A 284,190-nucleotide genomic window follows, 5' to 3' on the forward strand; every position below is an offset into this window, starting at 1 on the left:
AGTGCATTGGTTTCTCTGATATAGCACTTTTCATATTGCTGTAATGTATGTCAAGAAGAACATATTAATTCTCAAAAACGCTGACCTTCTTGTATTACTTTTCTCTTGTGTCCTTACAAATTACAGTTACCTATTCTAATTTTTTTAGGTTCAAACAATTTGACAAACTTTTGAATTTTACATTATGCCATTGAACTTTTTTTCGTTTTTTGGTTAAAATATCAATGAATGACTTATAAATCAAGTTTTCTAAAAAAGTATTTTGTACAAAGAAGCTATACATAATTGGAAAAGTCTCATGTTGAAGACAGATGTCGCTTCTTTTACTAGATTGCTACTCTTAATGTTTTAAATGATATCATAATTCCTCAAAAGACATAAAAGTTCTTTGCCATCAATTTTTGTTTCTTCCACATTCAACTTCATTGTAACCAATGCATCTTATGTGAATTTTTAATCACCTGGAATTGAAAAACGTATGGATTTTGTCAGATGATGCAGTACTATATTTAATGTTTCATGCATGTCATCATAAGCTTTTCTTGAGCAAATATTTCAAGGTAGGAGCATAATTTGGCACATTGAACAAAGTAGTGTTTATATTGATTTTGATGTACTAACCTGCTTACTATAACAAACAATTCATTTACAGAAACACCAGATGGCATTTATAAAACTTTTAGCATAAAGCAAACCTTGTTTTTTCACACACCATCATCATGATTGTCCATAATCTGTCAAATTGTCCAGGCTAGCTGTTCAAGACACGTATTTTTTATTATACGACATGTACCAAAGAAATCATTAATTAATGATTTCTATGTTAAAGTTGTATTTCTACTCAAATCGTTTTATACTTATGTTTATAAAAATAATTCAAAGTCAAAACATTTCTCGTGAATTTTACTGAAAATGGAAAATAGTAAATAAAAAAAACGCAAATTCATTTCCTATAAAGCTAAATATTTAAATCGATGTAAGTATTTTAACTGTATTTTCTTTATACTTTTAATTAAAATGCACTCAACCAAACTGGAAATAAGATCTTATCTCGCATTTTTTTATCAAATTATTTTTAGCGCAAAACAGAATTTTTCTTCAAATTTGTATTACGTGGCATTAACTCGCCTTACAGATATATTCTTAAACCGTACCCAATCAGCTATAATTTTATTAAATGGCGAAATTTTCAACTTGGACGGTTTTGCTTAAGTTGCTCCTACAGCCTTTTTAACTTGTAGCTAATTTCTTTTCAGTAAGGTATTTATTAAATTTCTTGCTGTTGTAGTAGTTTTATATCTCGGTGTTCTTTGATACGTTTTGCTTCTCGTTCTTTATTCTTTTCTACTCTATTAGTTTTTTTTGTATCTAGCTAGAAATGTAGATAATTGATTCATGTTACTTAACAATGATATGTACTTCTATGTTTCACCTTTCTTCCATTTTCAGATTGACCACAGCGTTTTTTCATTTTCTTTTCTCAATATTGAACCCATGCAATTAAATTCATGTTGCTAGATCGCTTTAGTTTGTTTCTTTACCGTCTCTATTTTCCTCAAATCAATGTTTGAAATCAGCTCTGCTGTTTTGTCTTATTAGCACATTATTTGTTCGATATTTTGTCATCTAATTTTGACATGAATTTGTTGCTCACTAGTATTGATGATTGGTCGAAGTTTTAATGAAAGCGCTCTTTACTATATTCAATAACGGTTCAATATAAAAAAGAGTATAGAAAATTAAAGTTAGCTACCTTTCATATATTATGCCCCATTAGCAAGGTTTTAATATCTCCCATATATTACGTCTTGTTTAAGGTCGTCCCACATTTGACTGATGCTTATCTAACGCTTCTTAACATTTATTTTTTCGGTTTTTCATCATGCAAAGAAGCATTAAAAGATAACAGGTATAATATGCCTAACACATATTTTATTAGGAATCTGTGTTCATTACATGGTTGAAAGAGTTATGTCTTCCTTGTTATTTTTCCACGCTCATTAAGCTTATTTTCACGCCCACACTTTTTTTGTCGTGGTTGGTAAACATGAGACAAAAGAACATAGTTAAGCTTTGTGTAACTGGCTTTAGATAAATGACTCGACAGACGTTGATTTTATCGATTTTCATTTTTTCATTAGAAAAAATAATTATTTAACTAAAAAACATAATGAATTATCGCAATAGTCCTTAGAGCACATTTGACATTCGATTACACGCTAATTTGACTTATCAATATAGCGCTGTAGAAAATTCATGAGCACGAAGGAACATTCTAGAGCACTAGTCCACATTCATGCAATAATATTTATTTATGCCTCATAACAATCTGAAATGTAAAAGGAACATAAATGTGCATTCAATGATATCAAAGGAAGGATAATTTAAATTTTTTTAGATTAAGCAGACGTTCAAACGAACATGCAAAAAATTTGCACGAAAGAAACTTTTCGCAACAGAAATAGTCTGTTTCAGTAACCCTTTCGCCACTGCAACACCGCACTTCTTATTTTATTTGACTGTCTGCTTTCTCTTAATGATCTTTCCTTTTATATTATTGAAGGCACGTGAATGGTTCTTGAATAATTCCGATTGCTACGTGTTTAAATAAATGCTATTGATTTCTGGAATGTTTCTTCATGTTAATGAATATTGAATATTCTACAGCACTATTGATTAGTCAGTGTAATTGAATGTCAAATGTACTTTAATAATGAGCAAATGTTTTTACTAAATCTTAGGTATTTGGGAAAGGATGTGTGTATTAGTAAGGATAAAAATAGAAACTTATGGTTTGAAAATAGCGATAACTGATATCATTTTGGACTTATTTGTTTAAGTTAGGCTTGTGTTCTCTTATATGTATAGGGTTTGATCTTTAAGTTTTACAATGAATGGAGAGTTAGATTTTTATTCCGAACAGATTGAGGCACTAAAGGCACCCTTGACAAGCCAATGCTTTTACGTAAACTTAACTACTTTCACATGTTTGTAGATGTAGATCGTGTAGGTTGGTATAGTCCTGAGAAGGACTGTTCTTGTTGTTGTTGACTGACGTTTCGACAACCTTAGCACATTAGCAGTAGTCATCGTCAGAGTCAAATGAGGAGTAAACGTCAGGTTAGCCGTATCGTTATCTGGTTATACGTCATTGTATTGTGTGCACAGAAAATGTGTGGGTGTTAATTGTGTATTGTCATTTTGGATTAGTGTGAAGTGTAATGTTTTTAGTTGATCGTTTGTATTGTGAACAAGTCGTTTGTAAGGTGCCGCTAATTGCTGTGATCTGTTCACGGGGTTTGTTCCAATGGGTTTGTTTCTAATGTAAGCCGTTGTTTATAGTCAGAACTGTAAGTAATGCATTTTGCCGAGTCCCAGTCAATGTTGTGCTTTATGAATCAGTGATGTTCGGCAATGTGATTTGTTTTGTCTTGTTTCTTTGTAGCTCGTTTATGTTCAGTAAGCCTTATGTTTAAGTTCATGCCAGTTTCTCCGATATAGGAGGCGTGGCAATCGGAGCAGTTTAGTTTGTAAACTGCACCTTGTCTTTCGTTTGGTTGTTCTTTGTTCTTTATGTTCGTTAGTCATTGTCGCAACGTTATTATTGGTTTATGTGCAATACGTATGTTGTATGGTCGTACCGGACGCTCTACACAACAAAAACAACTATCTCAAACGTGTTTTTGACAAAAACAACTACAACTCTTACTTCATCAAACGCAACACTTACAAACTCAACGAACCCAACAAAACGAATAACTCAGTGACAACAGCAACGATACGTCATGTACAACAGCAAACAATACTCAAAGAAATGTTGCCAAATTTACAAACAACACACTCGTTGGTTGTTATAGGCTCAGATATTTTCCAACTTAGTTGATGCCATAGCGTTAATGGCTCATGCACACAATAAAATATCATTGGCGCGGAAAGAGCAGACCAAACCTGCAACTAAACAGGAATATGCAGCTATGTGTGCACTCGAGGACCAAGCAGACAGCAAATGTGTGTTTAAATGTGCAGACAGCGTGTTTATGATTCAAATTAAAACAGCAAGGAAGCAGTAGCTCAAAACTGCGCCATTTTCAAATACTTAGTCGATTAAACATTAAACAATTTAGACGTCGTGCATTTGGGCTAAACGCTACCCACTACCTAATTTTTTTCTAATATTTTTACAAAAATGTGTTTCTTAGATGCTTCATATACCAACAATGGAAAATGGTCCAAAGATCGCCAGACGATTTTACAAGGAATTTACTGATATTCAGGTAGGTGCTGCATGAATAATGTATTCATTCAACCCATATTTCGATCCTAGTTTCTATGTTGTAAAATGCATACTCCATACTGTCCATTAATGAATCAAACATTTACATTTTTTTGAATCATGACTTAAAGACTAAAATGAGTTTACTGTTTCTAAGTTGTTCTTCATTTCTTTCAGTATGGAAAAGTTTCCAGTCCATGGGCATATGTTGTAAATGATTCATCTGATGAGAGCGAAAATTTACATGCTATGAATCTAAACTAGTTGTTGTTTCTGGTTCATGGAAACCTTTTTCGTCATATGGACACTAAGAAGCTAAATATAACCCATTTGTAGAAAACCTCAATAATAAATACTTGTTTGACAGAAAGAATTTATGCTCGTTACCTTTATTTGCTAAAATAAATTTTTCCTAAAATAATTATGGCTAGTTGTAGAAAAGTCGGCTCGTGTTTTATTTTCCTATACAATGCAACTATTGCTTTCTTCATATACAAATAATTTTGTATATGAAACAGAGACTTTGTCGTTGTGACAAACTTAAAGATGGATTTCAAAATAGCAAATAACATGGTGAATGGTGATAATAACAATGTAATAGTTCTTAAAAGAACTGTTTTAACCAGAACACTAACCAAACAACTCAAAGGAACCGTTATTTACAGCTAGAAAGAGACACTATGCATTTCTGCAGACTACTCGTCAGGTGTCAACGTCTGCTAAATGAGAACCTCCAAATCATGCTATATTTAGAATGTTACAAGTGGTCAATGTTATCCCTATTTTTAGAGATGACACTTAAAACAGAGACAGATTAAAGACGTAATCGTTTTGTCGGCAAAGGACAGGATTAGTCAATTTAATTAATACCGTCTCCATGACGCGTAGCTGGAATGACGAGCGACATTTTTTAATAATTTGAAAGTTTTCATCAGAATAAGCATTGGCACAGCGAGTGTTGCTTAAAAGATGTTTTCCAATCGCTGAATCACGTAAAAATGCATAGTGTCTCTTTCTAGCTGTAAATAACGGTTCCTTTGAATTGTTGGGTTAGTGTTCTGGTTAAAACAGTTCTTTTAAGAACTATTACATTGTTATTATCACCATTCACCATGGAATTTGCTATTTTGAAATCCAGTTTTGTATATATTTGTATACGAACTGTGTACAAACTAAACAAACTTGTATAGAACTATGTATTTTTTTTAAGTAAGTTTTACCTCTCTATTACTTCTCCAAAGTTGATGTAAGTCGCAGCTAAAATTATTCATAAATTTTTTTTCCTGTAACAAGTTTAACAAGCAATAGCCGAATATCTTTGTAGCTGACTAGAGTATTCAATTAGAAAGCAACATGCGCTAGACTTATACAAAATTAAATAAATTTGTGATAATTTCGGAGTTTCATTAGCTTTTGACTATATTTTCGCAATTAAGTTTTTTTTATGCTTTTAATAATCGATATCACTTGTCTCCGCCAATTCGTAAAAACAACCAGTAGTTATCAAAGTACTTAATTGCTTGTTTTAAACAAGCAATCTTATCTTAGGCTTTGTCTTAGTGAATAGTGTTCAGTATAATGTCGAACGATTAATCACAAGTTAAGTTTAACAATCCTGCGTTAAATAAAGTTTTTAAGAGCATATTTTTTAGTTTTTTATGTAGAACCTATCATGCTAGAATAAACAATGTATTTAACGTAAGAAAATTATAATTTTAACTTAAGTTATTCTAAAAAAGCACTTTAAGAAACAAACGTGATAAATAAATAATGATTTTGAAGACGAGTCAACGTTCCGCAAGATGATGTGTATAAAGAAATGCTTAAAAATTTTCGTAACAATTTTTTGGTGGTTTGAATTTTTTGTCAGATTGAATGCTTCTATTTTTGTCTTTAAGTGGCTCAAATAAAATGAACCTAAGTGCCTTTCTAGCTTAATTTATGTATTAAAAAGTGACATACGCAATAAGTTAGCTACTTAAGAGAAACAGATGTGTCAAATTTATACATAATTTATTAAATTTACTATAACTTTGTTGTCTCATTAGATATTGGCGTTATTTTAGTAATGAAAGTTATTTCACTTTAATATTTTATATAATTCGACGCCTTCTTTACATAAACAACGTGTTGTTATGACAATTTATATTTACTAGTTTATGATGTCCATTGGATAAGAAATGTTTTTTATTTTGCAACGTTAAATGCAAACGCAAAATTGTTTCCTCCCTATGATTCATTTGTTAAAATCCACTTATCAGCAAAAACTTTTTTCTAAAACATTAGAACAAGGTTTAATGTTTAATGTATCCGTGAAGAAAACCTTTTAATTTTTTCAAATCATCTTTTTGTTATGTCGGTTGTAAGTTGCGTTTCAATGGAACTGCTAGATTCCGATTCTAGCAGAATTATAATATCATCGAAGATATTTGGTACCTATATCTTCTATTGACAAGTGCCGTGCATGGCGTCACAAAAGTAAGTTAATCAAGACTTTTTGAACGACAGGCAACTTCCATTATAAGAAGCAATTTTACCAAATTTACACAGCGAAAAATATGGAACAAATGAATCAACCTAAAAAAATTCCACTGATAGGTTAGAAATATTATCTAAATTCAACATCACAAATAAAATGTTTTTGCCGTTCATTTCTCTGTCACATGTTTGATCACTGTGTAAAGTAAATATGAGAGCATATCTTAACAAATAGCACTCGCCTTTGGCTCATGTTTTGAGCACTTCACTTAACTCTCGCTTAGCTTCCTTGTGTTTGGAAAAGGCAGTCCAAAAATAAAAACCGTTTAGTAAAGGTTAATTCTTCTTTATAATTATGCTTTTCTTTTAAAATAATTTCACTTGAGTATACTTTTTCAAAATTAATTCAAGCACGGAAGAAAAATTTTTCATAAAATTTGTTGTCTTTTATAGGCTCAAATAAGATTAACCTAAATGCCTTTCTAGCTTTATTTATGTATTAAAAAGTGACATACGCAAAAAGTTAGTTACTTAAGAGAAACAGATGTGTTTGATTTAGAATTAGTTTTATTAAATTTTTTTGTCTCATTAGCTTTTGACGTCATTTTAGTAATGAGAGTTATTTCACTTTAATATTTAATATAATTTGACGCCTTGTATACGAAAACAACGCGCTTTTATGACACTTTAAATTTACTAGTTTATGATGTCCCCTGGATGAGAAATGTTTCTTATTTTGCAACTTGAAATGGAAACTCAAAAATTGTTTCCTCCCTTTGATTCATTTGTTGAAATCCACCTATCAGCAAAAACTTTTTTCTGAAATATTAGTACAAGGTGTAATGTTTAATGTAACCGTGAAGAAAACGTTTTAACTTGTTCAAACCATTTTTTTGTTATGTCGGTTGTAAGTTGCCTCTAAATGGACCCTGTCCATCTTTGCAAAAATCTTATTCTAGCAGAATTATCATATCATCGAAGGTATTTGGTATATATATCTTCTATTGACAAGTGCCTTGCATGACGTCACAAAAGTATGTCAATCAAGACTTTTCGAACGATAGGCAACTGCTATTATAAGAAGCAATTTTGCCATGCATTTTGCAATTTTCAAACATTTCAATGCTGCATTTACTGAGATTTAGCCTTTGTAATTAAGACAGTGCATTTGTTTATTTCCGTACTAATTTCAAAATAATCTATGCAAAGCAGTCTAATGCTATTTTTACGGCATAAATAAGAGTGACTGGCATATATTTTAGAATACGCTAAAAGTTAAATAACTTAGTTGGGAACTCTTTAAAAATCTATAAAAGATTGAAACGAGAAAATTTTAATCTTATGCATTGGAATGTTAAAGAATATGAGATAACACGGTTGATTGATCTGAAAATCAGTCAAAAACTTGGCCATATTCTTCAATAGATGCATTCATATTTTGGAAATAAGGTACAAACAATGTTTCAGCTGTTCAATCAAATTTAATTATTTACAAAAAATTCTTTAAAAGGGTATAAGTATATGCATGCATAAACTATGTATCATTTTCATTGAAGCCACATTTAAATTACAAACGTAAAGTCGTACTATATTATTGATCTTTAAGTATGCTTTCTTCTCTGTCACTGCATTTTCAGATTACTACATATATAATCACAATTGCTTTTGAAGTATACTGTGATATTACTGAAAAATCCATGTTGCGTTTGCTGGAAAAAGGTTAGTTTGTGTAAAGTTTGATAGATGAATTTGAAGTCATAATTTTTAAATTTAGCATTAAATTTTAAAATTCGCAGCTCTTTTTCTTATACTTTAATACAACTTTCATGTACATGGTTGGAGTTGAAAGCAAAAAAGATATTTTCAATCCCGTAAACATCACGAGTCTCGATAAATTTACCGAAGTGCATCTTATCATCTAATTTATAACTATCTTAAGTTTTGTTTTTAAAAGTTTTTTTACTTCATCATTATTTTAGAGACATGTCCATTAAGGGAAAATGTTTTGTTTGAAGCATTTTTCTCATCGGCAGATTCATGTGCATTGAAATGTTTACAAGAGCCGTTCTGTGTTGGTTTTAACTTTTGTGAAGACATAGCGATAAGGGACGTAACTTGTCAATTAACCCACACACGTCCACTGAACTATGAACATTGTACAGATAACAAGTGGAGTTTCTATGAATTGTTAAATCCACAAAGAAAGGTACGAAGGAAAAACATACCAACGGTTTAAATTACTTTTATATACAGAGCTACTTATTTTAATTAATTGCCCATTTTACTCTTAAAGATACCATACAACAAAGAAAAATTGTGCGAAAATGGCGGAATAACGACTGTTGACTTGAGAGACGGACCTGGTTCTGATCCTTATAGATGTCAATGTTCTTTTGGCTTTACGGGGGAAAATTGTATGCAAAAACTATGTAAGTTTGTTAAAAATTTGGATGCAGCACAATTTGTTAAGATATTTGCAGCAGTTTTCCTTCCCCAAACAGTTTTCACTTTCTTTTCAAAACATGACGAGAACAGTTAACTTCACACGTTATAACTGAAATTTTATACAATTTAAACGACGCTATAATATGTACATTAGAACAGCTGATAAAGTGCATAATTGACACGCTCGGAGACATGCTCTGATTGGGAACTTCATCTCTTCACCCTGAATTTGGAAAAATGTGCTAATTTTTGTGAGAAAAATTAATTGAAAAGTCGTCCAAAATCTAAATGTACGTTTTTTATTGCTGTGGGACGCCAGCACTATTGTATCTACAAATGACTTTACGCCAGTTATTGGAATTGTAGATGCCGAAAAGAGTTACTGTATGAAATAAATTTGTGTTCTAATGCTTCAATTAACTATAAATATTTTTTTTATGGGAAAAAAACTTTGCAATTTGCATTTGCTTTGTCAATACTAAATAGTCCGTTTAAAGCCTTAAGCCCAATTGCTTTGTTCCAAATAAAGTTCCAAGCCTGTCTCTTCATACGGAAGTTCAAGTAGTTATTCATGAGTATACAACAGTAGGCAATTATTAAGACGTTTTCGAGAATGACGACTTGTTCGTATTGAAAAAGCTACCATAGCCATATTTTATTGATAAGTCAGTTGGGTCATCTGTAAAAATCGTAAAAAAAGTTGATACTGAGCTCGAGAAACAGTACTTTAATCGTTCAATTTATTTGTTGATTTTGATGTCAATTTGTTGCTCGCTACTATCGATGATTGATTGCACCATTTTGTCAAATTTTAATTAAAAAAGTTCTTTAACATATAAAACTCAGCATTTTGTATTCATAAAATTTTTATTTGCAAAACATAGTCATAGTTCATGTGTTATGTGTCCATAACAACATCTTTTCATCTTCCTTATTTAGCAATGTTGTTTATCAACTGATCTGATAAATTACGTACTATTTGAGTTCACCCCATACCTAATTGATTTATGTCTAACTCTTCTTAAACTTTATTTTTCAGATTTTTCATCATGCAAAGAAGCAGTAAAAGATGGCAGGTATAGTATGCCTAAAACGTAGCTAATTTCCATAAACTATAAAGGGGGAATCAGTAGTCCTTATTTGGTTAAAAACGTTACGTCTACCAAACATAGAATAGTTAAAAGTAATTTACAGCAGTAAAAGAGGTGCATTTTTCTGCCAAAATTTTAAGAAATAAAATTAATGTGTAAATGTGAGCAGATCGATTAAAACTTTTGTAAAGATTCATCATGTTTTATATAATACGATTGTTTGCTCTAGTTAAAAAAAGAAAACCAATAAAATAATTGTTTGTAAAATCATTAGTAAACAGTTAAACAATAAAACTGCAAACAAGAGTTAGTTGTCGAAAGTTAGTTTCACATAGACTATCAGACATAAACCTAGGAACATCGATAATTTATAATGTTCAAAACAAAAAGCAAAAAATCTCAAAAACTGTCATTTTTTCTATACGCTTACTTCGCGGGTAATTGAGACAAGAAAACATAAATAAGCATTGTGTAAGTAGTTGTAGACTTAACAGTCAATAATTTCATTGGTTTCTACTTTTATTGGAGCAAATTAATTACCTAAAAATCCTGGTAAAAATCGCAATAGTCTTGAGCCATTCCCATGCATTCTTTGTTACTTTTTTGTAAAATAAATACCTTTTAAATAAAAAAAACTAGAGGTTATAAAGAAATTTTTGTTATAGAAGACATTTTTACTTTTTTGTAAGAACACGTTATTTAAAATACAGAGTTTGCGATTTCTAATAGAAGCTAATACGCTACTTTAAATGTTTTCCATAATTTTGAAATAAAAAACTCTCAATTATTAAATTCTCTCGAGATTTTTTATTCTTTAACAAAAAATATTTTAGAAAAGTTGTTCTGCTAACGTTTCTTGTGATCAACTATTATATTGATAAATTATAACAACAAAATTAAGTTAGAAAATTGTTTTCCTTGTAAACAAATGCAAAAGTTCAAAAGATGGTGTGTACTTGATAAAGACGGACACTTCACTTGGCTACAGCAAAGTTTTCTGTCAAAAAAAGATATTGGGTTGTTCTTGAGAAGGCTGGACGCTAGTGATGAAAATTGATGGGAATCAGGTATGATATAAACCTAGCCACGTTGCACTCATAAGCGTAATTTTTTAAAGACGTTTAAATTTTATATTTAGATTTGATGTTTGTATAAGAACATAAGTTTCTACTTAAACAAGGTTTCAACTAAATTACAACAATCTGTATTGACGTTTTGTGTATATCATTACGACTTATGCACGTGACTTAATGGAAACTTGATTCAAAGATTGAAAATAACAATTGCAATAAGATTATAATTGTGTTTTATAGCAAAATATCGCATTGCTCACTGCTCACTGTAGTTTTTCCAATGCAAAATGCCAGTGTCTGACTTTTTTAAGAATCTAAAATTCTCAGTTCTTTATTTTTGAAAAACTGATTTAAATGACTTTAACTTAAAGCGTTTATAACATTTCCCAAGTCAGATGATGCTTGGGAAAAGTTATCATTTGACAAATTTTGTGTTTGATATTTTATCGCAACTTTCTTTCACATCATGACACAACCAAGTCAAAAACCTTTTTTTAAAAACAAGTTTAGGAGAATTAAAGCAGCCTTTATTCATATTAAAAGGAAAGTGAGTTTAAACTCAAGTAATATGTTGTGCTTATTTTATTTTTTTTATGTCCAAGTTCAAGCCAAAATTCATGTCTAGAATGAATGAGAGGTGGTTACAAAATTTTCTCATAATTTCGAACATTTTTTGTTTTTCATACTCTTTGAATGAATAGAACATATTATTTAGAAAAATTTGTCTGTTTTCGAAGATTGAATCACTAAAAACTATGACCGATAGAGACTGTGCTAGTGTATTTATCACATCGGCAAGCACGTAAAGATGCATGTAGTTATGTGTGATTGACTAGTAGAACTGTTAACACTTTAGGTTTATTTTTTTGAATTTTTGTAAAATTACTTCCTTTTACGTCCTCGACATAAACGTAAAATTCCAATGAGTGAAGAGTTTAGTGTGGAAGGAAAGGCAGTAAATGTCATTATCACCACAATGTTATTTCCGCCTGTGTTCACATTGAAACATTATAGGCCGTGATCTGTGCCTCAAAAATATGCTTTAAAAATGAGTTTCGTTGGACACCTCAAGGAAGGTCGCAAAATTTTCAAAATAGATAGAAAGTCACTTGCTGTTTGGTATTCTTTTTATTGTCACTTCTAAAAAGCTGCAGTTTTTTAGTATTTCGCGGTTGAATTTCAAAATTCCTCGCTCCTTCAATTTTGAATGTCGCCATTTTTTTGGTGCGGAACTCTTTGATTTAACTGCCGTTGTCATGGTGAGGCAAATTTATTAACGGGCGCCATCTTGAAAGGTGGCAAAAAAGCGATATTCTTAATAAAGTCCAAGTAAAATGTAAGTTTTAAATGAAGAATTCTGTCGAAAATTTTGGGAGCAAACCTAAACTGTCACCTTTGCACTTATGTATCAACATAGGAGAAGCCTGTTTTAGACCTAAATCTTGTCAGTTTTAAGAACTCATGGTTAAATCGTGCGCAACTTCACTTTTCGAAGGATAGCAACGCATCTTTCCATAAATTTTTCCTTAAACACTAAAGCTTGGTAAGAAATTGATCATTACCACTAAAGAATTTTTTGTTAATAAGCTTTTAAAGAGGCACATCATTATGCATAGGCCTAAGATTAATGTAAAAATTGTAGAACAAACATTTAGCAGCTTACAGCTATGTTACAGATTCCATAAAGTACATGCTTTTCTGATTAACCTGCTTTAAGTGATGCAAGAGCAAAAATAAACTTTTAAAAGTATTGCTATCAGGCTATTAGACTCACTAAACACAAGGATTACTTTGATTCAATGTTTTGACCACTCTTTCTACAAGGTCACTCCACATAGGATAAGTGAAGTCCATTACATACCAATGTCCCAAAACCATCTTTAGTTGCTGTTTCCATGCATTGATTATATAAAGAATGACTTTCAGATATTCTTTATTTTACATCAACATTATAAACTTTTATCAAAGGACACAGAGTAAATTAGTTTGTATAGATCAAAATCATAACTACATTTCTTGTTGAGAAATATATATACAGGATCACTTTTTCAATCAATGTGCCAGAACTCTTTCACTCTCCTTTTCATGGTATGACAAAGACAACTTTTATCTATGAAAGTCCTCGCTAATCAAATTTACAATAAAACAAGTTTCAACCCAAGCAAAAAACCCCAGCTTTCTGGCTTCTGAAATGGCTCACTGAAAATATTCTTTCTTGAACTGTAAAACATGATCTTGAGCATAAAGCCTTAACTGAAGATTAACAATCATTACAACCTATGAAAGAGATTGCTGAAAAATACAAAAGTTTACCACTTCTGACATATTGTAAACAAATAGTAACTAAGTTTGTTCTAAGAATCATATAATGTTGAGTTCTAGCTTGCTGTTTTGAGATTTTATGCTTCTTAACTGAGATTTTTAACTTCTTTTTGCAAAATACCTCTCAGTTGTATACAGAATGCAATAAGAATGACTTTAGCAATATTTACACTAACTCTTGATTAGCAATGGAAGTTTATGGAACTTACATTTTTGTACCAAGCCGCGCTTTGGCCTTTCTGTTTACAACCACAAATGGATATTACTCCTCCGGATGAAAATGGGTGGCAAACGAGTGACGGGAAACTGCAAGTCTGAAATCGTATGGATGACCATTCCCCTAGCGCCGAATTCCCTACTTGATAACGTTCATTGTGGTTGTAAGACTGGCTGCAACCTGGCTGTAACTCCCAACGTTGTTTATGTAACAAAGCAGGAGTGAAGTACACAGATGTATGGTCGTGTACTGCATGCACGAATGTAGATATTGATGACGACAATGATGTTGAGGAAGGAAGAGGAGTTTTTAGATGATGACATTGACGACGAATTCGAGACAGACCTTTAAAAAAAGCGCGCCTTGTCTTGCACAATACGATTATAACTTTCAAAATATTATCTTCGCAACAATTGCTAAAATCCAACCTAATGAACGAGTGAAATATGTATTTCTTTCAGACATTTTATTTATGTTGCCAGTATTATCGTGCGGAATAGCTCTCTATTAGGTCTGGCACTAACACACAAAATATAAATAACATGAAGTTTCCTAGGGAAAATGGCAGATTTCGAAATTGTAATGAGCTACAAATTTTAAAATTTTAATGTAATATAGCAATAAAACTGCAGCTTTTTGGAGATGACAAGAAGTAAAACTGCGTTAAGAATGTAAAAGTCGTTCTGTCTTGAATTTTTCACGACCTTCCTTGAGAATTTTATCAGCTTCAATTTTCAGGCTAAATCGTTGTACGAAATTATTGCTGATGGAAAATACCGCCAAACAAATGTGAACCGAAACAAATGGATGTCATTGATTAAAGACAGTGTTCTTCAACAAAACTGCAATAAAGCGGGTTTCAACGCAAAGGCAGAAATAGGCTTACATGCTAGTATAAGGATTGGTATCCTGGGAAATAATGACAATAATTGTCATTCATCCGATTCTTTCATTGGGTTTGGTGGTCCATTCAACGGTATTTACTGCGGGCGAAAACCTCAAATAAACAGCTGCGGGAACTCAGCTTATTGCACAGGAAAGCCGATAATAGAGCTTAAATCAATGGGATACGTTTTTGTTTCTTAATTACAATAGTGGTAATAGCAACCATACTTGTTCTTGTTTCAGGCTATATATATTTTTAATTTGATTTATGCAGAACTGGCTGTAGATTTACTTTCTTTTTAAAGTAAGCTTTGCGAACTATATTCAACCATGTTTGTTTGAGTAATATTTAGCAAATTTTTTCAAAACTTATTAGAAAATCATTTTTTCAAAGGTTTCATTTGATTATTCTATAATGAGCATAAAATATACGTATTAAACACAACAAAATTCACAACGCTTACTGAAAATCCTTCACTATCCAGTGAAGCTAAACTACAACTATACTAACCCATTAACCCTTGACATTAATGGGTTAGTATAGCGTTTTCCAGTCAAGGGAGAGATCCCCAAGTGTTCCGATATTCTGGTGTGTAATTAGCTCAATATATATCTACATTCTTGTTAACTTTCTAATTAGTCTAATGATGTGATAAGTAAAGACGAAACGTCACTGTTTTAATAAATTTAATAAAACCAAATTGTTTATGACTATGTTTAAAATTTGCTGGGCTCTAATATTTATATTGAGAATCCTTTTCCCGCCTGGCAATTCAATGGCAGGCGGGAAAAGCATTTATTTTCAAAAGACGAAATCAACCTTCTAAACGACCTTAAGAATAACAATAGCTCAGAATAGATAACCTAACAGAAGGGCCACTTAGCGAAAAATGCGGTCCTAAATTTTAATGCGCATGCGCCACTTCCGCCATGTTGGCAGCAAGATAAACTTGCTACACTAAATAAGGGTAGCAATGTACAACTCAAAAATCTTGGCGTTATTACTTGAAAAGTTGAAATATTCATCCTGAGACGACCAAATCAAAGCTGTGGTTAATAAAGGCAATCAAGACCTACCCTCAGCATCGCGCTGAAATGGGAACATACAATCAACATATTTTTCTGCTTTTTCATGTACAACCAATGTGTACAATTCAATCGAGACCTGTATGAGAAATGCTGTGCCGTGGCCGTGTGGTCAAGGTTATTCGTATTTATTTATTTTTAGAGAACGGAAGCTTAGAAGCGCTTAACAACGTCTTTAATCAGAAACAAGAAGAGCAATGTGAAATTTATCAACGGACGGGCTACACTAAAAAAGATATTTCGTATGACATTGGATTTGGTGCTTTAGAATTCAGACAAATTTAGTCATATCCCGAACACTCGATAAATGTTCATTGAGAAATTGCAAACTTGTGCAATTGTATTTAATGCCAATGCCATATTGTGTTGGGAAAATTCTTATATTGTATGATTGTAGCTAACTTCCAGATGCTCTTTACTATATGTTCCTTATATTTGTCATGTTTTAGATAATTTAAAGTATTGATTCCGTTATAAGGAAATAAAATTGTCCTCTTGCTTCTATTAATATATATATATATTGTTATTTTCGTTACATCGCTGTCGCTGCATTAATTTTCAGATTAATTTTTAAGTTAAATATGCTACACAAATATTCAGCCACGCCGTTGCTGCATCGATTTGCACATATTCATCAATTGGAGCATTACCACCATCAGCATTGGGTACAGCTGAGTTGCTTTTCAAATTTGATTCGCTTTTCGATTGCGTCAATAGTTCCACACTGAAATCAGCAAAAGAACAAAGAAGTGCAATAAGCAACAGCAATATTCACATTGCTTTTCTCAAAGAAGCAATGTCCTTTATCCAGGGAATCAAAGTGGTAAAAGATGGTAAAAACATCACAGGCAGAATCAAATCACTGAAGGGATGGCTTATAGCTATGAAGGCCATTATCTGTCTCTGGACCTATCTTCATGCCTCACATAATTTTGCATTCTTGCTTACCAGAAGATTAAACACAGATGCTCTAGAGAATTTTTTTGGAACAATACGCCAGCAAGGAGGTAATTCTGACAATCCCACGCCAATAAAATTTATCATAGCTTTTCGAAAGGTTTTTTTAGTTCACTTTTGACTACTTCCAAAGGAAACTGTTCTAAAGATATGGACACTCTGCTAACACAATTTTCAAAAAAAAAAGCCCAAACCATTTAGTATGCCACTTACCCATGCAAAAGCTCCAAGTAACTCACTGTTGATTGGTGAAAATGACTACAGAGAACAAAATATTAGCAACAATTTATTGCTCAAAAATGCTGCTGCCTATGTTTCAGGATATTTGCTAAGCAAAGCTTTCAAAATCCACAGCTGTCTCCAATGTAAGAACGTTTTGACTTCAAATAACATAAACAATGATCGTAATTTGCTTTGCTATTTCAAGGCATATAAAGAACTCAACTTTGGTGGGCTGACTGCTCCTTCATCGTGCTATTTAAATTACATTATGCAACTTGAAGACACCTTCGTGGATTGCTTCCAGTCACAACCAAAAATCTGAATGTTGGAAAGAGCATCTTGAAGAGTCTTAACATGATACCAGTGCCATTCCGTACATGTTCACAGTTTCCACTGTAATATTTGGTCAAACTTTTTTTAAGAATGCGAATTTATTACGGCATCAAATTTGCAAATCGCGAGTTTTCTCTTCTAATAAAAGATCGCGAAAGTACATTAAAGTCAAGCATTTGTAACATTCTACAAACTTAATACAAGGAAAATTCCATATAGAAAGTTGATGATTCTTTTCATTGTAACTCGCAATACAAGCATAATCATGATTGAATGTTGGCAAGATGGCAAAAGCATCAGACCACAATAATAAATTTTGACTCTAAAACGTGTATTCTAACGATGAGTCCATTATTTGCGCAAAAGATGAAAAATAAACGAATTTTTTCAAAATAGGTCGATTGGAGAAGAAAATTTATAAAAAATCAGCGTAATGTTAGAAAAACATTAAAGTTGTAATACAATCCTAGTACGCCATCTTGGATTATTCTTGGATTATAAGATGTTGTCGCGAATGTGATGCGTCAGCAACCTATGTCTACTAAATCTAAGATCATCATTAATGCGTTATCCAGTATTATTTACATATCAATGCGTATAACTTGTATATACGTCAGAAATCTAAATCTAATATATCTATGGTTAGATTGACAATTTTATTGATCGTGGGCTTAGATGTATCAGTCAACAGTGATTTTCCACAGAAGGGCCACCCAAGTGTGCACCGCATCCTCATGGATGCCAATATTCCAGTAGGATATTTGAACATTTTCAATTGTTTCCAACCTCAGGAAAAACATGATATCACCTCTTTGTCATAAGGTCGATAATATTTCAATATAAGAAATAACGCCATGTCATTTCTTATATTGTTACAGTCTATATGTTACGTTTTTCCATATAGTATGTTATGTTTTGCTGTAATTAACATTTCTAAGAGTACTCTTCCTACAATGCTCCTTCTGTACTTAAAAGTTTGGAGAATACATTTCGAATCTTCTTGCAAGTCTCTCGTAGTATTTCCTTCCCCATTCCCTTTCGAAATCAGATTCCTCGTCCTAAACGAAAGACGCAGGTAGTTATTTTTACATATCTTCAGCAACATCAAAAACAGCTCCCACTACTATATACCACATGAGCCAACGAGCTTCCAAACTGTATAAGTGCTTCATCGATACTTTTTTACAACATATCTTCAGTAGACTTGGTGTTATTCATGGATTCCAGTTTACTGGAATCTAGTCCTCGCTATAGCTATTATCTTTGTCATTAGGCATGGATTCATTTGTGTTTTCACTGGTCCATGATACTTTATCCAAACTCTCGAGCGTACGCTACGTGCTTCAACTACGTTCAATTTCATCAAGATATCTTCATTCTGGCGTGGTCGTTCCTCCTCTGTTATGCATGATTTTGTTTCACTTCTGGAAGTTTCATTTTCAAGTATTTCTTCTACTTAATCGACAAATTATAATATCTGTCATAAATATTAGATCATTGTTTATGCACAAAGTATGCAGATAAAAAATTATGGAGAAAAATGAAATATCTCTATCATTCTAAGGGATATTCTCTCAATAGAGTGGCGTAACAAAGTGTTGATGAGTTTGATATGCATTTGTCAAAACAAGTTTAAGAAGACAACAAGCGTGGCAAAAATATATGATTGAGAATTGCTAAGCGCATATACAAGCACCAATTTCAGAGCTCGTTCCGCCACAAATTAATTGAGAATTAATCTGAGCGTATGCCTAGCAAACTCTACCAACTCTTCGAGTTCATGTTCATCTTAACGACTAACTGTATGTACCAGTACCGATTATCGAGGATTAGCTCACTCAGTCACAAATTTTCAGATAAATCTTCTGCGCATGCGCAATCGACTTGACCAGCTGCCCAAGCACATGGTCATGGCAACGACCGACTGTATCCAAATTCCATTAACTAGTATCGATTTTGAAGTAAATAGCATGCTTAGTAACAAATTAATAAAGAAATTATCTGCAATGCGCTAGCGCATGCGCAGTCCACTCGACAAACTTTTTTTAGACATGGCACAGCCATATGTACCCGCACTACATTTGTGGCAATTGGCTCAATTAGTCGCAAAGTGTCAAGGAAATCATCTGGGCATGCTCAGTAGTGACTTTAATAATACCACAACTATCGTAAGGCTTTGAACTTATGTATATAAATATAAAGCTAAATATATGTATAGTATATGTCAACTAGCAGTGGAAGCTGGGTGCGATATGTGTGCAGTGGCTTAGGGGTCCAGACGTTTCGGGTCGCGACCGCATTCTCCCTGCGTACCCCGAGCAAACCCTATCGCAGGTGTTCTCGGGCTCTTATGGGCGGAAGCTTGCTATTGACATCCCCAAGTTGGATAGCGTGGAAGGGGCCGAAATCTCCTACCGAAACGTTAACATGCAGCGTTCTAGTGCCTTACGCTTAAAAGAATATCAGGAATCATGGACCGAAAACGGGTTTTTTTTTCTTTTGAGTTTTATCTAGTATGAAGACACAAGACGAGCAGTTTTAATTCAAATATATAAGGACAACAGAAGGCCATAGTGTGCAAATTGAACGATGGTGAGGAGAATTTCGACAAGGAATAACTTTTTGTCTATTTGTGACGATCAATATGTCCATTCATTTGATATGTTCTGTTCAAGAACGTTTTATAACGAGTAGCTAAGTTTCTTGGTTTACAATTTTGATGAAATTGAAATCACTTCTTACATTGTTTACGACGATTTGTTTGTTTTTGGTTTGCGAGAATATTCAGCTTTCCCATTTTTTGACGCATTAATCGACGAAATAATTTATAGTAATTATCGATAAAAAAAATTGAATTGTTATACTATAGCTCCATTTCTGAGCAATAGATCAATGACATCACATTTGGTCGTTTATTAGATTCTACTTTTTTATGCCATATGTGTAGTGAAAAATTCTTATTTTCTCTCAATAGTACGAGCGATAGCTGATTTTAAACAAATAACAAAGACACAATTTTAAAAACTATTATCGCAACTGTTCTCACGAACATAATAGTGAAGCCCATATACATGTATAATCATACAATAAAACTATACAGACAAGTATGATTATAGAAATGAAGGGAATCTTGCGTTAAAACTTCATGGGCATGCAGTTTGTGCTATGAAAAAGTTAAAAAATCCACATTCCTTTTGTATCAAAGTTTTATTTGAAAAATGAGTTAACAAAATAACTGAAATAACAGTTTCTAACTACAACAACAACTTTTTTTATAAAATCATTACTTGCTTATTTACCTCGTGGTTGGCATAGAGCTTCAACCTACACAAACAGAGATAATGAAACATTTACTTTTACTTAATGATAAAAAAAGAATTAGTTTTGTGATTCTTACAACTCCACATTTTACAGCATTTAAAACTGTCAATGTCCTTTAGCCAATTCCCAGAATCTCGTCTTAACCCAGTGACGTAGTAGCCATCTTTTTTACACACTGTCCATCCTTTTTTGTTGAAATCATTTTTGATATTTTCATGGTAACAATCACCATACTTGTCGGGATGATTGATTGGTTTGCAACATTTTCCCTCTTCCAGGTTGTGTAAGTTTTGTCCGTTAGTGCGATAGAGACCATTTAGAAAATATCCATTCGAACAAACACTCCATCCTTTTCTGAAATACATTTTTAAGGAAATAAGTTTGTATCTTTATTTTTTTTGAGGATTGAATGACACACAGAGGACTGTATTTACTATTTTTTTGTCGTTTTTTGTTGTTGTTCAGCATTTAGAGTTAAACAGCTTATCCTGCTTATTTTTCCATATTATTTATACATTTATGTATACAGTCTTAAATAAGTCAATTTAATTACGTAAATCTTCATTAGAAAAGTGTTGCTACACAAGTTAAAATGTAGCTAGCTACGAGCACATGGAAAACCAATAGACAAAAGATCGTAAGAAAAGAATTTTTTACTAAATTAAAGGACAACTTTCAAGACATTGCTCCTTGATTTTAATTGAAAAGCTGCTTAAGTTGCCACGCTTAGAGACTAAGAATGATTCAATTCGTGTAGTAAAAAATTAATGCCCAACATAAAGTTTTGATTATAGCCCTAAGTTGGGCATTCATTTTTGTTACACGAATTCGATTTCCGCTCGGCAAGTCATCATTTTAAATCATAGTCCAAGTAATGTATCCAAATTTCTTACGTTTCCTTCATTTTCTCAGTACCAAGAACTGAGAAAATTAACCAACAGACAATTAATACCAGTAAAAAGATTGATTCTGGGGGAAAATACTAACTTGTTGAAAGAGTCCCACCAGTTAGCATTTTGGCAAGTACTTTTCTGTCCAATATATATTGGACTAGATTTGCAGCATTTGGCTTCTTCAAGACGGTAAAGTCCATCATAGTTGGCACTCAATGCGCTGCGATAAAAGCCAGTGATAAACTGGTTTGTGGTGTCACAAGTTGACCATCCTTGTTTGTTGAAAGATACCCACCAATTTGCATTTACGCAGCCTGGTTTAACGTTGGCTAAAATGAATAACGTAATTTATATTTAAAAATAAAGGAACAGAGCAATAATTAATTAAAGAAGTTTTTATTGTGACTAAAAATAAAATTCTTGAAGAAACATTATTACTTGACAATATTCATTCGTTGCATACAGAATGGAGGTAAAAAATAGTCATATATTATGCGATTATGTGCATAAGTAGCTTTGAAGTGGTTTTGAGCGTCATTAAACTAGGGCCGTTGCCAAGTGATCATAACTGGGGGAAGGGGGGGGGGTTGAATATTAAATTGCAGAGTGGAAACATCGTAATATGCCGATATATTGAAAAGACAAGTACATCAAAAAACTCATTTTCATTTCGTTTTATTGCTTAACTTATTTCAGGAGACATGATTGTTCTAAAAAACGCAATAAAAGCCATAGCTAATTTTACTAATTTTCTATAAAAACTGAATAAACGACAATATGCAATGGAACGGCGAATATAATTTCGGGTAACACTGATTATGTTAAAGTTAAAAACTTTATTTTTTGTAATTTTAATTGACAGCAATATATTGAAAACAACACCATATATCGTGATTTTTTTACAAAAAAGGCATGCAAGTATTCGAAAACGTTTATATATTGAAATCACACAAAATGTTTTAATAAAATTAAAACAACGAAATTATGATTTTCAATTGTTGCATAAGTCACTGAGCATGGAAATAGTAAACTGATTTTCATTAATTGTGAATTTTAAGTGTGTGGCTATGTATAAAGGACTTGCTCACCAAAATTAGGCTTAAATGAAACGAAGGTTCGTTTTATTAAAGATTTCTCTTTTAATTTATTTTTTATCGTACTGAACTTTTGAAGCCAATAACGGTTGATTTTCTAAAACATATGTGTTGTTTCTTAATTGTAAAGTTCCTTATACAACAGAAATTTTTTATGCGTAATCATAAAACTCTGAATAACTATTTGTATAATTGCAGTTTTTTGATATATTTTCGTTCTAAAATATGATAAGTAGCTATAAAGACGATAGGACTTTGTCTTAACCTGATTAAAAAAGAATTAGTTTTTATGATTCTTACCACTCCACATTTTACAGCATTTAAAACTGTCGATGTCCTTTAGCCAATTCCCAGAATCTCGTCTTAACCCAGTGACGTAGTAGCCATCTTTTTTACACACTGTCCATCCTTTTTTGTTGAAATCATTTTTGATATTTTCATGGTAACAATCACCATACTTGTCGGGATGATTGACTGGTTTGCAACATTTTCCCTCTTCGAGGTTGTGTAAGTTTTGTCCGTTTGTGCGATAGAGACCATTTAGAAAATATCCATTCGAACAAACATTCCATCCTTTTCTGAAATACATTTTAAGGAAATAAGTTTGTATCTTTATTTTTTTTGAGGACTGAATGACACACAGAGGACTGCATTTACTATTTCTTTGTCGTTTTTTGTTGTTGTTCAGCATTTAGAGTTAAACAGCTTATCCTGCTTATTTTTCCATATTATTTATACATTTATGTATACAGTCTTAAATAAGTCAATTTAATTACGTAAATCTTCATTAGAAAAGTGTTGCTACACAAGTTAAATGTAGCTAGCTACGAGCACATGGAAAACCAACAGACAAAAGATCGTAAGAAAAGAATTTTTCACTAAATTAAAGGACAACTTTCAAGACATTGCTCCTTGATTTTAATTGAAAAGCTGTTTAAGTTGCCACGTTTAGAGACTAAGAATGATTCAGTTCGTGTAATAAAAATTAATGCCCAACATAAAGTTTTGATTAGAGCCCTAAGTTGGGCATTCATTTTTATTACACGAATTCGACTTCCGCTCGGCAAGTCTCTCGCTGCTATTAAGAATGATTCGGCTATCGGTTGCTACTAATACGATCAGTGTTCATAATTAGGTAACAAAAGCAATAAAGTACAAAACTTGATAAAAATCAAAATTGAATGTGAAAATAGTAAGCACTATCCTGGATCAACCTTTGAAAAAAAACCTGTAAATACTGGTACGCACTTTTTTACGTTAAACTAAACAATCACAAAAGTTCATCATTTTAAATCATAGTCCAAGTAATGTATCCAAACTTCTTACGCTTCCTTCATTTTCTCAGTACCAAGAACTGAGAAAATTAACCAACAGACAATTAATAACAGTAAAAAGATTGATTCTGGGGGAAAATACTAACTTGTTGAAAGAGTCCCACCAGTTAGCATTTTGGCAAGTACTTTTCTGTCCAATATATATTGGACTAGATTTGCAGCATTTGGCTTCTTCAAGACGGTAAAGTCCATCATAGTTGGCACTCAATGCGCTGCGATAAAAGCCAGTGATAAACTGGTTTGTGGTGTCACAAGTTGACCATCCTTGTTTGTTGAAAGATACCCACCAATTTGCATTTACGCAGCCTGGTTTAACGTTGGCTAAAATGAATAACGTAATTTATATTTAAAAATAAAGGAACAGAGCAATAATTAATTAAAGAAGTTTTTATTGTGACTAAAAATAAAATTCTTGAAGAAACATTATTATTTGACAATATTCATTCGTTGCATACAGAATGGAGGTAAAAAATAGTCATATATTATGCGATTATGTGCATAAGTAGCTTTGAAGTGGTTTTGAGCGTCATTAAACTAGGGCCGTTGCCAAGTGATCATAACTGGGGGAAGGGGGGGGGGTTGAATATTAAATTGCAGAGTGGAAACATCGTAATATGCCGATATATTGAAAAGACAAGTACATCAAAAAACTCATTTTCATTTCGTTTTATTGCTTAACTTATTTCAGGAGACATGATTGTTCTAAAAAACGCAATAAAAGCCATAGCTAATTTTACTAATTTTCTATAAAACTGAATAAACGACAATATGCAATGGAACAGCGAATATAATTTCGGGTAACACTGATTATGTTAAAGTTAAAAACTTTATTTTTTGTAATTTTAATTGACAGCAATATATTGAAAACAACACCATATATCGTGATTTTTTTACAAAAAAGGCATGCAAGTATTCGAAAACGTTTATATATTGAAATCACACAAAATGTTTTAATAAAATTAAAACAACGAAATTATGATTTTCAATTGTTGCATAAGTCACTGAGCATGGAAATAATAAACTGATTTTCATTAATTGTGAATTTTAAGTGTGTGGCTATGTATAAAGGACTTGCTCACCAAAATTAGGCTTAAATGAAACGAAGGTTCGTTTTATTAAAGATTTCTCTTTTAATTTATTTTTTATCGTACTGAACTTTTGAAGCCAATAACGGTTGATTTTCTAAAACATATGTGTTGTTTCTTAATTGTAAAGTTCCTTATACAACAGAAATTTTTTATGCTTAATCATGAAACTCTGAATAACTATTTGTATAATTGCAGTTTTTTGATATATTTTCGTTCTAAAATATGATAAGTAGCTATAAAGGCGATAGGACTTTGTCTTAACCTGATTAAAAAAGAATTAGTTTTTGTGATTCTTACCACTCCACATTTTACAGCATTTAAAACTGTCAATGTCCTTTAGCCAATTCCCAGAATCTCGTCTTAACCCAGTGACGTAGTAGCCATCTTTTTTACACACTGTCCATCCTTTTTTGTTGAAATCATTTTTGATATTTTCATGGTAACAATCACCATACTTGTCGGGATGATTGACTGGTTTGCAACATTTTCCCTCTTCGAGGTTGTGTAAGTTTTGTCCGTTTGTGCGATAGAGACCATTTAGAAAATATCCATTCGAACAAACATTCCATCCTTTTCTGAAATACATTTTTAAGGAAATAAGTTTGTATCTTTATTTTTTTTGAGGACTGAATGACACACAGAGGACTGCATTTACTATTTCTTTGTCGTTTTTTGTTGTTGTTCAGCATTTAGAGTTAAACAGCTTATCCTGCTTATTTTTCCATATTATTTATACATTTATGTATACAGTCTTAAATAAGTCAATTTAATTACGTAAATCTTCATTAGAAAAGTGTTGCTACACAAGTTAAAATGTAGCTAGCTACGAGCACATGGAAAACCAACAGACAAAAGATCGTAAGAAAAAAATTTTTCACTAAATTAAAGGACAACTTTCAAGACATTGCTCCTTGATTTTAATTGAAAAGCTGTTTAAGTTGCCACGTTTAGAGACTAAGAATGATTCAGTTCGTGTAATAAAAATTAATGCCCAACATAAAGTTTTGATTAGAGCCCTAAGTTGGGCATTCATTTTTATTACACGAATTCGATTTCCGCTCGGCAAGTCTCTCGCTGCTCTTAAGAATGATTCGGCTATCGGTTGCTACTAAAGTACAAAACTTGATAAAAATCAAAATTGAATGTGAAAATAGTAAGCACTATCCTGGATCAACCTTTGAAAAAAAACCTGTAAATACTGGTACGCACTTTTTTACGTTAAACTAAACAATCACAAAAGTTCATCATTTTAAATCATAGTCCTAGTAATGTATCCAAACTTCTTACGTTTCCTTCATTTTCTCAGTACCAAGAACTGAGAAAATTAACCAACAGACAATTAATACCAGTAAAAAGATTGATTCTGGGGGAAAATACTAACTTGTTGAAAGAGTCCCACCAGTTAGCATTTTGGCAAGTACTTTTCTGTCCAATATATATTGGACTAGATTTGCAGCATTTGGCTTCTTCAAGACGGTAAAGTCCATCATAGTTGGCACTCAATGCGCTGCGATAAAAGCCAGTGATAAACTGGTTTGTGGTGTCACAAGTTGACCATCCTTGTTTGTTGAAAGATACCCACCAATTTGCATTTACGCAGCCTGGTTTAACATTGGCTAAAATGAATAACGTAATTTATATTTAAAAATAAAGGAACAGAGCTATAATTCATTAAAGAAGTTTTTATTGTGACTAAAAATAAAATTCTTGAAGAAACATTATTATTTGACATTATTCATTGGTTGCATACGGAATGACAGACTGGAGGTAAAAAATAATCATATATTATGCGATTATGTGCACTAGTAGCTTTGAATTGGTTTTGAGAGTCATTAAACCAGGGCCGTTGCCAAGTGATCAAAACTGGGAGAGGGGGGGGGGTTGAATATTAAATTTTGCTGAGTGGAAACATCGTAACATGGCAATACATTGAAAAGACAAGTACATCAAAAAACTCATTTTCATTTCGTTTTATTACTTAACTTATTTCAGGAGACATGATTGTTCTAAAAAACGTAATAAAAGCCATAGCTAATTTTCCTAATTTTCTATAAAAACTGAATAAATGAATTATATACCAATTTAAAACCTCCCCATAAAACTCGATTGTATATTTCTATCACGGAAATATGCTATACACAGAACGAAAATCACGATTAAAATAAAACCCAAATACTATTTTTAAGATAATTTTTAAAAAATGATTTTTTGTGTTAGAGTACGTAAATCTATTTGTTAAAGAAGCATTTGCGCATAATGAGCTTTTGTTGAAAAATAACTACATTATACTATTTATGCAGAATAATCTATTAATGATTTACGCAATTGTACATTCATAAAACCAATCAAATGTACTAGTTTTTAGTTTCAAGTGGTATTATAGTTTAAAAGACAGGTTTATTAATTTAAGCCACAGATGATGTGTGTTAGTTACCTGGTGTTACAATGAATCTAAAATATTCAGTTACTTGTTTTTTTATTTCTTAAAAATTATAAATCTTAATATTTACTTGTTTCACAGTCAATTTAAATTTAAACATATTTTGTATAACAGAGAAGTGCAGTGTTACAGTTAGAAAAGAGTAGCTACCTGTGCCGTAGTATTTCTGATGGGAAAAACGTCTTTCGTAGCTACATAGTATATACATGTTACACATTCTTAATTTGCAATGGTAATTTTATATAACTTGGCCATTTCAGCTGTAAAACTAACCAAAGTTTTCGTCAGTATAGTCACAGGAGATTTGTGAAGTCCAATCGAAAAAAGCTGCTGCAATAACTATTCTATTCATAGTAGGCTAACTCAATTCACACGTAAATCGCTAAACTCAAGCTTAAACTAAATTTATGCAAGCTTTAGAATGTATATAAAAAAAGAAATTTGTCTATTTTATATAGTGGAATTATTACTTGCACATATCGTGGGAGGTGTGCTAGCAACCAGCATCAACTAGAATATTCAGCAACAAGTCAAATAAAAGAGACAAAGAATTGTTTGTCTTTCACCAAATATTAACCTTCAAAGCACAATATCAATAAAGGAACTGTGTTGGTATGAAAAAATTTTATTCAGTTTGACCAAGAGATATTTCTCAAAATAGGAAAAACACTTTGTTTTTCAATTTTTGCGCAATACTGGTAGTTAAATGGGAAAAAAAATTTGCTTACTTGATCTTCTCCACCACGCATCAGCAGGTAATGTCTACAAAATTATAATGAATGTCTTATTTTTGCATATAATTGTCTGAGTAGTAATTTAGCAAGACGCGTGCTTAAGATTTTACTCCGACTTCAGACATGACTTATGACAAAAAAATCTAAATTACTCCTGCTAGAAGAATCAAGAATGAAAAGGAAAGTTGCATTCAAGAATGATTGATTGGTGACCATTCAGTCATTCGACCAGGCATGTTTCAATGAGAAAAGAGCCAAACAATATGATTCCAATGCAATCGTACGAAAGCTTTGTCATGTTTTCCACATGACAATAATCACAGCAATAAAAGCTTAAAATTTTATTCTAATTCATCTCTCCTGCACCTTTAAGACGAGCAAACTAGAAGATACTATAGTGCCATAAAATCAAAGTTAGTCGCACTTGTATCGTACTTCGTCAAACAGTTACGGATTACTAACTACGGGACACGTGGACAAAGTTGCGGGCCTTTATGTGGTATCTAATCCTCCAATTGTAATTTTGGTCTCTTGATTGATGACCTTTTCGTTCCTTACACTTCTTTGCTTTTGCATTTTCCTGCCTGTGTTAGCAACTGAACAAGCAAACAACAAAGGAAACGCTAAAAGTCTAAACTGGGAGTGTCGCCATCTTGCAGTTTTCAAAAGCATAAACGATTTAAATTAAGCACATTTACCTAGACCCAAACAGCAAAAACTAAAGAGAAGAAGTATATTATAACTATTTAAAGAAGCCCATGCCTTTAGGCTTATGGTGGCTTGTCCTACTGAGTTCTAATTTCGTCAAACAAAATAAAGTATTTCATCATATCATGATAAAGTCACAAAAAAACTGAACGATACGTAATATTTGCTACATGTGATGCATTATTTATTTAAACTACCATAGTCACTCATGTAAAATATACTGTTGGTGCTTACCATTACGACCAGAACTGCTAACACGATGCATGTACTCAACTTCATCATATTGATTTAATGGAACAATATTTCGTGAGGTTGATGAGTGGCCAAATTGAACAACGAATGAATTGAGCTGTGATAAGATATCGCTGACGTTTTATAGTGACCGTTTAACACCTCACAGTATGCACTGCTCTGCTCTGCTCTTAACCAATCAGAATTAAGACTGTTTCATGTATATTATTATAATGAAAAATTATACACAATTGAATATTATGGGAAATTCATTAACAGAGTTTAATTAAGTTATCTGAAAATGTAGAAGTATATAATATCAATGCAAAGCATTAGCTGTATGTTATTTTACAAATTAGTGACTAATCTTATTTTATTCGAATGTTAGCTTTTGAAGACCATATGCTTTCAAAACATTGTAATAACGTTGGAATGTGTCACAGTTTGCTAATTCTGTATTATAGAATTTGCATAATTGCACAGTTAAAACAACTAACAATATAGCACTCCAGTGTTGTGTCACGTCTTAGCTGTTACCCATGTGACAAATGGCAGCAAGCCAGTCTATTGCAGTTTCAGACAAAGAGGGATGCTAAGATGTCTAACTGCAAACAGCAATTCCTTTATTATGAAGCAATACTGCAAAATTATAAAGTTGCTTCATCCAATATTAAACAGAGGTATCATTTATATGCAAATCTCAAACGGAAATTGTTATTAGAAGGTCATTAATGCTTAGAAAATCCCTAGATAGATATGACCTCAAACCTATTACTAATCTGTATTATGTAATGTGTGTCAGCAGTCTATAGACTAAAAGTGCTATTCCTTTACTGCATGTTGAACTGTGAGGATATTTTGCATCCTAATTGCAAATTTCTTGTAATTATTATTTGTCGTTTGACATCCAGTGTCTTTGATTACTACCACAGCGTCAATCTAAGTTCAACGACTATACATGAAGTTGTTGTGTCAAGATTCCAAAGAAATTTTGACTACAGGCTTCAGTGTAACAGTGTTGAAATATATTTGCTAAGTTCATTTAAGTTTTGCGTTATATAAAGCCAGTAAGTGCACAGTAAAAAGAAATGGGCCATCGAGGGTTAATGATGTAAAAAATACTCTGTTTCACGAGATATAATCAAGAAATTCTTTTATTACCAATTCTAAAAGAAAAAAACTATATTTGTAACGCAGATAAAAAACAATATAAAAACACTTCGCATATTTCATTGGTATATTTTGTAAAACCTACCGCCCTTTTCGTAGTCAAGGTCAGTCAGACGTTGACAATGCCTAGGTCGGGCAAAGGTCGCATGCGCTATACAAACATAATATTTTAATAGAAATGATGAGCAATGATGTGTTGACTTGTTAGTCATTCGGAAAGCTTTGAAAAGAATGGGCTTTAATAATAGCAAACTTACCTTATGTAAAAACACTCAAGCTTGAAGCAAGAGCTTGGGAAGATTGTTTGATAATGAAAGTGGGTTTTTCGAAACTTGCAACTAGGCTTAGCAAAATCAAATTACGATAACATATGTACGTACCTTCTCAGCTGCAAAGATTGATAGAGAACTCTTTCCAACGTTGACTAGAGAAGAGTTTAGTGACATGTTTAAGAATCTTAGACAAAAGCGTGCTGCTATTGCAGTTTGGTCGAAACCTTCTGGCATGGCACGTACGTGATCACTTAATAGATCAACCTCTTTCTAAAAACTGTAAAAAGGAATGGGCCATTTTAGCCCAATGAGGTCGTTTTGGCTTTTGGAATTGCTAGCCGTATTGGCTAACGATGAGGGCTAAAACAGACAAAGGAGCCGCTTCGGCACCATGACGGTTGTTTTTGCTCTACAATTGGTGCCAAAATAGAAATATACGAGTCAATTTGGCACCATGAGGTCGTTTTGGCTTTTGAAATTGCTAGACATAATAGCTAACATTGAGAGCTAAACAGACAAGAGGGGACGTTTTGGCTCCATGGGGGTTGTTTTTGCTCTACAACTGGTGCCAAATTTACGGTGGCCGGTATAGGTCACCAGAAAAATAATTTAAAAAACATAACAAACAATAAGAAAACATCACTCAAAATCATACTACACATTTCAAAATACTCACTACACATTTCAAAATACTCGCTACACATTTCAAAATACTCACTACACATTACAAAACACTCACTACACATTTCAAAATACTCACTACACATATCAAAATACTCACTACACATTTCAAAATACTTACTACACATTTCAAAATTCTCGCCACACATTTCAAAATACTCGCTACACATTTTAAAATACTCGTTACACATTTCAAAATACTCCCTACACATTCGTCCCAGTCTTACCCAGGTCTAGCCTGCCCACGGTCGTCATCAGTTTACATATACGAAATTGACGTGTGGCAGAAAGGTAATATAAATATACGCTTCCGATATTACTAAAAGTTCAGCACGCGTAAGGATATTTTGATACTATTGTGGCGATATGTTGTCTGTGTGGAATTCGGCACATAGACAAACATATCGCCACAATAGCATCAAAATATGCGAACGCGTACATGAACTATTATTAATATTTCTTCCAGGGATTTCTTGGTCTTAGTTAGAAAACACAACATGAGTGGTCAATCTACAGATTGCATGTAATTGTATTTGTATTGGTGATATTCGACAATCATTAGTTTAACTAATGCACTTATTGACGTGACTGGTATTGAAGTTCTAAATTTATTGCTTTTACTCGAAATTACCTAACTTTTCATTCTATTTGGCGTTTCTTGTGCAACAAATTATAGCACTGTGTGTAAATTTCCTCTTTAGTTTCCTTGTTATTTTTGTAACGCATCACACAAGTACGTACGCGACATAGCGAATGCAAATTCATATACTCAAATTTTTGCTATGAAAGTACGGACATGTGTCGAAAGCCACTGCAAATATATTTGCTGGCGATATGTAGATCGTCTACTAATGTTGTTGCCCGACCAAATCCAGCAAAACCCTGGAAGAATTTCTGATTAGAGTTCAGCCAATATTTTCATGCTATTATCCCAATGTCTCATTTTTTTTGTCTTGTGAAATGCGGAATTATATATTTAATATTCTTACTTTATGATGTCATGTCAGTTTCGTAAATGGAAACTAATGATGACCGTGGGCGGCCAAACCAGGGTAAGACTGGGACGAATGTGTAGTGAGTATTTTGAAATGTGTTGTGAGTATTTTGAAATGTGTAGTGAGTATTTTGAAATGTGTAGTATGGCACGCCAAACATAACAAAAGTGTATCGAGAATTCCAACCACTAGTCGAGAATCATAAGCATGTGTTGAGAATCACAAGCATGTGTTGAGAAAATCAACCATACGTCGAGATGTCTGACTGGCAAACTGGACAGCGGTTGAGAAACGTATATGACAAATACTTCGTGTCATCCATATAACATAACATGGTCTTCAGTAAACAATGGCTGAAGAAAATGGCGTTCCGAATAATATTGTAGAAAATATCCTTACAAGACTGGACGAACTCTCTTCGCGCATTTCTCCCCAAGAAACTGGTGAAAGAGAGGTCAGGCGTCTTTTCACTGGAAGAAGAACTTCTTCTTCAACATCACAAACATCGTCTTCCAGGCTTGCAACCGGGAGACAAAATTCAACCTATCCAAATAACAGAAATTTTGTACGGAGGCACAATTTTCAAGGACAACGTCCTTCAAATGTTGGTCGCAGGAAAGCTAAGGAACCTAAAGTCAAAGCGATCGATAACAGGACCTTCATGCGTGACTTGGTACTGCTTGTCGGACCTTCCACAGTTGTTGTCCCACGTCAGGGAGCGCGTCTGTATTTAATGGAGAAAGAGCATGTGATATCAGGATGTAGATTCACTAGAGGAATGAATGCGGCACAAGTAGAGATCACCATAATGGGTGGGTTTGATGGAAAGGTTCCTCCAGGTGTTGATATCGAAATACTGATGTCCATTCATACATCTTTGGTTGCTCCAACTTTGGCAACTGGACAACAGGGCATTGATGGGGCAGGGTAAGACTGGGACGAATGTGTAGTGAGTATTTTGAAATGTGTAGTATTATTTGAGTGATGTTTTCTTATTGTTTGTTATGTTTTCTAAATTATTCTTCTGGTGACCCGTACCGGCCACCGTACAAATTGGTTCGAGAGCAACTTGATGACTTCATCGAATCGGGTGACTCAATACAAACATGGCGGCCAACTATTTCATGACGCACGCGAGTTTCGATTGCTGTTTTCACTATGATAACGGCCGTAGATATCTATGATATTGCAGGAAAAATAATATTCTACTTTCATTCAAAGTATAGATTTTTTGAAAACGACCATTTGCTTTGTTTGTAATGGTTTTGAAAATGATTCAATTGTCGTAGGAGTGAACGGCAGATAACAAAATATGTCAGGTATTGTTTAGTACGAATGTATTTTTTGCATTTTAACAGTTTCAATTGCTTTTGAACAAACTAAATCACATATTATGACAAAGATCTGATATTTTAGTTCTCAAAAAATTTTTGTAAGATTTTTCGTTGTACCCATTTGAGATTATTTAGCTGTTTTTTTTTTCAATATAAAGAGTAAGTGAACTTAGAAGTCTCACATAAATTCAAGATGTACTTAGCTATATATTTTCTAAATGAACAAAAAATATTTCTTTTATATATACACCTTGTTATTTAAGTCTTTGCTCATGAATCTTGTTGTTTGCTGTAACTCAGCTTCAATACTGAATATTGCCCCTGTACTGATTCTGAACAAAGAAAAACACATTGTTACATATGCTTCAATCATTCTGCTCAACAAAAAGCCTATTCTTAGTTCAAAATACTTGAAGTGTAAATCTGCAACCCAAGTTATCATATTTCTCACATTTACAAGAAAATATCCCTTAGGGAACCTTAAGAAATGCACTGTTTTCATTAAAAATGGAATTTATTCTTTGCTTTATGAGGAAGTAATGGCAGTTTTGAGCAATTTGACAGGCAATACTTTACAATATGATGATATTTGCTATGAACATGCACACTTCATATTTTAAATCAGTAAATATTGGTATTAATTGTAATTGTGAATATCACATTTAGGCAAAACATGTGTCTGGTTATGTGAACAGACAGGATTTAGAAAGTGAAGTGGGAGATAGTACTGCAATGATCTTTGTGGGTAAAACTGAATTTCAGGATGTACTGTTCTGTTTACAACATAGGTACGATAATGCTCACAAAACTCTTTTGTGTACAAAATTTCAGCAGCTAAATACACCCTTTCAATTGATGAGTTTAAAACATGGATGGATTTAATGGTTGAAAATGTTGCTCATGGAGCTATATGAAAGTGAAAATATTGAATAAAGCTGGGCATCCATTCGCCACACGTATCAACGAATGCTAGGTATTTGACAAAGGTTGCACGGTAGGAAGCCCCTCTGGTCTTGAGGGTAAAAATTAGCATTGCCTGTATGATTGTTAGTTACTGCAATCTGCAACGGAAACATCATTTACAATACATGGAATATATAGTCACAGTTAAAACCTGTGCTTTTCGCAATAAGTATTTCTTTTTACCTTTGTAGCTAGATCTTTAGACAAACCCAAGCATTCACGACACTTAAGATTTGCAGCGGAGCATATCTTAAAACCTCCTACTTCTTGCCAATCAAGATTATCTCCAGACACATATGCAATGGTACCCCTAAAGTTTCTTGCAAACCCTTTGAATTTTATTGATATTCTTCGTCCTAGATCGAACACACAATAATGTTATTATCTACCAGAGGTGCTAAAAAGCGGTTGGGTTTGGGCAAAGTGGGGCGACTGCAACCTTCCGAATATTTCCCATAGAAATTAGATCTTTATAATATATAACCTGAAAATGTCAGTCTTTTTAAACAACGCGCAATAAATGTAACATTTGCAGGGTGTACCACCCCCCTTCCCAAAAAATAAAAATCCTTCATCCACCATAGAATGCAAAGGGCAGAAACAATGGCTTAACACAAATATGTATAGATAGCACAAAATAGATGAGTATACACTCCTCTATACTTTCAAGTAATGTATGGTAAAATATGGGTATGTGTACATGTTGTCCCCTGTTTATTCATTCCAAAGATTGCCGAAGAAATTGATTGCTTTAATTTTGTAACGTCTTAGCTGTTACCCATGCGACAAATGGCAGCAAGCCAGTCTATTGCAGTTTCAGACAAAGAGGGATGCTAAGATGTCTAACCGCAAACAGCAATTCCTTTGTTGTGAAGCAATACTGCAAAATTATAAAGCTGCTTCATCCAATATTAAGCAGAGGTATCATTTATATGCAAATCTCAAACGGAAACTGTTATTAGAAGGTTATTTTTACAGCTTTCTCGCAGTTTGACATTAATGCTTAGAAAATCCTTAGATAGCTTTGACCTCAAACCTATAACTAATCTGTATTATGTAATGTTCGTCAGCAGTCTATAGACTAAAAGTGCTATTCTTTTACTGCATGTTGAACTGTGAGGATATTTTGCGTCCTAATTGCAAATTTGTTGTAATTATTCTTTGTCATTTGACATCCAGTGTCTTTGATTACTACCACAGCGTCAATCTAAGTTCAACGACTATGCAACAAGTTGTTGTGTCCAGATTCAAAAGAAATTTTGACTACAGGCTTCAGTGTAACAGTGTTGAAATATATTTGTTAAGTTCATTTAAGTTTTACGTTATATAAAGGCAGTAAGTGCACAGTAAAAAGAAATGGGCCATCGAGGGTTAATGATGTAAAAAATACACTGTTTCACGAGATATAATCAAGAAGTTCTTTTATTACCAATTCTAAAAGAAAAAAACTATATTTTTAACGCAGATATAGGAAATAGTTATTTTCCCAAAAATAATACATAAATAAAAACAATATAAAAACACTACGCATATTTCATTGGTATATTTTGTAAAAACTACCGCCCTTTTCGTAGTCAAGGTCAGTCATACGTTGACAATGCCTATGTTTGACAAAGGTCGCATGCGCTATACAAACGTAATATTTTAATAGAAATGATGAGCAATGATGTGTTGACTTGTTAGTCATTCGTAAAGCTTTGACAAAAATCGGCTATAATAATAGCAAACTTACCGTATGTAAAAACACTCAAGCTTGAAGCAAGAGCTTGGGAAGATTGTTTGATAATGAAAGTGGGTTTTTCGCTACAAACTTGCAACTAGGCTTTGCAAAATAAATTACGATAACATATGTACGTACCTTCTCAGCTGCAGAGATTGATGGAGAACTCTTTCAAACATTGACTAGAGAAGAGTTTATAGTGACATGTTTAAGAATATTAGAAAAAAGCGTGCTGCTTTTGCAGATTGGTCGATTGTTAGTTACTGCAATCTGCAACGGAAACATCATTTACAATACATGGAATATATAGTCACAGTTAAAACCTGTGCTTTTCGCAATAAGTATTTCTTTTTACCTTTGTAGCTAGATCTTTAGACAAACCCAAGCATTCACGACACTTAAGATTTGCAGCAGAGCATATCTTAAAACCTCCTACTTCTTGGCAATCAAGATTATCTCCAGACACAAATGCGATGGTACCCCTAAAGTTTCTTGCAAACCCTTTGATTTTTAATTGATATTCTTCGTCCTAGATCCAACACACAATAATGTTATTATCTACCAGAGGTGCTAAAAAGCGGTTGGGTTTGGGCAAAGTGGGGCGACTGCAACCTTCCGAATATTTCTCATAAAAATTAGATCTTTATAATATATAACCTGAAAATGTCAGTCTTTTAAACAACGTGCAATAAATGTAAGTAACAATCGCAGGGTGTCCCCCCACCCTTCCAAAAAAAAAAATAAAAGTCTTTCATCTACCATAGAATGGAAAGGACAGAAACAATGGCTTAACACAAATATGTATAGATAGCACAAAATAGATGAGTATACACTCCTCTATACTTTCAAGTAAAACAGTGGTCTAAAATAGGTACTCAATGTGTACATGAGGGTTGTGCCCTGTTTATTCATTCCAAAGATTGCCGAAGAAGTTGATTGCTTTAATTTTGCAATGACGTCACCGTGCATGCACTTCTCAACTCACACATTGTGGTTAACTTCACATGTGCAGCAGCTACCAACAAAAAATGAGAGACATATGTGTAATCACTGTCCCAGTTCAGGTTTAAAGTTTTTTAGGTACCCCACGTTATACCTTTTCAAGTTCAGAAAGCTCTTCCATGAACGAGCATCACAGAGAATACCATATTTCTTAATAACAGGTCTCCTTGCAATTGAAATCAGTTGTATTGCTTTTAACTGCAACCGATATCATGGTAAAATGTTACCCAATGTGTAGTAAACAAGTCCTATGTCAAATATAGAGAAAACAAGCAAATTAGTTTAGAATATTTTTAAAGTTGACTTGCAATTTGTGTTTTGTGAACATGAACTCATTTGTGCAACACTTTGTGGCAACACTTTGCTGCAACACATCGGACAAAAAGTCAAAATTATAGTAAATTAATTAGGGTGGAAAGGATTAGGTCAGACAATAAATCTGATATAATCTGCAAAGATTAATAAATGCGGCTGATGTAGACATATAAGTACTGTACCTAGTTTATGTTTCCCTGTCTTGCTTCCCAGGGGATTGACAATTTCTACTTCATCATAATATAATATAATTTGAAGAGCAGTCGGATCGATGGAAAACAAGGGATGGCTTTTAAATTCATTGCCATCACAATAATCTGATAAGAGCCCATCTTGTCTTTGGTGTGAATGCAAGACCTAAATAAGTATATATAGATCATTTATATTGTTCAAATAATTTTGTTAAAAATTGAAGCATTGGAGTGCCCAAATGGTGAAAAAGTATTATGAACAAACATAACTTTGGGCAGAAAAGCCAGTCAGCTGGTACATCTAGAACAGCATGCTGTATATGTCACTAGTTTATTTATGTTTAAGTAACCTGATCTAATATGGCTGGATCTTGCAGCATTTGCTCTAGGCTCTTAAGAGGAATTTCGATGACTTCATCTTGTTTTGGGACTGTTCTTCTTCCAACACTTATTCTTTTCTGAACATGGGTGATTCCCAAAACCCTTTGTTTTGGTTCCTTTAGGAAAAACAAAGATTTAAAATGACAATTAAAAAAACTTGAAATAAATTTTCACATGGTAGATAAATGCTTTTATAAACAAAGTATGAATTTCTATCTATAGGTCTAGCTTACTGAAAACTTACAACCACTCTCATAACATACATCTCTAAAAAAGTATCTTGTTGCCATTTGCTTTCCATTCCCAGGAAAGGATTGGTCACGACATTTTCCTCCATGAATACATTTTCCAGCAATTCGCACACGTCTGGCATGTCGTCATTTTCAAGCGATGATGACACACGACATTTCACTAATTCAAAGGAATTTTGGACGATGGAAGTAGTATTTATGACGAGAGTATCTAATGATTTTTGAGATAGTTTATGCATTTCTTTAGTGTCTAACAGAAACCGGGCGTTCATCATCCTGATATTCTCCTCTTTGTGGCATATATCGATGTTTGCATCACCATGATCATCGTCTTGAGTAATGCCATAAACTATTCCTGGCTCATCATTGCGACCTTCATTGTCTTCGCTCATATTTATTTCATGATAAGACCATTTGAAAAGAATTCTCACCAATGAAATTATTCAATATGTTTGCATGCTTTCTGCGCAAATGAGATTTGTAGCCTTCTAAGGTGTAATAAATACTTGCAAAACGTGGTGCCTGACAAATAACGTGAAAGTTATCCTCAAATTCGTGGCACCGTTTTAAATGATTTCGTAACAATGCCAGCGTTGAAAAGCTCGAAAGGCACATTGAGCATGTACCTTCTATTATTCTAAATCTCACTAAGACACTTTATATGGAACGAGCTCAACACATATGCTTTGCACGTGAATCATAGTGCAAGCCAGACGCGCACGCGCAATCGCCGCAATGGTCAATATAGTAACAATTCTTTTACTTACCTGCAACTTGTCATTTCACTTACTTGCTGGTCGTTTTTGTAGTCTAGTCCTAACATTTGCACCGAACTTCTTGCAATGCCTTCATTTATTGATTTAACCAGCTCTGAATTGTCCACGTTATTGAAAAAGAATGGAGTGGAAAACAAAGTCTGTGGAAAACCTGTGCTTTTCGCAATAAGTATTTCTTTTTACCTTTGTAGCTAGATATTTAGACAAACCCAAGCATTCACGACACTTAAGATTTGCGGCAGAGCCAAACTTAAAACCTACTTCTTGGCAACCAAGATTATCTCCAGACACATATGCAATGGTACCCCTAAAGTTTCTTGCAAACCCTTTGATTTTTAATGGATATTCTTTGTCCTAGATCCAACACACAATAATGTCATTATCTACCAAAGGTGCTAAAAAGGAGTTGGGTTGGGGCAAAGTGGGGCGACTGCACCCTTCCGAATATTTCAAATAAAAATTAGATCTTTATAATATATAACCTTAAAATGTCAGTCTTTTTAACAACGTGCAATAAATGTAAGTAACATTTGCAGGGTGTCCCCCCACCCTTCCAAAAAAAAAAAATAAAATAAAAGTCTTTCATCTACCATAGAATGCAAAGGACAGAAACAATGGCTTAACACAAATATGTATAGATAGCACAAAATAGATGAGTATACACTCCTCTATATTTTCAAGTAAAATAGTGGTCTAAAAATAGGTACTCAATGTGTACATGTAGGTATGTGTACATGTTGTTCCCTGTTTATTCATTCCAAAGATTGCCGAAGAAGTTGATTGCTTAATTTTGCAATGACGTCACCGTGCAGGCACTTCTCAACTCAAACATTGTGGTTCACCGCACATGCGCAGCGGCTACCAACAAAAAATGAGATACATATGTGTAATCACTGTCCCAGTTCAGGTTTAAAGTTTTTTAGGTACCGCATGGTATACCTTTTCAAGTTCAGAAAGCTCTTCAATGAATGAACATAACAGAGAATTAATACCATTACATGTTTAATAATATTACTACCAATATTAGAATTAATACCAATACTATATTTGTTAATAACAGGTCTCCTTGCAATTGAAATCAATTGTATAGCTTTTAACTGCAACCGATATCATGGTAAAATGTTACCCAATGTGTAGTAAACAAGTCCTATGTCAAATATAGAGAAAACAAGCAAATTAGTTTAGAATATTTTTAAAGTTGACTTGCAATTTGTGTTTTGTGAACATGAACTCATTTGTGCAACACTTTGTGGCAACACTTTGCTGCAACACATTGGACAAAATGTCAAAATTATAGTAAATTAATTAGGGAGGAAAGGATTAGGTCAGACAATAAATCTGATATAATCTGCAAAGATTAATAAATGTGGCTGATGTAGACCTATAAGTACTTTACCTAGTTTATGTTTCCCTGTCTTGCTTCCCAGGGGATTGACAATTTCTACTTCATCATAATATAATATAATTTGAAGAGCAGTCGGATCGATGGAAAACAAGGGATGGCTTTTGAATTCATTGCCATCACAATAATCTGATAACAGCCCATCTTGTATTTGGTGTGAATGCAAGACCTAAATAAGTATATATAGATCATTTATATTCTTGAAATAAGTTTGTTAAAAAATTGAAGCATTGGAGTGCCCAAATGGTGAAAAAATATTATGAACAAACATAACTTTGTGCAGAAAAGCCAGTCAGCCGCTACATCTAGAACAGCATGCTGTATATGTCACTAGTTTATTTATTTTTAAGTAACCTGATCTAATATGGCTGGATCTTGCAGCATTTGCTCTAGGCTCTTAAGAGGAATTTCGATGACTTCATCTTGTTTTCGGACTGTTCTTCCAACACCAATTCTTTTCTGAACATGGGTGATTCCCAAAACCCTTTGTTTTGGTTCCTTCAGGAAAAACAAAGATTTAAAATGACAAATAAAAAAACTTGAAAGAAATTTTGACATGGCATATAAATGCAAAGTATGAATTTCTATTTATAGGTCTAGTTTACTGAAAACTTACAACCACTCCCATAACATCTCTAAAAAAATATCTTGTTGCCATTTGCTTTCCATTCCCAGGAAAGGATTGGTCACGACATTTTCCTCCATGAATATATTTTCCAGCAATTCGCACACGTCTGGCATGTTGTCATTTTCAAGCAATGATAACAGACGACATTTCACTAATTCAAGGAATTTTGGACGATGGAAGTAGTATTTCTGACGATAGTATCGACTGATTTTTGAGATAGTTTATGCATTTCTTTAGTGTCTAACAGAAACCGGGCGTTCATTCTCCTGATATTCTCCTCTTTGTGGCATATATCGATGTTTGCATCACCATAATCATCGTCTTGAGTAATGCCATAAACTATTCCTGGCTCACCATTGCGATCTTCATTGTCTTCGCTCATATTTATTTCATGATAAGACCATTTGAAAAGAATTCTCATCAATGAAATTATTCAATATATCTGCATGCTTTCCGCGCAAATGAGATTTGTAGCCTTCGAAGGTGTAATAAATACTTGCATAACGTGGTGCCTGACAAATAACGTGAAAGCTATCCTCAAATTCGTGGCACCGTTTTAAATGATTTCGTAACGATGCCAGCGTTGAAAAGCTCGAAAAGCACATTGAGCATGTACAAGCCATTTTTCTAAATCTCACAAAGTCACTTTATATGGAACGAGCTCAACACATGTGCTTTGCACGTGAATCACTGTGCAAGCCAGACGCGCACGCGCAATCGCCGCAATGGTCAATATAGTAAAAATTGTTTTTTAAGTCATTTCACTTACTTGCTAAGTGGGGCGGGTGGCTGAATGGTTAATTGCGTGAGCTGTAAGCCAGAAGGCGCGGGTTCAATCCCGGCTCGTAGCACATTTGGCAATGTGTCTGTAAACCTAGCCCGGTTGACCAAAGCCATGTGAGGGAAATTTGGTGGGGGACAGGTAGCAAGGCTTCACGTGCCGTCCCTGATTTCGACTGATTGCTACAACACGCGCAACAAAACGCGAAAAGATATGATGATGATGATGATGACTTACTTGCTGGTCGTTTTTGTAGTCTAGTCGTAATATTTGCATCGAACTTCTTGCAATGCCTTCAATTATTTATTTAACCAGCTCTGAATTGTCCACGTTATTGAAAAAGAATGGAGTGGAAAATGAAGTCTGTGGAAAACCTATGCTTTTCGCAGTATGTATTTCTTTTTACCTTTGTAGCTAGATCTTTAGACATACCCAAGCATTCACGACACTTAAGATTTGAAGCAGAGCCAATCTTAAAACCTAATACTTCTTGGCAATCAAGATTATCTCCAGACACATGTGCAATGGTACCCCTAAAGTTTCTTTCAAACCCTTTGATTTTTAATTGACATTCTTCGTACTAGATCCAACACACAATAATGTCATTATCTACCAGAGGTGCTAAAAAGCGGTTGGGTTGGGGCAAAGTGGGGCGACTGCACCCTTCCGAATATTTCTCATAAAAATTAGATCTTTATAATATATAACCTGAAAATGTCAGTCTTTTAAACAACGTGCAATAAATGTAAGTAACATTCGAAGGGTGTCCCATCCCCCTTCCCAAAAAATAAAAATCCTTCATCCACCATAGAATGCAAAGGGCAGAAACAATGGCTTAACACATATACGTATAGATAGCACAAAATAGATGAGTATACACTCCTTTATATTTTCAAGTAAAATAGTGGTCTAAAAATAGGTACTCAATGTGTACATGTGGGTACAAATTTCACATCGCATTACGTTTGGTCAGCTCAGTATTTTCATGCAATTTCTGTAAGAGAAAGTGTGTAAGTCTGTCTCGAACAAAGCACTAGCTGTGACTCAATAGCCAAAAATTGGTTCGAATAGTGTAGCAGAATGACGTATTACAGAGATTTTGTTTGAGTTTGTGTGAACGTGGTACGTCATTAATGCAGCTCAACTTTCAGATGTATCACACTGTTCTGTTATATACCATTTTTAGATAAACAAAACGTCTATCAAGCGTTCTCCAGCATTCCCTAGGGCTTTCGTTGTATAGATTTTGTAAATTTACAAAGTTAGAGCATAGAGAAATTACTTAAATCATTTTTTTGTTGTGGAGCATTTAATTTTTTCCTATTGCGAAAATGATTTTATGCTTCGTTGAAACCCGGCTACCTGGGCTCATCCCTTTAGACATTCCAAGCTGTCCTTGTTGACTAGATTACACAACTGCCAATAAATCCAAAACGAATTCTTCAGTTAAGAGTTAGCTTTTTAGGGGACATCCTGTATATCAGAGTGTTCTTATTACACTTTTGTTTAACGAAGAACGGAGGAGTATAAATAAAAAAAAATAAAAGTAATAAAAAGAGAAAGAGAACAGTCGTCTTCAAAAATTTACTTGAATGATAATAGAATAATAATTTTCCTGCATGTTAATAGCCATAATTCAATCCATCATTTGGTTGAATAGCGATCCAAGTCACTTACTTCATATGCGAATCAGCATATCATAACACGATTTTACCTCTGTGGGTACACCTGAATATTCGTCTACATATAATAACGAGTAATATGTTTGTAAATGATGATCGTCCAGGTTAATAAAGTCCTGAGAAGGACTGTTTTTGTTGTTGTTGAATAACGAGTAAATTGGAGCGGAAAATAGATTGCAAAACTTAAAAGGATTTAGGATTGGACATTTAAGCATTACTTCTTTACCCAAGTATATTGAACAATTAAGAATATATCTTGTGAATAAGCACAATAAGCAAATCGTTGTACAATAAGCAACTTTTCAAACATGAAATTTTTGTTCAATAAGAGCTTATGATCAGGGGCGGATCTAGGATTTTTCAAACGTCAGTCCTAAACCGGCAAACGCCGTATGGGGTCCGAGGGCATCCTCCCCTGGAAAATGTTGAAGCCTAGGGTCCCAGAAATGCGATTTCCAGCGTTTGGGAATAGCTTTACAACAAATGTTCAAAGTGAATTAAATCGCAGTTTTTCATTTTTTTTCTTACAAAATATTGAGGACAAACACGCTAAGACCGTTTCGCCCAATGTCAGGGCTCTTCAGCATGCCTAGGAAACACATAGTGCAAAGCAATAATGTGATTCCGGACATGGACAGTCTTTGTTTCAGCAGAAACGGCGCATTACAGCAGCCAGTTATGCTGTAAGACATTTCTGCAGCAACAGCGCATTAACCAGCCAGTTGCACTGTCTTACATTTCTGCAGCAACGGCGCATTAAGCAGCCAGTTGCACTGTCTTACATTTCTGCAGCAACGGCGCATTAACCAGCCAGTTGCAAAGTCAGTAATATTTCTACAATAACGTAGACATAACACATTAAGCAAATTTCAAACGTGTATTACCTTCAGCAAACTTATTGATCACTCTTTCTATGTCAGGAACAATTTCTGGGTGAATTCGCATTAAAGCCAGGCCATTTAAACGTTCCTCTACCATAGTGCTCCTTTCGTAGGTTTTTAGATTCCTCAGTGCTGAAATTGATCTCTCACATTCAAATGAGGTGATTGGTAGTGTACCTAAAATGCGAAGAATAACTTTAATATTTTCAAATCCTGGAAATGTTACATGCTTCAGTGTTTTGACGATGTTTTCTGGCAAAGGCCCATTGTGCGTTTCCCAGTATAAACGCCATTGCCTTAATTCAGCATCTAAACCAAGGGGGTTGGGCAAGTCATCATGTCATCATGATAGAATTTTGCAACACTTTTAAACTGTTCTTTCCAATCAATTCCTTTGTCCGACAGAGTCATCATTTTGACGGGAACGATAGATAATCCGCGGTACACATTAACACTATCCAAGTTAAACCTAGTGCTCAAAGATGTTTGAAGATGGTCTAATAACGGAATAGTGATGGTTAGTTTATAATGTTCTTTGAATGATTGACTGGGGGGATTAGATCGCATAGTTTGTCTTCCAGCAATTCGCTTTTTTGTTTCTTGAACGTTCACCTCTTCAGCAAGTTTTAAAGCCTCTTCATACCAAGTGTTATGATAAAAATTAATGCTTTTCCTCATGTTGGCTACATCATTCTTCAAAGTGGTTATCAAATGAAAACCATCCATGACATCAATAGTTTTTCCCTGCAACAATTGCGTGACTGGAAGAGTAGCATCAAGAATATTTCTAGTAATAACTAGCGCAACAATAAAATGAAATTGAGTAACTATTGAAAGTAACTGGGAAGCATCAGCAGCAAGGGAAGGCTTCACCTCGCCACTTACATTGTTTATCATGTCCTGAAGAGTGTCGATTAAAGGAATAAACAATTGTTGAAACGTGTCAAGACTGTCAACTCGCTCAACCCATCTGGTTTTACAAAGACTTACCAGTTTTGCCTTCTTGGTCTGAACATCTGACTTTTTAACGTGCTCAGCAAAGGGTATGTTGCGTGTCTGTGATATGTTGATAAAATTGGCAGCTTGAGAAACAACAGATAACATGTTATTAATTTCAACGTTAGAAAGAGTATCACAGACAAACAAATTTAGTCGATGACTGTAACAGTGAGTATAAAAAGCTTTAGGATTAGTTCTTAAAATGTGGGCTGCTAAACCATTTATATGCCCAGAAACAGCCCCAGCACCATCATAACCTTGTCCCCTGCAATCCATAATGGGTAAAGCAAATTTCTCTAGAGTTTCTAAAATAAGCTTTGAAAGTTGTTGACCACTCAACCCCCATTTGCAATGCAGGAAACACATGAACTCTTCTTTAACATTCATTGAAGACTCAACAAACCGTAGAATAAGGGACAATTGCTCTTTGTGAGAAGAATCAGGAGCTTCATCTGCAATGATAGAATAATATCTATTTTTTTTTATCTCGTTTATAATATCTTCTGATATTACCTGACCAATACAATTGATGATTTTGTTTTGACTGGTCTTGGAAATATTACTTTTATTCTTGCCACATTTGAGCAAATGATTTTCCAAAGTTTGATCACCAGCTCTAACTCTAAAATTTAAAGATTCAACAAAATTACCAACATTGCCATTGAATAGCAACCGACCTCTGGGTGAAATTGAGCATCATCACGATGACCTCATAATACAATGCCAAGCCTTCCACAAAAAAGAACTGTATCAACAATTTGTTTAAGAATTTTCCTATTTTGCTCAATTTCAAGTTTTATGTTAGTATCTAAGATATTTTTAATCAGTTGAGCTACACCTGACATTTGAGATCGTATATTATTCAAAATTGGAGAAGTAAATGCATGTAGTCCTATTTTTTCCCCCTTACAATTTCCAGCATGTCGCCTAAATGTACCTACAGCATCATTCCAATAACGAAAAGGTGAACGAAATAGCTTCTTATTCTCGAGCATTTACTTGGGAATTGATGTCCAAAAAGAACACATGATAAGCAATAAGCACCATCTTCCTTTGGTGGATAACACAGCCAGGTAAAATCTTTGAGCCATTCATATTTAAAAGACCTTTTATTGTTCTCACTTAAAGGAGGAAAAGTGTAATTTTCATCTGGTTTAAAAACATTTTTAATAAGGAAACAAATATCAGACATTTTCAAACCTTTTGCTCTTTCATAGTAGGTAGCTACATCAAAATTGTGACTAAATTTAGGCTTTACCTGTAAATCTTCAATGGTTTGTTCAGAAACCCTAGTACAAGAAACCTCACTTGTAATGATTTCTGGTTTTTCCATTTTTGAAAAAAACTTACTGATATTCCCAGACTTTTTTTCTGCTTTTGCTTTTTTTGAAGGCACTGGGCATGTTGGACCAGAAATTGTCCTTTTAGTTTTGCTAGGAAAAAAAACTAGAGGAACAAAATGATTAGGTTGGAAACATTGATCTGATTTAACTACCCCTTTATAACAAAACAAAAGATGAATTGCATCGGCTGATTCTTTAACTATCCTTCTTGGACAAACGAGAGAGTTGAATATTGATTTAGGCCGGCTCTCTCCACAATCTGGGTAGTAGGTAAAAATTTTTGTCTCCAGCACAGAAGAAAGAGCTAAAATGCATAGAAACGATGACCACTTTTGGTCATGACAATTCAAAAGGGCCTCCTTTTTGACAAGATCAACACCTACAAAACCAGAATCCAGACAGTCTTGAGATACTGTCAAAGGTAAAATATTCTTTGAGGTGTTGTTGAATTCTTTATGCTGTTCAACAATTGAGGAAAATAAAGGATGTTGGCAGTAAAAAGTAGCATTCAAAAACAGCTCAAGTGATGTTAACTGCCTCAAAATATGCAATAAACTGTTATCACCTGCCAAAAGCAATGACACTGAACTGTAGAGACAGTTGCCAGATACTTCTGATCTAAATTGGATAAAAAAGTCGTGTTCCTATAAGTCATCCAACAAAAATTTAACTAACTGGCCAGGAAATATCTAACAAAGCTACGTAGTTACATGTAGAAGATAATTCAAAGTTCAAATATAAATTCACTATTCGCTGAATTTATGCCAATATTTATAATAAAATTAAAAGCCCAAGCCGTAGATCTTCAGTATACACTGCACAAAATGAAATCTGCTTCATTAAAATTCATACAACAGTCAATAGACAAAAACCACATCTCATAGTCGCATAAATTGATATTAATGGTTGGATACCTTAAGGCCATGCATACATTTCCATTGTCCTCGTGTTGCTTACGCACGATGTTGGGGATGTAAATTTCTGCTGAGAACTCTCTGCTCAATGATGTTTCGCCTTTCAAAAGCAATGATAAGAATTCCGCTCTCGGCATTTTAGTCGCCCCACAATATTCCTCATTCAAACGCAATTTCAATTCATTCAGAGATTTGTCATTCTCTTGCGAAATTGCAGTCTGAACAGCAGCATACATATCAATATTTAACATTGTAGTTTGTAAACGATTTTCCAAATAAATGCAATGAAACAGATTTTACAAACCACGCTAAAGTGAATCACAATGTGATGATCTATCTCGCATTCCAGACACTACGCTTGACTATGTTAGTTCAGTTGGCTATCAGTCGAAATCCGTCAAACCAATCACAATAAAACAAAAATTCAAATGAACCAATTGTAAGATAGCAATTGGACTCCCTTATACGTCCGGCCACCCTTATTATCAGTCGAGACCATTCCAGACTGTCCACTGATCTGGCCATTGACCAATAAAATATGCGTTTTTGGCGTTGATAGACTCCTTTATCCGTCGAACCAGTCAAGCCACCCCGCTTATCAGTCGGTTATTCCCATTGAGTTCTATAATAACTGGAGCGGCTATCTCAAGCGCGGCCTTAGATATCTGGTGACGCCAAAAAAATGGCGGATTTCGTCCGTTGCCGCTGAGATTTACCGAAATTGATCGCTTTTCCGAAAATTTCACAATTTCCCACTCCCTCCTGAGGAAAGAGTGAGGAAAATATATGTGTGTATTTGGGATTCGGCAAGCAATTTTTTGATGAAAATCAAGGTAAAAACCTTAAATTCATAACAACGAGTCAACTGTGGTTGTCAGTTATGTGCTCCTACGAGGATGCATTTATAACTATAGACGAAAGAGCTATATGTCGGCTACACATGTATGAATGCAGATGTGCGTCGTTTTTTTACCAGCGTCAAACTTGTTTGATCGATTAAACTCTTTAGTCTATACAAAAAGTATATCATAGTTCATCTCCACGGTTCACGAGAGAGAAGTTAGCTTATTTGTTATCATTGCTATTTTGCTTTTCATGATGCAATGGGCAATGGCTTTTCGCTACAATTGTTGGATTTTTACTTGTTTCTTTAAAAAAGTAAATATTAAATCTCTGGATATTTACGGATTTTCTGTAATTGAGTTTCATATTAAATTTCAAAAAGACTCAAGTCTGCATAGGTTTGGTAAATGAAAACAAACAATATTGTATAGAAATTACTTTAAGTAACCTTTTTGTGATGTTCTGAAGTGCAACTGCATCAAATACTTGTAAAGTTGTAGCACATTTTGATTTTGTTGTATTGATATATGAATTGGGCAAAATGCAAATAATCATCAAAACACTTATGCTTCCAATGGTGTTTATAATTCATTTGTAGTTTTAATACTTCTACCTTTCTTTTTCACTTTGTTTTGTTTTTCCTATATTTGCAAATAAGTACACAATTTGAATGATTAACACAGTTTTCACCTCTATAATAAATTTCATAAGCAGTTGGTAGTGCATTTTGTTCTCTGAGTATCCACATCTGGTGTTTTGTTCATACAAGAATGATGAAGTGCAAGTAGATATGTCATAGCAAGGCAATATAACCAAATGAATCAAATACCTATTGTGTACTTTTATGCTAGAAGCTTAAAAGCTTTTTAGAAATTATAAAGTTATTTGATTATATTAACCATATATCATCAATCTCATGAAAAGAAATAAGAAGCAAAAAATTTGTAGGAAAGCTTTGAAAAGTGAAAAACTTTTCTTTAAAAAAGTAGCAATAATGCATATGATAAATCTCCATTCTGTACTTTACTAGGTAAATAAGCTCAAACTGTTTCTTAAAGCAAAAACTGTTATAATGAAGAAATATACAGTACAGTAACTTTAAAAGTTTCAGCACTAAATCTTTAATGCCTCAGTGTAGTGCATTACATATTAGTAACATTTATACAACACTCAACTAAAATATTTTGATAAAGATATGACATGATTTAAACATTAAGTTATATAAAACCCAATGGCTTATACAGTTTGATGCTTCACATCTGCATCAAGTCATCAATCTCAGTACAAATGTTTACATAGACACATCCATAGAATTTGACCATGATCAAATTAAATAACTCTGGATAGGGCAGACAATAAATCAATTATCTTTACAGCATTATCATTTTTTTAAGACTCTGTCTGGTCAATAACATCTTCCAGTCATCTTTACTCCTTGGTCTTCCCTGCATGTTGTCAGCAAATAGAACATAACAAGCTCTGCTCCAAATCATGGGTACTCTTGGGGCTGATCATTTCGTTTTGATACTTACTCACAGAGCAAAATGTGTGCAGGGTCTTTTTTGCTTTAGGGAAACTATTTTGCAAATAGATGGGTAAATTTACGACTTCATGCATTAACAAATGACAGAAAAGTATGCAGAATTTTATAAACAAAAACAGGAAAACATCAGTATATTTGGCGTTCAAGTCAGTCTTAAAAAATACGATCTTTAACATGTATTTTTATGGCTTTTCAAGTGCATGTATAATTGCTTTTCAGTTTTCAATCGTTGACGGACTAAAAAACCAAGAAACTATCTCACCTGTGAGAAGCGATATGTTCCTTTTTGTTGAAAACTACGACATCCAACAATTGAACGATTGAAGTGTTGGCATTATAAAAGAAATGCCAAAAAAGATATCGTCACAGAATATGGAACTAACGATATCCATATTCTGTGATATCGTGTTTGTTTTGGAAAAATTCTTTATAATTTACTATAGACACCAGGGGGAGGTGGAGAATATTATTTTTCTGCAAAGCGATCATTTCAGCGGAAATACGTCCGTTGGCCGCCATTTTTTTGGCGACCTCGCCCCAGTAAAGATAGCCGCTCCAGTTATTATAGAACTCAATGGTTATTCCAGGTCAATTAAAATTCAACTGATCTGGTTACCAAGGAGATATTCATTAGATTCGTCATTAGTTTTCAATAATAAATAAAGCTGCATTTTTATCACGAAGTAAATGCGATAATAAAGTAAGAATAATTAATGAATTTTTAAGTAATATGAATAGGTAATTTTTGAATTTCAAACATCAGTCGCGCGACGGATTTGACATACTCTAGATCCGCCCCTGGTCACTTCGTCTAGCAGCTGCAAAGTTACGTACTAAGAAAAAACAAGCACAGAAGATAAGTAAGTGCATTATTACATTGAGAGAAAGACAATGTGTCATTTATGTTTCTGTACTCGTTTCTGTTCATATTCTTAACTCTAAAAATATTAAGATACCATCATACACTACAATTCAAAAAGAGTTATATATAAACTAAAATACCACCTGTTTTTTGGCCACCTCAATGTATTAATTGCATTTTTAATTTGTAGATTTTTTCGAAGTACGTCTTATAGAAGTTTTATGTGGTTAGTTTTTGGACACATGGGAAATAAAAGGTATCCCTTACCGGCATGTGCATATGACAAAATAAGACGGCAGTTCCAACCAGCTGACAATGACGATTTTGTAGGATTTGTGGAAGAGGAAATCTCTTGAAAATTTTCAACTGTTGTATTTAGGGTTTGTGGGATTAACTTCAAATTATAACAAAAACTATATTGATATGTAATATGATTATTTGATTATGTAATATGATTGTTTGATCTTGTTATAATCTCGTTTGTTCTAACTCTGTTGTCACTCTGTTTCATCTAATCTGACTCTCTTGTTTTTGGGACAGTCCTTTATTTTGCTATGTCCTGCCATTAAATTTCTGCAGACAGAACACCTTGGTTTTGCTCTGTTGGCAGATGATTTGCCACCCTTTGCCGCCTTTTCTTGAGTAAGGACTACTGAAACTAAAATTTCATTATACGATAAGTCAATCAAGAAGATATTAATCCAAATGACGAAAGAGTTTGGTGTTACATACACATTGAAGAAAAAAGAAGGATAAGATTAACTTAATTTTAGATTATTATTATGCACCTGGTGTTGTTGGAGGCATATCTTCAACAACAATGGTTTTTCTGGCATTTCTCTTCATCACAGCTATTTCTCTTCTCTCTTTTTCAAGCATGGTGTTCATGGGAGCAGGTGACATCTTATTCAGCTGTTCATAAGCTATCTTAAGACTGCCATTTTGAGATGCTCTCACATATGTCTGGTAGATCTCATCAACATAATCTAACATTATAATGTCATATTTATTGAAATCATTGAAAGAAAAAATTCACTCTTGCTAGAAAAATTTGAACATTTGACATTCATGCCACTATAACATTACTTACCAAAGTTTTGTTTTTCTTTTATATCTCGAACTGTGGCTTCACCCCCTTTAAAGTTTGGATATGATATCTTGATCATTGGTGTGCCATCTTTATTTAATTTTGTTTTGCGGGACAACTTTGCATTAAAGTGAATAGCAGCTAGGATGTGCCTAATATGAGGTAGATGTGTCTTAGAAAATTAGCAAACCACTGACAATCAACATTTGTTGTTTTGACATAATAACTTACCTGCAATATATACCAGAAAATGAATATGCATTCATTTTTGGTGAGAACTGGTTTATGGTTGAGTGGAATCCTTCCAAACAACTAGTTTGCTCCAAAGGAGAAGCTTGCTTAATGCCCTTTACAAAGGACTGGTTAAGCATTGCATCTCTTAGCTTTATGTAAGCTGGAGAATCTAAGTGAATGTAAAAAATAAGCTTTCTCTAAAGTAATAGTGCAGGGGTTTTTTGGAACAAAATGGACAGGTCAATTTAGATGAAGCTGTAAACAATGATATCAACCAACACATACCAGGAAGAATCCGCTTTCTTGGAGTCAGTTCACCATGAGCACATTTATCATACAATGGATCATCTAATCCATCATGCTTGTCAATGACATGACTCAGGAATGACTTGAATTTTGCAAGTATAACCATACCATTTCCTGAATGTGTTGATGTAGCACTCCAATAAAAATGATTAATGCACGGCTTTACCCATTCGGCCAGTTCTTCACAATCTGCCTCTTTTGCAAGTTTGTTCAATACCTTGTGTAACTCTTGTAATAAAAGTATGTGAAAACTGTTTAATACTTTGGGTTGATTCTGTCGATATGCTATATGTGTATTGGATACTGATAGAAACTTGATTTGCATTCATTTAACAACAACTTACTTTTTTTCAAGTGCCATAGGTCAAAATAGTGGGTAATTCTTGGTTGTTTCTCTCTCATGTATTTAGCAATGGTTTGATGCGTGTCTGACACCATTGTGGAAATGTTCAGACCATCATCCAACAAAAAATTCAAACACCTCTGAAAACCTTCGAATTCCATTCCTGTGCTGCTTCCAACCTCATTTCTCTACAATTAAGGAAGAGACACAATTAGCATAACCTTTGAATGATAGTCACATTGCTTGAGGTTGAATTTTAAAATTTGTTTATACCTGGATCAAACTAACATCGATTATTTCAGCTGAAGTACAAGAAAATATTGTATAAGCACCATATTTTGCACTATGACCTATGCTGTCATGTCGTGCGTCACCAGAAATGGTAATTGATTCCAGAGCCTGTAATCTATCAAGAATCTTTCTTTGATAGTCTTTCCAGTGAAGAAAGATTGTCGGAAGCACCATTTTCTTAAGTAAGAATAAGAAATACTATCAAATTCTTCGAACAAAGAACGGTCCAAGTATTTTTAATGCAAAAGAACGTACCACTTGGTGTCTATAGAAAGACTCATTAGATATTGTAGCAAGCCCCATGTGTCGAAACATGTTGATCACTTTGGTGGAAGATCCTCCAGAAACAAGTATGGCAAAACTTAAAAGGAAGTCTCCTGCATTTACTTTTGTGTTTGGCAAAAGTGGCTGACTTTTCCAGATGTTATTCCTTTCATCGCACGCGGGGCTTCCACAGGTTGTTTTGACAACAACTAGTGTACCATCTGTTACCATTTCTGCGAGTGGGTTATCTGCCTTGCAAACATGGCAAAATTTAAACAGTAACATCAACTGCGATTGGAAAACAATGTATTTTTCTTCCTTCCGTATGTTTTCTCTAGGATTCCTAAACGAAGATAGAGTCATACGGGTGCCTTCAAGACATAGAATGATTCACAATTAGATAGCATTTACAAACAAGTCAAATATTTTACCTTCTGCATTCATCTTCTAATTCATCAAATTCCGATCTTCCCGATTCAGCCTCGTCTTCTATTTTAAAATCGTCGCCCGCAACCGTGTCCATTTCAACTTCGCTGTCTTCAGACTCTTCATTTACGTCGTTGCCTGCCGTCATTTCAGATTCAGCTCTGTGCTGAATGACCTCTTCATCATTCAGTATATTGCACTGAACACCTACATAATAATAAACAAATCGAACAAGTTAATTTAAAAAAGTTTCATAAAATTATCATTTAACATAAAATGTCTTCTTTTAATTCTATTGCGTGAGTTTAGCAATACAGCTATAATAACCGGCACCACGGCTGATAAATGCCGGAAATATTATACGGGTTTCCCCTGCAGTGAAAACACGAAACGTGTGCAGTACTTATGTGCCAAACACGATACCTTTAGAACGTTTGGCTTTCACTAATTCATCGTATTTTGCTTTCAGAGCTACATATTTGTTCCATGTTTTCCTTTTCTCTTTCAGTAGGTACGCACAACCAACACAACCATCTGTCTGAGTCAAAGCGCTGTTTGTCTAAAAGAAAAAGTCTTTCTTAAAATGTATGCATAATGTCAGTAGGGGTCAACATATGTTTTGACAGAAAAGCTCACGAATGGCAAGTCAAATTGTAAGATCGCACTATACTAGCAGGAATAAAGGTATATACTATATACTTTGCTGCAAGGAACATCGCTTGGTATCTCTTCATCCACATTTAATTCCATTGGCACGCAGTGTTCGAAATCCTCTGGCTCTTCTTCTGATTCTCCTGGTCGAGACAAACTTGTGGACAATGCTTCCTTTAAAACCTTTCGAAAATGTCAACAAATTTATGTACAAAACAGTGATTCTCAAAATAGGTTCATGTGTATTTTACTGTATTTACCATGTTTTAAAAGCGTGCGTTAATCTCTTGAAATGGAATGAATAAACTTACCCTTCTCTTGGCTCTTGCTGACGGGGGACATTCAGCTGCAATATTATATTTAGGGACTGCCACGACGCCAATCTCATCGGTAGCTAATCTAGGTACTTTAGCCGACAGACCAGAAAACATTTGCGAAAAATCTTCTTTTGCGAAATGTGCTGAGCAAATACTGGAATTAGGTGTTGGATCCCATTTTGCCCGTTTCAACCGTACGAAATCAATCCATTGTTTACGTCTTATTTTGGCTTCTGGCCTTTCATCTCCGGAAAACGGTATGAAATGAAGCGAGACTCCTTTTTTTACATTAGAGACATTAGAGCAACCAGCCACAATACATCTATTTGGCATTTTCTATTTTGCGTGACTTTTTTGGGACGCCAACTACAGTACAAGAACACTTCGACAATATACGCTCTAATGTTTTCGTGGATCAATAGGTCTGACCGGATCCTACTGTGACGTCACTAGAATGATTTGGTACCAATCTCTTATGCGCGGTTTTAGAATTTTTACTTCTCAAAATTCTATGTTCAAATGACTATAATTTCTGCACTAAATTCAGAATCGAAATTCGATTTTCAAATAACGCATGTACGTATACAAAGATTCATATATTTGAGTTTCATTTTTTTGACAGGGGCACTTTAAGATATTTTAAGCAGACAGGATGAGAAAGACATTTGTAGCTTTTATTATCCACCATTGCTTTGACAGCCATGTGTGCTAGGTTTACGTTTAGTAGACTTCATATTGCACTCTGCAGGTGCAATAAAAGTTATAAAACATATTTATATGAAGATGTTATTCTTTTTAATGAATGGCACAGTAAAGAACGATGTGAAGAAGAGAATAAAAACAGAGTGAACATACTTTGGCACTACTTTTTAAACATATGAAGTCGTATTCAAATTTATAGTCATCACATATTCTGGGTCACCAGTGGAAATCATGCTGTTGCAAAGAGCTTGGTAAGCCACATCTGACATGTTTTCTGAAACCAACTTTGCAATCTGTAATTCAGGATCGTGAAACGATTTTTGCAAAATCTGAAAACAAAAATCAAAGATCTTAAATTGTAGTTTACTAAAGTTTATTAAAAGAAATGCGTTATAAGCAAGAGCTATTCTTGTTCAACGAATATACTGATAAAGTAACGCTTTTTTTACAATGTGAACTTAGGTATGCAATATATTTTGCTTTGAAGAAAACACATGGTAAGTAAGATTACTCAAACCTCACGCCATCTATTATAACAAAATAGCATCATAGCGCTCTCTTCATCACCACTTTAAATGGCCAAATTCAAGAAGTTAATCAATTAATGGAAATCATTTGTAATGGCGCGTTGTTGTCCTGTAAGCATTCCAACACATCTTTCTTGTCATGTAAGGCAGCTTCCGGCAGTGCTGTCCGTTTATTTTTAGTCTCCCAGTTTATCATGGAATAATCATTTTCTAGCAATAATTTAACGACTTCGACATTTCAATCCTGTGCTGCGATATGAAGGGTAGTAGATTCCTCCTGGTTCTTAAATATAAACATATAATTTTGTTGACATATTCTTTATTATATGGAAAAACATTTAAAAAAAGTGATGTATTTTTAAGAACAGTCTCTTGTTGTTAACACTTTTCTCTTGTTGTTATTGTATAAAACACTTACTAAATGGTTTTCATTGTTTAAAATTCCTTTTCCAAAGTCTTGGGAATGTTGCTCGAGTTAAGAAAAGCGGTACAAAATACTCGCCTTCGGCTCATGTTTTGCGCACTTCAGTTAACTCTCGCTTAGCTCCCGTGTGTTTGGATAAGGCAGTCGAAAAACAGTAACCGTTTAGTAAAGGTGAATTATTCTTTAGAATTATGATTTTCTTTTAAAATAATTTCACTTGAGTATACTTTTTCAAATTTATTTCAAGCACACAAAAAAATTGTTCATAAAAATTGTTGTCTTTAAGTGGCTTAAATAAGATGAACCAAATGCCTTTTCTAGTTTTATTTATGAATTAAAAAGTGACATACGCAATAAGTTAGCTACTTAAGAGAAACAGATGTGTTGCATTTAGACATAATTTTATTATAATTTTGTTAACTCATTAGCTTTGGCGTCATTTTAGTAATGAGAGTTATTTCACTTTAATATTTAACATAATTCGACGCCTTGTATATGTAAACAGCGTGCTGTTATGACAATTTAAATTTACTAGTTAATGATGTCCATTGGATAAGAAATGTGTTTTATTTTGCAACGTTAAATGCAAACTAAAAAATGTTTCCTCCGTTTGATTCATTATTTAAAATCTACTTATTAGCAAAAACTTTTCTCTGAAATATTAGAACAAGGTGTAATGTTTAACGTATCCGTGAAGAAATCGTGTTAATTTGCTCAAATCATCTTTTTGCTTTGTCGGTTGTAAATTGCCTTTAAATGGACCCTGTCTGTCTTTGCAAAAACTCGGATTCTAGCAGAATTATCATGTCATCCAAGGTATTTGGTATATATATCGTCTATTGACAAGTGCCTTGCATGACGTCACAAAAGTAACTCCATCAAGACTTTTCGAACGATAGGCAACTTCCATTATAAGAAGCAATTTTGCCATGTATTTTGCAATTTTCAAACCTTTCAATGCTGCATTTACTGAGATATAGCCTTTGAAATTAAGGCAATTATTTTGAGTAAAGCAGAAAATTGTTTATTTCCATACTAATTTCAAATTATTCTTTGCAAAGCAGTCTAATGCTATTTTTACGGCATAAAGAAGAGTTCTCCTACAGTGTCATTTTAATGCAAATGAATGAAACATTAGCTATTAAGAGAAAACAAACAATATTTATTCGGTTGTTTATAGCATTGAGTGTTTTACTTATAAATGTTGAATTATTGATGTCCTTTTTTTACATTTTTTGCTTAATGTGAGCACACTATTTTAGCTTAGGTAAATTCACAAAAATTATTTAACAGCATTTTTGAATGACAAGTTGCAATTCAAGTTTAAAATTACGGGTTTAATAAACGTTTTGACAGCATAACTTTTTAAATTAGGAGTAGAGCAGATAACTAAGGGAATATATTTTGCAGTAGACTGTATGATCGAGTAAACAATATCTAACATGAGATAATTATTTCATTACAAAAAAGCACTTAAAGAAAAGATCGTATCAAAAACTAATTTGTTTTTAGTGATTCATTTAGCTAAGCTGTTTTTTTGACTACAATGTTTATGTGAGGCAACATGTTTTTTAAAAACTGTATAAAGATGCTCTTGACAATTTTTTGGTGTTTTGAATCTTTTAGCCAAATCATGTGTTTTAATTTTTGCTTCGATTCTTCACACAAAGGTAAGGCACGTTATGTAGAAAATACTAGCTATAAATAGGGTTTGTCGTAAAATATTGAAAATTTGCATTTAGCAAGACCTAATTCCTTTTTTATCAAAATTATGTTAGAAATATTATTGTGCATTTCTAGATCAGAGACTGCAAGGCAATATATTCAAAAAAATTGATGTGACAAATGAGATGGAATGCATTGTTTCTTGCGCTAAGGAACCATGTTGTCGATCTATAAACCACAGGAGAAAGTTCAGTCAGGGACGTTGGAGTCTTTGTGAAATGTTACATACTGACCTCAATAATAGCAAAGAAAACGATTTGAAACATAATCGATTTTATGATTACATTTTTCTCAATTCCCCTTTCAAGGTAAAAAGAAAACTTAAGTCAATCCAAGAATAAATGTTTTGATAAAACTTTTTTGTCTAGTTATATCAAATACGTATTTTTATACTTAAATGTAAAATATTCAACGATGTTTATTATTTAAACACAAATTCCCTTCTCTTCATTTCAAATGCTAATTTCGTTTGTCTAGGAGTACAACAAAACATGCGAACTTCAATCGTGTAAGTTTAGATGGTTTTTACATAGCTACACAATGTTTTTTTTCATATTTATATAAATATAAAAAAGTTCAATTCATTCTTAGCTTTTAACAAAAGTTATGATTTGCTCTTTCCCAACGCACATGCTGAGAACATGATTCTAATGGATAATATGATGCCTAATATGTCAGAGATAACGTTGGTGTTTTGGATAAAAATGAACTCAAGTCAACGAATGGCCCTGTTTTCTTACGCTATAGAAGATAGTCCTGATGAATTTTTTGTTGGCTTTCAAAAGAATTGGCTTATTATCAGAATGCAGTCCAAGGATATTTTGTAAGGGGGAGTTGTAATAATTTACTTTTTTCTTAGTGAATCCAAAATCTGCTTGAATTGTGTTAGTAAGACTAACTGCAAATATCATATTTCAGGACAACCAAACACAGTTACACCGTTATTGCGAAAGAACTTATTCATTTATTTGCATCATTTATCAATCAACATTCATTTTTATAGTAATAGACATTAGTTTTTAAACAAGCGGGACATTTTTGTTGGTTTAATTATCAAGTAGTTTACAAAGGAGATTTTCGATGCACTTTATTTTGGGAACTTAGTATTTAATGTTAAGTTTAGTTTCGTTTTTCTTATTTTTATCGAATTCTCGGTTTAAAAGAGAGGGTTTTGTTCTAGAAAAACGAATTGACAAATGTAAATTATAAAATTTTTTTTGCTCATCGCTTGAAAAAATTCCAGTTTCTTGATTTATAATCTATCAATATTACGAATTTAGAAAAAATAGCTTGTTTTGATTAAGATGTCTATAACTTGGGAGTTCCATAACATCCAGCTTTTTTATTAATGAAAATCATACTACTTCCCTAACTTACTTCTTTTCGTTACGTTACAGAAAACTCAACATTCCACAAATCAACGACGGTTTTTGGCATCACCTGGCCATCATCATTGGTCACATGGATAAAAAAATTATTGTTGATGGATTTAAAATTTATAACACAACTAAGTTAAATAATTCATTTCCATTATTACATGGTGGTGGTGTTGTTGCTATTGGTCAAAAACTTGAATGTGTGAATGGTGTTTTTGATCCAAATATGTCATTTGTTGGTAAAATAAGTTATTTGAACTTGTGGAACAATGACGTTACACGTGATAAATCCTGTCTTAAGATGCTGATCATTGATGAATGTACCACTGGTCTAAATGAAAATACTTTTGTAATTAAGTGGAATCTTTTGTATCAATTTGCAAGTGGGAATGTTATAAAAGTTCCTTCTTTAGCTAAGTTTGGTAAGTTAAAGTTGCATTTTTACTCTAATCGTTTAATAATTATGTTTATTATAATAATTAAAAGTCAAAACATTTCTCGTGAATTTTACTGAAAATGGCAAATAGTAAATAAAAAAAACGCAAATTCATTTCCTATAAAGCTAAATGTTTAAATAGATCTAGGTATTTTAACTGTATTTTCTTTAGACGTTTAATTAAGATGTACCCAACCAAAGTGGAAATAAGATATTATCTCGCACTTTTTTATCAATTTTTTCTAGTAAAAAACAGAATTTTTCTTCAAATTTGTAATACGTGGTATTAACTCGCCTAACAAACATGTTCTTAAACCGAACCCAGTCAACTATACTTTTTTTAAATGGCAAAATTCACAATTTGGACGGTTTTGCTTAAGTTGCTCCCACAGCCTTTTTAACTTCTAGCTACTGTCTTTTCAGTAAGGTATTTATTAAATTCCTTGCTGTTGTAGCAATTTTATATCTCGGTCTTTTTGATAAGTTTTGCTTCTCGTTCTTTATTCTTTTCTACTCTATTAGTTTTCTCTTGTGTCTAGCTAGAAATGTAGATAATTGTTTCATGTTACTTAACAATGGCAATTACTTCTATGTTTCATTTTTCTTTCATTTTCAGATTGACCACAGCGTTTTTTAATTTTCTTTCCTCAATATTGACTCCATGCAATTAAGTTCATTTTGCTAGATTGCTTTAGTTCGTTTGTTTACCGTCTCTATTTTCCTCATATCAAAGTTTGCAATCAGCTCTGCTGTTTTCTCTTATTAGCACTTTAATTGTCTGATTTTTTTGTCAGCTAATTTTGACATGAATTTGTAGCTCACTAGTATTGAAGATTGGTCGACTTTTTAATTCAAAGCGCTCTTTAGTATATTCAATAACGCTTTAATAGAAAAAGAATTTAGGAAATTAAAGTTAGCTACATTTCCTATTACGTGTTGTTTGTGGTCGTCCCAAATTTGACTGATGCTTATCTAACGCTTCTTAACATTTATTTTTTAGGTTTTTCATCATGCAAAGAAGCATTAAAGGATGACAGGTATAGTATGCCTAATACATAATTTATTAGGAATTCGTGTTCATTATTTTTGTTAAAAAAGTTATGTCCACCTTGTTATTTTTTCCACGCTCATTGAACTCAATTCCACGCCCACGCTTCTTTTTGTCGCGGTTGGTAAACATGAGAGAAAAAACATAGTTGAGCTTTGTCCAACTGCCTTTAGATAAATGACTCGAAGACATTGATTTTATTACTTTTCATTTTTCATTAGATCACATAATTCTTTAACTTAAAAACATAATGAATTATTTCAATAGTCTTTATCTGTGACGGATCTAGAATAAATCAAATAACTCACGCAACTGATGTCTACAATTCAAAAATTAGTCATCAAATTTAATGCTTACAATTCTATTTTGTCATTTGACTAAGTCACTAAAGAGTTACGTGAGATATGCTTGTGCAAACCTAGTGTTTAGTTTCCCACGTTAGTCGTTAGTGTTGATCGCAATATTTTGTAAATGGCGAGAACTTGGCGATAAGGATCAAATTTTACACTATGATCTCAAAGAAACTGACATATTGGACAATAATGAAAGAGATCCAATCAACGAGAAACAAATGCCAAATTTTTTTCAAAACTTAAATTAAGTTTTTTTGAGCATCGCAGAATCCATGAAATAAATGAAGAAATCAATAAACTGTGGTGGTTTATGCAAACAGATGGAAACGGATGAACCAATGAAGAAACGACCGAAAAGCTTAAAACAAACTAAGTTTTAGGACGAAATCGATGTTTATGAGGGAGAAGTCTTGTTGCAAATGACGTACACCCTGGCCAATACGGTCATAGAGGGTGAAAGAAGCATCGAAATTGCTCGAAACGAATAGGACGCTATGCTAACTGAAATCTCGAACGACTTCCATCAGGATAAGGACATAGGTCCGAGCATTAAAACAAGATGTCAAACGTTGAAAGCATTTACAACTGGTAGGTGATGAGTGCATTTTTAATTCACAAAATTACTCAAAACATCATAACCTGGCAATAATCAGTGCCATTTGGTGATAAAATCTTTCACCGACAACGTTAAACTTTGTCCCTTCAAGATATTGAAAAATATTTGGAAAGAGCAAGGACGTACGAGATGGTAAAAATAAACAATTATTGATTATATTAGTTTCTAAAAGCCTCATAAAGTCATAACATCTGATACTTTATCAAGGTGGCTTGAAAAAATTTTGAAAATGGCTGGTATTACTGACTTCACGGGACACAGCACCAGAGCTGCCTCATCATCTTCAGCAAAATGGAGTAATGCTGATATTACTAGAATCTTGCAAGAGGCTGGATGGATAAATGCATTTCATTTCATCAGATTTTATAGTAATTCCCTGCACAGAAAAGACAATTTTGTGCAAGCGTTATTACAGTCTTGTGCACAGGACCATAATGTAGCAAAATATCGTGTTATTGTTATTCATTAAGAGCGGTTTTTCCAAAATAATTGAATTTTTATGGGTTTTAACTATTACGTACGCTCAAGATCTCAATATTTTTAATATCTAATGTGACTGCTTAGTGATGTAGTAGTTAAAAACTAAACAAGGCTTACCTGAAAGTTCAATTTTGATTGTAATTCTTTGAGCAATTGGACAGGGAAACTATAAGGAGTCACCCACCCCAATTAATGCCTGAGAGACTAATTAGGTTTATTTTCTCAACCTATGGGTTTTTCTTATATTGGCATCACTTGCGGCGTTAAAGACTGAACACACGATCTGCGTGCGCATATCTCACGTGACTCCTTAGTGTCCTTCTCCAATAACTCATAGAATTAAAATAAACAATTAAATTAAAAGAACTGCTTGTAAGTTTACCTTTAATATTCAATTTTTTGCAATCATTAAATTCCCAACTTATATTAATTCAAATTTTAATGACGAAATTCTGTTATATCTGAAATCGTACATAAAAATCACCTTGGCAAACAGATCAGTTAATTTTAACATATCTGGAATTATAATTAATGACTGAATGATAAGCGTGTTGGCTCGATTGGTTTGATTGATAATGGGGTTTAAGAACGCTATGTAAGCCTTTTCATTGATAAAGTGCCTGATAGTTGGTGATCTGGAATAATCTCGGCCGATAAACAAGGTGGCTGAACCGATAAGGGAGTGCAATTGCTACTGTGTAATTAGTTAGATTAAATTTTTGTGTTATTATGATTGGCTTTACCAAGTTCAACTGATAGGCAATTGAGATAAAATCTGATCTCTACTAAGCAATTTTTTTGACGATTGTCAAAAATTATGAACTGTCCCTTGTGTTACATCATTTCTAACTTAACACATTCCATAGAGGTGTGTCTGGAGTCTTAGCAAAAAAACTTAAATGTTTTGGAAAAAATTGTATCGCTTTAAAACGATAAAAATTGCATTTTTAAGGCTTTGAAATTCAAAATTTTACACCTTAGGTGATCTTTGACTGATGTTTGAAAAATCATAGATATGTCGAGAATTGTGCCTCCAAATTTGTAGTCCTCGATAAGTCACAATCAATTAAAGTAAACATGCAAAAGTAAGGTTTGCAAAGGTATATGAACTAGAAAAACTATCTAATTAACAAGTACGTTCGTGACTGTATTGTACTATGGACTCCGTCTCGGTCACATACGTTTCACAACTAACTCCCTTCTCTCACTCTTATTCCACTATAACTTCCAATTCTTGACATTCTTACTGATATTTCGTGCATGCTATTTACTTGTGATGAATAATTTCCTTATCAGTTTCTGACAGATCCGCCCCAACTGTTCTTAATCAGTTCCCATTTTATGTTACGTTTTGATAAAATAAACATTTTCTTAAAGCAGTTGCATTTTTGCAACTATTTGTTTTAGGAAAACACATTATCTAAAACGTAAACTTCATGATATTTTAGTAACATAATACATTCTAAAATGTTTTTCATATTTTATTAAACAGATAATAGCTAATTCTCCATCGTTATACTCAATCGAGACTTTTTTATTCTTAAAAGATAATGTTTGAAATAACTTGATGTTTGCTCACGTTTCTTGTCATAAAATATTATATTAATAAATTCTAGCAACAAAATCCAGATTCCAAATTGTTTTGTTTATTTATTTTAAACAAATGTAAAAGTGCAAAAGATGGTGTTTACTTGGTAAAGACAAAAACTTCACTTGGCTACAGCAAAGTTTTCTGTAAAAAAACTATATCTGGTTGTTCTGGAGAAGGTTGGACGCTAGTGATGAAAATTGATGGGAATAAGGTGCAACTAAAATTGTTTAAAGTTTTTCTTCAAAAAATTTAGTAATATAACAACATAAATTTTTGTGTTTAATGAAAAATGAAGGCATTAACAGAATTATAAAAATCTATTTACTTTGCATTAACGAGCATCATTTTTTTTAAAATATTACTTTTTTATCCTTAAATTCAATGTTTTTACCTAAGCTTCATTTCCATTAAATCGTAGAAGTCATTAATATTGGATGACGTTCGTCGTCACCACTCATGCACGGGGATTAATGGAAACTTGATTCGAGGCAATAAATACAACAACTGCACTGCAATAAATATAGACGAAGAGTTTTTTAAAAATAGACATGTTTTGGCATCTCATGATGCCATCTTCAGTAGAAGTGAATAATTACATAAATAATACAAAGTTTATGAAAGAGTAATATGATACAGTGACATAAATATATAGATATGGATAATCTATAACAGTAATAAGGAAATAAGATAAATTAATAGGGAACGTAATATAGACTAAATGTGTTGAATCTAAAAACTTGAACATTGAGGTCAGGGTTAGTTTTGTTGATGTGGAGATCTTCTTTGATTTTACTTATTCTTGAATCTCCCCTAACCCTAAGCACAATGTTCAAGTTTTTAGATCCAACACAATATTTGTTTTGCAACATGCTCCCAAGTTATTTGTCTTATTTCCTTCATATTGTTAAATTTTATCCATATCTATGTATTTTGTCGGTGTATCATATTTAATATTTATCATTTATTTTTTGATGACAAGAAATATTAATGGTTTTAAAATAAATGTTAGAAATGTTAACTAGTAAACAGGATTCTTAATTTACGGCTTAATTTTTTTAAAAATTTTTTAGAAAACATTTGACTTTGACTCATCGCTTTGGAAGAATAAAAATAGTTACAATATTGAAAATGGTAAAACAGGAGTTGATAATTTGGAAACAAAAATTCCTACCTACTGGAGCACAAATATAAACAAGATATGTGTTGGAATGAGATTCAAGGGTGAAACAAATTTTATCAGCATCGATTTTCATGCAAATTCGTTGTACGATGTCATTGCCGATGGAAAATACCATCAAACCAATGTGAGCCGAAACAAATGGATGTCATTGATTACAGACAGTGTTCTTCAACCAAACTGCAATAAAGAGGGTTTCAACGTTTTTGACAAAATAAATTCACACCCCCGTGTAAGGATTGGCATCATAGGAAATAATGAAAAAAATTGTAGGTCAAGCGACTCTTTCATTGGATTTGGCTGTACGTACGAGCGATGCACGCAAAACGCTCAAATAAATAGCTGTGGAAACACGGTTTTCCGCCACAATAAGGAACAATTTAAATCAATGGGATACATTTTTGTTCTCTAATTTAAATAAATGCTTATTTAGACTACACTGCTTTTGTTTAAGTTATAAATATGTGTAATTTGTTTAATGTATTGTTATGCCAACAAGCTTTAGCATTGCTAAATGTACTTTCTTCTTTGTTATCTGCTATATGTATAATTCAATAAACTTTTCTTTGAGTATGTTATACCAGATTTTTACCAACCTTATCATAGAAAGCAGTATTTAAAGGCACTCATTTAATATTTCTATTGTAAGCATACAATATATGTATTAATTACAATTTGTGGGTTAAATATTAGTAATAAAATTCAGGTTAGTTTGTGACTGTAGAAGTTACCCATTAAATTATAAAAAAGGCTCACAAAAGAGTATCCTTTGTAAAATACCTAAAATAAAAAATTCAGCAGAAGAATTTGAATTTTAATTAGAGTAATTTAGCAAGCCGGACTTTTCGTATAAGACATCGCCAAAATTTTTGAGAAGGATATGGGTCTAAGATGCCAAGATGTCATAAACTATTTGTGATTTAGCAGAACTCTTGCAGGACTTCGTCAAAATAAAGAATAACACTACTTTTATCCATTTTAGCATTTTCTAGCCTGCCCGTTTTTTCTATCCATTCAAACTAACTTTTTAATATAAAAAATAAATTGCTGGAAATTTCTCGATCTTCGTTTCGCAGGTCCTTGGGGATCTACACGATGGTGCAGTGCTGTAGAAGTAGGGGGCACTTGGGAGAGGAGCCCCCCCTTATACCTTTGAAATGTGTAACATTTCATTATTTCATAGCTTCAGCTTCGTCAAGAGAGCCCCCTCCATCTGATAAATTTAGTTCTAAAGCAATGGATTTTGTTCTTTTTTGCGCATCTTATAATATTTTTGTAATGAACATCCACACGAACGTTTAACAAAATTTAACAAAGAAAAAACGAAAATACCTTCATTAGAGTCAGCGCAGCTAGAACTTTATGTAAAAAAATCCAATTGACATAAGCAAAATTTAGGCATACAAATTTTTGCAAGTCCCCTGCTAAGTAGCTAACTGTAGTGAGCCTTGTTAAATTGATTGATTATTTTAGCTGGAAGAAAATCATTCATTAAGCATGAGTCACGTTTTTGTTTACTTCATCGTCACAAGATATTTATAGCATACTGCTGTTATAACTAAAATTTTTCTGGCATTTAAAGATACGTATTGAGTGTATCTTTCAAGAAAATCATCCAATATTGCCACATATAGCTGAGCAAATTGTACAACTGAGTCAAACAAACGTTAAAATACTTTGAAATTTTTGAAATTTTAGCCATAAATATTTGACGTAATGTCATAACAAACAAATAGTTTATAACATGTAGAGGAAGATGATTGCCATATATTTTAGAATAGGCAAAAGTTAAATAACTTAGTTGGGAACTTTTTAAAAGTTTGCAAAAGATTGAAACGATAAAAATTTAATCTCGTGCACTGGAATGCTAAAGAACATGAGATCACAACGTTAATTGATGTGAAAATTAGTCAAAAACTTGGCTGTATTCTTGAATAGATACATCCATATTTTAGAAATAAGCTAAAAACATTTTTTCAGTTGTTCAAACAAATTTAATTATTTACAAAAAACTCTTTAAAAGGATATAAGTATATGCATGCATAGACTATGCATCATTGTCATTGAAGCCAAATTTTAATTTACAAAAACAAAGTTGAGCTATATTATTGATCTTTAAATATTTTTTCTTCCCTGTCACTGCATATTCAGGTTACTACATATATAATCACAATTGCTTTTAAAGTATACTGTGGTATTATGAAAAATCCATGTTGCGTTTGCTGAAAAAAAGTTAGTTTGTGTAAAGTTTAATATTGTATTTGAAGTTTCAATTTTAAAATTTATTTTCAAATTTTAAAATTCGCATGTCTTTTTCTTATATTTTAATGCATCTTTCATGTACATGGTTGCAGTTGAAAGCAAGAAAAATAACATCAATCCTGTAAACATCACGAGTCTCGATAAATCTACCGAAGTGCATCGTATCATCTAATTTATAACTATCTTAAATTTTGTTTTCAAAAGTTTTTTTTGTTCACAATTAACTGTAGAGACATGTCCATTAAAGGAAAATGTTTTGTTTGAAAATGTTTTGATTCGAAGATTGAAAACAACAAATGCAATAGGATTGTAATTGTGTTTTATAGCAAAATATCGCATTGCTAACTGCTCACAGTAACGTTTCCAATAATAAATGCAAACGATAGACTTTTTTGAGAATCTAAAACTCTCAATTCTTTATTTTTCAAAAACTGGTTGAAATGACTTTTAACTTTAAGCGTTTAAAACATTTCTAAGGTCAGATGATGCCATGAGGAAATTTGTCATTTGACACATTTTGTGTTCGATATTTTATCGCAATTTTCTTTCACATCATGACACAGCCAAGTCAAAAAACTATTTTTATGAACGAGTTTACGAGAATTAAAACAGCATTTATTCATATTAAAAGGAAAGTGAGTTAAAACATATTTTATGCTTATAGAAAAGTAGCCAAAACTCATGTCTAGAAGTATGGAGTGGTGGTTGCAAAAGCTTCTCATAATTTCGAACATTTTTTGTATTCTTTAATTAAATAGAACATATTATTCAGAAAATTTTGTCTGTTTTCAAAGATTGAGTCACTAAAAACTAGGACCGATATAGTCTGGGCTAGGGTATTTATCACATCGGCAAGCACGTAAAGATGTATGTAGTTATGTGTGATTAACTAGTATAACTACTAACACTTAGGTTTATTAATTTTAATTTTTGTGAAATTACTTCAGTTTACGTTCTCGACATAAACTTAAAAATCCAATGAGTAAAGAGTTTACTGTGGAAGGAGAGACAGTAAGTGTCGCCATCGCCACAATGTGATTTCCGCCTGTGTTAACATTGAAACAGTTACAGAAAGTCGATTTGTCGTTGTATGGCGGAGGTTATAATACCTCAGATCAGTTCATGTCTAATTAACTTATTTTTTTGGAGACAGGAAATACTATTTCAGTTAAAATAAATATTAAAATGTTTAACTTTGAACAGAAATTTTAAGTCGTTATTTAATTTTTACAAATTTTGTTTGGAAACTTTCGACTTTGACTCAGTGCTTTGGAAGAATAAAAGTAGTTACAAGGTTGAAAATGGTAAAACAGGAATGGACAATTTGAATACAATACTTCCTACCTACTGGAGCACAAAAATAAACAAGATATGTGCTGGAATGAGACAAATTGGGAGACAAATGGTGAGACAAATGGTGAGACAAATTTTATCAGCTTTGATTTTCAAGCTAAATCGTTGTACGATGTCATTGCCGATGGAAAATACCGTCAAACCAATGTGAGCCGAAACAAATGGATGTCATTGATTAAAGACAGTGTTCTTCAACAAAACTGTTATAAAGAAGGTTTTAACGCAAAGGATGAAATAAGGTTACATGCTCGTGTAAGGATTGGTATCCTGGGAAATAATCAAAACGATTGTGGGAGAAGTGACTCTTTCATTGGTTTTGGTTGTCCATACAACGGTATTTACTGCGGGCGAATACCTCAAATCAACAGCTGCGGGAACTCAGCTTATTGCAATGGAAAGCTGATAATAGAACTTAAAGCAATGGGATACATTTTTATTTCTTAATTACAATAGTGGTAATAGGAAAAACACTTGTTCTTGTTTCGGGCTATATATATTTGTAATTTGATTTATGTAGAACTAGATGTAGATGTACTTTCTTTTTAAAGTAAGCTTTACGAGCTATATTCAACTATGTTTGTTTGAGTAATGTTTAGCAAATTTTTTCAAAACTTATTAGAAAAGAATTTTTTCAAAGGTTTCATTTGATTTTTCTATAATGAGCATAAATAAATATGCATTAAACACAACAAAATTCACACTGCTTGATGAAAATCCTACACTGTCCCAGAAGCTAAACTACAACGACTTATAAGAAAATTAAGACGGAAGGGTTCAATTGACATTAACCCAAAGGGCTCTCAACCATTCCGTTTTTTTGGCTTACCTAAATTATACATGAAACGTGAAGCAGGACAACTGCGTCTACTACGTCAATGATCCTTTGAAGCGACTTTCTCGGATGTTTCAATAGCAAAAGCAAGGTCAAGTTCTCACTTTAAGGTCAGTTTTGCTTCAGCTAATAATCTCTATTGAATCTTATGGTAATTTGTCCAACAAGCAAGTCAATCTCGCATTCGCGATCCCCTGATTAAAAACTTTAATTCTGCCATTAACATTGAAAAGGTCACACTCAGGTTTTGGCATTGTATGTTGAAATTTAAACGCTGTCTGTGAATGGTTCGCATGGTTTCGGTTGGTAGTTATATCCTGTACCAGTTGCGTCAGCTCTTCGTAACTCTTAGTTTTGAGGACAACGATAGCTACCAAACATTGAATCAACTTATACGTTTTTGCCCCTACGCTAACCAAAGAAATCGATAGGTGTTTGGTTTCGTCTTCCATATCTTTGCCCTGAAAAAGTGATTCTTAAGTTCGACAAAATGTCGCTATTCTTCATTATTGCCATCAAATTCTTCGATTTTCCCAAAAAGTCGTCATACTAAATTTAATCCGTTTTAATTTTGTCGGCCGGTGTGGTCGCCTATTTGGGTTTGAAATTCATCTGATCGAAGTAAAACGTTTTCTTCGTCTTTAATATATGCTTATATAGTTTTATTGATAGCAATCTCGCAAGAACAAATCCAACGCAACAAAACAACATGCATCATGAGTCGTCGTTCACAAGAGATCCGGCAGATGCCATCATACATCACATTATGAAAAATAACTAATCACATTCATTTCATTATTGTTTTTTTTTTATTAGATATTGTTAAGTGCATATTCTAAACGAAATTAACATAAATTTTGAAAGACACTTGCACTATGTCCTTAAGTAATTTGATGCGGCAAGAAGATTAAATTAAAGAATCATGTTTTAAAAGCGAGAAAATAACTGCCAAGTACTTGCCAACAGATAAAAAAGTTGATATCTGTCAAAAAGTAATTACATTGATGACAATTCCAATATACTGTCAATATATAATGTCGACATATATAACGTCAATTTAAAATTTTTGTCACAAATTTACAAGTTGGCTACGCCATTGTATTTCCCATATCATCATAAACTCAGTTACAGGTGACTTAAAGTACTTTGTTTATTGCGAGTGATCTATTTGGTTTTTAAATGAATTTCATTCCGTAAAGAAATCAACCAGGTACATTTTAATGTATTAATACACACCCCATTTCTAAATTAAAGTCTAGTAATGGCCTTGGATTTTTTAAAACCTGTCTTTCTCAATGCCACTCATTGTCTTTATCAATTTGTAATTCATCATTTTAAGTTTATCTCTTATCTTTTTACTTAAGTCTTTGTCATTCTTCATTTTTTTCGTAATTGCCTTATTTACTTTAACTTCCTCTTTCATCCTTTCAAGTTCCTGTTTTAGCATTGTAAGTTCCATTTGCAAGACGTCCTTGCAGAAGCGTGTTGGTGCAATTATGGCTGCGGAGGCCAAAGAAAAATTTCGCGCCGCCTTCACCTTTGAGCTAATGATTTTTGCTGTGCATATCGCAGTATTATTGAGTCTCGATACTTTATGTTAGTTTTTGCATTTTGATTACACTCTAACGATGACTGCTCTACCACTAGAAAATTAAAAATAGGTACGCGAATAGGTAAATGACTAATATTTAATTAATTACATGAGAAATCACTAGAGAAGTCCGACGGTCATTTTTTGTAATGATAACCAAAATATTATAGATCATTTATCAACAAAAATGATAATTTTGTCGCCAAATACAACAAACTAAAAGTCCGTCTCATTAGTTTATTAGCTTGCGCTCTATGGGCGACTGACTTAAACGACGGAAACAAGTCGGGCGTCTGTTTGAGAGACAGGCTTCAGTCAATGACTCAATAGACCTGCTAAGTAGGCTGGCCACTATAACGAGCCACTATAACCTGTATGATATTTTGAAAGGTTTATTCCCACTATTTCCAGTAAAATTTTACGAATTTCCTTCATTTTATACTTTCGAATATTTTCCGTAACGCATCATCATCATGTGGTCGTGTCAATTTGTGAATTGCCGTCCTAGCACCCGGACATCTGGACATTTTTTAGTATAACATTGTGGTTAGCCTGTTAGCAGGCTACTACAAAAAGTATTATTAGGCTTGGATTAATGATAAAATGGAATACCAGTAACGATTCCTGTCTGTGGTAGAAAGCCAAGAAAATTGATTGAAATAGGCAAAAAACTATACATTTTTAGGCCTTGTCACGCCCCCTAAGAAGACATTAATTTGGACAAGTATGTTGTCCACTGTCATTGTAACAATTGACAAGTCAGGTGTTGTGGCCACATAAGAAACATCAACAATGCTCCTCAATTACTTTATTCCTTAATCGATTGTAAAACGACCCCCCTTACAAGGTTTCATTTTGATCTGTCTTCCTTTTCTTTACAGTTAACTTCATTTACTTTATATTATAACTGTGGAAATAACTGTTTGCTTCAATTCATTTTTCTAGGCTAAATTTAAAACTTTGTGACTCATAATTATTTCTGCGCCCCAATAAAATAAACAGCTAGGGGGACTTGCCTCCCCTACCCCCCTGCCCCCTGCCCCTCTGCCCCCTGCTACCACGCCAGTGCGTCATTGTTCTTATGCTTTTTCTAAAACTGTTGAAATGAGGTTAAACCCATAAACATACTTCCAAATCATGTAACAAAAGTTTTGTCTCGACGTTTCAGCCAATCTGCAGCTGGTTTTAAAAAGCAGTTGCTATTCAAATAAGACCACTTTTTAAAGCTGTGCGTCTTTCTTTCTAAATCAATTATAATTGTTGCCTAGAGAAGAGACAACGCTTCACATAAGATTATTACTTATGCCAACACTCTTCACGTTGTCTTTTAGTTTATACAATAGGGTTGTAAATTTAGACTGTTTTTGTTCTCTTTTAATAACTCCTTAAAAAATATATTGAGTTAAGTTATTTCATATTCACATAGCTACTAAAGGGTCAGGTTTGTATCGGGGCTTTTATCCTTTTTTCACAAATACGTTGTGTTGACGTATTTGTCGTCGATATTGAAGGCTATTAATATACTATTTTTACTAACCTCAAACCACCAAATCAAAATGTTTTCATTCAACTACCATCGTTAGACTTGACATCCTATCACTTTAGTAGTTGAAAAACAGTGACCACTGACTTGGTAAAATAAACCTAGAGTTGAAAAGCTTGCACGATTGATTAAGCTATTTTTTTAAATTATTTTTGTGCGTATTAGTTTTTTTGGTAGCGTTAATATCCTTTTTTGCTTTGAAGTGTTGGGCGCTTCTTGGGAGAGCAGCCCCCCTTCTACTATTGAAATGGTAATTTAAAAGGACACTAATGACAAAAACCTGACTATATTTTCATGAAGTACAATCAAAAATATTAAAATTACGTTTTTGATAAGTCGATAATTTTTCTTGTCTTATTGTTTCACATGATCATGCCCGAATCATCCATTTATGCTGTGTAGGTTTCAAACAGAATAATTTAGATTAAAACTTACACGAAGGACTGATTATGGCTGTTTAATATTTTTGAGTTGCTTGGGCGCAAGTAACCAATTGATATTTACTGCAAAAATAATGACTGCTTAAATAAACTCTTTGAATATGTCTAAAAAAGTGAAGCATTCATCTCTGTTGGACTTTTTCATGCCAAAGGCGAAGAAAAGCAAAGAAAAGCAAATAAAACCCTTTTGAAGATTTAAATGAAGACATAGATGTGGAAGCTGAAACTTGTATCTCGCAAAAACCTAACAGCTCCAACAAGCCCATTGAAATAAATTACGAAGTTTTCCACGCTTTAAAAGCTGAAGCCGGAGGAAGAGGCAAGCATATGGCAATGGTTGAAATCAACGACAGCAACATCTCCGAAAAAGAGGCTGAGCTGAGAAGTTTGATAAAAACACACAAGAATCTACGGTAAACAATGTCTTCAATGAATTTCCAAACTCTAGTGAGCATTTAGTTGTCGGGATTTTAGAAACGTTAACAATCTTGGACTGCATGCTAAACTATGAAATTACATGAGTAAAGAATGGATACAATATACTGTTTTTCCACGCAAAACGAAGAGTCTTGAAACCACAGCAGCGCAAAAGTACCTAAGAAAAAAATTTGCCAAGCATGCAAAAAGCAGTGCACACGTAACTGCAACCAATATTCTCAATGAAAAGGAAAAGAGAATTATCCAGATCTCAACTGGCTTATCTGTTGCACAATATCAATCAACAACTGTGAATGCTTAAGAACTGCCTTCTATGTTGCTAAAGAAAACAGAACATACTCAGACTATGAGAATCTGATAAAGCTTTAGCAGAAAAATGGAATAAATCTTGGGGTTACTCTACATTCAAAGTGGTCTTGCAAAGAAATGATTGATACAACTGCCTCAATTATGCGTAAGAATCTTATTAAAGAAATTACCAAAATAACAAAAGGATTCCATTATAATTGACGAAGTTATCTCAAATGCAAAAGAATCCTGCCTGGTCGTGTATGTGAGGTCCATAACAAACGGTTTTGCTGTTAACATTTTTCAAAGTATTGTTGCCAATGAAGAGCCAGGCGGGAAACGGATTCTTAAAATAAATATTAGAGCCCGAAAAATAATTTTAAAAATATTCATAAACAATTTGGTTTTATGAAATTTATTAAAAGAGTGACGTTTTGTTTTTACTCAAGACATCTTCAGACTAGTTAACAAGAATATAGATATATGTTTGTAAATGTAGATTGTCCAGGTTGGTATAGTCCTGAGAAGGACTGTTTTTGTTGTTGTTGACTGACGTTTCGACAACCTTAGCGGTAGTCATCAAATCTGCCGACAAAACAACAAATTTCTACAAGCTAGACAAGCCAGCATATTACGACCTCCTTGATTAAAACATCACAATATCATACAAGAAATCAAATGTCGACACAATAAAAGCCATCCACGCCGAAGACAAAAATGTCACATCACAACTGGGTATATCTGACACTGGAATTCGCCTCAACCTACGACAACATCACAAACGCCAAAAGCAAACAACATAATACACGCCATAAATTTATTTCTCATACACAACCAACAACTCTGGAAAAACCAACAACTCTACATTCGACGTCGCAATGGGCAGCTTCGACGCTGCTGAAAAAGGCGAACTCGTAGGAAGTTACCTCCTTTCTCAACTACAACACGTCACAACAGACATAGGACTTTATCGGGACAACGCATTACACAAAACCCAACACTTCTCAGCAATACGTCAACAGCGAAAGCAACCATCCATCAACCATAAGGAAGAACATACCCGCCACCATTACAATAAAATTTAATATAACTGCATGAATAATTAATCTTCCTTAATATTTTGACTAAATGTAACTGTTATTTAAAAATGGTAATCATTTAGATTTATGTACTTTTATTTTAAATCATTTTCACTTTAATATAACTTTTTCAAATTTGATTTTAGTACATTGATTTGGTTTCATTTCGAAGTTCTAAATTTCAATTTAGCTAGATACACTTTTAAATGTAAAAGTCACATACATGCGGAAAGAGTAAGCATATTTACTGAAACAGATGGGCTCCAGCGAAACAAAATTTATTAAATTTATGATAATTTCGTATTTCATTAACCTTTGACAGCGTTTTAGCAATTAGAACTTTTTACTAAGCTTTGACGTTTACTGCATAAAAAGCATGTTCTCATCAAATTTCTTAACTAATGCTTCCTAAGTTAAAGCGAAACTATTACTATAAGAAAACTGTACTGACAATATGAATTTCCCTTATGATGTACACATGACAAAAAATAGTTTTAAGGCTCGTTCACACCAGCGATCATATTGATAGTAATCGATTTTTTCGGATCCTAAGAAACGGATCATGTGAAAACGTTTAAACTTAGCCTCTGACAGTCGAATAGTCAATCGAAAATATCGGATGAAAGTAGAACTTGCTCTATACTTCATTCATATAATAAGATGAAACGAAGCCGACCAGCTGACTTACATAGATTCAAAAAATACTTGAACACAAGAACAAAAATACAAAAAATGCAGAGATAAATGTACTGCATAACACAAATGGCTGTTTACAAGACTATAAATATTTAAACGAATATAAATATCAACAAAATTATTGGATCGTCTGAACAAGCAACCAAAACTTAAAGCCCAACAAATGGGATCCGACAAATATGATCTCGTGACCGGGATTTATACTTTGCAACAATGAAATTCCGAATGTGGCAAAAAATGTTCTTTTTCATGCTACAATGTATAGCACAGGATTCCGTATTTATATTGGGAAGGTGATTCCTTATTTAAAGCTCTAATAAGAAAAAAATACTACGATTTTGTCACATATCCAGCAACAAAACAAAAAAATATCATATTGCCTTTTAAAGAAAGAAAAAATACCAACTTTAGAGCGGAGCAACTTAATTTTTGAATTTACTTCAGTGTTCAGGCTTTTTTCAATCATACTTAAGTAAAACTAACCACTTTCTTCCATAAAAGAATTAACGTAGCTTCAGGCAAAATCCAACCCCATGCAATCAAAGCGCCATTCATTTTGAACTTGACACATTAAATGACATAAATTCATCACATGAATTTTCTAAATAACAATAAAACTAACTTTATACTGTCTTCATTATAACATCCTAAGGTTTTGCTTTTCTGAATTGATGAGTGTTATATATAGGTTTCAAAAATCTTCAGCTGAACACTACTTTGAAGTCTTCTAAATGCCTTGTATGTTTTCTTCCTAATTCCTTAATCTAAATTTAAATAGTAAACACCTTTCCAATTTATTTCTTTTCATTGCTTAGATCATTTCAAATATAAGTCTTATCTTGAGTTTACAAGATGGTGTTTTTTTGGAGTATGTTTCATGTTATCATGTATTCTATGGATTCATTCTGTAATAAAATGTAAAGAATTTGGGTTGTTTAAACAACTTATTTTGTACGCAGTAAAGTTAAATTTAATCTGATGTAATTTTCCAACAATATTGCAATATTGCAATATTGCAATTACGGAGATAAGGCTGTTTTAATTAAGACAGAGTTTTTTAAGAGAAGCAGAAAATTAGTTACATACCTACTCAAATAATATTATTTTTAAAGTAATACTGCATTTGAACTGCAAAAGTAAGATGTCCTTTTCATTATCATTTTTAAATGAATGAAACAATATATAGAAAAAGCGGACAATTTTTGTTCGTGTGTATGGCTGCGTGCTTCACTTGTACATATTTAATTATTAATGCCCCTATTTACATTTTTAGTTTGTTCGAAACTTGCTTGCTTACATTGACAAAGTCAGATAAATTGTCATATTGTGCGGTTTTTCTGTAAAAATATGAAGCATAATTCAAGTGTAATGTCCCCCTCTTTAAATTTTTGTTAATAGCATAACGTTTTTAGTTGTTGTGTAGAACGGAACACAAGGAGGAGAACATTTTTTATGCAATACCCTGTATAAATAGAGTAAACATCATTAAACATAAGGAAATCATCATTTCATTACAGAAAACTACTTAAAGAAGCAAACGCTATAAAAGCTAATACGTTTATGGTGATTAACTTATAGCTAAGCTGCTTTTACTTTGACGAGAATGTTTATGTAAGACAAAATGTTTTTAAAAAATTCTATAAAGGTGCAGTTGGCAATATTTTTGTGTTTTGAATATTTTCTTCGAATCAGTTGTTTCAACTTTTGCTATGATTCTTCACACAAAGGTAAGGCACATTGTGTAAAAAATAGTATAAATAGATTTGATCGTGAAACATAAAAAATTTTCGTTTACATCCCTAATCTTTTCTTTTATCAAAATTATATTTGACATATTTCGTGTTCACTTTAGGTCGGAGACTGTATACCGATATATATATTAAAATTGTTGTCAAAAGTGAGATTGAATGTATTGCTTCCTGCGTTAAAGAATCATGTTGTCGATCTATTAACCACAGGAGAAAATTAAGTCAAGGACGTTGGAGTCTTTGTGAAATGTTACATAGTGTTCTCAACAACAGCAATGTCATTGATTTAAAACATAATCGATTTTATGATTACATTTTTTTCAACTCCCCATTCAAGGTAAAATTAAATTTTAAGTCAATAGAAGAATAATTTTGTTGGTAAAAATGTTCATTCAGGAATACATTAGTATTATGTCAAAAAAATGTATATCTAGTTATGTAATATCTTAAAATATCTGTTATTTAAACAGAAATTGCTTGTTCTCCATTACAAATATTAATTTTTGTTGTTTAGAAGTACAATAAAACATGCGAAGTCCAATCGTGTAAGTTTAGATGGTTTTTACATACACTGTGGTTTTTTATTTTGATGTAAATATAAGAAATTTTAATTTATCCTTAACACTCAACAAAAATTACGATTTGCTCTTCAAAAATGCACATGTTGAGAACGTGATTCTATTGGATAATGCGATGCCCAATATGTCAGCAATAACGTTGATGTTTTGGATAAAAATAAACTCAAGTCAACGAATGGCGGTGTTTTCTTACGCAATAGAAGATAGTCCCGATGAATTTTTTGTTGGCGATGAAGGAAATTGCCTTGTTGTCATAATGCAGTCCCAGCATATTTTGTAAGAGGAAAATGTTATAGTTTACTTTCTTTCTTAGTAACAACAACTCATTAAAATCGCACATTTAAAATTATATGAGTTGCGTTAGCTTTAAAATAGCTTATATCACGAAATATTTTTTATTTTAGAAGACCTAAACACAATACATTAAACTATTTGCTGTTGTTGCGAATAAACATACTCCTTTATTTGCATGGCTCATTAATGAAAAGTTTGTTGAAATCCACAAAAATGCCATTTTGAACACAACACACACTAATTTTATAGCAAGACATTTCCATTACGTTGATTTGCAATAGTTTCATAGGTGGCCCAAAAGTCCGTTAAAGTTTTTTATTCAATCGACCTGTTTATATAATAAATACATTATTTGATTTATGTACATTGTTTGTCACGCAAGCGATTTCACGTGACTTCCACGTTTGTATGCTTTAAAAGGTCGTATATTTTTAACAAGGTTGGCAACTCTCAACACAAAATTACCGACCATTAACACAAACACTTTCAAAAAACTGCAAATATCACATAAGTACATGGCAAAACGCGTAAACCAAACACATTTTATTAATAAGGAAGTTTTTACAATATTTTTGTAGTTTTCTAACATTCAAATGTATTTCTAAGCATATGAAAAATGTTTTAAGGTTTTGAGGCAAATATTTAGTAAGATCAATGCTGGGGACACTTGTCTAAACATTCGTCATGTTTTTTAAGCTTAAACACATTGCAGATAGGCTACAATTGTGCTCAATTGTTTTCACAGCAATTAAGCCAATCTGCATAGCGTTTAAGCATTCAAAATATGGCAAATATATAGATAGGTGACCAAAGGATAAGTCTTCCTAAGAATTTGCCACAAACCCTTAAAACATTCGCATTTTTTGTATACTTAGAAATAAAATTGAGTATTAAAAAAGTACAAAAATATTGTAAAATTGTTTGTGATTAATGAAATGTATTTGTTTTTCATGTTTTGCCATGTACTTATGAGATATTTACAGTTTGTGAAAGTGTTTGTGTTAAAAGTCGGTATTATCATGTTAAGAGTTGCTAACCTAGTTAAAATATACGACCTTTAAAATCATACAAACCCGGAATTTACGCAAGATCGTGAGCGTGTCAAATATTGCTAATAAAGGAAATTATGTATTTACCATTTACATAAATCAATTAAATAAAAAAAGTTAAACAGATTTCTGGGCCGCATATGGTAGTTTACATATAAAACGTTCGATATGCACTGTTTTGAAACTTAGCTATTCATGATAAGTTGCATGTTTTTCCTTATTGAAATTTGGTCCAAAGTTAGTATAAAAGAGGGGATTTGGTGACAACAGAACACACTGAAAATGTGAAGTGAAAAAAAAGTTTTCGTTCATTGAAAAAATTTCCAGTTTCTTTATTTGTATTCTATTGAAAGAGCATTCAAGAACTCGCAAAAAAACAGCTGTTCTTGATAAAGAAGTCTAGAAGTATGCAGTTACAATATAAAGCTTTTTATTTAATGAAAATCATACTAGTTGCCTTAAACTTCTTTTCACTATATAATAGAAAACTCAACATTTCGGAAATCAACGACGGTATCTGGCATCACCTGGCCATCATAATTGGTCGCACTCATAAAAAAATATTTCTTGATGGAATTACAATTGATAACAAAACTATGGTCAATCATTCATTACCTTTATTACGTGGTGGTGGTGTTGTTGCTATTGGTCAAAAACTTGAATGTGAGAATGGTGTTTTTAATCCAAATTTGTCATTTGTGGGTAAATAAGTTATTTAATCTTGTGGAATCATGACGTTATTTGTGAGTATTCCAGTCCTATTGTGCCGAATAATGATAAATGCACCACTGGTCTAAATAAAAGTACTCTTGTAATCAAGTGGAATCGTGTGTACCAATTTGCAAGTGGAAATATTGTTAAAGTACCCTCATTACGTAAGTTCAGTAAGTTGAATTAGCTTTTTTACTCCAATAATTTTATAATCAAGATAACGTTTTTAAAAACAATTCTAAGTCAAAAAAACTACCTGCATTTTACTAAAATTCATTTTCTTTCAAGTAGTTATGAAATGAAATTTTACCTAATTATTTTTTGGTATGAATTAAAAGTTTAGAATGCGCTGAGTATGATGAGGTTTTAACATTTCTTATAACTCCTATGGATGATATAATATAGGTAGTTAAATGTGCCTTTTTTTTAAAAATTGCTTCGTGATATATGCTTAGTGCCTTGGACTAGTAATTTGAAGTACCTCGTGACGTCAGTGTTGGTTTGGCACTTGTAAACAATGATAACGCAATACAAAATTATACAAATAAAAAAAAATTTTAATAGAGAAAGTTCATTTAAATTTTCGTGCGACAATGTCATTTTAAATGAGATTTCTATCCCAAAAAATCGTTTTTACCCCTTAAAATTTTTACTGGACACTTTTCAAGGTTTACACTATGCAATGATATAAAAATATGAAACCATGAAATTTCGTTTCTTCAACACTTTAAAGCTAAATATTGAAATTAAGACCAAGTCGCAAATTTTTCCGAGAATAAAAAATTACTTGACAGACATTGTAGTTATTGGTTTCCATTTTCTCATTAAAGCAAATAAATTAATTAGCTATAAAACCTAAAAAAAGCATTTTAATAGACTTTATCTGTTTCCATTTTGGGTTACTTTGGAAAAATAATATTTTCTTAAAGCAGTTGCAGTTTTTACAAGAAAAATTTTTGCGTTGGAGAAGAATAGAAATTTTCTGGTTTTAATTATTTTTCATAAAATACATTATTGAAAACGTACAGTTCGTGATATTCTTTTAAAATACTTTCCATATTTTTTTAAATAGAAAATAACTCTACATCATTATATTTACTTGGGATTTTTTTCATTGTTTAAGCAAAATGTTTGAAAAAACTTGATATTTGCTAAGGCTCTTATGATTAACTATCATATCGATAAATTATACATATAAATTTTATATTGTAATTAGTTTTGTTTATTTATTTTAAATATATACAAAAGTTCAAAAGATGGTGTGTACTTAATAAAGACGGATATTTTATTTGGCTACAACAATGTTTTCTGCAAAAAAATCATATCGGGTTATTCTGAAGAAGGTTGGACGCTAGTGATGAAAATTGATGGGAATAAAGTACAACTGAATTTGTTTAAACATTTTCTTCAAAATATTTAGTAGAATAACAAAATAAAGTTTTGTGTTTATAAAAAAACGAATGCAGAATGACAAAAATCTATTTACGTTGCACTAACGAGCATCATTTTTTAACAAACTTAGTTTTTATCTTTAAATTCAATGTTTTTACTTAAGCTTGATTTCCATTAAATCGTAGAAATCATTAATATTGGATGACGTTTGTCGTCACCACTCAAGCACAGGTTTTAATGGAAACTTGATTAGAGGCAATAAATACAACAACTGCACTACAATAAATATAGACGAAGAGTTTTTTAATAATAGACATGTTTTGGGATCTCATGATGCCATATCAGGTATAATTGAATAATTACATAAATAGTAAAAAGTTCATATAAAAGTAATATGATACAGTAACATAAATATATAGATATGGATAAATTATAAGAGTAATAAGGAAAAAAGAAAATTTTATAGGTAGCGTAATATAAACTAAATGTGTTGAATCTAAAAACTTGAACATTGAGGTCAGGGTTAGTTTTGTTGATGCGGAGTGCTTCTTTGATTTATCTCTTTCTTGAATCTGCCCTAACTCTAAGCACAATGTTCAAGTTTTTTGATCCAACACAATATTTGTTTTGCAACATGCTCCCAATTAATTTATCTTATTTCCTTATTATTGTTAAATTTTATCGATATCTATATATTTTTGTCCGTGTATCATGTTTAATATATATCATTTATTTTTTGATGACTGGAAATATTATTGGTTTTAAAATAAATGTTGGAAATGTTAACTGGTATACCAGATTCTTAATTTATGCCTTAATTTTTTAAAATTTTCTTAGGAAACATTTGACTTCGACTCATCGCTTTGGAAGAATAAAAATAGTTATCAGGTTGAAAATGGCAAAACAGGAATGGATGATTTGGAAACAAAACTTCCTACCTACTGGAGCACCAAGATAAACAAAATATGCGTTGGAATGAGATTCGATGGTGAAACAAACTTTATCAGCTTCGATCTTCAAGCTAAATCGTTGTACGATATCATTGCTGGTGGAAAATACCACAAAACCAATGTGAGCCGAAACAAATGGATGTCATTGATTAAAGACAGTGTTCTTCAACCAAACTGCAATAAAGAGGGTTTCAGCGTCGTTGACGAGTTAAATTCACACCCTCGTGTAAGGATAGGCATCATAGGAAATAATGGAAACAATTGTAGGACAAGTGACTCTTTCATTGGGTTTGGCTCTACATACCCGTATTGCAGGCAAAACGCTGAAATAAATAGCTGTGGGAAATCAGCTTACTGCCACAATAAGAATAAAGCGAAACAATTTAAATCAATGGGATACATTTTTGTTTTTAAATTAAAATAATGCTTATGTAAACTACAGTTGCTTTTGTTTAAGTTATAAATATGTGTAATTTGTTTTATGTATTGTTATGCCAACAAGCTTTAGCAGTGCTTAATCTACTTTCTTTTTTGTTATCAGTTATATGTATAATCCAATAACCTTTCCTCTGAATAATATATACCAGACTTTTAACAACCTTATTATAGAAAGCCATTATTTAAAGGCTCTTATTTGGTATTTCTATGTTAAGGAAAAAATATATGTATTAATTACGATTTGTGAGTTGAATATTGGTAATAAAATTCAGTTTCCTTTAATCCAATTTAATGTAATCGTTTGTGACTGTAGAAGTTACCCATTAATCTATAAAAGAAGGCTCACAAGATTAATTGCTTCTAACACAATAAGTTGCACACCTTCAGCTCTCATGCATGTATATATAGATCCCCTGTAAAAACCTAAAATGAAAAATTCAGCAGCATAATTTGATTATTAATTAGAGTAATTTTGCAAGCCAGTCAATACGTATATGACATCATTAAACTTTTGCAAAGGATACGGGTGTAGGATGCCAAGATGGTGTAGAACATTTGTGATTTAACAGAACTCTTGTCGGACTTCGTCAAAATAAAAGATAAAACTAGCTTTATCCACTTCAGCATTTTCTAGCTGGCCCGTTGTTTCTATCCAATCAAACTAACTTCTTAATATCAAAAACAAATTGCTAGGATTTTCTCGATCTTTGCTACACGATTGATGTTAGGTCCAACCCAACCTCTGTTCACCTTAATTCTACTAGCCAAAATGTGGCCTATTATATTGACCGCGCGAGCGTTGTGTTGGGTCTGTTTAATTTCTGAAATAATTTTGTATAGATTGGAATCAGAAATGGCATCGCATTTTTCAGCATCATCAATACCTGCGTAACGTTAAAGGTTATAGATTGTTGGCCGAGATAATCCTAAGCACACAGTCATTTGAGCAACGCTGAATCCCAAATCAAACATCTCCTTGACTCGTACTGGACTTTCGTTAACGTTGGGTTTGCCTTTTCAATAAACTAATTCAAAATAAGCGAAATAAGAAATATAAACAATTTAGCTCGATATTAAATGTAGTTTTACCTTCTTGTGGATATGTCTGTTTCTTTGGCGATATATCTAACATAAATTTCCATTGTGGAACGAGTATAATACAGGATTGAAATTTGCCAATTGCAAAGTAAAATATATAACTACAGTGTAACTTAAATACGAACTAAGTAAACTTTGCTCTAGCTGTCTTAATATATTGTTATTACACTCACCCTATAACATACCTGAAGCAATCGTCATTTCAGTTCTTTTGAAATTTTTTTCTTCCCTCATAGTCCTTTTCCAGTTTAGCAACAGCTCATTATTTTAGAATTGGCACGAACGATATTTATTTTACATTTGGCTCAATACAAGCAGTGGAGTATTTAATTTGCAATAAACAATACATGGCTTGTTTGGAAAAAATCAACGGATTGTTTGCATTTAATACAGAGATGGTTACTAAATAATGAAATTAGAGACATTTTGCATAAAAAGTATTTTTTAAATTTGGCGCCGAATCTTGAGAGTATACAGCCAATCTTGTACATTTTCATGATCACTGATCAAAAACAAGATTTCAACTGCAGTTTTGTCAAGTTAAAACACAGTGCAGTGTATTTATCGAGATACTTTGTACAAAAACATTACGTTAATATCGGCGCCATTTCGTCGTCGTCAATTTTCTGCTGGATAAATACCGCTTCTTTGACTTCATAAATATCTTGATGGCACTATCATACACTGCAAATTCTTCAAAACTTGTCTAGATAATTTTTCTTCGTCTTAAGAAAAAAAATCTAGTAATAAGAAAAACTTCCTTGATTTAAGATTTCACTTCCTAAAAGCAAAAAAAATTATCTTAGCAGGAATACTTATATATTTATCTCGGTGTGATGAGTAATATATCTTGTATTAAAAAAGGATTTCTTATTTATGAGATTATTTAATTAGGATCTTTCCAATAAGACAAAATGCCTAGTTTTAAGGTATTTTTTTATTACATTAGGTCATCTAATTTTGCCAATGAAATATTGAAAACATTGCTCTAAGATTTTATTACTAAAAACAACATAACTTATTTTAGCCAGAAAGTTAAACTTGGTTTAATAAGTGATGTAAGATGCAACAATATATTATTTCTTAAAAATGGCATTATCTTCAGTTTCACAGAAAAAAAAACTTTGACAGAAAAAAATTACACAAAAGTACATACATCAGTCATGACTTGAAACAAAATGCATCCAATTATCATAAGTACCTGTCATTCTGATCAATGGAATCATAATCTCCACTTTTAACGAAGCATTTAAGTTGTTCTTTAAAAAACCTTTCTATTCTCTCGAGAATATCCTTCCACCACCTTTCGATCTTGTTTTGAGTGGAAGGTCCATAAATTATGGCGTCTAAAGCGTTATGCAAATCACTTCGTAGGAAGCAATGAATTGTTTCCATGACACCAGTTTCTATCCCTATGTCTAACCTTATTTTTTGTGGCAAAACTGGACAAAAAAGATAAAACAGACTTTAAAATTTTGATTATATTCTCACTATTTTCATCCAGAAAACCTATGGAACATAAAAAAGTGAGCAATTTAAAATTGAAATTCAAAATATCTTACCCTAGCCTTAAACAGATATATAAAATAGAATAGTCCAATAACCAATGGTTTATTGTTAGTTGTCCAGACTTTCAGAAAGTTAACCCTGCCACTGTATACATCCAGTCCAACATAAATGAACTAAGGAAACATAGATTTCTGATAGCCACAAGGCTTACCATGCCCATCCAAAGACATTGTAGAGTTTGATCCCTGTTATAATTTAATAGAATGAAGGCTCAAATTAGCTGTTTCAAGATGTGGCATTGCTAAGAGGAAATACGTTGCCCATAAAAATTTTGTTGTCCACAATCAATCCCCCCCCCCTCCTTTAAAATTTGAAAATCAACTTGCATGGTGACTTTTTACTACAAACATATTTTACACACACATATTGCAAATTGTTGTGCACAGAAATTTCTTTCTGCTTGTTCCTTACAACACTCATCAAATGGTAGAAACACAATGATGGTTTTTAGAATTAAGCTTAAGATGATGTAAATTTTCATCACAAAAAGCCACATAGTTTTAAAGAAATATTGGGAATATCCTGAAACAAAGCAATTAATATTTTACTTATCAAAGCATAAATAAAATAAGATGGCTGACTTACTCGACTAACAAACGCGTTTGTTGTAGGTGGTCATTTCGGTTTTCCAATTCCACCTCGTGATTGCAGTCCTTCTGGGTAAACTTCTCCCATAACAGCGTAAAGTAAGTCGCATGAAACATTGAGTTCATGCACCTCTCTTAACTTTTGCTGTATTACCCAATAACCTAGAAGAGCGCCAGGACCGTTCAACACCTTTTTGGCAGCTGGTTTAACGTCTTCCAATGCAGTCGTAGTTTTTGTATTTAATATTAAAGTGTTGAAGCCTGCGACTTAAAATGCGAATGCTCCATGCATACATGGGATAATCTGCAGACATATAGTCTAGTATCTCTTTTCGTTTTACATTTCGCTGTACATATACTTTTCAATATCATGTCTCATCTCTTCCTCATTTTCCCAATCAAAGTTACTAATGCATTCCGTCCTATTTATAAAGTATAGAGCCCCACTTCATGTAACATGGAAATATAGGGTTTTTGACGTAAGAATTACAGGGAATTGAGGGCCATGGCCCTCATAGGCTATGGCATTTGATTGATTCATTTTATTTTTCGAAAACTGAACGTATTTGGAAAAAAAGCAAAATTTAAACAAAGGAAAACTGAAACAAAACTATAATTGAGCTGCTAAAAATATTTAATTCAAACTGTGATATAAATCAAGTTTGCTTTGTAAATAAATAGAAATGAAATAATATCAATAATGGAGTGCAAACACTAGAAATTACTATGGCACTCATAGGTCACCATTCTGCACTGATGAATATGTAATTAAGATGCGATTGGAATTTTTTATTTCGTATATTTAAAGCACGAGAACTGAAATCATGCACGTACATTTTGTCTTTATTTAACTATTCTTAACACATGCACGATACTGTGCCTAAATAAGTTGTACTTCACTTATGTTATTGCTTATTATTTGTCATGATGAGATGTAATTGTAAATTCAACTATAACAAAAGCGTACTTTGAAAAACAAATGAAAATTGACATGCCTAACAGGAATCTTTAAATTTAATGTTTTAACTACACATTTTGGAAATTGCATTTTTGAAAAGTCGCATCTACGAACTGCAATATTGTCGCTTCTGTCAAAGCGAATCAGGTATTCTCGGTGCAAATGATTTGTACATTGTTCTTGAATAAATTTTAACGCTATGATTATTTCACATGATTTTGATTGGCGGCGAAATATTTCTTCAATTTTCTCTAAAACTGTGGCCATATGCCCTTATGCTTGATGTAAAAGACGTTTATCGATGCATAAGCAGAAAAATTACATTTTCTTTAAATTACATCGTAAAGCTTATAAAGTTTTTCTGCGTGTAGATTCAGATTACGCAATAATGCAGGGGAAACACTTGTCATCTGATAAGAGTAGCGACTTTTGATTCGCTGGCAATACTGTACTGTTGCCCACCATGCTAAATTTAGCAACAAATAGGCTGCTGACTGTTGCCCAAAAATCGTGTGTGCAGATCTGCGAACTCCTTCCGAAACCTAAATAGATGTTCGATATACACTCGTGCAAACCTCTTGAACTAATTAACCGGTGCAGGTTCTTCCCTACAGCTAACACAAATATATAAATTTTACATGTACTTACAGTCGTATTTTTTTCTTTGTTTGAGTCATTCTGCTGATGTATATCAAAATATATTTAAAATGTCAGAAATATAATTACTGAATCTTTTTGCCGAGCGTATAGTAGCATACAACTTAATATGTAACGATAAGTATGACTGTTGCCAAAGCAGTCAGACTTATATTTCACACGAGAAATTTTCGCAAGGGAAGTCTACATTTAATAATATATAGGTTGCGTGGGGGAATGTCAGGAATAGTGTGCTGCCACGCTCTAATCCATGGCCTTATGGAGCGTTTTATGCTAGCAATATTTTTCAACGTTTCGTTTTAATAAAACATTATCCGACTGAAATGCATGACACATAGCAAGTTGAAAACATACACACTAATTAAATGATATTTACAGAGATATTTAAATTCACTCTATCGTTTGACGGGTTAACCCACAAAGTGTCACCACATTTTTATCATCAAACCTAACACTCTGTAAAATTTCTTATAATTATTAGTTTTCGTGTTTTCAAACTTTATATCTACTTATAAATTATTACTTCATTTCATTCAGTTGATGTCCTCATTCATAAGTTAAAGACGAAACGAAACTATTAATAAAATCTTTTATCCATGGCCTTATTGAAAGCTTTATGTTGGCAATGACATTTATATTTAGAGTTGTTAATGATTTTATTACTCATGCTCTGGAGGGGCACGAGTAAAGGCTTCGGCTTGTGGTGTAGAGAAATCAACTTTTTTCACCCAGAGTGCTTTGCGCTTTCAAAATATGGCAATTACAAGGAATGACAAAATATTAGATTAGATTATTACAATTAGATTGCCGCTGTCCTAATCCAAGCATTTGGGAATGTTGCGCGAATTAAGAAACCGTAAAAATCACTAGCTATCATTTCATGTTTTCCAACACTCTATCATGTTTAACCACATCGTTATAACGCGAAATTGGGTAATCACCAGAGCACGTGTGTACGCCTGAGCAGGCGTCCTGTTTGGTATTATAATGTTAAACATGTATAGCAATTAAATAGAACATCTAGCTGATTAATTAAATGTAGAGGGAGCAAGTTTTGTGCTGACATTTGTCATATGATATAATCTTTTTCTTTCATTTTGCAATATGAAACTTCTAATGATAATTTGCATTTAAGAAACAATCAGCTTGACTTCTTTATCTCGAAATAACACAGTCGATCTTTCAGTTAACAAAGTCTTTTTGTGGTAAAGCACGCAATGTATTTTTTTAGTACCGACGTCTTTTCCTTGTAGATGAAACTTAAATAGCTATATTGCCCAAATCCAGAACGATCCGTTTGAATCAACTTTCACCAAACTATGTATTGAAGCATATCTAAAAAAACATGACATTAAAGGTCTAATTATTTCTTTGTCACAAAAAAAAGTGTACGTCAAAAGTCGCTAATTTTCGAACCAAGCTGCAGTATGATGTTGTAATAAAACTCGCGCTTATCAACTCATTAGTTGTTGTCAAAAGTATGAAATAAGACAGAAATAATTAAAAGCCTCGATTACACATATTTTATAAAACTCATTTCTATCGGAGCAGCATCCAGACTATAGTTTTTAAAGTTAGTCAATTTCTAATTTTTACCACTCTTTAAAGAGTAGGATTGGCTATAAAGCAATTAAACGATTATAAACACTTGAAGACATGAAAATGTGTTATGACAAATTTTTCTCAAAAGAACGAAGAAATCGTGAATTGTGCATTTGTTATAAAGTCAATGTCTTTATTAACAGAATATTTAATATTCATCCTCTATTGACCATGTGGTCATAACTATTTAATAACAGGAACTTGAAAACTTAAGTCGACAACTGTTTTATGAAAATCCATGACAACTAAGAGAGGTAAATTTAAATAGAAATATTTCTATATAACTTATTATGTTATTTCATGATTCTTTACCATAACATTATAGTGGTTTCTAGTAAGTAACCGTTCTCCTTTTGCAACAATTTTCCTCAGTACTGGTTGTTGTCTTTGTATTCTCTATTGTTTACAATTAAAATTTAAGTCTTCTTTACAGTGCATTAATATCGTAACGATCATTAACATTAAGCTATAAGAAATCCTCGAAGCTTACACCGTTTCTTCTCGAAAATAGACTTGTTTTGGGCTGGAAGAATAAAAATATCGTTAATAACACTAGCTAGCATGAAAAAGCTAAAACGAACTTTGCTCTTGTGTTTTTTCCTTCTCTACTACAAGATGTCCAATTGGTGGCAAACAACAGTTGTATGCATAATGTCTATTTCGTAAGAATCATTTAAAATAAATTGTTTTGTAGGGTAATCGTCTAGTATGTAGCTATCAATTGGAATATCTAACTTATTAATTTACAGATGGATTTCAAAATAGCAAATACCATGGTGAATGGTGATAATAACAATGTAATTGTTCTTAAAAGGACTATTTTAACCAGAAAACTAACCCAACAATTCAAAGGAACCGTTAATTACAGCTAGAAAGAGATACTATGCATTTCGGCAGACTACTCGTCAGGTGTCAACGTCTGCTAAATGCAACGTCTCCTTTGGAGGTTCTCGTTTAATAGGTGTTTTAAGAGCTATTACATTGTTATTATCACCATTCACCATGGTATTTGCTATTTTGAAATCCATCTTTAAGATTGTCACCACGACAAAGTCTCTGTTTCATTATTAATTTACATGCATCAAACAATTAACTTGACTTCTTGATCTTTAAATCACACAGTTTACGTATTATATAGCAAGTTAAGTCTCTTTAACAATAAAACACGCGATGTAGTTTTAATACAGCCGTCTTCAGGGCTGTAGCTAGAGCGTTAAATAGAGATAGGTTGTTGTTTGCATTCAAATATTCAGTTCTACACGGCTGATTTCTTTAGCAAGGCAAAACACTTTTGAAAGAAGTCAGTCGGTCACAACTGAGTTACTGAGTACGTCAATTAACAGCCCCTCCCCCCCAATCTTTGTTCCACGTACCGCTCTTTCTCTTAAACGGTTAAATGAATAATAATTGACGAGCTATATTGTTAAAATCCATTACCATCCCCTTCGAAAAAGTGTATCTAAAGAGTTGCAAACTTTTTGGAAGATGATGTTTTTAAAACTCACTCTGATTAAACCATTCACGAAGTCAAAGTTTAAAATAAAACAAATTTAACAACTAAAGCTAAACAACTAAAATTTAACAACTAAAGCTAAACACTAGACTACGCATATGTTATCAAGTGCATTTCTATTGGAGCAGCATGGACCTTTGTTTTTAAAGTTAGTCGATTTGGAATTTTTGATTTTTGTAAATAATGTGGTTAGCTACAAAACAAACGATTAACAGGACTTGCTCGGATGAAAATAAATTAACACAAAATTTTTCTTGAAAGAACGATGTGCTTGTTATTAGCGCATTTATTATTAGGTGAACGACTTCAGTGTAAAAATATTTGATATTCAACCTCCATTGACCAGATGGTGACAATTAATCCACTGACAGTAACTTGAACTCTCAAGTCGATATCCGTTTTATAAAGATGCACGACAACTATAACAAAGCGAGCTATACTTAACAAAAAAAATTTCTTAATAACTTATTATGTTACTACATCAATGCCATGAAAATAGCATGCATATTATAAAACATGTTTCTAGTGAGTAACAATTACCACTTTTTGCCAATTTCCTTCCAAAAACATGATTTATTCTTTCTTCTTTTCAATGCTTGTTGTTGTCGTTGTATTATCTAATGTTTATAGGTAAAATTTAAGTACTACACATAGTGCATTAACATTGTCAACAGCATTTATATTGAGCTAAAATAAATCATCGAAGTTTAGTTACAGTTTGTTTTGTTTACAAATCGACTTTAGCAAAACGAAATTTGTTCTCGTTGTTTTTCTTATTTTATAACAATTGCAAATTGCACTTGTATCTACAATGTACATCTGTATTTTATAAATATAAGTTAAGATGATTTGCTTTGTATTAAAATGTTTTAATATATATCTATCAATTGGAACAACTAGCTGTTATTTAAGTGTAGGGAAAGCAAGTTTTATAAATACATTTGTAGATAAATTATCTTCTCTGAGTTTGTTTTTGCAATACTGAACTTTCAATCATTAACTTGCCTTCATCAAACAATTCACACAAGTTCTTTGTTTCAAAATCATAGTGTTGACTTATTGTGTAACAAAGTCTTTGTGTGGTAAAGCACGCAATTATCTTTTTGGTACAGACCTCTTTCTCTTGCATGGATGACAAATGAGGATCTATTTGACCACATTGATATCAAAATCCATAACGATTCAATTCGATAAACGACTGCAGAAGTATATATTTAAGCATATCTTAATAAATCATAACAGCATACGTCTATTTATTTTTTGCCACGATGTAAAGTGTACTTTCAAAGTTGCAAACGTCTGTGCCAAGCTTCAATATTTTAGGAAACTTGTGCTTAACAAACATTTGTCGAGCGCTTGTCGACTTTATTGACGATTTTTATTTCGTACTGCGCATGTGGTGAAGCGATTTTTTAAGACGATCGTCATAAAGCCCCTCTAGTGGAGATCCACCTTCACGCATATGTTCATAAAAACAACACTTGCTCACAAGAAAATGAGCTAAGACAAAATTTTTCTCGAAAGAACGATGTGCTTGTTATTTGCGCATTTATTATTAGGTGGCAGACTTCAGTGTAAAAATATTTGATATTCATCCTCCATTGACCAGATGGTCGCAATTAATCCATTGGAAGGAACTTGAACTCTCAAGTCGACATCCGTTTTATAAAGATGCACGACAACTAAAAGAGGTATAGCTACTTAACTATAGAAACATTTCTTTAAAACTAATAAATCCTCAAAGCTTACTTACAGATTGTTTTGTAGATAAATTGACTTCTTTTTGACTTGAAAAATATACAAACTTGTCTATGACCATGGTATTCAGGGGCAAAACCAAATTTGTCATCGTAATTTTTCTTTCTTTACAACAAAATGTCCAAATTCTTGCAAGCGGCACATGTATGTACACTGTATATCTGAATTTTGTGAATATCAGTTTGTATAATTTGTTTTGTGTTGTGATTCTTTTGTTATGTATCTATCAATTGAAATACCCATAGCTGTTATTTAAGTGTAGGAAAAGAAAAGTTTATAAACAAATTTGTATATGAATTATCTTCTCTGTGTTTGATATTGCAATATTGAATTTTCACTCATTAGTTTGTATGCTTCAAACAATCAACTTGACTTCTTTGTCTTAAATCATACTGTTGACCTCTTGTGTAACAAACTCTTTGTATTGTAAAGCACGCCTTATTTTTTATTACAGACCTCTTTCTCTTGTGCAGGTGAAAATTGTGGAGATATTTGACCTCGTTCACATCAAAAATCCATAACGCTTCAATTCAATAAACGATCACAGAAGAATGCATTAAATCATATCTTAATAAATCATGACAGCATACGTCTACTTATTTTTTTGTAACGATAGAACGTGTATTTCAAAAGTTGCAAACGTCTGTAACAAACTGCTATATTTTATTAAATTTGTGCTTATCAAACTTTCTTCGAACGCTTCACAATTTTATTGACGATTTTGTTGACGATAGTCGTTATATTATCTGATGTTTATAGGTATAATTTAAATCGTACACGAAGTTCATTAATATTGTAAACAGCATTTACACTGAGCTATAATCAATCTACGAAGTTTAGTTACAGTTTGATTTGTTTATAAATCGACATTAGCAAAACGAAATTTGTTCTCGTTGTTTTTCTTATTTTATAACAATTGCAAATTGCACTTGTATCTTCAATGTACATCTGTATTTTGTACATATCAGTTAAGATGATTTGCTTTGTATTAAAATGGTTTAATATGTATCTATCAATTGGAACACCTAGCTGTTATTTAAGTGTGGGGAAAGCAAGTTTTATAAATACATTTGTACTTAAATGATCTTCTCTGCGTCTGTTTTTGCAATTGTGAACTTTTAATCATTAACTTGCCTGCATCAAACAATTCACCCAAGTTCTTTGTTCCAAAAATCATAGTGTTGACTTCTTGTTCAACAAAGTCTTTGTATGGTAAAGCACGCAATGATCTTTTTGGTACAGACCTCTTTCTCATGTACGGATGACAAATGATGAGCTATTTGATCATATTGATATCAAAATCCATAACGATTCAATTCAATAAACGATATTAAAGCATATCTTAATAAATCATAACAGCATACGTCTATTTATTTTTCGCAACGATGTAAAGTGTACTTTCAAAGTTGCAAACGTCTGTGCCAAGCTTCAATATTTTATTAAACTTGTACTTATCAAACATTCGTCGAGCGCTTCACAATTTTGTTGACGATTTTTATTTTGTACTGCACATGTGGCGTAGCAAATTTTTAAGATGATTGCCTTAAAAATCGTCTAGTGGCTATCGGCATTTTCGCATATGTTTACAAAAGCACCTCTATTAGAACAACATGGATTAACAAACGATAAAAACAGCACTTGCTCACAAGAAAATGAAATGAGACAATTTTTTTGCCAAAGAACGATGGCATCGTTATTTTAGCATTTGTTATTAGTTGAATGACTTCATCTTAAAAATATTTGTTATTCACGCTCTCTTAACTAGATGGTCACGATTAATTGATAAACAGGAATTTCAAATCTTAAATCAACATCCGTTTAATAATAATGCATGACAACTGAGAGAGCTATTCATAACTAGAAACATTTCATAAGTTTGTTTGACAATATAAAAGGGGTTTCTAGCAAGTAACTTTTATCAGTTTGCAACTAACTTCCAACTGAAAACATGGCTTTCTCTCTTTTCTTTTCAATACTGGTTGTCGTCAATGTATTCTCCAATGTTTACAGGTAAGATTGAAATTTTCTACATAACGCATTAATTTTGTAGACTGTATGAAATTGCGTAAAAAGAATGGTCAAAGCTTTCTTATACTATGTTTTGTTGATAAATGAATTTTTTTTGACTGGAAGAATTAACAAGTTTGTTTATGACCATCGTACGCAAGTGTAAAACAAATATTGTCCCCGTATCATTTTCTTCCTATAAAATAAGATGTTCAATTAGTTGCTGGGATACCTAGCTGTTATAAAAGTGTAGGGAAAGCAAGGTTTACAAATACATTTGTATATAAATCATCTTCTCTGCATTTCATTTTGCAATGTTGAACTCGCAATAATTGAATCGCATCCATCAAACAATTCACTCGACTGTTTTGTTTTAAAATCACACAGTTGACGTATTGCTGTAAAAAAAGTCTTTCTATGATAAAGTACGCAATGATCATTTTGTACAGACCTTTGTCTCTTGTATGAATGATAAATTAGGATATGTTTGACCACATTGACTTTAAAATTTTTTTGCAAATTTTTGCGGCAAGCTGCAATGCAATTCTCTTTCAAAACCAAATTATATAGCATTTTTAGAAATATGAAATAACACAAAATTTAATAAGTATAGTGAAAACTAGACGTTACTATCGCAATGCAGGTGCTGCCTTGCACACAAAATGAATGCAAATCAAGATGAAGCAATGTATAATAAAAAGGATTTACTGAAAAGTTATCATAAACATATTTTCATACCTTTAAAGATTATCAAAGAATAAATAGAATTTATAAAGGATTGTTCAAGGGTGTGTGCCATAATATCTTCTTCTTGCGCTTCATTAAGATCAACATTAGTATGAAATAACTGGACAAAATATTGCAAACACTGATTTTACATAGCATGTTGAAGCTTCTCATATTTGTGTCTTCAATCAAAACTCTTTAGTACTACTGGCAGAAATATGCATTCAATTAATGCATCTTTTACAGGCTTGACAACTGCCCAATTTATCCTCCTAGGCAATGTTTAAATCACTGAACTGGTGTGATAAAACTTATAAAACACTCAAATAGAAAACTAGTCAACTTCTGTTTGTATAGAACCGTATATGGACTTTATATAAAATCTCATTGCTTACGTTGATTGTAAAAATACGGTAAATGGTTTGAACCCGGGAGCATCGTAACATGTTTTTGGATGAAGATCGTCCAGGTCTACCGCTAAGGTTGTCGAAACGTCAGTCTACATTAATACCAAGAGTCCTTCTCAGGACTCTACTAACATGGACGATCTTCATCCACAAACATGTTGTAAAAATACGCTTGAACAAGTCAAATTATTTTATGAATAGTCAAACCATACGATATATTTACTTTCAAATTCGTAGCAATCTTCTTAAATCAACCATCGCAAAACTATAGTAAAAAAATGTTTAAAGATGTTTACTGTGCTTTCTCTATCTCGCGAAAACTGGGGAGACCTTTGGGAGAACTTAGGAGACGATCAGTATAAGCCCAAGCCAAAGGTCAAGAATTTGCACCTACTTGAGAGTTTTCGTGCCCACGGGTCTTCAAATCTTTTTGTTTGCCTGGGAAATAAGTGGAAAGTAACTGATTACAGAAGATTAAATGGTCATTTGAAAACTGTTTGCGCCATTTACTTTCTATTTGAAAACTCGTAAATCATATTAATCATATATTAATCATCAAAGTATTTTACGTTTTTAATACGGTCTCAAAGTTTCTCAAAACCTTTTTTCTAATTGTTTGTGAGAACTCTGAACAAAATGAACAAAAGTATCCATACGAGCTTTGAGCCTCTATTTTGAAAAAATTTTACCGTCGTGTTCATAAATAATCAATTTGTTTGCAATATTTTATCATTAAATCAGATTTTTTTTACAGTGCAAGAAGTATAAGAGCTAATGATAACTTAATGCATATGGAGAGAAAAACACGCAGTGTAGTTGGTGTTGGTGAGTTTGAAAAAAATTCTGTCTTTATTTCCACGATTATAAGAAAAGAAAAAATAAGGCTATTTTATATATCTTCCTTTCATTAAAATTAGTGTGTTTTATAGTATTTCCTGAAATCCATTTTAAGTCATTTTTTTAGCATACGTTGTCAAGTCCCTTTCTAGCGATATTACTTATTTGTCTGCTAAGAAGGCATGTAAAGCTGATGGAAAACAATTGTGTCCTTCTTTTGTCATTTGTCGAGATGGTAAATATCCAGTTGGACCAATGAGGTTTGGTGACTCCTGTTAAAGACGCATATAACCAATGGCTTCAAATTGGTAAAAATACTATCCAGCTGTATAGAAATATTGTTACAAACATCCTTGAAAAAAATGAAATATTTAGTAACACTAGGGGGAAGGACTTCTGTTTGAAAGATAACTGGCTTCAACCTTTCTATTTATATCTTTAATAAAGTAAGTATTTGCTTTAAGATTTATTGACTAAAACATTGTTTTTCATCAATGTTTTTTAGGCAATAATGGGCCTCATAAGCCATGCATACTCCATTCTTCATTAGGAAGTCTTCCTTCATGGGGAACTCAAACATCATGATATGCGTTTAAGGGATATGTATACTGCTGTACTCCTCTCTTGTAGATGAAAATGTCAATGCTTATTTTTTATAATAATTTCTTTCATTATACTTTTTTTAGTTGTACCTCATTTTGTGCACTTATATTTACAATAAATTTTAATGTTTTTTCTCTCTTTAAGATATGTTCGTTTCATCTCTTTTGTTCGTAGTTTATTTAAGTTTTTAATATTTACGGAGTTGCGAAATTAATATCTTCTTCAAAATCACAATTGATGTTTTCCACTTTAATATACAATGTCTTCAACCTGCCTTATTTATTTGATTTTAAGTCATAAATATCAATTATGTTAATTTAACACGTCTGTAGATCTCCCAAATATTATGAAGAATATTAAAATTTTCATCATTATAGAAAGCCTATTTCTATACATGATTTTTTGCATTTGTAAATATTATCTGTTTAAAATTTCATTATTCAAGTTCTCTACAAACATTATATTTAACCCACCCAAATTGTACTGCACAATTAGGTAAATGCTTAAAATGCTGCAAAACAGGAGTCACATTTGATTACGAAAACTATCTGGAAATTTTATGTTTCTTTTGCAAGACTCATATTACCTCAGTAGCGGATTACTAATTATGGGACCTGTATGCTAAGACAAAGTCGTGGCCTTTAAGCGATATGTGTTCCTCCCACTAAGTTCAGTTTTCCTTGGCTTTTGCTCTTGGTGTTTGTAACCCCCTACAGTAAATATGGGGTAAAGTTCATTTTAAAGTTCAAAGAAAACTTCAAAAATCAATGACATGGACGGGGAAATGGGAAACCCATGCAATACTTCATGAGTTCTGAGCATTGGCCATTTGAACTGTAGATAGTACGTAAGTTATTTTCCTTCTGCATTCAAATTGCTCCTGTGGGTTTTCATCAGCATTAATGATCTAAGTTATTCCCATTTAGTTGGCCTGGACTATCAAAAACGTCCAAATCCTCATAAAGTCTAGATAAAAAGGGCCTTTCGATAGCTGGGCCTTTAGACTTAAGCCTACTTAGCTTACTGGTTAATCCGCCCCTATTAAATAATTTTCTAAATTTTCACGCCGTCTCAAATTTGCATGTCTATCTCTTAACAGTCAGAGGTGTACTTTCAGGTAAGCAAAGAGTGGAAGTATGTGACTGATCCATTGCGTATCGGTCTTCTGATGTCCACTTTTTAACGTTGCTAGTTTATATTGGTACTCAACGTGTCTATTCATCGCCCATGTCTTCGCTCGTAAAAAAGTTTGAAACTTACATGTTTTTTGCTTATTTGCGAAAAAAATGAATCATTTTCGTCATCTCCACCAAACGGTGGCTCTTCACTGAAATTACATTGACTTATACCATGCGTCGCCGGCAATTTGGTCGCCGAAATTTCTTGATGTAAGCGCTGGTTGTTGACGTTGTTCGATTTTTGTACATTGTGAGATGTTTTTGGCTTTGAGATCCCCTAATTCATTATTTTTGCTCAGAATATAAACCTGTATTAAAGTCCACGAAAGCCCTATGTCACGTTTTGCTAAATGTTACGTTATCCAAGCTGTTTGCTAGCAAGTGCCACACGTCTAATCCTGTTGTATGATGTTTAAACTGCCGTTCTGTATAGGTAGAAAGACACCTCTGCTTTGCCTTATACTAAGCGTTTTAGCCACTGCAAGCCATAGGTCCAAACGTTTTGCCCAAATACGAAACTTGAAATTCTTTTGTCGCGTTTCTCATTTTAAAAACATTTAAAAGACAAGCCGTTATCAAACACCTGCTGGGAAAACAGTTTACAAACACTAAACAATTTACTCGGACGTCCATGTGCACGCTATGGCAGCATTTAGCGCCAGCGATCGCTTACGCTGACAGTCCCTGATTTGTAGTCACACGTTTCTTTCTGCCTTCTACCATACAGAAAAGCTCAAATTAACTCGCTTGCATATTTTTTAGTTTCATCACTGACAATCTCTGACCAAAAATGTGCAGCAAGTGCCCAGAGTTAAACTCAACAGCTTTTTTAAAAGTTTGCCCACTTTAAAAGCATACGGCGTCACAACCTGTCAATCCATGTATGGCTGGAAGAGCCAAACATTTTTTTTCACAAAAGTACAAGTCGCATTAATATTAGCATATTTGTTATATCTTAGACTTTTATCCCAAAGTCATTTGTAAGAGTTTTGAGAAAACTTGAGAAAAACTGATATGCGTATCTTTAAAAATAGCCAGATTTTGTATTGATCATTGTATATAAACCATTTATTGATTTATTTTCATTTGTCAGTTGACTCTTCAGTAATTACAGAGCAATCAGTTGGAAAAATTGCTTGCAGTTTTAAGAAAAAATCCTAAAAAATAAGGCATAGTTAGAAAGTTAGAAAGATGTAAGTATCAATGTTTTATGCAGTGCGGTGTTTGAAATTAAATGAAGATATGATCTTCGCACTTTGCTGGACAATTTAAGCAATCGTCTCAGGACTTTCAGGTGAACGATGCGGTGCCGGTGCAGTGCTCTGACCAACTGAGCTATGAAGTCACAGTGTTGAGCAGGTCAATATTGTTGGGCTCATCGTGAAGGAATGTCGTATGAATGTTTTATGCAGTGCGGTGTTTGAAATTAAATGAAGATATGATCTTCGCACTTTGCTGGACAATTTAAGCAATCGTCTCAGGACCTGAAAAAATTACCGGCACCACAGAGGTCATGGGTTCGAATCCCGTTGAGTCACCTGATTATTTCAGGTCCTGAGACGATTGCTTAAATTGTCCAGCAGAGTGCGAAGATCATATCTTCATTTAATTTCAAACACCGCACTGCATAAAACATTCATACGACATTCCTTTCACGAGGAAACATGAGCCCAACAATATTGACCTGCTCACCACTGTGTGACTTCATAGCTCAGTTGGTCAGAGCACTGCACCGGCACCGCAGAGGTCATGGGTTCGAATCCCGTTGAGTCACCTGATTTTTTCAGGTCTTGAAACGATTGCTTAAATTGTCCAGCAAAGTGCGAAGGTCATATCTTCATTTAAGATGTAAGTATTAGTTTAAAGTGGGCAGAATTGAAATGTCGAAAAAGGTGTTGAACTTACCAAAGTCTGTACAACGGCTAGTTATTAATGGTCAGAGATTATTAGTGGTGAAACTGAAAAAATATGGGCGAGTTTATTCAAACAGTTTTTTATGATAGAAGACAGAAGGAAACATTGATTCAAACTAGAGTTCTGATGTATAAGGAGCGAAAAATATATCAACTATGTGTCTTCTGCCCGCTATCGACTTATATAATAGATATAGTAAAAGGAGCAAACTACCAAACCTACATTTCGCTGCGTTTTTCCGAGATCAACATTGTGATTATACCTTCGGCATGCACAGCAATGGTGCAACAAGCAAAACAAAGTTGTCCCCTCGCGTGGTTTACTGGAGGTCAGCTACCTCCAACGCTTAGCTCCAAACAACGGAGAAAATGCAGCAATGGACGTGAAGGGGATCATGCTAGTGAGGGTGTCAATGCTAAAAGCGAAGTAGAATCATAAGGAAGAGAGGCAAAAGGAGCAAGATACAAAAGCCGGGAGACGTCAAAAACTAGCGCCGACATCAGAAATTTCGATCATAAATTCGCCAGCGAAGCATGGTACGAGTCAATCCAATTTTGATGAAAGCCGCTCTTAGGTTAAGATGAATAATTTTTTTCATTTTTTTTCCCAAAATAAGCAAAAAATCGTGGGAAGATGCAAAATCTTTTACGAGCGAAGACTTGGGTGATAAATGGTTTCCTTGAGCTCCAATATAAATTATGTTAAAAAGTAGACACTAGAAAAGCGATACGCAAAGGATCAGTAACATAACTCCATTCATTGCTTTACTGAAAGTACACGTTCTGACTGTAAAGAATTAGCCAAACAAAATAACTTATCTATTTGTGCTGATAAACTTGCAAGTTCGACGGATTACGGATATACAACTTCGTCATGTGTAAAGCCTGCTTCACAGCTACCTGCATTCAACCTGCGAGCACACCGGTGATTCATTCATCGATGAACTAATGTAGCTGTGAACGTGTCACTACAGATAAGTACAGTCACCGCAAACTTACCACTGGTACTGTCACCGACATACCGGCAAACTTGAATTTTGCTCAAATTTGCTGGCACGTCGGCGGCCCTTCCGACTGCCTGCGAGGAAATTTTTCAGGTGTGGACATCGTTCGGCGAGAATTGCAGGTTGAAATGTACCGCGCAATCCGTATTTTCCCTACATTTCATTATTGAAAATGGCGTATGCTGAAAACACAGTGGTCCCTGTCAGCAGTACTTGCTAATAGAAACTGTTCGTAAATACAAGGCTATATGTGATAACTCATGTCTTGTTATAAAGAAAAATTTAGGAAGAAAAGCGCATGGCAAGCTGTTGCCAATGCTCTAAAAATTGATGTCTCGCCTGCGTAAATATACATTGCAAAGATACAAGCCAACTAGCTGTGAAAAAATACATTGCGATAGCCACTGACGTTCACAGGCGTATTCGTATGTAGATCTCCTGTAGCTGTGAACCAGGCTTAACTATAATACGTTTATTAAGAAACTACTTTTTTAATAATTTGTGTGGAAGATTATTTTTCTAATCTTTACAAATTGTTAAATTTCTAAGATGAAAATGATATTTAAAAAACAGAAAAAAAAGTGAAGCAGAAAATATAGTAACGTCATTAAGGCATTTTTTTGCCAATGAATTTATAATGACGTCATCACTTTCAAAGCAAAAGATATCTTTCGAATGGGTTTTGTGAACTCAATATAAATATTTGCCGTTTAGGCTGAATATTCAAGAAATAAGACTGACTTCCTGCGAATTTGATGGCTTCATCAAGCCACGTAAGATACAATAATTTAAAAAAAGATTGTCTGGCTTTAAATCAATACTAGCGACTTAAACTTTCCATACAAGCGTTAAAAAGTTTTGTGAAGCATTTCCTTTGTTCGTTTGAGCATTTACATCTGTATAAATGACTTTAATGCAAGTTGTCTTTCCGTAACTTAAGATTTCTGTCTAAACTTTATGAAAATTGAGAACATCCCCAGAATAATTTCCATTTTAAATCACGCTTACGAACTACATTATTATCCTAGATGGCAATATGCGAGCTCCTATTGTGACGTAAAAGTTACCAGTTCCCACTATCGCGGCCTTCAAACACTTTTGCCATTAAAATTTCAAATTTTTGAATTTCATCGCTTTTTGACTCCTTAAAAACAAGTTCAACTTAATTATTGCTTTCGCAATTTAGGTTTTAAGACTTTTTTAAGGGTATAAAGTCTTATACAGCTTAAATAACATGCAAAGTTGAATAAATATCAATAAATTGTTTTAAAGAGCTAATCGTGAACACCTGTTCTACATTTGTTGCTGATTCGTTTGACAGTTTAAAATATGAAGTATAGAAAGTGGAGACTTTAAAACAAGGGGAAAAAGTTGAATGGAGTTAACAAAAGAATTTATTATATGGATTGGATTATTGATAAAAAGTAAGCTTATTTGGACTTGTTTTTAATGTGTTTTAAGAGGTTAATATTGAAACCGTACAAAAAGAGGATCTCGAGTTTGATGTTTCTGATCAGTTGTTCTCCCAACGTGATGATTACCTTCAAGCTTTACTCTCGTATTTTATTATAGAGTTCATAAAACAACAGGATTTTCAACAGGTATCATTCTTGTTTTTAAGAAAATTGCAAAGTATTGATTGGATGAGACTAAGTTTTGATTATTTCGTTAATTATACTGCAAGATAACGAAAGTTTTTACAAACGTTGGTATAAAGATGAGTTTGATTTGCAGCTCGTACTAAAAACTGAAGTTTTCTTTCGTTGAATAAAATTTGAAATGTATGCAACTTTTGGTAAAGAAATTTGGTTTCCGTTGACTTTCGTGCCATGTCAGAAAATTTCAAAACGCTCAATATTGGTTGCATAGCACATATTATTTAGATTTTATATTTCCTAGATCCTGAAGCAAGATATACCCATTGGAAACAAATGGTGTTTTACCTCAATGATTATTTGACCGTTAAACATGGTGAAAAAATCGAAGGAACGTTTTCGTTGAAAAAAAACTTTCGAAATAATGTAAATGACTTTATTTTATTGTTTTCACTAAACTTGTGTACCTGTATAATGATTTATTGTCTCGTTTCGATACCTAGACTAAGAGCAACACTAAAACTTTTGTCTTTTTTTTTGTTTAGCGGGATCTTGACTTCAAAATTTTAATTGCGTTCAATTCGGAATTGAGCCACTCTGGGAAGGAAAAGAAACACAATACTAAATGAGATAATGGTGAAGAACATAAGACTTGACGTCAGTCAATGAAGCAAAATATCCTATTGGAAGAAGCATTGGCTCGTCTGTTTCAGTCCTTGCCATGTTCAAAAACGTGCAACTTTTATGTTATTAACTACCGGTATAACAAGGCTTTTATGTTTAATATTAATGGAATAACCGTTTTCTTCACGTTTCATACGTCCATTCTTCATCATGCATGACAAAGTGTCTTGTAGAGAATGGGTGCGTGACTGTTTGCTTTTAATAATTTGATCCATCAATCATTTTAATTTTTGCCTTATTAATGGTTTAACCCTTCAACATAAATGTTGTGCAAAAAAAATGTTCTTTTAAGAGGCGTTTCACGAAGAAATCCATATTTGCTGGAAACTTCGACCACAAACTTTCATAGCGTAATGTCGTTTCATGTCTTTACTTTATGTAAACATTTCATTAGACAAACGTTGTGCACGATTCTCAAAAACTTTTTGACTATTTATGTTTTTTGAAGGCAATGTCGAAACGTGTCATAATATTAGTGTTTTTATTTAGGTATATCCGTGTTCACTCTTTGCCAAAACAAAAAAAGAAAATACCTCTAATGATTTGTAGATAACATAGCACGACCAAACTTTCAGGAAGGCTATCTAAACCAAAGCACGTTTACATAGATGCGCTCTGCCCTGAAATTTAGTTATTTCCCACCTTTCATGAATGAAAACCTTAGGAAGAGTTTCTATTGGTTTTTATTCTCTGGACGAATAAAAATACACTGCTGAAAAAAGTATAACAACTAAGCAACACTTCGCCGTTATAAGACAGTAGTTTTAGTCAAGCAGCAGCGTTACATCAATAAAACAAATTAAATCCATAGCCTGTCAAAAGATGTACGGCATAACGACAGTTTTGGATTTCGAAAACATCAGGAATTTTTTAGATTTCTTATGCTGTATAAGGAGAAACAAATCGAGATTTTGCAAATAAAAACTACTCTTTAGCCAAAATTTTTGAAAGCTAACAAAGAATCATTTTGTCGTGCAAAAAATGTAATGTAAAACACACAATAATTTGTCATATGCAATAAAGGATATTGACTTTGTACTGATAACCTATTTCAATATTAGTTTTCTAAACAATATTGAACTAACAACATGTATATTACTAAATTGTTAACACTGTATTAAAGAAAATTAGAAAAGAAACATGAAACTATCCCATCCTCCAGCGCTAATTTCTTTTGAGCCTTTAAACCATTGATCCGATGCGTTTGTTGGAGGAGGGGCTTGTCGTAAGGAGCCATTACTTGATACCCAATACAAATTTCCACCAGGACCAAAAAATAAGAACTTGAAGTTTTGCCAACCTCCATTGCCAACCTTTGTTGCGTGGTCTAACCATATGTCCTTGCTATATTTTGGTTCGTATCCTTTAAAGAAGTCCCCATTTGTTGTAACAGCATACAGATTGCAATCAGGCCCAAAAAAGAGAAACTTAAAGCTGGCCCAATGTTTGCCAATTATTGTTGATCGAGCACTCCAATTATCAGTTGCGTATTTAGGTGGAGAACCTTTTAAAAAACTTTCATCCTCGTCAACTGCGTACAAATCACCATTAGGCCCGAAAAACAGGAACTTGAAGCTATCCCATCCACCTGCGCCTATTTTTACTGCAAAATCTCTCCAGTGATCACCTGTAAATTTAGATTGATTAGCTTTCCAAAATGCCCCGTCTTGACCAACTACATACAAGTCATTGTCTGGTCCAAGAAAGAGGAACTTCAACTTAGCCATATTGTTATAGTATGATATTTGTGTAAGATGAGTGCAGTTTTGATTAGCAGCAGTAGGCAGTGTTATCTTGTAGATGGACCCGCTTCTTTCCACCGCGTATAATTCACTTGAGCTTGTCATTGAGCAGCCTGTTTTGGAGGAAGATAATTGAAAATAGTTTGTTTGGGAGCATTACAGTGGTGTTCCTTATTTCTTCTTCAAGCAAGAAGTGGAACATATGCTTACAATTGCATTTACAGATTTGAAATCTGAACTGTTGAGTACACTTTGCTAAATTCATAAGCGTATGAATGCCACCAAAATGTTTTTATGCAAGACTGGGGCTCACTTTCTAAAATGAAAAGTTCCCTCGTATTCTTTCTTCGCATATAGAGTTTAGTAATGTATTATTTGCGCATATTTTCTAGAATTTTGTTAAATAAGGAACAAGCTTATCCTCATCATGTTCCTTGTTATTTATAGCGCCAATTTTTTGATGAAAACCTTGCTTATTTCAAAACAATGCGTACAACAATAAAAGAGCATGGGCTCAATCTAAGCAATTTTTTAAATTCGGTTACATGCATGACAGTCCACAATAAAGTCAAAACGAGACCCTGATATTCAAACAAATTACTAAATTTAATATAAGAATCAAGAGTCTCGTCATTTTTATACGCAGATGCACAATTTTCTAATCAAATGTTAGCATGCATGTAAACAATAAGGATACGTATGAATTATAATAATTAAATAAAAATGACAACCATGCAGCTCATTTTGTCAAAAACTGTTAACAAGCAGATATTAATAACGAGAGAAATCTTTTTTCAGTTGAATGATTGGTTAATATCGTCTTAGTACTAATACATCATGGACCATGTTCAGTGAATAAATCATGTTGAAAACGAAACAGGCGGACTTCACTTATGTACACCTGTAAAATAGGTTGGTCAAGTCAAAAACAAGGTGAATTTTTTCAAATTTTTTTAGTGTGTTTGAAATAGTTAAGTTGACATGACATGTTTCTACTAAAAACATACAAAAGATAAAAAAATATATAAAAGTAATGATTTAAAAATGTGCGTACCTTCACACTTCGTTCCAGTAAAACCAGGTTTACATTTACAATTATATGAAGATCCAACATTTGTACAGTCACCACCATTTTTACATGGTTTCGAGGAGCAAGCATTAACTAAATGAAAGAGTCTGGAATATTGTAGGAAAGGAGTTTCTTTACTTTTTTCAAAAAAATGAGTTTCATCTTGAATTGACGAAGAAAAATTTCTTCAAAACTTACAATGTTATTAGTATAAAACGTGCATTGGAATTTACGCAAATACAAAATGATGACAGCTTAACGGAAAACTTACAATCTACATAGTAAACTTTCTAAATCCTATTGCAATTTCTTGTTATTGTTTTAGAAATTATGAACATCGAAATGACAAAATTTCAATGTTTATTGATATCCCAGATTAATCATATGATCTTAGTATGGTATACAACGACTATGGGTCATGACATTTTTCAAATTTTTATCAAACACATTTGCTATTTTTCTAAATAATTAAGAAAAAAATTGCCAATTCTGATTAGTCTACACAACAATTCCCAATTCTAATTAGTTAAAATAAACAAGAAATCATCTTTTTTTTTTAATTTGTGTATTTTGGCCTTAATTTAGAAGTATTTAAAGCAAACCATACTCACCAAACGCTCTTGAAACATTTCCACTTGACAAAATATCAAGATCTCTCCACTGAATAACTTGTTCATGAGGCTCTGTAGTACATCCATCTTCCAATCCCATGATGGTACATGATGCGTTCCGCGTTACGTCATATTTCCATAGGTTTAAATCATATATTTTACCAACAAATGACATATTTGGATCAAAAACAGCATTTTCGCATTCAAGTTTTTGACCAATAGCAACAACACCACCACCACGTAATAAAGGTAATGAATGATTGACCATAGTTTTGTTTAAAATCACAACACCATCAAGAAAAGTCTTCTTAGTCATTTTAGTGATGATGATAACCAGGTAATGCCAAAAACCGTCGTTGATTGGACGAATTCGAAGATTTCTAAGAGATAAAAAAAGGTTCAAAGGGGAAACTACAAAAATATTGGCTTATATAAACAAGTAACCGTTATTAATGAATTATTTGAAAACGATTTTCACGTCAAATGTTAACAACGAAATTTGAAAACGGCAATGAAAATTTAAAATTTTGTGCGTTTTTTAATAGCAGGTCTTGAAATGGTATTAAATTTTTCAGGTCAGTAAGTGCTTACAAAATTACCAGGTAATATAACTTAAAATAATTTGTTTTACATGTTTCTATCATGGTTAGGTACATTTTTCTTCAAACGAAAGTCAAAAGACTAAACGTAATTTTAGTAGTTATTATCGTTTAGGAAATGAAGTTTTATGAAGTATTTTAGAGAAGAAATTCTATAGAAAAATTCAAAAAACTACACCTACGCCTTATGCGTACTGCAAACACATCAGTCATAATTATGAATGAAGTTTTCTCAAGATTTAGACGATAAAAAGACATTGCTCCTTTTAATTTTTAATCTGTGGTGCAGATAAAATGTGCTTGCAATGTTGCTGTTCACGGCATATATATACAATAATTATGAAGATCTGAAAGACTTCAAGTTTGAAGTTAACAAAACACTGTTTAAAGAAATTACATCTCAAATTAAAAAAGTGATACCATGAGTTTAGTTAGATATTACCATGTATAAAAACTTTGCAGTCATTTTTATAGCATTGCCTATTGGCGTGCAACAGTTTTTATGATCATATAAGACTGTTTAAAGAAATTACATCTCAAATTAAAAAAGTGATACCAGGAGTTTAGCTAGATATTACCGTGCATTAAAAACTTTTCAGTAATATTTTATAGCATTGCCTTTTGGCGTGCAATAGTTTTTATGATCATATTTTTTTGAAAATAGGTTAGTAACAATGTTAAAATCAATACTTTCTGAATTTACAGGCATGCACAGAAGTTCAACGACCTCACATATACACAGTGATGAAATCAGTCGCAAACTGTTCGTGACGATAAAAATTTTAGTTCATTTGACTTCTAATTTTTGCTGCGAAAAAATTTGACCGCAGAGGTCATGGGTTCGAATCCCGTTGAGTCAACTGAATTTTTCAGGTTCATGAGATAATTGCTTAAATTGTCCAGCAAAGTGCGAAGATCATATCTTCATTTATTTCAAACACCGAACTGCATAAATCATTATTTCATATGACATTCATTTCACGAGAAAACATGAGCCCAACAAAATTGACCTGCCCTCCACTGTGTGACTACATAGCTCATTTAGTCAGAGCACTGCACCGGCACCGCAGAGGTCCAGAGTTCAAATCCCGTTGAGTCACCTGAATTTTTCAGGTTTATAAGACAATTGCTTAAGTTGTCCAGCATAGTGCGAAGGTCATATCTTCATTTAATTTCAAACACCGCACTGCATAAATCATTCTTTTATATTGACTAAGGAGTTTCTTAAACGAATCTCGAAACATATGCAACGTCCATACTGAACGATGCTTTTGGAAGTATATTCCTGATCGTAAATACTATAAGGAGAGTGGATGAAGTTCTCCTTTTATGTGCCCGTTTAACTAATAAACGACATATGAAAAACTGTGTCTTGTACTTTCTTGGGCGTTCTGGTCCTCATTGCAGCAATGACAATTATAAAATATTATTTCAAAGCAGTGGCAGTCATATAGCTAGTGTCTGATTAAGCCATTTTGTATTAATAATTTTTGTGTTTCAATGTTTTAATATTACTACTGGAAATCATACACCCATTCGCACGAAATTTCTTGTCTCGAAAAGTATCACTTTTCGCAAAAAAATCGCAAGTGGAAAACTTGCTTTAGGGTGAGCAGAGCATTTTAGTCGAGTTTCGAGTGTTTTCTAAATCATTGTTTATTATTAATAGATAAGTTTTATTGCTTATTATATGCTTGGATTTTTTTAGTTTTTGACACCATACAGCTGGTTTTTTGTTATGACATTAAAATGTGTGAACGACAATTGTTTTGCCTGTTCCTTACGTGGGAGACATGGCAATTAGTTCAAATTTTAAAATTTAGCAAATTGATGAATTTTCTAACCATAGTTTAAATAAGTAAAATTAGTTTCTTACTCTTTTTTCAACGATTTTATTGTAATAATGATCTGCTCTCTTTCAAATCCCACAAAAAATTCATCAGGACTGTCCTGAACTGCGTAAGAAAACAGCGCCATTCTTCGATTTGTGTTTGTGTTTATCCAAAACACCAAAGTCATCTCCGATATATTAGGCATCACATTATCCATAAGAATCACGTTCTCAACATGTGCATTGGAAAATACCAAATCGTAACTTTTCTTCAGCGCTTACATTAATTGAATGAATCATTAGTCAAGTTTTATAGATTTAAAACATAATCGCTGATTTAAAGCTACGTAGCTGTATGTAACAATACAAATACTTACGTTGATGTAGTTTACAGCTTTTGTTGTACATCTAAAAGTAAAACGAAAAAATTTAAAAGTTGGAGTGAAAAATAAAGTGTAGATTAATTGCAATACTTTAAGTATTTCTAATAGTTTGTTTTTGTGTTAAGCTACTAGCTTTTAGGTACATATAAATATGAAACACACAAACTTTAAAATTATTTCTTACCTTGACTGGTGTGTTGAAGAAAATATAATCAAAAAATCGATTTTGTCTTAAATTTTGTCGGCTGCTGTCATTTAGAACACTGTGTAACATTTCACACAGACTCCAACGTCCTTGGCTTAACCTTCTTCTGTGGTTTATAGATCGACAACATGGCTCTTTAACGCATTTCACGATGCATTCTATTTCGTTTTGTACTTCAATTTTCTTGAATAAATTCTCTTGCAATCTCCAACCTAAGAAAAAATACCCTTGCATTTTCAGTTTAATAAAGTTTTAAATATAATCTTTCATGCAAGACTAAGCACGAACTCTTATCGAGACTTAAACATTTCTCTCACCTTTGTATGAAGCATTATAGCAAAAGTTTAAGGATTTGCTACGACAAAAGACATTGAACAAGCAGAATAATAGAGCTGTTAAATTTAAGCATTTGTTTGAGTACAACATTTTGCTGCTTTTCTTTTTCTCTTGTCAAATTAAAAACATATTGCGTGTTAAAGTTAAAGCGATTTTCTAATTAAATTAAGTAAGCTACCTTTGTTTTGTTGCAAAAAAACTGGTGTTAATTTGTCTAAGAGCTACAATTCACACAGCTGTAAAAATATTGATATCTTATTATATACTATCATCATTAAAATTTTATTTAAGTTCTACTCTTACGAACAAAATTTAAAATTATGATACATTAAATTTCATGTTAGCACGCACGTCATAGAGCAAGGCATTTGAGAGCAAACATGTAATGTTGTCATAGCACAATATTATTGAAAAAAAATTACGTCCTTTCTGTGAAATAATCTATGCATGAATGCCAACTTAACTGCACGAACATACTTGTCTTGTATAAAGCTAATCAATAACTTAATATATAATGTTCCTAAAAATATATTGAGGACTTGAGCGTAAAAACAATTCTTGCATATAAGTGTTGTACAGTCCTATGTTCAAATTTTCAAATTTCCCCTATATGAAAATTATAACAAAAATCAAAACATTTGCAACGACCAAGGACAGTAGTATAGTTGTTAATAAGCATATGCGCAAGTTTGAGTTGAACAATTTGCTGTGTCTTTTCAAATTGAAAACATATTTCCAGCCAAAAGTATTAAAGTTATTTGTCTACTAAATTAATGAAGCAACCAATCACCATCTTTGTTGTGTTAGAAAAAACTGGTGTTAATTGCTCTAAAAGCTGCGATTCAAACATTTGATTGAATACAAATATTATAATACATAAATCAAATTTGACTTGAGTTCTACACTTTAATACAAAAATGGAATTTATGCTTACTTTTTTATCTATTTTATTTTGTAAATACAAATGCATTTACACAAATAAACCATTGCTATGTTAAATTATCCACGCCTGAGTAATTTATGCATGCTTCTTGCACTGTAAATAATTTATGCATGGATGTTTAACTTTACGAATTTACTTATACCTTGTCAAAGAAGCTTTTTAATTAAAATTTGTTTGAACAGCTGACACAATGTTTACCTTATTTCTCAAATATGCTTGTATATTTTTAAGAATCTGGCCAAGTTTTTGATTGAAATTCAGATCGATAAACATTTGAATGCCAAAATCGTTGATTACATTTTTTCCTTTACCAATTCATTAAAATTTTTAAAAATATCGTTACATTGCAAGAAGTTTGGAACAAACAGTTAAGAGCTTCTGTTTCACATATGTTTCTCCAGTGACAACTCCCCTGATCTTTCATCTTTATTCATCATCCAGTGAAAACCAGGCTTAATAATAATACTGAAGCTAAGTTTCATCGGCGACTTAGGCATAAGCAATAAAGAGAAAGGAAAATTGAAAAGAAGGGCAATGAAGTGACTGACACAAACATAAGCATAAGCACAGAAACTTGACATAAGCATAAATTATAACAAATACAAACTGAAAAGAAAATCCGTTTTCTTTTATTTCAAACAATCTCTGGAGAATATGCTTTGCTTCATTTCATCGCTTGTGCTTATGTTACCAGTGAAAAATAGGCTTAATGTCATAGGTCAGCCTTTTCTCATAGCCATTCAAAACATCCTGTATATGCTACGCCTCTGGACAAGTGACGTAGTACATAGAATTGACCTTTCGAACAACTCATACTGGTCAAAAAGCCTGAAAGAGCATGTCAAACTTCTTAAAATTTAGAGTCTGAAAAGCAGAGATACTATGGCAAATGTTAGACAAACATAATGATCTTATATTGATGAGAAGAAGAAAATACACAAAAACTACAAATTCATCCCGACAAGCCTGTTTCGTGATTTCTCACTCTTCAGGGGATAATATTAAATGAATACAAAAGCATGTGCTAGATTATATATACAAGAGGAAGTTAGGGTAAAAATTGAGATAGAATTACATATTATATTGAGTGTACGATTACAAATTACATAAAAGTGCTTTGTGTCTATGGCGACAAGAGGAGATAAGTTCGTTACGTTTGTTGAGTGATGATAGTTGTGGTTGGTAGGTGATGAAGGATTTTTCTTTCAGGCATAGGTTGCATCTTTTGTTGGCGCTGTTGTACGGTTTGCTGCGAGTAATGATGTTCCATGAGATATTGTGAGCGATGTTGTTGTCTTTTAGTGTCCATATGTGTTTGCTGAGTTCGGTGGAGTTTCTTAGTTTTTTTGTGGCGAAAAGAGGCAGTGTGGTTCCTGTGTCGAGTCTTAAATTCGTTTTCTGTAAGTCCGATGTAGGTCTCAGTTGTGTTATTGTCTAAACGTTTAACAGTTGCTGGTAGATGACAGATGATTGTAGGCAGTTTCCGTTAAGTGGGCAGTTTTGTTTTTGACGGCAGTTGCATGTTTAATTTGTGTATTTTTGTCATTGATGGTGTCATTAGTATTGTCAGGTTCTCTCAATATGCGTTTGTTATGGTTATTAATAATATGTTCCATATTGTTCATGCAGCTGTAACTTAATTTAATTGTGTTGCGGTTAAATAGTTTTCTGAGTTTGTGATCTATGGGAAAGTCAATTAGTGAAATGAATTTGTAGCCAATGTTTGTGCTTACGTTCTTGCTGTATGGTGGGTTGTACCAGAGTATGTTATTTCTAAGTCTGTTTTTCCGTTTCGTAGTAGCGTTTGGGTCATATTTCAGCGTGTAATGATATCCATTTTCGTCAAGTGCTTTTTGGTATGGAGGAATTGCTTGGTCGAATGATGCTCCGTCGGATGATAAGGATGAAAGGCGTTTGTTAATGGTATCGGGTATGTTCTTTGTAATGCTTGGAGGATGGTTGCTTTCGTGGTGGATGTATTGCAAAGAGGTGTTGGGCTTAGTGTAAGGTCGATGGGAAGAATTCTTTAAATCGAACGTGATGTCGAGGAAGTTAATGACTTTTTTGTTAGCTTCGATAGTGATACGCAATCCGTTGTTGTTAAATACGCGGCATATCTCTTTTTTAATTTTTTCTGTTTCTTTAGGTGTTGCATTAGTAATGGCTAGTCCGTCGTCGCGATAGAGTCCTAGTCCGTCGTCGCGATAGAGTCCACTTCTACAAACTAGACAAGCCAGCATACAACGACCTCCTACAACAAAATATCACGAAATCATACAAGAAAATAAACGTCGACGCAATACAAGCCATCCACACCGAAGACAAAAATATCACATCACAACTGGGTATATCTGACAGAGTAGACTCCACCGCTAACAAAGACGCATTCATAACACTCAAAGATCACAAACCGAACTTCGCAAATAAACCCACGTGCCGACTAATCAACCCGACGAAACCTGAAATTGGAAAAATTAGCAAAAAGATACTTGACAGAATAAACAACAATATCATAACAGCCACTTCGCTGAACCAATGGAAAAATACGTCATCTGTCATCAAGTGGTTCAACTCCATCAAACACAAACAAAATCACAATTTCATATCTTTCGACATTGTAGACTTCTACCCGTCTATCAACCAAGACCTCTTAAACAAAGCACTTGAATTCGCCTCAACCCACGACAACATCACAAACCAAGAGAGAAGCATTATCATACATGCCAAGAATTCATACCTCATTCACAACCAACAACCATGGCAAAAGAAATACAACTCTACATTCGACGTGACAATGGACAGCTTTGACGGCGCCGAAACATGCAAACTTGTAGGAAGCTATCTCCTCTCACAACTACAACACATCATTACTAACATAGGACTCTATCGCGACGACGGACTAGCCATTACTAATGCAACACCTAAAGAAACAGAAAAAATTAAAAAAGAGATATGCCGCGTATTTAACAACAACGGATTGCGTATCACTATCGAAGCTAACAAAAAAGTCATTAACTTCCTCGACATTACGTTCGATCTAAAGAATTCTTCCCATCGACCTTACACTAAGCCCAACACCTCTTTGCAATACATCCACCACGAAAGCAACCATCCTCCAAGCATTACAAAGAACATACCCGATACCATTAACAAACGCCTTTCATCCTTATCATCCGACGGAGCATCATTCGACCAAGCAATTCCTCCATACCAAAAAGCACTTGACGAAAATGGATATCATTACACGCTGAAATATGACCCAAACGCTACTACGAAACGGAAAAACAGACTTAGAAATAACATACTCTGGTACAACCCACCATACAGCAAGAACGTAAGCACAAACATCGGCTACAAATTTATTTCACTAATTGACAAGCACTTTCCCATAGATCACAAACTCAGAAAACTATTTAACCGCAACACAATTAAGTTAAGTTACAGCTGCATGAACAATATGGAACATATTATTAATAACCATAACAAACGCATATTGAGAGAACCTGACAATACTAATGACACCATCAATGACAAAAATACACAAATTAAACATGCAACTGCCGTCAAAAACAAAACTGCCCACTTAACGGAAACTGCCTACAATCATCTGTCATCTACCAGCAACTGTTAAACGTTTAGACAATAACACAACTGAGACCTACATCGGACTTACAGAAAACGAATTTAAGACTCGACACAGGAACCACACTGCCTCTTTTCGCCACAAAAAAACTAAGAAACTCCACCGAACTCAGCAAATACATATGGACACTAAAAGACAACAACATCGCTCACAATATCTCATGGAACATCATTACTCGCAGCAAACCGTACAACAGCGCCAACAAAAGATGCAACCTATGCCTGAAAGAAAAATTCTTCATCACCTACCAACCACAAATATCATCACTCAACAAACGTAACGAACTTATCTCCTCTTGTCGCCATAGACACAAAGCACTTTTATGTAATTTGTAATCGTACACTCAATTCGCCGTTTCGGAAATGGTAATTACACTGCGAAGATTAGTGACTAGTCGACAACGCACGTTGCATTGTGGTATATTTGAGGGGACGCTTTGCTTTACTAGCTCGTAAACAACTACAGTACACATAAATAATCGAGTAAGGCATTTAATTATAGCTGTAATTATAAAACAAACCTCTTTTTTCATATGGGAAAGTGGAATTGTTGCGTACCTGGTTGTAATAACAACTGGCGTAATTCTCCTTCTCTGTCGTTTCATCGAATTCCAACCGATCACAATATTCGGAAACAGTACGACATCTTGATCAAGAACGACAACTTAAAGTTGTTGTCTGCTAGTACGAGAATTTGCGGTGCACATTTTCCTGGAGGAGCAAGATCTTTTACAAACCAGTTGCCATCACTGTTTCCATGGACGAAGAAACTTGCTACAAGAAGGGATATTGTAAAAAACGATATTTATTTTCATGAACGAAAGCGCAAAAGACACACGGAAGATAGTGATTGCCATCATAACAATTGCAATGTTGTTGAAATTGGCAAAGAAAAAAATGATGGAAGTCATGGAAACCCGTGTATTACAAATCCTAAAAGTCTTCAGTTTTTGTGCATACAGAATGTTGGGAAAGTATTCCAACAAAACAGGGGATATGTTTTATCTCTACGTGAAGAGATTGGAAAGTTGAAGTCCAGAGGGGCAAAGATTCGTCAAAAGAACAGGAATATATCTGTCTTAGAAAAGGAAGTGAAACAATTGAAAGAAGAAGTGCAGGTGCTCACATTTAAATTAAACAACGAGCCTCAATTTGACCTTGATAATTATAAAATGTCCAATGACAACATTGCTTTTTATACTGGCTTTCCTACCTATAGCCATGTCCTAATGTGCTTTGACCTATTGAAAGACAAAACCCACAAAATTCATTATAGAGTTTTTCAAACAAACAGCAATACATCAAATTCTGGGCGAGCAATTGGCCGTCAACGAAAGTTAACAAAGTGGCAGGAATTCACTGTGGTACTCTTAAGGCTTAGACTTGGATTACTAGAAAAAGATCTTGCTCATCGTTTTAGGGTTGCTGTTTCCACTGTTTCTGTCATTGTGCGAAGTTGGTTAAGATTCATGAGACAAGAGCTTGAGCCATTATGTATTCAATGGCCTAGCAAACAACTCATTCAGTCAGTTATGCCTTTGCAATTCCAGCAACTATGTCCTGATGTTGTGTCAATAATTGACTGCACTGAAATTAGAATGGAATCACCCTCCAGCCTGGACAATAAGGCAGCCTGCTATTCAAGCTACAAATCTCACTCCACAATGAAAGCTTTGGTGGGAATTACACCAAATGGGGTTGTGTCATTTGCCAGTGACCTTTTCTCAGGTTCAATTAGTGATCCTGAAATAATAAAAAGATCTGGTTATCTTGAAAAATTAAATTATGGTGATGCTGTTATGGCTGATAAAGGGTTTTTAATACAAGATGAACTAGCAGAAGTTGGTGCATCACTTGTTATACCTCATTTTCTCAAAGGAAAATCTCAATTTACTGTAGAAGAAAGCAAACATAACAAGAAAATAGCATGTTTACGAATTCATGTAGAAAGGTACATGGAAAGAATAAAAAACTGGCATATATTTGATCGCTCAATGCCCATTTCTCTTGCTGATATTGCCTCAGACATATGGATTGTAGTAGTTTGTATATCAAATTTCTGGCCGCCTTTAATAACATAATTATTTTTAGGGCAATTGAATATTGACACAATGTATCAGATTTGGACAAAATGAAATGTTGCGGTCTGTATTATTATAAATAGAACTCTGTGTATAGGACGGTAAAATTACAAAATTTTAACATTTATGATCATTACTTAAAAATTAATATATTTATACAACTTTTATATTATAATTGGGCTGGGAATTGAACAATTTTGCCCCACCTTTCACAATTAAATTTTATATTGGGATATACAAGTTCTAGAAAAACATGGGTGTAATAAAATTGCTGTAGTCTAGGAAGAGTCTTACTCCAAAACACTTCATCAAAACAAATTTCATCAATGTGAACCCAAATACCATTAGAAACAACAAAATGACACACTTTTCCACCAGCACAAAACAATTGTTGTTGCATTTGGTAATAATACTTATGATTATTATTTATGTAAAGTTTCCCATTTTTTTTCTTATAAATGTACAACCTGCACAATGTATCCATGAAAGATTCATTCTCTTTGGCAGTGACCTTTTTTACTTCAAGTAGTACATTGTCATTTGTAATTCCATCAGGTGATGCCCCAAGAAAAGGATGAGTAGAGGAAATGATAAATCCCACCTTCCTAACAGTATTTCCAGAAATTAATTCATATTTTTTAAGTATGCCAGCTTCTGATTCAATTCCATCCTTCATTGCTTTGGTTTGAATTGGCGTATGATAGTCAAGAACATCAGCAATAGCTTTGGTAGGACTTGTTGTTGGTTTTATTAAGCATCTTTTGACTTTTGATGCTGTTATACGCGGTTGTCTAACATCATACCAAAGTTTTGACTCGTGTTGATTGACAGTAAGTTCCATTATGCGATCGCGGTCACTCACTGATGCTAGCAACCTTTTCTTAACCCTTTCATTCTTCGCTTTTATTTCATTTAGTGACATTGGTAGATATTTGTTTGGAGAAACCAGCTGCATACTTGCACTATCTAAATGAGCACTATATGATGGATTGTAGTAAGAAGTTTCAGAAGTCCTAAAGTTATTTTCCTCATTTGGCTTTGGAATAATGAAGCTCAAACCAGTCTTCATTCCTGTTTCAGCTTCCAGAATCTTTATTTTCTTGTAAAAAGAATGTAGATCCTCATTTGATGGTTTTTGTTTCTCTGGAATTTTTTTGATTAAGATGTCCTCAGCAGATTTGAATTTTTCCTTGTTATAACTATGCTTTATAAACTTCATGTCCTGTATTGTGGAAGCTTTAGCTGCTCTTTTAGGAATATTCCAAGTGCAAGGCTTTGAAGTGCAAGGAGTAACAGAATCTTGCAAGCCGAAATTGTTTACTTTATTTGAAGAACAATCTAGAGATTCCAGCAAGAACAATGTAGCAGCTACATGATTGCAGCGTCCATCAACTCCAGCAGGGCAATCACAGAAAGCTTTTTGCACAAGAGATCTTTCATTCATTGTTATTTTGACTATATAACTATCTTTTCTCATGGAAGGTAGCACTTTGCTTTTTATGAAATATAAACCATTTCTTGTTTGTGATAGAACATGTTGAACATTGCCAGACTTGAAGAAATTATAACCTTTCACGAGAGGTTTTTCAGTAGATACTTGCTTTTTAACTTCAACATCATCTATTAGAAACTTCCAAATGTTGGCATACCTCACCCTTGGTAAAATTGAAAGATCTGTTTGGAATCCAGACATGGGAAATGCTTCATCTGGTGTCGTCTGAGGAGTACTTAGAGTGATCCTTTTTTTTCGATAGTTCTTTCCACTGTCAGGGTCAACAACTTGTCCATCCAAACCATTGTTAATGTAATTCTTTACTCTGAAAAGATACATTAATAAGCAATTATTTTAAGACGTTTGAGAGGTCGCACCGTCGCACATAATTTGATAATTGATAAAAAAAATCCACATACCTGTTCACAAGCTCAAGCTTTTTCCAGTAATTTTAGCTCCACGACACGAAAGCCATCTCTTTAATATTGCCATCGAGCACTGTTCGACTGGCTTACAGAGCTTGGCACCAGGTATGTCATCCTCAGTTAATACAATATCATAGTCAGAATAAAGGCAAACTTGATCTTTTTCAGCGTAATTATGCTGTTCATCCATTATATTTAATATTTTACAGTCAGAAATCAACTCCAACTATTCAGTATCTTGCTAACAATGATACCGAAATAAATTCCCCAGGTAAAAAATAAAGTTGTTTACGAGCTAGTAAAGCAAAGCGTCCCCTCAAATATACCACAATGCAACGTGCACTGTCAACTAGTCACTAGTCTTCGCAGTGTAATTACCATTTCCGAAACGGCGAATATAATATGTAATTCTATCTCAATTTTTATCCTAACTTCCTCTTGTATATATAATCTAGCACAGGGGTCTCCAAACTTTACAGCCAGAGGGCCACATGAACTTTCATCAAGCATGTTGAGGGCCGACGAACCGTATACCGCTGGTCAAAGAACAAATATTTTAATAAAACGAAGTACATTACAAAAGCTTCATTAGTTAAGAAAATATTTATTCAAAATTTAAAGGTTAAATTTCAATGAAAAGTAATATCATTACAAAATCACAATTAGTCTGTTCAGTTTTGTCAATGTGAGTGGTGAAATTGGCTTTCTTAAGTGTCTCTGCGGGCCGGATTGAGAGGCCCAACGGGCCGCATCTGGCCCGCGGGCCGTAGTTTGGAGACCCCTGATCTAGCACATGCTTTTGTATTCATTTAATATTATCCCCTGAAGAGTGAGAAATCACGAAACAGGCTTGTCGGGATGAATTTGTAGTTTTTGTGTATTTTCTTCTTCTCGTCAATATTTACGCTCTGCTCTTAAGCATCGAGCACTGTACTTACGGAGATTCAAATAAACAAAACTTCCTAATGATCTTATAAATATGTTAGAAATATTTTTACAATACGGTCGATAGTATTTTTCATTTGTAACATAAATTGTAAGTAACATTAGTATTCCTAATATTTGCATCTTCGAATATTATATATAGGTCAATAGTTGAGAAACATACAGTGGGGCCTGCCCATTGAGTTTTTTGTTGTATTACGCATAGCTTACTGCTCATTTGATTGCCATAGTGGAACCAGTAAATTGCATAATCTACAATTAGAAACGAGGAAATGGTTAATGGCTGCCATTATTCTAAATGAACAAACAGCAGTAAATTGCGGAACAAAGTGGACCAACTATATATTCCCTATACTGTGATACATCTGGAACTGATGTTGACTAAATTTAAAAAATAAAAAGCTTAAAAGATCATATGTACAAAGTACGTAATATAAATTATTTGAAAGAGTATCTGCGCGCACATGACTGGCGTTCGTTAAAATCAAAAAAATTACAATTTTTGTTATATGACACAAGTCACAATTGACATTTCCTATATTTTTATGACACCAAAAAAATCTTTTAAATATCTAATTCAACAATTTAACTTAGTTTTAAAAGAAAATTTTATATGCAAGGGTCGTTGAGAATTTGTGCATACAATACATAAATAAAAACTTTGACAACTTGGCAATATTTCCTTATTGACAGACTACAATATCCGAGTTTCAGATTGACACAAGTTTCTTTTTTATATAACAGTATTGCAGCTTTTTATCTACTTTTCAATAAGAAAGCTAAGAAGCTCCTTGGCATCAGACGAAAGCAAACTTATTATAAGATATACAATCAGCAATTCAAATATTACGAAGGTATCCGGAATCATGGAAGAAAACGGGGGTTTTTGCTATGGAATTTTATTTTTTTGCTTGCACGTGTTCTTCTCACGAAGTAAACCAAGCACCGTTTCGATTAACTTCTTCTAACACTGTGCCTTTTTCAGGCAGTTATAACTTAAGACAACCTTTAAAATGTTTCATACAATATTTATTGGTTTATATCTTTCCGATTTAACACTTACATTTACTGTTTCTCGTCTATCACGAGCAAACCATCCATGGGCTTCATGGAAAACGATTATCTATTTCCCTTAATCAACATGCGGCGTCTGGTTCTCAAATATCTCGGGGTGTCTCGAGGCATAAACCGAAAACGGGATTTTTTGTTTTCAAAATTTGTCTTTTTCCTTTACAAGAATTCTTCTCATAAAAGAAGCTAAAACATCCAAGGATACTACAAAAGTTTAAACAACTTCTGCCTACATCACTTATAATTTAAGCATGCTTATACGTGCTTTTACTTGTCACTTTTTACAATGTATTTTTTTCATACCTCTCTTGTGATGAAAGAGAGCCTCCTAATACCATATAACTCTCTCACCATCAACGAAAGCATCCATGGGCTTCATGGAAGGAAGGGAATATCTACTTTTTTATAATAGTTTCTGCAAAGATAACATTTAATAAGCGAAGCAATTTGTATCGTCTAAGTTGGACCTCGCTTTCAACCCTTATGTTATAAAATTTTGATTCACTTTGACAGTAAATTTCTTTTACATTGCAATATTTTCATGATTCAATGTTTCAAAGAACTTCTTTACTCGAGTAATTTTGCGATTAAAAAAGAACAGTTTTTGGATTCAAAGGAATTCTTTTGATCGCATGGAGACAGCCGTCCAATTTATTACGTACCTTTTGCGTATATAAAGTATTTACAAATCACGTACAAAATTTCCTTCACATGACCAAATTACCGTCTATTTAAACGATTTATGTAACTTTATTTACTTTATTTAAATAATTAAAAAAAATAAACTATTTAAAGAAATGTATCCATTTAAAATCTGAAAAATGATTTTATGAATAGACTAAAACAAATCATTAAAGGCCACAACAATATGACTTACCATTGAAATAAGGTCTCAAATGGTTTTTGCAAGGTAGAGCAACTTGCAATCCAGTTACTCTTCTTGTTATAAGTACACTTAAAACATAATATTTCATATAACAAGTGTAAAAGTGGTTGAAAGCTTTTATACTTGTGAAGAATAGAGAAATTTAGTGTGATTTTTTTGTCATGGAATTACAAGTGCAGAAAAATCACTGAAGAGTTTCATGCATTATAACTTAGGTACGCTGTTTGTGCCATGGCAATTTAAAAGTACACGCTTTATCTTTTTAATGCAAAGTTTTATTGAACAGTAAGCTAAGTAATTAAGTAAAATACACTTTGTGACTACAACAAATATTTTTCTTTTCTGAAACCATAACCTATTATAACGTGTCAAGTGGGTGCCATAGAGCTTCAATCTACACAAAAAGAGATTATAAAATTATTAATTTTTCATTAATGTTTAAAAATAAATACGTTTTTTTGATTATTACCAGTTCACATTTTACAGCATCTCAAGTAATCAATATTATGAAGCCAATTCCCTTTATAATCTCGTCTTAACCCAGCAATGTAGTAGCCATCTTTTTTGCACATTGTCCATCCTTTCTTTTTGAAATCAATTTTTTCATGGCTACAGCCACCATACTTTTCGGGATAATTAATTGGTTTGCAACACCTTCCTCTTTCGATGTTTGATAAGTGATTGCCATTCGAACGATACAGACCATATAGAAAATACCCTTTTGGACAAATATTCCATGTTCCTCGTCTAAATACAATTTGTTTGGTAATAAGTTTCTGTCTTTATTTCATGAATTTAATTCTTTAAGACATTGCAAATTTTTTAATTAAAAAGCTGTTTCAGTCGCTAATTTTCATTGCGAGAAAAATTAATAAACATTACGCAGCTCATAAAAAAACAATTCTTAAAGTTGATTGCAAAAAACAGAATATCTCAGCTATCGGTAGCTAGCAAAATGATCAGTTCCACAGCAACGTTAAAAGAGGAATAAAGTACAAAACTCGATAGAAATGAAAAGTCAAAATGTCAAAACACAACAACAAATAATTAGTACCATCTCAGATTAACCCTTTCAAAAATTGTCCATATCAGGAACGCACTTATTGACATAAAATTAAACCGTCATGATTGTTCATGGTTGTATGGTGTGCGTAATGTTTCCTCTTTTTTGGTTTTTCGTTCACTTTCACAGTAGCATGCACTAGCTTGGTACACCAACACACAATTATTGTCTAAAAGTATATTTGTAGGAAAAGGTACTAACATGTTGAAAGTTCTCTCCCAGTTAGCGTTTTTACAAATAATGTTTTGGGCGAAATATTTTGGACTTAACGGGCAGCATTTTGCTTGTTCAAGACGGTCGAGTCCATCATCCTTAATTACGCTGTTACGATAAAAGCCAGTGATAAACTTGTTTTGGGGACCACAGTTCGACCATCCTTCTTTTTCGAAAGATATCCCCCAATTTGCGTTCACGCAGACTGGTTGGACAAGGGCTGAAATTAAAATGGAAATAATTTTTTCTAATGAATCAACAGTATAAAACTAAATTGCAATAATTCAGTTTGGAAACTTTTATTTTACATCTAATCATTTTTAAAAGCAAGAATCGTATTCGACATTATCTTTTGTCAACTTGTCTTAAAGAGTAGTGATCAAAATTTTATTATGTTGTAGAATCATCTAAATAGCTGTAATTGGCATTTAAACTAAGTAAATTTATTTATTCATAATATTAAAGAAATATTTGCAAGAGTGCCTATCGTATAAAGACAATCAACGAAGTCGTGTTGTAACATTTACAACGGAATATCATCCAATTTTGAAAAATTTAAATACAGTGTATCAAAATTAGTTCTGTTGAGAAAAACATCTCTAATGACTTTGATGACGCATGTGCACAATGAACAAAAAGGTAACGCTTTTATGTTTACAATTCATTTAAAAAATACAAATACCCAAAAGAATATATTCGAGGCAGACCTGGTGAAATAAGTTAATCGACAGACTTCAATTTTCAGAAAGAAAACATTTCAAATTTGATTACGATTATAAAATTTGAGTTAATGTATTTTTGTTAACAAGTATTTAATTCATCCTCTCCAAGGCAATGTTTGGATGTTAAAGATTTATTTACTTGATATTTTTCGCAGCTAACTGATTTTGACTTGAAGGTAGTACTTGTTACAATGTTGACTGTTCAAAGTAATAATAATTTCTTTGTCTTAGTAGGTTTGTGACAAATTGTGTATCTTGTAAGTTAAAGAAATCTTGCTCTGTTTTGATTGTTAAATAGTAATTATAAATCCTATAAATTGGCTTAACATCTTAGACATTTGGCTTAACGAAAAAATTAAACAAACCTTCACAAGTTTCGCCTTTAAAACCAGAAGCACATTTACAAGAGAACTTATCTCCATTGTTTGTACAAACACCGTTGTTTTTACAAGGACGTTTGTCGCACGGTTTTGGTATTAACTCTGCAAACGTGAAGATAAAAATTATAACATTAGTAAATGAAATGCAATTGCGAAATAAGCATTCGACAACCCAACATTAAATCCATTTCTTCTACAATTAAATACACTGAAAGAATGGAAAGTATACCATAGAAAAACTAAGTTTATATAAATTTATTTCAATTTGCTAAATAATCATAACTCTTTTTCATATTAATAAAAGACACATGCATAATCACTTTTATACGTTCAAATTTCTGATTATCAAATATACAAAATCATTAGGTCGTGGGCTGTCCACTAAAAGAGTATCATTTCCCTACCACAATCGCAATGCTAAGATAACTTTACGCTATTCTATAGATTTTAAAATGCTGATTTCAATTTTCCCTTCCTATTCACCATAACCTAAAGTTATTTAGTAAACAACCATCGAAGTTGCTAGCTTTTCATATAGGGCATCTTTTTTTTAATGGAAGTAAAGGGTATATCTTCATAATCTGATCTGCTTTGAAAAGATTATTTCATTTGTATTACACTTTGCTAAAAATGATTAAGCACTTTTTGTCTAATATAATGATAAATTTTGATAATTTCTTATCAATGACATGTGCCAAATACTAATAAACGATGATATACAAAAGCCTCGTCTATTTGTGTCATTGATATAAAAAACTAAAATTATCAATAGTTTCAAGTTTTAGGTCATTTGGCGTCATTTGAAGTTTGACATCATAAATTTGCAAAATTTGCTTTGTATAAAAATTTCTGCATCGGTCCAGCTTTAATCACATGTTGACTGTATTTCAATTAAGAAAACGTATGAGTACACTTACTCTGGCAGTTCTTTCCAGTGAAACCATATTTGCATTTACAGTTATAAGAAGATCCAACAGTTGTACAAACACCTTCATTTTTACAAGGTTCGCTGGCACAAGCGTTAGGAACTAAAATGAAAAAAAATCAACCCTAAACATTGTGATGAAAATGCACGACAAAATTGTTGTTTGTATTGTAATTGAGGATTATATTACACGTAGTTAATGTATATTTGATAATTCTGTTTATGTCATAGATACTCCAATTACGTTTTTGCAATTACGTTTTTGAGGTTCGGTGTGATTTACAGTGAGGTTAAAACCAAGTTGTATTTGATATTTGAATGATTATAAAGCTTTTAATGACCCATATTCAAGTCTTTTATACATGGAAATCAAATTGTATTTTCAACAATAACTTCAAGGAGAACTCAAGCCTTGCTAACCTTCGCAAGTGTTGCCTTCAAAGCCAACAGCACATTCACACGAGAATGCATCTCCATTACTTGTACAAATACCATTGTTTTTACAAGGACGTGAGTCGCAAGATGACGGTGGTAACTCTATGAACAGAAAGATAATCGTATTACTGTAGATAATCCTTTTGCCTTGATATTTGAACACAATACAAAATTAAAAATAATTGCACAAAAAACTAACTTCTATTTAAAGTAACAATGATATAGCTAGAAGTTTGTTAAAGTTGCTTGGAGACCAAATTTAGAATTATTTTCTTCAAAAGCTGTGGAAAATCCCACCTTGATGTAAAAACTAGTATTTGTATTTATGACTGTAGTAGTTTCAGAGAAACCCACTTTAATGTGGTAAACCTATTTATATTTATTTCTTTTTAAGTTGGGGACAACTAAAATTTAAAAGGGAGATATTTTGATGGCGGCAAAAAGTTGTATAAAAGTAAAAGTAAACAAAAAAAAAGTTACTAACTTTTGCAGTATTGCGTTCGAAAATTTTATTGTGCGTTAATTGAATATAGGAAAGTGCTTGTCAATCAATTTCAAAAAATCTTCTGCAATGTTAGTTTCAACGTTTTTATTTAATTTGGATTGAGCCAAATAATACTTCTAGTGCATTTTCATTTGTTGGACTGGGTGTGTTTCTCTACCTTAGTTGAAAATGATGTTGTATTGATGTTCTATAGCGTTGCTGTAAATTTGAGCTACTCGATGATATTTTTGACAGACGATATCGACGAAATCCTGTGGTTTTTCAAGACTGGTAGTTGTTTAATGATAGAGAGACTAGTAGTTGTTTTATGATAAATGGAGGATGATTGGAGTATTTATAAAAAAATAGGTGAGCAATGCTTACATGTGGACATACTGGTAAATATATTGCCACAAATGAAGCAGTTGGATGAGCATAATACAAATAATACACATTGAAAATATGTGAAAAAGGACATTGGTATTTTTTATTTCTGAGAAATGGGCTGTCTTTTTCCTTTATAATTCTTTTCTAATATAATTTTAAAAATACTAATTTCTGAAAATTTTGCACACGGCAAGGAAGGGCGATTATATTAATAATATCATCTTATGATTTGTTTTAAACGCATCGTATAACATGTTTCAATCTATTTGGTCAACTTTGAAATAAATGTTATGTAAATCCTTACAAACTGGAAAGAAAAATAAATCCATCGAATTGAAGACACCAAATTTAACGTTAACTTTGTTGCAAAAGAAACGACAACAAATAAAAAGTTAAGCATTAGGAGTAAAAAAAATTAAGAACTGCAGCTGATCCAAAAGTACTTTTCTGCTTACTGATTGCAAAAGAAATGTTCACACACGATAAGCGGAAAGTTCAACAATATGATCATACTTTGGTGAGTGCATTGCGTACGTAAATGTGTCAAGCATTTTGCACAAGAAACGGCAAAGAATAGAAAATGCTTGGCAATGCTTACGAGTAAAAACAGATAAATTTTAGAAATCCAGAATGAATAGCCTGTCTGAGTACTGCTCTAGTACGAATGGCTTCTCTGTGTTCAAAACGATTTTGTATTTACTTCTCATCGTAATACAAGCAGTATGGTGTATCAATTTAGTTGTGTCACTTGGCAAATCAAAACTAATAGATGTTTGTAATCACCAGCATAGGAAGCTTATACGTGTAAAATATACTGAATTACTTAGTTTTAATTGTCATCTGTGAAATAGCGAGCGACAATTTAGCGCAAACGCAAATATAGTACAGCCAGATCAGTGAATGCAGCATGGTGGCATTTTTTTACTAGTTTCCTCTTTTTGAATGCATTCTATTTTAATTATGACATAGCGTGTAATGTGCACAAACAAACAAACAAAATGTACGGACATTTTTTAGTAAAACATTGCAGTAAGCCTGCAAAAAAGTTATCTACAAAAACCACGTACATAAGTAAATAACTAATATGATGTAGTTTGAAATCCAATTCAACCGTTTTTTTGAAATTCAGTTAAAACCTTCATGACAACTGTTTTTTATAAATATAAGTGCATCATAACAAACCTTCACAAGTTTTTCCTTGATATCCGTTAATACAAAAACAAGTAAACGTATCTCCTTCCTCAAGACAACCACCTTCATTTTTGCACGGGAAAGATTCACAAGGACCTATAAACGCATTTAGTTACTATACATGGCGTTTATTTTAACAGGTCTCATACAAGAACTTAATAAGGAAAAGGGTTGATCTAAATTATAGAAACAACAAAATCTCAACGTGTAAGAAGAGGATGTCTCTACGGCTAATCGATAAAAGTTTTTTTTTGACAACATTTACATATGTTGAATTTACAACATAAAATCTTTTTTTTTGCGCCTTTTTACATCAATCTAATAAGTACAATTTTCTCTTTTTTTAAAACATTAACAAGTCAATGTTATTCTTACTTTTTGATGAGCATTTTCGGTCGTCGACACAAGTCATAGCACCCTTATTACACGTACTAAAAAAATGAAAAACGAAAAAAAAATTATGTTGATCATAAGAAAGTATAGTAATAAAACAAATGGTGTGAATCCGGGAGTATCGCTCTTCATTTGTTGATGAAGATTGTTCAGGTTAGTAGAGTCCTGAGAAGGACTGTTGGTGTTAATTTTTACTGACGTCTCGACAACCTTAGCGGAAGACATCTTCATACACTGACAAACATGTAAAGTATAGTAACATAATGTTCCTACGAAAAGAAAATTACCAGGTTTTACAACGTCCAACTTTGACACTTTCACCCGCCTTGTAATAAATTCCTTCAAAGAAACATGGACATTTCTTCATAGGTACACAATGATTCTTATCGTCCAAGTAAGATCCTTTAGGACACTGACATCCAGGAATGCATCTTTCACTGCATTTTAAACCACGTGATATATCACGACATGTTTTTGCACAAGCAGATCCGCATTCTGTGAAAATTTCTCCTTTGTTACTGCATGTTTCCTCTACATAAAAAACAATGAACGTTTAGTGAATATTTTACTAATATATTAACAATTAACGTTATGCCAAATTTTTCCACTTCTTACCACATTCTTTGAGTTTTGGATATAAGTAAGTTCCTTTGAATCTCCAGTCAATTACACCGCCATATTCAACACAAAGTTTACTGTAAGCAGCAAAAGCGTTACAAACACATTTCGTTGGATCTGTGCAGCGACATGCGTCATATTTACAGTTACTGATCAAGGCGGCTGGATCAACATAACGGTTGCATGCTTTGTGGAATGGAGATGAAGTATCGGACATCAAGTGGCATTTATCTATTACAGCCTTCTTCTTGGAATCAGGGAAACATGTTTGAGGTGGCAGGGAACATTTTGTACTGTATTGATTGTCATCATCTCGACGACCATTGTTATTGCCACATAGAGATGTGCTGCAAACCTTTCCCTTGTATTTTCCAGAAACGGTGACTTTGACGTAATATCTACTGTCCCAACTCGTTGACATTCCGATATCAGCAGTAAAAACCAGCCAACTCCCACTGGGATTGGTGATTTTAAATCCTTAAAGAAAACAAGGTTGTATAGTAAAGGTAACAACATTTATTCATTTTACTGATCTCAAATGAATGACATCACAATAGCTGCTTACTGACTGTCTAAACTTTCAAACTTTTTCGTATGAGTTTTCTGTTCATCATTAATAAGACTAATTTAAATCAATTCAAATAAATTAAAATAGAAACACATACCACGGCGAACTATTGGAAATTGTGAAAGTCTAACTCCGTTTACAACTGCGGAACGACTCTGACGTGTGAACTGAATGAAGTAACCAGCTATATAGATCTTAACAGCCGCTGTACAAGTGACACGCCTCCCACAACGCGTATTTTTAGTGCGAACTGTAAAAAGTGATTTTTTGCTGCAATCTTTGGCAAAGTCGTATTCACAATCTCCCATAAAATCAAATCTTTTGCCATCAAATGAAGTGTAATGAGGATCACCAGATGCAATGCATGTTGCTAAAGAATATATAAAAGTTTGTAGTGTACAGTATTTTCAACTCCTATATTTAAATAATTCAGCATGGTAAAAAAAGAGAGTCGATGTTGGAGTTTGCAATATGAAGTGTTTCATTTACTTTGTATAATCGTATGAATAACAGATTTTTCCTTTTCGATTTTTTGAAGAAAGCAGGTTTTTTAAAAACTGCATAGTCTATATTTGCTGCAGCGACTCGGTTAGATATTAAAAAAATTTACGGATTGAGCATTTTCTTTTAAGTTGACAAGTGAATTTCAAACGAACAAACTGTTTACTGTATTTTGCATTCCACACTATATGCCCTGCACCTTTTCCACTATGCCAGTTAAGCATTATGATAAAGACAATAAAAGCTTTAAAAAAAAACAACAAGGAAGCCTACAGAGCGAAGATAATTTAATAATGCTTTGACATTGAATTTGTTAAATGCAATTTTGACAAACAAATTGAACTTGGAATCGCTGGTAATTTTTTGAATTGAGTAACTAAAAATGACATTTCTGGTGTTTATACTTACATTGTGAATGTTCGCAGTTGTTTCCGCCAAAAGCAGGCTTGCATTTACATGTGTAGCTGTTACCCAAAATGTTGCATTGTCCACCATTTTTACATGGATTTGGCTCACAAGGATTTGGAACCTCTAAAATAAAACCCAAATACTATTTTTAAGATAATTTGTAAAAAAGGATTTTTTGTGTAAGAGTACATAAATCTATTTGTTAAAGAAGCATTTGCAAATAATGAGTTTTTGTTGAAAAATAGCTACATTACAATTTTTAGACACAATAATCTATTAATGATTTATGTAAGTGTACACTCATAAGACCAGTCAAATGTACTAGTTTATAGTTTCAAGTGGTATTAGAGTGTAAAAGACAGATTTATTAATTAAAACCACAGATGATGTGTGTTAGTTACCTGGTGTTACAATGAATCTAAAATATTCAGTTACTTGTTTTCTAGTTTCTTAAAAATTATAAATCTTAATATTTACTTGTTTCACAGTGAACACCAATAAAGTCTGGAGGGCATGTACATTTGTATGAACTACCATCAGCAACACACGAGCCACCATTCTTGCAAGAAGAATGATCACAAACTCCAACTATATCAAAAATACAATTTAGAAAAAAACTATGATTGACAAGTTATATTTTATTGATAGCAGTACTTTGTTAAGATACTGCAATTACATTTCCAAAACAGCTAGATACGTAATGGAAAACTTCTAAAACTCATCCACACAAAATGTTCGAATTACACAATAACAGCAAAATTATAGTTTTCTATTCTTGCAAAATAAGTCAATGTGCATGAAAATGAATCCTATTTTCAATAATCGTAAACTTTGTGTGAGTGGCTATATAAAGCATTCTATACCCCAATCTTAAGTTTACAAGATACTAAAATTCAATTCACTCAAAAATTTGTTCGTTTTATTTATTTAATATGGAAAGGAAATTTTTGTAATAACATTTCATTTCTAAAAACATGTGTGCTCTTTATTTATTTCAATGATCTTAAATACTAAAAATTTGAATGTTAAATAAAATAACTTTCAATGATTATTGGTATACTTGCAGTCGTTTTACTTTAGCATGGTAAATATTTATTCTCTCTAAAATATAGTTAGTGTGAAGGCTCAAAGGATTTTTTAAATCTTAGACGAAAAAACAAATAATAGCTTAAATAAAAGATTGACATGCTTCATATAATTTACCAAGCAATATCTGTCATTTGTAAACTCCCGCTAACATGTGCATTAATTTTTTTCTGTTTTGATTTGCGCAAAGGAACGAAAGAGTGCCGTATAAACACCATAAAAAACGGGTAAAAGTAAGGGACGATATGTACAAGTAACTTCTTTATAACCGACCCAAATACATTACAATTACATTAAAACATTTTAAAGCTTTTAAAAAATGAGCAATACTAAGCAAATAACAAAATCATTTCATGAACACCTAAGATTTGATCGTTGCCATATAGCATTTTATAATGTTATCATTAGAATATGTTGTTGTAAATCAGCTATTGTACAAAACTCATGAATGAACGAACCTTCACAAGTTTCGCCTTTAAAACCAGAAGCACATTCACACGAGAATTTATCTCCATTGTTTGTACAAGTACCGTTGTTTTTACAAGGACGTTTGTCGCAAGGTGTTGGTATTAACTCTGCAAGTGTAAAGACAAAAATTATAACGTTAGTAAAGAAAATGTAAATGTGAACTAAACATCTAACAACCCAACACTATATCCATTTCTTCTATATTTGAATACACTGAAAGAATGGAAAGTATACCATAGAAAAACTAAGTTAATGTAAATTTATTTTAATTTGCTAAATAATCATAACTCTTTTTCATATTAATAAAAGACACTTGCGTTATCATTTATATACTTTCAAATTTATGACTATCAAATAAACAAAATCATTAGGCCGTGGGCTATCCACTAAGATTGTATCATTTCCCTGCCACCATCCCAATGCTAAGATAACTTTGCGCTTTTCTATAGATTTTAAAATGCTGATCTCAAATATTCCCTCCTATTTGCCATAACCTAAACTTATTTAGTATACCACCATCGAAGTTACAATCTTTTTGTATAGGGCATCTTTTTTTTACAATAGCCATTTTAACATGAAGTTTACATATCCGATAGCATTGCAGATTGATAAACACTTTAACTGAATTTCCCATTCCTGTATTTGGTATTCTTCAAAAAATTGTCACCAAATTGCACCAAAAGTCAATTTTAGACAGGATACCCATATCCCATGGAAATGCCATTTAGTGTAATCTTGCAGTTTGGCAATGAGATGTATGTACACGTTATTTTAAGATCAATTAACGCTTTGCCTTAAATTGCCCCAGCTACAACTAAAGTGGTATTGTTTGATGAAAGAAAAAATTTTAGCAGTGTATTTGACACGGTTTCTTGAAGTAATACGTGTGTCAACTAGGTTATAAAAGCATAACCATTTCCAGCTATCCAAAAAAATAAGTATAACATCGATGATTCTTAGAGACTACCAAATCTATAAACCGTATAGCTTTGTTATACAGGTTTAATTAGATGACAAAAGTGCTTATTAAAAAACGCCAAATTTATAATCTTTTTTTATTATCAAATTAACATACACATATGAATTTGAAAATTTTCATACTTCAACGTTTTCTTTGCGATCAAAAACATTCTATGCGTATACTACCAGCACATTGCTAATCTGATATGCTTATGTTATAACAAGAAACCTATGACTTGTGCAACTGTTTCAGTCAAGTCGTACGTTTTAAGTGTATCATAACAAACCTTCACAAGTTTTTCCTCGATATCCGTTAATACAAATACAAGTAAACGTATCTCCTTCCTCAAGACAACCACCTTCATTTTTGCACGGGAAAGATTCACAAGGACCTATAAACGTATTTAGTTACTATACATGGCGTTTGTTTTAACTGGTTTCATACAAGAACATAATAAGGAAAAGGGTTGATCTAAATTAAAGAAACAACAAAATCTCAACGTGTAAGAAGAGGATGTTTCAAGGCTAATCGATAACAGTTTTTTTTTGAACAACATTTACATATGTTGAATTTACAACATTAAATCTCTTTTTTTGCGCCTTTTTACATTAATCTAATAAGTACAATTTTCTCTTTTTTAAAAACATTAACAAGTCAATGTTATTCTTACTTTTTGATGAGCATTTTCGGTCGTCGACACAAGTCATAGCACCCTTATTACACGTACTAAAAAAATGAAAAAGGAAAAAAAATATGTTGATCATAAGAAAGTATAGTAATAAAATAAATGGTTTAAATCCGGGAGTATCGCTCTTCATTTGTTGATGAAGATTATTCATGTTAGTAGAGTCCTGAGAAGGACTGTTGGTGTTAATTTTTACTGACGTCTCGACAACCTTAGCGGAAGACATCTTCATACACTGACAAACATGTAAAGTATAGTAACATAATGTTCCTACGAAAAGAAAATTACCAGGTTTTACAACGTCCAACTTTGACACTTTCACCCGCCTTGTAATAAATTCCTTCAAAGAAACATGGACATTTCTTCATAGGTACACAATGATTCTTATCGTCCAAGTAAGATCCTTTAGGACACTGGCATCCAGGAATGCATCTTTCACTGCATTTTAAACCACGTGATATATCACGACATGTTTTTGCACAAGCAGATCCGCATTCTGTGAAAATTTCTCCTTTGTTACTGCATGTTTTTTCTACATAAAAAACAATGAACGTTTAGTGAATATTTTATTAATATACCAAAAGTTAACTTTATGCCAAATTTTTCCACTTAAATGCTTACCACATTCTTTGAGTTTTGGATATAAATAAGTTCCTTTGAATCTCCAGTCAATTACACCGCCATATTCAACACAAAGTTTACTGTAAGCGGCAAAAGCGTTACAAACACATTTCGTTGGATCTGTGCAGCGACATGCGTCATATTTACAGTTACTGATCAAGGCGGCTGGATCAACATAACGGTTGCAAGCTTTGTGGAATGGAGATGAAGTATCGGACATCAAGTGGCACTTATCTATTACAGCTTTCTTCTTGGAATCAGGGAAACATGTTTGAGGTGGCAGGGAACATTTTGTACTGTATTGATTGTCATCATCTCGACGACCATTGTTATTGCCACATAGAGATGTGCTGCAAATCTTTCCCTTGTATTTTCCAGAAACGGTGACTTTGACGTAAGTTCTACTGTCCCAACTCGTTGACATTCCGATATCAGCAGTAAAAACCAGCCATCTCCCACTGGGATTGGTTATTTTAAATCCTTAAAGAAAACATTGTTGTATAGTAAAGGTAACAACATCTATTTATTTTAATGATCTCAAATAAATGACATCAAAATAGCTGCTTACTGACTGTCTTAACTTTCAAAATTTTTTGTATGAGTTTTCTGTTTATCATTAAGAAGACTAATTTAAATCAATTCAAAGAAATTTAAATAGAAACACATACCACGACGAACTATTGGAAATTGTGAAAGCCTAACTCCGTTTACAACTGCGGAACGACTCTGACGCGTGAACTGAATGAAGTAACCAGCTATATAGATCTTAACAGCCGCTGTACAAGTGACAAACCCTCCACATCGCGTATTTTTTGTGCGAACTGTAAAAAGTGGTTTTTTGCTGCAATCTTTAGCAAAGTCGTATTCACAATCTCCCATAAAATCAAATCTTTTGCCATCAAATGAAGTGTAATGAGGATCACCAGATGCAATGCATGTTGCTAAAGAATATATAAAAGTTTGTAGTGTGCAGTATTTTCAATTCCTAAATAATTCAGGATGGTAAAAAAAAGAGAGTGCGATGTTGGAGTTTGCAATATGAAGTGTTTCATTTACTTTGTATAATCGTATGAATAACAGATTTTTCCTTTTCGATATTTTGAAGAAAGCAGGTTTTTTTAAAAACTGCATACTCTATATTTGCTGCAGCGATTCGGTTAGAAATTTAAAAAAATTTACGGATTGAGCATTTTCTTTTAAGTTGATGTGTGAATTTCAAACGAACACACTGTTTTCTGTATTTTGCATTCCACACTATTTGCCCTGCACCTTTTCCACTATGCCAGTTAAGCATTATTATAAAGACAATAAATGCTTTAAAAAAACAACAAGGAAGCCTGCAGAGCGAAGATAATTTAATCAGGCTTTGACATTGAATTTGTTAAATGCAATTTTGACAAACAAATTGAATTTGGAATCGCTGGTGATTTTTTGAACTGCGTAGCTAAAAATGAAATTTCTGGTGTTTATACTTACATTGTGAATGTTCGCAGTTGTTGCCGCCAAAAGCAGGCTTGCATTTACATGTGTAGCTGTTACCCAAAATGTTGCATTGTCCACCATTTTTACATGGATTTGGCTCACAAGGATTTGGAACCTCTAAAATAAAACCCAAATACTATTTTTAAGATAATTTTTAAAAAGAGATTTTTTTTATTGGAGTACATAAATCTATTTGTTAAAGAAGCATTTGCAAATAATGAGTTTTTGTTGAAAAATAACTACATAACACTTTTTAGACACAATAATGTATTAATGATTTATGTAATTGTACATTCATAAGACCAGTCAAATGTACTAGTTTATAGTTTCAAGTGGTATTAGAGTTTAAAAGACAGGTTTATTAATTCAAGCCACAGATGATGTGTGTTAGTTACCTGGTGTTACAATGAATCTAAAATATTCTGTTACTTGTTTTTTTAATTTTTAAAAATTATAAATCTTAATATTTACTTGTTTCACAGTGAACACCAATAAAGTCTGGAGGGCATGTACATTTGTATGAACTACCATCAGCAACACACGAGCCACCATTCTTGCAAGAAGAATGATCACAAACTCCAACTATATCAAAAATACAATTTAGAAAAAAACTATGGTTGACAAATTATATTTTTATTGATAGCAGTACTTTGTTAAGATACTGTAATTACATTTCCAAAACAGCTAGATACGTAATAGAAAACTTCTAGAACTAATCCAAACAAAATGTTCGAATTACACCATAACAGCAAAATTATAGTTTTCTATTCTTGCAAAATAAGTCATTGTGCATGAAAATGATTGTTATTTTCAATAATCGTAAACTTTGTGTGAGTTGCTATATAAAGCATTCTATGTCCCAATCTTAAGTTTACAAGATACTCAAATTCATTAAAACTCAAAAATTTGTTCGTTTTATTTATTTAATATGGAAAGGAAATTTTTGTAATAACATTTCATTTCTAAAAACATGTGTGCTCTTTATTTATTTCAATGATCTTAAATACTAAAAATTTGAATGTTAAATAAAATAACTTTCAATGATTATTGGTATACTTGCAGTCGTTTTACTTTAGCATGGTAAATATTTATTCTCTCTAAAATATAGTTAGTGTGAAGGCTCAAGTAATTTTTTAAATCTTAGACGAAAAAACAAATAATAGCTTAAATAAAAGATTGACATGCTTCAAATAATTTACCAAGCAATATCTGTCATTTGTAAACTCCCGCTAACATGTGCATTAATTTTTTTCTGTTTTGATTTGCGCAAAGGAACGAAAGAGTGCCGTATAAACACCATAAAAAAACGGGTAAAAGTAAGGGACGATATGTACAAGTAACTTCTTAATAACCGAGCAAAAATACATTACAATTACATTAAAACATTTTAAAGCTTTTAAAAAATGAGCAATACTAAGCAAATAACAAAATCATTTCATGAACATCTAAGATTTGATCGTTGCCATATAGCATTTTATAATGTTAACATTAGAATATGTTAATGTAAATCAGCTATTGTACAAAACTCATGAATGAACGAACCTTCACAAGTTTCGCCTTTAAAACCAGAAGCACATTCACAAGAGAATTTTTCTCCATTGTTTGTACAAGTACCGTTGTTTTTACAAGGACGTTTGTCGCAAGGTGTTGGTATTAACTCTGCAAGTGTAAAGACAAAAATTATAACGTTAGTAAAGAAAATGTAAATGTGAACTAAACATCTAACAACCCAACACAATATCCATTTCTTCTATATTTGAATACACTGAAAGAATGGAAAGTATACCATAGAAAAACTAAGTTAATGTAAATTTATTTTAATTTGCTAAATAATCATAACTCTTTTTCATATTAATAAAAGACACTTGCGTTATCATTTATATACTTTCAAATTTATGACTATCAAATAAACAAAATCATTAGGCCGTGGGCTATCCACTAAGATTGTATCATTTCCCTGCCACCATCCCAATGCTAAGATAACTTTGCGCTTTTCTATAGATTTTAAAATGCTGATCTCAAATATTCCCTCCTATTTGCCATAACCTAAACTTATTTAGTATACCACCATCGAAGTTACAATCTTTTTGTATAGGGCATCTTTTTTTTACAATAGCCATTTTAACATGAAGTTTACATATCCGATAGCATTGCAGATTGATAAACACTTTAACTGAATTTCCCATTCCTGTATTTGGTATTCTTCAAAAAATTGTCACCAAATTGCACCAAAAGTCAATTTTAGACAGGATACCCATATCCCATGGAAATGCCATTTAGTGTAATCTTGCAGTTTGGCAATGAGATGTATGTACACGTTATTTTAAGATCAATTAACGCTTTGCCTTAAATTGCCCCAGCTACAACTAAAGTGGTATTGTTTGATGAAAGAAAAAATTTTAGCAGTGTATTTGACACGGTTTCTTGAAGTAATACGTGTGTCAACTAGGTTATAAAAGCATAACCATTTCCAGCTATCCAAAAAATAAGTATAACATCGATGATTTTTAGAGACTACCAAATCTATAAACCGTATAGCTTTGTTATACAGGTTTAATTAGATGACAAAAGTGCTTATTAAAAAACGCCAAATTGATAATCTTTTTTTATTATCAAATTAACATACACATATGAATTTGAAAATTTTCATACTTCAACGTTTTCTTTGCGATCAAAAACATTCCATGCGTATACTACCAGCTCATTGCTAATCTGATATGCTTATGTTATAACAAGAAACCTATGACTTGTGCAACTGTTTCAGTCAAGTCGTACGTTTTAAGTGTATCATAACAAACCTTCACAAGTTTTTCCTCGATATCCGTTAATACAAATACAAGTAAACGTATCTCCTTCCTCAAGACAACCACCTTCATTTTTGCAGGGGAAAGATTCACAAGGACCTATAAAAGTATTTAGTTACTATACATGGCGTTTGTTTTAACTGGTTTCATACAAGAACTTAATAAGGAAAAGGGTTGATGTAAATTAAAGAAACAACAAAATCTCAACGTGTAAGAAGAGGATGTTTCAAGGCTAATCGATAACAGTTTTTTTTTGAACAACATTTACATATGTTGAATTTACAACATTAAATCTCTTTTTTTGCGCCTTTTTACATTAATCTAATAAGTACAATTTTCTCTTTTTTAAAAACATTAACAAGTCAATGTTATTCTTACTTTTTGATGAGCATTTTCGGTCGTCGACACAAGTCATAGCACCCTTATTACACGTACTAAAAAAATGAAAAAGGAAAAAAAATATGTTGATCATAAGAAAGTATAGTAATAAAATAAATGGTTTGAATCCGGGAGTATCGCTCTTTATTTGTTGATGAAGATTATTCAGGTTAGTAGAGTCCTGAGAAGGACTGTTGGTGTTAATTTTTACTGACGTCTCGACAACCTTAGCGGAAGACATCTTCATACACTGACAAACATGTAAAGTATAGTAACATAATGTTCCTACGAAAAGAAAATTACCAGGTTTTACAACGTCCAACTTTGACACTTTCACCCGCCTTGTAATAAATTCCTTCAAAGAAACATGGACATTTCTTCATAGGTACACAATGATTCTTATCGTCCAAGTAAGATCCTTTAGGACACTGGCATCCAGGAATGCATCTTTCACTGCATTTTAAACCACGTGATATATCACGACATGTTTTGCACAAGCAGATCCGCATTCTGTGAAAATTTCTCCTTTGTTACTGCATGTTTTTTCTACATAAAAAACAATGAACGTTTAGTGAATATTTTATTAATATACCAAAAGTTAACTTTATGCCAAATTTTTCCACTTAAATGCTTACCACATTCTTTGAGTTTTGGATATAAATAAGTTCCTTTGAATCTCCAGTCAATTACACCGCCATATTCAACACAAAGTTTACTGTAAGCGGCAAAAGCGTTACAAACACATTTCGTTGGATCTGTGCAGCGACATGCGTCATATTTACAGTTACTGATCAAGGCGGCTGGATCAACATAACGGTTGCAAGCTTTGTGGAATGGAGATGAAGTATCGGACATCAAGTGGCACTTATCTATTACAGCTTTCTTCTTGGAATCAGGGAAACATGTTTGAGGTGGCAGGGAACATTTTGTACTGTATTGATTGTCATCATCTCGACGACCATTGTTATTGCCACATAGAGATGTGCTGCAAATCTTTCCCTTGTATTTTCCAGAAACGGTGACTTTGACGTAAGTTCTACTGTCCCAACTCGTTGACATTCCGATATCAGCAGTAAAAACCAGCCATCTCCCACTGGGATTGGTTATTTTAAATCCTTAAAGAAAACATTGTTGTATAGTAAAGGTAACAACATCTATTTATTTTAATGATCTCAAATAAATGACATCAAAATAGCTGCTTACTGACTGTCTTAACTTTCAAAATTTTTTGTATGAGTTTTCTGTTTATCATTAAGAAGACTAATTTAAATCAATTCAAAGAAATTTAAATAGAAACACATACCACGACGAACTATTGGAAATTGTGAAAGCCTAACTCCGTTTACAACTGCGGAACGACTCTGACGCGTGAACTGAATGAAGTAACCAGCTATATAGATCTTAACAGCCGCTGTACAAGTGACAAACCCTCCACATCGCGTATTTTTTGTGCGAACTGTAAAAAGTGGTTTTTTGCTGCAATCTTTAGCAAAGTCGTATTCACAATCTCCCATAAAATCAAATCTTTTGCCATCAAATGAAGTGTAATGAGGATCACCAGATGCAATGCATGTTGCTAAAGAATATATAAAAGTTTGTAGTGTGCAGTATTTTCAATTCCTAAATAATTCAGGATGGTAAAAAAAAGAGAGTGCGATGTTGGAGTTTGCAATATGAAGTGTTTCATTTACTTTGTATAATCGTATGAATAACAGATTTTTCCTTTTCGATATTTTGAAGAAAGCAGGTTTTTTTAAAAACTGCATACTCTATATTTGCTGCAGCGATTCGGTTAGAAATTTAAAAATTTACGGATTGAGCATTTTCTTTTAAGTTGATGTGTGAATTTCAAACGAACACACTGTTTTCTGTATTTTGCATTCCACACTATTTGCCCTGCACCTTTTCCACTATGCCAGTTAAGCATTATTATAAAGACAATAAATGCTTTAAAAAAACAACAAGGAAGCCTGCAGAGCGAAGATAATTTAATCAGGCTTTGACATTGAATTTGTTAAATGCAATTTTGACAAACAAATTGAATTTGGAATCGCTGGTGATTTTTTGAACTGCGTAGCTAAAAATGAAATTTCTGGTGTTTATACTTACATTGTGAATGTTCGCAGTTGTTGCCGCCAAAAGCAGGCTTGCATTTACATGTGTAGCTGTTACCCAAAATGTTGCATTGTCCACCATTTTTACATGGATTTGGCTCACAAGGATTTGGAACCTCTAAAATAAAACCCAAATACTATTTTTAAGATAATTTTTAAAAAGAGATTTTTTTTATTGGAGTACATAAATCTATTTGTTAAAGAAGCATTTGCAAATAATGAGTTTTTGTTGAAAAATAACTACATAACACTTTTTAGACACAATAATGTATTAATGATTTATGTAATTGTACATTCATAAGACCAGTCAAATGTACTAGTTTATAGTTTCAAGTGGTATTAGAGTTTAAAAGACAGGTTTATTAATTCAAGCCACAGATGATGTGTGTTAGTTACCTGGTGTTACAATGAATCTAAAATATTCTGTTACTTGTTTTTTTAATTTTTAAAAATTATAAATCTTAATATTTACTTGTTTCACAGTGAACACCAATAAAGTCTGGAGGGCATGTACATTTGTATGAACTACCATCAGCAACACACGAGCCACCATTCTTGCAAGAAGAATGATCACAAACTCCAACTATATCAAAAATACAATTTAGAAAAAACCATGGTTGACAAATTATATTTTTATTGATAGCAGTACTTTGTTAAGATACTGTAATTACATTTCCAAAACAGCTAGATACGTAATAGAAAACTTCTAGAACTAATCCAAACAAAATGTTCGAATTACACCATAACAGCAAAATTATAGTTTTCTATTCTTGCAAAATAAGTCATTGTGCATGAAAATGATTGTTATTTTCAATAATCGTAAACTTTGTGTGAGTTGCTATATAAAGCATTCTATGTCCCAATCTTAAGTTTACAAGATACTCAAATTCATTAAAACTCAAAAATTTGTTCGTTTTATTTATTTAATATGGAAAGGAAATTTTTGTAATAACATTTCATTTCTAAAAACATGTGTGCTCTTTATTTATTTCAATGATCTTAAATACTAAAAATTTGAATGTTAAATAAAATAACTTTCAATGATTATTGGTATACTTGCAGTCGTTTTACTTTAGCATGGTAAATATTTATTCTCTCTAAAATATAGTTAGTGTGAAGGCTCAAGTAATTTTTTAAATCTTAGACGAAAAAACAAATAATAGCTTAAATAAAAGATTGACATGCTTCAAATAATTTACCAAGCAATATCTGTCATTTGTAAACTCCCGCTAACATGTGCATTAATTTTTTTCTGTTTTGATTTGCGCAAAGGAACGAAAGAGTGCCGTATAAACACCATAAAAAACGGGTAAAAGTAAGGGACGATATGTACAAGTAACTTCTTAATAACCGAGCAAAAATACATTACAATTACATTAAAACATTTTAAAGCTTTTAAAAAATGAGCAATACTAAGCAAATAACAAAATCATTTCATGAACATCTAAGATTTGATCGTTGCCATATAGCATTTTATAATGTTAACATTAGAATATGTTAATGTAAATCAGCTATTGTACAAAACTCATGAATGAACGAACCTTCACAAGTTTCGCCTTTAAAACCAGAAGCACATTCACAAGAGAATTTTTCTCCATTGTTTGTACAAGTACCGTTGTTTTTACAAGGACGTTTGTCGCAAGGTGTTGGTATTAACTCTGCAAGTGTAAAGACAAAAATTATAACGTTAGTAAAGAAAATGTAAATGTGAACTAAACATCTAACAACCCAACACAATATCCATTTCTTCTATATTTGAATACACTGAAAGAATGGAAAGTATACCATAGAAAAACTAAGTTAATGTAAATTTATTTTAATTTGCTAAATAATCATAACTCTTTTTCATATTAATAAAAGACACTTGCGTTATCATTTATATACTTTCAAATTTATGACTATCAAATAAACAAAATCATTAGGCCGTGGGCTATCCACTAAGATTGTATCATTTCCCTGCCACCATCCCAATGCTAAGATAACTTTGCGCTTTTCTATAGATTTTAAAATGCTGATCTCAAATATTCCCTCCTATTTGCCATAACCTAAACTTATTTAGTATACCACCATCGAAGTTACAATCTTTTTGTATAGGGCATCTTTTTTTTACAATAGCCATTTTAACATGAAGTTTACATATCCGATAGCATTGAGAACTGATAAACACTTTAAGCTGAATTTCCCATTCCTGTATTTGGTATGCTTCAAAAAATTGTCACCAAATTGCACCAAAAGTCAATTTTAGACAGCATACCCATATCCCATGAAAATGCCATTTAGTGTAATCTTGCAGTTTGGAAATGAGATGTATGTACACGTTAATTTAAGATCAATTAACGTTTTGCCTTTAATTGCCCCAGCTACAATTAAAGTGGTATTTTTTGATGAAAGCAAAAATTTTAGCAGTGTATTTGACACGGTTTCTTGAAGTAATACGTGTCAACTAGGTTATAAAAACACAACCATTTCCAGCTATCCAAAAAATAAGTATAACCTCGATGATTCTTAGGGACTACTAAATCTATAAACCGTATAGCTTTGTTACACAGGTTTAATTAGATCACAAAAGTGCTTATTAACAAACACCTAATTTATAATCTTTTTTTCTTATCAAATTAACATACTCATATGAGATTTGAAAACTTTCATACTTCAACGTTTTCTTTGAAATCAAAAACAATCCATGCGTATACTACCAGCTCATTGCCAATCTGATATGTTTATGTTATAATAAGAAACCTGTAACTTGTGTTGTTGTTTCAGTCAAGTCTTAAGTTTTAAGTGTATCATAACAAACCTTCACAAGTTTTTCCTTTATATCCGTTAATACAAAGACAAGTAAACGTATCTCCTTCCTCAAGACAACCACCTTCATTTTTGCACGGGAAAGATTCACAAGGACCTATAAACATATTTAGTTACTATACATGGCGTTTGTTTTAACAGGTTTCATACAAGAACTTAATAAGGAAAAGGGTTGATCTAAATTAAAGAAACAACAAAATCTCAACGTGTAAGAAGAGGATGTTTATACGGCTAATCGATAAAAGTTTTTTTTTGACAACATTTACCAATAAAGTAAATGGTTTGAACCCGGGAGTATCGTTATATGTTTGTAAATGATGATCGTCCAGGTTAATAAAGTTCTGAGAAGGACTGTTTTTGTTGTTGTTGACTAACGTTTCTACAACCTTAGAGGTAGTCATCTTCAGAGTCAAATGCAGTCCAAAAACAAAAACAGTCTTTCTCAGGACTTTATTAACCTGGACGATCATCATTTACAAACATATAACATTTACATATGTTGAATTTACAACATAAAATTTCTTTTTGCACCTTTTTACTTTAATCTAATAAGTACAATTTTCTCTTTTTTTAAAACATTAACAAGTCAATGTTATTCTTACTTTTTGATGAGCATTTTCGATCGTCGACACAGGTCATAGCACCCTTATTACATGTACTAAAAAAATGAAAGCAAAAAAATATTGCGTTGATCATAAGAAAGTATAGTAATAAAATAAATGGATTGAATCCTGGAGTATCGCTCTTCACTTGTTTGATGAAGATCATCCAGGATAGTAGACTTCTGAGAAGGACTGTTGGTGTTAACGTTTACTGACGTCTCGACAACCTTAGCGGAAGACATCTTCATACACTGACAAACATGTAAAGTATAGTAACATAATGTTCCTACGAAAAGAAAATTACCAGGTTTTACAACGTCCAACTTTGACACTTTCACCCGCCTTGTAATAAATTCCTTCAAAGAAACATGGACATTTCTTCATAGGTACACAATGATTCTTATCGTCCAAGTAAGATCCTTTAGGACACTGACATCCAGGAATGCATCTTTCACTGCATTTTAAACCACGTGATATATCACGACATGTTTTGCACAAGCAGATCCGCATTCTGTGAAAATTTCTCCTTTGTTACTGCATGTTTTTCTACATAAAAACAATGAACGTTTAGTGAATATTTTATTAATATACCAACAATTAACTTTATGCCAAATTTTTCCACTTCTTACCACATTCTTTGAGTTTTGGATATAAGTAAGTTCCTTTGAATCTCCAGTCAATTACACCGCCATATTCAACACAAAGTTTACTGTAAGCAGCAAAAGCGTTACAAACACATTTCGTTGGATCTGTGCAGCGACATGCGTCATATTTACAGTTACTGATCAAGGCGGCTGGATCAACATAACGGTTGCAAGCTTTGTGGAATGGAGAAGACGTATCGGACATCAAGTGGCATTTATCTATTACAGCTTTCTTCTTGGAATCAGGGAAACATGTTTGAGGTGGCAGGGAACATTTTGTACTGTATTGATTGTCGTCATCTCGACGACCATTGTTATTGCCACATAGAGATGTGCTGCAAATCTTTCCCTTGTATTTTCCAGAAACGGTGACTTTGACGTAATATCTACTGTCCCAACTCGTTGACATTCCGATATCAGCAGTAAAAACCAGCCAACTCCCACTGGGATTGGTGATTTTAAATCCTTAAAGAAAACATTGTTGTATAGTAAAGGTAACAACATCTATTTATTTTAATGATCTCAAATAAATGACATCAAAATAGCTGCTTACTGACTGTCTTAACTTTCAAATTTTTTTGTATGAGTTTTCTGTTTATCATTAAGAAGACTAATTTAAATCAATTCAAATAAATTAAAATAGAAACACATACCACGACGAACTATTGGAAATTGTGAAAGCCTAACTCCGTTTACAACTGCGGAACGACTCTGACGCGTGAACTGAATGAAGTAACCAGCTATATAGATCTTAACAGCCGCTGTACAAGTGACAAACCCTCCACAACGCGTATTTTTAGTGCGAACTGTAAAAAGTGATTTTTTGCTGCAATCTTTAGCGAAGTCGTATTCACAATCTCCCATAAAATCAAATCTTTTGCCATCAAATGAAGTGTAATGAGGATCACCAGATGCAATGCATGTTGCTAAAGAATATATATAAGTTTGTAGTGTGCAGTATTTTCAATTCCTATAGTTAAATAATTCAGCATGGTAAAAAAAAGAGAGTGCGATGTTGGAGTTTGCAATATGTGTTTCATTTACTTTGTATAATAGTATGAATAACAGATTTTTCCTTTTCGATATTTTGAAGAAAGCAGGTTTTTTTAAAAACTGCATAGTCTATATTTGCTGCAGCGACTCGGTTAGAAATTAAAAAAAAAATTACGGATTGAACATTTCCTTTTAAGTTGATGTGTGAATTTTCAACGAAAACACTGTTTTCTGTATTTTGCATTCCACACTATTTGCCCTGCACCTTTTCCACTATGCCAGTTAAGCATTATTATAAAGACAATAAATGCTTTAAAAAAACAACAAGGAAGCCTGCAGAGCGAAGATAATTTAATCAGGCTTTGACATTGAATTTGTTAAATGCAATTTTGACAAACAAATTGAATTTGGAATCGCTGGTGATTTTTTGAACTGCGTAGCTAAAAATGAAATTTCTGGTGTTTATACTTACATTGTGAATGTTCGCAGTTGTTGCCGCCAAAAGCAGGTTTGCATTTACATGTGTAGCTGTTACCCAAAATGTTGCATTGTCCACCATTTTTACATGGATTTGGCTCACAAGGATTTGGAACCTCTAAAATAAATCCCAAATACTATTTTTAAGATAATTTTTAAAAAATGATTTTTTGTGTTAGAGTACGCAAATCTATTTGCTGAAAGTGCAGTTACGAAAAATTGGTTATTGTTGAAAAATACCAAATTTATAATAATTCGACACGATATTGTATAAACGTGAAACCGGTCAAATGTACTAGTTTTTAGTAAAACATGATACTATAGTAGAAAACTTCAGGTTTAATATTTTAAGCCATATATAATGTGTGTTTGATACGTAGTGCAGTCAAACGTACACCGATATAAACATTTTTATTGAACAAGCTTTGGCTGTCTGTCTACAGCCTTCGACGGAGGCTAACACGTCAAAGTCTGTACACAGACACACGAAAGCTTGTTCAATAAAAAACTTTATATATTATCCTCATATATAATCACGCATTTTTTCGTGTTACGTAGTGTTACAATGAATTTAAGATTTCCAATTACTTGTTTCACAGCGAATACCAATAAAGTCTGGAGGGCAAGTACAATTGTATGAACTACCATCAACAACACACGAACCACCATTCTTACAAGGACTATGATCACAAACTCCAACTATATCAAAAATATATTTTAGAAAAAATTCATCTGACAAATTTTGAGCTATAAGTATTATTAGTAATATGCAATGGAACGGCGAATATAATTTCGGGTAACACTGATTATGTTAAAATTAAAAACCTTTATTTTTTGTAATTTTAATTGACAGAAAATATTGAAAACAACACCATATATCGCGATTTTTTTTACAAAAAATGCATGCAAGTATTCGAACACGTTTAAATTAAAATCACACTAAATATTTTAATAAAACAAAAACAAGGAAATTATTATTTTCAATTGTTGCATAAGTCACTGAACATGGAAATAATAAAGTGATTTTCATTAATTGTAAATTTTAAGTATGTGGCTGTGTATAATGGACTTGCTCACCAAAATTAGGCTTAAATGAAACGAAAGTTCGTTTTATTAAATATTTCTCTTTTAATTTATTTTTCATCGTACTGAACTTTTGAAGCCAATAACGGTTGATTTTCTAAAACATATGTGTTGTTTCTTAATTGTAAAGTTCATTATACAACAGAAATTTTTTTATATTTAATCATAAAACTCTGAATAACTATTTGTATATTTGCAGCTTTTTTTATATATTTTCGTTCTACAATATGATAAGTAGCTATAAAGGCGATAGGACTTTGTCTTAACCTGATTAAAAAAGAATTAGTTTTTGTGATTCTTACCACTCCACATTTTACAGCATTTAAAACTGTCGATGTCCTTTAGCCAATTCCCAGAATCTCGTCTTAACCCAGTGACGTAGTAACCATCTTTTTTACACACTGTCCATCCTTTTTTGTTGAAATCATTCTTGATATTTTCATGATAACAATCATTATACTTGTCGGGATGATTGACTGGTTTGCAACATTTTCCCTCTTCGAGGTTGTGTAAGTGGTTTCCCTTTGAGCGATAGAGACCGTTTAGAAAATATCCATTTGAACAAACACTCCATCCTTTTCTGAAATACATTTTTAAGGAAATACGTTTCTATCTTTATTTTTTTGAGGACTGGATGACACACAGAGGACTGCATTTACTATTTTTTGTCGTTTTTTTATTGTTGTTCAGCATTTAGAGTTAAACAGCTTATCCTGCTTATTTTTCCATATTATTTTTATATTTATGTATACAGTCTTAAATAAGTCAATTTAATTACGTAAATCTTCACTAGAAAAGTGTTGCTACACAAGTTAAAATGTAGCTAGCTACGAGCACATGGAAAACCAACCGACGAAAGATCGTAAAAAGTTTTTTCACTAAATTAAAGGACAACTTTCAAGACATTGCACCTTGTTTTTAATTGAAAAGCTGTTTAAGTTGCCACGTTTAGAGGCTAAGAATGATTCGGCTATCGGTTGCTACTAATACCATCAGTGTCCACAATTAGGTAACAAAAGCATAAAAGTACAAAACTTAAGAAAAATCAAAATTGAAAGTGAGAATAGTAAGCAGTATCCTGGATCAAACTTTGAAAAAACCTGTAAATACTGGTACGCATTTTTTTACGTTAAGCTAAACAATCACAAAAGTTCATCATTTTAAATCATAGTGCAAGTAATGTATCCAAACTTCTTACGTTTTCTTCATTTTCTCAGTAGAAAGAACTGAGAAAATGAACCAAGAGACAATTAATATCAGTTAAAAGATTGATTCTGGGGAAAAAGACTAACTTGTTGAAAGAGTCCCTCCAGTTAGCATTTTGGCAAGTACTTTTCTGTCCAATATATATTGGACTAGATTTGCAGCATTTGGCTTCTTCAAGACGGTAAAGTCCGTCATAGTTGTCACATAACGTGTTGCGATAAAAGCCAGTGATAAACTGGTTTGTGGTTTTACAAGTTGACCATCCTTGTTTGTCGAAAGATAACCACCAATTTGATTTCACACAGACTGGTTTAACGTTGACTAAAATAAATAACGTAATTTATATTTAAAAATGAAGGGACAAAGCAATAATTCATTAAAGAAGTTTTTATTGTGACTAAAAATAAAATTCTTGAAGAAACATTATTATTTGACAATATTCTTTGGTTGCATACAGAATGGAGGTAAAAAATAATCATATATTATGCGATTATGTGCATAAGTAGCTTTGAATCGGTTTTGAGGGTCATTAAACTAGTGCCGTTGCCAAGTGATCACAACTGGGGGAAGGGGGGGGGGTTGGGTTGAATATTAAATTGCAGAGTGGAAACATCGTAATATGCCGATATATTGTAAAGACAAGTACATCAAAAAACTCATTTTTATTTCGTTTTATTGCTTAACTTATTATAGGAGACATGATTGTTCTAAAAAACGTAATAAAAGCCATAGCTAATTTTTTTCTAATTTTCTATAAAAACTGAATACCAATTTAAAACCGCCCCATAAAACTCGATTGTATATTTCTAACAGGGAAATATGCTATACACTGAACGAAAATAACGATTTCCGCCGGGCTTCTGAGTAATTTAAGAGGGTGATATGAATATCTCGAGAGATTCCGAGATCATGCGCTTGACAATCAATAATATTCATTTATGCGCATATAACAATCGGCAATAGTCAAATAGTAAGTGCATCCAATAAAGTCATTAAGATGAAGCACACAAAAATTTAAATTTAAGCATATTTTGTATAACAGAGAAGTGCAGTATTACAGTTAGAAAAGAGTAGCTACCTGCGCCGTAGTATTTCTGATGGGAAAAACGTCTTTCGTACATAGTATATACATGTTACACATTCTTAATTTGCAATGGTAATTTTATATAACTTGACCATTTCCAGCTGTAAACTAACCAAAGTGTTCGTCAGTATAGTCACAGGAGTTTAGTGAAGTCCAATCGAAAAAAGCTGCTGCAATAACGATTCTATTCATAAGAGGCTAACACAATTCACACGTAAATCGCTAAACTCATGCTCAAACTAAATTTATACAAGCTTTAGAATGTATATAAAAAAAGAAATTTGTCTATCTTATATAGTGGAATTATTACTTGCACACATCGTGGAAGGTGTGCTAGCAAACAGCATCAACTAGAATATTCAGCTACAAGTAACATAAAAGAGACAAAGAAATGTTTATCTTTCACCAACTATTAACCTTCAAAGCACAATATCAATAAAGGAACTGTGTTGGTATGAGAAAACTTTATTCAGTTTGACCAAGAGATATTTCTCAAAATAGGAAAAACACTTTGTTTTTCAATTTTTGCGCAATACTGGTTGCTAAATGGGAAAAAAATTTTGCTTACTTGATCTTCTCCACCACGCATCAGCAGGTAATGTCTACAAAATTATAATGTATGTCTTATTTTTGCATATAATTGTCTGAGTAGTAATTTAACGAGACGCGTGCTTAAGATTTTACTCCGATTCGAGATATGACTTATGACAAAAAATCCAAATTACTCCTGCTAGAAGAAACAAGAATGAAAAGGAACGTTGCATTCAAGAATGATTGATTGGTGACCATTCAGTCATTCGACCAGGCATGTTTCAATGAGAAAAGAGCCAAACAATATGATTCCAATGCAATCGCACGAAAGCTTTGTCATGTTTTCCTCATGGCAATAATCACAGCAATAAAGCTTAAAATTTTATTCTACTTCATCCCCTCCTGTACCTTTAACACGAGCAAACTAGAAGATACTATAGTGCCATAAATATCAGAGTTTGTCGCACTTGTATCGGACTTCGTCAAACAAAGTTGCGGGCCTTTATGTGGTATCTAATCCTCCAATTGTAATTTTGGTCTCTTGATTGATGACCTTTTCGTTCCTTACACTTCTTTGCTTTTGCATTTTCCTGCCTGTGTTAGCAACTCAACAAGCAAACAACAAAGGAAACGCTTAAAGTCCAAACTGGGAGTGTCGCGCACCTTGCAGTTTTCAAGAGCATAAAGATTTAAATCAAGCACATTTACCTAGACTCAAACAGCAAAAACTAAATAGGAGAAGTATGTTATAACTACTAAAAGAAGCCCATGCCTTTAGGCATATGATGGCTTGTCCTACTGAGTTCTAATGTCGTCAAATAAAATATAGTATTTTATCACATCATGATAAAATAAAAAAAACTGAACGATACGTAATATTTGCTACATGTGATGCATTATATATTTAAACTACAATAGTCACGCTTGTAAAATATACTGTTGCTGCTTACCATTACGACCAGAACTGCTAACACGATGCATGTACTCAACTTCATCATATTGATTTAATGGAGCAATATTTCGTGAGGTTGATAAGTGGCCAGATTGAACAACGAATGAATTGAAATATGATAAGATATCGCTGACGTTTTATAGTGACCGTTTAACACCTCACTGCTCTGCTCTTAACCAATCAGAATTGAGAAACTGTTTCATGTATATTATTATAATAAAAAGTTATAAACAATCGAATATTATGGGAAATTCATTAACAGAGTTTAATTAAATAATCTGAAAGTCTAGAAGTATATAATGTCGATGCAAAGAATTAGCTGTATGTTATTTTATAAATTAGTGATCAATCTTATTTTATTAGAATGTTAGCTTTTGAAGACCATATGCTTTCAAAACGTTGTAATAACGCTGGAATGTGTCACAGTTCGCTAATTCTGTATTATAGAATTTGCATAATTTCACAGTTAAAATAATAAACAATATAGCTCTTATATGTTGTGTCACGTCTTAGCTGTTACGCATGTGACAAATGGCAGCCAGCCAGTCTGTTGCAGTTTCAGACAAAGAGGGATGCTAAGATGTTTAACCCCAAACAGCAAGTGCGGAAACTCTGCGATAGTGGCCTTTATGGATGTGAAACAGTTCTATTAAAATAGAATACAAATAACTAGCTCAATACTTGCATGTAAGATATAAAAGTTGCTTGTGTATATACCTATGAAAAAGAATTTCTGTCGTTTCGAAAAAAACATTTTGTGATAAGGAGAAGCATTTTGACGGAAGTTTGTCATGACTGTGCCATGACTTTACATAAAGCTTTGAGCGGCAATTGACTATATGACGCCAACACAAGCCGCTGACATATTTCTGCTCTCACGCACCGGATGCCCTAGCTGCAGCATTTTAACTCATTTTTTGTGAAAATATTGAATCAAACAAACAAAAAAATTGCTGAATTGATGCACATTCCCCATCTGCGGAAACATCATTTACAATACATGAAATATATAGTCACAGTTAAAACCTGTGCCTTTCGCAATAAGTATTTATTTTTATCTTTGTTGCTAGATCATTTGACAAACCCAAGCATTCATGACATTTAAAGGACACATGCAATCTAGAAGACAACTTTAATTTATTGTAATGCCTATAGCGTGAAAATAAGACGTACCAAGTTTCAAAGTCGTCCGCAAAATATTTTAAAAGATATTTAGGGTTATAATCGGTAAAAACACGATATTCGATGACCATTGCTAAAACGCCATGAGATTGTTTAAGTCTGAGAACTTGGAAAGAGTGACGTATTAGTTGACATAAACAAGCATCGTTCTTATATCGTTCTACGACTTGCACGTTTTTCGGAAGTTAGCTATTAAGGTAGTTTGCTACCTAATCGTATTCTTCTGAAGAAGAAGCCGATTATAAAATTGTCATCAATAACAATGAGGTACAACCTTACATGTTTGAGCCTTTGGCCAACGCGCAAGGTGGTCATAATGATGACAATTTTTCGTCATCGGAAAGCGAAGATGAATACATTCACAGAATTGGAAATGTTGAATGGTTAGTTGCATTTTATTTATTAAAACGAGATTTATGTTGCTTAATGGCTTCAGCTTTGCTGATTTTTGATTTGTGGCCAGTCAATGGGACAGGTATTTCTTTCACTCCAGCGACATAAAGAGCTTTGGACAGTGTTGGATTAATGCGTCTGCAGTAGTACAAAAGTTCTTTCATCAAGTCCTTAACATATCCTGAAAAGCAAATCATTATTTATGTTGGCTTTGCATTGCACTTTGAGAAAAGGTAAGTTTATTTTTCTGTGCTAACCATAAGTGCTATCAACTTTCACTGGTTTGATGACCCCTTGTCCTTCCTTTGACTTTGAATAAGCCACTCTCCTAATCGATGCCTCTTCTGTTTGCCCACCATTCTTCGTTTTCTGAACGTTGTTTCCATTCTCATTGAAATGAAGAGCGGCAATAAACAATCTACAAATGAATGTTAAGTTTATGTTTACAACTATTGCAACTTACTGCTTTTGCAATGATGACTTTTTTAAGTAATCATACACAAGTCATAATTATATTACCTTGCTTCCATTGATCTGTAGAAAAAATGGGTATGTTTTGGTGCAGAAAGAATCACCACTTGGTGGAAACCTTCGATGAATGAAGTCTGCTTCTGATAACTGAGTTTTCCAATATCTTTCATGAGATACTTGGACTCAACAATCGAAGACAGCTCAACATAAGCTTTTGAACCTAAGATTAGAAGTTAGTTAACAAAAAAAAAGAATGTTGATCTTACTTTGAGATTTATTCGCTTACAATACCTTTTTTTATCCACATTCTAGGCTCTAACATATCATGTTCACATTTTGGGAATACATCACTATGTCCCTCATGGATGTCACCTATATGGTTGAGAACTGACAACCACTTTGCCTTGACAAGTTCTTCATCCCCATTGCTGGAAGCAGTACACCAGTATACATGGTTGGAAATTGATTGGGCCCAATCTGACAATAATTTGCAACCACTTTTTTTTTGATGCTGCCAAAATTTTCATGTTGATTCCTGTTGGGTTTTGATTATTGATAAAATGTGTAAAAGGTTGGTTTGTTATGACAATCTATACCTTTTGCTACATGCCATACATCAAAGTAGTGCTCGATTTTTGGTCTTTGTTTTGACATGTAGGATTTGATTTGAGCATTTCTGTTTGTGGTCATTGACTTCACCTTCGTCCCACTTTCATCAAACTTTGCCAGACATCTTTTTAATCGCTCAAGTTCCATTACTCCAGAGTTGGACACTTCATTGGACTGTTTAACATAATTATGTGAGTATTCTAATCATTTTTTATGTACAGTTGTTGAAGAATTGTTACCTGAACAAGTTGTGTGTCTAAAATGTTGTAAGATTCCAAATCCATGCAGCTATATGACCCATACTTGGCACGATATCCAGGCGAATCACATCTTCCATGTCCTCCAAGGTTAATGTGCCTTTCTCTGATTGATTCTAGAAGATGCTTTAGGTGCATAAGTCAAATATTTGAAACACTGGGTATCAAATACTCTGTTTGAATATAGCTATATGTACGCTCTGACAGAAATTGTATGCCTGAGTGACGAAGGAATTGAAGAACTTTGCTGGTGCTACTACCACTAAAGAAGATGCTGGCAGCAAAGACCAAGTTACCCAAAGGCATTCGCCCATGCAGAGGTTGGCTATTCCAGTCTTGAATATAACCACAATGACATTTTGCTAGTACGTTAACCATACTACAAGTCGTTTTGGTCACAATGGAATAGCCTTCACCACAACATGGGCATTGACTCACTGTCTCAGGCAACTATCAAAAACTATGCATTTTCTCTCATTTTGAGCATCTTCCCTATAACATAAAACTTACCATCAGAATCAGAGAGATAAACGTAACGTTCTGAGAAACATATAACAGAGAAAAGCAATGTAAAGAATAGTCAGGGGACTGAATAGTTGGTACTAACGTCGCATTGTCATTGTCGGATTCTTCATTTTCGCTTAACACATTTTATTGCTCATCGTCGACGTGCTTTCTGTATCAGACCATACAGCGCTATCCTCAAAATGTTCAATTTCATATGACGTCGTCTGTGTGCTGTGATTTGTGGTTGAAATTAACTCAACCTCCGTACCTTAGCATAAAATTATCGTATTGTTGGATTTTTCACAAAAATCAAAACGGCCGAAATGGAAAGTCTATACCTCTACTTATCATATTTGGCACTTTTGTTTGAGTGGTTCTTGACCTTGCGTGTTTATGCGAGCGGATTGTTATGGCTGCTTGGCATTTCACATTGCGCTTCTAAGGTACGTCAAGGAATTTTCTATGAGTTAAAATAACAAAGAAAAGATCAAACGACATTAGTCTGAATTAGTTACCATTGTATATGTTTGTGTTTCGCTGTCTACATATATTTTGACATCTTTTATCTTAGACTAACTTCCTTTGAGGTAAAACGCACAAACATTTCGAGCCGATGTCGACACATCGTGGTCGTCGACTACAAGAAAGTCGTCATATTCTGTAAGAACGTCGTCAATAGTCTAAAATTATAAAGTTGTCTTCAATTTGGTAATGCTATACAGCTTAATTTTTGATAAATGTAAACAAATATTGCAAACTATAACTATAATATTCACCTCTTGCCTTCGTCTCTTCTCAAATGCAGTTCTAACATTTGTTGGCTGCTTCCTTTTAGATGCTACACTTGTGGGTTCCACAGAGTATTCAAAAATCGTGGGTACAGCATCCTTCTTAAGGCGAAGCCGTCCTGCTGTCCATCCTACTGATTGCATCGCTTCAAAATTTTGCACGAAGCACGAACTCTCGAAATGTTGCGAGAACAATTTTGAGCTCATTGTTGGCTTCCAATTTTTGCGTCTGATTTGTTCAATCCAAATATCTCCCATGCGCTTGTTTTCGGGAAACGAAAAAAAAAGAAACCTTTTGCTGCGTTTGGTGGTTCTTAGAAGAACCGTTTTTACAATTAAATGCGGCACAATAAACAAAATTTTCAATGCTAAATTGTCATGTTGTTAAGAAGTTACCAATATATTTTGAACGAAGCGCACAATTGACCGCGTTTAGCTAATGTCAACTATTACGTCAAAACGACCTTTTTCCAATCGGTAGCCGTCGTTAGCTCGTCGGGCATTTTCAATACGTTATCAGTAAAGCATCAACTTTAAACCTCCATATCTTCAAAAATATTTATCCTTTGAGTCTCAAACTTTGGTAAACTATTAGTTGGAGCTATACCTTTATCTAAATCTTAAAGGACACATTATGTTGCATGTGTCCTTTAAGATTTGCAGCAGAGCCAATCTTAAACCTTCCTACTTCTTGGCACCCAAGATTATTTCCAGACACATATGCAATGGTACCCCTAACGTTTCTTGCAAGCCCTTTGATTTTTCATTGATATTCTTCGTCCTAGATCCAACACACAATAATGTCATTATCTACCAGAGGTGCGAAAAAGGGGTTTGGTTGGGGCAAATGGGGGGCGACTGCACCCTTCCGAATATTTCCCATAAAAATTAGATCTTTTTCACAGTTCTGGTTTGAAGTTTTTTAGGTACCCCACGTTATACCTTTTCAAGTTCAGAAAGCTCTTCCATGAATGAACATCACAGAGAATTAATACCATATTTCTTAATAACAGGTCTCCTTGCAATTGATATCAGTTCTATTGCTTTTAACTGCGACCGATATCGTGGTAAAATGTTACCCAATGTGTAGTAAACAAGTCCTACGTCAAATATAGAGAAAACAAGCAAATTAGTTTAGAATATTTTCAAAGTTGACTTGCAATTTGTGTTTTGTGAGCATGAACTCATTTGTGCAGCGATTTGTGGCAACACTTTGCTGCAACACATTGGACAAAATGTCAAAATTATAGTAAATTAATTAGGGAGGAAAGGAATAGGTCAGGCAATAAATCTGATATAATCTGGAAAGATTAATAAATGTGGCTGATGTAGACCTATAAGTACTGTACCTAGTTTATGTTTCACTGTCTTGCTTCCCAGGGGATTGACAATTTCTACTTCATCATAATATAATACAATTTGAGGAGCAGTAGGATCGATGGAAAACAAGGGATGGCTTTTGAATTTATTGCCATTACAATAATTTGATAACAGCCCATCTTGTATTTGGTGTGAATGCAAGACCTAAATAAGTATATATAGATCATTTAAATATATTCTTGAAATAAGTTTGTTAAAAAATTGAAGCATTGGAGTGCCCAAATGGTGAAAAAATATGGTGAACAAACATAACTTTGGGCAGAAAAGCCAGTCAGCTGCTACATCTAGAATAGCATGCTGTATATGTCACTAGTTTTTTATGTTCAAAGGACATTGGCAACGAAAATTTCTTTTTATACGTTTATCGTAGATAGCTGTGGAATACTTAATTTCGTGTATCTTTTGAATTTTACTGTTGAGAAAATTTGACATAAAGTTGAATCCTTATCCGCCATTTTGAAAATAAAACCTTATGCTAAATTATGCCGGAAAACATTACTGAAGTCATTGGCTGGTATCCACTGAATGACATAATATAAAATAATAGTATTATAATATATAGTACATTTGTTCACTGGAATTTTAAAACAAAAACAACAGTCGGCGGTTGTTAAGATTAACAAAAGTTGTGTAGTTTATCACGCTTATATACTTTTCCAATATTTAGTCGTTATAAGACGTAGAAACGTTTATTTTAGCAGATCTTTCAAGTAGGTTTTGCCGACATACCAAGTGTAGGCCCAGACAACAACAAGGGTGTTTTATACACTGAACATTTCGTGCAAGAGAAATATTTCATTTTCCCATAATACAAACCTGTGACCAACAAATGAGTTATACGTTTAATTTATTATTTGTATACACAAGAGTCTTTGAAAGATTATGTAGTTTTAAAACGGTGATAAGATCTAAGCCGCTATGTTTTGTTCTTGACTGTAGAGTTTCGTTTATCCGCAATGTTTTACGTGCGTGTTTGCGTGCACAATGTACAAGTACACTTTTCGATTAACTTTATAACTTGTGAATGAATACAAGTTTTGGGTGGATCACTCATGCATTTTGCTTTTGCGCAGTTTGTGACAATCCCCTTGACAATGATATGGCATCGCAATTGCAGATCATGACAAAGAACATCAAAGAGCGTCTGTCTAAGACTAAATTTATGGTCTTTCGTGATAACATGCGTATTTAAAATGTGTAGAAAGTCCGTCTGGTGACGCGAAGCGTTTTCGTATGCAAGCATAAACACAAGCAGGAAATGGTAATCGATGTTTCTTCCCCAAAATTTGAAAAATCCACCTAGAACATCTTTGATAGGCAACTAATCGATACAGCTTGTGTATTCTCTCTAGATCCTCATCAGACAGGGGCCAGTTTTCTTCAAGATGCCGACACGCGTCTTTAACACACTTTCTGAGAGCATATTGTCCCTAAATTCTTGGTGTGTTGTCAAGCAATTTACTCCTTCAGTTTCTGTTTGGCCTAGCAAAGCCTCATACTCATCGTATTCAAGCGCTTTTTCGTGGCAACAAAAACACTCGATTACCTTTTTTGACAAAGTACAATGTCCAAACTTACACCAACTAAGAGTTTGAAGGCGCTAAGCATTTGCTTTCTCAAATTCAGTATGTATTTCATCCTCCGACGAGGACAAGTCGCTCTGCTCACTCTCCCAGTGGCGTGCGGTGACCGAATTTAATAGGCAAGCGCTGACAGTGATTCCACAATGCATTCAGTCATGTTGTACAGGTGTCGTGAAAATACCGAATGTAGAAGTAGAACATAAAAGGATGAAAATTCCTATGCTATATATTTTATAGGAACATCAATCTTATTTATACCTTACATCAGTTACATGATATCTACCGGATACAAATATCAAAACTACTACGCAAAAGGAAGCTCTTGTCAATATCATAATCTTGTATTACATGCTACAGATAATATCTTCTACATACATAAATTGCAAGACAATAGGCGTGAAATGTATTGTAGCAGTCGTGATTATAACAATTAAGAACAGCCAGTTTCGCGCACAAAATTGGCACGGTGTGTTACAAATTGAGGCCATGGCGTTGTTTAATGTTTATATTTTGGTATAATGACGTCATGGCAACGTGTTCTCCCGTTCTTCAAAATGTGTCTGGCACTGAACTCGTACGTTTCAGAATATCGGAGAGTCGTGTTTATTATTTAGTATCTTGTACCTTTTATTTTTAGTCATTAATTTACGAATTCAACGACACAAGACTGACAAGAGCATAGTGTTTTGGTCATAATGCTAGTCATACTTTACCACAACACATGTTTGCGTGCATTTCGATATCTCTGCAGACTGCGGCCCCTGCTTGTTTACGCACATTGTGCGCAGAAAATAATAAAATAACCAGTAAAGCACCTACTACTTTGAATTAGAAATCAGAACATTACCTTTCGCTCTCAGTCATCTTTTAATAAACGATAACATTAACGGCGTGAATAATTCGGATGTCCAATGTGTTGAATATACGAATATTATTCGTGCGCTGATATGTGTTTAAAATTGGTGATTGCTAGATAGTATACTTCAAAATAAGATTTCCGCTGGGAGACTGGTGCGAGTTTTGCAATATCTTCGGAAAAAAGAAACGAGAGCATCACGAATAACGAACAAAGATAGAGCGATAAACCCTGGGTAAACCTATTATCAATGAGAATAGTTTAGTGTAGGAGTTTTATTGTGATGAAGTTGTTGGTATTTGATTGAATCAGTATGCTAGAAATTCATTCTCCTCAAGGTAAGAATCGCAAAAAATATATAAATGTATTGAATAATTATACTATTTTACTCATATAATTGAAGCAAATTATCAAGATATACAATAAAATACATCCAGGAATATTCACTCATTAATATATATGTACATATATATACGACTATGAGATACAAACATATGAGACTGCGAGATATACAAAGATATATGTCGAATTCAGGTAAATCTTTAACAAACGAAATTTTACACGGGTTGAGCCGGTTGACACATCAACAGCCTTATTAGGTAGCAATATTAGTCTACTACAAATTTATTTACATTAAATCAGTTTATGATTAGCATGATATGGCATTTGAGAACAGTACCTATCAGGTTATTAATTAAGACCAGACACTATATTTTTCTCTGATGGCTGATGCAACACTTTGTCTGTTTCCCACCCTGATTATCATCACTGCAACATGTGAAGAGAGAAACATAACCTGTGTATAGCAATATACTTATCCATAATTTTAACCATAATTGTGCAATGTCCCATAATCCAAATGTGCTTTTCTATGGCCTTTCATTATGTCTCATGCATGATTATTTTTATATATATAGTGGTGGATCTAGGAAAATACATTGAAACAGTCCATCAATTGGTTTCATTTAACCTTGAAAAATTCCTAAACAAAGCCATTGTTATAAAGGTACTTCGAATTGAAAAATATTGCCCATAACTTATTTTTCCTTACCCTAGATCCACTACTGATTTTATAAAAATGTACATCATGAACAGTCCTTCAGCATTTTATCATTGTTGACCTTTCCAGAATATGACAAGGCTCTTTGTTTACTTCATGTGGGAACATTGTGAGCTGTTTTCTTTCCAGACACTGTTTTAGATGTTGACGCATCTGGCTCTGTTGGAAAATGACTGCTCCAGGATAAATTCCATTAGCAAGAGAAACTGCATTAGCTATGGCAAAAAGACCACAATCTACAAATCCTGCTTGCTTTTGACAGCACCTGAGTTTTACTAGCAGTAGACCTCCTTTTGCTATACTCTTGTATAAGTATACCAATTGCATGGTGAGTGGATGTGTCATCCCAGGATACAGAGAGTCGTAGACTATCACTGATTGTCCATTTGACTGAGATACTAGCCAATGACCTGGAAGATTATGAAGCTGGATTATGTTAGTCATTGAACTGTTTATATTTGGTAAACCTTCCCCACTAAGTTGGTTTGATACTATCAGTGTATCCATTAGGCCACATGCTTCTGGGAATTGGTTTTTAAGAAGAATTTGTGCTGCATTGATGTGTTTGTCGTTCATTAGATCTCCTGAACTAAGTATGTTTTTATCAACCAGAGATAAATTTATATTTGAAACATGTAGCCAAGGCTGTGGTCTTGAAAGATTTTCGCAAAGCCGTTTATTAGGCGAGCTGAGGTCAATTACATTAGGTCCCGTTGAACACCTCTTCACAGCCTTACCAGAAGGTATTGGTATATGTACTTTATAATTTTTTTTCATTATTTCTGCACGTCTTCCAACTCGACCAGTGTATGGGTGCTTAGGACGCCCATAGGATCTAATATTAATTGACTTAACTCTTGTTTGCTTCTTTTGACTATTTTTGATTTTGTCATTTTTTTTAGATTCTTGTTTTGGTAGTGAATCTTGAAGAATTATTCCTGCTTCCTGTGGTGCAGAGTTTCGTGCTTCTTCTAGCAATGTATTAAGACCATTGGTAAGAGACAATAGTTGTTGTTTGTCATCTATAAGAAATGTCAAGCTGGATAGTTCTTTCATTAGATTTCTACATTTGAGACGTAGAGCATTTTACCATATGTCTTTTTCGGTGGAAGAGGAGCAAAATCATCAGCATCATTTGGCACAAGCGATTCATTCTTAATGTGTTGAGGTGAATTCTGCTGCTCTTTTTTACTAGGAATATTTTCGAGCGAGTTATCTGCTGGAACTATGGTGTTATCTAGATGAAAAAGTGGATTTTCTCGATAAAGTGGGCTGAGTCTATCCCATTTCCACTCTGGAAAGCTCTTATGCAAGCACAGAAGTGTTTGCACAAAAGTTTGTTGTGTCTCCAGTCTACGCAGGTGCAGTTTGGAAGCGTTTGTTCATCACCAAAAAGTACGATATGGTGCTCCTTCCCTGTTGAACTTTTTACTTCAAAGACCCCTGGGGACACCATGTGGACCATGTCTTTGCTAATGTCACTATCCCAACGCTTCATAATATGAGACACCATTCTGGCAGGTCTGTTGTGCAGAAATTTTGGAAGTTCCTCATTATAAGCACGGTAACCTTCGTGACATTTAACATTTAGCTCAGCATATCTAAAATTGTAAAGGAAAACGTCACTCACGAATATTATTACATCTTATTAGAATCCAAAGATGACTAAAGTCTACAGTAAGTGCCGCTGTAGTTAGCCTAATCACACCTTTCAATAATTTGTTAATTAAGCAGTTGTTTTTCAAAGAAGGGCCTGTGTCACACAACAAAACCCTACGAAATGAATTTTTCCTTCAAAACTGGTATTTTTCGTTATAAAACATAGAATCATTATAGTATTGTGAAGTATTAAAATTTTACTTTTGAAGGTATTTGGGAGAAACCGATCAACAAGTGCTGTCAGCATATCACTTAAGGAGCACCCTTTATTCCCATGGAGGTACTCATATTTGAATGCCTTATTCTGTCTTTCAATGCCATTGTTCGTGTTCACTGCACAAATGAAATCTCCTGTCCGATACGCTTGACACCATCTCTGTAAGAAAACGATCAATACAGTATATTTTGCATGTTCTGCTAGTACATAGTATTTTATTTGAGATTATGAAATAATACAACGATATAAGCCCTGGAGATTTGGTTTTACAAAATTGCCTAGTAAAATTTTATAATTTTATAAAAGGGTCTCCTTCGAAAATAGCAAAATTAATTTAGACTATTTCATGAATAGTACATCGCTTTTCTATCAACGTTGATTCCATCGCTATATTTAGTTTACTACCTTAATGTTTGGCAGCCACTTTCCACCAAACCAGTTTCTCATTTTGAGATTTTCTTTCCAAAATATGCTTTCTGTCAGGGCGTTCATTGACTTTTGACATTGTTCAGACGTAGCAGCATGTGCAATATTGCGTAGTAGATTTAGAATTTCCTGTTTATTCTGAAAAACACCATTATCTATTTTTGACGTCCACTCCTGCCACGATTTCTCTCGATGAAAATCACAAAGAAGTACTTCCGCATCTATTTTACATGAAAATGTTTTATATGTAATGAAATAACTACTTTTCTCTAACGACACCAACTATGTTTATTTTAGCATTTTCAATGTTCGATTTTTAACTTTTGGTCTGCATGCGATTAGAATTATGGCAAAAATGCGACAATATATTCATACACGTATAAAGTTTATCGGGGAATTCCGTAAATGTTTAAAGCGTTATCGTGGAGCTTTAAAACCACGATGCAAATCTGTTGTACGTTTGCATACCTGGAAAGGTTGTTTCGAGTGCTTGAATTTCTTCTTCGGCGAAATCTACCATAAAACGAGAAGGCTTCCATATATCAGCATTCCACTCCTTAAACACCATCAACGCTTCCTGTATACATTTGATGTTTTCGAACTGTATGATAAATGATCCAACAACTTGGTAACATACATTTGTTCTCACACACAAGAAATAAAGTGGGAGATCATACTTCGTTGTTCTATAGGTGGCATCGAGTAAGCACATTTGATTGCCATACTTTCCTAGGAGGTGTTTCTGATATTTCGTTTGATGACAGAAAATTAAAGTGCTTGTGTCCATCTCTAACGATTCCTCTGTATCTTCGTTTGAGATGGTGTTATCATTGTTCTCTGTTGACTCCTCTGCACATGGTTTGCCGGAGTGAGGACGAAACAGAAAGAAATCTTGTGGATTTTCAAACTTCCATTTTTTAATAAGCTCTTCCAAGTTCTTTTGATCATTGGAAGAAAAATGGTTCGGCTTTCCTTTGTAAAGATGGTTATAGATATCCTTGTTCGTAGGATAAAATCGCCTGCTAAGTTTATCTGGAAGTTTACACCCCTTGAATAGTTCACCATTTACAAATAACTCAAGATATCTACGTGCTTCGCATACTGGTGAACACCGTCGCGGGCCAGCTCTGCTAGCTTCTCCACTATCACTGGATCCAATGGTTCTCTTATACCAGCTGCTTGCAAGGTGTAAAACTTTTACAAAAATTTTTAGCTATAGCTAATCTCTTTTTAAACAAATTTTACCATTCCAGTTATGTGATTTTTGTGTTCTGAAGGGCGAGGAAACTTCACGACATAGTGCATCTCGATGTCGCTGCTCTTAATTGTGCCAGTTTTCATTGTCTCATGTAATTGCTTTGCTGTTCTTCTTCTGAAGAAGATACTGTCCTTGTCCAACTAAAGAGTAAAACATTGTAATGTCCTTTTACGCACAAGTTTTATAATTATATATTATTTTGTCTTCATTTTATAGTGTTTAACAAACCTTCATTCTAGGGAATTTTGCAATTTGCGTTATATAGATTAAAGCTGGGCATTGTTTCTTCTTTGTCGTTTGAGCAAACAATCTTCGCGTAGAATTGTAGCAGTGGTCTGTAACCTAAAAATGTATAAATTTAACATTCTTTATAAATACAAGGAAGACGTAAAATATTGTATAGTTGGCTGCATTTTTATTAGCGCAGATTATACATTGTGCAGGAATACACAAGGTGAAAAAAGGCAACGAGATGTCTTAGCAACATTTTAGAGGACGCAAACTATCATTCTTATTACAGTAATCTAGTCATTGACTACCTGTCGCTGCTGATTTTTCTTTCTTCTTTAGCTTAGATTTTTCATTTTGTCTTTTCCTTGGTGGCACCATAAAATTTTATCTCCGACATGCACAAAAGGTATTCCGTCAAATGGGATAATAGGCCCTTGTAACGCTTCATTCTTCCTTTCCCAGTAAACTTTTACGTTGTCTTTCTAACATCTGAATATGTTAATGATTAAAATTTTACAACCGGGGACGTCTTATATCAATGTAAATTTTTGGTTGTGCTGTTTTTAAAAAGCGTAATATTACGATTAAATTAAGCGCAAGAAGAAACGATTACCAGAGCGTTGTGTCTCTTTATTTATAGTAGTAAAGTGCACTTAATTTATTAGTATGCTATTTACTACTTTTTATGCAATTAATTTTGTACATTTCAGCTTTTCAACTGCCACTCAAATTAATTTTTATTAAATTGACGATGTATTAAACTGTTGAGCTAATTACCTTTTGATCCAAAGCTCTTATCACCGTAGTAGACAATGAACTTGCTGTTTGTCTCAACTTCGTATTTCACGATAAGCGGCATTACATCAGACAGGCTTTGCACGGCAGCCCTGTGGCCGTCACAGCAGTCCCAAATTTTATTCATTGACATTAATTCGTTGAAAAATTTACATTACAAAGATAGTAAATTTTCATAAGTTTATAATGACGAACTATAGCCTATATGCGTGGTGTTCATTAATTGTTTTCCCGCAAAATTTTAAAAATGGCGCATTGCATTATAACAAAAAAGGACATCCTTCAAAAGAACACGGTATACTCGTGATGCTCTCGTTTCTTTTTTCCGAAGATATTGCAAAACTCGCACCAGTCTCCCAGCGGAAATCTTATTTTGAAGTATACTATCTAGCAATCACAGTTTAAAATTGCGAGCGTACAAGACTGTTGACCAATCACTATCAAGCGGCGCCCTTAGAAGCGCCGCTTGCCTTTTCTCGATATTCCTCGAATAAGAAGCCTCCAAATCTAGATTAACGCATGCGCAAATGTTCAAATTGAGCTTCGAAGGCAAGCGCGCTTGCCTTAGTTAATAAATATTCGGTGTATTTAATCCACTTGACTCATCTTACAAGTGTAGCAAAGTGAAACCGAAAACCACGACAGTAAATCGCGTATAAATAGCAAGCATTTCAACTGTAAAGACAATTTAGACAAAAGATTACATTGACATTGTTTAGAACAGAAAAATTTAAACTGATTTTGCTCAGAGATTGATCCAAAAAATTTTTGTTCGGTAAAATGCTTAGGCAAGCGGCGCTTGCCTACGCTTGCATGACCGCACGCCACTGCACTCTCCTGTTCGGAACCGCTTTCTTCACTGGTTTCGGCCTTCACTTCAGGTTCATATTGATAGGGCAGAACCTCACCCGGTTGATTTTGTGTATGTCATCCATTACAGCAGAAAAAAACCCCGTAAAATACGCTTTAAATGTGTTGTAACGCAGTCAATCACAAAGTATATTGTATTGTTGTTTTGACTGCTCACCAGCCAATGACGTCACTACCACTCGAGACAATTTTATCAAAATTTTATCCAAGATGGCGCAAGTTATAAAACTTTTGCTGCAAATTTCTCAGCAACAAAGAATTTTTGAGAAAAAATTTTTCTATTTTAGTTGTTAGACATCACAAAGGTTCAAAAATATGCCATAAAAATTTTCGTTGCCAATGTCCTTTAAAGTGCTTATCTCACAATTTTTTTTTTGAATTTTCTGATTGAGGTAAAAAAATCATTGTAAAAGTTATTTTACAATTTTCTGATTGATGGCTTCGTTTATGAGATAAATGCGTTTCTATTCTCAAAATCGGCAATAATGGAGAAAATTGTTGCGCGTCCAATTTGCTTGATGAGAGCCTGAATCGAGAAGTATGTGACGTAACATAAGGACAGGAAGTTTTTCTGAAGTGTGACTTTTGCTATAATTTCTACTTTATTTACTACGGCTCTGCATCAAAATGCCTGATAGATGTGCAGTTTTCGTCTGTTCAAACCGAGCAAATTCTGCGGAAAGAATTTCTCTTCACCGTATACCATTTTACGGTGATGAGCGTCCTGAAGCGAAGCGAAGACGCAAAATCTGGGTGAATTTTGTTGCAAGAAAACGCGCTCAATGGACACCGACTAAGTATTCGGCTGTTTATTATTGTGATGGCAAGGAAACTTGGGCAAAGTTCAAATCTTTCCTGAGTCACATAGTAGACAAGCACACCAATTTGGATAATCCACTGTTTTCAAGTTGTTTTAATGGCCCTGATATTAAACCAAGGGAATATTTGTTAGAAGGTTTGTGAAGGCATTATTTAAAGATAACTTCCCTAACAGTTTATCATCATTCTTTGTTGTAATGTTTAAGGTTCAGTTGCTCATGAAAAGCTTAGTGCTAAATTGTTAAACCCACAGCTGATGAAGTCAATTCACCAGGCTTCACCAGTTGCTCAAACAAGTTGTTTGGAAATATTCCTTTCTGTCCTGAATCATTTTGCTCCAAAAATGATTCATTATTCCTATGTTGGAATGTATTGCAGGTGGGCGAAAATTTCCAATATGACAATGTAAGTTGTTGCTAAATGTGTTGCTTTGCATCATTTCATAGTATTGAGTACGACAATAATTTCTTTTTAGAGTATGTGGATGAATTATTTGAGAGTGTGATGCTGTCAATAAAAGACAAAAACGCATTATCAAATTCACAAAATCTTTTGAAAGAAATGTCCCCACCACCAATGAATGTCATGCTGCAAAAGCAACCCAGAGCTGAGGTGTTACTAAAACAGGTCCGTTGAAAATGCTTTGTGGTCAATGATGTCCCTCCCTCAATTCCAGGTAATTAATAATGATTATATAAGATGTGGTAGCTAAACATGGTTTGAAAATCATTTTAAATAATAAAAATGTTTTTGTTTCATGCCAGCAGCTACCAGTGTGCCATTCAGCTGTCAGTCAAAAGTGGCAGTTTCAAAAGAAAAGAGTCAGCCAAAATGTTTGACATGCAAGAAGCCAATGAAAGGTCACAAACATGTGGCAGATTGCCCAAAAAATAGGAAAACTTAATTTTCACTTCACTCATTTATTTCATTTTTTTCGTACCCTCTAAATTCCAACTTTTTATCATTAAATTTTGATCTTATTGCATGGTATGCACATGCTGGTAATGGTCTTCTTTCTTCTCCTAAGCATCCATAAATCATAGATGTGAATTCTCTGTATGCAACACATCGTAAAAACCTGAATATAAAGCCAAATCATTACTAATGTGTCATAACACTAAAATATACTTAAATACTGGGAAATAACATAATATGCTATCATACATGTTTTCAGATCCTGTTTCTCTGTATCGTCTTTGTTCTCTGGTTTTGTATTTCCTAGCAGCCATTTTTAGCGACCACTTCTCCAAACAAACTGGTCTGAAACCTGGGTGTAGAGTGACACAACATGGAATAGTTGACAGATCTGCCAGAACCGACTGGTGTGTTAAGCTTTCAGCTACAGACTTAAGTTCTTGGCAGCACCAGGCCTCTAGAGGATTCTGAAGAAGTGTAACTTGACAAAAACCACACTTGCACCTGATCAATAAAGAAAATCACATTAAAAAATTGTAATCGAGCATCTTTTAACAATTTTTTACCCAAAAGTAAATAAAAAAAGCGATGGTAATCTTGAATAGAAAATTGCACTTTTATGTCTATATTTCATAACTTGAAACCTGAATTGAAATACAATTCATAAGTTGAATTAAAATTAGAAATTTTATTACTCACCAAGAACTCAACTCAACTGTGTGATCAAGTCTTTTTTGTAGCATTTCAAGTTGCTTTTTATGTTCATTTGACTTTTCCACGTAGTCTTCATACCATGCTTGTTCGGCCATTGGTTCATCAGCGTATAGATAGGACTCGGACTCGCCGTGATTTTCATCTATTATATTATATTCCTGGTCATTAATGTTCCTTGTTTCATCTTCAATGACATAACCGGGAATATAATCATACTCCGAATCACATTGCGAACTATGAGAGCTTTCCGAATCAGAATTCAACTCCGCCATCTAATTGTTGATAACAACAAGCCCTTGACTTGTTCCTTAAGTTACGTCACAGAGACTTGATCCAGGCCCTATGCCAATTATCAACTTTTACTGTCAAATTTCATATTTGATCAATAATAATTCGAAAACAATGCAGCGCATGAAAAAATTGTAATATAAGTTTTAGATTACTTTTAAAGAAGCAATACGAAAATTCGAAAAAAAAAATTGTGAGATAAGCACTTTAAGTAACCTGATCTAATATGGCTGGATCTTGCAGCATTTGCTCTAGGCTCTTAAGAAGACGAATTTCGATGACTTCATCTTGTTTTGGGACTGTTCTTCTTTCAACACCCATTCTTTTCTGAACATGGGTGATTCCCAAAACACTTTGTTTTGGTTCCTTCAGGAAAAACAAAGATTTAAAATGACAACTAAAAAACTTGAAAGAAATTTTGACATGGCATATAAATGCTTTTATAAACAAAGTATGAATTTCTATCTATAGGTCTAGCTTACTGAAAACTTACAACCACTCCCATAACATCTCTAAAAAACTTATCTTGTTGCCATTTGCTTTCCATACCCAGGAATGGATTATTCACGACATTTTCTTCCATGAATACATTTTCCAGCAATTCGCAGACGTCTGGCATGTCGTCATTTTCAAGCAATGATAACAGACGACATTTCACTAATTCAAGGGAATTTTGGACGTTGGAAGTAGTATTTCTGACGAGAGTATCGACTGATTTTTCAGATAGTTTATGCATTTCTTTAGTTTCTAACAGAAACCGGGCGTTCATCAACCTGATATTCTCCTCTTTGTGGCATATATCGATGTTTGCACCACCGTAATCATCGTCTTGAGTAATGTCATTAACTTTTCCTGGCTCGCCATTGCGATCTTCATTGTCTTCGCTCATATTTATTTCATGATGAGACCATTTGAAAAGAATTCTCACCAATGAAATTATTCAATATGTTTGCATGCTTTCTGCGCAAATGAGATTTGTAGCCTTCGAAGGTGTAATAAATACTTGCATAACGTGGTGCCTGACAAATAACGTGAAAGTTATCCTCAAATTCGTGGCACCGTTTTAAATGATTTCGTAACAATGCCAGCGTTGAAAAGCTCGAAAGGCACATTGAGCAAGTCAAGCCATTTTTCTAAATCTCGCTAAGTCACTTTATATGGAACGAGCTCAACACATGTGCTTTGCACGTGAATCACTGTGCAAGCCAGACGCGCACGCGCAATAGCCGCAATGGTCAATATAGTAACAATTGTTTTTTAAGTCACTACACTTACTTGCTAAGTGGGGCGGGTGGCTGATGATTAATTGCGTGAGCTGTAAGCCAGACGGCGCGGGTTCAATCCCGGCTCGTGGCACATTTGGCAATGTGTCTGTAAACCTCGCCCGGGTTGACCAAAGCCATGTGAGGGAAATTTGGTGGGGGACAAGTAGCAAGTCTTCACGTGCCGTCCCTGATTTCGACTGATTGCTACAACACGCGCAACAAAACGCGAAAAGATATGATGATGATGATGATGACTTACTTGCTGTTCGTTTTTGTAGTCTAGTCGTAATATTTGCACCGAACTTCTTGCAATGCCTTCGATTATTGATTTAACCAGCTCTGAATTGCCCACGTTATTGAAAAGAATGGAGTGGAAAATGAAGTCTGTGGAAAACCTGTGCTTTTCGCAATAAGTATTTCTTTTTACCTTTGTAGCTAGATCTTTAGAAAAATCCAAGCATTCACGACACTTAAGATTTGCAGCAGAGCCAATCTTAAAACCTCCTACCTCTTGGCAATCAAGATTATCTCAAGACACTTATGCAATGGTACCCCTAAAGTTTCTTGCAAACCCTTTAATTTTTAATTGACATTCTTCGTACTAGATCCAACACACAATAATGTTATTATCTACCAGAGGTGCTAGAAAGCGGTTGGGTTGGGGCAAAGTGGGGCGACTGCAACCTTCCGAATATTTCCCATAAAAATTAGATCTTTATAATATATAACCTGAAAATGTCAGTCTTTTTAAACAACGCGCAATAAATGTAAGTAACATTCGCAGGGTGTCCCACCCCCTTCCCAAAAAATAAAAATCCTTCATCCAACATAGAATGCAAAGGGCAGAAACAATGGCTTAACACAAATATGTATAAATAGCACAAAATAGATGAGTATACACTCCTCTATATTTTCAAGCAAAATAGTGGTCTAAAAATAGGTACTCAATGTGTACATGTGGGTACAAATTTCACATCGCATTACGTTTGGTCAGCTCAGTATTTTCATGCAATTTCTGTAAGAGAAAGTGTGTAAGTCTGTCTCGAACAAAGCACTAGCTGTGACTCAATAGCCAAAAATTGGTTCGAATAGTGTAACAGAATGACGTATTACAAAGATTTTGTTTGAGTTTGTGTGAACGTGGCACGTCATTAATGCAGCTCAACTTTCAGATGTATCACACTGTTCTGTTATATACCATTTTTAAATAAACGAAACGTCTATCAAGCGTTCTCTAGGGTTCCCTAGGGCTTTCATTGTATAGATTTTTAAATTTACAAAGTTAGAGCATTGAGAAATTACTTAAATCATTTTTTTGTTATGGAGCATTTAATTTTTTCCTATTGCAAAAATGATTTTATGCTTCGTTGAAACCCGGCTACCTGGGCTCATCCCTTTAGACATTCCAAGCTGTCCTTGTTGACTAGATTACACAATTGCGAATAAATCCAAAACGAATTCTTCAGTTAAAAGTTAGCTTTTAGGGGACATCCTGTATATCAGAGTGCTCTTATTACACTTTTGTTTAACGAGGAACGGATGAGTATAAATAAAAAAAATAAAAGTAATAAAAAGACAAAGAGAACAGTTGTCTTCAAAAACTCTTTACTTGAATGATAATAGAATACTAATTTTCCTGCATGTTAATAGCCATAATTCAATCCATCATTTGGTTGAATAGCCATCCAAGTCACTTACTTCATATGCGAATCAGCATATCATGACAGGATTTTACCTCTGTGGGTACACCTGAATATTCCTGTACATATAATAACGAGTAATATGTTTGTAAATGATGATCGTCCAGGTTAATAAAGTCCTGATAAGGACTGTTTTTGTTTTTGTTGAATAACGAGTAAATTGGAGCTGAAAATAGATTGCAAAACTTAAAAGGATTTAGGATTGGACATTTAAGCATTACTTCTTTACCCAAGTATATTGAACAATTAAGAATATATCTTGTGAATAAACACAATAAGCAAATCGTTGTACAATAAGCAACTTTTCAAACATGAAATTTTTGTTCAATAAGAGCTTATGATTAAATGCATTACGGCTAAACATATTAATACCTCATGTGACATAATTTGCAAAAGTAGATGAAGACGAGCTTTTTTGTGTCTTATCAAGGTTAGGTTGAAATTGATAGTACGAATAATTAAGATAAATCATAAACAGAGTTAAAAGTTCAAGCAACCTAGTCAAAGAAGTAAAGTGTATCTTCAACATGAGACTTTCGCAATGATTTTTTTTCTACAAATTTTTGTATAATGTAAACTTCATTTGTGAGTCTTCCACTAATACTTTTACCAAGAGATAAAAAAGACAAATTCATATGCAAGAGGTACAATATGAAGATTTATCAAGTTGTTTTTAAATTTCATAAGTATGAATTTCAACCCAAGAAAAACTGTTAACTGAAATTTGTAAGGGCACAGAAAAGAGTAGTGTAAGAAGATCGATATTTCTGGAAAAGTACTTTGCTTTTAACATATATAATATACAAAACCAAAATATTATAAGTAATGCACAATAAAATTTATAGAACTTGCTAAACACGTTTCTTTACCGTAGATTTTCTTCATGTTGCCTGAAATTTGCGATATTAAGCCAAAAAAGTTCCAGCGTTTAGACATAAAAAATTCAAGGTGGCGCCTAAACGCTCTTGCTCGGGAAATGTTGATTATAAACAATTGAAAAATTTCAGCCCTGTAGTTTTGTACAATAAATCGCCTAGAGCAAGTCTGGAAATTTTTTACATTGGAGAGGATAATTAGCAGAAAAAAAGTGAAGTGTGAGTCTTTAAAGGACACATGCAACATAAAATTCGGATTGTTATTTTTGTACTTTACATAAAGGTATAGCTCCAACTAATAGTTCACCAAAGTTTGACACTCAAAGGATAAATATTTTTGAAGATATGGAGGTTTAAAGTTGATGCTTTCCTGATAACGTATTAAAAATGCCCGACGAGCTAACGACAGCTACCGATGTCGTTGTGACGTAATAGTTGACATAAGCTAAACGCGGTCAATTGCGCGCTTCGTTCAAAATATACTTTGCCTGCATTAACAACACGACAATTTAGCATTGAAAATATGGTTTATTGTGCCGCATTTAATTATAAAAACGGTTCTTCTAAGAACTATCCAACGCAGCAAAAGGTTTCTTTTTTCGTTTCCCGAAAACAAGCGCATGCGAGATATTTGGATTGAAAAAATCCGACGCAAAAATTTGAAGCCAACAAAGAGCTCAAAATTGTGCTCGCAACATTTCGAGAGTTCGTGCTTCGTGCAAAATTTTGAAGCAATGCAATCAGTAGATGGACAGCAGGACGGCTTCGCCTTAAGAAGGATGCTGTGTCCACGATTTTTTAATACTCTGCGGAACCCACAAGTGTAGCCATCTAAAAGGAAGCAACCAACAAATGTTAGAACTGCATTTGAGAAGAGACGAAGGCAAGAGGTGATTATCATAGTTATATTTAGCAATATTTGTTTACATTTATAAAAACTAAGCTATAGAGCATTACCAAATTGAGGACAATTTTATAATTTTAGATTATTGACGACGTTCTTGCAGAACATGACGACTTTCTTGTAGGCGACGACCACGATGTGTCGACATCGGATCGAAATGTTTGTGCGTTTTACCTCAAATGAAGTTTGTCTAAGATAAAGATGTCAAAATATATGTAGACAGCGAAACAAAACATATACAGTGGTAACTAATTCAGACTAATGTCGTTTGATCTTTTCTTTATTATTTTAACTCATAGAAAATTCCTTACGTAAGCGCAATGTGAAATGCCAAGCAGCCATAACAAATCCGCAAAAACACGTAAGGTCAAGAACCACTCAAACAAAGTGCCAAATATGATAAGTAGAGCTATAGACTTTCCATTTCGGCCGTTTTGATTTTTGTGAAAAATCCAGCAATACGATAATTTTATTTAAAGGTTGAGTTAATTTCAACAAAAAATCATAGCACACAGACGACGTCATGTGAAATTGAACATTTTGAGGATAGCGCTGTATGGTCTGATACAGAAAGCACGTCGACGATGAGCAATAGCTACAATGGATCAGATTCTCACTCGTTTTCTTCACTCTCAGGCATAGGTCCAATGTCATGTGTGTACACGACCATAGCTGTTTTTACGACAGCTTCGTTTCTACACACTGTGGCAAACTCTTCCTCTTGTGTGATACAAATATGATCGCCATGTATCAAAGGATCAGTATTGTTTACCTCTTGGCAACATATACTTTCCCGTCCTGTACTCATGACAACACAAAAGCCACATTCGCACCTAAAAGATAAAAACATTGTTTTTACTTTGGGAAAAACAATGAAGCATCAATAAAATGCAACTAACCGTTCAACATTTCCAATTCTGTGAATGTATTTATCTTCGCTTTCCGATGACGGAGGATTATCATTACTATGACCACCTTGCGCGTTGGCCAATAGCTCAAACATGTAAGGTTGTACCTCATTGTTATTGATGACAATATCATAATCGGCATCTTCTTCAGAAGAATCCATTAATTTTTGATAAATAAAAAACAGTAATAGCAAACTACCGAAAGCCGTGCAAGTCGTAGAACGATATAAGAACGAAGCTTGTTTATGTCAACTATTACGTCACTCTTTCCCAGTTCCCAGACTTAAAAATTCTCACGGAGTTTTAGCAATGGTCATCGAATATCGTGTTTTTACCGATTATAACCCTAAATATCTTTTGAAATATTTTGCGGACGACTTTGAAACTTGGTACGTCTTATTTTCACGCTATAGGCATTACAATAAAATAAAGTTGTCTTCTAGCTTGCATGTGTCCTTTAAGTGAAGTTTCATTTACATACCGATAGTCAACGTTTAGTCGCTCGTCGCACTTTAAAGACCAAAATACACACGTAAATGGACTTTTATATTTGCTGCACTAGGATTTTCTTTACTTCATTAAATGGGTTTGATGGCCTTACAGCTCTTGCACATGGGAACCGTCTTCTCATTTAACTACAAATTTACTCAGGTAATTTCTTTTCTCAGTTGCCATGTTACCACAAGAACACAACTTACCCACCAAAACACTATCAAATTCAAATGCATAACAATTAGATCGGGGTTATGAATGATCTCCAACATCATTAGCCAGCAGACTAGAAAACGCTCCAAGAGCATTCTATTCTGGACTTTTAACTACGTTGAATGCTAAATCTCACGGATTAGGTTTATTAGAAATTGAGCTCGTTTGCTAGCGTTTTATTGCCGAGGTGAAAGGCAGACCATCCGAGCACAGAGGATATTAATTATACCAGAGAAAGGACTAATCTCGTTTAACAACAACTTCTTTCTGAGTAGTGGTACTTTTGAAATGAGTAATGAGTGGGGAAAAAGTGATTTCCCTATTAAAATAAAGCCTACGCTTACTTGGTCTTCAATGAAATACATTTTCGCCGGAATGAAGGTTGTACGAGGACCAAGGTTTCGCATCGAAAAATTAAGGATTGTTTTTCCCAGACTGCCTTGCAATGTGAAAAATCTTTTTGACTAAGTATTTATTTATAGTGTAGTATGTGTTGTTTACGTCCAAAAATTAATAAATTCATTTAAAATTTATTGCTAGCAGCATTTACCAAAAAAATATTACTTCAATTTTAGAAAAGTAACTGCTATCTATCTTCAATGATTTTTTTAAAATGTCCCGTAACTTTTCTATCTTTCGAGCTTTCGTTTTGACCCTAATGGCTTCAACTTTTCCGTAATCTCAAGAACAGAAAGATCTTTGACATTTGTATTATTTTCTGTGTTGGAACGTTCTTGAATGTCATTTTGGAATTCGAAAATTTCCATCGCTTACTTCTTGCTTCATTTATCATAGTTGACCAGTAATCTCCATTTCTTTTGTTGAATTCTCTTCGTTCTCTCTCATGTCTACCTGTAAACTGCATCCTCTTACTTGCAAGCCATATCTCTTTTGGAACATCCCACTTGTTTGACTTCATGAGTTGAAATTTACGCACATCAACGTTTTTCTCAACTCCCATGTTTAGAAAAATGATATCAAAGGTTATCAGTTAAAAAAAATGTACTACTTTTGAATTACAAACTACAACCTTGCCCTGTAAACTCTTTGATACCATCATGTCTCTAAATAAAGTTCAAACGATATACAAACAATGCATGTATGATGTAACATGTTGTTTTCCATACCACAAAACTTCCCTACCAAGTGAAACAAATAGTTCAACCCATGCTTTAGTTTGGTAAAAAAAACATAACTAGTCAATGAAACATGATCAATTCGTGATTAAAAAGCAACTTATTTTTAATTAGACACTCAACTTTTCAAATAACTTACTAGCACATTTTTTGCATTGAATTGCTGGAATTCATCGTTTTATAGATCTGATAAAAATCCTTATTAATGATTCGTTAAAACTTATATTGCTTAGCTATCTGTTATCTGTCATTTGCCAGAATGTTTAAATCCTGCTTCATGAAATATGTGTACCTTCCCGATTTTAGCAACGGAATCATTGTTCTTTGGTTTGATAACCTCGTGAAGTTTATCTTGAAGATTCTTCATAAGTAATTTCTTGTCTTAACCCATGTTACTTGTGAAATCATAAATACCGCTTCCCTTTCCATCCGCAATGCGCTTTTCCCACACATCAAATGACACACCACATTCCCTTATGCACTTCACAAGACCTGAATGGTGTTTGCTGGTTCATCTTTTGGTGCTTTATCAGTGTTATCCTTGGTGCTCCACTCTATAGCTTCATTTACCAGGCTTTTTGTCATGGTATGCATGCAGAATTATTTTGAAGCTTCTATAAAAATCATACCAATCTCGTAGCCTATCAAAGTTTACTGTAGTGGAGTCTATTAAAATGGTAGTGTTAAATTATTGCCTTTATCTGTGACCAGGGACGTCGCGAGCACAATGATTTTATTTTTTTGGGGGGGGGTCATAAATATTTATTTGAATAGTTTTTTAATTACCTGAAATTTTTCAGCTTTCCAGAATATGCATCCGATTTTGAGAAACATTGACCTCAAAATTTTCAGTTTTAAAAAAATGAATGAGCAGTTTCAAAAAAATTAAATATTATATTTCCTACATAAACAAGAAATGTACAGACCTATTTGGGCATGACCCTAACCTAACCTAATAAGTAACATTACAGGTTTCTGTCCTTAAAATAGTAATTACATTGGCATTTTAGGGACTGTTTGGAGCAACCGCCAACAAAGGAACTCTACGGTTCTTTAGATCAGCTCATTTCTTTGCCAGTTTGTACAGTTGATTTTGCTCTGTTATGTCATTCTCAGCAGCAAGAATCATGCAGTCATTTAATCGTTCCCTGACATCTTATTGCGTAGATGGCTTAAGCTTAGTCATCGAAAGTCCAAATAAAATAATGTTTTGTTTACTTTATGTTTACTTTCTACAAAGTTCATAATCAATGCCTTCAGCAAAGTATAACATAACATTTCTTTGCTAATTTATATTAATGATCGATTTTAATTGTTAAAATTTTAACTGACATCAAACATATACCCACTTTTACTTATTATATGCCAGTAATTTGAGACTGGCAACCAACGCAGCAGTAGACAGTTGTAATTATCTAAATTGATTGTTTTAGCGATAATTAATTTGCATCAGTATAGTACTAATTTACCTCATGAATTTCACCTGATTTTTACCTTATTTTTGTTTTAATTTTTGATTGGGGTGGTTTGCCCCCCATCCCCACACCCACAAACACACACCGGTAGCGACGTCCCTGTCTGAGACTCTAAGCATCAAGTGCAGCTCATCAACGACAATATTTTCAAGGTGTTGACCTTAAGCAAGGGTTGATGTTCACATGAGAATGGATTTCATAGGGCACAATCCTTAATGCCGCTTAGGGAACAGCTATGTTGTGTTTCCCAGTAAACAATAGGTTTTTACCTATCCCACCTAAAATAAATATATAGTGAAATGTGAATTTTAGTTCATTCTTCTCCAAAACCGATGCTACTTGGACTTGCCTTAATGAGTTCTGTATTTTACACTATATAAAAGCATAATCTAAAGTTGCTCCTTTGAACCCGAAAATCAGCAGAAGATACTAAAGAATTTGTAATGAAATCTTTCTGCAACAATAGACGATTGCCTATTTTCTAAAGTGTTACAAATTCATATTCTTTGAGCAAATTTTAGAGAAGATACCTTATAATAACACCCAATATAAATTTGAATTCTCACATCTTATCTTTTATTCTAAGCAAATCATCTTTGACTAGCCTATTGATGTCACCAAAAATCTTTAAGCATGAAATTTTCAGCAGCTCATAATCTGCATGTCCCTTAATTACAGCTACTGTATGATTACCTGTATATATGAAATTCTAATAAAGCATTATGATAATGGTTGAATAAAACATTCATCAACTTATAATAAAATTACCTTTAGTTTTAAGTAACAATATATCACAATATGACATTTTACAGAATATTAGCATCAGCATAACCAAGCATTGCAGCCATACCCTTAGATAACATCACAGTATCTTCAGCAATCAATATAAAGAAACTAATGTTAGTGAAGTTGGTCAGTCTTGTTATTTTAGCTCCAACACTGCTGATTTTGAACTTAAATGTGAAATCCTGAAGCTTTCTATCTGATTCGATCTAAAATAATAAATAAAATATGATTTATTGTTTTTCCTATACTTGTCCACTTTATGATCACTCAGAAGTGAGTAATCTCAGAAAGATATTAAATAATATCAAAAAACAATTCAATGTATTAAAAATGATACTTAATATATTTTAAATCACAGATTTTAACTCATCCAAAAAATTGAAGGCTGCCCCATTTTCTCAATGTAGAAAAGCTTATTCAAATCATTTCGGCACAGCTTTACTGGATTAGACCTGGGTATTTTTTCTCCTCCCGGAGCAAAGGTTAATTCATGATATGACATGTAATCAATAGAGAATTTGTCTATAATGAACAATATTTGTTTGATTTTCTGTGGTTGGTCATTTGGAAGATCAGAATAGGCATTTTTCTCATTTTCACGGAATGTGAGTACATAAGATTTACCAGAATCATAAACCCTATTGACAGCATCTAAATGCAAACCAAAATGACACACTGAACCACAATGCCTGTTTCACCCTAGTTTCCGAAGTTCGAAGCTTTCAAATTTCCTGTCGTTTTCCAAATTCTTTTAAGCTTTTCCCATTATTCTCAAAGTATCATTGGGGAGAAATTTTTCAATGAGGCTGTACAAACTTTCGTTCTCCTGCTTCAACTTTTCCAACGCTTCGCGCATAATCAGTTGCAACTGTCGCAATTTTCTGGCCATGTTTTAATGTGTGTGTATTTCACAAGAAGGGTGAAACATTATGCTTTCGGTACATGAATTTTGCTGGTTGTAATCCAAAGAGAGTGACTTTAAAAATACTTTTCATTGTGGAAGTTCTGACAAACAAAATCCGCCCTTTCATCCGTAGTTCGTGACAACAGTTCCGAAACCTCTTGTTCCTGCCAGTTATTATTTAACTGCATAATGAAAATCAATGGTTTTAAAACACATGTTTTATCAACAAACTTTTAACGATCTCGTGTGATGTGTATCTTTGCTTATGGACTACACGAGATTCATCCTTATAAAATGTATATCTGAAGATCAACTTTGGCTTTAAAGAAGATAAGACATGTTTTAATTAAAATAGCCTTTCATATGTTATAGTTCAGTTGGCAATAATTTGAATATTTAAATTCTTTTTTGATTTTTATCGTCTTTTATCCATGGAAACACAGCAAGGGTTGTGTTAATTACTCAGAATTTTCTTGTTTGTTTGCTCTAATAAAAACATACATCGTCTGTATACTTTCACAAAGTACTGTCTTCTCCATAAGTTGTATTATTGCAGTAGCAGATCCAGGGTAAGTCAGAATACGTTACTGAAAAATTATGTGATTTTTAAATACTTTAGAACGAATATTATTGGCAGTAAATTTGCCTTAACTTTATTCTTTAGAAATTTCTCACCAACGACGCTGAAATAAAAGTATTTTTAATGTAGCTAGATAATTTAGTTCACAACACTCTTGTTCTGTCATTGTTATACTGATATTTGATTTACGAAGCTGACCTGCATAACTACATACAAACTTTCAGTTCTTACGTAGTTCACTTTTATTTAAAATATGTGTTCTGTGTATACACTGAAGTTAAAAATATACAGCCATATCAATAGCCCTACCATAGCCAAGCCAATTTTAATAAATTCATTTTTACTGAATCATGCACATAAAAATATACAAATTGGTAAGATGTTAGCGACAAAAATTTTTGCAAATAATTGCCCTTGTGAATAAACTGGCCTTAAGGAAGGAAAATAATCTAACAGGCTGCTATTATAGGAAATTATTCCACCTGAGAGGAAGTCGCGAAGCTAGCTCTTTTTATTATTCCCACAGTGCAAACATTTCTGTGTTTAATCGTTAGAAAAAAAATTAGCGAATTTAAGTTTCTAAAGAAATGAATAATAATATTCCTGAAAAATTTGTTATATTTGGAATAAAAGATTGGCTGGCTTCGACATTGCCAAGAGGGAATTTAAAATCATAGATACGAGAGTCAACCTCAACATTAGCAGGTCTTCTCAGAACTACTTTATGACTAATTTGGACGATATTCTTTAAAAAGCATGTAGGTAATAGGCATTTGCCGATTGTGCTAGTAAAAGTGGCATATTATGCTAGTGGCAGTGCTCGTTTTTTGCCCAAATTATGCTCAAATTATGCTCGCTTTTCAAAATTATGCTACTTTTTTAAAAAATTATTCTGTGCACAAACTTCACAACTCACAAGACAAGTTTGAAAATGTATTTTATTAACCCTGGCCAGACGTTCTGGGCTCGGTTGTTCAAAACCTGGGTAACTTTATCCGGTGGTTGGGCCTATACGGCGAATAAATCTGCTATCCAGCGGATAGTTATCCAGCGAACAAAAGTAGGTTGCACAAAGCCTGGATAGTGTGGTGGATAACTATCCGCGGATAGCTTGCTAGTTGCTAACCATCACGTGTAGCAGAGCACGACACAGTTTGCGCAAGGTTTTGCACTCAAATAGCCTCCAGTTACCATGGTAAAGTACGCAAATTTCGAGTAAACAACGAACGGTGCGCGCTAGGAACAACGAACTGTGCGCGCTGGGTTTCAAAACAAATAAAAACAAATACAGTGAAAACTTAACCATGCAGTTTCTGAAAAAGCCCTGGATAACAAATTTAACATTGAATAATCTCGCTCGTTTCTGAACCACGCAGTCCGGCTTGACTTCTCTAATTCGTTCTCCAACAGTTAATTAGCGCTTGTTATATTGAAGCATCACACTTGCTTGCAAGTAATCTGCAAGTGCACGATCTTGTTGATCGTTGAATGAAGCTGCCAGGATGCTGAATACTCTCTCTGCGGTAGCAGAGGATGGTTGGACCAACAGTATTTTCTTCACTGCCATGGACCAATTTGGGAGACGGTCTGCGTGGGCCTGCCACCACTCCACCTTCTTTTTCTCTTGTTCAATGACCACATCCTGAGCAGCAGCGACGTACTGTGGAAGCTCTCTAATTAGGCCATTGATAGTTGCATCATTCTCGAGGAAAGGAAAAATCCTTGGGGCTTCTATTGTGGCGGGTGTAGGCCTCATCCATTGAACGGCAACTGGACACATGTTTCTTGCAGCTTTGAAGGCCGTGACGGTGTCATAGAGCTTCACGTTAAACTTCTGCAAGAACCAAAGTATAGCCGGCTGTACACAAGCTTCTGCCTTCCGTTCTAGATCCGCGGCTCTCTGAGTAGCATCTTCGTTGGCAATTGCGTCAGCAACTGCGCGTACATTAGGAAAGTGCGGAGCTTGGCATGCCTCGGCGACAGCCTTTAACTTCTCGTAGCATGAAAACACAAGGGGCCCGTCACCTTCCAAGTAGTATGTAGCTTTGACAAAATGCTCTCCTTCTTCAATGGTCACAGCCAACTCGAGCTTAAGATCGACAAGGCGCTGAGGATCTGAGAGTATAGCTCGAAGCTGTGCCACAATCTTTGGAGCAATGTTCTCTACTTCTGCATCATTCAGGAATCCAGCAACGTCTCCAAACTGCTCCAGTAGCTGCCTGTAAACTTCCCATTTTGACCACCAGCGTGTTTCGCTATACGATTTCGGCTTTCGATCGGTTAGATCCTGCCATGCCAACTTTGCTTTATGGCTGTGACTGAATAAGCGTACCCACAGGTTTCCAAACTCCAAAAGATTAGGAATTTCCAGATGTTTGCCAACATTATCGAGCGTGTGGGAAAAGCAGACAATGTTCAACATCTTTGGGAAGATGAATGATATCCGATCCAATGCTGCTTGATTGACACTTGCTCCATCCCTCATCGCTGCAAGCAAAGAGTTCGCCTTGATACCAAATTCAACGCAAAAGGCTTCGTTGAGAACTCTTGCTAGTTCTTCTGAATTCACCGACTTTGAGCAAATGTCAATTCTTATAAGACGCTGTGTTATCATCCACTCATCATTAATAAAGCGAAGGATTATCGCAATAGCCTCACCTTTTCTGGTGCTCCTGTAAAATATTACTGAAACGTCCCTTGTCATATCTTCTCCTGGCAAAGACAGTTCCTTCTTTATTCTCTCAACCTCTTGCTTGAAAATAAGAGAAACATACTGTCCGAGATGCGCACTATGAGTGAGGCGATACCCATTTTTCTCTAGCAAAGGACGTAGCCTGTCTACCTTCCCGATTGGAATCCCTGCTTTCAAAAACTCATCCGCTACTTCCTGTCGGTATGCTTGCTCAGCCAACGGCAGCGTGTTGTCTTTACGAGTTTTCTCTCTGCTGAGTGCCTCGGCTATCGTTTGTTCTCTTAACCTTGATCTCTTCAGCGCATCTTTCCCTTTGGCATGTTTTCTTGAACTACAATGTGATGCTAAAATGCTCTTTTTGGATGATACCATTTCTTTGCAGGCATTGCAAAAGATCGTTGTGCCTCTGACACTCAGGTGCTGATCAGGGAACTGATTAATACGATCTTGTAAAGGGACATTTTTCGCATTAGTGACATTACTCGTCCCCCTCCTCTTGTATTTTCCAGTGGTGGATTCGAGGCGTCTATCCCGGGCAAGTTGTGCAGGCTTTGGTCTATCCTCTCTGTTCTCGCAACTTTGTAAACTATCTGGATGTAAGTTCACTGCATTTGACTTGTTTGGCGTGGCGGCCGCCATTTTGAAACGAGCACTGGGAGAAAGACTAAGGAGTCTGGGACCGAGACACAGACTTCCGGTTCCGTTTCATCGAGCTCCCGCGGTATCTCAACACAAGTAAAAAAAATCGTTTTTAGTAGCTCGGATCTTCGTTTTCTTGAATTATTCTAAAATTGTGCTATTAAGACAAGAAAAAATACGGATTATGCTAGCAGTGCTACTTTTTGAAAAACGGCAAATATTATGCTCAATTCCTCAGATTATGCCAAAAATTATGCTAGCACAATCGGCAAGAGCCTAGTAGCTAACTATAATTCTGAGTTCATACCACTCACCGTATAATCACCTTTTAAAACGCTTATGTTTTTAAAGCTTTATTTAATTTCCTGAATTCACTTCTTTAGTTAAACAAAGTGTTTTCTTTTGAAAAGACTTACCGACCTTCAAGTTTCATGGAGGATAAATCTATCTGCCAAACTACAACGATGGATGTGTTACCTGACAAACCCAACACAACTTCACTTCAGAATACTGGTATGGGTGACATTCTTATGTAGACCCTATAAACACAACCTTATAGAGAAAATTGAAAATGGAAGCAAAAAGTATAAATTAGCAGGTTTCGTGAACACAACGCCGTTAGATATGCCTATTTGAAAAGGGTTAGTTTTCATCTCATTCTATATAGAAGGTAGTTTTTTGAAAACCTTAGATAAATATCATAAAATTCTCTATAATTGGAGTATTGGAAATGTGTAAGAATCCAAGAATAAGATTTAGTAATTTATTTTAAAGTACCCCAGATCTGCAAATTTCTGACCACCAAAAATACGGATTGCCATTTTAAGGTTTTTGGGTCTTCGGTGCTTAACATTTTATTCCAAACCCCCAGGATTCGATTTCGCATAATATGTTTTTATACTAAAAAATTCTGTACATAAATTATGCACCATAAATTATTTACTTTACTATCAAGTCCCATTCCCAAATCAAAAAGTGATCTAAATGTGATCAGACAAAAATATTATTTTGATCGTTTTCGAAAAACTCTAAGCAATAAAATTGATTTTGTAGCTAAGATCCGGACTATCTAATAATATGATTAGTTTTGCAAACGCTAAAGTTCTTTTGCAAAATATTTGAGACTAAACGGAACTACATAAATTTATCAAATTGTTGAATGAAAGTGTCTGTCGCGACGCTAAAGAGTTTTAAGAACAAGTTGGTTTTCAACAGTTTTTGTACAAATGATGATGTAATACTTATTATTTACTTAACCACAAATTTTAAAGCAAAGAATTGTACTAACTGAGAGAAATGAGAATTAGAAATTTGACATTTATCTTTTTTCACGTCATAAACTTATAATTTTTCAATTCTGGTTCGAGAATTCAGCATTTTCTAACCTCATATACTTTTTAATTATTTAAGAGTGGCTTGTTCTATTAATTTTGGGTGCATCTCAACGAGGAGATGTGAGTTTGATCAAAAGTTTTGAAGCTGATGAGACAAACTTAAAAGAAATGTTTAGAAGTTTTGGTCTTACATTAATTGTTTGTAAGGAATTTACGGCAAGTGAAATAATTAATACCATCGACGATATATTGACACAAAATGAGAGCATTCGTGAAAACTTCTTACTTATCTTCATTGGTTACGGAGACAGGTATGGAATAAGAGACTGCCACTTTCAGTTTATCGATTTTCAAGTAATCATAAATGCAGTCACAGAGAGGGAAAAACTAAAAGGAAAAAATAAACTCTTCATGATGGACACAATTCTTCCCGCTGATTTATTTGAGCACAGAAAAAAAGAAGAAATATATGGGCAAGAATCGGATACTTTGATCGCAATTGCATCGATACCAGGTAGAAAAATTAATTATACTTCTTTCTAAGCAGAACAACATTTTTCTTTTTCATGAAACAACATGAGACATAACTCACTTAAAAAAAAGTTATTTGATGACAAAGCTTATTACAAGCTTTTTTCATAAAATTATTTTCAATTTCGTAAATCATAATTAAAAAATAAAACAAAAAGAATGGTTTCTAGCAAATAGACCAGATCGGTCTTACCTAAAATGATAACATGTTGCTGTAATTGAGTTTAAAAGAGTTTTATTAATTAATCGGTTACTTTCATGCATACAATGTCAATAACATATCAACATGGCTTGAATTTTTGACTGCATTGTTGACTTATAAACATTTTATATTTTTTGACTATATAGAGAGTATTTCTGTCAGAGGGAGCGAAGGAACGTTACCAGTTATTAAAACCAGCGAGATATTTCGAAAACACTTTAGAGAAGAGGATGTATCGTCCATGATGCTTAGAGTCAACTATGAAATGCGTGATATCTGTAAAAATGAAGGATACCTTGAATCGCCTGGTGAATTGCTCTTGTTGCTATCGAGATTAGTAAAATTGTCTATAGGATAATTAACTTGTTGGTATATTATTCATAGAAATTTGGCTATGTGTGTTCTGCTACAATTAAGATTACTCAAGCTATATGTTTTTCGTCTACTTCTATATGATTACATACAAGCAGTAACATAATTATGTTTTTTTATTTGAGGCTAAACAGCAAGAATTTTAAATTATGAAATTAATCAATGCATTATTCTATTAGGAGCAAAATTTTGACAAATTAATGTCAAAATTAGCGATGGTTATTTTGAATTTTTTTGGCTTGCATTAGGGTGACTGGAGTTTTACATTCTACGGTATTTTTTTTCGTCTGTTTAAGGAATTGGTGATTCCTAAATTACAATACTCTTAGTGCGTGACAAATATCCACCATTGATTATTCAGTATTGCAATCATAAAGTATGACTTATTAAAATAATGGCGACATTTCACCAACTTTTATAACATGATAGTTGTTTCACGAGATTATCATAAACTATAATAATACAACAACATGATGGATATATGTGCACTACAAATAATCCAAATGCGCAGTCGAGCCGGAGAGAGAGTTAGCGAGGGCTATATTATTCTAAAAAAAGCGTATAGAAGTTCAAGGGTTTTGTTTGGTTATTTTTTTATTTGTTGCTGCTTTGTGTTAATGATATGTAAGGTTTGTTAAAATTTCATGCGTGATCTGTTGTCTAAAAAGCCGAAATAAATAAAATACTGTACGTCAGAAAAAATTTTTGAATTAAAAATCTAGTTGAAAAAGATATTTTTAGACAATGCTCCGAAAAAGCTTTAACGCTTAGAAAGATGTAAATAAGCGTGTCCTTAAACTGATACACTGAAATGTATAACAATACAAAATATATACTTAAAAAGTAGCTAAAAGTAGCCCAGTAAAATCAGTCATTTTTTCTATCACTTCAAAACATGAATCATATAAAACAACAAAGCGAAACAGGAGATATTTTTGTCACCGAGCTACGATATATGTTATTAAAGTAATTGATTTGAACGTGCCATAGAACATACGTGTCGCACATAAACCAATCACAACGTTACGACAAGTACTAAAGAACATAAATCACAAAGAACAACCCAACGAATGACAAGGTGCAGTTTACAAAATAAACTGCTCCGACTGCCACGCCTCCTATATCGGGGAAACTGGCAGGAACTTAAACATAATACTTACTGAACACAAAAGAGCTACTATGAAAAAAGACAAAACTAGTCACATTGCCGAATATCACCGAATCACAAACCACAACATTGACTGGGACTCAGCAAAATTCATTATTTACAGTACTGACTACAGACAACGGCTTACATTAGAAGGTTGGTATACCAACTTGGAACATACCCCTCTGAAAAGATCACAGCAATTACCGGCACCTTACAAACGACTTATTCACAATACAAACAAACGATCAACTAAAAACATTACGCTTCACACTAATTCAAGATGACAATACACAATTGACACCCACACATTTCCTGTACATACAATATAATGACGTAAGAACCAGATAACAAAAACGGCTAACCTGACGTTTATTCCTCATTTGGCTCTGAAGATGACTACCGCTAAGGTTATCGAAACGTCAGTCAACAACAACAAAAACAGTCCTTCTCAGGACTATACCAACCTGGACGATCTATATTTACAAACATGTAATATATGTTATTCATATTCATTCATTTGTTTTATTATAAAATATACTATCAGTGCAGATCCAGTTATAGGCAAAATAAATTATCACCGCTAATTTTAAATTTAAAACACCTTTATAAAAATGTCATTGGTTATAAATTTCTAAAGAATAAAAGTTAACCAATCGATGCGGCAAAGTGATTTATTTTTCCAATACTTAAATCCGCTGTGTATACTATGGCATGTATAAAGTAAAAAAAAAGTTTTGGATGCACGAAAAATTGTAAATATCTATTTAAATGAGTCAAAAATCTCAAAATTAAGCTGACACGTTTAGGGATGAATTCAAACTCCTTTATTCCAAAGCAGATTTGTATAAACAGCTCACAAATTTATGTGATTGCTTTAATTCATTTCAACCAGCTTTTTAGTTGTGTTGCTATATATCATTGTTTTATGCTCTATGTGAAATACTCTGCTTACACATTTAAGAGAGAAGATTACACACTTACAGAGAAGGTAGACAACATCGCTTTCTCACAAATCGCAAAAAAACCAGGCTCCATAGACAACCATATATACTGTTCAGTTTTTCCTAGAGGCTCACAACCAGCTCGCTTTTATGGTCTCTCAAACTTTATAAACATAGAGAAAACTCTAATGCCCTCCCTATGACCTAATAGTATGAAGATTATTCCCAATGGTTAATATATTTATTAATAAAACTGTATCCCAGTGTTTAATATTTTTTAGTTCAGCGTGTTGCACTCAATGACATTGCCACACATAGATTACCAGCATTTTGTCAAAATTATCTTGAATTCCTTCACTAACATCCGCAGCAATCATTTTATTAGGGTTAACTAAATCATAAATTGTCGGATCCAGGCTCCTTCGACGATGTTTGCCGTTCTTAACAACAATGGAACGAACACGCTATTGCCTAACAACATTAGAGAAATTCTTTTCATCACGCATTTTATAATAAATTTTTGCAAGTAAATAAATGTCCTTTTGCTATATGAAGTCAATGCATGATGGAACAAAGCAGGGAAATTTTGAACAAAAAAAAAATACATTAATGCATTTAGAATGAAAAGTGATGGTCATGGAATGCTTTGAAAAATCTTCTTTTTAATAAGAATGGGACATAAAAAGTAAAATTTTCATTGCTTAGGTACTTGAAGTAGATTAAATGTTTCTTCAATTTGACTGTCTACTTTATACCACTTTTTTTTTTAAACATTTTTTCATGAACAAAAGGAAGTTCTTTAATGCCTTATAGGCTGGTATCGTTAATCACTAAATAATATACCAACAGCGTGTTCATGTCGCAAGAAGCTTTTTTTTATAAATGCAATTTTTTGAACAAATGTAGTTTCGAACAAATCTCTGAGTTTTGTAGAATCATTTAGTATTTTTAATTTTTGATTTTTCTTCTTTATCTTTCCTTTTATACAACTTTTATGTCAACACAAATAAAGTTGTTTTAAACAAAATGAAAATAGTTTCTTATTCCTATAATAAATATATAAAGCTTAGCAGAGTGCTTTAAAAAGAACTCTTGAATACAAAAATATAAGACATTATGAGAAAATATTAAATTACCACAAGAGTGTCTATTTATACAATATTTACGAGTATTTACAGTATATTGAATTGGACACAGTTGGACAAAAGATGTCATTAAAGGGTCCTAGAAAGCTTCCTTACCTGTGAAATCAACAAATAATTCACGCAAATAATTTTTGATGCGAGAAATATTACATTAAACATTTGTTTTCATACTTGTTTTTTATGAAAATATAAATAAAACCTTAAAAAAGGATTATGAACAGTCAGTTGCTTCTGCCCACAGAAACTGGGAATAGTCCAAAGGACCGAAACACGCATATAATAAACATATTGTAGTGTCGTTCACTCGTAAAGGCTAAAATTCTTTTGAATTGTTAAGAGAGGTTGGGAGAGTTGAATTTTCCCCCAAGATTTAACTATTGAATTAAATTCTTTGTTTAGTTGTGTTATGACTGGTATTATTCGTTTGTCATCACTATTTTCAGCAGCGTTTACAAACGCTTTAACCAGTGCTGTCCCTTCATCTATATTGCGGTAACTAAGACGACCTGAAAAGGAGCACACTTAGTATGACAATATTAAATTTCATTAAATACTAACTTTCGTTATAAAAGACGATGACGCCGTATACGTTGTATAAGTATACGCCGTATAAGTATAATGCATTGTATACGTTGTTAGAAAGAAGATTTTAGCTCAATATAGACAAACATAAAAATATGGTCCTTTGACAAGTTAGGTGTTAGAAAGATAAAGATTTTTGCAAGTTACAATAATAAATAGAGAGAGGCACGTCTAATTGATCATTATAATTAATAAACAAAATTAATTCATATTTTCATTTTGCGATAAGATCATCCAAGCTAACAATTCATTAATTTAGTTAATAAAAAACTTGTCTAACTGATCTAACCCGATGCAAAGTTCTAGCTGCGAGGCAATAATAGATCGCGCGTCGTTTTTGAATAAATTATTATTTCTTGCTGTCTAATTTATGTGAAAAATTTTTGCTTTTTCTTCCTTAAAATTTTATCCAATCAAAGCACCTTGTGAGCACTTTATTTTGACTGCTTTTGAATTATAAGTGCAGCAGTACACTTTTATCGTAAAATGTGCAACTTATCAAAGCCTTTCGAGGATAGGAAATTTATTTTGCCTAGCACCTTGTTTAATTTCAAATATCAAACCACTATATTTATTAACAAGTGGCGTTGCCAGCCCGCAAATTTGGTCGTGCTATGTAAATTTTTAATCATTATCATTATTCACTTCTTTACAAATCTTTTGTTTTCACATTGAATGAACACAGAAAAATCTACATAGCACGACCAAACTTGCAGAATGGCAACGCCACTGTTATTAAACTTGTTTGTATAGTTACAACTATAATTTTGGTGTATTGAGTTCGTGTATTGCAAATTAGCAAAGTTTTTTAAAGAATTTTCTAGTTGAAAGTGATAATATAGCTGGATAAGAAGCATACTCCGAAAAGTAATATTTCCAAATTGTTACAAATTCATCACCTGACTATATTTACAAGCCAACTGACGCTCTATTTATATGTGCGTTATATCAATTCGAAGGAGGTGCGGTAATGTGAGTTGGATGGGAGGGATTAGGAGATTGTGAGGCAGTGAAATCAAGTAGTGACAATTCTTTGCTGGCTTTAAGCTCATTATTAAGTTCTGGTTGTTGTGATTTAATAAAGAGTGCTTCAATTAGTAAAAGTCGATTTTTATTTACGTTAGTGTTCGAATAAAGTATTTTGTAGTTGCTTAGTACGAGTTTGGAAATGTTTGAATTACGTTCGTCCAAAAGTGTTTTGTAATCAAATGTGTTCTTGTTTTGATAGGTAATGACCTGTGCTTCTTGGCACTGTAAGAAGTGCTATGCGATAGCGCTTGTATCATCTTGTGTGGCATGTTCATGAAGTTAGGTTTTAAGACATCTCTCAGTTTTACCAATGTAGGATGTGTTACAACTGGGGCAAGTAACTTGATATACAGCATTGAAACGAGAGAGGGGTGAGATTTTGTCTTTGTTCGAAGTGAAAAAAGCAACTTATGATGTAAAAAATAATAATAAATTGAACTGGTTTAATGAAACATTTACGAAGTTTTCTAAGACTATTATAAATAATTTTTGTGACTTGTGAAAGTGATAAGGTAATCCTATCCAAATTTTGCGTTCATTTTGGTCAATGGTGAGAAATTACTCGATGAACTAGTGAGATTTTATTTGTTTTTGGGTTTTTACCCAAGTTTCTGACAGAAGTGAGATTCCACGGCATAAGTGTTTTAATATTTTTCATCTGGTTGTCTAAAAGGTTTTTTTGCTGCAAAATTTGAAATATTACTTTTCAAATAGAAAATTTCTTGCTTCTTTCTCAAATATTGAGTTAAACATGATTCTTCTATTTGGAGTATGCTTCATAATACAGCTATTGGTTCACGGGACTGAAAATAGAAAAATTTGCACATTGTATGTTAGTTTCTATAACTTCAATCGTAGCAGAATATTGTTTTAATTGGTCAAACAGTAGCTTTAAGTAAAACAAACTATTATTAATAGTGTGTGTTTGTATTTTTATAGGAGCAACATTCGTAGCTAAATTATAAAAACCACGCAGTTACAATTTTACAAAAAATTTTATGTTTAAAAAGGTCTTACAACTTAACAGCCTGTAATACTTTATAACGGTTAGTGGGATATACATAACAAGCTTTAAAGACAGAAACATTTATTTTTATTTTTAAAATGCTTACCTGGTAGCGTTGAATAAATAAGCACTAAGTCAGGCTCTTTCTTTGAATGCACATCTTTTTTCAGCTGTCTTTCGTTTTCGTGTACGACGTCTACATCAATGGTTTCATGTCCATCAGCCATTGTTTCTCTTCCCGATGATCGACAAGCAGAAATAAGAAATATTTTAGGCACTTCTATAAGAGTTTTGCAGTTATTCTTATCAAAAATCTCGACAACTTCTGAAACAGTAATAGTTTTGCAGTCTGTCCCCAGAATTCCATTTTCATTACCGTGACTTAAGATCGCTACCATTAAATAGCTGCATGGTTTATCGATGCCCATTGCAATATCTCGAAAAAATGTCCTCATTTTTTCTGCTGTTAGGTTTTCGCATACATGGAACTTCATGCCAATCTTCATTGCAAATTTGAGAAGGTTTTTGTCTTCATTTGTTCCACGACGCTCGCATTGATCAAGAAATTTTTCGTTATTAATAATAACCAAAAATTTTTGCCCCGGCTCCCGCTTGACCAGCAGCGTATCCATGTAAAATAAGTTTCTTAATATGTAAAGAACAAAAAACTTTGTTACTAAATATACTCCAAATATTTATCAGCAAATAGTTTAAAAAATCTTAAGTTTAGACAAATTTGCAAATTTTGCCATCATACATATGGTTTTTCTGCAAAAATGGAAAAATTGTGCTCCTCTTACAAAAATATTCTTAAGAAAGGGCTATTTAATTGAGAAAATCAAATTATCGCGGTTTATTATATCGTTTCAAAGTAACTTTCTGCTTTGTCAAATATTTGCATAAAATACAATCAACACCAATCATGTCTAGCTAAATCCAAACTAATTGTTATTTTTAGCTCTTAATAGAATCAGCTGCTCCTATTCATGTACATCCCATTCATGTGACAGAATTAATGTTTTCAAAAAAAGTTTCCATTTGGGTGGACAAACCAATTCTGCCTGCATCTCAAAGTATTGTAGATTGGATGTTTTAGTGTCAAAGTCAGAGGAGAGTTTTTTAAGATATTAATGACAAGACTGTGAATCTAAGCAAGATTTGTTTGCATGAAAATTCACGTTTCTCCCTTTTATTAGATGAATAATTAGCGAGCTATCATGCGATGCAATTGGCTAATACCAGTTATGGTCTTAAATAAAATTTCTCTTTTAAAATATTGTGATTATGTTCCCCCTGATGCATTAATGGATTACGGATGAGATGTGGAGCACTAGTTAAGCAATATTAAGAAACATTTGATTCCAAAGGTCAATTTGAGTAGAATTGTTCTGAATGAAAATGGAAAATTGACCGAGCTGGACTACAAGTGGTTGCAATTGAATTCAGAAATATTTTTAAAACAAATTTACAATTATTATGGAAGAGAAGTCAAAAAATGAAGTCTTTTGACAAAATATGAGCTGGTTGAAGATAGTCATTAATCAAAGCATCATTTTAAAATATTAACTCGCTGCCGTGATGAGATTAGTATAACATGTGGAATTGCATTATGTATGTAATTCAGTATTTTTCTTGTTGCTGCTCTCTAATTACATTGGATCATTTGTGAGTTATTTCTGTGAAGCTGTAAAAAGCATCCCAACAAAGCCCAAAAACTCGAACAAGATCGAGTTCAATGCATTGTTTCATTAGAATTTCCTTTAAGCGGCTCACTTAAGAATCGTTTGATTAGCAAGAAAAAAGACTAAAATTAAATGCATCGATAAAGATTCATCATGCCATATTTCAAATCTGGACTTGCACAATAGAGAATATTTCTGACTAAATAAAGCCAAATAATGAAGATGAAGGAAGAGGAATGAGTTGTCGGCCGTATAAATCCATAGCTCCTAAGCAAAACGTGTTTTATTCATGACATCACAAGTTATAAACCTATGGCCACTTGAAAAGTTTGCAATGCACGTTAGGTCCGTATTCAGCAGTAAAAGTAAAGAACTTCGATGTAACAGATTGATTCTAAACCTATGGATTTTTCGTAAAAGGGGAAAAATGGGGAACGGGGGATGTGAAAGTTCATAGCATAAGCACTTTATTCTTGACTTTAGCCAAACAATGTTGCTCGCCCACGCCGGCTGGTGCCAACAATAACTCTAATAAAATATTCTTTTGAATCAGACCACAAACATGGCTGAATTGCAAGTCAAGAATATTAATATATATATATATTAGCAATAATTTGATGTAATGTCATTATGACTTTATTACACACGCTACAAGTTTAAAGCGGTATGCGTATAATCACAGAGCATACATAAGAAAATTTAACAAGCGCAGAAACTTGAATGATAGACTTGCAACTAACTAAATTTACTTTAACACAAAAACCTCAAGAATACTTCATTCGGAATACGGAATCAATGAAGTGAATGAAATGACAGTCCGTTCATCGTTACATGCTATATTCCCGGACTAACTGACGAGCGCAATAAACGGCAGTCTTTAGAGCGGAATATATTTACAGTGGTTGGTAAAATACACTGAACTGATAATCCCTATATATATTTATTAAAGGTAATGTAAAGGCAAGAGACTTTGCTCAAAGAACTCTTTATTTCAATCGTCGTTTTTGTGATTTCCATATTTTACTACAGCAAACTGCTTTTGTTGATGAGATTTTTGCTTTTATATTTTAGTAAAGTACCACCCAATGAGAGTTATTCATAAACAACAACAAACTTACCGCGAAGTATGACAAAACTTTTAGATACTGTACAGCTTATGCAGTGCCACTCAAAGTCAATTTCACTTCTTGTTGTTTATTTATTCAACTTACTGGCTTCCGGAGCAAAGGTCATCCTGTTTTACTTCTCGGAAAACTGTAGTGTATCTAACTGTTCTGTGTCGCGATTATAAAGTCGAAGGTCCCAAATAGATGGTCGCGAGTTTAAAATTTTTTCATCGTGGAAACGTTTTAACGAAGATGACGTTGCCAGATTCACAAGTCGATTTCTATATATGCACTTTTGAGCGTTCTTTTTCAACCAACATCTGTGATCGGCTACTGTACGCGCGTTCCCTTTTATCAATCGAATAATATGTTATTACCACTTAAAAAATAAATGATTTACGTATGTTGTACATTTGTAATTAATAATGCAATTAATAAAGCATTAAATTTAAAAGACTTTATTGTTGGAATTATGAATACAATTTTATACAATTTAAATGATTTCTCAGATACAACTACACATGTTGTTAGTGAGCATCGCACTCTTTAGATATTTTCTCACTGAGAGCGTTGCCTTTTAAAACAATTCTCGTGCATTGGAAAATAAAACCCTTTGTTTGCAGGAAAAAGCACGATAATTGTGGGGAAGTGTAAGTCAGTAGAGTTGTAGGTTATATTTAGGGCTAAGAATATATATCTTAAAGTGTTTATGTGACGAATTTCAGCCCCCCTTTTTTATTAGCCATATTGAAAGTTTGGACTATTTGAAGGACTAAGACACGTCGATGGACATAAACAGATGTAAAAAAGTTCATTAATTTTGTCTCTGAAATTGGGTACTATTTGCGAACTTTTTACGACGCCATATTGACACTTGTGACGTAGATAGTTGAACACGTCTGTTTCCGTGAATATAATATTATATTATCGTAGAGGCATTTACTGTCGATTTTCTTGTAGAAACAAAAAAACACAATTTTGAAAAACTAACAAGAAAAAGTATTCTGAAGACTTATGGCTTCTAATCATTGATCAAAAAATTCGAAGTCTATGTCTGAATCTGTTTTTGAGTCGAGCTCGGAATCCATGGATTATGTCGAGCAATTAAATAACTTTGTGATAAAGTACGCACTCCGGACGATCCTGATGGAATTCTGCCTTCAACATTAGAGGAACGAAGTGACGGTATATTTCCACCCAATGAATGGGGAGTTGTTGTTGTTTTTCACATATGCTCAATTACTTCTGGTTTTCTCCTATTTATAAGGTAACTAAAGTCAATTTATAACTCAAAATGCTCTCACGTTTTAGGTTTAATTGTCAATGCTGTGATACCGAATTGTTAGAAGTAACATTTGCAAGTGCAGTAAGAAATTGGGACAGTCTATTTCTAGTAAGATTGTACAAGAACTTTTTCATTAGCATTGTTTCATCAACAATAATTCCTCTAAACTTATTTACTTCAGGTATTTGAGAACTGTTACATGCATACAGATGGTTGATGCCATGGTTTTGCAGATCATGTGATGGGAAAACAGATGGCCTTTACCTGCTTGTGTTTGCTACTTTATTTGAAAACATATCCAAGTGGTAACACCAAAGTATACATACAATCAGAGGGGCAATCAAAAGTCTGTTCAGTTGTGTAGAGGCTGTTGACCTTCTTTCTGAATTTAGAATGATCATGGAAAGTGCCTAGATAAAGACCAAAGGCAGATATATGTATGCACCAAATAAGTGAACATGCAATTTACTGGTTTGAAACAAGAGAATGTGGTAAAGAGGCAACTACGGAGAGGTTAGCTGAAAGAAAAGAGAAAGAAAATCTTTTTACCTTTTTTATAATGTCAGTCTCTAGAAAAAAAGACAAAAGAAAAATATAAGAAACTATATCACATATTTAAAATGTAAAAATGGAAAATAACAAGCAGCATGAACTTATCTTGTGAGGTCTTTACTCATGAATGCACTGTATTAGTGTGTCCATCAATCAATTACAACAAAAAAGTAGCCATAAAAATAAAATTTAGTTAAATGATTGAGAAAGATAATTATCTTAAAATCTGACAAGTATACATACCTAGTTGTTGGTAGTTCCTAGTCAAGAGATCATGTTTCCTTCAGTGATGGTTTATGGAGAGTTCCTCGAATGTTCTACAGGAGTTATATGGAATTTATTGAGCAATAATTTACCTAGTATTAATGTCCAAATATATATGCAAGGATAAATCATTTTGCTTAGTGTTGAAACATCTAAATGATAGTAATTGATTGTATATATGATAATAAATAAAGGCAGGGCAAAGTTAAATATTCTTGTGCATCCTTCGTGATGCCATTGAAATAATAATAGTTTGAAATTTTGTTCAAATTAGCATTCACTCCACTGCATTAATCGCGCGAGAAGTCACTGGTGGTGTTTGGCGCAAAAATTTAAAACCTAACATGGCAAAATTTCTGCACTTATAACGATTCTTGTATTAGATGTTTTTGTAGTTTTTTCGTGTTTTTCACTCAAATGTAGTTTTGTAGCTTTGTAATGTTGTTTTTTTGTTTATGTAGTTTTGTAGTTTTTCACTCAAACCTAACTCTTTTTGGTTAGTACTGTAATGAAAAATACATTTGCTCGATGTGATTACACAAAATAACGAAGAATGGCCGTAGCTAGTTACCATGGAAATTCTGCTTTTAGCCCGGTCAGCAGAGATAACATGTTTACATTGGAAAAACTATCCCGTTAAACCGGGCGCCCCGCTTAACCGAACGCATTTTTTCACTACGCATGCGTGAATTCCGGGCGCCCCGCTCAACCGAACGCATTTTTTCACTACGCATGCGTGAATTCCCAGCAAGATACTTTCACAAAATCAGTATGGAGTAGTATTGCACAAGAATGTTATTTTACAAATAATTCACGTTTAAAGTAAAAGTTTGTCAAAATTTTTACAAAATGTTATAATCTTACGAAGACGATAAGGTTCCAACCATTTGTAGTGCAAAACGATACATTTAAAAAAAAATCTACAATTTCTATTGCAATCCAACGGAATTATCTTGCTGGAAGGCATGTCTCCTTACAATTTGCTACAGAGAAGTGGGGATACTAACGTCAAAGGTTCCGACACAAGCGGATGTTCTGCTAATACATCATCTGAGTATCCGAGCACCGAGTTAGAGGAAGAATACATCATCTGAGTATCCGTACGTTGTTAACCCAAAGATGCCACATAATTTTTACCTGAATAGATAGATAATAATCTCTTTAAAAAGATTTCGTAGCTCTCCAAGTGAAAAAGTTCCACAATTGAGAGAGAACTTCCATCAAAGCTTGCAATTTCCGCACTTCGATAAAGAAAACTTACCGTAATTTTTTGCATTCTACGCATGCGCACATCAAATAACTCGTACTACGTATGCGCAGTCCGATTAGATGTTGTTGCCATGAGGGTATTCCCAATTATTTTAATAAATTTCTCAAGTTGGACAAATAGAAACGATATAAACTTCCTTATTAAAGACTGTCAATTACTGTTTTCTTAACTGCTAACTTTCAGGCAGTACAATATAAGTTTGCAATGCGAAAAACCCATCTTTATCAAACATGACGGAAAATATATAAATTACCCAAAGATTGCAAAGTGACATATTTGCGATAATATCAATCATCACTTTTGTTTTCTAAATTATTTGTCCCAAAAATTATAAAACGTTCAGTTTTTGCGAAATATATCTGTCACTTTAAAATTTAAGATAAATAATAGGCAAACAGTGCAAAAATATCTACCTGCCTGTCAATACTGTTTATATCACTTCTTGGGAAAGCCTCTAAAATTTAATACTTAATTAGTTTCAGATTACGGCCTGTAGGATATGACAAAGTTGTTTAACTTTAAGTCGGAGATCTGTTCCTCACACTAAGTTCAGTCTCTTCATGACATTTGCGTTCTTGTTGCTTTTATGCCTTTTCATATACCAGCTTGTATTTTTTTATGTCATAGAATCGACCACAAAGAATAAATTTAAAGTTCAATCTTGGAAAACCAACTTTTTATGAATTCTGAGCATCGTGCATTTAAACAGCATTTAGATCGTCTACTTTTTAACTGCAAAAAGGGTCTAAATCAAAAACATTTAATTAGTCTGGAATGGAATAAAGCGAAAATTAATTATGCCTAGATACAATCAATGGGCCTCTTGAAAGCTTGGGCCTGTAGGCTTTAGCCTACTTACCCTACAGAGTAATCTGCCACTGTACTTAGTGCTTTATTAAACAAATGTACTATAGATATGTTTTATGCTCATTAGATAACTGATTCATCCATTTTGTTCATGCTAATCTTGGTTTTTTAGATCGTAACTTCACTGTTCTAGGTGACATTATACGATATACAGTTTTACTTTGCACAGAAAATGAAGACGTATGCGCTTTGTTGGCACTTGAACTTGGTATGCTTCCTTATATTGGCAACTCAGATATTGTATTTTGTTTCATATCAAAAATAATACTTCTGTTATATGAATTGCTACTGTTCCAGGCTTCTGAATTATTAGCAATATCCCAAGCATGAATAGTCGGAACATTTCTAATGGTCATTGCCTAGGGGAAATATCAGAATATATTCATCTATTTTCCGATTATACTCAGCTATTCTTTTGTGGATTAGTCATCTGTGCAAGAGCAGCTTAATGACTCAATGTAAAGGAATATGACATATAATGCTTCAAGCTACTTAGAAGAAAAATTACTGAATCTGAATCTGTCAGTTGTCTAAGGACCATAGTAAGTACTGTGCTTTTCATGCAGATTCACAATGCTTCAAAATTGCTTCACAATTGATTTGCAATGCTCTTAAAGTGGTTCTATGACGAAAACTTTACGTTTAAAAAATCATAGATTTTATCATTCAATAGTTAAAACACATATAAGCAAAAATAATAATATAACGAGGGAGTTATGAACATTTGAAATGTCTAATTTTCATGTCCGCCATTAAAATCGGCCATTTTAAATATTTGCAATCAGAAAAGTCTGTGACGTCATAGTCTTAACACGGCAAGAAGCGCACATTGGAAAGTATACAAAGTAATACATGAATAGAGCAAAAAATGTCAAATTCATTGAGATCTAGCTCGCTCTCTGAGTCTTTGATCGAGACAATTGCATCGATTTCTTCATCGGAATTTGTGACGGCAAATTCGAACGAATCTAATTCGGAAATTTTGCCATTTGTCGATAATAAGAATCGCTTGCTTCGCCCGATGAAATTGCTGAGTACGAAGCTACAGTCGCAGAAGAACGGCGGGTTGAAGACATGCTGCAATATCATTTTGATGCCGTGTTGATGCTACTTCATGGTAAGATGTCATTCTTAGTGTGTTACTTTGATCTGAATCGTCTGCCGTTAGCTATGATAACTTTATGGAAACATACAATTTGGCCAATATTAAAGGTGTGAATGTGGCCATTGTTCGTTGGATCTTGTTGTCACCCTCAAGAGTGCCGATGCTGCATGGAAATAGAGCAATGCCGTGGTAAAATGTATCAGTTCGAAATCGATGAAAGAAAATGCATTTTGGATCACCCTGGCTTTAACGAAGTTTGCCTGAACGAATTTGTTCTTCAAGCAGCTTCGTTAGGTTTAAAGACCAAAGGTCATCGCATGATACAGACACTTCATTTTGTATTTCCTTTAAAACCTTAGTATAAATGTATATTATATATTGAAAGTTTGCCTGGATGTATTATTGGTTCTCTCAAATTGTGAAAATTTATCATCTGCAATATGTGTAAGTATATAATAATTGCAACTTGTGCTAACCTGACGCCGCTCTCTTGACGTTGTTGGTGTTTGTGATTTCTTCCAAATACTAGGTACGGCACCAGGTTTGAGCAGTCTAGTCATACCACCCAAATGGAATAAACGCTTAAAACAATCATCCGAAAAGTGATCCGAACAAATCATAAATCGAATTTCGCGCGAACTCGGATTAAAATTTGCGCGCTTCGTCTGAAAAAATTTAACCCAAATTCTTCTCAAAGACTCGTCGTTTGGGCTTTTATGTAATGAAATGCCTGTACTTCTATCAGACTTATTACTGCAATCTTGCACGATACAGCGTGTTGAAGGCATGTTAAAAAAATTGAGTTATACAACCTTTTAAATCTCTATTTGTATATAGTGTTATATTGTAAAAAGTCGCGAGTTAAGACTATGACGTCACAAGCACCTTCCTGCTTGAAAATTCAAATATGGCGCATTTTAATGGCGGCTCTTAAAGTTCAAGTTTTATCACTACGTAACTCGAGCAGCATGAAATACATTGCGCTAAAATTTCACCAGAAGCCATTTTTTTACATACACTATTAATCTATGAAAAAAAAACGAGAGGCAAAATTTTGTCATAGTACCACTTTAAGGCAGATTCACTCAGGAAGTTTTTCAAGTTGATCATATTGACATTCAATCCTAAAAATGTGGTATTTAATAAAAGTTATATTATAGCAGCTAGAATTATTAAAAAAACAACTAGAAAGAATCTAATGAAGTCATCACAAGAGATCAATTATGAAAATGGTACATTTGACACACTTTATTAACCCCATTTCTTTGGAAAGTCAAAGATGTGACTCCCTACAAAAAAAAAAGTATCTGTAAAGATATCAATAAAAAGCAGTAACAATTAAATGTCAAAGAAAAGTTTCTATGAGCATGTAAACACATATTTAAGTTTATTTCCATCAAATTTTACGATGTGTTGACAAACTCTCACATATATAATAATTATATGTTACCAAAGATTTATTACTGCAATCTTGCACGATACAGCGTGTTGAAGGCATGTTAAAAAAATTGTGTTATACAACCTTTTAAATCTCTATTTGTGTTATAGTGTTATATTGTGTTATAATTATATGTTATATGTTATTATTATTACATTATATGTTATAATAATTATATGTTATAATTATATGTTACCAATTTCAACAAAAAGGTTCATTGTATAATGCCTACACCCACATAACAAGTGTAGGTATGCTCATGCTATGTAACAATTATGGTCCTCACTTAATGTAGAAGAAATAAATTTCTAACGAAATTTTCAATGCTAGTGATACAAAATTTACAAACTGCGAACAAAGTTGCAAGTTGACTAAGCTACTGTTGCTCTCATATCATCTTTAACTCAGTTACAGGTGACTTTGAATACTTTATTCATTGCGTGTGATCTATATAATTTTGAAAAGAATTTCATTTCCCATAGAAATCATCCAGTAACATTTGAATATATGAGCAAACACCCTTCTCTAAATGAACCTCTAAGAACGGCCTTGACTTTCCCGAGATCTTTCCTTCTCAATGTCCAGCATTGTCTTTATCAATTCATTTTTCATCATTTCAAATTCATCTCTTATCATTTTACTTAGGTCTTTGTCGTTCTTCATTTTCGTTATCAGTTCATTCTTTACTTTAACTTCCTCATTCATCCTTTTAAGTTCCTGTTTCACCATTGTAAGTTTCATTTCCAATACGTCGTTGTTCTCATGTGTTTCCAAAACTGTTGAAATGAAGTCAAACCCATAAATATACTTCCAAATTATGTTACCAAAACTTTTATCATGATGTTTCGGCCTATCCACAGCTGGTTTTAAAAAGCTGTTGCCATTCCTACAAGAAAACTTTCTAAACTTGTGCATCTTCCTTTCTAAATTGATTATCATTTTTGCCTAAATAATAGATAAAATTCATTATCAGATCATTGCTAACTGCGTACACTGAAGCACGTTATCTTATGGTCTATACCATAGGGGGCTAAATTTTAGACTGTTTTTATATGTTGTGATGTTGTATAGGCTGGAGTTACTTGAGCCTAATAATATAGTGTTTTTACTTGTCTCCAACTACTACATGTCTTAGTCTTGAATCAAGCTATCATCGTTGGACGTGGCGTCCTATTATTTTAGTATTTGAGAAACGCGTGGTTACCACTGACTTGTTGAGGATAGTTAGAGCTAAAAAATTTCCATGCTTGATTAAAATTTTTGCTAAATGAATTTTGTTCCTCTTAGTTTTTTATGTAGTGTTAATACTGTTTTCGTTTTTTCAATGTTCCTTTATAACTACCTAAACTAGCATTTGATGTCTTGTTGTTATTTAATGGAAATGAAAAGATTACTTTATGTTTCAAATCAAACTGATGTTTCTAAAATTAAAGCTAAACAAGCTATATGAGAACCATTTATAATAACATTTTGCTTTTATGATAAATTGCTATTACTCACAGTATAAAAGAGTTTGATTTGTTTATTTTTTTTCTTGAACTCGTCACTTGTGTCTTGTACTGCAAGAGCAACCAACAGATTCATAATGATGATTGAGACAAACAGAAGAAAAACAACAAATATAACCAGTCGCAGCGTTTTGAATGTATTGAACTCTGAAATATCATTCTCCACAAAATTTTCCTTGAAATCAAATTCACCCATCATCATGACAATAGCTGTTAAAATAGCGTGCCCAAAGTTTTTGAATCTTTCTCTATCATTCATGATCACCGCAAAGGCTGTTGCAAACGCCACTAAGAAGAACACCAGTAAGATCATTACCTGTAGAGTAGTGAAAATTAACTTAAATAATTTGTGTAAACCGAGGTGAACGGTAAAAAACTTTTTTATCAAGATGTATCTAGATAGTATAAGCTTGCAGACTTCAAAATTTTAAGCGTCAGAATATTTAATGGTAAAGTTTATCCAACTAAACTATTTCAATAAAATGTTTAAGAAGTATGGAAACCTTGCATAATGTGACTGCCATTCTTCTTATTGTATAAATCAACACACCAAAATATGAAAATTGTGTGAAATACATAACCAGATAAAACCATGCAGACAGCAATGCCATGGAACAGGCTTTCCATTGATAAATTGCCTTTACAGAGATGCTCCCGTTATGTGGTACAGCAAATATTAACGTGGATATGTAGAGAACACACTCCAAATAGTTCATGTCGTCGACAAAGTATTGCAATTTATAGACAACTAACTACAGAAGAACAAAATTAAATCATAAAAATTTCAGTTAAATGATATGTATTCCATTCGGCATTTTTTAAAAGCTTTTGAATTGTTTTTGTCAAAACACTGGACGAAGAGCTTGCGAGTCAAGAAAAAGTTGACATAGCTTAGCTAATTCACTTAAGAAAAGGCATTGCCTATATTTGTTACTTATTGAAGATAAAAAAGAAAATAATAATAATAATAATAATAATAATAATAATAATAATAATCAAATTTGTAATCATACTTGACAAAGTTCTTTAACGCAGCCATAACAAGAAAAAATCACACAAACTAACATCGCCATTATCAAGTAAGCATTATCTAGTGTTAAAATTAAGATATATATCGTTAAAATAATTATATTCTTGATTGGATGCATGTCTTTTGGATTACCTTTGTATAAGACTCTTTTATCATCTGTAGGAATACCATTTGTTTCGTTAAAAATTGCAAGTGTCGTGTTAGGAATACTATATGTTGTGCCTTCTTTGTTCAAAAGTGTTGTCTTATAGCTGGGAATGCTAAATGCATAATAGTTTAAAAATTGTAAAAACACAAGATATATAAACAATTCAAGTGTGTAATATTTCCATGTGTTATTTCTCCACTTTTCTTTAAGATATTTCAAACAGACAGGATGAGAAAGACATTTGTAGCTTTTATTATCCACCATCGCTTTGACTGCAATGTAAGGTTTACGTTTAGTGGACTTCATACTGAACTCTGCAGGTGTAATAAAAGTTATAAAACATGTATAAAGATAATATTCTTTTTAATGAATGGCACATTAAGGGACGATGTGAAGAAGAGAATAAAGGAAGAGTGAACATACCTTTGGCACTACCTTGTAAACATATGAAGTCGTATTCAACTTTACGGTCATCACATTCTGGGTCACCTGTGGAAATCATGCTGTTACAAAGAGCTTGGTAAGCCACATCTGACATGTTTTTTGAAACCAATTTTGCCATCTGTACTTCAGGATTGTGTAACGATTTTTCTAAAATCTGAAAACAAATATGAATGTTTTTAAATGTATGTTTATGATTTACTAATATTCATAAAAAGAAATTTGTAATAAGCAAGAGCTTCTATTGCTCCAGGGAAATACTGAAAAGCTATTCTTTTTTCATAATTTTAACGCATGGAATATCTTGTGCTTGGAGGAACACATGTGCTTAATAAATTATTCAAACCTCTCTCCATCTACTATGACGCATCATCATCTTAGCGCTCTCTTGATCACCATTTTCAATAGCCCAATCAAAGCAGTTCATGAATTCATAATCTTTTGTAATGGTTGCCTTGTTATCCAGTAAATATTCCAAAACATCTTGCTTGCCATGAAAGGCAGCTTCAAGCATTGCTGTCCGTTTATCTTTAGTCTCCATGTCTATCATGGAATAATCATGATCTAACAATAATTTGACGACATCGACATTTCCATGCTGTGCTGCGATATGAAGTGGGGTGGACTCGTCCTTATTCCTAAAAGTATAAACATAACATTTGTTTAAGGTTTAATTTTTTGTCTAAAAAACATTCCGAAAAATGATGTTTTCAGGAATTTTTTCCCAAAATAAAATGCATTGAAAGCATGCCTTAGTAATATAGCTCCCCTATGCAAAAGACATGTAACTATTTCTTGATCACCGCACTCAGCTGCTGTGTGAAGTGGTGTTTGTTTATTGGCATCAATTTTGTTAGTCAAGGCTGGCTCATGATCGAGTATAATTTTCACAACATCAGGTTTCTGAGAAATAACGGCACAATGTAATGGTGACTGATGGGCTTTGGTGAAAACATTTAGATCAGCACCATGTTCTATCAGAATTTCAACACTCTAGAAAGAACGTGGTAGTTAGATTTGACATCGTAGTTAAATTTAACAATTTTTAACCAAACATTTTATGTAAACCTAAGGCTGACCTTAAATCTAGATTCTTGGCCAAGTATGTTTTAAGGAATGGAAACTTATTTACCTCAATGAAACCTTTACAAGCTGCGTCATGAAGTGGAGTGTAACCATCATCTGCTGTTATTTCATTTATTAATGAACTAATGACATTATTTTTCTAAATAGTTTTAAAAAGAATTACAGATATGCTAAAATTTATCCGCCGCTAGCTTACAGCAAACACGCTAAAATTATACCTTTAGCAAAATTTTTAATATTTCAGGATATGCAATTGCATAATGAAGAACTGTTTTATAGCTGTTGTCGCGTATGGTAAAATCGGCTTTAAGTTTTAGCAGTTCTTTAACAACTTCGATATGACCAAGTTGTGTAGCAAGAATTAGAGCGGACTGGGAGTAATTCGTTAACTCGTTGACAAAGTCTTTAGACAGAGATCCAATGTAACTCACAAGACTGCTGTGGTTATTGATGGCAGCTCTATATTAAAAAAAGGATATTCCAAATAGTAATAAAAGGCACATTCTTAAGACACAAGTTGTTTATCAGGGAATGAAAAAAACTGAACAGAAGGTAGACTTTATTCCGTATTTAGGCTTAAATGAAATGAATTTTCTTAAACAAACTCATAAATACCGATAGCAGTACCTATGTAACGGAGTGTGTCCTCGTTCATCTTTTCGGTTCAATAGCACCAGATCTAGATCTCCCATCATGCTGACGAATCGCGACAATAGCTTTTCCATCCCGTATTTACAAACATCATGTATTAAATGATTATTATTTTTTATTTCTTGTGACAAACAGGAGCGTATTATGTTTTCATCTTGCTGCAAACAAACTTCTACTAAACTTTCATTTCCGCTGTTTATAGCGACATGAAGAATATTACGGTATTGAGAGCCCCCGTACTCCTCACTGAACAATAACGCTTTTAATCTGCCTTTTTCTAAAAGAAAAATGTTTATGGCATGAAAATCGTGGAAAAAGAAAAATTATATTCTCTTTAGCAACTAGCAGTTAAAGTGGTAATATGTTTCTGTCTAAGTTGCAACCTATCATTTTAACAAATATTTATCGTCTCTCCGATATCTTATTGATCTAATTAGAGAGTAAATTTAGTTATCTAGAGGGCTAAAGACCTACACTCACAAAACAGACACAGAATCAAGCAAATGTTCATTCTTATGCACTTTAAGTAAATAGTGAATAGACGAAAGCTTATGCACACTCTCTGCCCAACTTAAAACGAATAATGCTGAAATGTTAATGTTTTTATGCACTTTTTCTTTCTTCACGTACATCATATTATTTATTTTAAGTAACTTTAATCAAACTTGGATCATAATACAAATAAAAATATTTTTTGTTACTACATCAGCATATTGGCCAACAACCGATGAAAATACTCATACACGTGTTATAATCTCTAAAAACAATTACTATCAAAGTAATGAATATGGCTAAAAATACAAATGATAACAAAATCTTTATAAGTGAATACAACCTTTGCTTTCCAAACAGCGAGCTAGCAAAACAACTGTTCATAACTATTGCATGATCCTCGTGAAAATCACTTTACCGTGTTTTAAGAATAGATCCAGCATTTTTGTATGTCCTTCATATGCGGCGATGTGCAGTGGAGATTTTTCTGTCATATCATCCTCTGTTATCTTTCCACCGTGTTGCAAAAACTCTTTGGCTATGTTCAAATTGTTGTGCATTGCTGCAAAATGAAGTGGTGAGCGGGCATTTATGTTTTCAACATTGTTCACAAGTTCAGCCACAAAATCCTTCTCTAACAAGTTGCGAAGAATATCTATATAAAAAAAAATATTGATGAAGATATGTGTCAAAAAAAAGATAAATTTATCAATTAAAATTCAAGTGACCTCCAACAGCAATGCAATGTAACTATAACAAAGTTTGCAGTATAATCTTAGCAATTAAAGGACATATTGCAATTTAGTTTCACTGATCCGTTATAACATTTTTTACTCATTTTGACAGCAGATAAGCACTCGATAAATACAACAATTAAATCCGACATTTCTTGAGATCAACTATAACTTTTTGAAATTTATCACTTTATATCTATCTACAGTTTTTTTATAGCAGCCTGCAGTACAATGGTCCGAATCACCTTAACAATTATATTCTAATCTAAGTTAACAAAAAACAAAACATAACAAAAGAATATTCTCAGCATTGTCTTCTTTAATGTAATTATTACTTACATACGTCTCCAATTTTTGCAGCTACATGAAGTACAGTCTCCCCATTCTCGGCAATCACACACTTGGTTTCTTGAATGTAGTTTAACAAACAAGAAAAAGAATTAAGACTTCGTGACTCCAAAGCATAAAATATACATGGTCGGCCTCTTTCGTCACGTTTGGAAAGTAATCTTTGAACTAAATAAAAAATTCAAAATGCTAAGTTCGTAAAAAAGGACATTGAAAGCAGTAATGAATTACTTACTTTCCTTATTACTGTTGTTAACACTCAAGATATTTATGATTGCTTGTATGTCATCGTAAATAGCTGCAATTTTCAGTCGATTAGCAAGCGAATGCCCTGTCTTATTCCCATTTAGTTTTACATCCGTGTTGCATTGTTCGTTGATTGGTATGGGTGATTTCAGCACCAAATCACTGGTTTCCGCAATGTTGTCCTTTTTTCGAACAAAATTATACCACTTACGTGATGTGTTAGCCATTTCTGATAGAAGAAAAGGGATTGGTTGTTGAGAATGTATGCATGTTAGAGTAGAAAACATTAGCTTGTGAGTGTTATTCACTCAGCTTCGCTTCGGAAGATAACAATGACATCGGTCTGAATAATTCTGGATATCAAGCTTAACCTCATTCAATAATTGCTTAATAGTTTCAAAGCAAGCAACATGGACAACATACATCTGCCTATTCCTTGTTTTCGAAAGAAGTCAGCAGAACAAATAAGAGTGACATTAAAGGAAACTTCGGAATCTCTATAAAAATTTATAGAGTAAAAATGAGCTCCATTGCTCTTCGTCTTTACAAAGAAAAAACCTGCAATTGAATCAGTTTAGAGAGTTTGAACAACTCATTTATTACATTCAACTATTTTTTTTATTTTACTTACAAATTTATTTTTTTCATAAAATCTCTCAGCTACTTTTGCACTAAGTTTGACTCCTTGAAGAAATTTTTTAAGCTTAAAATAACTAAGCGTGGGGCCAAATTTTATGAAAAAAACACAAGCATGTTTGAAGCATAACGATGAAAATAACGATAAGCAATTGTGGAGATATACAAACAAAATTTTCAAAAGAAAAGCAAGTTATGCAATGCACATTAACAGTTCATATAAGACAGTAATGTTGAGATGTAAAGAAAAATATGTTAGTGTTAAGGCCACGCAAACTATTTTGTAAATTCTATTCGGTGTTGCTACACATAAATTTCTGCACGAATAATTTCAATAATTTTTACAATATTAACATCCTCTATTATAGTTCAGTCAAACTCAACGAAAGTTAAAAAACAAGCATGGTTTTCATAAAGCATGTTCACCGCTATGCTTGACGTTATAGCTTGTCACCTATATACATTCTTTCAAATGCTAGTAATGAAAACAAGTGAATAGTCTTACAAAAATATTTGTGCCTTTATTTATATACTAAATATGCTCGCTAATCTTCCCAAGAAGTTTTTTAATTGGACTTAAAGTCAAAAATTTAGCATTAATCGTCATAAGAACAACTTTGTTTTTGTAAGGTTACTTCAAAGGTCTGTGGCCATTACGTTCATTTAGAATGTACATTTATGAATTTTATAGAAAAAATAATTTCACATTCTAAATACGATTCATTTCACATATCTTTAATAAATTAAAGTAAATTAAATTAGATTAAATTGGAAGTGAAATAAACTTTATAACTTTTGTGTTGTTTGTATAGTATTCCAAACGAAATTTTAGTTCACTTTCCCTTCTGTAAAACAGTACAAATGATTAGGCTGGGGGAGATTAAATCATGTATAGTTTTCAGTCGACAGAGTCTATACAAACAATCTGAGGCGTGCCAATGAATCTGCTTTTGCAATGGGCTAATCTCATCATGACGAAAAATACATTTAGAGAATACTGCAATAAAAAATATACTCAAAACGGGAGTTTTCGATTTTATAGTATTTTCGACGTGCAAAATATTCAAACTGGCACAGCAGCGTATGTTATGTACACAAACATAATGATTGTTTTATCGATGGTCTGTATCATAGCAGGAATTGTGATTTCTGAAACGAAACAGATATCTTTCATCTTTATGGTGTACAAGGCCTATGTTGAGTGATAGCAATGTTGCTATATGTAAAATTCGTAGAAGATTACTAAAATGTTCAAAATTGGATCTTGTGCAATAAAATATGTACATAAGAGTTTTGCTCATTGGGTGTTATGATGAACCGTCCTTGTTATGTAAACGATGTTTAAACGATCAGCAATTAACTGGTTTTCCTCTGATGTCTTTGACAAGTTCACCAAGTATTTCCATTGAATGCCCTCAGGTACCTTTGAAATTAACTTTCGATTTCTCAATTAGAGGAGTCTCAAGGCATTCAGTTTCTACGTCTATACAATATGTTTTTTTTGGTTAGATCCATTTTCCGATTGACTCATTCATTGCAAGTATCGAATGCGCAAGGCACTTCTTTGATGTCAAAATTATTAACGTAATAACTGCGGTTGCTCAGTAGTTGTAAACATTAACAAAGTTTCATACATTTCTATTCTTCGAAATCTTATCGACAATATATTATTAGTCAACTTTACATTTGAGTTCGCTAATTTATATCTTGGATGAACGAAACACCTACGGTCTGTTGCGCCAAATAAGATACTCGCCTTTTTTACCATTGTTCAAAGCGTTAGTGGCGTTAGATTTGTAGTACAATCCAAAATTGTTATTTTTGACGGTAGAGCCATTTGAACTCAAGAGACAATACAAATTTGATAAAAAATGTCCTTAGATTTTTCATCCCAAAGATTTTAGCGTTCCAGTTTCGGATGATTTAATTCAAATTGATGAGATATGGAGATTGATGCACAATTTACAAATGTGTAGTGTATATTCGTATGAAATCCTTCACTAATTAATATTACCGCAACGAAAAGCTGCCTTGAATATAGTAAATTCTCAACGAATGCTAAGTATGGGAGTATGTATTACACTATAAGACGTTTTACAATTATGTTGCGGTTGTTTGGCATTCTCTATAAGTTAATGTTTATCTATCAAAACACCAACTTCTAAAACATCGTAAATAATAGTTATTGAAACACTAAATATTTAACTATGTTATATTATTTTTAAATTTCTAGAATTTATAGTATTCCCTGTATTATATACAAGACTACATCAAAGCAAAAAATTATCATCAATTCAAGTTTTGGCACAGGAATGACCAGTGAAAATTTGCTAACCGTTAAAGAATGCATGTTTGTAATATAATGAGGACAAGCTCTTATAAACCATCTACATAAATATTTTAATCTCGATGAGGAAACAATATTGGAAATAATTCGTGAAATTTGGGAGTGATTACATGTACGCAATAGTTCTATGACAATAAAATCTTACTGAAACTCACTTGGCTTCAATAAGCAAAAAAATACTACGTATCACTGTTATTTTCAGCTGAATTTATTGTTTTGATAAAGATACATGATGCGAAAAAAATAATTAATTACTATAAATTACACGACAGTTTACAAACCTGTATCACTTGTGTGAATTATTTCTTCAACCAGGGCAAATCTGTAAATCTTTTTAAATAATCAATGCATTTGACTCAAAGCGCGAGCAGATTCATAACAACCAATTGTCTCTTGCAATCAACCCTAAAGAATAAAAGCAGACATCCGGTATCCCAATCTAATTTAATGAAAGACCACGTACGTCATACAGCTACACAATGTGTAGCTTATTTCTTGGAATTGGTGTAGAATTAGTATTAATTAGGGTGATGTTTCTCGCTTATCAGTAATTTTCTTAAAACATGACATTTGGTTGCTCGTTTACCATGCAAAATATATTGTAAGAAAGACAACTTGTTCAAAATTCTGATAACAAACCGAGTCATGCAAACACAGCGGGTGACTATTTTATTAAGTTTAAAAGATTTAGGAATCAACTGTAGAAAGAAAAAGCGCTAAGAACAGGACAATGCATTTTAAAACCATGATCAAAATATTAATGCATCATTAAAACCTGAAAAATTGTAAAGATCGTAATATTTCATGTTGCAATGAAATATCATTGCCAATAGGGGAGGCTAAATACCAAACGACAAATATTCTTAACTGCTGTTTTGGTTACTGTTAAATCTATACCTTGTAGTGCTTAAATATTATATTTAGCACATGTATGTAACAATTTAAAGCGTTGGCGATATCTTTGTCGTATTTAATCTTTTGTTGATAATGTAATATAGGGTGTAGTCATTGCTGGTTTATGTAATTGTTAGTATAAGTACACGTCAAGTATTAACAATGTTAAATTTTAATCAAGCTGTCCTAATATTCAAATATATGCTGCTTTGTACAAATATTTGAGATGAAAGAGAGATGAAAATAACAAAGTGACATTTCGAATTTATTACAAATCATGACCAAATTTAATAAGGCGAGAAGCTAGTAACGGCTTTACTTTTTATTACAGTTGCTGTGACATATAGTCAGTACGTTGTTGTTGTGCTATACATTAATTTTCACTTGTGGTAATCACAAGTGTTTAAAAAATTATAAAATAACTTAATTTCATTAGAGGGCTTTTATGTTCAGTTTCCAACAATATATTACCAATGTTATTTCGTTGTAATTGCGGAGTTTCAAACCAGGCTGTTTTCCAGTAAGTGTTATTACTTATTATTTACGCACTGAAGACAATTAAGTTATGCGTAACCGCAAGCATCACTTTGATATTTGACTCTGGGCAAGATAGTGCAAGACGAAACGACAAGAAATTACCGCAAATAACTATAAGATGGCAGATTTTAAAGACTACATTCAAGCAAGCGATGCAAACATTAAAGATTTCAAAAGGAAAGAAAGCTAAGTTTTATAAAATTTTCTTCAAAAAGGCCTGTTATGTTAGGTTAATTTTTCTGCTATATGTATATGTATGCTGTGTGCATTTTTAGCTCAATTATGATCGATGTTTGGGTAAATTGAGTACATCTTTTTCATGTAAAACAATCACAAAACATGTTGGTTCATTAATATATACACAGATATAAATATCGTAGCAGTGAGTTGCCTATAAAAAAGGAGTACCCAATCTAATCTTAAGTTCTGGCTCTAACTTAAAAGCAAAACTATGTTAATTAACGAGGGCACTGATTGTAAGTGAAAAGAAACGCCAATTTTTTTTAATGTATCCTAATATGTGTGTAGGCTATGACAAAAATTTGATTGAATCACAATATTACCAACAAAAAACATTTTTAGTCATCAAACTTGAAGTAGTTAAAAGATGATAAAAAGGCATATTTAAGGAAATTGAAAGTTTTCATGTGAAATTTCCAAAGCCTGCAGGCACATAACAAATACTCAAATAGGGTTATACAATGGGAAAGCAGTTGATCTTTATATTATTAAAACCCATTAGTCAGTTACAGTAGGTTAGGTATAACAGTCAAAGTATAAATGCATATATATCCTTAGTAAATTAAAAGTGCAAAAATAAAAATGAATATGCTACATTTTCTAAATAATTATTCTATAAACTTTTGTTAGTCCTATAGGTAATATTTAAAAGTTCATTTTGTATTTTATACAGAAAACATATTGTTTACAAAATGTGCATGCCAAATACCTACAATAATAAACAGCTCACTTTTAAGCTACAAGACAAAATTATGATATCTTACGACGTGACATCACTCTTCACATCCATACCATAAGACATAGCGAAACAATTTACAAGAGAACTACTCACAAACGACAGATCAGTTGCCGTTATGATCGCTGTAGATTTCGCCATTAATGTGATAGAAACGACTGTGGAGGGTGACATAGAGAAGTGCATTGCCAAGAAAAATCGTACAAAGGACCGAGGTTCCCACACATAGTTCTCATAAGACCTTAAAATGTGCAACAATTGAGAGTGATTCCGAGCAATGTCGGAATTAGTCTTGTCTAAACTTTTTGACATTATATTTCCACAAATTTATAATGTGACTCAGATAAAAACGGAACAGTTTGCATTACAGCCTTCAAATCATCCATATCGTTACAAAGTTCATTATGTTTTGAAAGGCTTCCGCAAAGGTTTCCGTTTGGGTTTTGATAACGCAAGTATTCGTTTGAAATACACCAAAAATATTTGCCCAACTGTTTTATATTAGTACTTTAAATTTATTTATAGATCAAAGCAGCCCTTAACATTGTTTGGCTACCCAATAATTTTTTGTATGTAAGTGGATCCTTTAACGATAAATTTCATTATGATAACGTACATGGTGGCAGCGATGAACAAGGAAAGAAATAGACTTGGTCCATTGATATTGGATGCTAACGCAGCTGAAAATTGGCCAAAGCTCATTCGAGAGTTTTAAATCTACTTGGTGGCTAACGAGAAAGACAGAAAATCTGAAAAGTTAAAGGTTAATTTGTTATTGAAATTTGCTACTTCTCAAGCTATCGAAGAATATAGCCATTTCGTATATAATGGAGAAGAGAATGCGGAATGTTATAAGGATGTTTGTTGTAAATTTAAAAAACTGTTTGAAGTGGCTAAAAATGTTATTTCTGAACGCTTGGTGTTAAATCGTCAGAATCAACAGGAGGGATAACGTATTGATAATTCTGTCTGTTATTTTAATCGACTTGCTCTGTCTTGTGACTTTGGTGCTTTAGAGGATTCTCTAATAAGATATCGAATTTTGGGGGTTGTTTTATCAAACAATTTAAGGATAGAATTATTGAAGAAACCTGATCTTACCCTGCAACAAGCCCACAATTATTGCAAAACATTTGAGTCATCAGATTTGCAGAATTGAGGCAGCGGGCTGAATCATTCATGTTTCCGGGAATTTCCCAAGCTTCTCGGTGCAGCTACGACTCAGCTCAATATCACTTCCTACAGTGTTTCTCTTGGTCGAAATGTGTGAATACCGACGGCTCCCCATTACCACCATGGAAGGAAACGCTAATGTTCTATGTGGCTCATTATGTCAATCAACAGTAGCATCGTTACACATTGAAAATGGATTGTGCAACTCATTGAAGGAATGTCCCTGACTTGGTGGATACTCTACAGAATCAAACGGAATCAGGGAAGGTCCAAACTTCTAACAAAAACACATCTTACTCTGTAGCTATTTCTCAATTTTTATAAAAGCTTGTAGGCTTGTTTATATAACAAGAAACTACAATATTTAGATTTTATAAAATCTCAGAAAAAGAAACAAAACTCGGCTGGCTTTTTGTAATTTTTATCTTTCAAATTTTCTTAGCAATATTACAATTGCTAGCGGATTTTTTTTAGCATTCTATCATTTTGACTACTATTGTTTAAATTCGTTGATATTTTGAAATACTATCGCAACTTTCAAAACTTTATAAAAATGAAAATGCTTTTTTGAATTTTTTGAAAAAAGGAATGGTGCGACCTACAACAATCAAAAAATCTGGCTGTAATTTACCCCCTGATCAATCGTTCCGGATGTATTTTAATTGAATAAGCTAAACTTTGAGGGACCGACTAAGTTGCGAAAAGCACGGAACCAGCACACTGTTGCTACGCAACTTCTAATTATATCCAAATTTATATTTTAAAGGTCACCTGAAATGCAAAATTCATATTTCTGTTTATTTGACATATAAAATGTATATATTGCGTAGACTATTCAAACAAAATTTGAAAACAATCCCATGATTATTTTAAGAGATATCAACGTGTGAATTTGTGTTTTTTTTGAATAGAAGTAAAAAATATTCCGTCGGTTTATCGTCGGAAAGTACTCGGCGTGACGTAATAGTTGCCATTGACATTTCGCGCGAGAAAGCGGCAAATATGAATTCATAAATAAAGTTTGATTTTGATCGGCTATTTTAAGATGGTTTACTTTGTGGCATTTAACTGCAAAAACGGTTCTTCTAAGAACCAATCTAAGGCGGAAAAAGTTGGGTTTTTCAGTTTCCCCGCTAAAAATCCTTTACGGTCGATAAGGTGAAAAGCCAAGCATAGGTCGATAAGGTGAAAAGGAAAGATTGGAATCCTTCGAAAAGGTCAAAGCTCTGTTCGGCACACTTTGAAGCCTGCTGTTTTGTCCAAAACCCCGGAGTCCTGAAATCTTTAGGATGGCGACCAACCAGGTTAAGGTTAAAGAAAGACGCAATACCAACGATCTTCGACTATTCGAGGTCGAAAGTTGGTGATAAACGGAAACCGGAGGCAACTAGAAACGCGTATGCAAAGCGCAGAAAATTAGAGGTAAAGTCTTGTAGCCAAGCAGTTTTCAATGTAATTATAGTGCATTACTTTAAAAAAACGCATATACAATTCAGATAATAAACGAAGCTCTTGAGAACTCCGTGGAAAACATTGAGCAGCCTGACGAGGACGAAAATACATCAAAAACATGTTCGTTTTGTTTGAGTGGACAAGTGGACTCAAGAGATAAATGTAACATAAGTGACAATGGAACACAAACTGACAAAGTTTTAAGGGAATGCAATGCAGTTTTGTTTTGTGCAAAAGCCTAAACTGTTGCTTGATGATGTAGAAACGCAGACATGTAAAGTGTCAATCTGATATAAAAATCCCAGTCGAAGCAAAAAGCAAGCGCACTCAAACGAATGCACAAGTGACGTCTCAAGGTTAATTTTTTACATGAACTCAGCGGAAAATAAACATTTTCAAAAGTGTTTCCTTAATTATGTTATTCCGTTGCACAGGGACAGAAACCGAAATTATCACGACAAATGCAAGAAGCACTCAAACGGAAGGTAGTTTATCCGTAGATGAAAACGACAATGATGATGATTTCCTATCAGATGCTGAAATAAGCACTTCGGAAAACAACAGTACCGCAGATGAATATCTTAGTTTCAGCGAATTTGAATCGTCAGATGATGAAGCATCAATTGCCGAGTAAGTTAGTCTGCATCATTTTGAAATAAGATAACCCAAAACATAAGTTCATTTCAAGTATTTTACAGAGCAAGATAACATTCATATAAAAAATAAGTAATTTTTCCATGTTATAGGGAAAATGATGTTACTCAAAAAAAAAAATTTTTACAGCTGTCTAAGAAAGTTGTTCTCTCAGTGTTGACACTGTGGTGGTCACTGCAAGATATCAACCAGAAGCATTGGAAGCATGGTGAACATCATCGCTAAATGCTCATGTGGCTTTCTTAATAATTGGAATAGTCAACCTACTCATAGTCAGATGCCATTGCGTAATCTCTTGCTATCTGCCAGTATTCTATTAAGTGGTAACAGCCCATCCAAAATCCTGCAATATTTTCAACAAGCAAATGTACAGTTCATTACTGAAAGGTGCTACAAGTATATACAAAGTGGATATCTTATTCCAAGTGTTTTGAATGTTTGGAAAAAGCACCAGACTATTATGATGACAGAGCGTCAGGGAAAGCAGGTTGTTATTGGGGGTGATGGACGATGTATTCAAAACAGTATTGTATGCAAACACATTTTAGGAAATGTCTAATATGTACTTATACAACATGAATACAATGTGTGTAACTAAATCATGTGATATACACCAACATACATGCATACTTGCAGACATACATATCCCAAACACTATATGATTTTATTTACATTATTATATCTATTACAGTCAAATGAAGTTGCAAATTCAGGGGCAATGGAATTGGAAGGACTGAAAAGATCTTTTTAACTTATTCAGTCACACAATCTTCAAGTGAGTCATCTTATCACAGACAGGCATTGCCAAGTTAAAAAATACATGAAAACCCAACAGCCAGGAGTGAAACACTATTTTGATGTTTGGCATGTGGCAAAAGGTAAAATTAAGGCTACCAAAAGCTGCTCAAAGTACAGCAATGGGCCTTAAAATAAAGTACTTCCTGATTTGATCAAAGAGTATCTTTATAATCATAAATTACCAAGTGATTAAGAGGTTTTAGAATTTTTCTAATTGGATTTAATTTCATGATATTTTGATCAATTATTGCTATGTTTTGCATTACAATTTTTTAACCAATGTACAGTGTCTATTTTTTTCCACAGGTATCAAAAAAAAGGTAATGGCAGCCGGTAAGAAGAGTGGATGTAGATTGCTACTTGATTGGGCACAGTCAATATCTAACCATGTCTACTGGTGTGCTGCAAGTAGTGGTGGTGATGAGAAACTACTTAAGGCTAAATGGCTATCATTGCTGAATCACATTTGCAACATTCATGATGGTCATAGCGAATTATTTCCAAAATGTGAGCATGGTACTCTTGAGCCTCGCTTATGGATAAAGAAAGGTACAAATTAATCCTAAATGCTCTGGTATAAGACATAATAGTTATTTACAGTAATTGATACTTTCTTTATCAACAAACTTCAATTGCCAGCCAATGCCACAATGTGGTGTTATTTGTCAACATATGACATAAATGGGCACCATAAAATTTTCTATCTTTTTTCCAAGGATCTAGAGCATTTACTGAATTGGCATCGATTGTTGAAAGCAGGTATCTCATGAAAGATATTGGGAAGCTCAGCCATGAGAAACAAACATCAGCTCTTGAAGGTTTTCATCGAGTTGTTATACTATATGCACCAAAGCATACACATTTCTTTTACAAGGCAATGCAAGCTAGGTAAACAAACAATAAACAATGTTGTTTTCATACTGAAAATGATTGCAAGGTGGCACACTAAAAAGTAAAATTAAATTTTTAGATTACTGATTGCTGCTCTCCATTTCAATGAAAATGGAAGTAAAGAACAAAGGCGTACAAAAGAAAATGGGGAATTAATGTGGAAAGTGTCTCACCCCAAATCAAGACAGTCATGTGGAGTCATCAAAGGTGTTAAAATTGATAGTACTTATGGTAAGGACAAGTTTTAGCACTCAAAAGCCAAATAATTGTTCTACTGATGGTACATTTCTTGCACTTCTCAGTTTAATTCTTCTCCCCCTGTTTTACAGACTATGTGAAACAACTAATGGAGGAAGTGATAAGGTGCAGACATGCTAATTCCAGTTTAAACCAAGCAATTGCAACAGAAAGACAACAAAAAATACCAGATCCACTGACTAGTAGAGTTGAAAAAGTTGATAAAGTAACAGCAGTGCAACAACATACTTCACGATTCAATCTTAACTAAACTGAAGTCTAACACTCACAGGTATTTATAAATGCTGTGCATATTCAAAGCCTTTATATATGCCAGAAGGTGAAAGAAATGCTTTCCTTATTTCTTTAACAGCACAGGATGGTATAGGAAGTCGATATTTCTTGCCAAGCTTTCCATGTATCCATGCTGTCCATTGCCTATAGGCAGTGTAACGCAAAGTTCTGGGAAACAAAACAAAATCAAACGTAAGCAAATTATTGTCGATATATGAGGAGATATCAAAAAAGCTGAAACTGACTCGGTTTCTGGAGCGTCTGGTATTGCCCCGTGATCGTGAAAGAATACAACCATAGCTGTTCTAACGACTGTTTCGTTGATGCAGACCATGTGAAACTCTTGTTCTTCTGTGATGCATAAATGGTCACCATGAATTTTAGGGTCTGTCTTCGGTTCCTCATGGCAACAAATGCTTTCCCGGCCGGTTGTCATCGCCGCACAGTGTCCACACTCACACCTGCCATTAAAATAAAGAAAAGAATTTTATGACGCGATCTGAAATGTTAATCATGAAAAAAAGCAACGCACCAGTTTCTATTTCCAATCCTGTGAGTATATTCGTCAGATGAGCTGTCCGTTGACGACGATGAAGACAGATCTTCGTCAGTTTCATCATTATTGCTACTAGCTAGCGGTTCAAACATGTAAGGCTGGACCTCCGTAGCAATATATTCCATGTCAAATTCGACTTCTTCCTCCGTTGAAGACATCGAGATAAACATGCATTAATAGTAGCAGCAACAACAAAAAGAAAATCGGCGAAATTTAATTTTTACTGCCACTGGCTGCACTGAGCAAAAACATGCAATGGCAACTATTACGTCAAACTCGCCCCAGCTTGGGTAATTCAAATTCGCTCGCGCTATTTGAATTCGGCCTTCGGAAATCGTCAATGTCATGAATTCAGAAGACCATATCTCATAAAATATAAAACATTGGACTTTCAAATTTGGCGAATAGGCTAATCATTAGCTAAGCTTTCCTATGAAGCAAAGTTATATCAAGCAATTCAGGTGACCTTTAATGGCGTATTAAAACAAAATCGTTATTAGAAGATTTGGATTTTCTCCAAAAATCCCGAATAAATGAATTAAAACTGTTTTGAAATTATAACTAAGTTATTTTGAATTTTTCTTATAGCAAACTCTTTATATAGCAGGAAATTTTTGGTCGGGCTAAGCCATCACTGAGAGCATGGACAAGCGTGTAACTAAATTAACCAGGCGAAACAAATAGCTATTGCTAACTAAATTATATCTTATGCAGATTTTATTCAATGCATATATAATTATTTATGTGGGTTTTGTTTATTAATGAACTGTATGTGTCCTCATACCTAACGTTTGCTAATGTTATTTGTATTATTTGATGTTTCTTTGACAAGTCACTTTTCCTTGAATTTGAGAAGCAATTTTGTAATGAACTAATTGTGCGACAAAACAAAACTCCAAATTGTAAGAATGAATTCATATCGACAAGCTGGCAAAAAAACTGATTTACTGAAATGAAATGACACACATTAGCTAGCTACGTCAACACTTTCTGAAACAACTGCCAAACTGTACACTGAACAAAATGCATTAAAATCATCTTTCTTATATATTTTGTTTTAATTGATTGCAAAAATATCATATATCAATTATTGAGTTCTATTTGCACATATACTAATTCGCTTGCAAACTCTAAACGTGCCATGCTATTTTTCATTGGTGGGGGAAAATTGATAATTTGGGTGGGGTATATTAATATATTCATATGAAACAATCGGTAAACACAATTAATTTCAATAGAAAAAATATTGTAGTCACAGTATTTTTGTATACAGTGGCGTCACTAATGGGGCGGCTGTGGTCACATGCCCCACTATAAAGTTATTGTCCCTCCCCACTAAGTGTCCCCCATTTGAATTTTAGAAAAGGGTCTTGAAATGCATCATTAGAAATCGAAAAGAAGCATATGACCTTAATCTTACGGAATTTTCACAACTTCATTGTGAAAGGAATGATTCAATTTGCTGCGCAAACTTGAGTGCACTGCATTTACGCTTTCTGCGATGTCAGCCGACTGTTAAAGATTTTAATTCCTTGAAAATGCAAAAAAAATACAAAACTTCTAGAATCAGAAGTCTCTAGTGGGCAAGGAAGAACAAGTGATATTGGGACTCTTATCATGAACCACATTACACCATATCATAGAGCTTGTATAAGATCGTGGACAAGTATACTCATAGATTCATACTTGTAGACACAAAAATACAAAATAGCATAAATTAGGTGTAACTCTTAGAAAAATACTGCTATATTCTGTGAGTATTATAATTTGTAAACATTTCATTAGAATCAATATACGTATCGTTATAACACGAAGAATCTCCAAGCCGCTAATGTTTAGTCGGAAGTTAAAAAGTTGAAACTAGTTATGTTGTGATTAATATTTAAAAAATTTCCCAATACAGAAGCAAATTTAGGTGCGATTTTGCTTTCGACTTACGTAGTACTAATTTTATACCCCCTGTCAAAATTTTATATTAGCTTGGGTCTCCCCCCCCCCTCAAACTTGCAAAATCATGGCGACGCCAAGCCAACAAAGTAAAACATACATATATGAATAATAGGCCCCCACCAATTATCAATGTTCCGCCGCCATTGCAATTGTTGCAGTGTTTGCTTCAATCGGCAGCGATTATTATTATTCAAATCAAAATCAGTCCTCCAATGTTATTCCAAATTATTACACCGGGAAAGAAATCGATCCATGAAATGTATGCTGTCTTTTCATATTACCGGCTTGTAGTATACAATTAATTATTCATAAACATTGCACAAAATATTAATGTCATACTCTCTTTTGTCAAACAACATCTTAGCCATCATCACTTTCTTTTTAATCACATTTTTTATTAATTTTGATGACGATATGTTCATTTTTCATCTATATTAATGTATTCACGACAAGATAGTTTTGATGTTTGTTTGCGTACTATAAAGAAACACTTATAAATGAAATTCCTGTTAATAGAATGTTTGTACGCATGAATAGTTCACAAACATTTGCAATCTTAATGTTTATGTCGAGAAGCCGATATAACACACACAGACGCAAATAAACCGTTTGTAAGCTCTGCCAGTTACTTTTTCTCAAAATATCTTGAAACCAATTCAATAGGTAAGATTGGAAAATATGTTTTTTTTTGTTTTAGGTATGATTATTGGCAACGGAAGGAGGCCCTCTTTAAATACCATAAAGTGTTTATTGTAGATAGAAACATTTCTATTGTCAACGTTTGTATGACAATTGTCATCGTTTGTATAACAATTGTCATTTTGAACTTTCGTCAGATACAGTTCAATGATATCTTCAATTGCCATATTTATGCACTCACACTAAACAGTAACAAAGTGTCCAAATATTCATGTGATATAATTCATATAAACTCCAAGACATCGTCGCAAATTATTGTTGATATCTTTAAAACTACTTATAGCTATAGATTTTCAGGCTTTAAATGGACCCCGATAAAAGTATGTTCTTTTCTCATTTTCCTGATAGCAGAACGCAGTACTCGAAACTTCTTATTTTTTATATATCACTGCAAGCTCAATGTTAATGCATTACTAGAGATCGTTATAAAATAGAGCATCATGAATCTTGCTGTTGATTGTCTAAGTTATAACTTTGATATGATTTTTAGAATGCTACTAAAGCAAACCGTATGGATTGTCTTTCGGCTTATCTTGATCTTGCGTGGTAAGCATGACTTTAAGATTGGTAATTATAAATTCTAAGCATTTTGAAAGATATATTTTTACATTATGTGCACAGCAGTCGACTTTCTACTGTTGCGTGTGAATTAGAGAATCCAATCAATATATCACAGATATTCATTCAATTATTTACTGGATGAATAAAAAATATTGAATAAATTGAAATTATTATGTTATTTTCCCACTTTAATTAATTAAAACCATTTAGCTAATGAAAACAATTTCCTGTCGAGAACTGGCAAACCCTTATATAAACGTTCATTTCTTTCATTTCTTCCTTAAACACGAGTGGAGTGAACAAAAATTATGTTTTTACGAAATATATTGCATTGAAAACTATGCTAAAAATTGGCAGCTTTAATAACTATCAACAATTAACAACAATGTTTCTTGAGCAAAATGGCTTGGATAGACTTGTTAAAACTTTTCCACCCTTAAGAAAATTTAACGTTTGATTTCATATATTTATTCATTTATTGTAAATCATCCTTCGAACTATTACAAATTGCACAACTGATTGATGATATTTACAAAAACAATGACAAAGACACCACAATAGGTGTATAAATAGTACATAACATGTTATAAAATAATAATCAGTTATTGAGTTTAATAAGTTACATTGAAGTTAATTCTGTTTACATACTAATTCTATGTATTGACATGATCAAATGCGTTTAACATGTCAAAGAAGAATTTTCCCGTTAGCTCATTAGTTAAGTTATCCTGAATTGACATTAAAAACGAACAATGTCTCTCCAGTAAAGTTTGGAAAGATCTATTTATTCTAAAAAGATTTTCCACGATTTTCCTTATATCGATCAATTTTGTATTTGTGCTGGACAAAATGAGATAGTTTCGTAAAAGCACTATTGCCAATGCACATTTAATATAAACGACAACTTTTTTAAAAATAGACATGTTTCGACATTTCATGATGCCATCTTCAGTATGAGTGAAATAATAGGCGATACAAGGTTTATATAAAAGTAATATGATACATAAATTACAACAATAAAAAGGAAATAAGATAAATTAATGAGGAGAGTCCGAGCGTATTATAAACTAAATATTGCATTGAACTTAAAAACTTGAACATTGAGGTCAGGGTTAGTTTTCTTAATGTGGAGTGCTTCTTTGATTTTAAAGGTGAATGAGGTGTCGGCAGTGTCGATGATTTTGAAGCAAGAGGGTGAATAGTTGCTTTTACATGAGTGAGATTTAAGAAGGTGTCGGTAGATATGAGAGTTTTTGTCTGTTGTGGTATGTTCCCTGATTCTGGTGGATAAATGGCCCGAAGTTTCGCCAATGTATCGGGAATTACATACCGCGCAATTGAATTCATATACCACAATAGATTTAATTGAATCATGGATTGGGTCTTTGAATGAGAAAAGGCTTTTGATTTTGGATGATGTGAAAATTAGTCGAATGTCAATATCTGTACAGAAGCGTTTCATAATGTTTGTAAGTCTGCGTTGTGTGTGTCGTGAGTAATGTCCGATGTATGGTAGTTTGAAGTATCGAATCGTCGAGTCAGGAGTTTCGTTGTCTAGTCTGAGGTTGTTTTTTTGTTTGTTGTCGAGATATCGTTTTACGGTTCTGTTAATAAAGTAAAATGGGAAACAGTTTCGTAAAAGAGTGGAAGTGATGTTTTTTCATGTCTCGTTGAAAGCCATTGTTCGTATTGTTAAGTTTGTATGCTCTGTCGATTATTGTGGTTATGTAGAGTGCTTTGCTGAAAAGCCTGTCCCGACACTGTTTCTGTTTCCATTGAGCAACAAGGAACCGCACTAGCTCAGTTTTGTTTGCTGAAACACTGAAGAATTTGCTCCAATTCTTTACTTGGTAAGCGGTCAAGATATTGTGATAGGTAATCCCTGGTTTAGCAGCACGTTTCAGTCTTTCAGCATTCTTTATGGAGATAAGTCTGTAGACATCGAAAACAACGTCATTTCACTAGCTGGAGTTATTGGTTAACATTAAAAACAAACCTTAAGCTACAACTTCAAATGTACCTCCTGGCGGTGGTTTGAATTTTTGAAGCACGACCATTCCGTAATATGTATTTGTAGCAGCATGTGAATCTTCAATGACAACTTGATTTCTAAGTAACTGAGCTAACTTAGCTCTGTTAGTTTTTCTTGGAATACCATAAGGATCTGCTAGAGCCCAAGGTCGCATGTCTATTTGCAAAACTGTCCTACTAATGCCATCCTCTCAAATGTGTCTCGATCAAGTTTGATAGGTATATCTGCGTCATTAGAACGAAACTTTGTTACAGTTTTGAGGTTCTTGAAATACTTTAGCTTACGTTTTCTCAAAGGATCGGAAAAAGGAACAGTTGCATTTAAAGAACATCGTTCTTGCACGAATTTTCTACATGCGCTTTTCCTTCTAAAATTAGCATTAGGTCATCTTTAACCTCTGGAGTAGCAGATAACCCAGTTGACAAGCTAAGTAGGTTCTCAACATCTCTGTTCCATGGACTGCAGAAACCATTTTGCGAAACATCAATCACACTTGCTACAGCTTCCATATCTGATTTTAAACGTGAAGGGGAACGTTCTTTGTGTGGTTTGCTCTCAAGAGAAGCTAGTGAAGCTAGAAGACTTCTTTCCGAATTATTCAAGACTCACCTAGCTGCAAAATTGGCACTAGAGCTGATGTAGCCGCCACTTGTGTTGCTGTGTCGGCTCTAAACTCTTGAATACTATGCAGTTTCTCTTGTGTTTCTGTTTCTGGTTTGTAGTTTGATTTTTTACAAAATATACACGTTTTGGGAAGCACTGCCGAGTTGATTGCCAAATTATGAACATCACGACTCCTCTTCTAACCTGGCTTTGCTCTTGTCCTGTTTTGCTATTCTCTGTGGTTTTCTTTGATAGATATTGAAGTTATTTTTGCTAGACAAACTCTTTTCTACAAGGCGTATGACAATTTACAAGCGAACGAAGAAAATCGTTTTTACCATTAGGCAATTCTAGACTTGGTGCAAACTGCCTAACTTCTGCAGCACGATAAAACCTCGCCCAAGGTTCTGCCGTTTTACATTGTACCAAATTGTTATCTTTCTCGCCAATTGTACTGCAAATTATACTATTCTCAATTTTGAAGTTATTTGATCAAGAAGAAATAATCTAATAACAATTTCTGATGAACTCAAAACTTTTTCATAACAATTTGGCCTTAGTTCATCACTTTAGTGTTGCTATTCACAACTACAAAAAATGAGTATGCATTGCGACGCGAACCTAAGAATTTTGTTCAAATATCCCGTCAACTGCCGAATGAAAAATAACGTGTTTCATTTATCTCTGTTTGAAGCGTCATCTCTCTATTTAGAGATGAGGTTTACTTTTGGCAATATTATAAATAATGCATGATTCTGAAGCTCTACTTTAACAGACGTTGATGACAGATGAGTAGTCTACTGACATGCATAGTGTCTTTCAGCTTTTAAAACAGTTCTTTTACAATTGTTGGTTTCTTGTTCTGTCTTAAATAGATCTTTTTAGAACTATACGTTAATATGTGACCATTCACCAAGGTATTAGCTCCTTTTTAGACAATCTTAAAATTTGTCACCAGAACAAAGTCTCCGTTTTACTATTAACTTCTTAATTGAAAAAAGCATTAATTTTTTTTATTTTTTTATCATTTTCATCTTTATCTTTTTTTCCAGTTACATCTACTTCGAATATTACAATTGAAGGACCTGGTAAGAATCTTACTTTTGAATTGTTTTTGAAAAATTTGAGTTTTAATCAAAATCAGCCTATAGCTCTTTTGTAAATATAAAGAATGAAGCTCAAGCTACTTTAACAAAAAGTCTTCATTTTTCTGTATTCACGCATGTGTGTAGACAAGGAGTTAGAACCATTGAGTTCTATAATAACTGGACGGGAAACGTCAACAAAATTACTATAAATTATCTGCGCACGGCCGCGTGGTCAAAAACATGGCGGATTTTGGTTGTCAAAGTCAGCGGAAAGACGCGGGCTCATAAAATAAAATTTTTTTCGCCCACCCGGATTTGACAACCACAATTGCGATTATATGAATTATCAATCCCAAGCAGAAAAACTTTTAGAAATTTTATCTTTAAAACATGCTGCAAACTTGTTTGGTGTACGGAGGCTGAAGTAATGCCAGAAAAGGAAACATTTCATGACACCGGTAAGCAACATAAGATTATTTACTATTTTAAGTGTTCAGCGTTTTGTTTTAAGTCAATACTTGAAGTGTGATGGTATATATTTTGTGAATGTTTTTACTCCTAAGTTATAATTTAAGTAATGTTTATTCAGTCTTATTTATTCTTTACTTAATCGCTTGCTAGACGAGGCAAAGCAACCAATTCTTATCGAGGTATTCGTATCTTAAAACGCCTTGTTTCAACTGAGTTTACCTCCAAGAAATGGAGGATTTTTCGTGATATTTTTCTGAAAATATGAAGCAAATATTAAGAACAGAGCTGTATTGAAATCAAATGCAGTGCAGGATTAATTAATTAACTCTTTGGTACATGTCGTACAATAAAAAATACCTGTCTTAAACAGCTAGCCTGAACAGTTTGACAGATTATGGACAATCATGATGATGGTGTGTAAAAGTTTGCTTTATGCTAACAGTTTTAAATGCCATCTGGTGTTTCTGTAAATGAATTGTTTGTTATACAGTGTAGTAAACAGGTTAGTACATCAAAATCAAGATAAAAACTACTTTGTTCAATAATGTGCCAAATTATGCTCCTACCTTGAAATTTTTGCTCAAGAAAAAGCTTATAATGACATGCATGAAACATGAAATATAGTATTGCATCATCGGACAAAATCTATACGTTTTTCAATTCCAGGTGATTAAAAATTCACATAAGATGCGTTGGTTGCAATGAAGTTGAATGAGGAAGAAGCAAAAATTGATGGCAAAGAACTTTTTATGTCTTATGAAGAATTACGATATTATTTAAAAGAATAAGAATAGCAATCTAGTAAAAGAAGCGACATCTGCTTCAACATGAGACTTTTCCAATTATGTATAGTTTCTTTGTACAAAATACTATTTTAGAAAACTTGATTTTTAAGTCATTCACCGATATTTTTACCAAAAGACAAAAAGAAAAATTCAAAGGCATAATGTAAAATTCAAAAGTTTGTCAAGTTGTTTGAACCTAGAAAAAATTAGTATAGGTACTAGTAATTTGTAAGGACACAAGAGAAAAGTAGTGCAAAAAGGTTAGCATTTTTGAGAATTAATATGTTCTTCTTGACATACATTACACAAGGCCATAATATTATAAATAATGACTGTACAATAACAATTATACAACATGCTAAATATCTTCACCTACATTATAATTATTTAAACAAGTTTGCCTTCATGCAGCAATAAGAAAAGTGTTATGTCAGAGAAACCAATGCACTTTAATTTAAAAAATCGTATTTTCAATGGGAAATTAATGTAGTTCTGTTCAGTATTAGATCCATGGTTATTAATGACAATCCAGTTTCTAATATCTTCGCTCAAAACAGAACCAGCAACATGATTATAGAATTTCTGAATCTCGTTCTTTTGCTCTTCTAGTTCAAGATATTTTCTTCATAAGTTCTCAGTAGATTTATCAGAATATCATAATACTTTATAAGGCACCCAGAATCAATCCTACCAAAAAAACTCAAAAAAATTACATACCTACTTATAATATATTTCCAGTCGACTTAAGTCGTAGGGGTAAGCTAACTTTTTCTAACTCCTTTTTGGACGTTCTAACTAAGATTTACCCATCTATTCAAGAAAGACAGTTGCACCAAGCTGTTAACAAACAGTCAAAAACACAAGCAATGCGCATGGGATTATGCATTAAAGCTTAACGACACATTGACAGTGTAAAGAATGCCGTTTGACATTTATTTCTAATATAGCTAAAGCATTACTTGGCAAAATATACGTTATTTTACAGTAGATTTACCTCATTTAAATGTGTGTGTCTATTTCACAAAAACCTGAAGCATTATTTTCAATATTTTATGCTTACGGTATCGTGGTTGTTTTCGCTGGTTGTCATTAATACAAGCAGGAATAAAGATCCGGATTCAGGAGGAAGCGAATGTTAAAAATTTTTCTCAAAGTGGAAGTTTTGACAACCAAAATCCGCCATTACTGCCATGTTTTTGACCACGGGGTCCAGGCCCCTTTGCCCCTCCAGATTTTATAGAGTTCAATGGCTAGCACCGTCAGTAAAAAAAGCGCAGTTTTATTTTTTCAGCACTTGACTGTTTTGATAAAATTGGGAAAGTACATGAATCAATAATTGCATTAAATTAAATTGGAGTCCATTTATTGAATATCCAATTTAAAAAATATTTTTGCTTTGTTTAGCAACTGTTCTTCTTGTAATAATTGATATAGCAATTTAAAAATACCTTCAATATGATAAAATTTCTACAGGAGCAGTATGAAAAATACTTTCATTTTAATAGGTAGTTGTAGCTTTGAAAATGGCATTGGCAACTCGAGGTGCACGTGGAAAAATGTTAACTATCCTCCTGACAACTTTGATTGGACCGTCAATTCCAACTCAACAACAAGTCTCGATACTGGACCTAGCTCTGACAGAAGAGGATCGGCTACAGGTTAGTTTTTGATAAAATACGTGTTTTGAAACTTATTCTAGAATAAAAGATTGCAATTAAATAAAAGAATCAAAAGTGACAAGAGCAAGAAAATTATCTGAAAATTATATAAAAAAAATTACTTGTAATTCCAATTATAAAATGTCGTTTTAGTTGTAATAGCCTGTACAAAGTCTTAGTCTATTTTGACGAATATTTAAAAAAGAGTATTATTAATGTTATTTCTGAGGAGATTGAGCAGAGCCAGTAAGCCCAATTTAGCAATCTTATTCCAAATTAGCGACCGTCATTTTGACTCTGAAGATTACTACGGCTAAGGTTGTCGAAACGTCAGTCAACAACAACTAAAACAGTCCTTTTTAGGACCATACCAACCTGGACAAACTAAATTTACAAACATGTAACGATACTCCCGGGTTCAAACCATTTACTTAAAGTACAGTGCACTGGAAAGTCAACCAAACGGTGTACCGTCTTACAGAGATATCTACAAAATTTGAAAAAATTTCACGATCACAAATTAAAAACTTTATGTTAATTCAAAGGTTAAATCAGTCGCCTCTTTACTAATATTAGTAACATGTAATTTAAATGAAAGTATTTATATAGAGATCGAAAAGTTGAGAGCCTATTAAGATTTAAGTGAAGAGCACTCGACAATACCCTTTTTATCAAACGTAATCATCAAAACATAAAAAAAGCTAACTAAAGCTAAAGACTTTGCTTGTTAAAGCATCAAGATATAAAGGAAAATAAAAGTAGAGCCAATATATTTTCCAAGGAGGACATAACAGTTGCCTTCTGGAAACTTGAACACTGCCCAGATTTCCGTTTCTTACGGCTTTACATGTAGAGAATGAATTATAATTATACAAATAAATTAACATTATATGGATGTAAAATCTTTGGAAGATGAAATTAACAATGCTCCTCAGCCACTCCTTTTACATAGTCCACAAGTATAACTATCCCATGTTGATGATTAGATACAAAAACGGTTGCAGAGAATAAACTACACTGAATGCCTAGAAAGCTGAATATATACCGTCAGCTTCTAAAAGGAAAATTAGCACCTTGCAACACATCATGTATAATCTTATTAGGACACGAGATGTGTTGAGTATCATGTACATTATACGGAATTATTTTATCTGAAATAAAGCTTTCTTTCATTTTATGAACAAATTTCATCATCAAAACACACATTTGTAGTACAAGATCTACAATAAAGATTTCCTGCAATGGAGTAAGTCAGATCCACAAACACCGAAATAGACATTGCCGTTTTAACAGAAATTTACAAAAATCAAAACCACGTATGATGACAGATTCTCTTTTGGTCACACCATTTTTCGTACAAGAGAAGGTTTTGTGACAAAAATACATGATGGCTTTCGTAACTTATCAGTTACTCTAATCTATAAGGGGTCTTTGCTCTATGCAAGAACGTTAAAATATAGCTTTGCTTCTTTTCTCTCAACAATGAAAAGTCTATAATTATATTCATACAGTCACAACTTTAGATGCTTCAGTAGACATAAGTCAAAGCTGAAAGTTTTTGGCTACAAGGAATCACAGAACTATTAAATGATCGTTTGTTGCATGTAAATTCAAATAGTAACCATGGCAACGCAAACGTATTATTTTAAAAAATCAAGAATACTAGAAGAAACAAAAGTTTGAGCATACGATTTTCAATGTCGAAGTAAATTTATTTACACCTCTTTTAACTGGAACTAACAATGCTCTGAAAAAAAAATTCCAAATACTTTTCGAAACTTTTCAAGAAAAAATAATGCTTAGACTTTTAGAACCACTGTAATTTGACTTATTACCTTGCAATTTCGACACTCCAAATCTGGAGCATTATCATCAAGTTTTCATTTACAGTTTTCGGAACTACCTAATATAATAGAAGGTTTTTATTTAGGAAAATACATTTACATTGAGACATCATATCCCCGTCTGCCCGGTGATAAAGCATGGTTGGTTAGCAACGACTTCAACAAATCAAAAAAGTGCTTTACATTTTGGTATCATATGTATGGATCAACAATTGGTTCTCTTAATATATACCAGCAATATTTGGGAGGTAGATTAAATTTGCTGTGGACATTAAGTGGCAATAGAGGTAATCAATGGAACAGAGCTCAAGTTACAACCAATTTTACCGAAGCACAAAATAGGGTATGTATGAAGTTCACTTTTCTAAAACTCTGTATGTCCCTCCTCCCTTTAAAATTGTTTTATTATCCTGCAATCTCTATTAAATGTTGGATGCTGAAGTAGAATCATAGAGAAGGAGTTATGACTTAAAACATATATCCATGTTACAATTTTTCTCTCGAGCCATGTGTGTCCAAATCAATTCAATGCCTTTTGGCCAAGACTTAGTTTACGCTTTATCATTGCATTGCAAACAAATTTTGAGCAGTCTGCAGTTTTAAGAACATCATTGTTAATTTTTTATTTCATGTGCCAACCACTTGCTTTTAAAAAAGAAACATTATATTACCTCTACTGAAGTGGATGTTGCATGTGCTCATTCACTCATGTCTGCAAGAGTTTGCCCTCTTACAAGTTCTATTAATTTTTTATTTTGCAATGAAGAAATAGAAAGTGCACATTTTCTTAAAAATATATACTGATGTTATGAACAATTTTTGAATACAGTTTGAAAAATGTAATAATGTGAAAAAGTGAACAATGCCTATCTTAATTTGTGATGATTAACCGTCGGAACATCATATCATCTTGCTAAAACTTGTTCAGCCGTATCGTTTTGTTTTGTAGGTCATTGTTGAAGGTGTTATGGGCTCCAAGCATACGGGGGATATTGCTCTAGATGATTTTGTGTTTTTGAATGGTTCATGTGATATATATCCCACGTATGCTCAACCACCTGTTAACGGTAAGTTATTTTATATAAGGATAAGTCTTACTGCTTTTGCTACAAAAATAATTGATTTTTAAATGTATCTATCATATTCCCTATGCAAAAAAGGGTAAATGCAATTGCTTTTTTTGATGAAGCTATTAATAAAGTTTTAATGAAACTTAATTGTGTGTTAACCTGTTAAATTACCCCAAATAACAAATAATAACCACTGCAAATCTCAATAAAATAACGGCTTTAGAAAAAAAGCTTCGATTTGTACCTAAAACAATGTTTTAAGACACTTAAAGAATGTCAATATTAAATAAATCCAATTTTGGATTGTGTTTGTTCTATCAATTGCCCCAAACGTACTAATTATACAACATTCTTGAACACAGTTCTTGATAATTCACTATAGTTATCAAATTTGAATAAAAAAAACTTAATTTCTTAGAAAATCTGATTAGTTGGTCATATAGAAATGCTAAGTTTTAATTTAAAATGATTCACCAAAAAATTTAATTTTTTAGGTACTACAATCATTTACCCAACTCCAACGATTTCCAATGGTAAGGATGTATAAAAATATACAGAGCTCATTGATTACTTTTTCAACCTATCTTTCAAAAGAAAGACATAGTACGTCTTTTAATTTTATCACTTACCCACACCTTACAATCACGCAATGGTCTCTGGTGATATAAGTTTCTTACTTTTTAAACTTTTATTGTAATTTTACATGCATAGAACCTGTTTCTTAAAAAGATAGGAGTTGTTTTAATTATATGTGCAAGCTAGTTTTATTCGGAAAACATGAATAATATGCAATGTAATGGCAGTTGAAAGACAATATATATGTACTGCTTGCTCCACAACTACCTCAATAATGACAATTCGTGCAAATGGTTAGGATCGTATAACTTGTATATTAGGATACATTATAGTAGACTGTTAAATTGTAATTAATTGTTAAACTAATTAACGAATGTATCTTTCTTAAAGCTTTTGTAATTTTTGAAAGTTTTCAACATTTTTCTTAACTATGCTTTTGAAAACAGATTTTTAAAATGGATTTATATTTAAGTGCTTGGAATCAACATCTGTTCTTCTTCATCAATCAGTTCAACCTCTGCAACTATTGTATCTCCAAACTATCGCAGTGGCTCTAGAAATGGCACCTGTACTTTGACGATAAGACAACCCCTCAACTTTGCGGTGAGGTTCAATATCTCAATTATAAACTTGAAACGTATTCAAAATGGTAAGTAAATTCAACTGCACTTGAACGTTGTTTTATCAAATAAAGCTTACTTATATTGAATATTTGATTTATGTGTGATTTTTAAAGTATTACTGTAAAAAGTTTTTAAAATTTGTCAAATCTTTCCACTTAAATGGCCATTGCAAGTTTGCAAAATGTTCCTTGGAATGACTTGCTTTTGTAACGTTATGAAAGGGATTCCTTAATAAAATATATATTTACCAATTACAAAGAATGACGTCAGAATTTTGCTTGACCCGGACTTCGTGCCTGACCACAGAATAGACATCTAACAGAAGGCCCTCTCGGCTAAAATCATATGGTATTTTTTCACTACGCATGCGTGACTACTCAGCAATCTACTTTCACAAATTCAATAGGGAATAGTATTGCATGCACAAGAATACTTTTTATTAATAATTCACGTTTAAAGCAAAAGTTTGCCAAAACTTTCACAAAATATTATCATCTTGCGAACACAATAAGGCTGCAAGCTTTTGTAGTGCAAAAGATAAATTTGTGAAAACATCTATATTTTGTATTGCGATCTAGCGGAAGTATCTTGCTGGAGGGACTGTCTGCTTTAGAATTTCCTTCAGAAAAGTAGGAACACGAACATTAAAGGCTCCCACACGAGTGGAGCTTCTGTTAAAATACTTGTTTTGGGCCCTGAATGATTATGTCCATCAAAAGTCAGCGTTAATCAGCGCCATCACAAGAACATGATTTTATTAAATTTAAAAAAATTTTTACAGATACGTCAGAAATTACACCTACTTTTGATATCACAAATGAAAGCTTTTTCGTAAATGGACAATTTGAGTTATCGAATGACCATAAATTAACAAAAAACCTTTCATTTGTCATTATGAATCTGTGTATCACCACATCTTATCAAAATTCGATGAGAGAAAAATGAATCATTTGCTTTTATGGATTTTAAAAAGTACACATAATTTTTTATAAATTTGAATGTCATGCATGTTTTACTTTGTGCAGTACAATGGCATAATGAATTAATTTTACAGGCAGCAATGTGATATGTTTGGATTCTCTAACGATATCCGGTGGAACATCAAAACAATTCTGTGGCGACAAAATTTCTTTAATTTTTATACCTTACACCAATGTTGTTACGTTGACATTGAGAACAAATGGAATAGCACCACTTGAAGGATTTGTTCTTCACTTTACCACCTTTTATAGTGAGTATCTCGTGAGGTGCATAGCTATGTTTCAGAGAATATTTCTATTTACTACTAAAAACATTGGTCTGTGCGCAGCATACAGTGAGTATTGAATTGCATATAAAAATACAAGCGAAGAAATTTAGTATCAATAAGAAGATCTAGAAAAGGGCTGAACTTACATATTCTTAGCGGCGAAGATTTGTTAGTTTTGATGATATCAAAACAATTTGCAAAGAAATATTGGAATTGACCTACTGATAGATTTACACAACTTATTTATGCACATCATTTGGTGAAGTTATTTTTGCATACTGAGTCATTAGTCTAGAGTGTGTCATCCGAGAGGGAAAACATTAGGCTATTTTAATCACATTTATTTTAAAAGTAAAAAAATGAAGTTCATCATCTGCTCGTAAAAATGTTTTTCAGCGAGCCACGGCACTCGTTGATCAGACCTTTGCAACACTACCATGCCCAATTTTCCAAAATTTTCAGAGTCAATGTTTTGGAAAGCCAATATTCCGTGTAAAAATAAAATAAACAGTCGATGTGTAAACAAAACGCACTGTTTCCCTCAGCCTCAATCAATAAGCGTGAATTATTATGAAAGCAATGAGTTTAGTATAAGTGATATTAATGACTTATTATAACAACGTTTTGACGGAAAAGTATTCGCCGCTGAAAACGAGAAAAAGAGGTTGCTTATAACTTTATTTGGTTGCTTTAATTATAACTGATCGTGAACAAGTTTTGAGAGTAAAAGATGATTTTATTTATTTAAGCTTTATATTAAAATATTCGTCTGCTGTATCAAAGGAGGTGATATATGACAAAGAGAGCGACAACACAATTGATTAATTTATAAAATGAAAAAAAGGATAAACAAAAGCATTCGACAACCAGTTAAATTTAAGCTTTAGACATTTTTTGGAAACACTGACTTTATGCAGACACTACAGTAAAACATGATTAGATTATAATTTTTCTAAAAAATGAACTTATAAATCTTGGAAAATTTACAGTTCAACTTTTTTGTTTAGGAAACGATCTACCTCCTGCATTTAATGTTTGCTCGAGCACGAAAATGTTGTCTGGCTCAATTGGCCGCATTCATTCTCCTGGATTTCCCTTTAGCTACACAAATAATTTGCAATGCAGTGTCACAATCCTTGTACCTGATGGCAAGGTCCTGAAAGTTGTTTTAAATTACTACGATATTGAAGGTAGTTTGATTCTAATAAACATTTCTGACGTTAGTCTTTATGTTTATATATATGTTAGCGAGATTTCAATTGGTATTGAGTGAGCCTGGTCCCGAGAATATAGATAAAAACTTGATGAATGGATGTTATTGTTTTAAATAGTCTATAACTTAGTAGAAAATTAGGAGTCAACTCGCTATAATTTCTATGTCAATATTTAAGTTATCACCCATCTATGTCAAAACCATTCACTCCATGGTTTTCCTTTCACAGTAAAGTTTTACAAGTTAAGGAATTTATCGTCTGCTGATATGAAATAAAATATTTGGGTCAGTGATCTTGATTTGTATCCTCATCTCTAAATATAGTGAGAAAAATTGTTAGGAGGGTCTTGTTACAATCTGCGTTTTTTACATTAAACTTAAGTGGAAAGTTGCATGCTATTACTGGCAAGAAGTTATGAAAAAAATAATGTTATACTTAACTCAGATTTTGTGAATATTCATTAGCGTCAGCAAGTAAAAAGTCTTTACATCCTAAACTTAAATATTTTTTAATGGCTATACACTTGAAAATATTTTTTGTGGGGATTATCCTCTCCCTCTCCCCACTTCCCCATAAACCATTGCTGCCACAGATTCAAATTTTATTATTCATAGCAAAACGCTTGTTTCGTGAATATTGCTTTAGCACGTTAACTCAGTTGCTTTATTACTTACTAACTTTGTTACTGAAATTTTGTAGAACACGGAAATTGTTCATATGACAGGCTGTCACTGTCAGATGGCGTTATATCAAATCATACCTGTGGCTTTTCTTCATTCAATAGTAGTACGCTGATCTTTGAAAACGGCAATGTTCGTGTGAACTTCACTTCAGATTTTACTTTTGCTCGATATGGATTTCTCTTGACATATATGGTCATAGATTCAACAAGTAAGATATTTCTTCAATGCACTTATCAATAAAACCTGCGCTGTTGGAAACAAGAGAGGATTTTGAGTTGATCAGCGGTATGTTTAGGTTCTTCAAAATTAGTCAATCAGAACTCGCAAAACGCAAAATGTAAGAAAAAAGAGTGAAAACAATTTGAGTCCATTTTTGAGTTACGATTTTGAGCAAATAAATATGAAAAACAAAGATTCGTGTAAAGCAGCACATTTCCCTCAAATTCCTCGGGGGGAGGAAATTTTGAATTTATTCGGAATCGAAATTATCGGCCATTGAACAACAACCATTTTACACTCAGTAGTAGCATTAGTTATGTGCTTGATGTACAAGAGTTATCTAAATTTTTATACCTTGTATAAGCAAATTTTTACATACTGTATAACTATTATCTTAATGAGCTTAAAGAAGTTAGTATATGACACCTGTCTTCTTGTTCTTGTGAGAAATGTTTCGTGTAATCATCTTGCAACCAAAAGTCTCTTCATATTTCTAAATGACAGTGATAAATCAGCGAAAAATTCATCAGAATCGTCCTCATTTTTGATTTTAGTCGAAAATTGTACAGTTTTGGCTGCTTTTCAAATGTGGGTATTTTATGGCTAACGTTCTGCCTTGCCAAAGAGAAAACTTGAGATGTTAACCGACTGCTGATTGTACTTGTAGCCAACGATTTACTCTTCAAAGCGAAACTATTGCTTGTTGACAGTACTTCTTTGATTTGAGTTATTCAGTCTCTTCGTTCAAGTATTAATCACCTTTATTTTGCTGATTTTCATCATCTTCATCTACGGTTGAATGTAACTCTGCCTTGCTCAAGACGGCTTTAAAAAATTAATAGATTTTCACGAATACTCGATTTTCGTTGTTCAACAGCGAAAAATTCTGTCCTATATCGAAGTTAAAAAAGCCCCCCGTGAAATTTGAAGAAAAAATGTTGCTTTACATGAATCGTTGGTTTTTATATTTAAAAACTTAAAAACGTACCTCACCAAAATGTGGGGATTTAGGATTTTTCGAAGATGAGTCATGGAACGCCGGAGGCGTTTCGCACCTGGGAGGGTATCCGAGGCAATCTCTCCTGATTTTCGAAGTCTTAGTTTTAGAGCAATACAAACTTTTTTGCGGGCATATTTTTGCGTAAACAGAACACATTTTGCTTATGGTTTTTTCAAAAATAAACGGAAGTGAACAATACTTGAATGTTTTGCCAAATATTTAGGCTCATTATCATGCAAAATATAAGCCTCATTAGCATGCTTAGGAACGTAAAATTTACTTTACAATAATGCTAATCTAAAAAAGATATAGTCTTTGAAAATTTCTACTAAGTTGTCCGCACAAACCATCCCCCAGACACCCCCATTGTCACCTCTATATAACGAGTTAAGTTAGAAATGAGGTACTACATGGGACAGTTCATAGATGTAGAAAAGCTCAGACTTCAAACCATTCAAGTTTGTGTAACCCTTTACCCATCTCCACTTACAGAGACAGAAAATTTACCTTTCGAGAAAAAACTTAAAATATTTTTCTGTCAAAGGGTAGACAAAGATTATCAGAGTGAAAATTTGCAATTAAGAACAGCTTGATGTTGTTGATGTTTATTAGGCATTTCACTAGAATATTATCTTCTTTAAGTTTAGGCAAGTTGTGCTATGTAGCAATTACCAGTAGCATTGTATTTTGCCAATACAAACAGAATGAAATGGTGTAACCAACATGCTTTTAATCATATAATTACATGATTAATAAAATTGGTTCATGTGTCATGCTTACTGGCCATGATAAATATCTTTTCATATAATCAAAACTAGTTTAAATGTAAATCTGAAATAGTTTAGTTAAGACATTATAATATATGATCATTAGAAAAATTACCTAGTGATCATGAAAAATACTTTACTGTTTTGCCAAATTTCAAGATTTATCTGAATACCTAGGAACACATTTTTACTTCATAGAAAATGCTTTTCATACATCAATAGCCCTTAGGAGTTTCTGGCAAACAATTTGATATAAGCCGTAGGTAAACAAACCTTGACAACTCTACATGAGGTGTTCAGTTACTAAAGGGGACAATATGTGACATGGGGCAACATTTCATGTATGTGAATTACTCGGGTTTAATACCATTCTACTCAAATTGTCAAAATAAAAAGCTTCATGGTGTTAAGAATATTTAGGTAATGAATGAAAACATCCATTGATTGATTTGGATATATTTATTATAGTTAACAACAACAGCAAAAGGCAGTACGAACAGAACAGAGTAAAGCAACATCACATGACAATAGTTGATCATTATAGTATGACTTATATGAAGTTCTTCAACACTCCCACTTAATGATCATACTATAAAAAGTTTTTAACTAATCCAATTAATGACTCCCAACATATCTCGAAAGTTCTCAAAAGTTTTTCTTGGTAGAGCTTTTGTCATAATATCTGCCAACATATTATCTGTCGAACAGTATACCACAGACATCACATCACGATTGACTTGTTCACGGACAAAATGAAAAGCTATGTCCACATGTTTGGTTCGATTATGGAATTTAGGATTTTTTGTAAGTTCTATTGCTCCCTGATTGTCTTCGAAAACTATAGATGGTTCATCTTGCTGTGTTCCAATGTTTGAAAGCAATCTTCTCAACCAAACAATTTCTTGGCTTGCTAAACTTAAGGCTATGTACTCGGCTTCAGTGGTTGATCTGGATACTGAGGTCTGTCTCTTACTTCTCCAACTGACAGTATTATTTTGGATTTGAAACACATATCCGGAAGCTGATCGTCTGGTCTCAATATCACCTCCCCAGTCTGCATCAGAATATCCGGATAACACAGGATCTGAACTAGTAGCCGTGAATAACAAACCATAATCCAACGTTCCTTTAAATACCGGAGGATTCTCTTTACACCTTGCCAATGTACTACGCTCGGTCGAGACATAAACTTCGACAAAATTCCGACTGCCGATGAAATATCGGGACGAGTAGCAGTAGCTGCATAGGTCAGACAACCAATTGCCATTTGATATCTTTGAGTCTCCACTGGTGTCTCATCTTTTGACAATGACTCAAATTTCATTCCAGTCTCCATCGGTGTTGTGACAGGTTTGCATTGGTCCATCCCAAATCTCTTAAGTATCCCTTCCAGATATTTTGGCTGACTAATGGATAGTGTTCTTGTCTTGCGGTTTCGTTCAATCACCATTCCAAGAACATATTTCACTTCTCCTAAGTCGTCCACTTTAAATCTTTCAGCAATCATATCTTTTCCTTTTTAGCATCTCTGAATTATTTGAAAACCATAGCATGTCGTCAACATAAATAGCCATTATCACGAAGTTAATCTTTTCCTTTTTTTGTTTTACTGACTTAACATAGACGCATGGATCTGCAGTTGATTTCTTGTATCCGTTTGATGTAAGATAGGTGTCAATAGAGGTATTCCAGCACCTAGCTGCCTGCTTGAGGCCATAAATACTTTTCCTAAGCTTACATACGAACTCAGGTCTATCTTTGTCAACGTAACCGCTAGGTTGTTTCATGTATATTTCATCTTGCAATTCTCCTTGCAAGAACGCTGTATGGACATCCATTTGATGAATCTCCCAATTATAGATATTAGCGACAGTCAACAGTGATCTTATAGTTGTGTTACGAACTACAGGTGAGAATACTTCTTGGTAGTCTATCCCTTCGGATTGAGAATATCCCTGAGCAACCAAACGAGCTTTAAATCTGTTGACAGTTCCATCAGAATTGTGCTTCACCTTGAACACCCAACGACTTCCCACAATATTCTTGTTGTTTGGTGGAGGAACGAGTTCCCATGTTTCATTATTGATTAAAGAGTCATACTCAGAATCAGTTGCCTTTTTCCACTGATTTGCATGTTCTCCAACCAGGATAATATTCATTTTTTCAGTTAATTTTTTTTTTGAAGACATGAATAAGAGCGAGTATGGGTGTATTTTTAATGTTGAATCAAGTATTTCTGTCTTAAGGGCCCATTTTATTTGACGATTGTGTCGAAGCTCAAGAAAATTCTTGTCCAAGGTAAATATATTAGAATATAGCAAATTTAATTATATCATTCAGTATTGCGCTGATATTTACGTAGACATCACCTTTATCTTTTATATTGTGATTTATATTATGTATTATCCTACTTTAGATGGTTTGTTTAGTTGAAATATTACTCTCAAAATTACTTTGCTAGCGATGAAAAGAAATACTACATCAAATCACGAAACGATTTGGGTTATGCTGAAACGGAATGTCATAGAGGTGGTAGCCCAAAACTTGGGTGTACTGGTATCGGATGGACATTTCTTGGAAACATAAGTGGAAGCTCTTCATCAGTAAGTCATGATACTCTTTTATACATTACGTTTTTTATTTTAAGTATAGTCCTCTACTTGAGCATGACTTTCATTATGTTTAAACAGACTTTTCTCTTTGACATATGTTATAAATACATATTCCTTAAATTATTGCAACTTTGAACTGTAGTTTAAATTTCTTGACTGACAAATAGCTTTTTTTTAATATTGTGTTGTCTTTCATCTTAAATATAATAAACTAATGAAATAATCTTCTTTGGCAGCAAAATTTTAATGCTCTACACCAAGTATTAAGAGGATTAAGATGCTAAAACATGTGAATACAGTTGTATCCCTTGATTTATAGGGCTCAACAAACTACGAGTCGAAAATTTGGCAATCAAAAGAAGACGAACAATCAAACTTTAATTCTCAGTTTTGGAGTGCCAATGTCTCTACTATTTGCTTGCAGACATACTATGGCCATATGCAAATTTCAGTCTCAGCACTTTCCACTCGTAGTTTATTTTTTGGTAAAAAACTCTTGAACATTTCTTCATCATATTTTTTAAATTCTTTCACCAAACTGTGGATGCACACACAACAGCCAAATTTTGTTTATGGATGTTACGAAGCTGGATTCAACGTTGGAGATTTAAATTTCATTCAGGCTCGTTTTGGTATTGTTTCCGTGAACAGACCAGGTATTCATTTATCTTAAATGTTGCAAAAGATTGTTTTACAAGCAACATCTACATGCCAATGTTTTAAAATGAATTTTGTTTTTCAATTTTGCGTCTCCTTGAGTTTAAAATGCTCAACAAAATATTTTGCAGGATTGATCGCAAGATTGATAAACATGATTTTTGAAATATCAGTCTCCACTATTCGAATAACTGAAAATTTCCGTTTTGTCTGTTTTAGGATGCAATTATACTATTCCTCAAGCCATTGGTGTAGGAATAAAAATACCTGGGAGGAAGAATATCAGTGTCAATGGTGTGGTTAGCAATGTAATGTCACTTAATTTTTCCTCTTACCTAGACTTTAGCTTTTATGTTCGTTCGCGTACTCCAGTAATTTAACTTTTAATTCTTTTACTTTTTATTCTGCTAATATGCAATCAATTTTATAATATTCTAAGATTGCTAAACTGGTCATTTATATATGTTAAATTTCTTCGATCATTAAATTTACAAGCACAACACAACCCGTTGATTGCAAAAAAAAGTTTTGAAACATCTTTTACAACGGAGGGCACTAAAGTAAAAAAAGCACTGAAATTAAGTGTATCACTTTTATATCAATGGTTAATGAATACTGTTTGATTTAATTTGAAAATATAGTAGATTGTTCGAACTACAATTAAAAGTAAACGGTTATCTTACAATAAACGCAGACATCACCAATAATGTTGCATTTTTTATGACATGCGAGAGTATAATAGTTAATATAACGTCAGATTATCAATATAGCTTTGTCATGCTGACTTATAGTAATTACACAATAACATTCTAATTTTAGTTACATTGTTTCCTAGATTGTACATAGCAACTACGTCATTTTTTAAAAAAGGTCATTACGTCATATTTTATATCGCCCTAATTGACTAATACTAAATAAGTTTACGCATTGGCAAAGTCGTATTGCGAATAGCGTTAGGAACATGTTGTTTAATTTTATCATCGCATCGCACTCGCAGTTAAATTTATAAATAACAGAACTTGTAGAGAAAGCAGGAAGGACATCTTTGTATCGGTGGCAGTATTGTCCATTTTGAAAATATGCATATTAACTTGGCCGTGTGAAAACATCATTTAACGCACGTTCAAAATTATTTTCGGAAATCGGGTTTACCCAAGGTAGCTTTAAATAAACTGGATATTTTTGTGGTCAGATGAGGTTGTTACTGTTCTCAAAGATACAAAAGAGTTTTAACGAGCAGTCTACCTGAAGAGCCATCAAATAAGAAAATACTTTTTATTTCATTTAGATCACTATCCAAGTCTTTGTTTGGTGATAATCTTCGCGTTAGATTAACTAAACATTTGACTTTTTGCAATTTCTTTTTGTTTGGGACTTAACAAATCAAATCTAGTATAAAGACAAGTAAAAGAGGTTTGTGATAAATGCTTTCAAAGAACTGCTTATCTTCCTTTTGAATAAATATGTCTAAAGACGATAGCTTTTTATTTTTTTCATACTCACAAGTAAACTTGAGGGAAGGATGAAGTGTTTTAAGTGATCTTAAAAACTGGAAAATGTATCATCAACAAAACGTTTGAATCATTGAGGTACTTTATTCGAGCATGAATCATTGAAGAACTTTGTCTGATAATAACACAAAAATATATTTCCAAGTACCGAACCGAGCAGAGAACCCATCGACACACCATCAATTTGTTTGAATTATATCTCCAAAACTGAATTCACGTAGGTAGGACATTCCAACGGTTGGGTCAAAGAATTAAACAACATGCTCCTAACACTATTTGCAATAATACTTTGCCAATGCGTTAACGACCAGTATAGGAAGTGAGGACACCATCACGAAATATAATGTGACTCAGCAATTGGCGCACACCTTCTTTCAAACAAATCCTGTGCTTATGCATACACAGATGCCGAATTTCATATCCTACACAAACACAAGTCTGCTTTTTCTCTGAAGACAATGGAAGCAGTCATTATCAAGCTTCGGTCTTTAGTCGACAGAAACAGTATGTATCATTTTCAAATTGGCTTTATTTTGATGATGACTCATGAATTATTGTCTGTGACTACTATTTTGTAACATTGATTAACTCGCAACCATTAATTTGCATTTATCAAACAAGCAACTTGACCTCTTTGTCTAAAAATCACACAGTCGACATTTGCATAACAAAGGTTTTTATGGTGAATCATGCAATGTCGTTCAAGTATTAATATTGACTTTTTTCGATTGATAAGATGGCAATCGAAAAGCCAAATACCACATTGACATTCAAAGTCCATAAAGAGGAATTTTTATCAGTATTTGCAAATCTATGTAACAAACAAGCCTGATTGTTAACAGCATGTGTCAATGTGATTAATTTCTTTAGTCCTTAACGAAACTTTTTCTTGTCAATTAAAACTTTTCATACATAGCTTAATGTCACTACCTTAACCAACTGACGCTTTTTAATTCATTCAGCAACCTCAAATTAACAAAAAAAGGGATATTAAATAACTGAATAAAAGCCAAGCTTTTCTAATGTTTTAGAAACGCATTTTGATCAGAACAAGACGAAATATCGTTTTTAAATATGATCAAGTTTTACAGTAAAAATTTTCCTTCGCTCCAAAAAAAGCCATTACCTACACTCCCAGACATAAATTGAGCAGTGAAAAAAATTTTCTTCATGGAATTAAAGATATTGTGATTTTTTGCATTTATAATTATGTGAATGATTTCGTATTGCATCCTCTCCTGACAATGTTTGTCATAATGATTTATTACATGAGCTTGAAATGTTATGTGAGCATCCGTTTTATGAAGATGGTCGACAACAAAGAGAGCTCCAACTTCGAAATGTGCATGATTAATATGGTGGTTGCTTAATTCATTTACTACAAATTTAGAGTTGCTTGATAAGTCGTATTTCGAGATTAGTGAGATTACCACATTGACATTCATAATCCATGGCGCTGAATTTTTATCAATCATTACAGAACTATGTATTGAAGTAAACCTGATTAAAATCTTAACAGCATACGTCTCGTAGGTGTTTTGCATTAACAAAAAGTTTTTCTTCTCAATTAAAAATTTTTGCGAGAGATGGAATATCTTGACCTTACACAACTCACGCTTATTAATTCATTCAGCGTTATTAAAAATTAAAATGAAAGTGATATTCGATAACTGGTTAAAAGCCAAGTTTTTGTTAATGTTTTAGTAAAGCATTTCTATGGGAACAACACCCAATATTGTTTTTAAATATGATCAAGTTTCACAGTTCTGCAATATTTTTTCATTAGCTACAAAATAAATCATTAATGACACTCCCAGACATAACATTGAGCAGTGAAAATACCTTTCTCTATAACAACAAAGACATCTTGAGTTTTTCATTTTTTATATGGTGAAGAACGCATTATTAATATGCATTCTCTCTTGACAATGTCGTCGTAATTCTTTAATAACAGGAAATTAAAGTCTTATGAGGATATCCGTTTTATGAAAATGTTTGACAAACAAGAATGGGGTATTTAACTACAAACATTTCTTTATAATTTATTATGTTAATTCATCAGTGTGTTGCACAATATTAAAGAGGTTCGTAGTAAATTATCTTGATAATTTTGTTCAAGTTTTCGTCTGAAAATATGGCATACTCATTCTTCTTTTCAATACTGGTTGTTGTCATTTTATTCTCCAACATTTGCAGGTAAAATTTAGACTTCTACTAAATGCATTGATATTTTAAACAGCTAAAATATATCCTCATACCTTGCTTTCACTTTGTTCTGCTGATAAATCAATTCTTTTTACGTGGAAGAATAACATTAGTATGTACGAAAATTTATTTCCTACGCACGAAAATATTGGTATAAATAGAAGTAAAATTAGAGACTAAGAGTAGAGTTGTTATTCGATAAGAATGTTAAGCTGTCAAGATTGTTTTGAATAGGTCGTAATTCTTTCTTAATAAAAGTTCCATAACTAAGTATCAAAATGCAGATCAATTTGCTGGACGAACTCAACAATTTCTGCGATAAAATATCTAATTACTTACCTTTGAACTTTGAACATGTTGATACATATAAGTTTTCCAATCTTGTATGTAATCTTCTACGAAACAAAACGGTGCAATTACTGCAAAATAATTGATAAAGTGTACAGCAGCTGCATAATTAACAATAAACGTGGGAAATTGTTTTAAATGTAAGAGTATTAATGCCATTGTTGTGTGTTATGAGAACTAGTTGAGGCCATTTACATGCAACAACTCATGCTAGTGATCGTCAATTATTTACCACTAATGACCTTAGTCGTCAAATCGCACTCAACGTATTTATCACATCATGAATAAGTGCTTGTTGAAATTTTACGTTGAAATGCACTGAAAATCTTACACGCTTCTGTGACATACTCAAGTCTGACAAATACTAGAGCATATTTCATATTGTATTGTACAGCATATTTCATCTTGTATTGTACAGAATATTTCATATTGTATTGTACAGAATATTTCATATTGTATTGCACGTCATAATTTTCTTCCGCTAATTTTACATCTGATTCCATTCCTCATCTAAATATTTACAGTTATATTATGCAATGAATTAGAAAATTTCTTTTAAAGAATAGCCAAAACATACGTTTGCCTTATTAACTAACTAAAAACATATTTGTGCTGGTCGGAAAAATTATAGATAAATTTATACTTCAAAGTGAAGGATCGTGGTAAACCTTTGTATTCTCATATTGTTTTTGGTAAGTGTCCAAGAACTAGTTTACATTTAGCATTGTAGTCAGCTGGCCATGCAATTAGATGGCATGAGCATTTGAAATGGAGAAAATACAAACACACATGTCGCAAAAAGTATTTTAACAATGCTGCAGTCATTGCATTTAGTCAGTGTTAATAAATGCTGCCACGCCCCGTCGTAAAAGAACACTTATCTTGACATGAGTCGACCTTGTCTTTCCGCCCGTTATATAAATGTCATGATCGATATGAGAAAACAGCTCAGGAACTTTACAGATGACCAGCAAATTTTTCTCGTGACTTAGAATGGTATGGATATCATGGTTTTGCCCCAAGACGTTCAGATGATGGGCTTTCAATTGTTGAAGTTAATGATTAAAACCACAATTTTCCAGGTGATGTGATGCAGCAATTAAGAGTTCTGTAGATCCATGTGAGCATTCTAATAATTTTGGGGCTTGACATCTATATGAGAGCTGTCGGTGTAATGTTAGTATTAACAGGAATTGAAATGGATTGAAAATAAAGAAAGAGTGCTGTACTTTATGTGATATATTCTATTCCAGCTTATAAACATTGTTATTATTGCGTTCCAGTTTTTCATTGAGTGTGAAAGGATAAAAGTTGAAAAGAGAGTATACCATAGTTTTACATTTGTGCCAATTAGATAGTTCAGGCTTCTTTAAAACCTTCTGTAATATTATTTTATATTTTGAAAGTATTATTTTGCTGGAATTTTCACAATTAAAGTTGAAAATTTAACCATTTTCATTGTTTGACCAGTAATGTTAATTTTGACATCACAAAGATAATTTTTCTCTTGTATTTTCTTTTAATTAGATATTTTTGAACATTCACGATACGAGATGCCACTGACGTGTGTAATGTGACAAAATTGCTCTGCTTTTGTGTATAATATTGTTTTAAAGATTGTACCGATGACGTAAGATCTAGGTTCTCGTTCTAGTTTTTTTTTAATATAACGGTGCGGCAAATACTCACCAACTTTGGGTCACAAAAATGCACAGAGATAATTATAAAATAAATTACCAATTCACCAATTGCGCTTGAATTGTTCTATATTATCTAAAATTATAGAATTCCGTTCCACCTCGATGGTGGCTACGAATGTAAATGTTTTGAGGCCACAGGCAACGGACTATTGAGTATGCTAGTATTACAATAAATGGCACAAACACAATAGTCTACCCAATGTACAAATTTTCTCTTTAAACAACAACTTGTAGTCGTAAAAAATAATACACATATAACAGCTCCAAGTATGGGTAAATCAATTTTTTAGATTCTTTCGATTGCACAAGTCTAATGGTACTTACTGTGCGTTAGTGTTGTATATTTGAAAAAACTTGTCAAAAAAGGCATTAGGCTTAACAATGACTAAATTGAAAAGCAAATGATAATCTTTAAATTTTTATAAATAAATTCAAATCTCGTGCGATAAAAATGTAGTTTTATACGTCGGTGCTTACTTATGGTTAAAAGATTTCAGTTTAGAAGTCACATGAATGCATAAAAATTTTAGCTCTTTTGGATTTATGTTGTTCAAGGTAAATGCCTTTCAAACAAACAGTAAGAAATAAAACTAATACTGAGTATTATAACTAGTTCATAAATCAGTATGGTATAATAACGCCACTGCTGCTCACACTTGTAAGTTTAAATATTTTCTAAAAATAGCCCGACAAAAGGCAAACGTTTGGAAAAAAGGTTGTATCCACATTCGTTTTGTAAACTAACAAACACATCAAGGATCTGTTGTTTTATAAGACAGAAATAATGGCATTCATCTATAAAAAAGAAAATTGTGCACGCTACAAAAGAATCTTGAGCTAAAGCCCATTGATGTATAATACAGAATATGAACTATAAAGTACATACATCTATAAGCTTTTTCATATTGTTCACAAGCATTTTTAAGGTATTCTTTTCTTACTTATTTGCTACTACTTTCCTTCTCTAGTGGATTATTATAGTACTACATGTAAACAGAGCCTTTATTAATTTTTGTTACTAGGGTATTATTTTTAAATATTTAATATAGGGTGGCATCTAGTGATGAACATCGTGCAAAACTTGGACCATTGAACATCTTTAAACGAGATCTGAAAAGTCAAAGAACCATTGGTGGCATAGAAAAAATACTTTTACTTCAAAAAAAAATCTTGGCCATTCTAATTAAAGCTAAAGAATGTAAGAACGAAGAAAAAGGTGAGTGAATAACGACATAATAATTAAACGACTTCTTGTTATAAGTATAATGACCAGGGAATTAGCAGGTGGAAGTGAATTTATTTTATAATGACTAAAGCACACCAAAGTGCTTTCAAAAAGCTATCAAATAATTTAGATATAAAAAACACACACACTAACAAAGTATACGAACATAAGAACAGTTGAAATAATATTAGAACAACTGGAGTTTCCTTGAACGTTAAGAGAGACGGCTTTATTTTTTTAAATAAGAGGCTTTTGTTAATAAGATGTGCTCGCTGCTCGGGTGTCTGAGCGAGAATAAAGAATTTGAAAACCGTCGTAGGAAGCTGTGTGTCCGGTGGATTTAAGGTGGGATTGATGGAAAACGTATAGGGATTTTTAATACGTTTTCTGTTCAAAGAGTTATGTTCAAGTGCCCTGAAATTCGAGTGTCTAAAATGACGGGTGCATGCATGGTTTGACTCACATACGTCGCGGGACAGCATCGACACGTAAGAGAATAGACACGTGTTTTCATAATTTTTCCTTAAAAGAACAGTCTTGAAAGTCGCTTGGTTGATCTAAAGAAGAATCTTATGTCAGAGTTTGGGAAAGCAGCACAACAAAGACGGTTGATTTGTGTGTGCATTTGAAATAGCTAAGTGTAAACCTGTAAAGGGAAAGTTAAAAATAGAGTATTTTCCTAGCTAGTGTATGAAAAGACAATTTGGGTTGAAAAACTTTGTCAAGGAGCATTTTTATAGAGTATCAACTATATGACAAGGAAGAACATTTTAAATGAATATTTGCGTGCTTTTTCGATTTTGTTATAGACGTTTCTTAAGTGGAATAGATGGATTAGATTAGATTTAGTGGATTAAAAAGGGATGAAATAAACAAACTTATATATACTGCGTGTACATGTTACTGGAATGAAAGTGTTGACGTTGATAAAAAGGCCAGTGAATGTAGGTTTTGTGTATATAGAGGTATAGTTGAGAGCTTTCTCTTTTAGCGGTAAATCATTTTGTGAAGTAATGGAAGTTTTTCATTGCGTTCGATTTCACTTTTGAACTTAACATTGGGGTGCCGGTGGTTCAATTGGGTGACCAAAGAGTTGCACATAGTCAGTATGACGAAAAAGGCGAAAAGAGCCATCAGAATATGTTTTATAAAGCAAGGGCTCAAAGTAAGAAGGAAAGTTTTTTATTTGAGCCATGTGTCTTCGTGCAATGAGAAGAATGTAATCGCCACCATAGTTCCTAAGTGGCTACCCATAGCAACGCCATCAACTTGGTGCTATAGTTGACCGTTAAATATATAAAAATGATAATTTTTAAATGCAAGGTTTAGGAGATTATGTTTGGGCGAATGAGACCTTGAAAAGAGTTATGGCGTTGAAACAAATTGTTAGTAATTATTTCAACTATTTCGTCAATAGTAATGTCGGTAAGGACGGAAGAGAGATCAAAACTGCCATATTACAATTAATTTGAGTTTTGAAGTTAGAGGACAAATGTTCTTTGATGAAAGAAAAGGTTTAAATTGATTGTCCTTAACATAAAACTTCAAAGTCTGAGTTCAATTTTTAAACTTTCTTTGCAAACACTCATATTTTTTGCAAACGATGAAAATGCAACACAACTAAATTTTAAACAACTAATTTTCATCAATTTTCCGAGCCTTATTTCTTTAGCTCGGATTCTCGTTGATGGAAGACGTCAGATTCTGAGCATCGGATCTTTTCTTTGGACATTTAAAGTTTGTTGGCCATTGATTTTTCTGGTAGTCTTAATTTGTTAGGGCCTTCCAGTTTTCAAAGAGACTTCTAACCAGTTTTTATCTGCATTGATTCGCTAAATGAACGGTGACTCAACATGAGGAACATTTATTTACTTCAAAGTTGAATCTCTTGATTTTGAAACCAAAAGTTGTTTTCAGAACGTTATATCGCGTAACAGGACGTGCACGCGAGCATGCGCAAATTCTCAAAATATATACGTAGTAATGGATTCAACAGCCTCCATAAACAGAAAACATCTTTAATTTTTTAATTTCTTCAAAATCGCAAAAATATCTAAATACGTCTTACCAAAAGTTCTTTCAAATGCGATGGATAATTGTTACTTTGACCTTACATTCATTTTTACATATTTTCCAAGGTAATTTTTGCTTTGATAGGAGCAGTTTTGAACTGCTAAACAATTGAATCAAACCGGCAATCATGTGATGTTAATTGAAAGCGCTTTCTTCATGCTTTCAATTTATTTAAGGTGAAAAACAGAGGTTAGTTTTATTTCATTAAAATAGTTCTTATTTTTAGCAAAAGATTGCTCAGAGCTTTACAAGAAAGGTAAAAGAAAAAGCGGAATCTACAAGATTGATCCGGACAATCGAGGCAGTTTTAATGTATGGTGTGACATGAAGACATCAGATGGTGGCTGGACCGTGTTTCAACGTCGTCTTGATGGTAGTGTTGATTTCTACAGAGGATGGCAAGATTACAAAAATGGCTTTGGAAATCTAAAATCCGAATTTTGGCTTGGATTAGATAAAATAAACAGACTGACATCTAGAACGCAAAACAAACTTCGGATTGACATGGAAGACACTAAAGGAAACAAAAAATACGCCGAATATGACTTCTTTTCTGTTACAAGTGAAAGGCAGAAATACAAGTTGGGCCTTGGAAAATATTCAGGTAGAAAATGCTGGTAGTTATCCAGTAGCAGAGGCGTAACTAAAACGTTAATTGTGTGGGTGGGGTGTGGTGTATTCATATATTCAGTTGTGCCTTACTGATATCTTTTGAAATTCAAATCACTTTCAAAAGAAATCAGTAAGGCACAACAGAATATAAGAATATGAACCCACCCACCACCAATTAACGTAATATTTGTCCAATGGAATAAAGAGTTTGTCTGTTTTAAAATTAACAAAGGTCTCATAAAGTATGTCTTTTTGGATTCTCTAGAAATTAAACCTTTTTATTAGTTTTTGTTTTATCATTCAATGCTTGAATTGATATTGCCTAGAAAAATTTTCTTTAGTTGACAAGCAACTTTTCGATTAGATGACTTGTAGAAATTTATTTCCGCTGCACTCACACAAACAAAAGCCATATTGTCGATTGTTGTTTTTTTATAAAACAGAGCACATGTAAAAAGTCGCTTGTCTGACATGAAAGTGTAACATTAAAGAGGTGTAACATTAACAATTTAGGTTTTTAAGATTTTATAGATCAAAATACCAATTGATGAAAACATCCATCCAGAAAATAAAACAAAATTTTTCATGATATGACTTTTTGCTCTCAAAGCCAGTCAGCATGGCTATATATTAACAAATTCTTTTAAGAATAGTGTATGATCTTACGAGACATTCTAAGAGGTATAAATTTTAGACTCGACATAAGCTTTTCGTTAGCTGAATCGTTCTGAATACACATTTAGGAACAGCTGGTGATTCGTTCAGTTCCCACAAAGGAATGTCATTTTCGACGAAAGATTCTGACAACGATAAATCATCTGGTAATTGTGCAAGCGTGTATAAGGGAGCATGGTGGTATAATAATTGTCATTCTTCTAATTTAAACGGGATCTATCATCATGGTAAACACTCCTCATATGCTGATGGTATCAATTGGCATGCGTGGAAAGGCTACCACTACTCCTTAAAATCCACTTCCATGAAAATACGACCGCGTAATTTTTTACTTAAGAAGTGAGAACTTTCGTTTATTTTCATTTTTTGCTTTTAATATCATAATGCATGCATACAAAATTGAAACTGTATACTTTAGAACGAACTTCATTAGTTTTTCTATACATTTATGTTGCTACATTTCATTTAACTTTCTTCAATGAAATATTGTTCTTTTTTGGGGAAAAAATTGTTTAATAATGTTTATTTTTGTGTCATTTAACGTCTTTGTTGGCCTAACTTTTAATTAACTCAATCCCAAGCAACGCTATACTGCTTACAATACTGGGGTATGGTAAAGATTTCAAATGTCGTTTTTATACCAATACACTTATTAAAATTTTACAAAAATTCTAAATACTTTGTTTTTCTAAAGTGTAGCAAAAATATGTTGTGATTTGATACAGTAATGTTGCTGGTGTAATATTTACCAAAACCTTGGTTGTTATTTAGAAATGCTACGGTCACATTCAATTAATGGTTAAGTAACTGGCTGCAGCTAATTAAAAATATTTTAAACAATTTAAAAATAATAATTATTTAAAACAATTCACCCCTTTCATTGACAAACATTGTAAATACATTGAACATTATAAGGAGACGACATTTGATTAATAGCTGATTCGAAAGAAATAGATCTGTTCATTACTGCTGCCTATTTTCAGTGATTTTAAAATTTGGGATCCAGCACCTACCTTACTTTTCCGCTGTACTATAATTCACCCTCTAATACATGCACTAATCTTAATACTGCACGAAATATATTTCGTCTAAAAAGGGTTTCCTGTTTTATATTAAATTTATTGTCAATTTTAACATATAGAGTGCCATCTTGTACAGCCTTTTAATGCTGGTTACGATCATGTCCATACGTTTATTTGTTATTATTTGTCAACAGTGCTAACAGAATAAAATCAATTTGTTGTCTCTATGCTTTATTTCTTCAAAGTAAACAAAGCACGTGACATTGTAGATACTGTAACACAGAGTAAGCCATAGTAAAATTCACTCAATTTTCTATAGGTAGGTGTAACTTTAGCGCTTTACAATAAAAATTTGTGCTCTTTTGAGCAATTAGTAATACTGCCTTCTAGAATATTTTTTATTTTCAAACGTATGTTGCTATGGCGATACACTTATATCATCTTTAAGAAAACAATCGCTCAAAAGTTTTTTTTATTATAAAACACGTAAATACTTCATCTAATTTGCATCATTATACAACCAAATTGACTTCTTTGTTTTAAAGTCCTCGTTTGTTAATGCACGGAATATTTTTTATTAGAAACCTCTTTCTCTAATATAGATTACAAATGAAGAGATTTAGACTACATTGACATCGAAATCCGTAACGATCAGATTTAGTTAACGACCGCAGAAGTATTAAGTCATGACAACATACGTCTAGTTAATTTTTTATAACGACAAAAAGTATATTTCAACAGCTGCAAACTGATTGTAACAAACAATAAATATCACTTGCTCTCAAGAAAAGGAGTTCAGACAAAATTTTTGTAGATAGAACGATATAGCTTTTGACCATATGGTCAAAATGAATTAATATGCAGGAATTTCGAATCTTAAGTCAACATCCGTTGAATAAAAATGCACGACAACCAAGAAAGCTATACTTAGGTAAAAACATTTCTTTATAACTTATTGTGTTGCTTGATAAATGTGTAGGACATCATAAAAGAGGTTTTTAGTGGGCAAATCTTATGATATTGTAACTTCCTTCCTTCTGAAAACATGGATGTCTCGTTTATTTTTCAATACTGGTTGTTGTCGTTGTATTCTCCAATGTTTACACGTACAAAGCTGATAAATCATTGAAAATTACCAGCCTTTTTTACGAGTGATGCGAAGTGAAACCTGTATATGCAAACTGTTGTTATACGGTCGATTATTCTTCCTGATCCTGACTCCTCTCTTTACTTACACCACAAAGTTGTTTCTCACTTTCTGCATAATTTAAACATGATTTGGCCATGTGTTGTTATGTTTTCAATAATTTTGTTTGTTTTGTCAAATAAATCTTTCGAAGTGTTGATCCATTAGTATTGACGGTGGTTGCTTCTAAATTTTTTTCAACAAATTTAGAGTTGCTTGATCCAGTCTTATTTCGAGATCAGTTAAATTACCACATTGACATTACTAATACATAACGATGAATTTTTATCAATCATTACAGAACTATGTATTGAAGCAAACCTGATTAAATCTTAACAGCATACGTCTCGTGAGTGTTTTGCCTTAACATAAAGTTTTTCTTATGGATTGAAATTTTTAGTACAAGCTGGAATATCATGTCTTTACACAACTCACGCTTATTAATTCATTGAACTTTATTAAAGTTTTAAATAAAGAGGTTATTCAATAACTGGTTAAAGCCAACCTTTATTACAAGTGCTACTGAAGTGAACTTTTCATATTTCGTTTTTCGACACAAACGTTTTCCCTGTATTTTAAGTGCTGATCTTTTCACCTATCGCTCACTGAATTTGGTCAACGGGAAAGCATCAAACTTTGCGTTCAAACATTGCATTTTTGCTTGTTCTAATGCAAATTTGACTTTGAGCGCATGACGTCTTTAATGATTGAAGTTCAATTTTAAAGCTCCTAGTATATAAAAATTATATAAGAAACAGAATATTTTCAACTTGAGTTTTACATTTTTTATTCTTTTCTTTGCAATAATTGTGTATATAGTTTGACCAGTGAGTAATACGCATAGGTAAACAACTACAATCCATAAAAGATTTATGAACTTCTTGAATAAACTTATAATTCTCTATGAAGTGGGTGCCGCATCTTTGACGCAGTCTGCAGTTTCTAACTATAACGTGCTTATTTCCAATCTAGTGTAGTTTGATAAACTTCATGATTAGACTTATAATCATCTGTGGTTTTGAAACTCATGCAATATTATCAGAACGCACATAATATGAGGAAAACATTTTTTACCAAGTTAGTAAAACATGAAATACACTGCAGGTAAAAATAGGGCAAGTACGTAAAATTCTGAATAAAAATCGTCGATGAAGATAATATTGTTTTGCTGGTTGGCCAAAGGGAAAAAGTTGCACAAAAAGTCAACACACAGAATGTGTCTCAGTACATCGTTTCCTCATGAAAGACTGAGTAAATGGACAAAATTTGTGGGGAGACATCGGTCAAAATTCGTTCGGCAGCAGTACTCTTTGCTATGTTTAATGCATTTCGCTGATTCTGCATTCACAGTGAACGTAGCTGTTGCAAAATCACTTAATATGAAACGACAATTACGCTCTGGTTCTGTTCCAACCATTGATTCTGTAGAAGGGACTTCAACCAAAAGTGAAGAGAGTAATTGCGACCGCAGAGTTCTAAGTAGAAAATTAAACAAGTCAAACAACATTTGCTAGATAGTAGGTATATGCATTGAGAATAAGGTTCTTTGCAGGAAATTTATATACATTTTTTTGAAATGACAGGTTCTTTACGAAGTAATCAGACCTTGACCCGTTAGTGTCGTTACTTTATATACAAGGTTTCATTGTTTTCAGTCATTTGAAATTTACGCATCTTTCCTAAAAATTTCCTAAAAATGTTCCATCATTGAGAGAATTTCCTCGTCAAGAATAAATAAAGCATTTTCTAACGTTTGCTGAAATTATTAATAATAAATGGGTATACAATTTTACAAATCATGCTACATTTTTATAATGACTTTCATTATGCTTAAAATAAAACAAATTTAACAGCAAATGGACATTCCTCAAGCAAAATCCAAGTGAAGCTCATTTTTCCATAGAAGAACTGTGTGAAATTGCTACCAGTAACAACGTTAACTTTTTTGTGTCTAAAATTTCTAGATAGTTTGAGAATATTGCAGGCTTAAATACTTACTGGAAAAAAGTTCGAGAAGAGCTGATTCATTGTTACAAATGTTACATTACTAACATATTTTTTACATTCTTCTACGCAGATATGCACTGAGTTGCATGCATTATTTAATGCTAATGATCATTGTGACACTTCTCAAACCACCAATGAAACAAAGCGACAAACTGTCATAAAAAATGCTCATTTTGTTCATTTGTTTCTCACACAGAGATTAGAAAGATTATTAAGCACTGGTTTTATGAAATATTTGGTACAAAATGGCAATGGTTCAGGTATGAGTATCAAAAGAGAGAGTATCCATTGTAATGGAATTGCAAACTGAAAAAATGATCCTGGTTTGGGGTCTCAATACCTTCTGTTTAATTTAAATTAAATCTTGTCCTCAAATGCTAACAAAATCTGAACTCGATAAATAGTACTAATGAAATATTTTAGATTTGTAGTTAATTAACGATTTGGTCAAGGACCATTGATAGTCAGGGAAAGGAGGGGGCTCGCATTTATAGGTTTATGATATGCAATGCTCCTTTTTTCAAAGAATATTGGTCAAGTTTTTTCAAAGAATTATATTTTCAAAGAGAGTGTATCCATTGTAATTAAACTGCAAACTGAAAAAATTATCCTGGTTTGAGGCTTGTTGGGGTCTCAATACCTTCTTTTTAATTTAAATTAAATCTTGTCCACAAACGCTAACAAAATCTGAACTCGATAAATAGTACTAATGAAATATTTTAGATTTGTAGTTAATTAACGAACTGGTCAAGGACCATTGATAGTCAGGGAAAGAAGGGGCTCGCATTTATAGGTTGATGATATGCAATGCTCTATTTTTCAAAGAATAGTTTTCAAATTTTTTCAAAGAATTATATCAGCCGACTACCCCACTACCACCATCACCCCCGCATACACTACCTAACGATCTTCCTTTGGATATGTTCAATATATTTTGTTGTAATTACCAAATTTTTTGCGCAATTCTTCAAATTATCCCTTCCATATAATTATTATGTTTAATTTTTGGGCCATAACAGCTTAAATCTTTCGAAAAAATTGTTCTTCTAAAAATTTTATTAAAAATAGAAAATATTTTAAGATAAACTTAAGTAATATAGTTAACTTCATTGACATCTTCATATGTTTTTTTGTTTATCAATGTCTTATGTGCATTTTTTTTAAAAATGTTGTAGATATTTCATATTTGCTTTAGTCAAATTTATTTGTTTAGGTGGTTCGCTGATGCTGCCTAAAAATATCACTAATGTGGTTAATGATGAAGTTCATTGTCTCAATATTTATCAAACACACCATAAAATGAAACACATATCAACAAATTATATCTTTGACAAAGCATTTTGTGCTAAACGCTTGGTCAGTGTTTGGGACCATACGAGAACACTTGGAAGTTGGAAAGCTGACAACGAAAAATTTTAACATAAATGTCTCTACATCCTAAAATTCTCAAACTATTGGGAATCAATTTATTTTACCATATTTTCTTACGATAAAAATTTATGTGAGATTTTCACGATAAATTATTCTACCAACAAAGACCTTTGATACATCAACAACTCACTGGATGTTTACTATCTTTATATACAATCGTTAATCAAAGATTACTTAAATACCCAGAAAATGCTTTTTTTTGTGAAAAGCTGAAGTTACATCTGTGTGAAGAAATTGAGTGAATTTTATCATCGTTTACTCTATTTTGTGGTATCTAAAACATAAAAGCCTTAAATTCCGAAAATCTTTGGTAAGTATTGTGATGTGTGTGTACTAATATAATATGTGCATACTGCATAATGTGATGTGAATGCACTGTTGTATTCATTTACAAAACGTCCAAGTAATAAAACTTACTAGGCTATATATCTAATGATGTAATTTGGTTTTGTATGTCTATAGTATTTTGCAAGATATTTGAAAATAAACAAACACTTCAGGAAATCACTAAAATGTAAGTTTTGTTACATGTAAACGTCGCCGTCGTCAAGAAAAATGAATTCTTGCAAAACGAATTTTAATAATCATTACATTTGTGATATTTTTGCTTGAAAACAGTGAAACATGCAGTTCTATACAACTATTAACTTCTATAACATGATTGCTAAGTCAATATGGTGATTTTTAATTGATATGGTTAAACTACGTCCTGTGAGACTGGTTATTATTAAATCAACATAGCACATTCCCGTCTGTTTTTAACGGAAATTGGCGGTAATATTAAGCTCGGTTTCCATATAATCATCGAATCGCCAAGCGTCGAAAAAATAGCTATTTTGACGCAGCGATTAAATGGAAACAATGTTGGACGATCAGGAGTCAGGTTCTATCTCGACGATCGAATTTTGCGAACGGCAATGGGCGACGGTTGCTATTTGTAATGGAAACCGGGAATCGGGCGTTTCGACGATTCAACGCGCAATAAAAAATTATTCATACCATGAATTTATACTGAAATAAAACCAAAATAGGCATTGCATTTCTAGTTCTTCTAATAAGCATCAATCATCGAATGTTGCTCTTGTAACGGACACCTTCAATGATTTACGACTGACGTTTATGTTTAAAAGCTTAAGAGCAGCTCAAAATATTTTGTTCAAGTTTTTAGATTATACAGATTTTTTAAGAAATATAACCACCTGGGCAGGTCTAGACGACGTGTACATGCTATAAGAGAAATATATACATTTAATCTATCTTAGAAGTAAATTGTCCATTGTTTTATTTTGGTCCCGCTGTACTCGAAGTGCGCACAAATTTTGCCTAGTACCCATGCTTTTTTTGGTGTGTTGACGATTGGCGATCATATGGAAATCACGGGTATTTCATAATTTTTGACAGCTTATCAAGTGGGCTTAATAAGAAAATTGAGTTTTTTCACACGAATGACGATTCGACGATTATATGGAAATGAGCTCCATACTCCTTCTTCAAAGAAGAAAGTGCAGGAAATTGCATTTTGTATGACAAAAAAGGATATGAAGTAATTATCAAATTAATATGTAATGCTTAATTTTCGGCTAAGAACATTTAATTTCTTAAGAAAGGTCATTGTTTGCATAATATTCACCCTTTGTTTCTTCAACGTGTCATATTTTGTTGATGTTAAAATAGTTAGTAAACTTCCGTTTCAGCAAAATGCGTATCAGATAAAATTCGCTCTTAATTAGGGAAACTGAAACAAAAGCAAAGGTTCGTTGATTATTTAGGTGCAGTTTAACTTTGAAGTTAATTGTTTCTTGGTGTAACATTTTGGAACGATTTCATTCTGTAAAGATGGCTTACTCCAACTTTATTTCAATATTGATTATTTTAATTGTATTCAGTAATGTGCACAGGTAAATATAAAGTTTCTCAAAGTTTTTGTTGTACGTGCTAAAAGACTTAGCTATGTATAGATGCGTCAAATAAGCATATAAGCATTCAAAAAGATGCATCGTATGCGACGGGTAGGAGCTTAGTTTGGACATATATTTTCGAAAGTTATTTCATTTTCTCAATGTTACGAATTCCCGCATAGTTGTGTATTACTATTCTATAATAAAAAGATACCTTTCTGGTATTGTTGAACTTTTGATGATAAACGACAGTCAATGATGCAAGCGTTCTGAAAGTCGACGGTTGATTTCTGGGAAAAAATAGCTCCCGCACATTACATCTTATTTCATTTCACGTTTCAAATAATTTTAAAGATAAATTCATTACCATTTCGAACGAAAACGATTTATTGATAACATGTTTATATCTCCAACAAATTTGTCTTTAAAATGCTTTCTGATTAAAAGTATTATACTTTAATTATTCAACCGATCAATTGAACGCATGTTTACAAACGTAGAAACGGACAATATTATAAAACTGTAGTTTTGTTTCCATTATTTCCTTTATAACATTTTCATAGAAGCTTATTTCCGATGATTCTATGCGACTGCGATAAAATGATGTATGGTTTCGCTAAGAGCAAACGTTTCATCGTGTTCATAATTCATATTTCATGGTTAAACTCGCACCATGCGTTTAAATTATTTTTGACGTTTTGTTAAATCCACACCGATATTTCAAGTAATAATAAAAGCTCGAACAAAAATAAATACATGCTTACACAACATTTTTCTCACCGTGTGACCATAGAGCGCAAGACAAAAAATGTGAACCGACCGGCTAAATACGGCACGGTGAATCCATTTCATGTGTTTTTCGCCAAACGAGGTATTTATAATTGATGTCGGTAATCACTCGATTTTAGCATCTACTGTATTACGTTATTTAGGCCGCATTTCATAAAATCCCCCCCAGAATTGTTAACAGACAGACACTAATCGAGATTTCACCAGTATACAGGTCGCGTTGGGGAATAGGTCCATCATGTCAAGAATAGTGTGCTGCCACGCCTCAGCGTAACTAGAAGCTACTATTAAAATGAAAGTGTTGCCTTGCCACACAAAATGAATACAAATTAAAGTCGAAGCAATGTAAAAAAAATAATTTACTGAAAAATTATCATAAAGATACTTCTATACCTTTAAATATTACCAACGAAAATACTCCAGCCATATATGACACTTCTTAAAAATATTTATTGTATTATTGTGTATAGTATTTTTGAACTGCTGATCCCTTCTAACTATTGTCACAACAATTAAAATAGGTTCACATGGGTAAAAAAATTAACAGATCAATATCCGTTTTTTACAATCTAAGTTCTTGAAATTTTAAGTTCTTAATATTACAAACTATCATATTCATATTGACGTCATTGCTTAGAAAGTGCAATTAAAGCGTAAACAAAGTCAAAACTAAAACTATTTAAGGTATGCAGAGTTAAGCTTTTTGTAAACTGTTTATTTGTGTCTATATTTTTAAAGTATATACGTGCAATTAACACTGTAGGCTTCACAATTTCCCATTTGATCCGTTTTTGGAATAACTTTTTTGAAGCATGTTATACATGTCAATGTGTATAATGCATTAAGCACACCAAGAATTCATCCATGGACTGTTAATGTCGCTATTAATAGATTCTAAATTATTTTCAAATTCTTCTGTTGCTTCAAAGAGAATTTTTTCTAACTGGGCTGTATTTTCATTTTTTGCAACTTCCACGCAAAGGTTTTGGAGCAAATACGTTTGATGCAGTTTCAGAGTGACTACATTGTCTTGCCATAAAATAAGACATGAAAATGAGTTTTGACAAATTTATCTCAAAGGAACTTAGAAATCATAAATCGTGCATTTATTATAAAGTCAATATCTTCATTAAAAGAATATTCCATATGCATCGTGTAATAACCATGTGGTCATAAATATTTCATAACAGGAACTTATAATCTTAAGTTGATATCAGTTTAATGAAAATGCATGACAATTAAGAAAGCTTTTTCTTTACTAGAAACATTCCTTTATAGTTTATTATGTTATTTCATCAGTGTTTAGCAGCCATTAAAGAGGTTTCCAGTTGGTAACTGTTATAATTTTTTATCAATTTCGTCTGAAAATATGGCTCATTCCCGCTTCTTTTCAATACTTTTGTTGTTTTTGTTTTTGTGCGTTATATTTACTGTCAGACTCATAACAATCTTCTTGAAGAATCATTGGTCATTTGAAAAATTTTTGCGCTAGTTACTTTCTATCAGAAAACTCGTAAATAATCATGATCTATATTACTGATCAAATTCCTTAATGTTATTATTATAATCTTTTAGCGTCAACATTTCTCAATACTTTCTTCTAAATGCTTGTAAGAATTCTGAACAAAGGATGGATATGAGCTATGAGCCGTTATTTATAAAAATATTCCACCGTTATTTATTTATCAAGAATATTCTATAATATTTTATCACTGAGTCTGATTTTTTGTTTTGTACAGTGCAAGAGTTATGAGAGCTGATGATGACTTAATACAGATGGAGAGGAAAACACGCAGCGTTGTGGGTGTTGGTGAGTTGGAAAATACAGTCTAAAATTCCACATAGTTAAGAAAAGAAGAAATTAATGCTACTTTAATGTATCTTAATTCCTTTCATTAAAATTAATGTGTTTCATATTACTTCCTGAAATTCATTTTAAGTCATATTTTTTCAGCATACGTTGTCAAGTCCCTTTCTAGCGATATTACTTATTTGTCTGCCAAGACGACATGTAAAGCTGATGGAAAACAATTGTGTCCTTCTTTTGTCATTTGTCGAGATGGTAAATATCCAGTTGGACCAGTAAGGTTTGGTGATCATTGGACTCCTGTTAAAGACGCATATAACCAATGGCTTCAAATTGGTAAAAATACTATCTACCTGTATAGAAAATATAGTTACAAACATCCTCGAAAAAATATAATATTTAGTAACACTAGGGAGAAGGACTTCTGTTTGAAAGATAACTGGTTTCATCCTTTCTATTTATACCTTTTAAAAATAATTATTAGCTTCAAGACTTATTAACTAAAAGATTGATTTTATAAATGTTTTTTAGGCAATAATGGTCCTCATAAGACATGCATACTCCATTCTTCAGTAGGATATCTTCCTTCATGGGGAACTCAAACATCACGATATGCATTTAAGGGATATGTATACTGCTGTACTCCTCTCCTGTAAAATAAAAAAATTGATGCTTATTTTCTATGAAATTTCTTTCGTTATACTTTATATAGTTGTATCTCATTTTGTGCACTGGTAGTGTTTAAAATAAATTCTAATGTTTTTTTTCTCTCTTCAAGATGCTGGTTTCTTCTCTTTTTTCGATAGTTTGTTTATGTTTTTAATATTTACGGAGTGCCAAATTAAAAAATTTCTTCAAAATCACAATCGATGTTTTCCACTATTATTTACAATTATGTGTCTAATGTATTTACTTTTAGGTCATGTATCAATAATGTTGATTCAGTACTTCAAAGATCTCCACAAAGAATATAAAAATTTTGATCTTTTGGAAAGCCTATTTCTATTCTTTGATTGTCATAATTGTAAAGACTATCTAGAAATTTTATGTTCCTTTTGCAGGACTCGTGCCATCAAAATTTTTAAATAGTCAAAGTTAACTTATGTAACATTATGTTTTCTTGCTAAACTCAAGTATTAATAGCTATTATGCAGAAAATGCAAATATAATTTAAATGTATTCGCAAACAAAAAGTGACTTGTTATATACATGCAATCGCAGTAAACCTATAGACTGCTTGATTGAATCCATAAATATTTCAAGTTTCCATCAATACCTTATTTTTAATTTGTTATTTTCGTTGACTACAATTGTTAAAGATTTAATTCATTTTTGAAAACAAATCTAAGGATGTATATAAGAATTAAGTTGAATAATAGTGGAGGATTGGAAACTTTTTCATGTATACTCGATAACTGCATTAACGATCAAGTGTAAATAATGGGCTAAGTCGCGGAGCTAAATCTAAACTTGGAAATGGATTTATGTACGTTCAAACAATTTTGTATAGAAAACCGAAACTCACTAGTGTACATTTGATTCTAATTATAAATATTGAATGCTAACACATGTTCAAAAAATCATGGTATCAATTGGCTTGCGTGGAAAGGCCATTACTACCCCTTAAAATCCACTTCCATGAAAATACGACCTCGTAATTTTTTACTTAAGAAGTGAGAACTTTCGTTTATTTTCATTTTTTGCTTTTAATATCATAGTGCATGCATACAAAATTGAAACTGTATATTTTAGAACGAACTTCATTAGTTTTTCTATGCATTTAAGTAGCTACACTTCATTTAACTTTCTTGAATGAAATATTGTTCTTTTTTGGGAAAAAAATTGTTTAATAATGTATATTTTTGTGTCATTTAACGTCTTTGTTGGCCAAGCTTTTAATTAACTCAATCCCAAGCAACGCTACATTGCTTACAATACTGGGATGTGGTAAAAATTTCAAATGTCGTGTTTTATACCAATTCACTTATTAAAATTTTACAAAAATTCTAAATACTTTGCATTTGCAAAGTGTAGCAAAAATATGTTGTGATTTGATACAGTAATTGTGCTGGTGTAATATTTACCAAAACCCTGGTTGTTATTTAGAAATGTTACGATCACATTCAATTAAGAGTTAAATAACTGGCTGCATCTAATCAAAAATATTTTAAACAATTTAAAAATAATTAATTATTTAAAAACACTTCACCCCTTTGATAGACAAACATTGTAAATAGAATGAACATTATAAGGAGACGATATTTGATTAATAGCTTATTCGAACCAAATAGATCTGTTCATTACTGCTGCCTATTTTCATTGATTTTAAAATTTGGGATACAGCACCTACCTTACTTTTCCTCTGTACTATAATTCACCCACTTATAAATAGGCTAATCTTAGTACTGCACGAAATATATTCGTCTAAAAAGGGTTTCCTAATTTCTATTAAATTTATTGTCAATTTTAACATATAGAGTGCCCTCTTGTACAGCCTTTTATTGCTGGTTATGATCATGTCCATACGTTTATTTGTTATTATTTGTCAACAGTGCTAACAGAATAAAATCAATTTTTTGTCTCTATGCTTTATTTCTTCAAACTAAACAAAACACATGACATTGTAGATACTCTAACACAGAGTAAGCCATAGTAAAATTCACTCAATTTTCAATAGGTAAGTGAAACTGTAGCGCTTTACAGTAAAAATTAGGGCTCTTTTGAGCAATTAGTAATACTGCCTTCTAGAATATTTTTATTTTCGAACGTCTGTTGCTATGGCGATACACTTATATTATCTTTAAGAAAACAATCGCTCAAAAGTCTTTTTTGTTATAAAACACCTAAATACTTCATCTATTTTGCATCATTCTACAACCAACTCGACTTCTCTTGTTTGTTAAAGCACGCGTTATTTTTTTATTAGAAACCTCTTTCTCTAATATAGATGACAAATGAAGAGCTTTAGACTACATTGACATGGAAATCCGTAACGATCAGATTTAATTAACGAGCGCAGAATTATTAAGTCATGACAACATACGTCTAGTTAATTTTTTATAACGAAAAAAAGTATACTTCAACAGCTGAAAACTGATTGTATCAAACAATAGATATCACTTGCTCTCATGAAAAGGAGTTGACACAAAATTTTTGTAGATAGAACGATATAGCTTTTGACCATATTGTCAAAATGAATTAATATGCAGGAATTTCAAACCTTAAGTCAGCATCCGTTGAATGAAAATGAATGACAACCAAGAAAGCTATACTTAGGTGAAAACATTTTTTTATAACTTATTGTGCTGCTTGATAAGTGTGTAGGACATCATAAAAGAGGTTTTTAGTGGGTAACTGTTATCATTTTGTAACTAACGTCTTTCTGAAAACATGGCTGTCTCGCTTATCTTTTCAATAGTGGTTGTTGTCGTTTTACTCTCAAATGTTTACACGCACAAATTTGATAAATCATTGAAAATTACCAGCCTTTTTACAAGTAATACGAAGTGAAACCTGTATATGCAAACTATTCTTATACGGTCGACTATTCTTCCTCATCCTGACTCTCTATACTTACACCACAAAGTTGTTTCTCACTTTCTGCATAATTTAAACATGATTTGGCCATGTGCTGTTATGTTTTCAATAATTTTGTTTGTTTTGTCAAATAAATCTTTAGAAGTGTTGACCCCTTAGTAATGACGGTGGTTGCTTCTAAACGTTTTACCACAAATTTAGAGTTGCTTGATCCAGTCCTGTTTCAAGATCAGTAAAATTACTACATTGAGATTACTAATCCATAACGATGAATTTTTATCAATCATTACAGAACTATGTATTGAAGCAAACATGATTAAATCTTAACAGCATACGTCTCGTAGGTGTTTTGCCTTAACAAAAAGTTTTTCTTATTAATTAAAAATTTTTTCACGAAATGTAATATCTTGACCTTACACAACTCACGCTTATTAATTCATTCAGCGTTATTAAAAATTAAAATGAAAGGGATATTCAATAACTGGTTAAAAGCCAAGTTTTTGTTAATGTTTAAGAAAAGCATTTCGATGGGATTAACACCCAATATTGTTTTTAAATATGATCAAGTTTCAGAGTTCTGCAATATTTTTTTATTAGCTACAAAATAAATCATTAATGACACTGCCAGACATAACATTGAGCAGTGAAAATACCTTTCTCTATAACAACAAAGACATCTTGAGTTTTTCATTTTTTATATGGTAAAGAATGCATTATTAATATGCATTATCTCTTGACAATGTTATCGTAATTCTTTAAAAACAGGAAATTAAAGTCTTATGAGGGGATCCGTTTTATGAAAATGTTTGACAAACAAGAAAGCCGTATTTAACTAGAAACATTTCTTTATAATTTATTATGTTAATCCATCAGTGTGTTGCACAATATTAAAGAGGTTCATAGAAAATAACCTTGATAATTTTGTTCAAGTTTTCATCTGAAAATATGGCATACTCATTCTTCTTTTCGATACTGGTTGTTGTCATTTTATTCTCCAACATTTGCAGGTAAAATTTAGACTTCTACTAAACGCATTAATATTTTAATCAGCTAAAATAAATCCTCATACTTTGCTTTCACTTTGTTCTGCTGATAAATCAATTCTTTTTACGCGGAAGAATAACATTAGTATGTACGAAAATTTATTTCCTACGCACGAAAATATTGGTATAAATAGAAGTAAAATTAGAGACTAAGAGTAGAGTTGTTATTCGATAAGAATGTTAAGCTTTCAAGATTGTTGTGAATAGGTCGTAATTTTTTTTTATTGAAAATTCCATAACTAAGAATCAAAGTGCAGATCAATTTGCTGGACGAACTCAACGAACTCTGCGATAAAAAGTTCAACTACCTTACGATAAAAGTTCAACAACTTTAATTAACACTTTGAACATGTTTATACATATAAGTTTTCGATTCTTGCATGTAATCTTCCAGGAAAGAAAACGGTGCAATTACTGCAAAATAGTTAATAAAGTGTACAGCAGCTGCATAATCAACAGTAAGCGTGGGAAATTGTTTTAAATGTAAGAGTATTAATGCCATTGTTGTGTGTTATGAGAACTAGTTGATGCTATTTACATGCAACAACTCATGCTAGTAATCGTCAAATATTTATCACTAATGACCTTAGTCGTCAAATCGCACTCAACATATTTATCACATCATGAATAAGTGCTAGTTGAAATTTTTACGTTGAAATGCGCTGAAAATCTTACACGCTTCTGTGACATACTCAAGTTTGACAAATACTATAGCATATTTCATATTGTATTGTACAGCATATTTCAAATTGTGTTGTACGTCATAATTTTCTTCCGCTAGTTTTACATATAATTGCCATTCTTCATCTAAGTTATATTATGCAAAGAATTAGAAATCTTCTTTTAAAGAATAGCCAAAACATACGTTTGCCTTATTAACTAACTAAAAACGTATTTGTGCTGGTCGGAAAAATTATAGATAAATTTGTACTTCGAAGTGAAGGATTGTGGTAAACCTTTGTATTGTTTTTGGCAAGAGTCCAGGAACTAGTTTAAAATCAGTATTGTAGTCAGCTGGCCACGAAATTAGATGGCATAAGAATTTGAAATGTAGAAAATGCAAACACACATGTCGCAAAAGGTATTCCAACAATGCTGCAGTCATTGCATTTTAGTCAGTGTTAATAAATGCTGCCACGCCCCGGCGTGAAAGAACACTTATCTTGACATGAGTCGACCTTGTCTTTCCGCCCGATATATATACATGTGAAATTTTGATTTTTAGAGGTCTGTGGTATCATTTTCCTGGGGGGAGATTTTTACGGTTTAAAGGGGATCGAAGAATCACAGCAAATAAGAAGCTTTCGGAACGTTAGTTTCATTTTAGGTCTGGAATCCGAATAGATGTACCACAAATAACGTAATTTCACTAGGGCAGAATAGTAAAATCTCCTGAGTGATCAACAACATCGATTTTATATCGTTTGGCAAATAACTGGACACTTGATTCACTACATGTTTGTAAATGTAGATCGTCTAGGTTGGTATAGTCCAGAGAAGGACTGTTCTTGTTGTTGTTGACTGACGTGTCGACAACCTTAGCGGTAGTCTTTTTCAGGACTATACCAACCTGGACGATATACATTTACAAACATGTAACGATACTACCGGGCTCAAACCATTTATTTTACTTGATTCACTGTTACCGTAATTAGTCAGTTCGATTTTATTCGCATTGTTTTATTCGCATCTGCTAACGTCACTGTGCTGAAGTGAGGACAATATAATATTTGCAGGGATTTAACATAACGTCAAAAATAACAAAGAATTTAAGTGCATGGCATGGACAAAGAATACAATGAAATCTTTGCTATATTCGATTACTCCGTACTTAAAGATTATAAAATCATTTAATCGCATTTAGCACAGAACAGGCAACAAGGTCTTATAACAATTTTATTAAAAAAGAATTGGCGACAAAATACAGTTTTATTATACTTTTCTATCGTCAATTATGGTTGGCCAAATGTTGCAAAATTCAAAAAAACAAATCAGGTTCACTTTCAAACATTAAAACACTTCAAACATTTAAATTTATATCCAACTCAACGCTTCTATCCTAATATCAACAAATAAAGTCACGTTAAACGTTTATTTTTTCCAATGCAATCATAAATTTCAATTCACATTCATTGCTACAAAATTCATGTCAACAACCAAAAAATTTATGTCAATAACTGCAAAATTCATGTCAAAAATCACATAACTCCAAGCAAACGACTGACCACCACTGACACCGTTATCCATCGTTGTTCGCGAATTTTTGTCTATAAGTGATGAAATATGGCGGATATGGATGTTGAACAGTGTGTTTAACCCGCGAGGAACTTTCTATCATTTTCTCAAAGTTTCCTGGAACTGGTAAATAAAATCAAAAACTGCAATTCTGAAAGCGATTACGAGCTGAACAAACTTCGTCTGGAGCAAGCGATTACTTCTATGCACCAGATATTGCCTATTCTTCCCGTCGGCTCTGAGTCGTCACAAATTATACAACAGTTCTCAAGAAATTTACCAATTTTGTTAATTTGCATTGATGAATCTCACTGGGATTCTGTGAACTGTACTGCCCTTGTAGTTTATAGTATTGAACCACCAAAATCACACATATCCGGCTCAGTTGGCAGGCCCAAATTGGAAATTCCTGAAGAGACTCAACTTGAATTTAGATCTCCTGTATACTCGTAGAAGCAGATAGCTTGTTTGATGCTCGTATGAAGATATACAATTTACGAGAGGGTAAACACACTAGGTATTGAAAAGGTGTGTGGATATTCAGACATAAATGATAATGATTTGGACTCTATTATTCATCAGTTTAACCAACAACATGGGACGTTTGTTGAGTACCCAATTATAAGTGGGCATTTAAAATCTCTTAATTTAAATATGCAATCGAGAAGAATTCGAGAAAGTTTTGCAAAATTTGATCCTGTAAGTGTAAGGCTGAAGTGGGTTGTGGTCCTCAGTAGACGAGCATATTCTGTAGCAGGTCCGAATGCTTCATAGCATCTTGATGGTCACCACGGCCTCATCAACTGAGGCTTTGTTATTCATGGTGCCATTGATGGTTTTTGAAATGTTTAGTCGATCTTCATTGTTCCACTGATAACAGTAGAGAAATTGTCGCAGATTTATTTCCAACTGAGACAGAAAATTTTGGTTAGCCTTTTAGGGTAAGGACAGATAGTGAGAATGTTCTTGTCTGGAATATGATGGAAGAATTGAGAGGTTGTAACAGGGATAGTTATTTGGCTGGTTCACCAGTCAATAATCAAAGAATTGAGAGATTGTTGAGGGATGATTTTTGTATGGTATGTAATATATTTTATTTTACTTTTCGACCTATGGAATAATCTGGTGTCTTAAATATAGGCAATGTGCTACATAAATTTGTTCTACATTTTGTGTTCACTCCTCGCATTAAAAAATCACTTCTAAGCTTTGTGTCAGTTTGGAATGATCACCCTATTCGCACTGAGCGAAACTGGTCTCCTCACAAAATCTGGTCAAATGACATGATCGATATGAGAAAACAGCTCAGGAACTGTACAGATGACCCAGCAAATTTTTTTTCGTGACTTAGAATGGTATGGATATGATGGTTTTGCCCCAAGACGTTCAGATGATGGGCATTCAATTGTTGAAGTTAATGATTTAAACCACAATTTTCCAGATGATGTGATGCAGCAATTAAGACTTACTGTAGATCCATGTGAGCATTCCAATAATTTTGGGGCTTGACATCTATATGAGAGCTGTCGGTGTAATGTTAGTATTAACAGGATATGAACTGCATTGAAAATACAGAAAGAGTGCTGTACTTTATATCATACATTCTATTCCAGCTTATAAACATTGTTATTATTGCGTTCCAGTTTTTCAGTGAATGGATAAAAGTTAAAAAGAGAGTTTACCATAGTTTTGCATTTGTGCCAACTAGATAGTTCAGGCTTCTTTAAAACCTTCTGTAATTTTATTTATATTTTGAAAGTATTAATTTACTGGAATTTTCACAATCAAAGTTGAAAATTTAACCATGTTCAATGTTTGACCAGTAATGTTATTTTTGACATCACTACGAGAATTTTTCTCTTGTATTTTGTTTAATTAGATGTTTTGAACATTCACGACTCGAGATGCCACTGACGTGTGTAATGTGATAAAATTACTCTGCTTTTGTGTATAATAGTGTCTTAAAGATTGTACCGATGACGTAAGATCTACGTTCTCGTTCTAGTTTTTTAATATAACGCTGCGGCAAATATTCACAGACTTTGGGTCAGCAAAATGCACAGAGATCAAAATTTTTTAAGCATAAAATAAATTACCAATTCACGAATTACGTTTAAATTCTTCTAAGTTATCTAAAACTATAGAATTCCGTTCATAAAATTTATCACCCCGATGGTGGCTACGAAGGTAAATGTTTTGAGGCCGCAAGCAACGGACTATTGTGTATGCTAGTATTACAATAAATAGTGCAAACACAATAATCTACTCAATGTACAAATTTTTTCTTTAAACAACAACTTGTAGTCGTAAAAAATAACACACATATAACAGCTCCAAGTATGGGCAAATGAATTTTTTAGATTCTTTCGATTGCACAAGTCTAATAGTACTGTGCGTTAGTGTTGTATATTTGAAAAAACTTGTCAAGAAAGGCATAAGGGTCAACAATGACAAAATTGAAATATCAATGACATTCTTTAAAATTTTATAAATAAATTCAAATCTCTTGCGAAAAAAATGTAGTTTTATACGTGGGTGCTTACATTTAGTTAAAAGATTTCAGTTTAGAAGTCACATGAATGCATAAAAATTTTAGCTCTTTTGGATTTATGTTGTTCAAGGTAAATGCCTTTCAAACAAATAGTAAGGAATAAAACTAATACTGAGTAATATAACTAGTTCACAAATCAATATGGTGTAATAACGCCACTGCTGCTCACACTTGTAAGTTTAAATATTTTCTCAAAAATAGCCCGACAAAAGGCAAACATTTGGAAAAAAGTTTGTAACCACATTCGTTCTGTAAACTAACAAACACATCAAGGATCTGTTGTTATATAAGACCAAATTAATGGCATTCATCTATAAAAAAGAAAATTGTGCACGCTGCAAAAGAATCTAGAGCTAAAGCCCGTTGATGTATAATACTGAATATGAAGTATAAATACATACATCTAAAAGCTTTTTCACGTTGTTCACAAGCTTTTTTTAGGTTTTCTTTTCTTTCTTATTTGCTACTACTTTCCTTCTCTAGTAGACTATTATAGTACTACATGTAAACAGAGCCTTTTTTGATTTTTGTTACTAGGGTATTATTTTTAAATATTTAATATAGGGTGGCATCTAGTGATGAACATCGTGCAAAACTTGGACCATTGAACGTCTTTAAACAAGATCTGAAAAGTCAAAGATCCATTGGTGTCATAGAAAAAATACTTTTACTTCAAAAAAAAATCTTGGCCACTCTAATTAAAGCTAAAGAATGTAAGAACGAAGAAAAAGGTTAGTGAATAACGACATATTAATTAAATGACTTCTTGTTATAAGTATAATGACCAGGGAAATACCATGTGGGAAGTGAATTTATTTTATAATGACTAAAGCACACGAAAGTGCTTTCAAAAAACTATCAAATAATCTAGATATAAAAAAAACACACACACAGACAAAGTATCCGAACATAAGGACAGTTGAAATAATATTAGAACAACTGGTGTTTCCTTGAACGTTAAGAGAGACGGCTTTATTTTGTTAATTAAGAGGCTTTCGTTAATAAGAAGTGCTCGCTGCTCGGGTGTCTGAACGAGAATAAAGAATTTGAAAACCGTCGTAGGAAACTGTTTGTCCGGTAGATTTAAGGTGGGATTGATGGAAAACGTATAGGGATTTTTAAAACGTTTTCTGATCAAAGAGTTATGTTCAAGTGCCCTGAAATTCGAGTGTCTAAAATGACGGGTGCATACATGGTTTGACTCACATACGTCGCGGGACAGCATCGACACGTAAGAGAATAGACAGTGTTTTCGTAATTTTTCCTTAAAAGAACAGTCTGGAAAGTCGCTTGGTTGATCTAAAGAAGAATCTTATGTCAGAGTTTGGGAAAGCAGCACAACAAAGACGGTTGATGTGTGTGCATTTGAAATAGCTAAGTGTACACCTGTAAAGGGAAAGTTAAAAATAGAGTATTTTCCTAGCTAGTGTATGAAAAGACTATTTGGGTTGAAAATCTTTGTCCAGGAGCATTTTTATAGAATATCAACTATATGACAAGGAAGCACATTTTAAATGAATATTTGCGTGCTTTTCCGACTTTGTTATAGACGTTTCTTAAGTGGATTAGATGGAATAGATTAGATTTAGTGGATTAAAAAGGGATGAAATAAACAAACTCTTATATACTGCGTGTACATGTTACTGGAATGAAAGTGTTGACGTTGATAAAAAGGCCAGTGAATGTAGGGTTTGTGTATATAGAGGTATAGTTAAGAGCTTTCTCTTTTAGCGGTAAATCATTTTGTAAAGACATGGAAGCTTTTCATTGCGTTCGATTTCACTTTTAAACTTAACATTGGGGTGCCGGTGGTTCAATTAGGTGAACAAAAAGTTGCACATGGTCAGAATGACGAAAAAGGAGAAAAGAGCCATCAGAATATGCTTTACAAAGCAAGGGCTTAAAGTAAGAAGGAAAATTTGATTGAGCCATGTGTCTTCATGCAATGACAAGAATGTAATCGCGACCATAGGTTCTAAGAGGCTGCCCATAGCAACGCCATCAACTTGGTGGTATAGTTGACCGTTAAATATATAAAAATGATAATTTTTAAATGCAAGGTTTAGGAGATTAGTTAAGTTTGGCGAATGAGACCTTGAAAAGAGTTATGGCGTTGAAACAAATAGTTAGTAATTATTTCAATGATTTCGTCAATAGTAATGTCGGTAAAGACGGAAGAGAGATCAAAACTGCCATATTACAATTAGTTTGAGTTTTGAAGTTAGAGGACAAATGTTCTTTGATGAAAGAAAAGGTTTAAATTGATTGTCCTTAACATAAAACTTCAAAGTTTGAGTTCAATTTTGCAACTTTCTTTGCAAAAACTCATATTTTTTGCAAACGATAAAAATGCAACACAACTAAATTTTAAACAACTGATTTTCATCAATTTTCCGAGCCTTGATTTCTTTAGCCCGGATTCTCGTTGATGGAAGACGTCAGATTCTGAGCATCGGATCTTTTCTTTGGACATTTAAAGTTTGTTGGCCATTGATTTTTCTGGTAATCTTAATATGTTAGGGCCTTCCAGTTTTCAAAGAGACTTCAAACGAGTTTTCATCTGCAATGATTCACTAAATGAACGGTAACTCAACATGAGGAACACTTAGTTACTTCAAACGAGAATCTCTTGATTTTGAAACCAAAAGTTGTTTTCTAAACGATACATCGCGTAATAGAACGTGCGTGCGAGCATGCGCAAATTCTCAAAATATATATGTAGTAATGGTATTCAACAGCCTCCATAAACAGAAAACATCTTTTATTTTTAATTTCTTCAAAATCGAAAAATATCTAAATACGTCTTACCAAAAGTTCTTTCAAATGCGATGGATAATTTTTACTTTGACCTTACATTCATTTTTACATATTTTCCAATCAATTTTTGCTTTTACACACCAGTTTTCAACTGCTAAACAATTGAATCAAACCGGCAATCATGTGAGGTTAATTGAAAGCGCTTTCTTCATGCTTTCAATTTATTTAAGGTGAAAAACAGAGGTTAGTTTTATTTCATTAAAATAGTTCTTATTTTTAGCAAAAGATTGCTCAGAGCTTTACAAGAAAGGTAAAAGAAAAAGTGGAATCTACAAGATTGATCCGGACAATCGAGGCAGTTTTAATGTATGGTGTGACATGAAGACATCAGATGGTGGCTGGACCGTGTTTCAACGTCGTCTTGATGGTAGTGTTGATTTCTACAGAGGATGGCAAGATTACAAAAATGGCTTTGGAAATCTAAAATCCGAGTTTTGGCTTGGATTAGATAAAATAAGCAGACTGACATCTAGAACACAAAACAAACTTCGGATTGACATGGAAGACACTAAAGGAAACAAAAAATACGCCGAATATGACTTCTTTTCTGTTACAAGTGAAAAGCAGAAATACAAGTTGGGCCTTGGAAAATATTCAGGTAGAAAATGCTGTTAGTAGTAGCAGAGGCGTAACTAGAACGTTAATTGTTTGTGTGTGTGTGTGGTGTATTCATATATTCAGTTGTGCATTACTGATATCTTTTGAAATTCAAATCACTTTCAAAAGAAATCAGTAGGGCACAACAGAATATAAGAATATGAACCCACCCACCCCCAATTAACGTAATAGTTGTCCAATGGAATAAAGAGTTTGTCTGTTTTAAAATTAACAAAGGTCTCATAAAGTATGTCTTTTTTCATTCTCTAGAAATTAAACATTTTGATTAGTTTTTATTTTATCATCCAATGCTTGAATTGATATTGCCTAGAAAAATATTCTTTAGTTGACAAGCAACTTTCGATTAGATGACTTGTAGAAATTTATTTCCGCTGCACTCACACAAACAAAAGCCATATTGTCGATTGTTATTTTTTTATAAAACAGAACACATATAAAAATCGCTTGTCGGACATGAAAGTGTAACATTCAAGTGGTGTAACATTAACAATTTAGGTTTTTAAGATTTTATAGATAAAAATACAAATTGATGAAAACATCTTTCCAGAAAAAGAAACAAAATTTTTCATGATATGACTTTTTGCTCTAAAAGTCGGTCAGCATGGCTATATAGTAACAAATTCTTTTAAGAATAGTGTATTGAGACATTCATGAGAAATTCTAAGAGGTATAAATTTTAGACGTGACATAAGCTTTTCGTTAGCTGAATCGTTCTGAATACACATTTAGGAACAGCTGGTGATTCGTTCAGTTCCCATAAAGGAATGGCATTTTCGACAAAAGATTCTGACAACGATAAAAGCTCTGGCAATTGTGCAATCGTGTTTAAGGGCGCATGGTGGTATGAAAGTTGTCATGCTTCTAATTTAAACGGGATCTATCATCATGGTAAACACTCGTCATATGCTGATGGTATCAATTGGCATGCGTGGAAAGGCCATCACTACTCCTTGAAAAGCACTTCCATGAAAATACGATCTCGTAATTTTTTACTTAAGAAGTGAGAACTTTCGTTTCTTTTCATTTTTTGCTTTTAATATCATAGTGCATGCATACAAACTTGAAACTGTATACTTTAGAATGAACTTCATTAGTTTTTTTATACATTTAAGTAGCTACATTTCATTTAACTTTCTTGAATGAAATATTGTTCTTTTTGAGAAAAATCTGATTAATAATGTATATTTTTGTGTCATTTAACGTCTTTGTTGGCCTAGCTTTTAATTGACTCAACCCAAGCAACGCCACATTGCTTACAACACTGGGATGTAGTAAAAATTTAAAATTTAAAATTTCAAAATTAAAAATTTCACTTATTAGAATTTTACAAAAATTTGCATTTCCAAAGTGTAACAAAAGTATGTTGTATCAAATATACAGTAATTTTGCTGGTGTAATATTTACCAAAACCCTGGTTGTTATTTAGAAATGTTACGGTCACATACTGGGATGTGGAAAAAATTTCAAATGTCATGTTTTATACCATTTCACTTATTAGAATTTTACAAAAATTTGCATTTTCAAAGTGTATCAAAATATGTTGTGATTTGATACAGTAATTGTGCTGGTGTAATATTTACAAAAACCCTGGTTGTTATTTAGAAATGTTACGGTCACATACTGGGATGTGGTAAAAATTTCAAATGTCGTGTTTTATACCAATTCACTTATTAGAATTTTACAAAAATTTGCATTTTCAAAGTGTATCAAAAATATGTTGTGATTTGATACAGTAATTGTGCTGGTGTAATATTTACCAAAACCCTGGTTGTTATTTAGAAATGTTACGGTCACATTCAATTAAGGGTTAAATAAATGGCTGCATCTAATCAAAAATATTTTAAACAATTCAAAAATAATTAATTATTTAAAACACTTCAAGCCTTTGATTGACAAACATTGTAAATAGAATGAACATTATAAGGAGACGATATTTGATTAATAGCTAATTCGAACCAAATAGATCTGTTCATTACTGCTGCCTATTTTCAGTGATTTTAAAATTTGGGATACAGCACCTACCTTACTTTTCCGCTGTACTATAATTCACCCACTAAAAAATACGCTAATCTTAGTACTGCACGAAATATATTTCGTCTAAAAAGGGTTTCCTAATTTCTATTAAATTTATTGTCAATTTTAACATATAGAGTGCCATCTTGTACAGCCTTTTATTGCTGGTTATGATCATGTCCATACGTTTATTTGTTATTATTTGTCAACAGTGCTAACAGAATAAAATCAATTTTTGTCTCTAAGCTTTATTTCTTCAAACTAAACAAAACACGTGACATTGTAGATACTGTAACACAGAGTAAGCCATAGTAAAAAATTCACTCAATTTTCAATAGGTAAGTAAAACTTTAGCGCTTTACAATAAAAATTAGTGCTCTTTTGAGCAATTAGTAATACTGCCTTGTAGAATATTTTTTATTTTCGAACGTCTGTTGCTATGGCGATACACTTATATCATCTTTAAAAAAATAATCGCTCAAAAGTATTTTTTATTATAAAACATGTAAATACTTCATCTAATTTGCATCATTATACAACCAACTTGACTTCTCTGTTTTAAAGTCTTTGTTTGTTAAAGCACACAATATTTTTTTATTAGAAACCTCTTTCTCTAATATAGATGACAAATGAGGAGCTTTAGACTACATTGACATGGAAATCCGTAACGATCAGATTTAGTTAACGACCGCAGAAGTATTAAGTCATGATAACATACGACTAGCTAATTTTTTATAACGAAAAAAAGTATATTTCAACAGCTGAAAACTGATTGCAACAAACAATAAATATCACTTGCTCTCATGAAAAGGAGTTGAGACAAAATTTTTGTAGATAGAACGATATAGCTTTTCACCATATGGTCAAAATGAATTAATATGCAGGAATTTCAAACTTAAGTCAGCATCCGTTGAATCAAAATGTGACAACCAAGAAAGCTATTTTTTATAACTTATTGTGTTGCTTGATAAGTGTGTAGGACATCATAAAGAAGTTTTTAGTGGGTAACTGTTATCATTTTGTAATTAACTTCTTTCTGAAAACATGGCTGTCTCGTTTATCTTTTCAATACTGGTTGTTGTCGTTGTATCCTCCAATGTTTACACGTACAAATTTGATAAATCATTGAAAATTACCAGCCTTTTTTACGAGTAATGCGAAGTGAAACCTGTATATGCAAACTGTTGTTATACGGTCGATTATTCTTCCTGATCCTGACTCTCTTTACTTACACCACGAAGTTGTTTCTCACTTTCTGCATAATTTAAACATGATTTGGCCATGTGCTGTTATGTTTTCAATAATTTTGTTTGTTTTGTCAAATAAATCTTTCGAAGTGATTACCCCTTAGTAATGACAGTGGTTGCTTCTAAACTTTTTACCACAAATTTAGAGTTGCTTGATCCAGTCTTATTTCAAGATCAGTTAAATTACCACATCGTCATTACTAATCAATAACGATGAATTTTTATCGATCATTACAGAAGTATGTATTGAAGCAAACCTGATTAAATCTTAACAGCATACGTCTCGTGAGTGTTTTGCCTTAACATAAAGTTTTCCTTATGGATAGATTTTTTTGTACAAGCTGGAATGTCATGACCTTACACAACTCACGCTTATTAATTCATTGAACTTTATTAAAGTTTTAAATAAAGAGGATATTCAATAACTGGTTAAAGGCCAAGCTTTTATTATAAGTGCTACAGAAGTGCAATTTTCTTTTTTCGTTTTTCGACACAGACGTTTTCCCTGTATTTTAAGTGCTGATCCTTTTCACCTATCGTTCACTGAATTTGGTCAACGGGAAAGCATCAAACTTTGCAATCAAACATTGCATTTTTGCTTGTTTTGATGCAAATTTGACTTTGAGCGTGGGATGTTTTAACGATGGAAGTTGAATTTTAAAGCTTCTAGTATACAAAAATTATATAAGAACCACAATATTTCCAGCTTGAGTTTTACATTTTTTATTCTTTTCTTTGAAGTAATTGCGTATATAGTGTGACTGATGAGTAATACGCATAGTAAATAACTACAATCCATAAAAGATTTATGAAGTTCTATAATAAACTTATAAATCTCTATAAAGTGGGTGCTGCATCCTTGACCTAGTCTGTGGTTTTGAAACTCATGCAATATTACAAGAACGCACATAATATGAGGAAAACATTTTTCACCAAGTTAGTAAAAGATGAAATACACTGCAAGTAAAAATATGGCATGTACGCAAAATTCTGAATAAAAAGCGTCGATGAAGACATTATTGTGTTGCTGGTTGGCAAAAGGGAAAAAGTTGCACAAAAAGTCAACACACAGAAGATGTCTCAGTACATCGTTTCCTCATAAAAGACTGAGTAAATGGACAAAATTTGTGAGGAGGCATCGGTCAAAATTCGTTCGGCAGCAGTACTCTTTGCTATGTTTAATGCATTCCGCTGATTCTGCATTCACAGTGAGCGTAGTTGTTGCAAAATCGCTTAATATGAAACTACAATTACGCTCTGATTCTGTTCCAACCGTTGATTCTGTAGAAGGGACTTCAACCGAAAGTGATGAGAGTAATTGCGACTGCAGAGTTGTAAGTAGAAAATTAAACAAGTAAAACAACTTTGCTAGATAGTACGTACATGCATTGAGAATAAGGTGCTTTGCAGGAAATTTATATATATTTTTTTGAAATGACAGGTTCTTTACTAAGTAATCAGACCTTGACCCGTGAGTGTCGTTACTTTATATACAAGGTTTCATTGTTTTCAGTCATTTGAAATTTATGCATCTTTCCTAAAAAACTTCCTAAAAATGTTTCATCATTGAGAGAATTTCCTCGTCAAGAATAAATAAAGCATTTTCTAACGTTTGCTGAAATTATTAATAATAAATGCGTATAAAATTTTACAAATCATGCTACATTTTTATAATGACTTTTAATATGCTTAAAATGAAACAAATTTAACAGCAAAATGGACATTCCTCAAGCAAAATCCAAGTGAAGCTCATTTTACCATAAAATAACTGCGTGAAATTGCTGCAAGTAACAACGTTAACTTTTTTGTGTCTAAAATTTCTAGATAGTTTGAGAATCTTGCAGGCTTAAATACTTACTGGAATAAAGTTCGCTAAGAGCTGAAAGCAATTGTTACAAATGTTACATCACTAACATATTTTTTACATTCTTCTACGCAGATATGCATTGAGTTGCATGCATTATTTAATGCTAATAATCATTGTGACACTTCTCAAACAACCAATGAAACAAAGCGACAATCTGTCATAAAGAATGCTCATTTTGTGCATTTGTTTCTCACACAGAGATTAGAAAGATTATTACTGGTTGGTTTTATGAAAAAAATCAAATTGTAATGATTGTAACAAAAATATATCCTTGTTTAATGGAATTGCAAACTGAAATATGATCCTGGTTTGGGGTCAAATACCTTCTGTATAATTTAAACTTAATAAATGTAACAAAATCTGAACTCGATAAATAGTACTAATGAAATATTTTAGATTTGTAGTTAATTAACGAATTGGAGGGTCGCATTTAGGGGTTTATGGTTTATGATAATGCTCTTTTTCAAAGAATAGTGCTCAAGTTTTTCAAAGAATTATATTTTCAAAGTATCCAGTATAATTAAACTGCAAACTGAAAATTTATCCTGGTTTGAGGCTTGTTGGGGTCAGGGCGGATGTCAAAGTATGTTGAAATTCAAAATTACCTATTTTTATTAATTAAAATTTTTATTCTTAATTAATTCATTCTTACTTTATTATAGCTTTATTTGTGATAAAATTATATTTAATTTGACTAATTAATAATGAATATCTTTATAACCAGATCAGTTTAATTTTAATTGACCTGGAATAACCGACTGATAAGCGGATTGATGGTTCTATAAAGTCTATGAACGCCAAAAACGCTTATTTCATTGGTCAATAGCCAGATCAGTGGACGATCTAGAATAATCTCGACCGATAAGTGGGGCAGCCGGACCTATAAGGGAGTCCACTTACTATCGTGTAATTGGTTCGTTTAAATTTTTGTCTTACTGTGATTGGTTTGACGGATTTCGACTGATAGCCAACTGAACTAACATAGTCAAGCTCACTGTCTGAATTGAATGTTTGATCGTTTCATAGTAATTTTTTAAAGCATGATAGAAACTAAATTACAATCACATGGAATTTATAGAAATTATTCATAATTCATATGCTTGACATGAATGCTGCTTTCCAAACTGGGAATTTTTCAAGAGGATTAATTTTATGCTTAATTAAAATGCTTGGAAAGACGATTTCACGATTACATTTTCATTCAAAAGCAAAATTGTTTTATAGCAGAAATTTACATCCAAAATCGTAAGTAAAGGACAACTGAAGTGTATGCATGAATGTAATATATCAAAGTCAATTTATGCGAGTGTGTGATGATTTATGTTAATATGCGTATGGTAAGCAGATTGATGCTTCTAAAATGTTGTTGCCGAAGGACTTTTAGCTATGATTTCTTTAGTGCTTGGGGAATCGTGACCGTTATATGGCAGCGAAATCCTACATTCCTGAAAATATATTTCAATGGACAAAAAATCTGTAGCCATAAGGCGCCATTCTATTATTTACTTTATCATAAAAAAATGTTTGGGGCTTTTCAGTTTATGATCATTGATCATTCAATCATTGGACAGTTATACTACATATTGTTTAAGATTTGAGAAAACTAACATTGATTACATGAGAGGCTGTTTACTATAACCTGTGATTTTGAGTCTTCTGATCCAGACTTTTAATTTTAACAATTTGACTGGAATCACATGAAGTGTGTTCACATCACATATTGTCCCTTTTCTAACTGAACACCTCATTGAGATGTAAAGGTGTGTTAATCTAGGACTCATACCAGATTGTTTGCCATAAATTCAAAGAGCTATTGATGTATGAATAGCATTTTCTATAAAGTAAAAATGTCTTTAATGTTTGCAGGAAATTTGAAATTTGGGAAATGTATTTTAAGTACTTTTTCTCATGATCAGTATAATTTCTAAACTAAATTATTTCAGATTTACATTTAAACTAGCTTTGATCATATGAAAAGATATTTATCATAACCAGTAAGCATGACACATGAACCAATTTTAACATTCATGTAATTATATAATTAAAGACATGTTGGTTAGATTCTGTTTGTATTTGATAATACAATGCTACTAGTGATTGCTATATAGCACATTTGCAGAAGATAATAGTCTAGTGAAATGCCTAATAAACATTTATGGCATTAACTGTAAATTAACTGATAATTTTTGCTTAATTTTTCTTTAATTTTGAGTTTTTTCTCAAAAGGTGAATTTGCTGGCACTGTTGTGGAGATGGGTAAATGGTTACAATAAACTTGCATGGTTTGAAGTCTGAGCTTTTCTCTATCTATAAACTGTCACTTGTCATACCAAATTTCTAATTTAACTCATTACATAGAGGTTTGAATGGGGGTCTCTATGGGGGTCTATGACTGACAACTTGGTAGAAATTTTTAAAGACTACATCTGTTTTTGAATAGCATTATTGTAAAATAAATTTTACGTTCCTAGACATGCTAATGAGCCATATATTTGGCAAAACATTCAAGTATTGTTCACTTCATTTTTTTTTGAAAACGTAAGCAAAATGTGTTGTTTTACGCAAAACGATGCCCAAAAACAATTGTATTGCTCAAAACGAAAATGGTATTTTTAAGGCTCTGAAATTCAAAATACCTCAGATGTTTGAAACTAATGACTGATGTTTGAAAATCCTAAGATCCCTTAATGAATATATTTTTTTTTAAAAATTTAATTTAAATTGATAAATGTAAATATTTTAATTTGTAGTTAATTAACCATTGGTCAAGAAATTGATAGTCAAAAAATCGCATTTATAGGTTTATGATATGCAATTATTTTTCAATAGTCTCAATTTTTTTTTATCAACCCCATCACTAACTAACGATCTTCCTTTCGACATGTTCAATATATTTTGTTGTAATTACCAAAATTTAATTTACCAAAGTTGATTGTCTCAATATTTATCATACACACCATAAAATGAAACACTTATTAACAAATTATATCTTTGACAAAGCATTTCGTGCTAAACGCTTGGTCAGTGTTTAGGACCATACGAGAACACTTGGAAGTTGGAAAGCTGACAACGAAAAATTTTAACATAAATGTCTCTACATCCTAAAATTATCAAACTATTGGGAATCAATTCATTTTAGCATATTTTCTTATACGATAAAAATTTATATGAGATTTTCACGATAAATTATTCTACCGACAAAGATCCTTGTGATACATCAACAATTCACTGGATGTTTACTATCTTTATATACAATCGTTGATCAAAGATTAGTTAAATACCCAGAAAATGCGTATTTTTTATTGTGAAAAGCTGAAGTAACATCTGTGTGAAGAAATTGAGGGAATTTTATCATCATTTACTCTATTTTGTGGTATCTAAAACATAAAAGCCTTAAATTCCGAAAACCTTTGGTAAGTATTGTGATGTGTGTGTACTAATATAATATGTGCATACTGCATAATGTGATGTGAATGCACTGTTGTATTCATTTACAAAACGTCCAAGTAATAAAACTTACTAGGCTATATATCTAATGATGTAATTTGTTTTTGTATGTCTATAGTATTTTGCAAGATATTTGATAATAAACAAACACTTCCGGAAATCACTAAAATGTAAATTTTGTTACATGTAAACTTCGCCGTCGTCAAGAAAAATGAATTCTTGCAAAACGAGTTTTAATAATCATTACATTTGTGATAATTTTTTGCTTGAAAACAGTGAAACATGCAGTTCTATATAACTATTGACATCTATAACATGATTGCTAAGTCAATATGGTGATTTTTAATTTATATGGTTAAAATACGTCCTGTGAGACTGGTTAATATTAAATCAACATAGCACATTCCCGTCTGTTTTTAACGGAAATTGGCGTTAATATTGTGCTCGGTTTCCATATAATCATCGAACCGCCAAGCGACGAAAAAATAGCGATTTTGGCGCAGCGATTAAATGGAAACAATGTTGGACGATTAGGAACCAAGTTCTATCTCGACGATCGAATTTTGCGAGCGGCAAAAGGACGACGGTTGCTATTTGTAATGGAAACCGGGAATCGGGCGTTTCGACGATTCAACGCGCAATAAAAATTATTCATACCATGAATTTATACTGAAATAAAACCAAAATAGGCATTGCA

At 33.0% G+C, this 284,190-nt stretch overlaps 20 protein-coding genes, 9 long non-coding RNA genes and 3 pseudogenes across 38 annotated transcripts; 16 read left to right on the forward strand and 16 right to left on the reverse strand.

Annotated features, from left to right (window-relative positions):
• Window positions 1–4,197: 4,197 nt before the first annotated feature.
• On the forward strand, window positions 4,198–4,662 carry LOC124458411. The gene is made up of 2 exons (XR_006953160.1): window positions 4,198–4,274; window positions 4,451–4,662. It is a non-coding gene; the product is annotated as an uncharacterized LOC124458411 (long non-coding RNA).
• A 3,738-nt stretch (window positions 4,663–8,400) lies between these two features.
• LOC124458176 lies at window positions 8,401–10,505 on the forward strand. The gene is made up of 4 exons (XM_047008245.1): window positions 8,401–8,470; window positions 8,731–8,957; window positions 9,045–9,180; window positions 10,236–10,505. The coding sequence occupies exons 1-4, from the start codon at window positions 8,449–8,451 to the stop codon at window positions 10,292–10,294; spliced, it is 444 nt and encodes a 147-aa protein (XP_046864201.1). The 5' UTR covers window positions 8,401–8,448; the 3' UTR covers window positions 10,295–10,505.
• Window positions 10,506–20,570: 10,065 nt separating this feature from the next.
• On the reverse strand, window positions 20,571–29,341 carry LOC124457749. Of its 2 annotated transcripts, XM_047007936.1 has the most exons (9): window positions 29,229–29,341; window positions 28,281–28,314; window positions 26,494–26,728; window positions 25,410–25,687; window positions 24,111–24,345; window positions 22,991–23,268; window positions 21,691–21,925; window positions 20,780–21,057; window positions 20,571–20,706 (listed from the first exon to the last, which is right to left on the reverse strand). In XM_047007936.1, the coding sequence occupies exons 1-9, from the start codon at window positions 29,274–29,276 to the stop codon at window positions 20,702–20,704; spliced, it is 1,626 nt and encodes a 541-aa protein (XP_046863892.1). In that variant the 5' UTR covers window positions 29,277–29,341; the 3' UTR covers window positions 20,571–20,701. The 2 variants fall into 2 exon arrangements, with proteins under 2 accessions (XP_046863892.1, XP_046863890.1); XM_047007934.1 differs by having other exon boundaries at window positions 20,571–21,057.
• A 4,125-nt stretch (window positions 29,342–33,466) lies between these two features.
• Window positions 33,467–34,790, forward strand: LOC124458057. Of its 2 annotated transcripts, XR_006952973.1 has the most exons (3): window positions 33,467–33,662; window positions 34,344–34,422; window positions 34,509–34,790. It is a non-coding gene; the product is annotated as an uncharacterized LOC124458057 (long non-coding RNA). The 2 variants fall into 2 exon arrangements; XR_006952972.1 differs by having other exon boundaries at window positions 34,344–34,790.
• LOC124458056 lies at window positions 33,828–39,329 on the reverse strand. Of its 4 annotated transcripts, XR_006952969.1 has the most exons (8): window positions 38,513–39,328; window positions 38,219–38,365; window positions 37,860–38,034; window positions 37,457–37,610; window positions 36,716–36,889; window positions 36,499–36,542; window positions 34,824–34,996; window positions 33,828–34,009 (listed from the first exon to the last, which is right to left on the reverse strand). It is a non-coding gene; the product is annotated as an uncharacterized LOC124458056 (long non-coding RNA). The 4 variants fall into 4 exon arrangements; XR_006952968.1 differs by having other exon boundaries at window positions 34,824–36,542; window positions 38,513–39,329; XR_006952970.1 differs by having other exon boundaries at window positions 33,828–34,738; window positions 34,824–36,542; window positions 38,513–39,329.
• A 932-nt stretch (window positions 39,330–40,261) lies between these two features.
• Window positions 40,262–41,962, reverse strand: LOC124457571. Its single transcript, XM_047007798.1, has 4 exons — window positions 41,295–41,962; window positions 41,033–41,176; window positions 40,673–40,847; window positions 40,262–40,423 (listed from the first exon to the last, which is right to left on the reverse strand). The coding sequence occupies exons 1-4, from the start codon at window positions 41,334–41,336 to the stop codon at window positions 40,386–40,388; spliced, it is 399 nt and encodes a 132-aa protein (XP_046863754.1). The 5' UTR covers window positions 41,337–41,962; the 3' UTR covers window positions 40,262–40,385.
• Window positions 41,963–51,051: 9,089 nt separating this feature from the next.
• LOC124458164 lies at window positions 51,052–51,628 on the forward strand. Its single transcript, XR_006953043.1, has 2 exons — window positions 51,052–51,152; window positions 51,345–51,628. It is a non-coding gene; the product is annotated as an uncharacterized LOC124458164 (long non-coding RNA).
• On the reverse strand, window positions 51,503–52,734 carry LOC124458163. Its single transcript, XM_047008237.1, has 4 exons — window positions 52,473–52,734; window positions 52,245–52,393; window positions 51,943–52,140; window positions 51,503–51,812 (listed from the first exon to the last, which is right to left on the reverse strand). The coding sequence occupies exons 1-4, from the start codon at window positions 52,610–52,612 to the stop codon at window positions 51,652–51,654; spliced, it is 648 nt and encodes a 215-aa protein (XP_046864193.1). The 5' UTR covers window positions 52,613–52,734; the 3' UTR covers window positions 51,503–51,651.
• Window positions 52,721–55,422, reverse strand: LOC124457186. Its single transcript, XM_047007470.1, has 9 exons — window positions 55,068–55,422; window positions 54,805–54,939; window positions 54,529–54,664; window positions 54,111–54,312; window positions 53,671–54,022; window positions 53,398–53,592; window positions 53,126–53,312; window positions 52,775–53,009; window positions 52,721–52,730 (listed from the first exon to the last, which is right to left on the reverse strand). Exons 1-9 carry the CDS (start codon window positions 55,404–55,406, stop codon window positions 52,721–52,723), a joined length of 1,791 nt encoding a protein of 596 aa, XP_046863426.1. The 5' UTR covers window positions 55,407–55,422.
• A 2,851-nt stretch (window positions 55,423–58,273) lies between these two features.
• LOC124457547 lies at window positions 58,274–66,106 on the forward strand. Its single transcript, XM_047007781.1, has 8 exons — window positions 58,274–58,396; window positions 58,527–58,759; window positions 58,929–58,959; window positions 59,043–59,274; window positions 59,849–60,249; window positions 61,264–61,300; window positions 64,433–64,562; window positions 65,422–66,106. The coding sequence occupies exons 1-8, from the start codon at window positions 58,291–58,293 to the stop codon at window positions 65,938–65,940; spliced, it is 1,689 nt and encodes a 562-aa protein (XP_046863737.1). The 5' UTR covers window positions 58,274–58,290; the 3' UTR covers window positions 65,941–66,106.
• Window positions 66,107–69,039: 2,933 nt separating this feature from the next.
• Window positions 69,040–69,709, forward strand: LOC124457187 (annotated as a pseudogene).
• Window positions 69,710–80,450: 10,741 nt separating this feature from the next.
• On the forward strand, window positions 80,451–83,497 carry LOC124457188 (uncharacterized skeletal organic matrix protein 5-like). Its single transcript, XM_047007471.1, has 3 exons — window positions 80,451–80,455; window positions 80,540–80,594; window positions 82,660–83,497. Exons 1-3 carry the CDS (start codon window positions 80,451–80,453, stop codon window positions 83,194–83,196), a joined length of 597 nt encoding a protein of 198 aa, XP_046863427.1. The 3' UTR covers window positions 83,197–83,497.
• Window positions 83,498–107,215: 23,718 nt separating this feature from the next.
• LOC124457190 (sushi, von Willebrand factor type A, EGF and pentraxin domain-containing protein 1-like) lies at window positions 107,216–110,162 on the reverse strand. Its single transcript, XM_047007472.1, has 4 exons — window positions 110,136–110,162; window positions 109,804–110,035; window positions 107,329–107,708; window positions 107,216–107,235 (listed from the first exon to the last, which is right to left on the reverse strand). The coding sequence occupies exons 2-4, from the start codon at window positions 109,974–109,976 to the stop codon at window positions 107,216–107,218; spliced, it is 573 nt and encodes a 190-aa protein (XP_046863428.1). The 5' UTR covers window positions 109,977–110,035; window positions 110,136–110,162.
• Window positions 110,163–122,424: 12,262 nt separating this feature from the next.
• Window positions 122,425–139,405, reverse strand: LOC124458514 (neurogenic locus notch homolog protein 2-like). Its single transcript, XM_047008506.1, has 25 exons — window positions 139,244–139,405; window positions 138,941–138,996; window positions 138,557–138,661; window positions 137,301–137,417; window positions 136,230–136,340; window positions 135,753–135,875; window positions 134,945–135,217; window positions 134,277–134,756; window positions 133,944–134,187; window positions 133,641–133,696; window positions 133,257–133,361; window positions 132,000–132,116; window positions 130,933–131,043; window positions 130,456–130,578; window positions 129,644–129,916; window positions 128,976–129,455; window positions 128,648–128,891; window positions 128,343–128,398; window positions 127,959–128,063; window positions 125,891–126,007; window positions 125,463–125,573; window positions 124,531–124,647; window positions 123,432–123,663; window positions 122,637–122,914; window positions 122,425–122,561 (listed from the first exon to the last, which is right to left on the reverse strand). The coding sequence occupies exons 1-24, from the start codon at window positions 139,321–139,323 to the stop codon at window positions 122,641–122,643; spliced, it is 4,110 nt and encodes a 1,369-aa protein (XP_046864462.1). The 5' UTR covers window positions 139,324–139,405; the 3' UTR covers window positions 122,425–122,561; window positions 122,637–122,640.
• An 800-nt stretch (window positions 139,406–140,205) lies between these two features.
• LOC124457191 (adhesive plaque matrix protein 2-like) lies at window positions 140,206–144,999 on the reverse strand. The gene is made up of 7 exons (XM_047007473.1): window positions 144,766–144,999; window positions 144,462–144,517; window positions 143,852–143,956; window positions 142,596–142,712; window positions 141,527–141,637; window positions 141,050–141,172; window positions 140,206–140,516 (listed from the first exon to the last, which is right to left on the reverse strand). Exons 1-7 carry the CDS (start codon window positions 144,969–144,971, stop codon window positions 140,206–140,208), a joined length of 1,029 nt encoding a protein of 342 aa, XP_046863429.1. The 5' UTR covers window positions 144,972–144,999.
• A 721-nt stretch (window positions 145,000–145,720) lies between these two features.
• On the reverse strand, window positions 145,721–151,535 carry LOC124457192 (delta-like protein 4). The gene is made up of 7 exons (XM_047007474.1): window positions 151,430–151,535; window positions 150,517–150,550; window positions 148,951–149,185; window positions 147,961–148,238; window positions 147,164–147,274; window positions 146,571–146,693; window positions 145,721–146,031 (listed from the first exon to the last, which is right to left on the reverse strand). The coding sequence occupies exons 1-7, from the start codon at window positions 151,475–151,477 to the stop codon at window positions 145,721–145,723; spliced, it is 1,140 nt and encodes a 379-aa protein (XP_046863430.1). The 5' UTR covers window positions 151,478–151,535.
• A 1,066-nt stretch (window positions 151,536–152,601) lies between these two features.
• LOC124458190 lies at window positions 152,602–155,653 on the reverse strand. 2 transcript variants are annotated; one of them, XR_006953060.1, is made up of 10 exons: window positions 155,627–155,653; window positions 155,366–155,530; window positions 155,189–155,288; window positions 154,951–155,118; window positions 154,326–154,835; window positions 154,074–154,260; window positions 153,769–154,012; window positions 153,526–153,697; window positions 153,264–153,424; window positions 153,105–153,187 (listed from the first exon to the last, which is right to left on the reverse strand). XR_006953060.1 is itself a non-coding variant. In XM_047008252.1 (4 exons), the coding sequence occupies exons 1-4, from the start codon at window positions 153,797–153,799 to the stop codon at window positions 153,009–153,011; spliced, it is 543 nt and encodes a 180-aa protein (XP_046864208.1). In that variant the 5' UTR covers window positions 153,800–153,829; the 3' UTR covers window positions 152,602–153,008. The 2 variants fall into 2 exon arrangements, 1 of the variants encoding a protein (XP_046864208.1); XM_047008252.1 differs by lacking the exons at window positions 154,074–154,260; window positions 154,326–154,835; window positions 154,951–155,118; ... (1 more) ...; window positions 155,366–155,530; window positions 155,627–155,653 and having other exon boundaries at window positions 152,602–153,187; window positions 153,769–153,829.
• Window positions 155,116–155,955, forward strand: LOC124458191. Of its 2 annotated transcripts, XR_006953062.1 has the most exons (3): window positions 155,116–155,293; window positions 155,422–155,558; window positions 155,686–155,955. It is a non-coding gene; the product is annotated as an uncharacterized LOC124458191 (long non-coding RNA). The 2 variants fall into 2 exon arrangements; XR_006953061.1 differs by lacking the exon at window positions 155,686–155,955 and having other exon boundaries at window positions 155,422–155,632.
• A 6,831-nt stretch (window positions 155,956–162,786) lies between these two features.
• Window positions 162,787–165,167, reverse strand: LOC124457193. The gene is made up of 4 exons (XM_047007477.1): window positions 165,086–165,167; window positions 164,649–164,786; window positions 163,288–163,851; window positions 162,787–163,040 (listed from the first exon to the last, which is right to left on the reverse strand). Exons 1-4 carry the CDS (start codon window positions 165,165–165,167, stop codon window positions 162,787–162,789), a joined length of 1,038 nt encoding a protein of 345 aa, XP_046863433.1.
• A 1,565-nt stretch (window positions 165,168–166,732) lies between these two features.
• LOC124457694 lies at window positions 166,733–167,638 on the forward strand. Its single transcript, XR_006952734.1, has 4 exons — window positions 166,733–166,928; window positions 166,999–167,170; window positions 167,268–167,468; window positions 167,557–167,638. It is a non-coding gene; the product is annotated as an uncharacterized LOC124457694 (long non-coding RNA).
• LOC124457693 lies at window positions 167,506–168,603 on the reverse strand. Its single transcript, XM_047007898.1, has 3 exons — window positions 168,407–168,603; window positions 167,957–168,211; window positions 167,506–167,870 (listed from the first exon to the last, which is right to left on the reverse strand). Exons 1-3 carry the CDS (start codon window positions 168,514–168,516, stop codon window positions 167,705–167,707), a joined length of 531 nt encoding a protein of 176 aa, XP_046863854.1. The 5' UTR covers window positions 168,517–168,603; the 3' UTR covers window positions 167,506–167,704.
• Window positions 168,604–172,309: 3,706 nt separating this feature from the next.
• LOC124457194 lies at window positions 172,310–175,534 on the forward strand (annotated as a pseudogene).
• A 196-nt stretch (window positions 175,535–175,730) lies between these two features.
• On the reverse strand, window positions 175,731–178,525 carry LOC124457195 (annotated as a pseudogene).
• A 1,511-nt stretch (window positions 178,526–180,036) lies between these two features.
• LOC124458257 lies at window positions 180,037–186,086 on the forward strand. Its single transcript, XM_047008308.1, has 4 exons — window positions 180,037–180,061; window positions 183,662–183,791; window positions 184,689–185,126; window positions 185,492–186,086. The coding sequence occupies exons 2-4, from the start codon at window positions 183,710–183,712 to the stop codon at window positions 185,701–185,703; spliced, it is 732 nt and encodes a 243-aa protein (XP_046864264.1). The 5' UTR covers window positions 180,037–180,061; window positions 183,662–183,709; the 3' UTR covers window positions 185,704–186,086.
• A 14,971-nt stretch (window positions 186,087–201,057) lies between these two features.
• On the reverse strand, window positions 201,058–204,807 carry LOC124457196 (transient receptor potential cation channel subfamily A member 1 homolog). The gene is made up of 4 exons (XM_047007478.1): window positions 204,613–204,807; window positions 203,151–203,399; window positions 202,640–202,963; window positions 201,058–202,084 (listed from the first exon to the last, which is right to left on the reverse strand). The coding sequence occupies exons 1-4, from the start codon at window positions 204,805–204,807 to the stop codon at window positions 201,677–201,679; spliced, it is 1,176 nt and encodes a 391-aa protein (XP_046863434.1). The 3' UTR covers window positions 201,058–201,676.
• On the reverse strand, window positions 203,981–211,213 carry LOC124458186 (ankyrin-1-like). The gene is made up of 10 exons (XM_047008248.1): window positions 211,088–211,213; window positions 207,813–208,052; window positions 207,569–207,745; window positions 206,914–207,150; window positions 205,980–206,280; window positions 205,571–205,811; window positions 205,399–205,491; window positions 204,613–205,259; window positions 204,249–204,423; window positions 203,981–204,097 (listed from the first exon to the last, which is right to left on the reverse strand). The coding sequence occupies exons 2-8, from the start codon at window positions 208,048–208,050 to the stop codon at window positions 204,930–204,932; spliced, it is 1,617 nt and encodes a 538-aa protein (XP_046864204.1). The 5' UTR covers window positions 208,051–208,052; window positions 211,088–211,213; the 3' UTR covers window positions 203,981–204,097; window positions 204,249–204,423; window positions 204,613–204,929.
• Window positions 211,214–217,733: 6,520 nt separating this feature from the next.
• On the reverse strand, window positions 217,734–218,997 carry LOC124458212. Its single transcript, XR_006953078.1, has 3 exons — window positions 218,958–218,997; window positions 218,709–218,880; window positions 217,734–218,174 (listed from the first exon to the last, which is right to left on the reverse strand). It is a non-coding gene; the product is annotated as an uncharacterized LOC124458212 (long non-coding RNA).
• LOC124458213 lies at window positions 218,170–218,898 on the forward strand. 2 transcript variants are annotated; one of them, XR_006953080.1, is made up of 3 exons: window positions 218,170–218,412; window positions 218,511–218,710; window positions 218,792–218,898. It is a non-coding gene; the product is annotated as an uncharacterized LOC124458213 (long non-coding RNA). The 2 variants fall into 2 exon arrangements; XR_006953079.1 differs by having other exon boundaries at window positions 218,170–218,710.
• Window positions 218,998–241,361: 22,364 nt separating the features above from the next.
• On the forward strand, window positions 241,362–242,333 carry LOC124457561. The gene is made up of 2 exons (XR_006952657.1): window positions 241,362–241,628; window positions 241,849–242,333. It is a non-coding gene; the product is annotated as an uncharacterized LOC124457561 (long non-coding RNA).
• Window positions 242,334–245,184: 2,851 nt separating this feature from the next.
• LOC124457509 (ryncolin-1-like) lies at window positions 245,185–252,503 on the forward strand. 2 transcript variants are annotated; one of them, XM_047007743.1, is made up of 4 exons: window positions 245,185–245,336; window positions 248,443–248,609; window positions 250,918–251,295; window positions 252,047–252,503. In XM_047007743.1, the coding sequence occupies exons 1-4, from the start codon at window positions 245,275–245,277 to the stop codon at window positions 252,319–252,321; spliced, it is 882 nt and encodes a 293-aa protein (XP_046863699.1). In that variant the 5' UTR covers window positions 245,185–245,274; the 3' UTR covers window positions 252,322–252,503. The 2 variants fall into 2 exon arrangements, with proteins under 2 accessions (XP_046863699.1, XP_046863700.1); XM_047007744.1 differs by having other exon boundaries at window positions 248,443–248,591.
• Window positions 252,504–259,357: 6,854 nt separating this feature from the next.
• LOC124457510 lies at window positions 259,358–262,895 on the forward strand. Its single transcript, XM_047007745.1, has 4 exons — window positions 259,358–259,522; window positions 262,051–262,121; window positions 262,266–262,454; window positions 262,650–262,895. Exons 1-4 carry the CDS (start codon window positions 259,461–259,463, stop codon window positions 262,772–262,774), a joined length of 447 nt encoding a protein of 148 aa, XP_046863701.1. The 5' UTR covers window positions 259,358–259,460; the 3' UTR covers window positions 262,775–262,895.
• Window positions 262,896–266,509: 3,614 nt separating this feature from the next.
• Window positions 266,510–276,328, forward strand: LOC124457508 (ryncolin-1-like). The gene is made up of 4 exons (XM_047007742.1): window positions 266,510–266,662; window positions 272,049–272,215; window positions 274,522–274,899; window positions 275,649–276,328. The coding sequence occupies exons 1-4, from the start codon at window positions 266,601–266,603 to the stop codon at window positions 275,921–275,923; spliced, it is 882 nt and encodes a 293-aa protein (XP_046863698.1). The 5' UTR covers window positions 266,510–266,600; the 3' UTR covers window positions 275,924–276,328.
• The last annotated feature ends 7,862 nt before the right edge of the window (window positions 276,329–284,190 follow it).

Source organism: Xenia sp. Carnegie-2017, unplaced genomic scaffold, assembly GCF_021976095.1.
Source record: "Xenia sp. Carnegie-2017 unplaced genomic scaffold, XeniaSp_v1 HiC_scaffold_6, whole genome shotgun sequence".
NCBI classification, from domain to species: Eukaryota; Metazoa; Cnidaria; class Anthozoa; order Malacalcyonacea; family Xeniidae; genus Xenia; species Xenia sp. Carnegie-2017.

Bases quoted from the DNA above. Each gene is read 5' to 3' on its own strand.
- LOC124457510 (XM_047007745.1), top strand. From the start codon at position 259,461: ATGGCTTACTCCAACTTTATTTCAATATTGATTATTTTAATTGTATTC. The intron at 259,523-262,050 runs GTAAATATAAAG...TGTTTTGTACAG, and splicing joins GTATTCAGTAATGTGCACAG to TGCAAGAGTTATGAGAGCTG. The intron at 262,122-262,265 runs GTGAGTTGGAAA...ATATTTTTTCAG, and splicing joins ACGCAGCGTTGTGGGTGTTG to CATACGTTGTCAAGTCCCTT.
- LOC124457188 (XM_047007471.1), top strand. The intron at 80,595-82,659 runs GTAAGTTCAGTA...AAATTTTCTTAG, and splicing joins TGTTAAAGTACCCTCATTAC to GAAACATTTGACTTCGACTC.
- LOC124457571 (XM_047007798.1), bottom strand. From the start codon at position 41,336: ATGGCAACAAGATATTTTTTTAGAGATGTTATGGGAGTGGTT. The intron at 41,177-41,294 runs GTAAGTTTTCAG...TTTTTCCTGAAG, and splicing joins GAGATGTTATGGGAGTGGTT to GAACCAAAACAAAGGGTTTT. The intron at 40,848-41,032 runs GTTACTTAAAAA...ATACTTATTTAG, and splicing joins ATCCAGCCATATTAGATCAG to GTCTTGCATTCACACCAAAT.
- LOC124458163 (XM_047008237.1), bottom strand. From the start codon at position 52,612: ATGCTTAACCAGTCCTTTGTAAAGGGCATTAAGCAAGCTTCTCCTTTG. The intron at 52,394-52,472 runs GTAAGTTATTAT...ACCTCATATTAG, and splicing joins TTTTCTGGTATATATTGCAG to GCACATCCTAGCTGCTATTC. The intron at 51,813-51,942 runs GTGCATAATAAT...ATGAAATTTTAG, and splicing joins TATGCCTCCAACAACACCAG to TTTCAGTAGTCCTTACTCAA.
- LOC124458186 (XM_047008248.1), bottom strand. From the start codon at position 208,050: ATGGCTAACACATCACGTAAGTGGTATAATTTTGTTCGAAAAAAGGAC. The intron at 206,281-206,913 runs GTAAAGTGATTT...TTTTTCTTTTAG, and splicing joins GGATCTATTCTTAAAACACG to AAAAAGGCAGATTAAAAGCG. The intron at 205,812-205,979 runs GTACTGCTATCG...TTTTTAATATAG, and splicing joins GGACACACTCCGTTACATAG to AGCTGCCATCAATAACCACA.
- LOC124458257 (XM_047008308.1), top strand. From the start codon at position 183,710: ATGGAGGATAAATCTATCTGCCAAACTACAACGATGGATGTGTTACCT. The intron at 183,792-184,688 runs GTATGGGTGACA...TAATTATTTAAG, and splicing joins AACTTCACTTCAGAATACTG to AGTGGCTTGTTCTATTAATT. The intron at 185,127-185,491 runs GTAGAAAAATTA...TTGACTATATAG, and splicing joins CGCAATTGCATCGATACCAG to AGAGTATTTCTGTCAGAGGG.
- LOC124457190 (XM_047007472.1), bottom strand. From the start codon at position 109,976: ATGGATAATGTGATGCCTAATATATCGGAGATGACTTTGGTGTTTTGG. The intron at 107,709-109,803 runs GTAAGAAACTAA...TTTATCTCTTAG, and splicing joins ATAAAATCGTTGAAAAAAGA to AAATCTTCGAATTCGTCCAA. The intron at 107,236-107,328 runs GTGAGTATGGTT...TTAACTAATTAG, and splicing joins AAATGTTTCAAGAGCGTTTG to AATTGGGAATTGTTGTGTAG.
- LOC124458514 (XM_047008506.1), bottom strand. From the start codon at position 139,323: ATGAAGAAATGTCCATGTTTCTTTGAAGGAATTTATTACAAGGCGGGT. The intron at 134,757-134,944 runs GTATGTGTTTCT...GTTTTCTTTAAG, and splicing joins ATTTCCAATAGTTCGTCGTG to GATTTAAAATAACCAATCCC. The intron at 122,915-123,431 runs GTTAGTACCTTT...AATTGTATTTAG, and splicing joins TGGGAGAGAACTTTCAACAT to ACGAGGAACATGGAATATTT.
- LOC124457191 (XM_047007473.1), bottom strand. From the start codon at position 144,971: ATGCGGATCTGCTTGTGCAAAACATGTCGTGATATATCACGTGGTTTA. The intron at 142,713-143,851 runs GTTTGTTATGAT...TTACACTTGCAG, and splicing joins TAAAGGAAAAACTTGTGAAG to AGTTAATACCAACACCTTGC. The intron at 141,638-142,595 runs GTTCGTTCATTC...TTTTTGATATAG, and splicing joins TAAAGGCGAAACTTGTGAAG to TTGGAGTTTGTGATCATTCT.
- LOC124457693 (XM_047007898.1), bottom strand. From the start codon at position 168,516: ATGGCCGAACAAGCATGGTATGAAGACTACGTGGAAAAGTCAAATGAA. The intron at 168,212-168,406 runs GTGAGTAATAAA...TTTATTGATCAG, and splicing joins ACAGTTGAGTTGAGTTCTTG to GTGCAAGTGTGGTTTTTGTC. The intron at 167,871-167,956 runs GTATGATAGCAT...CTTTATATTCAG, and splicing joins GAAACAGGATCTGAAAACAT to GTTTTTACGATGTGTTGCAT.
- LOC124457196 (XM_047007478.1), bottom strand. From the start codon at position 204,807: ATGGAGACTAAAGATAAACGGACAGCAATGCTTGAAGCTGCCTTTCAT. The intron at 203,400-204,612 runs GTTTGAATAATT...GTTCTTCTGTAG, and splicing joins GTCATAGTAGATGGAGAGAG to TTAGTTGTCTATAAATTGCA. The intron at 202,085-202,639 runs GTGAGTAATAGC...TCTATTATTTAG, and splicing joins AAATCAAACTCTTTTATACT to GCAAAAATGATAATCAATTT.
- LOC124457509 (XM_047007743.1), top strand. From the start codon at position 245,275: ATGGCATACTCATTCTTCTTTTCAATACTGGTTGTTGTCATTTTATTC. The intron at 248,610-250,917 runs GTGAGTGAATAA...TCTTATTTTTAG, and splicing joins ATGTAAGAACGAAGAAAAAG to CAAAAGATTGCTCAGAGCTT. The intron at 251,296-252,046 runs GTAGAAAATGCT...ATACACATTTAG, and splicing joins GGGCCTTGGAAAATATTCAG to GAACAGCTGGTGATTCGTTC.
- LOC124457192 (XM_047007474.1), bottom strand. From the start codon at position 151,477: ATGATGAAGTTGAGTACATGCATCGTGTTAGCAGTTCTGGTCGTAATG. The intron at 147,275-147,960 runs GTAAGAATCACA...TTTTTGATATAG, and splicing joins ATGCTGTAAAATGTGGAGTG to TTGGAGTTTGTGATCATAGT. The intron at 146,694-147,163 runs GTAATTGGAAAT...GATTTATTTTAG, and splicing joins TGGTATTCGCTGTGAAACAA to AGGTTCCAAATCCTTGTGAG.
- LOC124457186 (XM_047007470.1), bottom strand. From the start codon at position 55,406: ATGCCAAATAGATGTATTGTGGCTGGTTGCTCTAATGTCTCTAATGTA. The intron at 54,313-54,528 runs GTATCGTGTTTG...ATTATTATGTAG, and splicing joins GAAAGCCAAACGTTCTAAAG to GTGTTCAGTGCAATATACTG. The intron at 53,010-53,125 runs GTAAGTTGTTGT...TTTTATTACAAG, and splicing joins CCTATGGCACTTGAAAAAAA to AGTTACACAAGGTATTGAAC.
- LOC124458190 (XM_047008252.1), bottom strand. From the start codon at position 153,799: ATGTTAGAGCCTAGAATGTGGATAAAAAAAG. The intron at 153,698-153,768 runs GTATTGTAAGCG...TTCTAATCTTAG, and splicing joins TAGAATGTGGATAAAAAAAG to GTTCAAAAGCTTATGTTGAG. The intron at 153,425-153,525 runs GTAATATAATTA...ATTCATTTGTAG, and splicing joins TACAGATCAATGGAAGCAAG to ATTGTTTATTGCCGCTCTTC.
- LOC124457193 (XM_047007477.1), bottom strand. From the start codon at position 165,167: ATGCCGCTTATCGTGAAATACGAAGTTGAGACAAACAGCAAGTTCATT. The intron at 163,852-164,648 runs GCTAAAGAAGAA...GTAAACTTCCAG, and splicing joins AGACAAAATGAAAAATCTAA to ATAAACTTAGCAGGCGATTT. The intron at 163,041-163,287 runs GTATGCAAACGT...CATGTAAAATAG, and splicing joins ACTCGAAACAACCTTTCCAG to ATGCGGAAGTACTTCTTTGT.
- LOC124457508 (XM_047007742.1), top strand. From the start codon at position 266,601: ATGGCATACTCATTCTTCTTTTCGATACTGGTTGTTGTCATTTTATTC. The intron at 272,216-274,521 runs GTTAGTGAATAA...TCTTATTTTTAG, and splicing joins ATGTAAGAACGAAGAAAAAG to CAAAAGATTGCTCAGAGCTT. The intron at 274,900-275,648 runs GTAGAAAATGCT...ATACACATTTAG, and splicing joins GGGCCTTGGAAAATATTCAG to GAACAGCTGGTGATTCGTTC.
- LOC124458176 (XM_047008245.1), top strand. From the start codon at position 8,449: ATGTTGCGTTTGCTGGAAAAAG. The intron at 8,471-8,730 runs GTTAGTTTGTGT...TCATTATTTTAG, and splicing joins GTTGCGTTTGCTGGAAAAAG to AGACATGTCCATTAAGGGAA. The intron at 9,181-10,235 runs GTAAGTTTGTTA...TTTATTTTTCAG, and splicing joins AAATTGTATGCAAAAACTAT to ATTTTTCATCATGCAAAGAA.
- LOC124457547 (XM_047007781.1), top strand. From the start codon at position 58,291: ATGTTTTTTAAAAACTGTATAAAGATGCTCTTGACAATTTTTTGGTGT. The intron at 59,275-59,848 runs GTAAGGGGGAGT...GTTACGTTACAG, and splicing joins ATGCAGTCCAAGGATATTTT to AAAACTCAACATTCCACAAA. The intron at 60,250-61,263 runs GTAAGTTAAAGT...TTTATTTTTTAG, and splicing joins TCCTTCTTTAGCTAAGTTTG to GTTTTTCATCATGCAAAGAA.
- LOC124457749 (XM_047007934.1), bottom strand. From the start codon at position 29,276: ATGATGAAGTTGAGTACATGCATCGTGTTAGCAGTTCTGGTCGTAATG. The intron at 25,688-26,493 runs GTTAGTATTTTC...AATGTATTTCAG, and splicing joins TGGTGGGACTCTTTCAACAA to AAAAGGATGGAATGTTTGTT. The intron at 21,058-21,690 runs GTTAGTATTTTC...AATGTATTTCAG, and splicing joins TGGTGGGACTCTTTCAACAA to AAAAGGATGGAGTGTTTGTT.